The sequence below is a fragment of the Notamacropus eugenii genome, chromosome 1, assembly GCF_028372415.1.
Source record: "Notamacropus eugenii isolate mMacEug1 chromosome 1, mMacEug1.pri_v2, whole genome shotgun sequence".
Lineage (NCBI taxonomy): Eukaryota > Metazoa > Chordata > Mammalia > Diprotodontia > Macropodidae > Notamacropus > Notamacropus eugenii.
This window is the reverse complement of record NC_092872.1, coordinates 13,905,014-14,193,371: the sequence shown is the minus strand read 5'-3', so window position 1 is coordinate 14,193,371 and position 288,358 is coordinate 13,905,014. Positions and strand designations below refer to the sequence as shown.

General features: G+C 40.5%; 1 protein-coding gene across 6 annotated transcripts; it reads right to left on the bottom strand.

The window, feature by feature from the left end:
- Positions 1 to 70,887: 70,887 nt before the first annotated feature.
- FGD3 (FYVE, RhoGEF and PH domain containing 3) lies at positions 70,888 to 246,722 on the bottom strand. Of its 6 annotated transcripts, XM_072654340.1 has the most exons (20): positions 163,708 to 164,347; positions 161,948 to 162,122; positions 156,523 to 156,711; positions 152,664 to 152,847; positions 150,397 to 150,994; positions 140,834 to 140,923; positions 136,682 to 136,818; positions 122,634 to 122,790; positions 115,556 to 115,694; positions 113,162 to 113,220; positions 102,913 to 103,059; positions 100,461 to 100,553; positions 96,742 to 96,821; positions 96,257 to 96,287; positions 95,401 to 95,499; positions 92,904 to 92,966; positions 87,401 to 87,520; positions 81,054 to 81,194; positions 73,444 to 73,581; positions 70,888 to 72,486 (listed from the first exon to the last, which is right to left on the bottom strand). In XM_072654340.1, the coding sequence occupies exons 5-20, from the start codon at positions 150,943 to 150,945 to the stop codon at positions 72,253 to 72,255; spliced, it is 2,277 nt and encodes a 758-aa protein (XP_072510441.1). In that variant the 5' UTR covers positions 150,946 to 150,994; positions 152,664 to 152,847; positions 156,523 to 156,711; positions 161,948 to 162,122; positions 163,708 to 164,347; the 3' UTR covers positions 70,888 to 72,252. The 6 variants fall into 6 exon arrangements, with proteins under 6 accessions (XP_072510441.1, XP_072510423.1, XP_072510450.1 ...); XM_072654322.1 differs by lacking the exons at positions 161,948 to 162,122; positions 163,708 to 164,347 and adding an exon at positions 246,474 to 246,722; XM_072654349.1 differs by lacking the exons at positions 161,948 to 162,122; positions 163,708 to 164,347 and adding an exon at positions 194,817 to 195,047.
- Between the last annotated feature and the right edge of the window lie 41,636 nt (positions 246,723 to 288,358).

Sequence of the window (288,358 nt, the reverse complement as noted above, 5' to 3'; positions counted from 1 at the left end):
ACCTTCAAGGGGATGAGAAATACACTAGAGTTAGGGGGTAGCATCACTAGGATGTTGTAATGTTAATTATGTCCATGAGAGTCAAAGATCTTCCCCACCCATTAATGGGCCTGCCCATTAAGGGAAGCTTGATTAGGGGAGATTTATTTGGTAGGAAGGCCCACACCTTTTGAGGTTTTTGTTTTGGGGCTGTATGGGAATGGCAAGACCCCTACTCAAACTGACTACTCAGAGGCCTCTCAAAGTGTTAACAGAAAGCTCTTTTATTCGATTCTCCCGAGAAGCGGGGCGATCCCTTCACCAGGTAGTCTGGAGCAGGGAAGCTGCCTTACAAAGGCAGAATGATAGTTTATATGGACCCTGACACGAAGAATCCCCCTCCCACCACTGACCATTATTCTCATTGGCTGAGAGGAAGGTCTTACATTCTAGGCAGGAAATCTAACCAATCCCCTTTTGGAGCCCAGTTCAAATTTCCTGCTTCCCAACGATTACAAAGCCCGCGAGAATACACATCATTATATGCAAATTAGGCATTGAAAATATATGCAAATGACGCATTGACAACTCATGCAAATTGGGCATTGAGAACTTATGCAAATCAGGTGGACCTGTGTAAGGACTGCATACTGCCGCATATGCAAATTAGGTATTGAGGAGCTAGTGAGTCATATCCAATCATTGATCCTAAAGCAATACATAGGCTTATATGGAAATCACCTGACTCTGGAGGAATGGAAACATGGGCCCAAGGTCTCTTCCACTCCAGGGAGAAGACTCCATATTCCTGAGAAGTCTTCACTAAATCTGTTCCCATTCAGGGCTTGCTCATTGAAAATGTTTGTTTGGCCAGAGGAGACTCTGGGAAGCTGCTAAGGAGCCCTTTCCTTTGAAAACCCAGATATTGGTGCTTCTCTCTCTGGTAACTATGCATGTAAGTAATGGTCAGATAGTTAGATTTGTCTGTTGATCTGTAATGTATGTGAAGTTCAGGGTGCTGACTTTTTCCCCTGAACTAAGTGAATAATATATGTGCTTGACTAAAGTAAATTGTTGACGCCTCAAAAGTTGCTTTCCTTTTAGAAAAGCAGATCTAAGAACCTGTACAGAAGGCCCTCCTGTGTATGTCCAGGTCCTTGCTGATACAGATGTGGAATTTGAAGGCTTGGAATGGAACCTTCCAGGACAACCAGGCTGCTTCCCGAGAGACTGATCCTGAGTTCAACTCTCATGTCATATAGGTTGGGCCAAGGATTTCAGGCTGCTTTGGCAAGTCTGATCTGCAACCAGACACAGAAAGGAGTCTTTGAGTGCTTAGAGACATTCCTTTGGTAGATGAGTGGGATGGAGGGGAAAGAGTAGACTGGGGATACTGTTAAAAGGAAAGGATTGCCTTGAAAGGTATTTTGATGAAATTTGTGGGACTTGGCAAATGAATGGATATGGGTGGGGCAGGGGGTCCCTGAAAGGAGAGAAGTTTTGAACCTTTTTGATTCCATTAACATTCCAGCTGCAGGTCAGGATTTCATCCAAACTTTTTGGGGACCTGGTCAAATGAAATTTTTTTAAGGGCAACTTTGTACTTTTTTTGATTAATAATAAAAAATTCTAGTTGATTGGTTGACTAATAGATGTAATTTTACCTCTTATTCTGGAACCGAAGAATCAGATACAGAGTCCTCACTGTGAAACTCAGTCAAAAGGTCATTTAGTCTATCTTCCTTCTACCTTTGAAGAAGCATTAAAATCAAATCACTTTGGATAGCATTTTACTTTGTGATTTTCTTAGGATTTGTAAAGTCTTCCACTAGGCCAGAACAACCGGGGAAATAGTAGATGCGTCCTTGAAGTCAGTCCAAGAGAAATTAGAGGATATTGGAAATCCCCAGTCACAGTGCTAGAGAAGAATATACAAACATTGAGGAAGTGGGTGGCATCAGACAAACCTCAGTTTTCTCTGAAATATAGGACATACAAAAGTTTGATATGGAAAGAATTCAAATTCAGTTGAGAAAGAAGCAGGGTTGGAGGAGTCCTAATAGAGATCTGGAAACAAATATACAAATGAATTCACAAACTTCTTGTGTATTCACACCAGGGTGATTAAAGGGGAGATTAAAGGGGGTATTAAAGCAAAGCCCAAGAATCTAAAGGGGTGCCCATCAATTGGGTAATGACTGAACAAAGTGCTGCATATGAATGCAATGGAATAACATTGTGCCTTAAGAGAATATGAAAAACAGGGATTCAGAGAAACCCAGGAAGATTTGTATGAATTAATGCAGAGTGAAGTGAGCAGAACCAGGGGAACAATTCAAACAAGGACAACAATAGTGTAAAGAGAAACAACTTTGGAAGAAACTTTGAAAGACTTCTGAACTCTTGTCAATGGAATGAGGCCATGTCTGCAGAGGACCTTGGATGAAACACTACTCATTTCCTGACAGAATGACGGACTCAGGATAGAGATCCATGTTTGCACATGGCCATTATGTGGGTTTATTTTGCTTAACTATATGTATTTGTTAGAAGAGGGTTTTTTTCCTTCACTTTCTCAATTTCTACTTGAGGGGGAAACTGGACATCAGAGGGTGGGTTCATAATAATAATGCCAAAAAATGCTATTAAAACTTTTTTTTTAATGCCCATCAGAGAAAAAAAGGAAGTTCTGAAGGAAGTACAAACAAACAGGGCAGTTGGGAAAGTAAAGTATGGAATTTTTTGTATACTTTTTTTTAAAACAAAGAATAAGACATGGATACTAACACTTTCATAAACCATCACGCTTTGGTTGTATAGATGGAAATACTCTTTGGGGTGTTTAAGTTCAGAATAAAAATATACATATATATATATATTTTTAAAAGGAAGGAAATCCCCTAAGTAGGCTGTGGAGGCAGGAAGTAAGAAGACAGACAGCTCCCAGAGGCCCTGGGGTGCAGAAGAATGGTCTCCTCTCAGCCTAGGGGAATTTCTTTATAGAACCCTGGATGTGTGACCCATATTTTTCTGGTTGCAACACAACTCCACTTCCTCATATAGAAAGATGGAGGTCAATAATTGATGTCTGCCCTTGAAGCAGATCATTTGACCTATATAGACCCAGGGTAAGTGTGGCGGGGGTGGGAAATGGGACTGGTTTTTTGACGATTCTTATGTGGTCACAAAATGTAGCTACCTTGAAAAGTGGTTGTTAAGCAAAGTAGAAATAAAAAGCATGGGTGCTCTTTGCAAAAGGAGAATTGACGTCACAGTTTAAAATGGGAGAGGAACATTTCTCTCCACATTCAAGAAGCAGGGCACAATGCACTTAGAATAAGGAAAACTGGGCTCAAGTCCTAGCTCCGCCCCTTAACTAGCTGTGGGACCTTGAGGAGGTCATTTCACTTATGAAAGATGTATCTATAAGGCAGGTATAATAACACTGACCTTCTCAACTTCACAAAGTTGTAAGGAACATGTAAGCTGTTATAACTATTCCACAAAATGGCACAGGTAGAAGAGTAGATTGTGGACCAGATAAGTGAGTATCGGTCTTTTTGGCTTTAGGGCCCATTTCCACTCTTAAACATTGTTCAGGACGATGCCCTGCCCCTATCCTGAGCTTTTATTGATGTGGTATGTTGATGTTTACTGTACTAGAAGTACGGTAAAAACAACATCTTAGTATCATGAAAATAGTTCTGTCCTCATGGACCCCCTGAACGGTTTCAGGAATTCCTGGGTGTCCCCAGACCACACTTTGGGAGCCATTGAGACTAGATCATCTCCAAGGTTCTACTTCTACCATGAATCAATCATCAATCCACAAGCTTTGATTAAGTATCTACCAGATGCTGGCCACTTGTGCTAGGTGCTGGGGATAGGGATTGAACATGTGATTTCATGGGTACGAGGACCTCATGGGTGAGGCTGGCACCTCCTCTACATTTTTTAGTCTTAGAGAATTGTCACTAGCACTGAGAAATTGGAAGACTTGCTCAGGTCACATGACCAGTGTGCATCAGAGGTGTGACTTAAAGCTCTTCTTTAGATACCATCTACGTCTTGTCTTCCTATATCTGAAATTGTGTTTCATCTCTTCTACCTGGAGACCAGGCCCTGCTCAGCAAGGACCTGTTGGCACCTGTCCCATTACTTTTACCTCTCATTGAAAGATAAAAATCAAATGAATATTAGCAAGAGAATATTTCGCATAAACCCTGTCACTGCCTTGAGCAAACTTCCCTTTCCAAACTACCATTCCCCTACATCCCTTATATCCTGCAGTACTTAATATGGTTTCACTTTTAAAAGGTCTATATAAATAATTATAATAATTATATAACATATTATACATATTTACAAATTATTATACGATTATATTTAATGTTAGAAATACTATGAACAACTATGTATAATTAAAAATACGATACATCTATTGTATTTTATATTAAAGTTATCATATTAATGTGCCAACCTTCTCTGAAATAATCACAAGGAACAAAAAACGTCTTAAACCAAAGCAATAATTACATAAAGTGAGAATTCCAGGCAAGAACTCCCCATGTTTGTGTGCTGGAACGGTGGAAGGGCTGCAAAATGGGGCAGTGGAGGGGTCCTTTCGTATTCGGTGGGATCTGGGTAGTTTTAAATAAGTCCTACCCCTCCCCTGTTGCTGTTCGTCCTTTGTACTTGAGGGGGACCAATGACATCCCGCTGTTGGGGTCAAGGTACAGTGTTTTCCCCTGTGGCTGATCAGTCCAACAGGAGCTCCGAAGACTCTGCAGTAGGTTGGACACAGTCCGTTGGAGTATCTGGGATGGAGATGTCTCTGGATTGGAGCATCTCCCGGTCCCTCTCCGTGGTCCTGCGATGCTGCTTTGCCCCCAGAGCACAGTGGGCATGCCATGCTGGGCAGTCCTGAGCCAGCCGCCCCTCCTCCTAGCTAAGGCACAGCTGGTGGGTCAAGGACGATGGTGGTAATTAGGAGCTTTAAAGTCTTGACACAGATCGCCTAATGAACCCTCCGGGAGGGTTGGGGATGAGATCTTCATAATCCTCGCTCTCCCTTTAGTTTGAAATGGATGTTGGGAGTTGGGGATTCACCCCAAGACCCAAACCAAACAAAAACTCCTCCAGCTCTCCAAGCTCACCTCCACTCTCTCCACAATCAGATCTTCCCCCTACAATTACTTGCTCCAAACCTGGAAAATGCCCACTGGGCAGCAGAGCCCTGGTGCCTCAGAACCTGCTTAGTACTAATCACCTGTGGGTGCCGAAGTCTTAATCTTAGGTTAATGAATGCTGCTAAATAGAGCGGCTAGTGCTTCTGCTGAGCACAAGTAACTGGGATTTCAGCATCCCTAATGTGGCTCAGGGACTCCTACCCAAGAAAAATTCTTTCAGAGCAAAAATCTCTACTTTCCAGACAGCCATGTCATGCAGAGTTGCGTTCCTCTGAGGAAAGGGAGCAGATTTGGTCCCCACTACTTTAGGGTCTGGGAGGACCAGCAGCTCATAATATCCTTCACCTAGGCTTGGTGGTTCACAGTTAAACCTAGTGCTTCATCTCTACAGGGATTGAGATGTTTATAAAACCCCTGTGGAGATGCACAGTGAGGGCAAAGGTTATTACCCTTGCTTTGCTGGAGTTGAAAGTGGAAGCAAAATGACTCGCTCAGGCTCAGAGTTAGGAAAAACCTTGATCTCACCCCATGTCTCCTGACAGCCTTCTTTCTATCACAACTCTGCAAGACCAAAATACAAGTATTGTTGTGCCCACTTTACAGAGGAGAAGCTAAAGTTACAGCTAGTAAGTGGTAGATCCGGAACGCCCCTTATGCCTCCAAGTTCAGGACTTTTCATTCCACCACCACCCAGTCAAGCTACACGAATTTGTTCACACCTATGAAGACATTTGTTTGGGCTAAGCTTCATGATGATGATGATAGCTAGCATTTATTTAGGGATTCATGTATGCAGTCACTTCATATATATCTTATTTTATCCTTACAACCATCATGTGAGGTGAGTACTATTATAATCCGTACTTTCCAGATGAGGAAAATGCCTTCTCCAGCATTACACAGCTAAGAAGTGAGATCGAATCTGAACTACCTCCAAAACCAGGGTTCTGTCTTCTTCAGCTAGCTCATATGAGGAATGTAAAGGGAACATGGTGTAATAGATAGAGAGCTTGGCCTGGGAGTTCAGGATACCTGGGTTCAAGTTTTACCTCTGGCCTGTATACTGGCAGTGTGACCCATGGCAAGTCACTTAACCAGGTAATTCTCTAAGACTAGAAATTGAAGAGAAGGTGCTCACTACTAGTGGAGGAAGGCGGTCCACACAGGAGCTCTTTGGACCTTTTAATGGGAGGAAGGGAGGAAGGAAGGAAGGGAGGAAGGAAGGAAGGAAGGAAGGAAGGAAGGAAGGAAGGAAGGAAGGAAGGAAGGAAGGAAGGAAGGAAGGAAGAGAGGAAGGAAGGAAGGAAGGAAAAAAAGCAGAAACCAACCTGCTAAAGGGAAAAGGTGTCAGAGGTGATTTGCTTGACTTTCTGTTGGGCTGTGTAGGAAACCCCTCCCTACCACCTCCTCACCCCCAGAAGAGAAGAGAAGACAGGGTAGCTTTTTTCAGTTGTTTAAAGGGTTGCCACATGGAAAGGGTTGGACCTCTTGCATTTGACTCCAGTAGGGAAAACCAGGCCAGCTAGGTGGTACAGTGGTTCAAGGGCTGGGCCTGGAGTCAGGAAGACAAACTACTCCAGTATCTCTTCTAAGAAAACCTCAAATGGGGTCATAAAGGGTCAGACACAACTGAAAACAACTACAAGGGAGAACTAGGAAGGCTGTGGACATGGCAGAGGCAGCTTTAGGTCTGACTGAGGCCTCTCAGGGTGACTCACCCTCGAATTTGTCCGAAGGTCCATCTCCCCAAGAGGCCTTCACTGAGCAGGTGACGAATGCCCAGGATGGCTTCGTCAATATTGCACTGTGGGCGCCCTACTGTATGAAGATATGAATCTACAGCGTAGAAGTATCTGTGAGCTGGAGAATAATGGAGGGGAGGAGTTTATAGTGACCAAGCCAGGAGCTGCTGGGTCTGGAGTACTAAGGTAGTGGGACAATCTCACGTAGAGATGGAGTTGATAGAGAACTGGACCCACAATTGGGAAGACCTGAGTTCCAATTCAGCCTCAGATACTTACTAGCTGTGTGACTATGGACAAGTCACTTAAGCTCAGCTTTAATTTCTCCATCTGTAAAATGGGGATAATAATAGCACCAACCTCCCAGCATTGTTTTGAGGGTAAAATGAGATAATATTTGCAAAGCTCTTTACAAATCTTAAAGCATTTTGTAAATGCTACATCTTGTAATTAGATGGACACTGTGTAGAAGCATAACTTACAGTACGTTAGTACTTCTGAGTACAGAAGAGGGTCAGCCTTAAGGTGACTGTTTATTGAGCAAAGACAGCCTGCTTATCTGCCCTGTCCCTGGCTTCTGTGCCATTAGCATTGAGGTCAGATGGTTTCTGAATGGGCAGGAGGAGATGGCTAGGGTGGGGTCCACAGCTCTGATCCGCAATGGGCACTAGAATTTCCAGAAAATGGTGAGACTGGATTCCAGCATGGATTCACCTTGTGGAGTATGCTGTCCTTCAGAAAGCTATTATACTACATTGGATTGCTTGCTGTCTTGGGGAGAAGGAAGAGGAGGGAGTGAGAAAAATTTGGAACTCAAAATGTTGAAAATGATCTTTACATGTAATTGGAAAAAAATAAAATACTATTAAGTGGGGGGGGGGGGGGGGAAAGAAAGCCGTTATGTTGGACTGAAGGGAGAAGCAGCTCTCTGATGTGGCTCAGGGCATGGAGGCCTCCAGCTCTGGGGTTCCCTCAGTGTGTGCCCTGAGTGACCGTCCCTCTTTTCTCCAACTTGATGCACAGCCTGTGCTCTCTCCCATCATATCTGCCTGATTTCAGTGCCCAGCTGAGAGTACAGTCTGAGCATGCCTGCCTACAGTATGATATTGAATGGAGTCCGGGTTTGTGCTGGGGATGATTGCTGCCTTGGGGTAGGCTTCATCATCTATCTTAGGAGTTAGGAAGGAAATTTTAGTCTACAGCCAACAAGGCTCCTGTGCTGTTCCCATGCATCCTTGAGAATGGGTACCTCAACTCCTATCCATGCCCCTCTCACCTAGGCAGGACATCTACCTCTATCCAAATTTCCAGATTGTTAGTGTTCCTGATGCTTCTCCCTGGAACAAGGTCCCTCCCTGTCCCTCTGCTCTGTTTGGACTCTCCTTGCACTGAGTTTCACCTCGATTCACTAGATTCCTCCAGGTCTTGGCTGGTGACAGTCTAAACTCCTTCCTTGTGCAGCTGAATTCACATTTCAACCACTTGTATCCTTCGAGTTTCTGGCACCGGAAAGAAATGTCATCAATGTCAAATTACATCAATGGACCTGTGGATAATCTATCTGCATGGATAATGCCTCAGAAGGTGTGATCATAGCCCATCCCCACTTTGTCAGGCTGTGTAACATTTATATATAACTTCCCTTAAATCCCATACAGGCAGTCTATCCAGTGTATCAAAGATCTAGATCACAGGTTCTTAACCAAAGGGCTTAAGAACATTTTGATAACTGTAATAATATTTTGATAATTTCAGTGTAATAGTTTTGTCTGTAATCTTCTGCAATTTGTTTAATAATGTTTTTAAAACATTATTCTAAAAAGGGACCCAGAAGCTTCACCTGATTGCGAAAAGGGTCCACGACCCAAAAAAGATTAAGAGCCATAATCTAGATATCTTGTTACTGTGTGGATGACATTGAACACTAGCCAGCTCTTTCCTGGTTTTCCCTCATTCTTACCACCATCTGATAGACAGACCTCATTCTGGGGTCATATATGTCTCTAATGACATCCCACATATTGCTCAGTTCTCCGTTGATAACATGCCTCTGCCTACTCATGTCCACCACATGTGCATTTCCACTGATCTTTTGTTGGGATTGGAAGCTCAATTCCGTGTGGACAGTCTCGGGCGGGTAAAGGTGGGAGCTTCTAAATCTTAGAGCTCTCACGAGACCCTCCCAGGAAACGGCAGGGAATAGAGGTGAACCGAGCTATCTCGAGTAATTCCGCCTCTTCCCGTGAGAAACGTGATGGGAGAGAGATCTCCCCGCCCTCGAGATGGTCCCGGATCTGGGCACACTATTGTTATCTAACAGCACGGTATTGAGATGCAAACTGTGCGGCTGAAGGTTAAGTAGGATTGAGGAAGCCTGAAAGCTCTCTTAGCACGTAAGGAGCCAAGAGGACAGTAGGCTCCGCTTTCTTCTTTCCTCTCTCCCCTCCCCCTCTCTCCCCGCTTGTACTTCTACTTCCAATCCCTTAAGATCCTAGCCTCCTTAGGAAATCTCCCCCTCTTCCTCCTAAGTAAGACCCCCCTGCACTTGTAACTAGACCCTGAAATAAAGCTCAACCCTTGTTCGACTCTGGAACGTCCTTTCTCTCATATGTGCATCCGGCGTGGCCAGCCGAAGACCTCGGAGGTGAGGTAAGAAAGACTCGGGTAGCCCACGCAGGCCTCTAGGCCTGGCAATCTTTGTCTTTTTAAATTGAACTTGGGTGATTTTTTTTAAGTTTGAGTGAAAGGAAAAAAAAATTTTAAACAACTTGAACTATCCCAAAGGATGTGAGATGCTTTCTGAAGTAGTTTCCTCCCCCCAGGTAGTTTGGATGACGACTTCCTGGGTATCCTCTAGCTTGGATTTTAGTGAAGGTACAGTTGGACCAGGATAGGGGTTTTTAACGTTGGAAGGGGTTTCAGATTTCAGAGATTTACCGAATGTGTATGAGAAACCTAGTGCATCTTTATTTTTATTAATCTCTAACTGAAATTTAGCATTTCCCCCAATCATTTAAATACATTGTTCTGAGAAAGTGTTCATAGGCTTTATCAAGCTGCCATAGGGATCCATGATGCAAATCCTTGGATTTCCTATTTGGTGTCTCCCAATTCTGAGATTCTTGATATACAACCTCCCAAGAGTTCTAATACCTGGACTGGCTTTGGGGATGTGGGGGAGGAGGCTAACTCTATCTGCCTCAGTTGCCTGGATTATTTCTTTCCTCTTTGACTACTTTCTGACTGCACCTCCAGACCTTGCCTTTGGTCACTTAGATGGTCCCTAAAGTAATGCAGTCTGAGGTCAACAGCACCCCTGACTTTTCATTTCTCCAGTCACTAAATTAGATTCTTATAGATTCATTTGTTCCAATTAAGCAAATTGAAAAGTCTTTCTTCCCTAGAAAACTAACAGCAGATTCTGCCATCTGTCTTCACAATATTTCAAATAGTTCACATTTCAAAGTAATGCCTGGACTTAGAAATGTAAAGTTTACATCATTTTAAGAAATTAGAGAAGAATGGGAAAAGATGTCTCAAAACGTGTGGTTAGAGGGGGAATTTGTGACCAAACCTCAGATAGAGGAGATCATGAAAGAAGAAATAAACACTTTTCATTGCATTAAATTGAAATGTACGAGCAAAGGAAAATTAATGCAAACAGAGAAAAAAGAAATAGTTTAATTATTTAAACTAAAAAATACTTTTGCACTAAATATATCTGATAAAAATCTGATTATAAATAAGGAAGTGAGAGACATACACAAAGCCAAGAGTCATCCCCAGATATGTCAATCTGTAAGCATTTATTAAACACTTACTATGTGCCAGGCATTGTCAAAAATGACAAAAAAGTCAAAAAAACAGTCACTGCCTTCAAGGAGCTGATGGTCTAATGGAAGAAACAACATATAAACAACTGTATTCAAACAAGTTACATACAGGATAAGTAAGAAGTAATTGGGGCAGCTAGGTGGTGCGGTAGATAGAAGGCTGGGCCTGAAGTCAGAAAGACGCGTCTTCCTGAGTTCAAATCTGGCCTCAGACATTTACCAGCTGTGTGACCCTGGGCAAGTCACTTAACCCTGTTTGCCTCAGTCTTCTCATCTGTAAAATGAGAAGGAAATGGCAAACTACTTTAGTATAGAGTGAGACACAACTGGACAATAACAACAGAAGAAGTAATCACAGAGGGAAGGCAGTAGAATCACAAGGGATTGGAAATGGCATTCTATGGAAGATGGACTTTTAGCTGGAACTTGAAGAGAGCAGGGAAACCAAGAAGCAGAGATGAGGAGGAAGAACATTCAAGGATTCCATGCAGAGGGAACAGCCAATGAAAATGCCCAGAGCTGAGATGGAGTGTCTGATTCAAGCAACAGTAAGGAAGTCACTATCTCCATGGTAGAATGTAAGAAGACTGGAAAGGTAGGACAGAGCCAAGTGAGGAGGGACTTGAAATGCCAAACAGAAGATTTTATATTTAATATCAGAGGTGACAAGGAACCAATGGAATTTATTGAGAAAGATGGTGATGTGGTCAGACCTGTACTTTAGGAAAATAACTTTGATAGCTGAATGAATGAATTAGCCGAAGTTGAAGAGGGGCTTGTGGAGGCAGACCAACCAGCACGCTATTGTAGTAGTCCTGGCATGAGGAGATAGGGGCCTGCACAAGGGCAGTCACAGTATATGATGTCATAAATGTTTATTGTATGCCTACTATGTGCCAGGCACCATGGTAAGCTACCAGGGATATAAAAGGAGGCAGCAGACAGTCTTTACCCTTAAGGAGCTCACAGTCTAATAGGGGTGATAAAAAGCAAACAAATAGGTACAAACAATTTTCTGGATAAAAAGGAAATAATTAAGAGAGAGAAAGCACTAGAATTAAGAGGGGTTGGGAAAAGCTCCTGTGGAAGAGGAGGTTTTAGTTGAGACTGGAAGGACACCAAGAAGTCAGTAGACAGAGATGAGGAAGGAAAACATTCCAGACATGGGAGACATCCGGAGAAAATGCCTGGAGCCAAGAGATGAAGTGTGTTGTCACAGAACAATAAGGAAGAATGCTTTGGGATTGAATGGTACATGGCAAGGAGAAGGTGCAAGAAGACTGGAAATGTAGGAGGGGACTTAGATAAGAAGGGCCAAACATAATTGTATTTGATCCTGAAGGCTATCGTGAGTCAAGTGCTGGGTAGTGCACTAGGCTATAAAGAAAATGAACCAGAAATGGACCAGAACTGCCCTCTAAGAGCTTCTATTCTATAAAGGGAGGAACAACTACATGTATAATTAAAAAAATAAATACATGTAAAAGACTGAACAGTTTCCACCAGAAGAAATGCAAAGTTTCCAAAAAGAAGAAATGCAAAATGTCTCCAATAGTTTGGGAAAATGCTCCAAATTATTAAAAATGCAAACTAAAACAATCCCTAGACTTCACCTCACAACTAGGAAATTGGCAAAAGTAATGAAGGACAAAAAGTGACAGATGAAGTCCAGAAAACCCAGAAAATCACTCAGAGCCTGGGATCTAAACGTGTCCCATGGCCTGGTACTGAAGAGCTGGATGGTTACGGGCAGGAGTCATTCTTAGGGATCTTTGGCTCCCCACCTTCCCCCACCCAGGGTCTCTCATGGAAACATTGTAATTTGGCTCACGTTTAGATCTTCTCAAAACACAAAAACTTTCAGTTCCCATCAAACATTCAGGTTAACAATGCATTGAATACAAGACAAGTTTCATTTCACTCAATGGAAAATGTACAAAAGACTACGTACAAAAGGTAACATACCCAAGCCCAGGAACAATCATAACTATTGTCCTCCCTTTGCCAGTGGACCTCCATTTCCCTCATGGACTCTCTATGGTCCTCTGGACTTATTAGTACCCTTAAGTTGAGGATGTGGTTATTGTGTTTGTCCATCATTCTTGAAGAGTTCCATGACATCAGGATGATGACATGACTTGCAGCTGACTTTGACTTGAGTGAGGGAGGGCTGTGCAAGGTCACCAACCTCACTTCTCCTAAGTCATTAAAAGGGAAAGCATTCAAGGTTACTAGACAGTGCACCCTGTTCTCTCTGTAGACCCAGTCCCCAATGCCATTACTAATAGCAGAAGGCAAGGTCTGGGCTTGCTCTGCTGTTACTTAGCACTTCTGCTCCACTGTTTCTGGCTTCCATTCTGGTAGCTCTTGACCATATTTAAAAATCACTTATTGCTCCATTGCTGCCTTCAGGTCCTGTCCATCTCTGGGGATACTTGGTCCAGACTTTTCACAAGGCCACATGGTTTCCTCCTTTCCTAGAGCAAAATCTACAAAAGATCTGAAATCAGGAAGAAATGAACTTAAATATGACTTCGCACACTTACTAGCTATATGACCCTAGACAAATCACTTAACTTCTGTTTGCCTCAGTTTCTTCAACTGTAAAGTGGGGTAATAATAGTACAGTATCTACTTCCCAGAGCTGTTGTGAGGATCAAACGAGATAATATTTGTAAAAAGTTTAGCTCAATGCCCGGCACATGGTCGATGCTTAATAAAACCTTATTTCTTCCTTTACCTTACCTCAGAGAATTACTGGCTTCTTTTCCAGGGAACCAAATCTAAATACGTGGGTGGTATTTCTCCAACCCGCATCTTTCAACTTGGGTTCTCTGTCAGCCCAGCTTTGGTCTGATCTCCCTTTAAATGTCAACTCTGAGGGCACGACTCCGGTGAGTCAAGTAACCATGACTCAGCCAATCATGCCCTCTTTGGTATTTAATAGGGATGTTTACGCTTTGTAAAGACCAATACCTGCAGTGTCAGAAGACGCTTCATTAAAGGTTACAGTAGTGAAGATATTGGACAACGTCTTCCTGGAGCTCATTAATTCTCACTGCAATTAAAATTTCTAAGTCCTGGCACCAGAATGTCCCTCAGATGTATTTGCAGCTCCAATCTGCGAGCTGAAAAAGCCTCCCAGTTTTAGACAACTCAGTCCATGAAGTAGTTACATTGTCCTCTTCCTAGATCCTTTCCCCAGTACTTTGGTAGGGGCTAAGGGTAAAGTCTGTCCATGATGCCCTGTACCATAGCTCATAGAAGGGCACTCCCCAAATCAGTAGCCTTTTGGGAAAGTTCCCTTTAGTGATTCTCTAGCTGTCCTTGCATTTTTCTTAACCCTTTAACTCAGCTTGGAGGCAGAGTCCCTATAAAGAGGCTCACCCTTGCAAGAATCTAGTTTGGTTTATGATTGACAAATAGCCATGGCTATGACTCACATTTCCTTAGCTACATGCAAGCCAGAGAAAAGAAGGAAGACTTGGACAAAATGCTTAATCTTCCCTCCAAATTGTCCACATTTTTCCCTGGAGTTTAGCCATAACAGAATACCTTGGGGGCCCTAGCTGAGACAACGACTTGTTTCTCCGTCAGACAGAACACACATTGTCTCCAGACAGACTCACTCTCCACAGGTAGGAATCTTCAGATCTGACTTTCAGGCTCTTTCTCCTTTCTTTGTTTCATCTGATGTTAGATTTAAACAAAGACCTGTTCAATTTGACTCCAAGCTACCTATCAGAGAGTACCTCTCTAGTGGCAAGAAGGCAGAAACAACTCAGAAATAATTTTGACCACTACTTCAATAGCTATCTCTTTTTTTTCAGTGAGAAAATTCAATTTCTTTTATTGTTTGTTATTACATAAACACAATCTCAAATTTTACATAATTTTTATTGTTTGCGGGAAATAGATTTTTAAAGTTTTTTAATAATTTATTTATTTTTAGTTTTCAACAGTCACTTCCATAAGGTTTTGAGTTTTGAATTTTCTCTCCTACCCTGTCCCCCTCTCCCCAAGAAGGCGTGCAATCTGAGATAGGCTCTACTTATACATTCATAGGAAACATATTTTCCCATTAGTCATGATGTATAGAACAATTAGAACTAATGGGAGGAGGAACATGAGAAAAAGAAACAAAGCAACCAAAGAAGGGGAGGCCATTTTTAAATTTTTGGTGTTTTATTTTAAAAACATATTTCCAAAATTCTTTTGAAAAATCATCCTAGTCGAATTGAGAAAAAATTAAATTGTGCTTATTTTTCTGGGGGGAATTCACATGCACTTTTGCTGCACTATTATTCATTGGAGAAAACAAAATAATTGGATTTTGTATCCAATTATTACTGGATGTTGTAAAGATACTGTAGATTTTGTAAAGCTATTGTAAAGATTTAAGGCATTAAAATCAGGGATTCAGCATTCTTGGTTCCTCATTCCCATTCATGAGAAGCTATATTGTAGTATCTTTTTCTTTTAACTTCTAAAAATATCCTTTATTTCATTTTCATTTTTTGTGTATCATTTAAAAATTCTTTTTGATATGGTCAATTTGGTCTTCTTTTTTTTCTACCAAATTATCCAGTGGTTTGTCTTTTGGGGAGGGGTAATTATTTAGTATTTAATTTTTCCCCAGTTACATGCAAAAACAATTTTTAACATTTATTTTTAAAACTTTGGAGTTCCAAATTATCTCCCTTTCTACCTTTTTACCTCTTCCTCATTGAAAAGGCAAGCAATTCCATATAGGTCATACATGTGTGGTCATGCAAAACATATCCACGATAATAATGTTGTGAAAGAAAGCATAGAAAAAAACTCAAGAAAGGTAAAGAAGTAAAAAAGTTGCTTTAATCTGTGTTCAGATACCATCAGTTCTTTCTCTGGGGACGGATAGCATTTTTCATCCTAAGTCCTTCAGAGTTGTCTTAGCTGAGAGTAGCTAAGTCATTCATGACCAATCATCCTATAGTACAGCTCTTTGTACATTTCATTTTACCCAATCTATGTAAGTCTTTCTAGGTTTTTCTGAGAGCATCCTGCTCATCATTTTCTTATAGAACAGTATTCCATCATAATCACATACCATAACTTATTCAGTCATTCTCCAATTGATGTGTATCCCCTCAATTTCTAATTCTTTAGCTCCAGAAAAGAGTTGCTATAAATACTTATGTACATATTGGTCCTTTTCCTTTTTTTATCTCTTTTGGGATACAGACCTGGTAAGGGGATTGCTATGTCAAAGGGTATACATGGTTTTATAGCCCTTTGAGAATGGTTCCAAATTACTCTATAGAATGGTTTAATCAACTTACAACTCTGACAACAGTCCATTATAATGTCTCATTTTTCCCCACATCCCCTCCAACATTTGTCATTTACCTGTTCTGTCCTATTATCTAATCTGATAGGTATGAGGTAGCATCTCAGAATTGTTTTAACTTGCATTTCTCTAATCAATAGTGAGTTAGAATATTTTTTCATATGGCTTAGCCATATTACTTCATCTGAAAACTAATTATATCTTTTGATCATTTATCAGCTGGGGAATGGCTTTTATTTTTACACATTTGACACATTTCTCTATATGTTAGAGAAATGAAGCCTTTATCAGAGAAACTTGCTTCAAAATTTTTTTTCCCATTTCCTATTGCTAACTATATTTCCTTCCATTCTATTTCTCTTACCTTTCTGTTTATTCTATTCTCTCTCTCTTTTCACCCAGTCCCTCCCCAAAAGTGTCTTGCTTCTGATTACACCTTCCCCCAATCTGCTCTCCCTTCCATAACACCCTTCCCTTTTCTTATCCCCATCCTCTCTATTTTCTTGCAGGGCAAGACATATTTCTATACTCCATTGCCTGTGTACCTTATTTCCCAGCTATATGTAAAAACAGTTCTTAACATTCATTTTAAATACTTTTGAGTTCCAAATTTTTTCCCTTCCTCCCTCCCCACCCACCCTCATTAAAAAGGCAAGCAATTTGATATAGGTTATACATGTGTACTCATGCAAAACACTTTCATAGCAGTCATGTGAAAGACTAACTATATTTCCCTCTAACCTATCCCACTGCCCTTTATTTCACCCCATCCCTCTTCAAAAGTGTTTGATTCTGATTACCCTCTCCTTCAATCTCCCCTCCCTTCTATCAACCTCCTTCTCCCCTACTTTCCTGTAGGGTAAGATAGATTTCCATACCCATCTGAGTGTGTATGTTATTCCCTCCTTAAACCAATTTCAATGAGAGTAAGGTTCACTCATTCCCTCTCACCTCCCCCATATTCCCTTCCACTATAAAAGCTTTTTCTTGCCTCTTTTATGCGAGTCATTTTTTACAAGTATTTGAAGGAGTTTGGAGGAGAGCTTGGGCAAGTCCCTGCCTTTACTCTGTCATCTTGCCTCCACCCTCTGTACTATCTTTTTCTTAATTGAGTCTCAGGTGAAACTTTTTACAAAGTTCCAAATCACAGAATCTTCAGGTAACCTTTGAGATCTAGTCTAAGTCAGTGAATTCAATGAAATACAATTTATTAATTGCCTGGGAAGTGCAAGGCATCATATATATATAAAAAGAAAGAACATAGATCTTGCCTTCAAGTAATTTACTTTCTTTTGGGCAAGGGAAAAATACAAGTTCGCAAACAGCTAAAAGTACAGATCAATGAGTGGGTTTAAAGGTAGGGAAAACTTTGATGATCACGTACACATAATAAAAGTAGGAATTTATTCAGGCCAGAAGAATTCATTTGCATGGGAATGAAAAGAGAGTTTAGCTACTGGAAATTAAACAGGGAGACATAGACTCTCAAAGTGTGGGAGAGAGGGAAGAGAGACAGAGATCTACACAGAAATAAGGAGAGACACTAAGATACAAGTTTCAATGACAAGGAAATAGATTTAAGCTTGGAGGCTTAGTTAGGATTGTCTCTGCTCTTCTAAAGAACTGTTATCTGGGACAAATATTATCCTGCAGGAGAGTCTTTTCTATCTACTGCTCTAACAGAAACAGGCAAATCATTCCTTCGGAGGAAAAAAAAGTCAGAAAGGATTTTCCCCAGGGAAGTTTTTTCTCTCTAGTCTGATGGTTGGATGTGTTAAGGACTTGCATTTTCTAAAAGAGCTATAACTTTTTATTTTTTAACATTCATTTTTGAATTTCGAATTTCAAATTCTCTCTCATCCTCCCTCCAGTTCTCTCCCCTAATCATTAAGAAGGCAAAAAATATGGTGCCCATTATATATGGGAAGTCATACAAAGCATTCTTCCATATTAGTCAGATAATATAGCCTCTTTTCAAAAGGCTACGGGCTTTAAACTGAAAGAAGGCAGAAGGCATAGAGCCCATTCATTCTCTTCTGAAGAAGAGATAGCACCCTAGCTGTAGACTCCAGATAAAAGCAGAAACTGAATGTGACAAGTTTTAAATGACGCAAAAAGGAGCTTTGATCCCAGAGGTAATGGGTAGCTCCTGCTGTTTGAGAGATGATATAGTCACATACTTTAAGAAAATCAGTTTGGGATCTGTGTGGGGGGTGAACTGAAGTGAAATAAGGAGACAAAATGGGGTGTTATTGCCATAGTTCAGGTAAAACATGTTAAGAGCCTGTACTAGAGTGGTGTGGGATGAGAAAAGAGAAATCTAGAAGCAATATTAGATCCTTTGCAGTATAGTTCATTGTGAGAGGACCCTGGAGTCTGTGATTAGTGACTCCACTAAAACCCCTCACCTCCCTTTAAAAATCAGCTTGGAAAGAAGCTAGAGGAAGTGCCCGTCTGAGTATGATCGGAGGTCATTTTCTAGACAGGCCATTTCTTATAATTACTTGAAGTCATCCAGTCCCACGGCTGGGTGGCCAGATGTCCTCCTTCCTTCTTACTCCTAATCTTATGACTAAAGACTCTTTTCTCTCTTTCTGGGACTGAGAAGTCATGTGATAAAGTGGAAATGATTCTCACAGAGCGACTATGGCTTTTATATTACAGATAATCCAGGGTGTGGCAGACACTAAAAATCACTTACCACCTTCATTCAGCCTAGAACCCAAAATCTTTGGGTAAAGTAGAAAAGGAGGGTCCTTACTAAACTGTACATAGAAACCTGGGAAGATTGGATTAAGAATTTCCCATTGGACTGGTTAGGGTCCGCATCACACCCCAGAAAAGAATTAAACTTAGCCCCTTTGAACTTCTATATGGGAAGCCTTTCTTAACCTCAGACATCCTTGTAGATTCCGAACACCATCTAATCACCCGTTTGCAGCTCAGTTGGTTCTGTCTGAAATGCCCTAACTGAATATACCAATAAGTATCTTCCAAAACCTCCAAACAATGAAGAGGAGTGTCCTGCTGCAGTACAACCTGGGGATTGGGTCTACTTAAAGTCAAGCAATACCCAAAAGGGAGAACAGTTAGATGTCAACTGGAAGGGACCCGACCAAGTCATACTTACCACTCCAACAGCAGTGAGGACCTCCCCATCTGGACTTATAATTCTAGGATTAAACCAGTATCACCTCTTGCTTTTCCCTCAGAAACTCCAGAACGTACCTGTGAACCCTTGGAGGATCTCAAAGTATTGTTTAGAAAGGCCCCAGCCTCCTCTAGCAAGCAGGTGGATAAAAAGAGGTGAAATATTTTACGCGTCCTTCACATCTTCAATTAAATCCCACCCCCGCCCCTGCTCCGGAAAATTTTTTTCTCTTTTTCTCTTTCTCTCTTGTAAAACTGTTTTCCTCTTAAAATGACAATAATAATACTACTTTTTTTTCCTCCTGCTCCCTGATACTTCAAATACACTTGGCCTCCGAAAGTGAGAAGGTAACTCTTTGGTCCAACTGGGAAACTCATTAGGTGGGGGGGTGGGGGTGGGTTTGAAGATTGTTGGTCACACCCACAAGGCAACACTCACCTCCCACCACCAGCTGTTTCTGTGATCGCTCCCCTCCCCAGTAGACTTCCTCAGAGGTCTATGCCACCTCTTTTCTGTTGGCACTCCTTTATGGGCTACCCTTTCCATCTCAACACCTTGCTTCTTCACAGGAACTCTTACAAGTTCCACAGCCACTGAACAAGTTGAGACCCCTGTTAAGGGAGGGCTCGTAGCAATCTCAGCTGGTCACTTGACCTGCATCACCTGCATAGATATGAAAAGTGATAAATGCCTCCTTACATCGGCCAGTGGTACCAATTGCTCCAAGGAAGCATTTCCTACATGCACCTATGACCGCATCCCTCCCCCTACTCTTCTAGGAGGTCACCCCTTTCTAAGTTTCACCTCTAAGTTAAGCCACAATGCCACAGCTCCTTCTAGCTACAAAACCCTTATTGATTTCTTAAAGACACCCCTTTCAACTGGGAGTTTAATGTACAACCATTCTGATCCTTGGGGCATCCGAACTTGGAATCTTTTAAAGACTCACCCCATCTGTGCCCCCAAAGGTTATACCTTCATTTGTGGGGTCAGTGAACCAAGTAAAAAGAATCCTGGGGAAGAAGTGAAACGAAGTGTCACCACATGGCAAGATCTCAGAACTACCATCCTGACCACTCAGTGCTTAACCCTTTACAAGGATTTTGGGATGTGCACCCTTGGATTTTTAGCACCCCCTTTCTCCATTTTCAATGCCACACAACCCTGGGTCTCTAAATTAAAAAGAACAAAGCACAGATCCTGGGGAAACGTCACCTGGTTCCTTAAAAAGGGAACAGAGTATCTCATGCCCTGGTATGGTCATCTGCAGCATGAACTCATTCTCTCTAACCTTACAGAGCCCATTCACCAGTTAGCAAAGGAGACAGCTTATGGTCTCTGGGAAATCCAGCAATCTTTGGATTCCCTAGCAAAGGTAGCAAACACATCTTGTTGTTATGTACATCAATAATTCTGGACAAGTAGAGATCCGTACTGAACATATCTTGGAAAAGGCACAATGGATGCAAGAAATCCATAATACCTTCAGTGCCCCCAAATCATCTTCTTCATGGGAATCCTGGCTTCTTTCCTCACTTCCCCCTATTCTTATTCCTCTGCTGGCTATAATCCTTTTGTGCCTATTTGGTCCTTGCCTGCTTAACATCTTGGCCAGATTTGTGTCCTCCAAGGTCTGGGCCATCAACTTCCAGATGATAGCCCAGGCTATATACCAACCTCCAACTGAATCCAAGGTCTCCAGCCCACTGGACCTGGCACTGCCCAGGTTCTGAAATCTGATCCCTTGAACAGGACCCATCAAGGCAGGGATAGCTCTATGCCCCTTGCCAGCAAGAAACAGTTTCAGAAGCTGAGACCTTCGACCCTTACCACAAATGAATTTGGGTCCCATCTGTTTGAGGAGGGAATGATGGGGTACAGACTCTTGGAACCTCCTTGAATCTCCTCACTTAACCTGGAGTTTCATACTCAAATCTGTTTCCCTTGGCCTAGCCTGACCTTCTGTTGTCTGTTACCTCTTGATTGCCCCACCTACATCCCACCCAAACCCTGCATTGTCTGATACCTCACAATTGCTTCCAACTGTTTTCCACCCTGGATTATATCACTAGTTACCCCATCCCATCAAGATCCTCCTTAGACCCTCCTCCCAGACTATTAGATCACCTCTAGATCTTTCCCATGGACTTTCTGTATGTAAATTCCATCTCACCCTCCATGAAGGCCCTAAGGTTTAATCCAGCACAAACTCTGTCTAGCTGAGATTCTATCTGGCCAGCTTGTCAATACAAGCCTTACAAATAGTTAGACTTCTTAAGAGTTAACCCAAGGTGGTGAATCTTTAATTAGCTTTGTTTTTCTTTGGTTTAAAGAAGTCTTGAGTAGAATTCATTTGAGCAGGACCCAGCATGTTGGTATTTTGGGGTCCCCAGCACCCCTAAACCTCAACAGAAAGATCCCTAGATTAAAAGTCAAGACAAACTTAGGTTCAGAAGAAACAGCATGGAACAGTAGAAAGAGCATTGGCTTTTGAGTCCTAGGTCCTGGGTTCAAATCCTGTCTTTTTCCAATGACTATCAATTACTTTGAAGAAGTCACCTCATCTCTCGGCCTCAGTTTCCTCATCTGTAAAATGGGAGAGGTGGATTAGATGACCATTAAGGTCCCTTGCAATTCTAAATCTGTTATGAATACTGCCTCTACCACCCAACTATGTGACCATGGGCACCTGTGTGACTTGGCACCTATAATACCAACCTTGCAGAGTTGTTGCGTAATGGATGTCATGTGTCTTATCAACCTTAAAGTGGTTTAAAAATGTCAGTTATTAACTGTTCTCCAGCTGCTCTCTTAGCCTGAGTAACCTGATTCTTTTCCTTCTTTTTGTTTTCTTAGTTCAGGAGTGGGAAACCTGCGTCCTTGAGATTACATGTGGCCCTCTAGGTCCTCCAGTGCAGCTCTTTGACTGAATCCAAACTTCATAGAACAAATCCTCTTAATAAAGGGATTTGTAATATAAAACTTGAACTCAATCAAAAAACCAAATCCCAGGACCTAGAGGGCCACATGTAGGTTTGAGGCTGCAGGCTCTCCACCCCTGCTGAGCTCACAACCTGGCTACCCTTTCTTTCCTCTGTGTTTTTAGTACAGGCAACCCTTGTATAACCTAGGTTATTTGTCCTGATCGATATCTGATCAGTGGACCCAGATGGCTCTAGAGGAAAAAGTGAGGCTGTGCAGAGTCACCAGCCCTCTCTCACTTAAATCCAATTCATTTGCAAGTCATGACATCATCTTCCTGATGTCGTGGTCCTCTTTGAGAAGGAAGGACAAACCAGACACACACACAGGAAAAGCACCAGAATGTCACAGTAACAGTATGGTGCTGTGTCAAACTGATGAAAAGACAGGCAGGGCCATCAGTCACTCTTACTTACCGCCTACCTTTTTGTGGGCCAGGATACTCCTCTCCTTGGCTATGACTTTCTTTCCAACCACTCCTTTGCACTCTCCCCACTGAGAATGACTTTCTTCTCAAACCAACATTAATAAAAATGAATAGAACCTGAACTGGTGCCAGCCTAGCTAGTTTCAGCTGCTACCACTGCTGGTTCAAGTGCTTAGAAAAAACCCAATAAACATTTTCAGGGAAGTATTCCATAGCTCTGATCTCCAAGCCAGAGACTAAGCTCTTATCTCTCTGGGCTTCAAGCATGCTCCTTAGAGCCAGTTTTCAGTTGTATTCCAACGATGACACACAGATCACCAATGCAAGTGATTCTCATCTTTTATCCCAATGATAATGATTAAGAAAGGTAAACCAGCTCTTAAGAATCTAGGATAAGCCACCCCTACCTACGCTGAAACATTAGACTCAAAGATCTGGACTTGTCTGCTAAGGAGAGCAAAGGAAAGGGAAAGGAGGAAGAACTGAAAAATCATGACACCTTACATGAAACCCAAATAGATTTACATCAGTAACAAATCTTCTCTGATATACTTTGCTCATGATCCATCCAAAGAACCTCAATCTTGTATTTGGGAATAGATGATCTCATGGTGGGTACCCTCCATGGTTTCCATCTTAAAGCTCCCATGTGATTTTCCACCTCTAGGCTCTGTATGTTTCCTCTCCCCTATAGGTCTAAAGGTAGGGAGGGGGTGGGTCTGTGAATCACAGTCATCCACCCCTCCACCAATCCTAAGGTCAAACTTCACAGGAAGAGGATGAGAGATATCTGCCTGAAACCAGCAAAGGTCCACCTCTAGCATCCAGATCTTGGCCACACCTGGAGTGGGTAGAGCCTCAACAATGCTACACAGGTCTTATTTCTCCAGATTCCTAAGATTTTGAGGTCAAGAACCAGTATTTTTTTTTTTCAGAATTAGCTAACTATTTTTAAAAATTAATTAATTAAATTTAGTTTACAACATTCAGTCTCACAAGCTTTTGAGTTTAAAATTTTCTCCTTCCCTTCCCCCCTTCAGAAGACAGCATGTCATCTGATATAGGCTCTATATTAAACATATGAAACATATTTTCACATTAGTCACATGAAGAAGCAATGGAATGAACCACAAGAAAGAAACAAAACAAAGATCGAATAGTATGCTTTTATCTGCATTCAGACTTTAATTCTTTCTTTGGATATGGCTAGCATTTTCCATCGTGAGCCTTTTGGAGTTGTCTTAGAACCCTACATTGCTAAGAAAAGGTAAGTCTAGAGTTAGAAGGACCAGTCTTCTTTTCTGTATCATCCACAGCCTAGAAGGACAAAATAAGCGCTGAGAAAGCACTCAGAGAATACAAGACATTTTTTTTAAATTCCATTTTATTTTAGTTTTAGATCTACCTCTCTCCTCATCGAGAAAGCAAGGGAAACAAGACTCATTTCAAATATGTATAGCCAAGAAAAATAAATTTTGATTCAAGCCTTCTTCCAGCCAAAGTAAAACAAAGTTTATTAAAGGTTCGCCGTGTTGGGTTGATTCTTAAGGAGCCTTGCCATTTGTGATGCTTGTGTTAACAAGCGAGGCCAGATAGAATCTTAGCTACACAGAGTCAGAGCTGGATTGAATCTGAGCACCTTCATGGAGGTAAGATGGCTAGTTGGTTGTTGCCCTTCATCTTTGAAGAGGACCAAAATGACATCACCAAGATAAAGTGAAATTTCAGTGTCTCCAACTGTGGCTGATCAGACCAATAGGAGCTTGGGATGCTCTACCACAGGTTGGGCACAGATAGTCTGTATGAATATTTGGGGTGAATATCCCAAATTTGCACATCCTGCATTTACTTTGTGCTGTCTCGGTTCTGCTTTGCTCACAGAGCACAGCACCTTTTCTTACGTGGGCATGCCATGCTGAACGATCCGGTGCCAGTATCTCCTATATTGCACAGTCAAATCCAAAGTTCTTGAGAGAGCCCTTGAGAGTGTCCTTGTATCGTTTCTTCTGGCTACCATGTGATCGCCTGCCCCATGCAAGTTCTCCATAAAATAGTCTTTTTGGCAAGTATACATTTTGCTTTCGAACAACATGGCCAGTCCATCAGAGTTGCACTCTGAAGCATAGTTTGAATACCTGGCAGTTCAGCTCGAGCAAGGACTTCAGTGTCTGGTACCTTGTCCTGCCAGGTGATCCTCAGAATCTTCCGAAGACAGCTCAAATGGAAACGATTCAGTTTCCTGGCATGGCGCTGGTAGACTGTCCATGTTTCACAGGCATACAACAATGAGGTCAGCACAACGGCTCTGTAGACCTTCAATCTGGTAGTCAATCTAGCAACAGCCTCACAAGTTTACATTACCATATCTCTATCTCACTGTGCAGCTGCAGGGGATGTTTATATTATTTACCATTCTATAACTGTGAAAGCATGGTGATGTTTTGAACCATAATGTGGGAACTCATATTTATGGCTATGGATCCTGGGAAACTGAACTCTGAAAAATAATTACAAAAATTCACTTTGCACACACTAAAATCCACCTTACTTTCACTAAAATATACCTTATATACACTAAAATTCACCTTACATACATTATACCATAAAGTATTCAGTCATTCTCCAGTTGATGGGCACCCCTTAGTCTCTAATTTTTTGCCACCCTAAAAAAACTGCCATAAGGTCTTTTGTATTCTATAGGTCCTTTTCTTCGATCTCTTTGGGAAATAGACCTAACAGTGGGTCAAAGGGCATGAAGAGTTTAATTGCTTTTGGGTATAGTTAGGAGGCAGCTAAGTGACTTTTTTAGTGGATAGAATGCTGGGGCTGGAGTCAGGAAGACCTGAGTTCAAATCCGACCTCAGGCCCTGGGCAGGCCACTTAACATCTGTTTACTTAAGTAATCTACCAGAGAAAGAAACGGCAAAGCACTCTTGCATCTTTGCCCAGAAAAGCTTGGGCGGTGTTGGTGTGCCATGCTTCACCAGGTCATAGAGAGCTGGACGTGACTGGAAGACTGCGCAACATAGATAAGAATGCAAGGTACTAATGATGATAATGACATCACTCCCTTTATTCCCTTGCCATGCCTTTGGTCAGGAAAATTTCTCACCTCTTCCAAGTCACTTTCACTTGATTGTCTTGCCCTGTGGCATAAGAAGAAGAAACTGCATCTCATCACAGTTTATCACACAGCCAGAGCTGGGACTGGAATTCAGAACTCTCCTGACTTCCACATCAGTTCCCCTTTCCACTACATCCCACTGTAGCTAGAAAATGAATTTTGGTCTAGGAGACAGCTAAGATTTCTTTCCAAATCTAAAATCGTATCATCAGATTTTAGCAGTGATGCACCAGGTTATCCAATAAGAGCGATCAGAAAGGTAATCTGCCGAGACAAAGCTATACCTAGGAATTCTGCCGGGGACAGATTCTGATGGAAAAGGCGGGTTCCAACTATCCAAGAATCAACCATAAAGCATAAAGAGTAGGTCTTACATATGGGATTCACAGTCTGGGAACCTCCTTGAATCTTCCCTCTTAATCTGGCCTTTCACACTCAAGTCTGTTACCCTTAGCCTAGCGTGGCCCTCCTCGGTCGGTAACCTCTGGATTGCCCCACCTGCTTCCCACCCAATCCCTCCATTGTCTGATACCTCTCAATTGCCTCCAGCTGTTTCCCACCCTTGATCACTAGTTACCCTAGTCTCACCAAGATCTTCCTTAGATCCTTCCCCCAGACTACTAGACCACCCCCAGATCTTTCCCACAGTCTTTCTGTATATAAGTGCTATCTCATCTCCATGAAGGTGCTCAAATTCAATCCAGCTCTGGATAAAAAACTGAGATTCTATCTGGCCCCAAGTGTCACAAATGCCAAAGCTCCTTAAGAGTCAACCCAACAAGGTAAACCTTTAATAAACTGTGTTTTACTTGGGCTGGGAAAAAGGCTTGAGTTGAGTTCATTCGGCAGGACTGGCATGTCGGTATTTTGGGGTCCTGAGCACCCCAAACCTCAGGGTTACCAGACCTCAAAATTGCCAGTTTTATTTCTCAGGCAGACCATGGGATCTGAATACCTGGAGTACTGACAAATGAGAGGATGGGTTTATTAGTTTCTTATCTAAATTCCCAGACCTCTAGCTGATGAGGTTCAGACTCTAGGAGCCTCCTTGAGCTCTCCCCTTGAATCTTCCCACTTAATCTGACCTTTCTTACAAAATTCTAATCTTCCCATTTGTTCCAGCAGTCTCAGGAAGCCCAAGGGCTTTTCATTATCATTCTATTCCAGTCTCTGTTGCACCCCCAACCCTTGATCCCATCAAAACCTCATTTCCCCAGGCTGCCGACCACTCCCAGCAAGATCTGTATCCATCCACATACTGCCCCTATCAAGATCTCTGGATTGCCCCACCTGCTTCCCACCCAAACCCTCCATTGTCAGATATCTCCTGATAGCCTCCAACTGTTTCCAGCCTTTGACCCTCCTAGGATTCCCTCTTTAGACTTCTCCTCCAGACCCTTCCTAAACCCCCCCTCCCATCACCCTGGACTACCAGACCACCCCCCAGATCCCTCCTATACTCTGTTCTGTATTTAAATTCCATCTTGCCTCCACAAAGGTGCTCAGATTCAATCCAGCTCAGACTCTGTCTAGCTGGGATTCTATCTGGCTCGCTTGTGAATACAAGCGTTACAAATGCTTAGGTTCCTTAAGAGGCAACCCCATTTGGAGAATCTTTAACGAACTTTGTTTTCTTTGGCTTTAAGAAGGCTTGAGTCGAATTCAATCGAGCAAGACCCGGACTGTCGGTATTTTGAGGTCCCCCTACACCCCTGAACCTCGTCATAGTGAAGCAGCTCATTTCCCCTTCCCCAGTACTCCAGACTTTTTGACCCCACCTCATCAGATTGCTAAAATAACTCCCAGCTTGCACTATGGTATCCACCAAACATAGGTGTAGGGTGTGGGATGGGCTAGGTAGAGATTGCTGTGGTACTGATGGGATTCCGACTCTGGGAACTTCCTGAATCTCTCTGCTTAACCTGGCCTTTCATACTCAAATCTTCGGCCATTATCTGTTACCTCTGGATTGCCCCACCTGCTTCCCATCCAAACCCTCCATTGTCTGATATCTCCTGATTGCCTCCAGCTATTTCCAATTCTTGGCCAGTCATTCCCTTCTTGGACTTCTCAAGACCCTCCCTAACCCCTCTTCCCATCACCCTACACTACCAACCTTGCCTGCATGAAGGCGCTCAGATTCAATCTAGCTCAGACTCTGTCTAGCTGAGATTCTATCTGGCCCGCTTGTAAATACAAGTGTTAGAAGTGCTCAGGCTCCTTAAGAGCCAACCTAAGATGGCGAATCTTTAATAAACTTGGTTTTTCTTTGGCTTTAAGAAGGCTTGAGTCAAATTCATTTGAGCAGGACCAGGACTGTTGGTATTTCAGGGTCCCTAGCACCCCTAAACCTCATCAGCACTATTGGCCAAGAAGGTACTATTGGCCTGGATTCCCAAAGCTATCGTAAGAAACTATGGTGGCCTGGTTTTTTTATGAAAAGGAGAATCTCTTCATTTAAACTCCTATGAAGCTACTGTATTCTGGGAATTTTCTTTGTGTACCCCTTTGATGGGGTAGAGGTAGTAGTGGTAAGGCCTAGGTCTATGATAGTAGATGGTGGAAAAGTTTTGTTTTGTTTACATGGGAAAACAAAATCATAGGAAACCATGTCCTGTTCAACCTTACTGGGAACTGAGACAAATAGTACCTGTCATTGATAATGACGTAGATATCTTAGATGCTGTGAGAAATAATCATCTTACCAAGAATTCCATCTGACTGTCTGTGAGTTTAGAAAAAGAATGTTATTTCATGACATTTCTGACGGGTGACCTGGCCTTTAACCCCTAGTGAAAAAGGTCACTTCTGTAGGTACAAACAAACCTTAAGACAATTACAAAAGCCCTTTTCAAAATTTCCTTCCTGAATCCCATTGGACAGGTCAGAGTTCACAGAAAATACCTAAACTCCATCCCCCCACATGGGTCTACACCTAGTCTTCCTTTTCCCTTTTCCACATTTCAATTCCCCCCTTCCTTTTCATCTTCGTACTTAAAGGAAAGGCCAATCCACAAAATGCTTTGAGTCTCTTCCCAGGTAGTCTACACCATCCATAGCATGAGAAAGGAATTTTCTTAATTGCTAAGAGAATTGACAGAATCTGTGAGTTCAAGATACCCTAGGATATTCATGAGAAAAAGTCCCATTATCTAAGACTGCATCTGGGTTAATGGACCTCATTCTTTGTGAACCCTACTGGCTGGACAGTTTTTTGATTCACAGGAAAAAGGCCTTCTCAGAACAAAGAAAGGAGTCTGCTTTTTTTTTAGATATGCTGATTATCTGGTGGCCACATCCCCCACTACCCTCCCCCCCAAGCTGTTTTATGTCTGACATTAGCCAAATCATGTTTCATGTAATTTCTGTGGAAACAAAATTCAATCATCCCTTTCAATGCTACACCCTTCTCTAGGTTATTTGCAAATGTATAATATACAAAGCAAAGGGGACTCCCTCTGGAAAACAATCTTTGGGAAGATCTATGTAAATTGCAGTTATTAACTTGAGTTTTCTGACTTATTTCATAGTCTTCATCTTTAAAAAGTTGTAAAATTGATTTGCGTGTAAGCAGAAAATGTTTCTTAAAATGTGTTGCTATAAGTTAAGCTGCCAGAACAGATCTAGAAAGGAGAGAACATAGTTTCTAATGGAATTCTGAGCTGAAGACAAGAGGGTCCAGGTAAGCAGAAAGAAGCCCAGCCCAATGAATCAAACAATTTATTGAGCAGCTCTATGCTGGGCACTGAGAACACAAAGACACATGTCCTCCTCCCTCAGTTGTGGGGATGAGGGGGACAGAAGGGGTAGGGAAAGACCAATGGGCTACCTCAACTTTGTGGAGTCACCCCCAAAGCACCAAACTCTTCATTGACAAGCCAGACTACGTATGGCCTAAGAGAAAAGGACGAACGTGTCACTGGAAGCTGGAAAGCATCCAGTTCCAGGCATGCCTCATGGGGTATTTTCAAGGAAGAACCAATGTGACTGTCATTGACCCAGGTTCTTTCCCTGATTATACCCTTTACATACAAAATGAAACTAATACAGAGATGAGAAGATAGATGCTAAGAACTATGGGGAATTGGGACAGGCCTCTTGAAGATGTCATCTGTGAGCTGCTCCCATTTGAAAAGTGGTTTGTGAAATAAGACAGCAGTTACCCTACGTGGTCTCGCTGTTTCACATACCTGTCACGAGTAGCTAATGCATCTGACAAGTGACTGAGAAGTGCCCTATAAGCCCTGAATCACAAAATGAATATTAAAAAAACTTCCCCCTGCATGAAGAGGTTGAATTACTTACTTTTCCCAACTAGTAAGAACATTGTCATAAGGCAAGCTGCACAACAATCACATGGACGATTGGTTTCGCAGCGGTGGGTCAGGGGACGGCCAGGTGACTTCTGGAGAAGGCCTGTGTCTCTCCCCTCCCCTGCCCTCCACCCTTCACTCCATTTCAACACCTCAGGCAAAGCCCCTACCTTGGTTTGAGTTCAGGTATAGGTCCTTGCAGGCTGGTCATCAGTATCCTAGAGATCTGACCATTAGGAACTGGGAATGATGGGGTTCAGACTCTGGGAACTTCCTTGACCTCCCCTGGAATCTCCCCACTTCCTTGTATCTCCCCACAGAATCTGGCTTTTCATACTCAAATCTGTGACCATTGTCTGTTACCTCTTGATTGCCCCACCAGCTTCCCACCTAGCCGCCCCCTAGCCTTTGTTTGTTGATTGTCTCCAGCAGTTTCTAGCCTTTGATTCTCCTGGGATTCCCTTCCTGAACTTCTCACATCACTCTAGACTACCAGGCTTCCCACCCACCCCGCCCCCCATCCCTCCTGTACTCTTTTCTGTATTTAAGTTCCATCTTGCCTCCATGAAGGCGCCCAGATTCAATCCAACTTCAGACTCTGTCTAGCTGAGATTCTATCTGGCCTGCTTGTGAATACAAGTGTTACAAATGCTTAGGTTCCTTAAGAGCCAGACCAATTTGGTGAATCTTTAATAAACTTTGTTTTCTTTGGCTTTAAGAAGGCTTAAGTCGAATTCATTCGAGTACGACCCAGACTGTTGGTATTTTGGGGTCCAGAGCACCCCCTCAACCTCGTCAGGAACACATCTTATTTCTGCTTCTAAGTCAGTAGCAGAAATTTAGACTTGAGGGAATGGGATACAAAGGTCAAAGCAGGACCAGGAAAAGCTCGCTCGATACTAATCCCCTGAGCAATTATCTTAGAGTTTTTTTACATTGGACTTTAAGATTTAAGGCTATAAGGAACCTTTGAGATTGTTTAGTGTGAATTACATACTTAAAAAAAAACCTGAAGACAGAGATGACTTGCCCAAGGTAGTAAAATAGTAGAGCTAGAATATGAACCCAAGTTGGCTGCCTTTTCCCTTACACCGAAGTGTAGCTTAGGGCACAGCTGACCCCCAAATGGAGGTTAAGGAGTCTCCACTATTACCAAGGCTCTGGTGAACGAAGCTAGGCAGCCATGATGAGGCTACCATGACTTGTCAGACATAGTCCCTTCCATCAGTTGATGTTCCTCTTCTAAAATAAAGCTACTTTCATTCTAGTGAGACCTGGATACTTCCTGTGTCAGCTTCCTCAACTGACCAGTAGAGTTCCCTAAGTTTCTGGATGAGACCTTAAGCAAATAGGCTTATGAAACTCCAGAAAGCTGATCTGGGGCTTTCTTGTTGGGGTTATCTCTGCCATGAGGGTAAGACACTGGACTTGGGACGAGAAGCCAAGGATGTAAGCCATTTACGAGCTGTATGAATGTCATTTATTTGTGCCTTTATTCATTTATTGATTGATTTTTTTTATTACCTTCATTATATATATTACATTTTATATATATGTATATATAGTCTTCCCTCCCCTCCCAGAAAGCCACCCCTTATAACAGCAGCAATTTAAAGGCTCAGACAAAGTTACCAACACATGAGTCAAATCCAACATCACATGTAGCGCCCACTTTGTTGTTATTGTGCAGTTTTCCTAATTCTGCTTAGTTTGCTTTACATCTCTTCGTATGTGTTCCTGTACTTTTCTGTATTTATCACATTGACTATTTCTTCAGGTGTAATAATATTCCCTGACACTCATATGACAAAATTTGTCTAGCAAATATCAAACTCTAAGGCATCTACTTCCCCCCAGGTCTTTGCTACTGCAAAGTAGTTATATGAAAGAGTGGGCTGATAAATGTTTAACTACCAGTTCTCTGGAAAAAATGTGTAGACAAACTTGTATTCATAACATTTCCTCCATTGCTTTCTTAAAATGGAGACAATCAATAAGACCATTGATCGAGCTCTGATTTGCAGTGCTTGCCAATTTCTGAGACATTAATGCTCACACTGAAAATTTGACATTTGGATCCACTGGTTTGAACTGACTGAAGCACATTCCTGAATTATGAATTTAGGGAAATCACTGCATTGTACATTGACCTGAGTTCCAGAAAAAATTTGGAGATAGAAGACCTGGGTTGAAATTTTGGTGTTGTCTGACCTTGGGCAAGCTCTGCCTAATTTCCCTTGGTCTCAGTGCTCCCAACTATAACATAAGGATATTGGAAACAGTGGCATGTAAGGTCCCTTCTGGTGCTGAATCTTTGATCCTATGAACCTTACTGAGTTTCAATGTTCTCATCTGTCAAATAGAGATAAGAATCTTTGTCCTCTCCAACTCATAGGATTGTTGAGGGAGACAATTTTGTGATGGGGCAGAGAATACTAGGTGGGGAAGGGAGAAGCAAGAGTACTTGAGAATTGACAGCAATGTTAAAGAAAAGAAGTATCAAGAAGACAGAAAAAAGTCTTGAATCTGGAACTGGAACTTGGGTTATAGTCCTGGTTATTATTATTAGTTCTGTAACCCGGAAAAGTCAGTTAATCCTTTCGCTCAGTTTCCTCATATGAAAATCATGGAGTTGTACCAAGGGATCTCAAAAGTCTTTTCTAGCTGAGTTCATGCATCTATAAGTTTAAATGAGATAATAGATGGGAAAGGGCTTTCACCAAGGACTGCCTGGGCAGAGGCAAGATGAGAGCCAAGCTATTGTTATTTAGAAAAAGGACTTCCTTACCTGAAGTCATTATTCTGTTCCATAGTTTCCCTGAATATCTCAGATTCCCAGAATCTTTGTTCTGAAAAATTCAATAACAGTGTTCTTGGAGAAGTGCCAAAGTGTCTCCTGTTTTAGAAAGAACAGAATAATTCACTAACAGCCACCTTTGACTTTCCAGGAGTCTCCCTGACTTGGTGAATGTCGCCTCACAGCCAGTTTACATTCCTGCTTATTCAACTCCCAGAAAGATCGAAATAGAAGTCTTTTCCTTAGATTGGGAAATAAATAGAAAATGTCCATGGCAGGCAAGTGGAGAGGAGTTAAGGAATCTAAATCAATGAGCAGTGTTTAGAAGGCAGCTGTGCACTGGATGAGGAGCTCTTCATTTACATACCCGATACTGGGTACATGGAGAGGCTGGAGGGTAACCTCCAAGTGTGAAGGCTTCTGAGTTCCACCCCACCTGGCTTTTTGGGCGCTAACCCAGAGCCATATCTTTCTAGTTTCTCTCCATTTTATGGGTCATACGTCATACTTCTTTATATTGGTCCATCCATACTGACCTGCCTGTAGTTGCTCACACTGGACCCTCCATTTTCTACCTTTGCCTTGAATATTCCTCTGGGGCCTTCTCACCTACACCTCTAAAAATTCTAAGTTTTCTTCAAAACTCAGTTCATAAGACACCTTCTACATGAAGCTTTTCTTGGCACCAGTAAATCAAAATAGTGCCAACCCTCTCCTAAAATTACCTCATATTTATTTTGCGCATATTTTAAATAACCATTTATTAAGCCCCTACTATATGACAAGCACTGTAGTAAGCTCTTTACAAATATTATCTCATTTAATCCTTATAACAACCCTAAGGGAATATGGGGTATTGACAGAAGACTAGCACCTCTGGTGTAAGGGCTTGCTGAGTTTTTTCAGGGCTGCTCATCCACCTTTGGTGTCCACCTGCCACCCAACTCTCTCTGTGACTGAAAGAAACTGTAGGATGGCCAACAGCCACACCCAAGGAAAATCATCTGGGCAGATGGGCTAAACCAGATCAAGGGTGACCAATAGGCCTCAACCCATTAATGAGTTTGGGGGATGTCTCCCCCAAGTATGTGAAGACTCCCCCCTTCCACCCCTCGGAGGAAAACAATTTGTTCTAATGGCCATGAAAGGGATGAAGTAGGTACCGCGAAGAACTTAGGGCTTGGTCAGACATGTAAGATGTCAAAGTCACCCACTGCATCCCAGGTCATTGCCAATCTTTGACTTTTGTCTCGCTCCTTGGACTGATGACTCTGGAAGAGAGAGTGAGGCTGACAACTTTGTGCAACTCTGCTTCCCTTCAATCCAATTCATAGGCAAGTCAAGACATCGCCTCATAACATCATCTGTCCTCTTCAAAAATGAACAACAAACAACAACCCCGAGAGAAAGGTGCTCTTATTGTCCTTATTTTATCATTGAGGCAAAGAGAAGTTAAGTGACTTGTCCAGGGTCACACAGTTATTTAGTATATATCTTATGTATACTTTCATATATATATATATATATATATATATATGTATACATATATATATATACATATTTAAATACTAAATAGTAGTTGTTTCTCTTTTACCCAGGAATCCTGAGGATCTTCCCTCAGTTTGATTTTTTTTTTTAATTAAAGGGGCCATCCCTCGAGCAACTACTTAAAGAAGCCTATTCCTTGAATGGGTGTATCTCCCTCAAAGTGAGAATTCTATAAGACCTTAGCCTGAAAGGGTCAGGGTCTCGCATAGCATCCTGGGCCATCTCCAGTGTTCCTGATGAATATCAGGCCACTGGACCCACATGGCTCAGGAGAAGAAAGTGAGGTTGGTGACCTTGCACAGCCCTGCCTCACTCAAACCAAAGTCAACTGCAAGTCATGTCATCATCTTGATGTCATGGTTCTCTTTGAGAATGAAGGACAAACACAACAGTGTTTTGTGTGTGTGTGTGTGTGTGTGTGTGTGTGTATGTGTATGTATATGTATATGTACATACCTTTTCTTCCCTGATAGAGTGTAAGCTCTTTGGAGGCAGGAACAGTTTCACTTTTGTCTTTACATCCTTAGGATTTACCCTACTGCCCAGCACATAAGAGATGCTTAATAAACACTTGATGATTGATACCTTCAGGGCCTGAGAGCTGAACTGGTAAACTAACTGGGCTGAGTTGTTAACTGTCTAGTGAGCTTCCCTTCACAATAATATTATTTCAATACCTCCCCAAAAGACTTAAAGCTCTTTCCACTAATGTAGCTAGTCTTCAAGGCCCCAAGGTGGGACAGTATCAGACTTGGGGTCAGGAAGACCTGAATTTGAATCCTGATTTGTTGTTATGCAGTCTGACTCTTCATGACCTCATTTCGGATTTTCTTGGCAAAGATACTGGAGTGATTTGCCATTTCCTTCTCTAACTCATTTTACTGATGAGGAAACAGAGGCAAACAAAGTTATGTGAATTGCCTAGGGTTACACCGCTAGTAAGTATCTGAGGCTACAGATCCAGCACTCTCTCCACTGTGCCCCTTGGTGCCCAAAGAATCCTGACTGTGATGCATTTAATAACTGTATGATCCTGGCCAAGTTCCTTAACTTTTCAGTTTCCTTATATTCAAAAATTATTATTCCTAATAATAGAAACTATCTCATAGGTTTGTTGTGTGATCAAATGAAATAATATGCGTAGAACACTTTGCAAATCTGAAAGTACTCTACAAGTGTTAGTTATTAGCTACTATGATGAGTTTCAGTGGCTCCCCAACATCCCACGAAATAAAGGAAGGGATCTTTATTTCCAAGGCTGTGTGATCCTAGAATCTATCTTTGAGTCAGAAAGATATTCCTTGAGCAGGTTCTCTCCACCCTTAGGGTTTGTCTTGTGACTAACTTCATGTTTGAGTGTAGAAGAGTATAAGCGTGGGGAGAGCTGGCCTACAGAGAGAGAAGGGAATTTCCTGAGGACCATTGCCAACTACAATCCTCTAGAGAAAAAAATGGGCCTTCTTGAGTCCGCTTCCAAGAATGCAATCGATCTATGTGAGTCCTAAATCTTGGAGGAGGGGTGAGAGGGAGGATCAGGAAGGGAAGCCCCAGGCTATGGGTTACATGTTCTACACGTGTGCTTCTGCTTGTTTTGGGAGAATACTAGCACACAATACTGGTTCTGTTTCTAATAACCCTACCCAGGAGCAGGGGAGGGAGGAGACACGACTCTCCCAGGAATTCTTACCTTAGGAGAGCAATTCATTTTCAGACCTATCTGTCCTGGATCTGGGTGGCTTGGGATTTCTGTTTTGTTTTGTTTTCTTTTCCCATCAGCACTCTTTCCGCAGTTTCCTGGTGATGAGAGCTGAGATTCTAAAGCAAAGAGGGGGGAAAGGAGAAAGCAGCTGTGTCCCAGAGGTTCTGGGGGACCCAATGTTTATAATTCTCCAAGTCTAATGAGCTGATATACAAGTCCAGCTGAGGAAGGAGATTGAGAGATTCACCTGGGAGTTATGACCAAGGGAATTTATGAGGATAACTTTCTAGCTATATGTTGGGGCAAAACTATAAACAAGCAATCGGTAGTGTAAAGGGGGAGTGGGTTCATGCTGAGTGTTACTCTGGTAATATGTGGGGGAGTGAAACAGTGAACGATGATGTGTGCAGGGTGCATACCAGGCTGGAGCTTCAGTTGTGAATTAAGATCTTGTGGGAGAGAGATAACACACATGTAGAAGGGAGTTACCTGGACCATAGCTCCTCTCCCTGTAGAATGATACACTAAACTAGTGGCTACATTTCTTGCTCAAAGATCAAGCCTCAAACCCAATTCAATCTGGAGCTCAGAGACTGGAAAACAAGCCCCCATCCATCTAGCACAGAGTGGATTTAAATACTAAATAGTAATTGTTTCTCTTTTACCCAGGAACCCTGAAGGTCTTCTCCTCCCAGTTTGATTTTTTTTTATTAAAGGGGCCATCCCTTGAGCAACTACTTATGGAAGCCTATTCCTTGAATGGGTGTATCTCCCTCACAGTGAGAATGCTATAAGACCTTAGCCTGAAAGGGCCAGGGTCTCACATGGCATCCTGGGCCATCTCCAGTCGTCCTGATGAATATCAAGCCATTGGATCCACATGGCTCAGGAGAAAAAAGTGAGGCTGGTGACCTTGCACAGCCCTCCCTCATTCAAATCAAAGTCAACTGCAAGTCATATCATCATCTTGATGTCATGGTCCTCTTCAAGAATGAAGGACAAGCACAAGAATGATACAGCAGAGGAGCATGCAGTTATGAAAAGTTGTAAAATGGCAATGAAAGCAATAGCAACAGAGGCATTTATATAAAGCCTTAGGATTTGCAGAACACTTTACATGTATTATCTCATTTGATCTTTAAAGCAACGCTGGTAGGTGCTATTATTATCCCTATTTTACAGATGAGAAAACTGAGGCTGAGAGAAGTTAAGTAACTTCCTTCCTTCTGCTCTGGTCTTCCCAGACTTGTTTCTTCACCATGATTTTGAAAGTTTCACATTCTGCAAGGTCCTTTTGTCTTTGTAGTCTCTTTTTCTGATTGGTCAGTTCCTCCTAAAATTTCTATTTTAAGGAGTGCCTAAGCTAACTATGTTTTATTTATCTCTGAACTCCACTCTTAAGTCTGGATTTCTTTCACCATTCCCCCACATGGTTCCCTCACTTCCCTCTCCCCACTTTGCAGATTCCCTTTATGTGTTTTATTCTCCCTTTTCTGAGCAGCTCGGTGGCTCAGTGGCTAGAGTGCTGGGTCTAGAGTCAGGAAGACTCATCTTTGTGAGTTTAAATCCAGCCACAGACACCTTCTAGCTGTGTGATGCTGGGCAAGTCACTTAACCCTGTTTGCCTCAGTTTCCTCATGTGTAAAATAAGTTGGAGAAAGAAATGGAAAACTAATCCAGCATCATTGCCAAAAAATCCCCAAATGGGGTCATGAGTCAGAAAGATGGGAAATTATTTAACAACAACAAAATTCTCCCATTCTAATGTAAGCCCCTTGAGGGTAGAGACTATCTTTTTTGGCTTGTACTTATATTCCATGCATTTAGCACAGTGCCATGCACGTAGTAAATGCTTAAGAATGCATTAAACCCAGTGTTTGATGTGTTTTGACTTGCTCAGGGTCCCACAGATAGTATCTGTGGCAGGATTCAAACTCAGGGGCTCCTGTTTTATCTGTTCTACCTACTTGCCTCTAGATCAAATTTCATCTCACAGAACATATCTGATTATGGGTTTCTAGACTCTCAGGTTTGTTTGTTTTGGGGTTTTTATGGATTTATGGATAAGAGAAGAACTGAGGACCAAAGAATATATAGAGAACATTACAAAATGTAAAATGGAGAATTTTGATTATATAAAATTTAAAAGTTTTTGCACAAACAAAACCAATGCAACCAAAATGATGAGGAAAGCAGAAAACTGGGGATGGGGGGAGAGAAATTGAAATTTTTTTCAATGAGATTACTTAAGGGAGCACAGGGAGGAATGTTCCATGTGCCTTATTTTGACTTTTGGTTTGAAGTGGATATGTGAATTTCTACTGTAGAAGCAAATTGGCATTATTGTAATTATTGATATTGCTACTATTATTACCTGTTAATAATTGTGTAGAAACTGAAAGTGTAGATCTTATTTAGGGGAGACCCTTTCCCTAAGTAAAAGAAACTATAGTATTAAACATGGTTTCTTGTTCTTTTTGTTGTATGTTGAGTTAACAGTTTTTTCTGATGCATAGCCATTCATGTCCTTATTAATTTACTGGTCAAAAGTTCAAGAGTTTTTTTCCCTTTTTTGGTAACTTTAGTAAAAGATCTCCTTTTACCAGCCTTTCACTGAGATAACAGGAGCTTCTGGTGAAGTCATTCTCAGGATATTTATTAGTTTCTTTTTTTTAATTAAAAAAATTTTTTTTATGTTTTCTTTATTTTTCATTTTTAACACAGTTCATGTCACATAACACAATTCCAGCTTTTGGTCAGGTGATATTTCTTTTAAAGCATTTACAACATAGACCACAAATGGATTTTTTTTAACATTAACCTACTGAGACAACAATAATAACTATGTATGCTAATTTCACAAGCCCTTGACCTAATTGTCTCCACACTATTACTAAGAATTAAAGGACCCTAACGTGTTGTTGTTGGTCTAAAGTTCTAAGCCTAATAGCTTAATGTTAGACTCGACCTCAGATGCTCCCCTACCAACAATCTATAATTTAATAGATCTGGTATTAAGCTTACAAACCTTTTGACTATAGGAAATTGCCACCAAGAGTAGGGACATTGCAGGGAAACAGTATCTCCCCAACTTCATGTCAGTTCCAGGCAGGAGTAGATTGTCCACTTGCATTCAATCAGGCTTAAAGTCTGCCAGGTGTCAGTGCAGAAACTGAGTCAGGAGAATCCTACCTCAGCCCAGGCTGAACAGTTGCTCTCCCACCCTTCCCATGAGATCACCTTTTGCAGTTCATATCAGCATCTCACAGGTTTACTGGCATCATGGATTGGAGGCTCAGACTGCCTTTGTTGCTCTCCATACTTGGAGTTAGACACAGAAGAACAGTTACTTAATAGTCTCATAGTATCTTAAAATGGCAAGTTCCAATAACCAGGTTTCAGATATGACTATAATTTCACATTGCCTGAGGAACATCTTTTGAGGTGAGTCTTAAGTGGCTTATGTGTTTTTCTATACCTGTCCTAGTTCCTGCTTAAATAACAATCATAAAATCAAATTTTTGATTAAAACCTTAACTTTTCCATCAATGCCAAATTTTACCCGAAGTTACCTGCCTCTAGGAGACTTAGACTAAAATTCATTTCCGCAAACTAAAGATGTCTCTGATTTAGTCTCAGTAATTAATTAAGTCAATTGTTTTAATACTAATTGCTTTTACATCAGTTTGTAACATGTCTAATTTTTCTCCACATCTCTCCTCTCCCCCCTACTACCTTGCATTCTGATTACCCCTTACCTCAATGAGCCCTGCCTTCTGTCACACCCCACCCTTCCCTTATCCCCATCTTCTCTCTTTTGTTGTAGGGCAAGATAAATTTCTATACCCCATTACTTATATTTCTTATTTCCCAGTTATATGCAATAAAAATTCTCAACATTCGTTTCTAATACTTTGAATTCTACCTTCTTTCCCTTCCTCCTTCCCTACCCATTCCTACTGAGAAGGCAAGCAATTCAATACAAGCTATATACGTCATTTTGCAAAAGACTTCCATAATAATCATGTTGTATAATACTAACTGTATTGCCCTCTATCCTTCTCTATCCTCCCTTATTTTCTTATTCCCTCATTTGGCCTTGTCCCTTCCCAAAAGTGTTTATTTTTAGTTACTCCCTTCTCCCATTTGCCCTCCCTTCTATCATTCCCCTCACCCACTTGTTGCCTCCTCCTCTACTTTCCTATAGTATAAGATAGATTTTCATACCAAATTTAGTGAGCATGTTATTCCCTCCTTAAGCCATATGAGGAGAGAGTAGCTTCACTTTCCCTCTCTCCCCTTCTCCCTTTTCTCCTCCACTGAACAAGATTTTTCTTTATCTCTTTTATGAGTTATAACCTGCCCCATTCCATTTCTCCCTTTCTCCTCCCAGTATTTTCCTCCTTCACCCCCTAATTTTTATTTTATATCTTTTTTGTGGATATCATCTCTTCTAATTCAACACAACCTGTACTCTCTGTCTATATGTGTGTGTGTGAGTGTATGTTCAATCTCTCCACCTCCCCAAATACTTAAAAAAGTCTCAAGAGTTATAAATATTTTCTTTCGATGTAGGATTGTAAACAGTTCAACTTTAGAAAGTCTTTTATGATTTCTCTTTCCTGTTTACCTTTTCAAGCTTCTCTTGATTCTTGTGTTTGGAAGTCAAATTTTCTGTATAGTTCTGGTCTTTTCAACATGAATGCTTGAAAGTCCTCTATATCATTGAATGACCATTTATTCCTTTGAAGTATTATATTCAGTTTTGCTGAGTAGGTAAGTCTTGGTTTTAACCCCAGTTCCTTTGACTTCTGGAATATCCTTCGATCCCTTAATGTTGAAGCTGCCAGATCCTGTCTTATCCTGATTGTATTTACATAATACTCAAATTGTTTCTTTTTAGCTTCTTGCAGTATTTTCTCCTTGACCTTGGAACTCTGAAATTTGGCCACAATATTCCTAGGAGTTTCTCTTTTCAGATCTCTTTCAGGAATTGATCAGTGGATTCTTTCAATATTTATTTTGCCCTCTGGTTCTAGAATATCAGGACAGTTTTCCTCAATAATTTCATGAAAGATAATTTCTAGGCTCTTTTTTTGACCATAGCTTTCAGGTAGTCCCATAATTTTTAAATTGTTTCTCCTGGATCTATTTTCCAGGTCAGTTGTTTTTCCAATGAGATGTTTCACATTATCTTCTATTTTTTCAAATTTTTGGTTTTGTTTACTAACTACTTGGTTTAACTCATAGTCATTCATTTCCCTGAACTCAATTCTCTCTTTCAACAAATTATTTTGTTCAGTGAACTTTTGAACCTTCTTCTCCATTTGGCTAATTCTGCTTTTTAATGCCTCCTTCTCCTCACTGACTTTTTGGACCTCATTTTCCAATTGAGTTAGCCTATCTTTAAAGGTGTTACTTTCCTCAGCATTTTTTTTTTTTGTTTTCCTTTAGCAAGTTGCTAACTCGCTTTTCAAGCTCTTCTATTACCTGAGCCTAGTTTAAGTTCACTTTGGAGGCCCTGGAGGCAGGCGTCTTAACTTCCTGTGACAATAAGCCTTGTTCTTCCTCATCCAAAAGGATGGAAGGAGATACTTGTTCACCAAGAAAGTAACCTTCTATGGTCTTATTTTTTTCCCCTGTTTTGGGCATTTTCCCAGACAGTTACTTGACTTCTGAATCCTTTGTCAAGAGTCTAGACTCAGCTGCTCGGTTCCCCTGGGCTTTGGGTGGGGGCAAGGCTGTCACTCAGGGCTGGGGTTTAGATCAGCTGCTCCCTGCTGCCAGAGGCTTTAAGCTGAGCTGCCTGAACAATGGATCCAGGTTGCTTCCTGGCCTCTGTAGCTGCCTACAGTCTGTTGCTGGGGCCTCTGCTATTGCCTGGGGCTGTTGCTGGAGAAACCCCTGTTCCCTCTCGCCCAGCTAGGAAATCCCTCCCCCACTGCTGACCTTTGGAGCTTTCTTTGTTGCTTGTGGGTTGAGGTATCTGTGACCTTCCCTGCTAGGAACTCTGCCTGGAGGTCTGTTCAGGTCCTGTTCCTCCCAGTTCCACTTGTGAGATAGACCTTTCTTGTTGGCCTTCTGGGTTACCTTTGGCTGGAAACCTCTTTTGCTCTGTTATTCTGTGGCTTTTGCTCTCTAGAGTTTGCTGAGAGTCCTTTTTACAGGTATGTTGTGGGCTGTGGGGGAAGCCCTAGAATATATGCATCTTTCTACTTCACCGTCTTGGCTCTGCCCCCCCATTTATTAGTTTCTAAGCTGAGTAGATGGCTCATGGTGAGAAAACTGCTGTCTTCCAGTGCCCCCAACTATATAAGGAAAATATCATCTTAAGGTGAATGATAAGAACCAGCTCCCCAAAGGTTTTCCTCCAGATAACAGGTATCAACACTGAAGGCTATGCAGGACACCAAGCCCAAGTAGCCTCAAGAAATAGTTGTATATATGGACTGACTACCTATAAGTTGGGCATTGTGTACCCTCACTAGTTAGTACTTAGAAAAGACTGTTAACAAGTTCAAGCATGCACCCCTCAGCCAGTTAGTTGTTTTAATCCTTAAGAATAGCAATTAACTGGGGTCTGACTAATGAGGACTCATGTCAGAAGGGAAGCTTTTTCTCTGAAGTTCCCACTTTACTTTAGCACTATGAGTGCTAAAGTAAAGGTTGGGTCTCCCAGAGGAATTCCTATCCAAAGTTCATAGTACTTTGTGATACTTGTGAGTGTGAATTCCTAGAAACTATAGCTCACAAACCCCAACCAATGCATTTGCCTTCAATAGTCAGGCATATGACACAATTATCTCAAAGCAAAGGCATTTACTGAGATGAAATCATAAGAATATTCCTCTCATAAACTTAGGGTGTACTCTTTTACAAATATACAAACATCACTGAGGAAAGTGGGCACACACAATTATTAGCAGAGAGGGATGCAAGTTGGAATAAACAAGGCCAACGCAGCTAACACTTTTAGCACTATAGGACTCCAATGTCTTTTCCCTTCTTAAGGTGTACCTATGCTGTTCTCCTCAAGTTCAGCACCTCTACTGAGCCGATTACTCCACTGGACTTTCTAGGTTGACTGTCTGTTGGGCATGGGAATCTCATACTGGATGAGTTGCCTTGCTTTAGTTATTGCCAATATAGGTCATTTCTTCCTCAAGCTGTGCTCTGAAAGAGTCACAAGAGAAAGAATGAAAAGTGATTCCCTCTCAACAGCTGGGTTCTTCAACATCTCACAGAGAAGGTCAAAATGGGGACATGATTTACACATAAAGGATGATACTTAAGCAAATTAAGAGAGCATGGAATAGTTTATCTGTTAGATTGATGGATAAGGGAAGAATAAAGGACTAAAGAACATACAGAAAGCATTACAAAATATAAAATAGATCATTTTGATTATATAAAATTAAAAAGGTTTTGCACAAACAAAACCGATGCAACCAAAACGATTAGGAAAGCAGAAAACTGGGGGGGGGGGGGGGGGGGGGGGAATTACAACTAGTTTCTCTGATAAAAGGCCCCATTTCTCAAATATACAGAGAATTGAGTCAAATTTACAAAAATACAAGTCATTCCCCAATTGATAAATGCTCAAATGATATGAATAGGCAGTTTTCAAAGAAATCAAAGCTATCTATAGTCATATGAAAAAAAAGTGTTTTAAATTACTATTAATCAGGAAAAGGCAAATTAAAACAGCTCTTAGCTACTACCTTACACCTGTCAGAGTTGCTAACATGACAAAAATGGAAAATCTTGGCTATTGGAGGGAATATGGGAAAACTGGGACACTAATGCATTGTTGGTTGAGTTGTAAACTGATTAAACTATTTTGGAGAACAATTTGTAACTATGCCCAAAGGGCTATAAAATTGTGCATATCTGTTGATCAGAAATACCACTGCTAGATCTATATTCTAAAGACATCCAAAAAAGGGGGGAATGGATCTATTTACACAAAAACATTTATAGCAGCTCTTTTTGTGGTGGCTAAGAATTGAAAATCAAAGGGATGCCCATCCATTGGGGAATAGCTAAACAAGCTGTGGTATATGATGGTAATGGAATGTTATGGTGCTATAAGAAATGACAAGCAGGATGATTTCAGAAAAACCTGGGAAGACTTACATGAACTGATGCATTGTGAAGTGAACAGAATCTGGAGAACATTGTCCACAGTAATAACCATATTGTCTGATGAAGAATCGTGATGACTTGGTTATTCTCAGAAATACAATGAAGCATACCGTCCACCTCCAGAGAAGAACTGATAGTGATGGACTATGGACCGGCAAATGCTATTTTTCACTTTCTTGCTTTCTTTTTTTTCTTTTATTCAAGTCTTCTTGTACAAAATGACTAATATGGAAATGTGTTTACATAATTGCACATGTATAACTTATATCAATTGCTTACCATATCTGGGGGGGGGGGGAAGGAGAGAGGGAGGCAAAAATAGAATTTGGAACTCAAAACTTTAAATAAAATGTTAAAAAGTTAAAAAAAAAAAAGATCAGGGTTCTTTAACCACAGCTGTCTTTCTTATTGACTGTCAGAGATAACTGTTTAACTTTTCTTAGAACAGTTCAAGTTTTTTTGAAGTCCACCAGGAAATAGCTGATCCTTCAGCTGGTAAATGGCTAGCTGTCCTACCATTTCAGTAATGTGATTAAGACATTTCTTCATCTCACCTAAAGGAGTGTAAAAATGCAAACATTTCCTTATATTTCTTCTTTTGCAACTCCTTTATATCTCTGTGTGAGACAGAACAATCCAGTCTCAAATTGCATTGCTGCTGAAGATTCATCCTTTAACTCTGATGTGAATACTGGTACTTATACTGGTATGGAGAAAGTTGGCAGAGTAATAGAAACTCTTTAATCTAGAAGCCTTTAATCTAGAAGCACCTGATGAGACTTTGGCCTAATCTCAATCCCTATATTTAGTATATATCCACCATAGGGATGGCTAAAATTCATCTCCTTCAATAATTCATGTCCTTCAATTAATTCTGCCAGAATATATGTGAACTATACATTAGGTTTTCCTTTTATCTTTTAGTAGCATGGGGGTATATTTACCACAAAATTGTTCGTTCAGAGAGCATTTGCTATAAACATTGGGGAATGGGTGAGAGCCTGATCACTTCTTCAGCCCTGGGAATTAGCTTAATGAAACTAGGACAAGGAATAGAGTCTAGTCTACTTGATAGCTTCATAAGATCTAGTTTCCTCTATCACCAGGAATCTTATCCTCTGGATATTTTCAAAAGGAAATTTACTACTAAGCTACTATAAAGCACTACATGGAAAATAAGTGAGGTGGTCCAGTTGTAGCCCATGCCAAAGATCCAATTGGCCAGGGTGCATCATCTCAGCCTTCCAGAATCTGCTTTTCCAGACTTCAATTATGTGTATGAGAAGCTACAAATGGGCAGGTACTTTCCTCCTACAATTCCTTCCTTCTCTCTCAACTTGGTCATTCTTGACTTTCCTCCCCTTCACCTGAGGTCAAGGCTTGGGAAAGTCTCTCCTGTATATACTCATCAACTTCTACTCCTTATTGGACCCCAATGTATCTTCCCCTTTCAGATCTCTTAGTACCTCTCTGCCCTTGCTCTGTGTCTATGAGGTCTCTGTCTGCTTGTTCCTGGAATATGTTCTCTCTTGCCTTGGCCTTTCCTTCTAGTCTGCCTTTTTTTATCACTAGTGATTCCACTAGAGAGACTTTCCTGCTCCATTCAGAATGCCTCTCCCACATGGTCACATGAACCTTGAACTGTGGCTCCCAGGATGGCTTCTTCCTTTATACTGACTCACTTTATTTTTCCTAACCTGTGCCACCTTGTGGCCTGTCCTAGTTCTGACACACCCCTTTTCCTGATTCTCAGCCACAAAAGAACGGAGAAAGTTTGAAAGCTTGGGAATCCATGAAAGACGAATATTGCAATGAAAATAATAACCCGCACTTATGTAATGATCTATGGCAGTGTTTTTTCAGATACCCCTGAAGTACTCCCCAGGCTGTTGTTGTTTTTAATGAACCTTGTGTTGTTTATTAAAAGGCTTTAAAAATAACGATTTTCAAGTATTTTACTACAAGGTGTCCGTCAAAGCTTTGTTTAAACCAAAGGGTTCCACCAGTGTGGAGGAATTTGAGAATCACTGCTTAAGGTTTGCAAGAGGCTTTCCCCCCCAAGAATTCCATGAGAATGACTTTATTAAGTTCAATAATTTAGAAAGTTATTCGAAATGCTCCTTATCCCCAGTGGATATGATGAGGTTCAGACTCTGGGAATTTCCTTGAGCTCCCCAGGAATCTCCTCACTTAACCTGGTTTTTCATACTCAAATTGAGCTCTCCAGTATCTCTCCACAGAACCTGGCTTTTCATACTCAAATCTGTCACCATGGTCTGTTATCTCTTGATTGCCCTACCTGCTTCCCACCTAGGCGCCCCCTAGTCTGAAGTTTGTTGATTCTCCTCCAGACCCTTCCTAAACCCCTCCTCCCATCACCCTGGACTACCAGACCACCCCCCCACCCCCCCCACCCCGATCCCTCTGATAGAATTTTCTGTATTTAAGCCCCACCTTGCCTCCATGAAGGCGCTCAGATTCAGTCCAGCTCAGACTCTGTCTAGCTGGCCCTCTTGTGAATACAAGTGTCACCAATGCTTAGGTTCCTTAAGAGGCAACCCTATTTGGCGAATCTTTAATAAACTTTGTTTTCTATGGCTTTAAGAAGGCTTGAGTTGAATTCGTTCGAGCACGACCTGGACTGTTGGTATTTTGGGGTCCCCTATTACCCCTAAACCTCGCCAGACACCCACCTTTCATTCATCCCCCAATGCAGCAGTTGTCTATGCAAAATGCATCTGAAACCCAGGGATCTCGGAACTAGTATGGATTGCTGCTCAGAAAAGCTCACATTCTAACTGGGGATACAACAGCTATGCAAATGGCTGTGTACATACAAGACTGATGTAGGGTAAATATACAGGTAGGGTCAATGTAAATTTCAGAGGGAAGCCACCATCATTGGAGGTGGAGTGGGGATGGAGAAAAGATACTGACAGAAGGTAGGATTTGTGCTGAATCTTGAAGGAAACCAGGGAAGCCAGGAGGTGGAGAGAGAAGGGAGAGCATTCCGGGCATGGGGGAGAGTCAGTAAAAAGGGCATGGAGTGGGCAGATGGCCAGTCCTGTGTGAGAAACAGCAAGAAAATCAGTGTCACTGGACTGTAGAATATGTGGGAGTAAAGTATAAGAAGTCCAGAAAGATAGCAAGGGGCTGGGTTATGAAGCATTTTAAAAGCCAAATAGGATTAATACTTGATACGGGAGATAATAGGGAGACTGAAGTTTATTGAGTAGGGGAGTGACATGATCAGACATGGTTTAGGAAGATCATGTTATGAGGTAAATGGAGGATGGACTAGATTGGGGAAACACTTGAGGAAGGGAGACACACCCGCAGGTGATTACAATGATCCAGGTATAGGGTGATGAGGGTCTCTATCAGGGTGGTCACAGTGTCAGGGGAGGGGGACATCTATGAGAGGAGTCATAAATAGGAGATGTGAAGATAGACATGACAGGTTTCATTCTTTTTTCATGTGGATATTTGGGGTGAGAGTGAAAAAACTGAGGATGAATCTGGGTGATAGAGGATGGTGATACTTCAACAGTAATGGGGGAGTTAGGAAGAAGGAAGGGTTGGAAAGAGGGAGGAGAGAATGAGTTCAGTTTTGGACAGGTGGAGTTTCAAATAGCTAACAGATATCCATGCAAGACGAGAGGTCAGGAGAGAGCTTAAGGCTGAAGAAATAGATCTTAGAACAACCTGCACAGAGATAATCATCGAATCCATGGGAACTGATGAGATCACCAGGTAACATAATATGGAGCAAGAAGCGAAGAGGGTCCAGGATCGATCCTTGGGGGAACATCTACATTTAGTGGATATGAGCCAGATGAAGATCTAGCAAGGGCAAGCAGAGTAAAAACCAGGAGAGAGCAGTGTAGTGACAACGTAGGGAGGGGAGAGTCTCCAGAAGAGGGAGAATGACAATGTCAAGTGTTGCCAAGAGCTTAAAGATTAAGGAGACACCATTACATTTGGCGATTAAAAGATTATTTTATTATTATTATATTAAAAGATTATTAAAAGGTTATTTGGAGAGAGCAGTTTCAATTGGATGATGAGGTCAGAAGCTAGAATGGAAAGTTTAGAAAAGGTTTCAGATGATAGAATCTCAGAACTGGAAGGGACCTCAAAAGTTATCTCATCAAAGGGAGTGCTGATAGAATCTAGACAAATTGCTTTCCAGAAAAACATCCCTACTCAGCCAGCCTCCATTGAACACTTCCAATGACAGGGAACTCACTACTGCATGAGGCAATGTTTTCCATTATCAGGTAGCACTTGTTTTGTGAAAAGTCTTCTTACATCGAGGAGGCAGAGTGGACAGAGCCAACCTTAGAGTCTGGAGGACTTGGGTTCCATTTCTTCCTCTAAGATATACTGGGGTCCTTGGCAAGTCACTTAATTGGTTTGTGTCTGAGGAAATTCTCTTAGATTCTAAGTTGCAGAGCATGTGCAGGTCTTTATTGGTAAAAGGAATTTCCTCACAGAGAGCTCTGTGTATCAGTGAAATCAAAGTCCCAGCAAGGCTTCCCTCCACACCCTCAATTGAGCCCAAATCTACTCCCCTGCCTCCCAGCTTTGCCCCCTGGGGCCTCCCCAATTTCCATATGATAGACCTTCAAATATCTGAAGCCAGTGACCATGACTCTTGAGTTTCCTGTTCCCCAGGTTAAATATGCCCAGTCCCTTCAGTCAGTGAGAACTTCATGAAGTTTCAAGATCATTTGCCACCTGGTTGCTTCCCTCCAGGATGTATAGGTGGACTAGCATCTTTGGTACCAGGCTTTGGTAAGCCCTTTTCAGGGCTGCTCATCCATCTTTGGTATCTACCTGGCATTCAAAAGCTCCAAGAAGCTGTAGCAGGCACAGAGGTCACACCCCAGTAAAACCATGTCAGCAGATGAGTTAAACCAGATTGAGGGTAACCAATGGCTTCAAACCATTGGTGAGTTAGGGGGATGCTTGCTGCAAGCATGTGAAGTCTTTCCCCAGCAGAATGTGTAGATAAGAATAGTTGTTCCAATGGCCAAGCCTAGAATGCTTAGAGCTTGGTCAGACATGTAGGATGCCCATGTCATGCACTGTATCCCCGACCATCACCAGTCATCTTGGCTTTCGTCATGCCCCTGGACTTTGATGGCTCAGGAAGAGAGAATGAGGCTGAAGTTCTGCCTCACTTAAATCCAGTTCATGAGCAAGTCAAGACATCTCTCTTCACTGGTCCTCTTCAAAAACAAAAGATGAGCCACAACCTCCTTCCAGATGTTGGTACGGTCTTCCCCCTAAATTTCTATTATGTATACGTAGTCCGAAAAGTCTCTGGGACTACTTTCTCAGCTTTTACTCTGACTTAACAGGTCCAGTCTACTACCTTAGAGGCAAACTGGTGGTACAATAGGTAGAGCACTGGGTCTAGAGTTGGAAAGGCCTGAGTTCAAATCCAGTCGCATACATTTACTAGCTGTGTGACCCTGGGCAAATTCCTTAACTCTGCCTACCTTAGTTTCCCCAAATGTAAAATGGGAATAATAATAGCACCTACTTGCCTAGGTTGATGTGAGGATCAGATGAGATAATATTTGTAAAAAGTGCCTGGCACATGGTAGATATTATATAAATACTCATTTCCTTTCCCCTTTCTTTACCTCTCTCCTCATTTAGCACCTGAATCAAAGACAGGGTGAAAGAGGGGAAGCAGAGACAGTCAGAGACAGAGACAGAGCTGTTTCTTCTGTTCATGCCTTTTATATACCTACTTGGTTCGGCTCAGCAGCCAGTTAAAACCAAACTGTAAACTGACAGGAAACAGTTAAAGCAGACCTGTGTATGTTCTGCAGTGGGGAACGGCTGCCCCTCTACTTTGGATTTCTGGAAGCAGGCTCCCAAAGTCTTCTCATGAGTGGATGCTAGCAGAGTATATTTTGAATGCTCCAAGACTGGACCTCTTACTTGACCAATCCTTCCTTACAAATATATCAGTGACACATCCTGCTCTCTAAATAAAAGTCTGAGGATAATCTGAGAAAAGGCTGCTGGGCAAAATCCACTGAGAAAACATCTTTACCCACTGAAAAACCCCAGGCATCTCAAATCAAGGTGCTGACATCAGCAAACCTAGCTGAGAAGGTGCCGGTGATGTGGGTGGTAGAAAGAACACTGGGTTGGGGACAGAGAAATGTAGGTTATAGGCCTGCTCTGCCAATGCGGGACCTTGGGCAAGACCTTTCCCCTTTCTGGACTTTATTTCCCACATCTTTAAAATGAGGGGATGCTTTAATGTACCTCCCAGCTCTCTCCTTCTGGGTTCTAAATGACACAGCTGCCCCTAGGTCTAACATTCTGGATCTGAATATATAAGGGCCTTCTCAGCTCTGACCTCAATATTTTAAGTTTCCCCTAGCTTTGACATTTTATATTCTAAGTTCTAATGGCCTTTTCAGCTCTGACTTCTATATATTAGGTATCCTCTACCTCTGACATTCTATGTTCTAAGTTCTAAGGCTCTATCTAATTGTGACATTCTTTGTCCTAAGTTCTAAAGGTACTCTCAGCTCTGACCTCAATATTTTAAGTTTCCCCCAGCTCTGACATTCTATGTTCTAAGGTCTACCTTCTACCTCTGACATTCTGTGTTCTGGGGGTCCTTTCTCCTCAGGCATTGTCCATTTTCAAGCCCTTTCCAGCTCTGATATCCTATGAGTCTGTGACTGATCTCCAAGTTGTACAATGTACTTTTGTGAACTGGCATCTACGACATCATGCCCAGGCCCTAAGAAAACAAAAGATTTCCCTGGAGGCAGCGCTGGCCCAAGGGAAAGGACATTAGATTTGGGGTCAGAATGGCTGAGGAGGGAGTCTTCACTTTTATTCACTATGTCACCCTAGGGAAGTCATTTTGTCTTCTTCAGCTTCAGCTTCCCTACCTGTAAAATACGGATAATGTTGCTGGCCACTGCCTAATTCACAAGATTGATGAGGAAATCTTAGAGATTTTAAAGTGCTATAGAAACCTGCCTATTAAAAACAAGCTGTTTCCCCTTGGCATTCAGTCACAGGGTGAAGACCTCTCTAGTGTCTTCTACCCCAGCCTAGCCTTTGTCCCTCAGGAAAACTGTGCAAACCCAAAATCCTTTGGTCTAAGCAGCTAATAATGAAACCAATACAATAATAATAAAAGATGATATTTATATAAAAGGATACAGTATCACATGAAAAACAAGGCTTTAGAGAAGCAGAAATGTTCTTCTCCCATGCCTCAGCACGATGGGAGGTGACTCTGTGCTCTTGATGGTGGGAGTCAATCAATCCATAAGAAGTTATGAAGGACTCATGTACCAGGAAGTACACTAGGTGCTTCAGATATACAATGGCAAAATGAAGCAGGGCCTGCCCTCAACGACCTTACATTTAACAGGGGAAATAATGTGCATATATCTAAATATATATAAAACGTATACAAAGCAGATACAAAGTAACCAGACTCCCTCCACTCACTAGCAGCCCGGGGGCCAAGGAAGGTCTTGTGCAGACAATGGTGTTTGAGTGAAGTCTTGAAGGAAGCCACGAGGTGGAAATGGGGAAGGAGCACCTTCCAGGTGTGTGGTATAGTCAGTGCAGAGGCATATAGACGGGGCATGGGGTGTTGGGCGTGAGAAACTTGAAGGAGGCCATTAGGAGTGGAGGAATGGGTAAGAAGACAAGACGTGGGAAAGGGCCACATCTTAAAGAACTATAAACGCCAAAGAAACGATTTTACATTTGATTCTAATGGGTAATAGAAAAATAATGGAAAGGCTTCCAATCTGGGCTTTAGATAGAGGTGTATTGGTACACGCCTTACAACCGGCTCTCCAAAGTGGCAATAATTATTATTATGATGCATGCAAGACACATTTTTAAAGTTTAATCAGTATTGTTAATGTTTTCTCCATCACTTTCTTAAATCTGTACAATCAGCAGAGCAATAAATCAGATCACCAGCTTGTGCATTTCTGAAATGTACATGTTCAGACTGAAAATTTAATGATCAGCTCTAGTACACCTGCAGGTTATAGGACTGTTCTCTAATGACCAACCTAGCTAGGTTCAGAGAGGTTTATCCCTAGGTTGACTGCAAGTACAATAACTGACTTTTCAAAGAGAGTAATCTTCTAAAGACCATCAGTGGTCTCCAAATTTTTTGACCACATATTCCTAACAGTAATTTTTTCCCCTTGGTGCCTATGTTAGGGTGAGGGAGAATTTTCCAGTGGCACTTACGCAGCTACTGTTTTGGGTGCCCAAATCAGGGTTAAATGATAACTGTCCTGAGGAGCTGACTAGCTGAGACGAGAGAATTCGAAGGTTTACAGGGTCTTAGGTGAGGAGTTGGGGAATATTGGGCTCTATTAAGACATGAGGGATAAGTGTGGTTGTGTTGGAGATAAGCTCTGGTCAAGACTGGTTCTTGCAGAGTGGGTAGGATGGGATATGATCTATCTTTCCACTCATTGTTAGATGCTGCTGTGGGCTCCATTTTGTAGACTACTGTGTTAATTCATAGAGAAGTCATGACTGAAATTAGGGGAGGGTTCAGGATCCTTGAAGCACTGAATACATGCTATATATATACATGTGCATGCATACATGCATGTACAAATGCCCACACGTTTATACATATATACAAATACATGCATGCATACATACTTGGGTTATATATTTGCACATATGGATCAAATATACCTAGATACATGAGAGTCTTCCCCTCCCAGTTTGATTTTTTTTTTTTTTATTAAAGGGGACATCCCTTGAGCACCTACTTAAGGAAGCCTATTCATTGAATGGGTGTATCTCACTCAAAGTGAGAATGTGATAAGACCTTAGCCTGAAAGGGCCGGGGTCTCCCTTTGCATCCTGGGCCATCTCCAATCTTCCTGATGAATATAGGCCACTGGACCCAGATGGTTCAGGAGAAGAAAGTGAGGCTGGTGACCCTGCACAGCCCTCCCTCCCTCAAATTAAAGTCAACTGCAAGTCATGACATCATCTTGATGTCATGGTCCTCTTCGAGAATGAAGGACAAACGCAACAACCTGGATACGTATATGTGTGTGTGTGTGTGTGTGTGTATACACACATATGCTTGTATGAGTTCATGCGTATATACATATATATTTCACTTTAGAGTTTACAAATGGCTTACTATATACTATATACTATATAATTTGGTCCTTACCATAAATCAGTGAGACAAGTAGGCAGGTAGCCTGTGCCCATGTATCATCATCAGAACCAATCAGTCAGTCAATAAGCATTTCTTGAGAACATCTATATGTTCCAGGCCCTGTGCTAACCCAAGTCTCGACCCTACTGGCCTTCTATTCCTGGTTACTTTATACTATGCCACAGGGAAGCCTTCATGGTAGAGCTGGGCATGAGCTGGGCTTTATAGGATGGGTAGGGTTAAGTAGGAAGCAGAGAATAAAAGAGTTCCTTACTCCAACCAAATTCTTTCATGCCATTTCAAATCAATTCAATTCAATCCAACAAAAATTTGGTAAGCACCCACTATGTTCAAGGCACCCACTATGTTCCCTGTTCTCTTAGGAAGAGACAAAAACAAAAAGTCCCAGGCTTCAAGGAGCTTATTTCTGCTGGGAGGAATATGGTATGTAGATAGACAAGGAAATGTAAGATGTTTTATATTTTTGAGAAGGGAGAGTATGCTAAAAATTAGGGTCATTAGAAAAGGCTTGGCAGCTAGATAACTGAGTGGATAGGGTGCTGGGGTTGGTGGCAGGAAGACCTGAGTTCAAATCAGGTCTCAGACACTAACTGTGTGACCCTGGGCACGTCACTTAACCCTGTTTACCTCAGTTTCCTCATCTGTAAAATGAGTGGGAGAAGGAAATAGCAAACCACCTCAGTATCTCTGCCAAGAAAGCCCCAAATGGGGTCATGAAGAGCCAGATACAACTGAAAAACAACTAAGCAAAGAGAATGCTTCCTTTAGGAAGTGTTATGTCACTTGAATCTTATAAAAAGATAGGATTCTGAGAAGTAGTAATGAGATGAGGGAGGAATCCAGGCATGGAGGTCCATAATACGTGGAGACAGGAGATGGAATGTTGGGTTTGGGGAATATCTAGGTGTTCCCTTTGATCGGAATGTAGAGTATGTGAAGGGGAGTCATGGAAGAAGAGTGAAAAAGGAGCCAGGTTTCGGAAGGCCTTTACCACCAGGATGAGGAGTTTATGTTTTATCCTAAAAGTCAGAGTGAGTCCCTAAAGTTTTCTGACAAATGGAATGGTATGAGCATCCTTGTGCCTTAGAGAGATGCTTTTGGCAGTTGTGTGAAGGATAGATTGGAGTTGGAAGAGAATGGAGGCCTAGAGACCAATAATAGGAGTACAAATGAGAAGTGATAAGGGCCTGCACTGGAGTGAGGGGAGAGGAAGGGATGGATGTGAGAGACAACAGGGAAATGGAACCAACAAGAACTAGCAACTAGTAACATGGAGGATAAGGGAGAACTACGACGCAGGGATACCTCTAATGTTTCCCTTGGTGACTCTCAATAGGAATAAGGATGGATGGAAAATGAATGGGGCTGGGAGGAAAGATCATCAGTTTTAGTTTGAATATTCTGAACTTGTTGAATTTGTCTCAAGAGCATATGGATTGTGAAGCGTCTCCACAGGCAGCTGGGAAGGCAGCATCAGAATTCAGGAAAGTGACTGGCAGGACTGGATCCCTTAGATTCTCTCCTGGGATGAGGCTAGTTTAGGGGGAAGATAGAGCCTAGAATTGGCTCAGATGTTTAGAAAGACAGAAAGACAAAGTCAGAGATAGCAAAATATGAGCTGAGAGAGAGTTTCCCCTAGGGATACAGTTTTTCCACATCCTGGTCTTTGCACTGTTTTAGTATCCCCAAGAAGATTTGCTTTAGCTCCAGGCCCCAGAATGACTGGCTATGAGCCCTTGGTCCCCTGGCCTTTTGGTCCATTGAGGAAATAGCTACCCTTCTCTCATCTTTCTTGAGACTGACTTGCTGAGGGAGACAGAGACATAAAGGGTAGACATCTGACAGCTGCTTCAAAGACAAAATGTTGGAAACAAGATGGTAAGCCCACACCTCGGCCTTCTCATTTAAGTAGAGGAGTGCAAGGTCTAATGGAGCAAAGGGGTGCTTTCCTGAGGCAGGGTGTGCTGAGTGGATTGGGAGTCTGGAAGGAATCCAAGTAGGATCACATGCACTTTCATAATCTTTACAAGGAAGGTACCGTACATGGCTTCAGGACTCCCTGCTGTTCAGGGTTCACCATGTGTCAGACACACAGATCCTGCAGCAGGTGTCCTTGATAAGCAGATAACTTTTTGCTGACTAGTCATAGCTTGGGTACATGAGGGAGAAAGGGCAACCCAGATTTTGAACAGGAAGACAGAGTAGTGTGGCAGGAAAAAAATAACAGGAACAAAAAATTAGACCTCATTTCAATTCCTGGTTCTGTACTTACAAGTTTGTGTGATCTTGGACAAATTACCAACTTTCCCTATGCCTGTTTCTCACTTGCAAAATGAGATTTAACTATATGGTCTCTAATATCCTTCCCATCTCTGACAGACTAGAATTGTGAGGGTATCTCTGGCAACTATGGAGGAGCTCCTGATGCTTCAAGAGACTTTGGAAAATGTCTTGCCCTCCTTGCTCAACCTCACAGGTCCAGTTCAGAGGATGACCTTAGAGGTGACCTAATCTAGCTCCCTCATTTGATAGATAAGGAAAATGAGGCCCAAAATATTGGTGATTTTTCTAAGATCACACCATCAGCAAAAGACAGAGCTAGTATCTGAACTCACAACCTGACTCCCTTATTCCAGAATTCCTTTTAGGACCATCTTCTTCCTAATAATTCAATTCTAGCCCACTTGTTTGCTGAGTGCCTGCCCTGTAGCTAGCCTTATTTAGTGAGCAGCACAAGAAAAGTGAAAGACATGGTACGGTCCCTATTCTCTTGGAAACTACTGTCTGGTTGGTGGGACCAGAATCAATGCATTAAAGAAGCATTTATTAAACATGGGCAGGATAGAGTGCTAGGCAGAGAGTCAGGAAGACTTATGTTCCTGAGTTCTAATTTGGCCTCAGACACTTACTAGCTGGGCAAGTCACTTAACCCTGCTTGCCTCAGTTTTCTCATCTGTAAAATGAGCTAGAGAAGAAAATGGGAAATCACTCCAGTATCTTTGCCAAGAAAACCTCCAAAATGGGCTCACAAAGAGTTGGACATAAATAAAATGACTGAACAACATTTATTAAATACTAAGTATTTATAAATTTATATATATATATATAAATTTATAAATACAAGAATAAGACAGTTCCTGTCGTCAAAGGGCAGAGAAAATAGAGGGAAGTGTTTGCCAGGGAGGAAAGGGTTTTTTGGTTTCAGAAGTCACTGAAATGGTGAGTGGAGCCATGGAGGAGTTGTGATGCACTCTTTCCAGTAAGAATGGCAGTATTGATTTGATGTAGTTTCCCAGAAGAAATGGAAAGTGGGTGCGGTGGCAGAGGAGCATCAGAGAAGGGGGTGCCCTGACAGGGTCTGCCCTGGCAAGAAGATGACTGGAGTGGTAGCATGGCCAACTGGATATAGTTTGCCCTCACACACTCACAGCTGAACACCCACGAAACACATCCAGACAGAACAAGATTAGTTCCCAAGGTGGCTGATAGGAGATCAGAGGAAAGAGAAATCATTGTGACTGTGGTAGTCAAGATATATACACCAGGGGAGTCATGAGAATGGAGAGGGCTGGGTTTGGAAATGAAGACAGCAGGGAGGTCATCCTTCAGTGGGGAAGACTACCATGAGCCAAGCCATAATGATGTAGATAAGCATTCAGAGACTGCAGAAGACACCAATTTAGCTAAAGCAGGCAGTTTGCTGGGAGAATGAAAGGTGCAGAGGGAGGGGAATATACTTATATACTTTTTCTTCTAGGCAAAGTAGAGTCATTGATGGTATTTGAATGGGAGAATTATGTGATCAGTGGTACATAAGAAGACTAGTCTGGTTGGATGGAGAGGACTGACTGAAGGGGGAGTGCCTAAAGGCAGAGAGTAGTCAGGACATTGTCATATCATTCAGGTAAAAAGTGACAAGGATTTGAATGGGGGAGCGGGGGAATGGACTAGAAGAGACAGATGAGAGAGACTGTGGAGGACATATAGACCCAGAAACTCTATTCTAATAATGTCCTGAAAACCCATGAATGAATGAATGCATGAATGGAAAACCATTTTTAAAAAAAAAAATGTTATTTTAGTCTCAAATGCCAGAACACAAATACTGAATAGAGAAAAGAAAAAAAACATATCATCAACTTAACTATTGGAACAAATACAAAGAAAAGAAAGTATGTTGTGTACACATGAGGGGATTCAAAATATGTAACAATAAATTTCAAGAAAGCTTCTATGATAAATAATACCCATTGTGTTGAGAACTGTCCCTCTTTTCTTTGTTTCCTTGTAAGTTTTCTTCTGTTCTCCGCTGTGCTGCATTTTTTTACTCTATTCTTTTTTCCCTCCCCCATCCCAGAAGGTTACGATATGTTTCTCTATAGCTATATACATACACATATACATATAGAGAGAGACATATACTTTCCCAAACAAATTCTACTCCTGATCTTTGTTTTGTGTTTGGGTATATCTCATTTCCTATCCCTCCTGCCTCCTCTGCGTTACTTCTACCCACTACCTTGCTCTCCTGTTACTTGCCTACCGCCCTCCACGGATCCCTCCCCTATCCTCCCATTCCTATAAATCTAAACACCCTTGTGTACCCCTCTTTTATCTATATATGTATTGTTCTCTCTTAAACTCCTTCCTGAAGAAAATAGGTTACCAGAATTACCCACCCTCCTCCCTCATCTAATTCCTCTGGATCGATTCTTCCTCTTGCACCTCATTTGTATAAAATAATTACTCTTTTTCAGCTGTACCTAAATGATTTTGCTTTTTAAATTCATATCATACTCAGGTTTACCCCAATTTTTCTTATGAGCTACCCAATTATTAATAAGAATCTTAGACATATATTTTATACATATAAAAAGTAAACACTCTATCCTTATTGAACCCTTTATAATCAGTCTTTAATATGTACCTTATATTTTTCTTGGCTCTTGTATGGCAAATCTTCTATTAAATTCAGGTATGTGTGGATGTGTGGGGGTGTGTGTGTTTTAGCAAAATTTTGAAACTCTGAGAGCTGATCAAATGTTCTTTTTTTTTTTTCATTCAGGATTATGCTTCACTGTGCTGGGTATGATATTTTCTGCCAGAACCCTAGTTCTTTTGCTCTGCAATATACAGTGTTCCAGGACCTGTGGTCCTTTATTGTCTCGGCTGCTAGGTCTTGTGAGATTCTAATTGTGGTACCACCATATATAAATTGTTTTATTCTTGTTGCTTTTAATATTTTATCCTTGAGCTGGGAGTTTTGGAATTTGACAATGATATTCCTATGAGTTTCCCTCATAGGATCTCTTTTAAGTAGTGATCAATGGATTTTTTTCTATTTCTACTCCCCACCCCCCAACACCTTGTTCTAATGTTTCAGGACAATTTTCTTTACTTATTTCTTGTATTACTGTATCAAGATTCTTTTTTTGATCATATCTTTCAGCTAGTCCAATTACTTTTATGTTTTCTTGATCTATTCTCCAAATCTATTTTTCTTATGTTTCACTTTCTCTTCTATTTTTTCATTATTCATATTTTGTTTCATTATTTCTTAATCTCTTATAACTTCACTGGCTTCACTTTGTCCAATTCTAATTTTCAAAGTGTCATTTTCTTCCTTAAGATTCTACCTCTCATTTTCTAATTGGTTGACTTTCTTTTCATAATCTTCTTGTTTTTCTTGGATTACTCTGGTTTTTTTTTCTCCATCTCTGTCATTTGATTTTTAAAGTCTTTTTAAAGATCTTCTGTGAATTCTTTTTGTGCTGGTGACCATTTGACGTTACTCTTTGGGGATTTCTTTACTTCAATATTCTCAGAAGATGAACTCCGGTCTCCTCTGTGTCGCTAATAATTTTCTATAGTTGGATTCTTTGTCCTTTACCTGTGCATTTTTTGTGGTAATAGCTTTTTTTGTAGTCACCTCTAGCCCTGGGGTAAGGGAAATGGTGACTCTTGCCCCAGATCTCAGTTTTCCCCTCTAACCTGGAACTAAAGTCAAACCTCCAACCTTCAGTAAGTGCCTGGAGCCAAAGGCTTTCTGCCCCACTGCTCCTGCACTCATCAGGAAGGTGAGTGGGTGCTGGTTCCTTATCACCCACTCACAGCACAACTGGGTCTGGCATTCCTTGTCAGCAGAGGTTCCCTCAATCTTCCCCGGCTCAGACATCCAACTCCCTGCCCAACTATCCTGGGGGTAAAAGTTCCTGTGGCTGGGGCCCAGGAAGCCTCTCAGACCCTAGCCTGCCTACAAAGTTCGTCCTGGGATTTTCTTCTGATCTTCTCGAACTGTCCCAGGAAGGCCCCTATTCTTATTTATTTTTACCCACACTTTGTTCACCCTAAGGGGCTATTTTATATCATTTGGGGGAAAAATCTAGAGAGCTTAAGAGTTTTCCGAACTACTCTGCCATCTTACCAGAATGCTCTCTGAAAAAGCATTTATGAAGTACATGAAAAGATTATGGACACGAAGAGAAAACTGAGATAATTCATGCTCTCAAGGAGCTCACATTCTAATGAGGGAGACAATACATACAGGAGATTTCAGTTGTAAGGCAGTTGGAAAAGTCCCATAGTCCTTAGGGAACACCTGCAAAGCAAATAGTAAAGCACCATCTTTAACATCATTTCCACCAATAAAACCACCTGTTTCTAATGCGGAACCACTTGAAAGTGCCACAGACATTGGTGGCAAGAACTTCCTTTTCTGAGTCTTTGGTCGCTGTGACTGCTGAGAAGATAGGGGCTGTGGTCCTTGCCCACTGGTGGCAGGTGGTGGTGCATGTGGTAGTTTCAGTGACTTCCTGTTGCCTTGAGGATAGGACACCAACAGCTCAGCCAGATTTTCTGCTACATGTGACTCCCAGTCTTATTTTACATTATTTTCCTTCATGCTGCTTCATACATTGCAAACTCTTAGCTGTTTCCTGGATTTCACACTCCCATCTCCTCTGTGCATTTGTAAAAACTGACCCAGAATGTTCTCTCTCTTCATCTCTGCCTCTTGGAACCCTCTCCTTTCTTCAAAACTCTGCCCAGGTACTATTTCCTAGGGGGAGCCTTCCCTGCTTCTGGTAATAGTAAGGGCTTTCTCCTTTCTCATGTTTACCTTGCATCTATCTGTGACCATCCTCCCCCTCCCCCCAGTAGAATATAAGCCCTTTGAGGGTAGGGAGTATGTTGTTTTTTGTCTGTGTATTCTTATCACAGTTCTTGGCACAAAGTAAATAACAAACATTGCTTCAATTGAGTGGAAGTGGGTTTCCTGCACAAGTCATTCTCATTCATACTTTGTCCTCACTGGGAACACTCCAGGGACTAAACTTCATGAAGATTTGGTGGGAAGCTCATCTTTGAGACTGGAGCAAAATGAGACATTTGTAGGAAGTTTGATAGTTAACAAAAAGAAGATAACGTTGCTATCGTGGGGGAAGGATATTCAGAGCAGGAAAAGGGACCATTCAGTGGAGTGTCACTCTCCTGTCTCTGTGTTGTCCGTAAAGACTAGTCCCAAGTTTGAGGGAGCAGCAGCTGACTCCTTATGCCCTGGCTTTTTGTGCTTAGACCGCCAGGAATCTATGTCAAAGTCTTCTTTCTTCTCAACCAATTAAGTCCCAATGATGACTTCAATCTATTTTATTTTATTTTTTCTTCAATACATTTTAAAGAAAAACTATCCTCACCTTCTGAGGTAGAGCCTAAGACTAATGGTCCTACCACAACCCAGACCTCTCGGAAATGAAAGGTTGACTTTGATTTTCCCTTTGATTCAGTTCATTCCCAAGCCTGAGCAGGTTGAGGGCCCCATTACTGGACACCTTTGACTGTCATGGGAAGGTTGTAAGCTGCAGAAAGCAGATCAGTCCTAACAATCAAGACTGTGTTTTCTCGGCTCCTCTTGCCAGGAGAAAACATATTTCCTTTCAGTCTTTTCATGTGCATTTTGTCCTCTTGTGTATCCCTTCCCATTGGTACATACTCCTGCCTTACCAGTGCCTCCTACACACTCTCCATTCCTTCAAAGTCCTGCTCGGATCCACCTATTAAAGAAAACTATCGCTACTCTCTTTGAGTTGTGTGTACGCATTTATATGATAATATAATAATAACATTATTATTGTTACTTTCTATAGCTGTTACATTTTCTATTCCTCAGTTAGTCAATCAACAAGCATTTATTAAGCACTTACTATATGCCAGGTCCCTGCCACCCAGGATCTCACATTCTAATGGGGAAGAAAACATGCAAATAACTAGATACATTCAAGATACGTACAGAGTACAGTAGACGGAAAGTAATCTCAGAAGGAAGACGCTAGTATTGTGGGAGACCTGGAAAGGCCAAAGAGAGCCAGTGGAAGAGGTGAGGAGGAAGAGTATTCCAGGCATGGGGGACAGTCCTTGAGGGGACTGTAGTATCACCAGAGCCTAGTACAGGGCTTTGCACACAGTGAGTGCCTAATAATTATTTGTTGAATGAAATTCTCTCTTCCTTCTCTCATTTTTTCACTTCATCCCTTTCTCTTCCTCCTCCCTTCCTAGTGAAATTCACTTAACCTCTCTGTGCCTAGAAGTGGGTTCATGAGCTTTCAGACAGATCAACAATAATGATGATGAAGATGGTAATGATGATAGGTTTTTGAAGTGCTTCTTTAATAGCAGTTCTGTGAATAGATGTTGTGAATGTCCATTTCATAGATGAAGAAACTGAGCTGCTCATAGATTAAGTGACCTGGTTATTAAGTGACAATCAGTGAGGCTTAGAGGAAGGATTAACACCTAGGCATTAGAGCTGTGCTTTAGGAGAGTCCCTGGCAGCTTCATTACCTGGCTTCCTCCTGTCTGTCCAGTCTCCCCAACACACATGCTCTTCCATCCAGCGATCCTGGTCTCCCGCCTCTCCCACAAACAAGAGACCTCATCACTTGGCTCCAGGTGTTCTCTCTGGCTGTCCCCTGTGCCTGGAACTCTCTCTGCTCTGACCACTGATCTCCCTGATTTCCTTTAAATTTCAATAAACGTTTCACCTTCTACAGGAAACCTTCTCCAGCCCTCTTGATTCTCGTGCCTCCCCTCTATTATTTCCTGTTTATCCTGTATATAACTTGTTTGTATATATTCATTTGCTTGTTCTCTCCTCTATCAGACTGTAAGGTCTTTGAGGACATGGACTGTTTTTTGTTTGTATCTGCATCCCCAGCACTTTGTACAGTACCTGGAACATGGTAGGTGCTTAATAAATGCTTATTGATTATGGATTAGAGATTGAAGCAGGTCAAGTCAACAAACATTTATTAAGTGCTTATTTGTACTAAGTGCCAGAGGATACAAACAGAAGCAAAAAGAAAGAGTCCCTGCCCTAGAACGTATAGTCTAACATAGGAGAGTGAAACATGAAAAGGGAGAAGGGAAAGGTGGCTTCTTGGGGATTTGAAGGTATCATGGTGGAGTCCGAGAGTCAGGAGCAAAGCTAGGAGAGAATGAAGATGGCTGTCCTGGGCCCTTCCTCCAAATGTATGTTCCAGGAGATGCTCACCAGTGGGCAGAGAGATGTTCTTAGGTGAGGCCACGTGGACTTCAGGAACTTCTGGAATGAGAAGGCAACTGAGGCATGGTGGTGAAATCCAGTCAGTAGCACAGTCGTTCTAGTGGGGGCTTATCGGGTTCTGAATTAATGTGATGGTTGCGTGCTTGGAAAGGAGGCAAATACAAGAGTTCTAGAGATAGAGTCTATACAGTAAGACTTGGCAATATATCAGATATAGGAAGTGACGGAGAATATGGAATAACCTGGTTTATCTAGGGTTAGACTTCCTCTACCCAACAGAACTCCTGGATTCTAGGCCAGTAGAGTTGACCCTGTCTACCCAACCTCCCACCCCCTCACTTAGCCTCAGCCTGGGCACTCTTCAGAGATTCCCTCTCTCTACTTATGCTTCACCTGGGGTTCCTTACCCCTAAGAGGGCTCTGGTCTTCATGTACCCCTACCTAAACCCAGCTCTGGGTGTGAGCCTCTGAGCGACTCCAGAGTTTCAGGTCCCCCAAGGTCTAATTTGGGGCCTGAGTCCCCTAAAGACTTCACACAAACCTGTACATATGTTCCAGGTTACAAGTGAAGTACTGTACAGGAAATGAGAGCAGCATGGAGTAGGTTAACCACAGCCTTTTATCTAGAGGCTCAGCATCTGAGCAGGCTTTCTGAGCCATTGTTTCTGGGAAATGGTGATAAGATACAAAATGAGGAGGCAGCCTGTTGCCCCACCCAGAGACCAGAAGCAGGAGGCCTCTGTCAGGAGCAAATGCAGCTGTCTGAGAGCCTCATCCTCCCCTCCTCCCTTCCGCCCCTCACCAAGTTTCCTTGGCTGTTCAGGCACATATCCAGAAAGAAACAGGTGGAATATGGAGAGGAAGGGAAGGCCTCTGCAGAGCCTGAGTGGAAGAGCCACTATCTTTTTGCATTTACTTGTACAGAGCATAGCTAGCAATTGTAAACTGCTCCAAGATTCATAAATTGTTTGGGCAACAGAGATCATCTGGTCCAACCCTTTCATGTTTCTGTTTGAAGTAACTGAGGTCCAGAGAGATAAAGTGACTTGTCCAAGGTCACAGAACTAGTTACAGGCAAGGTAGGGGGTTTAAACTCAAGTTTCCCAAAGCATAGCATCCAGTGCTCTAGGGTTCCTTTTTGTTCAGTCATCTCAGCCGTGCCCAACTCTTCATGATCCCATTTGAGATTTTCTTGGCAGAGATACTGAAGTGGTTTGCTATTTCCTTTTCCAGCTCACTTTTACAGATGAGGAAATTGAGGCAAACAGGGTTAAGTGACTTACCCAGGGTCACACAGCTACTAAGTATCTGAGACCAGATTAGAACTCAGGAAGATGAGTCTATTCACTTAGTCACCTAGCAGCCCCTCTAGAGTCCTACTGTGTCTCTACAAGTAGTCCAAGTTGACTTGGACTTATTGAGAATCTACTATGGATATTGCATCATCCCTGCCAGGGATGTAAAAATTGAATGAAAACCAATCCCTGCTCTCAAAGAGCTAGAGGACACATTTATCCATCCTATACACTGCTGGTGCCTTCTCTGAAATTAGTTCCCATGTATCCTGTATCTGCCTTGTATGGACACAACTGTTTACATGTTGTCTCCACTAGATTGTGAGAGCAAGATCCTTTGCTTGTTCTCCTTCCTTCATATTCCCAGTGTACAGCACCTGGCACAGGGTAAACACAAGTCAGTGCTTAGGGACTTCACTAAGTATATGCATGATTACTTAAGAAAGCAGCCAGGTGGTCCAGTGGATAAAGCCTCAGGTCTACAGTCAGGAAGATCTGAGTTCAAAATCCAGCCTCAGGCACTCACCAGCTGTGAGACCCTGGGCAAGCCATTTAATGTTTGCCTCAGTTTCCTCATCTGTACAATGGGGCTGATAATAGTACCTACTTCCCAGGGTTGTTGTGAGCCTCAAATTGTAAAGCATTTAACAGTGTCTGGCATGTTGTAGCACTGTATGAATGTTAGCTATTATTATTACGAATTAAGCAAAGTCAGAGGTTTTCAGAGTGGAAAGTGAGGAAACAGCCTTCGTAACATCCTGCGTAAAGACTCCAGGGAAAGGGATGGCACAGGCATTTAGAAAAGAAAACAAGCCATATTAAAAGGCTTTAAATGCTAAGCTGTGGGGTTTGTATTATCACATATAGCAGTAGAGTAGAAAAACTCCTAGGTGAAAGGTGAAGGGAGTGAGCATTTATGTAGCGCCTACTGCAGTCTACGTAGCCAACACTTCATAAATAACATCTCATTTCATCCTCACAATAATCCTGTAAGTGCTGTTATTATCACAATTTTACAGTTGAGGAAACTAAGGCAGACAGAGGTGAAAAGATGTGTCCAGGGTCACACAGCTAGGAAGTATCTGAGGCTGGATTTGAACGCAGGTCTTCCTGACTCCAGGCTTAGCATTCTATCCCCTGTACTACCTGCTTCTAGAGTCACTTGAAATACCCCTTCTTCTGATTATGTTCACCCTCCTTTCCTTATCTCTGCCCCCCCCCACTTAGTTTTAATTCTCCAAAGCCTGATCGTGAGGAGAGGAGACAGGGATGCTAAGAACGCAAGCCCTAGTCTTGGCATTGCTACTCCCTGTAGCCTCGGGCAAGACACAACCTTACCTGGATCCCAGTGGCCTCCTTCCTAAGGCTTATATATTCATAAGATGTCAGAGTTGGAAAAAAATCAGCTTGGACTACAGAACACAGATGGCTCAAGCAGGAGCTCCTTCAAAACAGGGAATGCTGGAGCTGAAAGGCATCTAGAACACACAAGTACACCTTATAATTTGGGTTTTGATTGTTCGGTCTTGGGAAGTTCTTCAGAACATAAGGTATTAGAATCAGACGTGGTTGAGGAAGATGTCTGATCCAAGATGATCATTTCATAGAGAAACACGAGTGACTTGCCCAAAGTCACATGGCAGGAGAGCTGGGAATCGAACCCAGGACTCCTGACTCCTCAGTCCAGGGCTCCTTCCCCAGAACTGCACCTGTCTGCTGGTCTTTCATCCCTCAACTATGAGTGAACATCAGCTCATTCATTTCTTTCTTTTTGGAGCTGCTCCCATTTTAAAAGAAAGATACCACATATGGTAGATCCTACTACATATCCATGTGTTGCCTTGCAAGGACTCCCTCTAGTGGTCTTCCAAAGACTTATCAACCTCTGGGTAGATCCCTAGGTCTGTCTCCAGCCATGATTTGAGTTGATCTTCTGGCCAAGACTGACTGGCCTTTAAACTCACTGTCAACATAGTGACCCCAGCAAAATGTGATGGTCACAGGGGTTTACAGTCTTAATTTCACCACTCATGTTGTCTACAAGTTGCCCAGGGCATCCCTCCTAGAGTTGTTCCTTGCCCTCATATTTTTGTCCCCCACATTACAAGTCAATTTACTGTGCAATGTTAGACAATTCCCTCCCCCCACCTCCCTGGCCCCCTTTATTAGTCCCCTCCCCTCCCACCTGATTTTCCTCAGTATATCATGAGAGTGCTAGATTCTGTGGCATTTAGAATTTTATAGTTCAATAACCACAGAATCTTAGACCCAGGGCTAAACACAAGGCATTGGGGTTAAGTGGGAAACAGTAGCTGAAGTTGGAATTCAAATTTTGGCTCTGCCACTTGCCTTTCGGACCTTAAGCAAGTCACCCACTTTTGTGATGAACTAATTCACATTCAGTTTTAATGGCCAATAAAGGTTTTTAATGTGTCATCTCCTCCACCGACATTTGTATTTTAATGGTGTGATGCTTTAAGACACTCAAGAACTGATGGAAGACAAATGGGATATTTCAACAGCAATTCAGCAAACACTGTGTCTCCCATGTCCTAGATTCTAGGGGGTATGAAAACCTGAATAAACGGAGACTGCCTCATCCCTTGAAGCATTTACATAACACTACTGGGGAGAGAGGGAAAGGGGAGGAGGAAAAGGATAAAATTTGGTGACTAAGGACTGAAATTTCTATTCAGTTTAATTGAACAAATATTCATTAAGTACCTATTCAATGACTTAAAAAGCATAATTCCTGTCAATGACTGTTTATTCTAGCTAAACCCAAGATCTATCCTATTCAGGGTTTGAAGGCAGGACACAAAGCCACTATGCCAGCTCCTGGTATTTCCTAAGGGATCTGTGCTCAACTAATAACATGATGCAGGACTGCTTCTGCTCCAGATCTATGAACTGGAAGGGGCTTCCCTCAGCATATCAGTTTGTATTAACTAAAATGTTCACAGACTGCTCAGATCTATGACAACAGCTATGAGTTCAGAAAAATGCTATTGGTGGTGTAGAGGTGCCCTGAGTTCTTAATAGCAGCTTGCATTTATAGATCACTTTACAGCGTACGGTGTGCGCTGCTCATGTAAGATATATCTATATCTATTTATTCATATGTATGTATATACACAAGGGATGTTTAAACATGGGGAGGTATAGACAGATATCTCAGGAAATCTTGCAAATGTGAAAAAGACCATATGTATAAAAATATTTATAGTAGCTCTTTCTGTGGTGGTCAAGAATAAGAAATTGAAGGGATACCTATCAATCAGAGAAATGGCTGAACAAGTTGTGGTATGCGAATGTCATGGAATACTGTTGTGCTATAAGAAATGATGAGCAGGTGGACTTCAGAAAAACCTGGAAAAACTAATAAGAACTGATGCTGAGTGAAGGGAGCACAACCAGAATATTGTACATAGTAACAGCCACATTGTGTGATGACCAATTTTGATAGACAACTCTTCTCAGCCATACAAGGATCTAAGACAACTCCAAAAGACTCAGGATGGAAAATGCTTTGCATATTCAGAGAAAGAACTATGGAATCTGAATGCAGATTGAAGCAGGCTATTTTCTATTTTTTTTGTTTGTTTCTTCTTTCTCATGGTTTTTCCCTTTCATTCTAACTCTTCTTTATAGCATGGTTAATGTGGAAACATATTCAATATGATTGTACATGTAAAGACTATCTTGGGGAGAGGGGAGTGGAGTGAACGGGAGAAAATTTAGAACTCAAACCTTACGGAGGCGAATATTGGAAATGAAAAACAAACAAATAAATAAAAAAGGAAAAAGGGAATCTTGCTCACCTGTCTCTAAAGGAGACTGCTTCTTGCCTAGAGGTGAGGAGAAGATAGGAGGCTGGCTACTAAGTTTTCCTGAGGGAAAAAGGTACTAGACAGAATTCTATCTGTCTGTTCCACTGAATATTGCTCAACTGGGGTGTGATTTTTAGGTTCAGAAATCATTAGCTTCTCTGGTAGCTATCCCCCCCAATAGGAGAGGTACCTCTAAGCTTATACTTCATGGCTTTCCCACTGTTTCCCACCAAATGATAGTTATACAAAAAACCATCACAAATTGCAGATAGCAATCAAACCTATTTATCGAAGGAAATAATGAGCAGAAATCAGAGAAGTTATGCAGATTAGAATATACCAGGAAGAGTGAATGATCCTTTTATACGAGAGTAAGGTGGGTCAGCTCAACCAAGAGAAGCCCCAAACTCACCGAAGGGAAATTTCCAGGTCTGCCTCCCTCTTCCTCGGTACTACAGTTCTTGAGTTGGTTTCTAAGAGAGTCTGTAACCATATTCTAAAAGCAGCAGGAGCCAGCACTCACCCCTAATGTGGCTGAGAGGCAAGATTATAACCTGACTTTATGGTCATTTCCTTACCATGAAGGTGTGAGATTAAGTAGGACAAGTTTCATTTTCTTCATTTTACAGGCTCTAACTGGTATCTGACACCATATTTGAATTCAGGTCTTCCTGATTTCAGGTCTGGCTTTTTTTCCACCATGCCTGGTAACTGAGGGTAATAATCCATGTTTTATGGGTAGGGAAACAGGTGCCATCACAGAGTTATGACTCAGACCCTGCAGAAAGCTGAAACATCTTCTGTCTTTGTCCCAGGTGCCCCTCTTTCCACAACAGAGTCCTCAAGCTTCCCCTGGAAGAAAGGACACTGTCAAAGCAAAGCCCCTCCAGGAGAGTTATTACCAGGATGGTAGGAGCACTGGAGAGCAACAAACAAGGGTCAGGTGGAGGACCTGGAAAAAAGAAGATTGAAGAGACGCAATAGCTGTCTTTGTGTATCTGAAGTGCTATCAGGTGGAAAGGGGGATTAGATTTATTTTACTTGACCTCTGAGGGCAGAACTAGGTATAAAAAAGTGCAAAAGTGACAAAGAAAATTATTTTGTCTGAATGGAAAGAAAAATTTCACAATGAGAGCTGTTCATAAAGCTGCCACTGAGGGTCTTCCAGCAGTGGCAATGACCACTTGTCAGAGAGGGTTAGACTGAACTACTTCTGAAGTTCCTTCCACCTTGGGGATCCCTGTGATACCCCATCAGGATTTCCCTGCCCTTCTCCCTAGATGTGGCTTCAACATTCTGTACCTTCCTTGGGAAGCGTAGAAAAGTCTGCCTTGCCTTTTGCTTCCTTCCGTAGATGAGCTGATCATTCCTAGGGGAGAGGGAGCTAGTCAGACAGGGAATCCACACTTGGGTACTGCCTCTTATCAGAGGGCATATAGCCTTCTGGAGACGATGACTTCTTCAAAAAGAACCAAGAAACCTGTTTGTTTTTAATCCCCACTTGGCCCTTGGGAGATGGCACCAAATAATTGCAGGACTCTCTACAAAATCATTTTGGTTATGCTGAGAAATCAGAGACTCTGGCTGACTTATAGAACCCTCAGGAATGAGGCAGAAAGAAGTAAATGAGGGAAAAAGAGAGTGAGAGAAAGGAAAGGGAAGGAAGTAGTAAGGAAGGATGAGGAAAAGAGAAAGAAAAAGAGAAGAGATGAAGGAAATGAGGAGAGAGCAAAGAAGAGAGGGGGACACAGAGATGGCTAGCTTCAATCCCACAAAGTGTCCAAAGGTCTGTTACCTTCCCTCTGAGAAGTTAAAAGCAAGATGTATGGGGAAGGGCCTCCACCAGAGGACGTCTTTACTATGGACCATGCCTTGGGAGAGTTATGGACATCTGTAGAACTAATGGTTCCTCATTCTGACTTTTTATTGTCCGTCCATTTAATAAAGCTTTCCCCTCTATAGTACTGTGTACTATATACCTACATAGAAGGAAGTGAATACTGCGGATAAAGTTGAAGGTGTTTTGGGTTGGGACTACAACCCAAAAGAGTGGAAAAAAAATCCCCCAATATGTATCTGGAGCCTTCATATCATGAGTGACACAAAGGTTACACTGCAATTCAGAGAATGGGCAGGGCCCTGAATGGAGCACCAAATGGGAGGTAAGTCACATTCAATTATGGGAAACAGGCCAGTGCTGGGCACTCCCAGGATGGGAATCTCCACAGAGGGGGAACATGAACTGTGTAATTTGCTACTTCTGGGAACAGGGAGGAGAGGGACAGTGCTCTTTTCTAAGCACCCCTGAGGCACCGTGGTCCAAGAGAGCTCACTCAAGTGGGAAAGGTCCTATGAGAGGGATGGACATGGCGGGGGATGAAAACCAAATGAATTCTGTCCTCACAGCACCTCCCATTATCCTTCCTTTGCTCCTAAAGTAGTTTCTGGCTACAGAGGAGAGGCTGCCTTAATTCACTCAGGCCCTTCCTGACTGGGACAGAGAGTAAAGCACTATTTTCCTAAACCATTTTTGAAAGGCAAGATAAGAGAAGAATGAAGGGGGGGTGGTTGGTGAAGGAATGATAGTAAGCCTTAAAAAATAGGTTCTATGGTTGCTCCTTACAGCTCCCCTCCCCCTTCCTCTCATGTCTCAGTTCCAGGTACCTAACGCCCCAATCCGGAGCTGCAGAACAACAAGACAGCAGCTGTCTCCACATCTGGCTGCAGGGCATTTATTTAAATAGACAAGCACTTCCCTTTGAGGACAAGACAAATGCCAGTTAACAAGAAGGGCAAATGACAAATTCATACAAACGTTTTGTCACTCTACACACTAAATCCTGTTATTAACCTCAATATTTTAAACTTCTGCTAGAAGTTATGAAACATTATTTACAATTATAAATAAATCCTGGACTACTGAAAAATGAATCAGACAACTGAAAAAGTCACCTTCCCATGAGTACAGATCAGGAATGCCCTCAGTAAAACTACAAAGGCTTTCCCTTACCCACAGTGTTTGCGAGGGGCCTTGAGGCAGGTGGTGATGGGGAGTGGCCCACAGGGAGAGCCTGGAAGGAAGGCCGCAGCAATGATCTGAGGTCATTCCCCACAGCATTTTCCCCTTCTAAGGGTCATCTCCATACAGTAAGGACAAACAGCTTAATAGATAAGGATCTTCACAAAAACTGCTTTATCAGGACACCCAGACTGACCAAGATAGAGAAGCTGTGGCCTGGTCCAAGCCTTGGCATGGCTTAGCACTTATATATTGGTTAGTTAATGACTAACATATTCCACTCTGCACCAAACAACAGGGAGAATGCTCCTGGGGGCTCAGCCTGAGTCAGCAAGGGTTTCAGCCAATCCAGGGCAAACTCTGGATACAACAAACGACCCATTTCCTTCTTACCCTCTTTCTGAGGTCAGCATCACCAAACACCATCCTTAACTAAGACTATTTGTTTACAAAGTGACATACCACATAGCCCTGCCTGCCAAGTGCATGCCCACCTTACAGATCCACACAGGGCAACATCTGCCAGGCTCAGGAGGATGGCATGTATGGGGGATCACTACCCTACTTTATCATCCTTCCCTAAGGTGTGAGTCTCCAGTCCTGAGGCGATGGGAATCTTATGTGCCAGGTGGGAGAGGGAATAAATATCTAGAAACACCAAAAGGTTTGGAATAGCTGGTGAGGAAGATGGATACAAATGTAAAACAAAACCAGACTGGTATCAGTGGCCCAGATCTCCTCTGTTACTACCTTGTCTTCTGCCCAGCTCTGGCCTGCTGTGCTCAAGTGAGGGCACACATGTGTCACTCTCATGTGTCTTGTCACTCTCAAGAGTACATGTGTGAAAACACACACATACATCATGTGCACATGACACATATGTGCACACACACTCATGGGCATGCTTACTGGCCCTGAAGCTTGAGTCTGACTTGAGAGGGTCATTGGCTATTTTGCCCCTCTGAAGTGGTCACTTTTTATAGGGAGAAAGGATCCACTGGAGGCATTCCTCTGCAGAACCACCAAACTACCCATGTCCAAGTTCTAGTGCCAAATGCCTTTTCAGGGCCCCTGGGGATTCCCCAAACTGGCACTGGGATCATCCGTTTCTCCTCTGGCAGCTCTGGTGAGAACTTCCATCCACCTCTGCTGGAGTTCCTCATCCTCTACGCAGAGATACAGAGTCTGGTGGGACTGTGAGAGTTTCAGTGTGTACTTTGCTTCTAGCTTCTCTGCAGGTCCAGGCAGACTCACTTCATAGCCAGGAAGGGGGATGGCCCGGGGGGTCCGCCCATCCTAGATATAAAAGAGAATGAATGTATGCAAATCTCATGTGCTTGACTTCTACTTGTTCTTGTGCATCATCTTCTCCCTGCTTTGACTCCAAGTACTGCACGTGTTTGAATTGTGTTCACATCCTAACTCTGCACACACATCCCCTGACATGGCCCTCCTACTTCGGACTCTAAGCCTTCATTCCATCTGGAACACTCTACCATCAGTCCCTTTAATCCAATAACAAATTTCCCTTAAGACCCAGATAAATGTTCACCTTCTCTAAAAAACCTTTGAGGCCTAACCCTGCCCCAATCACCTTTTTTTTTTCCTTTGAACTCTCTCAGGTTAGCAGCATTCAGGACATAACATCATCCTTGTTTGCTATCTGCCTCTGAGGACATGGTGGCACATTATCTAAACTCTGGAGCCCAACAAAGTGTTCTGAACACAGCAGGTGTTTAATAAGTGTCAGATGGAATCAAATATGTGCTGAGATCATGGTAACAGCTTACATTTATGTTGCATTTTCATGTTATAAAATGTCTTACTACATACATTATTTCACCTGAGCTTGCTATCAGGCCCATGAGCTAGGTAGGGTACATAGTATTATCCCCATTCTGCAAGTGAGAAAACAGCTTCAGAGAAGGGAGGTGATTTGTGTAAGGTAATATGGCCAGCAAGTTACATTTGAACCCAAGTCTTCTGACTCTACATCAGGGGATCCTCCTACTGTGCCACGGCCAATAAAGAGCAGAGCTACGATCTGAACACAACCTGAACCTCATTATTCTGACTCCAAGTTCGGCCATCCTCCCCTGTTTCCTTTACTTCAAACATTGCTGTGTGGACAGATGGTGAGTGTACATTCAACTGGCAAGTTCCCAAACTCAAGGCATTCAGGGAAGAAATGTGAAATCTCAGCTCATGACAGCAGGAAAGGAAGCCAAATCCCTGGCCCCACCCCATCCTTACCTGGCCTCCTTGGAGGTACAGCACCAGGGGTTCTGCTTTTGGAATGGTTGCCCACAGCTTGCAGCAAACCTTCCCTTTGTCTATTAGCTGGAGGTGGCTACAGAATAGGCTGTTTTCAGGTGCAGTAATATTTTGCTTCTGGGGGGAAGAGAAGACAAATACAGGTTCTTTAAGGGCTCTCATTCCCAGATGGGCACCTGTTGTCTCTACGTGCCTCTTAGGACAGGTCTGCAGGCAGTGACACTGCCCAAATATATCAGAGGAAATGCAGTCACCTTGCTGTGCAAATTCCATGAAGCTGGGGGTGGGTCAAGAGACAGAAGCATTGAAATTTAGCAGAAGACAGACCTTCCAAGTTTATTATGTACTGGTATACTTTCAAACTGGGACAGTTAAATTCACCAGGGGTGATAAGTCCCATAGGTACAACTGATAATGAGATAGCCTGTGACTATAAACTTTTGAGGGGAAACAACCAAAATATTCTCGTGATTTTAATCCAACAAGCATGTACTAAGTCAGTGCTAAGCCTATCATATGCAAGGAAAGCCTCACATTTCCTTTAATTTAATATTTTCCCCCAATTACACATAAAAACAATTTAACATTTGTTTTAAAAAATTTTTGAGTTTGAAATTCTCTCCCTCCCTCCCTCCCTGAAAAAGCAAGCAATCTGATATAGTTTATACGTGTTCAGTTATTCAAAACATATTTCCATGTTAGTCATGCTGTGAAAGAAAACAGATTAAAAACAAGAAAAATAAAGAAAAAAGTATGCTTCAATCTGTATTCAGCCTTTTTTTCTGGAGATGAACAGCATTTTTGAACATACGTCTCAGACCTGTCTTAGATCACTGTATTGCTGAGAACAGCTAAGCCCTCCACAACTATCATCACACAACAGTGCTGCTACTGTATACAGTGTTTTCGGTTCTCCCCATTTCACATTGTATCAGTTCCTGTAAGTCTTCAGGAAGGCCTCACGTTAAAGATAGTCAGTCAATAAATATTTATTAAGGGTCTCCTAGTACCAGGCAGTGTGTTAAGTGCAGGAGTACAGAGAAGTTCACACAGGAATGAAAAACAACACATTTACGGATCTCAAGGAGTCTGTGATCTAGCGGGGGAAGAGGCATATGCAAATAACTGTAATACATAGGATAGACTAAGGTAAATGCATACAAAAGGTCAAACAGAAAGGCAAGAGAGATCTGAGAAGGGAGAATTCTCCCTGAACTGGGCAAGCACCTAGGAAAGCGTCCCAGAGGAAGAGGCAACTGACCTAAACCTTGAAGGATGAGGATTTCAACAGGAGGGGTAGGCATGTTGAAGTGGGAGTGAAATGTAATGGAAAAGCATTTATTAAGGGCAAACAATATGCAGAACACAATGTCAGGCACTAGGGATACAAAGACAAAAAATGAGATAATCCTGGTCCTTGAACTTCTGTTCTAATTGGGGGTTATAGAATATATTGGGGAACAGTAGGAAGTCTTTGTACTGGATAGTGGGGTTTCCCAGGAACGGTGATTCACAGTATCAGAAGATTTACAGCTGAAAGGACCTCAGACATCATCTAAACCAAAACTGAGAGTCTGAGAAGGGAAAGGGCTGACCACAGGTCACATAGTGGGACTGGGCACAACTGGGCTGGGACCCTACCTCCTTTTCTGGGCACACATCTCTTTAATGATAAACTTTAGTTGCTTTTTGAGTCCACTCACCCATGGGCCATGTGCCATAATCAATTCATATCTATCATCGCTCTTCCCACTGCCCTTTGGTTGACCTGTAATTTTGAATCTGAGATACCATGGCATTCCATGAATTGTAGCCACATGTCATCATCAGAAAAAAAGTGTTTAAATATGGGGTTATGTTTCCAGGAGAAGTCTGGGGTCGTTAAAAGCATTGCACAATTTCCCAAAGACAGTCAATCCTGCCTGCTCTTTTCCTTCTGTTCAATTTTAGGCCTGGCTCCTTATCCATCTGCGGAAGCTGCCTGAAATATGTGTACTTTTAGACCAGCTGGATAAGCCCTCCATCTGAATTACCTGACAACCTTCCAAGGATTTGAGGGGTGCTCTATGTCCCTCAAGTCTTCTCTCCATGTGACATCCTTGCCTCTGTCATCTTTCTGTTTGGTCTCCCCAGGATACAATGTGGTCCTCTAATGTTCCTTCTAAAATGTGGCTCAAGAACTGAACACAATGCTCCAGGATAGGATTGTAGGAACTGGGTTCAGATTCCACCTCTGGTGTTTCCTACCTAGGGTGAGGCTTTTATCTTCCCTCATACTTACAATGGAAGGTTGACCCTGGTAGCCCATCAAGTTCCCTTCAGTTCTAGGTCAACTATCCTATGGTTTTATAGTACAGATATTAGGAATTGGAGGGGGAAGGAAGACAGATTGGTAGATTTGTCATATGGAAAAGCAGTATGGACTTACTCTGGTTGGGCCAGAAGTTTGGCCAGCAGAGGCACATGATAACTATCTGAGGAAGAACAGGATAATGATCAGACCTGATCAACAGCACAATGTGCTCCACCTAAAGGTAGGGAGAGAGGGGTGACCCTGGAGATCCCTACATGGCACAGGAAGCTAGACTTAACCTCTTGGGTCTCTTCAAACTTTGGGATTCTTTTCCTACCCTCACATAGTTTTCAACTTAACAACGACAATATAAGCAAACTTCACTAAATCAGTAAAAATGCCAGTAATTCTCCTTGGATTGCCAAAAAGTCTGAATCCTTTAAAAAAGAAATACAATTTTCTCCTTTCCAGAGGCAATGTGACACATCAGACAGTGAGCTGGCCTTGACACCAGGAAGACTTGGGTTTAAGTCCTATGTTTAACATCTACTAGCCATGTGATCCTGGACAAGCCACTTTTCAAGTAGAGTTCTAGGTGCTAAAAGATCAGCAGAGGAGGAGTATCCTCACCTAAAATCACAACTCCATTCTGTAGAAGATGATTCAGACAGCTTGGCCTGATGAACAGAGAGAGCTGGTCTTGGTGCTGGGGAGGCCTGGAACACATAAGCTGTGTGACCATGGGTTGGTCACCAGAGCTTTCAGGGCTTCCAGCAATTGTAGAAGTTGCTAAGTTACAGAACAGTAACTTGTCTGTCCTAGTAGAGAAAGTTCCATATGGGAGTTCCCCATGAAGATAAATTCCTAGATCCAGATGAGGACCCCCATCAATTCCACCCTTGAACAAATTCAAACCAGAGTCACAAAGGTTTTTTAAAAACTCTTTTGGGGGAATCTGTTCTGAAACAGATAAGCAGATAAGAATGTTTCATAAAGAGCACATCCATTGTTCCTATGTTTCTGAATTGTTAGAAAACAGTGCTAATTGGAAACCTTCCCCTCTCACACACGTTGTGTTTGTACTATGAATTTAAAATGAGAGATTGTCACTTCTTTTATTAGGTCCAACTGCTCTTGGCAAATGAGTCATCCCAGCTGGGTCTATCAGGAGTTTCTTTAGGGGTAGAGGATGTTGTTTGTTGAGGTTTCTGATGATATCCTGGGTCCTGGCCTTCCAGTAAGGTAGCCTTCATTTGAAATCTTTCAAAAGGCTCTTTAAAAAAAACCAAGCATTCAGTTTACCTTCGATCCCTGAAAGAATATAGAATCTAAGCCCAAGGGAACTTGGGTTGCTTTGTCATCTCCTCAGAGAATATTTTTTTCCCATTGAGATGACTGAAATGCCATTAAATATTTATTTCAAATCTGTTCCCAAAATGAATTATGGAGGTACGGTTGAGAAGTGGGAGGAGGGGTAGTACTGAGGCATGAATACTGAAGCAGTCAGCACTTGATCAAGAGGGATCTTCAGGAAGTGTGTTCCCAGGTACCAAAAATAGTTTTCCTACTCCTGTTCTTTGCCTCTCCCCTTTCCCCCTTAGAACCGGCAACTGGGATAACACAGTAAGTTTCTTACTTGGCAAAAATTAGGTCAGGAAAGATAGAAAATGAAGGAGAAAAATGTGCTTAAGTAATAGCATTTTCTGGTTGATGTTACTTGCTGTCCATTCACCCCTTTTCCCTCCTTTTTAAATAAAAATGCAATATTTTAACTCTATTTCTAAGGAAAACTCATTCATCCTCCACTGATTTGGGATTTGGCTCCAAGACTATACTGATATACCTAAATATTCACTTATCCTTAGAGTCCAGTGAGGTATCATTCACTGTAAATTGTTAAGAAAGGTGGCCCCAGGGTGCCAGGTTTGTAACGGTGGTCTCTAGCAAAGCTCTCTCGGGTGGGTGGTCATGGTATATATACCACAGAATCATAGAATCTAAGAGTCAGAAGAGACTGTGGAGCTCCACTTTTAATTGTATAAGAAACCTGGCTATAGAACCCTTGGTCAATCAGCCTTTGCTGGCTCCACTAAAGGGGAACTCACTACTTTCCAAGGCAGCTCATTCCTCTTTGGAAAGGTTCTAAACGTTAACAAGTTTTTCCTGATATTAGACCAAAATCTGCTCATCTGTTACTTCCTACTTGTGTCTCTTACTTCTGCCCTCTGAGGCCAAATTGAACAAGGTGAATCTCTCCATACAGCAGCCCTTCAGGCACTTGAAGACAGACATCATGTTCTCCCCAATTCTTTTTATCCAAAGGAAGTGTCCCAGTTCCTTCAAATGATCTACATATGGCATCATCTAAGGCCTTGCAACAATTCTGGAGGCCCTCCTCTCTCTGCTGCCTTTCCTCTGGCATAGGGTTGTTTCTCATCTTTGTATCCCTAGCATCAAGCATGTTACCCTACCCATAACTGATTTAATTGAATGAAATGAATGACTAAAGGTCAGCTTCAAGAGAAAGCAAAGGGTGTACCAGGAAACCATTTGCAAAGCAGAGATGTATGAAAAGAGATTTGAGAAGACAAAGTTTTTTGAATCACAATGAAGTAATTCCAAAGAAATAACTTCCCCTGCAAATTGGGTAACTAATGTGACAAGGACGCGATGACTTAGGTCAGCTTCCCTGTTACAGATAATTTGAGGATTGTACTAGAAGTGCATGTGTCTTTCCAGGAAAACCTCCAGGTTCAATTCCATCTGAGGATGATGATATGTTGAAGCTAGCTCTCATTCCAGAGTGCGTTACAGATCACTCTCCTCACAATAACCCAATGAAATGGGTAGAAAGGGAAGACAACTTAAGAGAAGTGGTGACAAAGAAAAGAAATGTGTTTTTATTAACCTAGAAACAATATCTCAGAAATACTGAATATCATTTCTTATACTTGGAGCTTGATAAGCAGACCTAGACAAGAATTTTGTTTTGATAGTAGAAAACAGACTTTTGAAGAATGTAAGAAATGTTTTCAATTTATCCTTTAGCATTATAAGATAATTTACCGTGGAACTGATTTAATACACAATCAATTACTTTTGCTAGATTACTTTTTGGGGGGGGGGGGCGGTATCCTGTTTTCAAATAAAGTAAATGACCCTGGAAAACCTTCCATGAGAAATCTATTCTCTATGATGTATTATACAACAAGTCAGTTCCTAGATGTTACATCAAACCCATTAACCTGAAGCTTACAGAGTAATAACAGTATTACATTTTTCTAACATTTTAGGATCTACAAAAAATTTGCCTGACAAAAACCTTGAGGGTTGAAGTAGGGCAAATGCCACTGTCCCCATTTTAACTGCAACGAGACTGAGGCTAAGAAAGGTTATATAACATACCCAAGGTTCCAGTGAAAGGTCTGAAAGCCATGTCTTCTGACTACAAATATAGGATTTTCCACTATATTCCATCAACTCATGAAATAACTCGTATTTATATAGGCTTCTTAAAAGTTTGTGAAACACATTCTGCAATGTGGTTTTTACATATTTTTGGACTATCACCTTAAAAATTCATATGTCTCCTATTGAATAACAGCTTTTCTTCTCTGCAATCTGGGAAGCGTACCTTTGACTTTTCAATAGTTTATTTTAGGGAAATCGAAACCCATTTTGTAGTTGTTTGGGCCCTGATTATGGTCACCTGCTTATTTAGCTAGGGCTGACAGCATCAGTGAGGCTCTGTTCGGCTAGCGTAGAAAATGCTGAAGGCTCACCCAGAACCCAGCTAGAATTCCAGTGCCTAATGAAAATCTACATGTCCAGTAGCTGCTGATGCTCCTTCCATGTTCTTCTGGATGGAATTAAATCACAGGATTTGGATGTGGAACGGACCTTAGAGGTCATCTAATCCAATTTCCTCATCAAGAGGAAGGAGAGTTTGAGTCAGTCTCACAAAGGCAGTAAGTGCCTGGAGACTCAAGATTCAAAGCCAGGTTCTCTGACTCAGAATCCAGTGTTCCTTATGCTGCAGGTAATAGAAAAGACAGAAAGAAGCAAGGAAAATGAAACAGCAACTCCTAGAGCCTAGTGACTGAAGAACTGCTGCCATAATAGAACCAGCATCACATTCCACAAAGAGCTAACAGCTGAAGTTATAGGACAAAGTCTTCAGGTCGGGAATTTCCTAAAAAATTTAATTCAATAAATATCTGTTACATGCTTACTCTATGTAAAGAAAGCATGGTAGCGACTAAGGATAAAAAAATGGTCCCTGCCTTCACAGAGCTTAAACTCTACTGGAGAGATACAAGGTAGATTCAGAAAAGCAACTAGAACATAACAAAAGCCATTTCATGAGAAAGGAAGCACTAACAAGTTTGAGTGGGAGGTGGAAGCCAGGAAGTCTACAAGGTAGAAGTGAGGAGCGAATGTATTCTGGATAAGAGGGACCACTTGTGCCAAGGCATGCAGGTGGAGATGGACTGCTATGTCCAGGCATCAGCCAACAGATTATTTTGACTAGAAGAGAGAGTATGTGAAGGAGAGTGATATGACATAAGAGTAGGAAGATAGGTGAGAGCTAGATCAAGGAAGTCTTTTAATGCCAGGCTGAGGCATTTCTATCTCAGAGGCAAGAGGCAGACATTGAAGATTTCTGAGTAAGAGAGAGTCGTAGTTAGATCTGCGTTTTAGGACTAAGCATTATGGTCAGCTATGTGGAGGGTGGACTGAAGAGGGGAGAGACTGGAAGCAGGGAAACCAATCTGAAAACTACTGTGAGAAGTGATGAGGGCCTGAACTAAGTTAGAGGCTGTATGAGTTAAGAGAAGGGAATGAATGTGAGAGATGCTGTGGAAGAAGCATGGTTAAGACTTAGTAGTTGACTGGCCTAGGGGATTGGGGGAGAGGAGAGAGTCAAGAATGACTTCAAGGTTGGAACTGGAATGACTAGAAGGATGGTGGTACCCTTAATAGAAAGAGAAAGGATAGGTTTTTGGGGAATGAGTTCTGTTGGGGACATATTTAGTTTGAAATGCTTACAAGATATCCACCAGTTAGTTGATAATGTATGGAATTCAGGAGACAGATTAGGTCTGGTAATCATCTGCATAGAGATGATAATTAAACCCATACTAGCAGATGATATCCGCAAAGGAAAGCCTATAGGGAGGGAAGGGAAGAGAACCCAGGACCATGACATGCACCTGGTACCACTAAAATTCAAGTGGAAGCATAGATGTTCCCACCACCAGCTATGACAGAAATTATTCAGAGTTCATGTACTCACCTCCACTTTCTTCCTGTGCTCACCGGCAGCCTCCGAGACAGGACTGTTGGGCACTGTCGTCTGCATGAGGAAACACTCTTTGCAAACACGACTCTGACGACTATTGTCTGCTCTGAATTCTGAGCACCTCCCACAAATCACCTGCATCCAAGGGATGACATGTTATCCTTTACCCATCACTGAAAGGGAAACTGTTTCATTAGAAATGCTGAATAGAAAGAGATGAGAAGGAAGAAAATGTGAAAAATCATGGAAGGGAGAAATATTGCTCTCCCAGGGAAATAAAAGTTTTTCCTATGTGAGTCCATATTCCTCATCCAATAGGAATTGCAGTCAGTGTGTCAGAGAAATAAAGATTTCTTTGTGAAGATATACACTTACAGTTAAAGTGTGAAACCAATTTGATCTGGTGGACACTGTTCTAAAAATCTATCTCCTGCCTCCTTCCCTGCCTTAGTAGAAAGTAACCTTCTTGGTGACAATCAAAATGCTTAAAGAGGAAACAAAGAGAAGGCCTTTGTGTCTCTGTCCCCTGCACCTTTCCTAACCAGGTTATATGCATTCCCTAAACCCAACGCTTCTTTTAAAAGCTCTGGGATAACGGAGAAAGGGTGTCAATTCTTGATGTTCCTTAGCAGACAAGACAATTTTCAGTGGAGTCCCACTGACCTTCCTGAAGGGTGAAGTCACTGGTTATTCTTAGAATTGGGAGTGGGGCAGGAAGAGAAGGGGAAGAAAGTCAGGCTTCCAGGCTATGCACAAATTAGAATTGGAAGATATTATAAGCTAAGGGGCCCTGGGGAAACATCAATTTAAAGTTGGAAGGATCCTTAAAAGTCATCTAGTCTGGACGTGTGTCAATGTAACTGGAAAAATGTTCATCAGAATAAATAACAATGTAATGCAATATGGATAATGTTACTCTGTGGGTTTTCTAAGTCAGCCTAAGCCAAAGCAGGGATCTCTTTCCACATGAGAGTGATTTTATCGATCTAGTCTAACCCTCTCATTTCACAGATGAAGAAGCTAAGGTTCGAAAACGATGTGGCTTCCCAAAGTTACAGAGGTGAACGTGGCAGAGCCTTTGACTCCAATCACAATGTCCTTTGTACTGAAATACTCTGCCTTCCTACGGATAAAAGGAAAGTGCAGGTGTGGATGATGTCTGCCTGGAGCGGCAGCACCATTTCAGGTTCTAAGAGCGGAGGGTCCCCACCTTCCACACTTCCCTCAGGACTACCTTGGAGCACGTGGGGAGTGATCACAATAAAGTGCATTTACACAGTGCTTGGCTGACAAGATATTTGGGGGTGTGACTGCTTCATGGGAAGGGAACTTCTGTGCACAAAAGCTGGGCCACGGAGAACAAGCAGGACATGGCATTTCCCTGAGTCATTGCGATACAAGCTCTATGGCTGGGTCGGAGATAACGTCCTACCTGCCCAGAGAAGAAACAAAGGATAAGCCTAAAGTAGGCTTTATGTATGGGTATGCTCCATACATGAAGTAGGGTACGCTCCCCTGGCCTGTTTGGAAGACAGAGGGAATTGCACTGAGGGTTAGTGATGGGGCATACTCTACTTTCCTCACTAATTTGCTGGCCCCACCACTGATTGTGAAGTCAGACTATGTGGCTTTTGAACCTTAATCTGCTCCTTATTTGCTTTATGGCCTTGCACAAGGCCCTTCTTCTCTCTGGACCTCAGTTTCTTCATATGCCAAATGAAGGAGTTGGATTGAATGATCCAGTTCTGTGATCCTAAATAGACTATCTTGATCAAGGTATGAATCTATTCTGTTCTTGTCCTGAACAAGTTTTTACCCATCATATCCCATATAACAGGGTCTCCATCTGTTATTTCTTCCACATTTACATGGGGCCTACTCTTACAAGATCTCTACTTACCATTCCCTATCTCTGAAAGGATGGAAGGGGTTGGTGTATGCTAGCATTGGCACCAAATTCATCTGTAATTTGGAGGTTGAGACCTTGCTCAAAATGCTTCATCTCAGTACATCTTTGGACAGTGGTACTTAATTGTCTTACTAGACCACTGTATGTTTTCCTAGCACAGACACTGTAACTAAATATCTGCTTTATAGGTCAGGTCTAGATAAGCAGTCAAGGTCTTAATGACTTGTTCTCTATCTTTCAGAATCAGACTGCTTAGCTGCACTATAATTTTCACCTATACACCCAAGGTATAAGTAAAACACTCCTTTCAAGAATCTTTTCTTTTCCAAGCACTAAAAGTCCTCAGGAGGTATACAGGTATATCTTGCCTAATGTCATTAACAGGTTCTCTGAAAACATGTTAGGTAAAACAACTCTCTTGGATGAAATTAGTTAACAGAGTTGAATGGACCATTTGGGTACATCCTCAGTGAAACGAGTAGTAGGGAGGAAAGGTGGACAGTGACTTGGTAGAGTCAGGAAGAAAACAAAACTTGGGTAGGAGTATGGGGACATTAGGGAGGGGGCTGTGCAGGCAAAGGAGCTTAGGTAAGGCACAGAGTTCATTTGGTCTTAGGTGACTGACTTATTATCATTACAGTAGGGGTTCAGATATTGTGGGAGAGCTCAGTCATATTACAGCAAAGACTATTACAAAATCACACTGGTTGGGAGTAATGTTGTTCAGGATGTGCTTATCAAAGATCTGCCTTGGGACATTAAAGCATTTTGGTGTCAAAATCCTTGCTTTTGTTAAGCTCATTTGGGGGTGAGCCACCTTAGCACCTTTCACATTTAACCACGGTATATGAGTCATCATTTACGTTCCCTTCGCTGTGAAAGCCCTTGTGCTAGCAGTAAGCTTGTCATTTTTCTTTCTTTTTTTAAAAAGAAATCATTTTGATAAAATACTTAATAAGTAAATAAAAACTAAATAAGTATATAAAATTTCAAATAAACCATAAACTCAGTTATTTACATTTTGATAAAATTAAAAAACCCTAAAAAATAACAACTCATCCATTGTGTCCATTTCTGATAGTTTTTTCCTTGTGTACTCATGGTCACTGTAAATGTTATTCCAGTTCAGCTTTCTTTGTTTTGCATTACTTCATATGTCTTTCTATATTGATCTGATTTGATTCTTTATATTTGTCCTTTTAAAAAAAAAACTGCTAAAAATATTCCCTTACGATGATTCAATACAGCTTTTTTTCACTTGTATCCAATCCTGGACAAGTAAATTGCTTTCAGTTTTTCCCTATTGGCATAAAAAACAGAGATCTGGCCTCAGAAGACCTTGGTGCAAATTCTGCGTCTATACAAAAGGGCCATGTCATCACAGTTAACCTCATAGTGCTTTACGCATCTCTCCGAGACAGGGGTTCTTAACCTTTTTTATGGCATGGATTCCTTTGGCCACCTGGAAAAATTTTTGGACCCCTTCTTAGAATAATGTTTATGGCCTGCACTCATAACTAAAAGACATACTCAATTTCCATTAGAAGTTAGTGAAATGAAAGGGTTCTTGTTTTTTTTTATCCATCATGTTCACAGATCTCCTGGAATCTATCTATGGACTCCAACTTAAGAACCTTTGATCTAAGACAGTTAGTTGCAGAGAAGGTGTTTACCTGCGTTAACAAAATCACAGGTCCAGTTTTTATCCCTAGATATAAATAAAGATGCTACCTATCTATCCCTTTTGTTTTCCTGATTTTTTATTATACAAAGGAACCACAGAAGAAGAAAGAGAAAGAAAAAGATAGGTAGAAGCTGCCAGCTTGTAGCATAGAAGCAGAGTACAGTGGATAGACAGACTGTTAGACTTGGAGCTGAATCCAAATCCTGCGCCAAACATTTACCAGTTTTGGGAGTCTGAGCAAGTTATTTTGAGTCGAAGACTCCTCACCTGTATGAGGGAGATAATAATACCTCTTGTAGCTATCTTGTAGGATTGCCATAAACTTCACAAAGACAGTGTATCTAAAATGCCTTGTAAACTTTAAAGGCTTCTATATATGCTAATAATAATTATTAGAGATTTACACTTGTGGATTTCTAAAAACAACATTCTCTGAACAGAAGGTTGAACTTTTTCATCTTTGTGAAGAAGAAGGCGACCTTCTCTGGCCTTAGCCCTTTGAAGTCAGAGACTGGGACTCAAAATGTATTATGAGGCATGGTTTAGCATCTATCACACACTAAGGTTTAGAAAGAAATTTCTCTAGAAGAGAACAAGTTTTTAAAAACATTTCTGTGCAGCAGCTTCACCACAGCTATCCCTGAGCAGCTCCAAATGAACACGCAGCCAGACTCATCAACGCTAGGATTCCGCTCCTACAGCTAAGGTCATGCATTTCAGTCCCAGGACAAGGGACCATTGGTGTTTGCCTAGGAAAGATTTCTTGTTCTGTGGTGGGAGTAACGAAATGAAAGCAGGGAATGAGGTTTCATCCTGAAAAGGAGCCTGGGGGCTTTTGTAGAGAGCCTTATCTGTGCTTGGGGCTAATTTACTGATTTGATTTGTTTGCAGACTTCAAAATGGGATAACCTTTGTTGAATTCTACATTGTTAATAACTTAAACCCAAACATGTTTTCTCAACAACATCTATTCCGCGGGGACAATTTTTTGTTTTAACATTAAACAATGATGTGACAGTCTGCCCTTGGGAGAAAAAAGATGTTAATGACTTGAAACTCATAAAGATTCCAAAATGTCCACTGCAAAGTCATAAAAGCTGATCTACATCTGGAGAACAGCGTGTACATTAAGGAAAGCAGAGATCTGGGCCTGTGCCCAGGTGAGTCTTTATGAACCTGGGGCACTCAGCTGGAATGGAAGAAGTGTGTGTGCCCATCAGAGCTTTCCTTAAGATCCCTTTGCTCCAGATTCAATCTATTTTATGTCCCAGGAAAATTTCCTCTCTAGGTCCCAAAACATTAATTTCCCCTGTCTCTCTCCCTTGGGCCTCTAAGAAATAATAATAACTAACATTTCCATAGCACTTTAAGACTTGCATGCAAATATATGTAAAAATCCCATGCAGTAAGGACTCTCAGTACCTTTATGATCCTTTCAGAAGTAAAGAGGCAGATTCAGAGGTCATAAATACCAGTCACAAAGCTGGTCCACGTTGGAGATAGATTCACAACCCAACTTCCATGTTAAGCCCTTTCTGAACTATGCCTAGTTTACCTTTCAACCAAGTTGTCTTGACTGGTGATCTAGCACTAAGGCTAAGTATCTTGACTGCAAACTAAGAGAACGAGAACACACCTAGCCTACTATGCCGAGCTAGCCCCAGACCAAACTCTGCTTCATTTCATATGCCACACAGCTGTCTACCTTCCCTAGATCCAAATTTCAGCCCTTCCAAAATCTCAGCATTAGTTCTTTCTCATTCTAATGAACACTTTGTTTTTTTAAATCAAGAAAGCTGAACTGGGGTAAAAAAATGAAGGCAAATATCATTCATAGAAATAAGTCTTGAGTCTGATTTCTACTTATTAACCTTTCCTTCAATCCTGGACATTTATACCTAGAGTCCTGACAGAGAAAAGGTGAAAAGATGGAAATGAAAACCTTATAGTTATGTCTTTATCAGCCCACGCAGGCCCCTAGGAAGTTTCATGGGGCACTGAGACATTAAGTGACTTGCTAAGGGTCATGCAATTAGTATGTGCTAGAGACAAAACTGGAATCTAGGTCTTCCTAACTCTGTGACTAGCTCTTTGTTTACTATGTCAACTTGTTTTTCAATGTATACATAATATAACATAATTATAGACACATCTGTACACACAGATACATATATATACATACATATATGGTGTGTATGCGCACACACACACCACTTTATAAAGATTACAAAGTACTTTATATACAAGGGGCAGCATAGTACAGTAAATAGATAAACTTCTGGCCTTGGAGCTGAATCCAAATCCTGCTTTAAACACATAAGAGCTTGGGCAAGTTTCTCTGCGCCTCAGATTCCATCTGTACAATGGGGATAATAATACCTCCAGGTTTTCATGAACCTTAATAAGGCGGTGTATATAAAATTCAAATAGGGCCTCAGACACTTCCTAATTTTGTGACCTTGGGCAAGTCACTTAACCACTGTCTGCCTCTGCTTCCTCAACTGTTAATATTTGTGAAGCACTTTATAAATGCTATTAATATAACATTTATTATTTTTTCCACCACAGCAACTTTCAAAGATGAGGTACATACGTTGACTTTCTCTATAATGAGATACAAACACAGAGCTAGAGCTATATGGATGGCAGCTGTAGACACAGATTTAAAGACTATTACAGCTACAAGTGAAGCCATGGACAAAGCTGTAGGGAGATTACCAGATATAACTTATAGACCGAAGTACTTACAGCCCCACACTGCTTGCAGTGGTGCCGTCTTTTCGTAATTGAATTAAAGGTTTCACTGCAGCTTTTGCAAGTTTGCTTCTCCTTGTCTCTTCTGTTTTTAGAAGATTTTCTGGAGTCAAGCTGAAATAGGGACAAACAATTCAAGGAATCTGTGAGTCAAGCACTGTCCAATGCATCCTGCTACAGAATCCAATAATCCTGGCAGCATTTTTCTTCTAGTTGCTTCAGATCCCCAAGACTGACCACATATAAAAAACAGGGACCTGATACAAAGGCCCTGGAGTGAGGACGTACCCATACAGTTCTGAGCTATCACCCACTGTTTGGGTGTACACATGGACACAAATATCGGGATAGGCACACAGCCACCCTTCACTCAACCAAGTCAAGTGCAAGTCATGTCATCATTTCTCTGATGGCATGGTCTTCTTCGGCAATGAAGGACGAACACATAAAACATTAGACTCAGGTAAGCAACATCAAAAGGTGGGAGAGGAAAAATGGTGGCTTTGACCAACGGATATGAAAAAAAAGTCCTGAGGCTTAGATTCCTATGAACTCTCAGTCAAGGATAGCCTACAAACTAAGGCAAGGGTGCAGAGAAGAAGGACAATGCCACTCCCTCTTCCATTATTCCTCTCCCCCTATTTGTCACATTCTTCCCCTTTAAAATTCCCCTGATTCTTTATTATAATTGTGTATTACTTGTATACATATGTAAGGGGAAAGAAGGTGGGACTCAGATTTCTTCTAAACTCTTTTGTATGCATTTGTGTGTATATACATACACATATATGAACATACACTCACAGAAGAGGTAGCAACTACACAGCAAAGAGAAATCATAAGGTCAATTTCATTCTCTTTCATACAAACACATAAAGGAACACAAGCAGATACAGAGACATATACAGTCAGATACAGTCCCAGAGACAGACACAGAGACATACATACAGCATCTCATATACAAACAGGTACTTTCACCTCTGTTTAAAAGGCAAATGTAAACAAGAGCTCTGAAACATTGTAACAAATGAAAAATTTCCAAAGTCTTGAACATATAATTAATAACACTTTAATCATCCAATGAGTTTTCAAACTTCCTAAAACTCTGCTATCAAAACAAAAGCCCTGATGCTAGGAAATGAATCTCTCTCTCTTGCCTATCCTTCATCTCCACTTTGTGAAATCCTTCCCACCTTTCAAGGCCCAGCTCAGGGACCACCCTGAAGTCTCCTAAGCTTCCCTCAGCTAAAAGTGATTTCTCCCTTCTCTAGGAGTAAGAACCTTGTCAGTTTCCTCTGGACTTGATATTCTTATTCGATAGATGGTGCATCTACCAGAGTATAAGAGGGCAGGAGCAGTGTCTTATTCCATCTTTACTTATGTTATTTCATCACAGTAACCAACGTTAAGCATGTAGTAAGTGCTTAATAAGTATTTGCTCAATCAAAATGCAAAGACAGTTTCAAACCCCCAAAAAAGAAATTTAATTTTGAAATATAAAGTGAATTCAACAAATATTTATTAAGTACCTACTATGTGTAAGGCGTTGTGCTAGGTATTAGTCATACAAAGACAAATATGAGAGAGTTCTTTTCCTTAAAGGGCTTACATTCTATTGGGAGACACAATTATCTAATTCAATTCAACAAACATTTACTAAGCACCTACTGTACACTATGTTAGGGGATGGAGATACAAAACAAAAAAACAAACAAAAAACCTAGCCCTTGCCCTCATGGACTTTACATTACTACACCTGGCTGCTCGAAGTAGGGTACGACAGCAGTTTACTCTAGCACAGACCCAGACCTAGATCACAAACTAGCAGAGCTCAGACTGGGGTGGAGTGGAGGAGTGTGGAGGGAGCAGACAGATTTTGGCCTGGATCAGATCACTCTGAGAGCAGGGAAAGCTCATGGGTTCCAGTCTATCTCTGAGATCCTAGAATAACAAAAACCAAAATACTCTAAGAATGCAGCAACAGGCCTAGCAGAGACTTTCCTTACAGAAACGTAGCAGAATATCAAGTCTGAAGTCAAGATGCAGGCTGGAAGAATGGACAAACCAAAATAAAGAACCTTACCATGATGAGCTGCTATGGTGGCAAGGATGCTCAAAGACGAACACAAAAGAAAATAACTCTGAAACACCTATAAATAATGCCTCATAGCCTGGGCACAAGTTCAAACAGAATGTCTAAAAGAGATAGTGCCAAGAGTTTAAAAAGAATTTCAAAATGTTTTGAATAAATGGAATGAGAGTGTTCAAGGAAAAAAAATGAATATCAGAGTGGATCAAACAGGAGCCAATGACTCCATGAAGCAACAAAAAATACTGAAACAAAAATCAAAAGACTGAAAAAAATATGAGAAAGCACAAGGTATCTCATAACAAAAACAACTGACCTAGAAAACAGATTGAGGGGAAAAATTTAAGCATCATTAGACCAGCTGAAGATCACGGCCAAAAAAAGAACCCAGACATCATATTAAAAAACTATTCCAGGCATTGTGTTAAGTGTTTGTTACAAACATTATCTCATTTTATCCTTACAACAACCCTGAGAGGTAGTTTCTATTATTATTTTACAGAGGAGGAAACTGAAGCAAATAAAGATTGAGTTGTTCAGGTCATACAGCGAGTGAATGTCTGAGGCTGGATTTGAAATCAGGTCTACCTAACTCTGGACCCTGTGCTCTATTCACTGCACCACCCAGCTACTTCATGTTATTCAGTCATTTTCAGTCACCTGATTCTTCATGACCCCATTTGGGGTTTTCTTGGCAAAGGTACTGGAGAGGTTTGCCATTTCCTTCTCCAGCTCATTTTACAGAGGAGGAAACTGAAGCAAACAGGGTAAAGTGATTTGCCCAGAGTCATACAGCTAGTATGTGTCTGAGGTCAGATTTGAACTCAGGAAGAGGAGTCTTTTAGACTCCAGATTTGGCACTCTATCTATTGAGCTACCTAGCTGCCCTTACTTCACATATATGTATTCCTAGCTTTCTTGATTAATAATGAATATACAGAAGCTTCCTTCAGTATATTTTATATTAACATTTTCTAAGGAGAAAATTAAAAACCCAGTAGGGAATATTTTTAAAAATCAGTCAACAAATATATATGCATATATACATGTACATATACATATCTTACATATACCTAACTACAAACATAAACATGTGTAATCACACATACACATATAGCTATAGATATAACTTGTGGACTACTAATGTTTTGTTTCCTTGCTGGGTATTTAACTTTCTCCTTGGAAAATATTAATAGAGGAAGTCTCTATTTACACTCATTTTCAATTTAATGAACTAGGAAATTCAAATTAGGACCACTACCACCACCAAGTGGTGCAGTTATACCACTTCAGGCAGAAATGGTACACTCTTGTTTCTCAGTATTTCTGTTCTGAATATCGGGCATGCCTCTAGAATAAAATACGTGTGAAAGGAAAAGAATGCATAGGAATGGAAGGAGGCAGGCTCACAGTACCAACTCACCCTGCTCTGCCACCATTACCCACCATCTCCATGTCTGGCAAACACTTCAGCACAAAGGATAATGTGTAAGTTTCCTCTCTTTCTTCTTTACCTTCTCCCCCACCTTCAATTTGGGCTAAGAGCTAAGCTTTTGGGGGACTCTAAACTATGGGTATAGACTTTCTTCCATTCACACACCTTTTAAAAATGCAATAATCCTCTTTTGAAAGAGAGAACACTCGTGGCTTGAGAACTTGTACAGGTTTTTTCAAGGTGTGGCTCATTCAACTTTCTTCTAAGTGGACACTGCTCCACAAAAGACTGTTCTTTGAATTTCATCTTTCAACCACCTCCAAAACCAAGCCCAGTCCACATTTCTCTATCTTACTCACAAGCATATTATGAAAAACTATCAAATTCTTTGACAAAATCCAAATATAAGGCCAGATATATCTGGCATTTCCTTTGCAATACCTGCAAGGAATTCAGTTACAGTAACCATGCCAAAAACCAAAAACTCAAAAACAAAATAGATCAACCCACTAGACCAATACAATTTATTCCTAAACCATCCCTTTAATAATACATACTAAAATTCTGCCAAGAATTAAAAGTCAAGATTAAATAAAACACATACCTTTCCTTCCTTTTTGGACATTAAAGGATTCTATTTGTCCATTTCCAGCAATAAATCAGAGATTATAAAGTCAGAAGGGACCTTGTACGTCATCAAGTGCAACTCTCTCATTTTATAAAGTAAGCAACTACAGAAAAGGCCCAGGGACTTTAAGTGTTTTGCTCAAGGTCACAGAAGAATAAGCAGCAGAGGCAGAATTCCAGCCTGGGTTTCCTTACTCTAAGTCCAATGCTTCTCTCCTCCATCAGCAGTCCCATGATAGTGGTCACTGGACTCGAGTGAGGGAGAAGCCACTGCTTTCTAGGGTCATGAGCTCCTAGTTCTGCCCTCTGGGATAATCAGATCCCACAGGACAGCGCCACTTGAGTACTTGAAAAGCTGAGACACTATCTGTCCTCTCCATTAAGCTGCTGGAGAATAAGAAGCAACTTCAAAAAACATCAGCAAGAGAAATAAAGAGCCTGGAGACAGCATGGACGGGGACGAAGAAGCCGTTCACAGTGTTCACTTTGTGAGTCATTCTCTTCTGGCCCACTTGTGAAGAGGTGGCACCATCTACCACTGCTGTTTATTTTTCTGCTCTGGGGCACACAGAGCTAATCCTGCAACTGCTGTTTAAGGGATGGGCTTGAAAGGCTGGTGCAGATGAGAGGATGGGCATAAAGCAATAAAAAGGGATACAGTCATTAAGCAACCCTTGGCCAGAGAAATAGAAGGAGCACTGTGATACAGCTGTGAGACCAAAACAAAGTTTGGTCAACAAAAGTCCTCTGGGAAGTGACCAGCTAAGACAGCATGGGTCATCTTCCCTTGGCCTCAGAGGTACCTCAGACCCTTCTTGGGTACAATCTTCTGCTCCTTTCCTCCATGGATCTTCTGAGTTGAAGACAAGCAGATGTCTTTGACGTTGATGGAAGGGATTGTTCTCTAGTGTCTTTGGATGAAATTCCCTCTGCTTTCCCAGGGTAACGAGCCCTTGCCCTGATAGCAGAGAACTCAGCATAGGGCAGGGGAGGAAGCTTCTGAGCAGAATACCATGAATTCTGTTTCAGAGACATAGAAATGAACAGGACTCCAGAGATCGTCTATTCCAATTCCCATCTACACAATGAATCCGCTGTTCTACTAGAAAATCTGCAACTTGACTACTTCTTCAGCCTCTAAGTCACAGCATACACATGGAGGCAAGCCACACACAACCACTGTTACTAACCATTCTCTTCTACATCACCTTCTGGCAAATAAATTAGACCTTTGATTCAAACCTTGCTTTCTGAATTTTTGTGTGTGTGAAAACCATCCTGACATTTGTGTTTAGTGTGAATACTAGTTTGCCTTATGGAATCCATTAATTTTTTTGGACACTTACTCCTCCAAATCCACCACAGCCATCCGCCCCTGCCATGGACTCCACAGAGCTCGTGCTGGCCATCTGAAAAGTGGAAGATGAAAGACAAGTATGGAGATGATCTGGTCACTAACATCAAAGTTGTTTATCCATTCGTTCATCAAACATTTATTAAGATATTTCTGTTCTGTGTGTAAAGCACACATGTATTAGGAGAGAGAAATTTCAGATGATACTTGATATTTCATGTCAAGAACATTTGTAGGGGGCTGAGATACTGAAATAACATAATGAACAATATTCCATGATAACTGGATAAGAGAGGTCTGACATGAAACACTCCCTGGAGTCTAAGGGCCAACCAGTATGGAATCAAGAGGTCTTGTAGAGGAGACAGAATCTGAGTTTGACTTTAAAGAATAGTTACGAAATCATCAAGTAAAGAGGGAGAAGTAGCACATTTCCAGGCCTAGAGATCATCATGAGCGAAGCCAAAAGGGTGGAAAGCACAGACAGACTTAGGGGACAGATGGCAGACCAATTCAATTACAGTGTGTGACATGGAACATGCTAGAAGATGAAACCAAAAATGCATGATGGTGCCAGAGTGTAAAAGGCCTTGAATGCTATGCAAAGAGGGCAATATGAAACTATTGACAATTTTTGAATAGAAGAATGACATAAATAGATCTTCCTGAGAATGAAGGAAGATCCTGAAGAACAGAAGTCTCATGGGGGCCATCATCTCCGCCTTCATATATCTGAAAGCTGCCATGAAAAAGAGAGATCTTTTTTTTATGTTTGACCCCAGACAGAAGAACCAGGTACAATGAGAGTAGAAACATGATTTCTCCTCAATGAAAGGAACGGCACATGCCTGTTTCCCTATTATGCTTCCCCTTTGACCTAATGTCTGTCCAGATCCTCCATAGAATTGAAGCCTCTTCCTCCACCAACACATACACACTTTGAAGGAGCCAGGCTAAAGGAGGAGCTGAAGAGGTGTGATGAGAAACAGCACAGGACAACTGACATTGGTCCTGGTGACTCAGTGCTAAAATCCTGCCTCTGATACTTTCTACCTGTTGTATAGTAATCCTTCTGGCCCTCAGTTTCCTCATCTGCAAAATGAGGGGATTGGACTAGATGGCTTCTTATGTCCCTTCTATATCAAGATCTAAATCTACAATCCCAGGAATTCAGGCTCTAGAAAATCCATTAAACTTTAAGAAAAATGAAAACAGTCAGGTCTCATTTATTCACAGGAAGCAAACCAACAACTTTTAAGTCTTGGTCATTAAAAATCCAATTCTGGAAATGCAATTTCTATAAGCTCTACAGGGAGCATTGGATTTATCATTATACTTCCCCAGTCATATCCTGAGGTTTCATTAATATTCACCTTCTGGCGGTGGGAGATAATTTATTTACTATCACTGGTACCAGTAGGAGTTATTAATGTTAAACTCCTGAACAGATCTTCCTTCCTCAGTTAGCCTGCCAACAAAAGGAAAAGGGGCTCTAGTGGCTTCACTGGCCTCCACCCATTTTGCAAAAGGCCACAAATGATCATCATTTATCAAGAACTTCATTCCTTCCTCTAGAGTGATTAGTCAATGGCCTAGGAAGTGTGGAGGCTGCAAACATAAAAGTGAATCCTTGAGCTGTTTTACAGAGGAATGATAAATAAGGGAGCCCTGTTTAGGCCTAACTGAATGGAGGGCTGTGTTCAGTTCTAGCTGACCCAGTTAATGAGACAGATGAGCTAGAAGGAATCTAGAGTAAGATGAAAAGCAAGGAGAAAGTACTTCAAACCATGTAGTAGGATGATTAGACGAGAGGAGTGGGGATATTCAGCAGGCAGCAGAAATACAAGAATTGTCTTCAAGTGTTCAGAAGTCACATGAGAAGCAGTGTGGCATGGTGGCAGGAGCACCGGACTTGGAATCGGGAGCTGGGTTCACTACAGGTATTCAAGCAAGGGAGCAAAGGGATATGGCAGAAGATTTTCATCCACTGGTTCCAAGTTTCCCTCCAACTCTAGGATTCTGTGAGTATAGCAGATCATAAAAAGAGAAGCCCACATTCTATGGCACTTCATATTAACAATATTTCTCATAGCTGCTCTGTGGGGCAGGTAGCACAAATATTCCCATTTTATGGAGAAGGAAATTCAACCTCAGAAAGGCTAACAGACTTGCCCAGGATTCTGTGATTGACCACCCTTCAAAATTACGAGGGGGGCAGCTAGGTGGTGCAATGGGTAGAACATTGGCCCTGTAGTTAGGAAGACCTGAGTTCAAATCTGGCCTCAGACACTTGCTACCTGTGGAACCCTGGGCAAGTCACTTAATCCTGATTTCATTACCCTCGTTCCCCCCAAAAAGACTGCAATTAAGAGGAGCACAGTGTAAAACAAGAAATCAACGTTTAGCTTCAAGTATGTGACCTTAGGATGGAATGCCCCAGCCATGCTAGCAAACATCACTGGGACTAACTGTGGGAAACAGGGACTTACAGGTGAGTCTGGGACATCTTCCTCCTGGGTGAAAGAGGTGTTGAAAGCTCTGAATGTCTCACTTTTCTGCTTGTGCTTTTCAATCGTGGCAAGAATGACCTGAAACCAAAAGACAAAACTAGGATGCATCAAACTTTCAGCACTATGTGAACGGGACTTGCTACGACCCTACAAAATGAGAAGGACATCTATTGTCATCTCAGGACAAAGAGGACTGTTTGCTCCAGTGTTAATCATGATGTGTCCCCATGCTAGGAAATGCATACTGCTCCAGCCCAAAGTGAGAGTGTGATGCTCCTCTCTCAGTCTCTGTCTGGATCTGAGCTCTGTTGCAGGGGAGAATCCCAGCCACAGCCAATGGCTTGTGGGCTCCCTTCTCACCCCTCTGACAGATCAGAGGATCTGAGGATCTAAACCCCAATTTCATATGGGAAAAGATCACATAGTTAGGAAGTGGTAGTCAGGGCTTAAAAGTGGATCTCCTGATTCCCAGTCTGTCTTCCTTTTATGACTTTATGCTGCTTCTAAAAGGAGCAGCATAATAGTTAGAGAAAAGGACTCGCTTAAGGTCAAAGAGGTCAGTGTTCCTCTTGTATAGGTAATTAGATTTAAAAGCACTAATAAACAAATTTCTGGAAGTTTTCCCAGATAAAATGATGGAGCAAACTGGTCGAGGGAAATCATTTCTCTCTCCCTACTCAGTTCCCAGGCTTGGGAGTTGCTGCAAGGCCTGGGCTGCTGGAGCAATTCCACATGTGCTGCTCTGGCCCAAATCTCAAATGCCGGAAATAAGACTGATAAGAGACAGGATAATTTTGATATTATTAAAGTTAAATGAAGATTGTATAATATTAACCTCAATCCATTCTTTCTTTTCCTCTTCTGTCCTGTAAAAAAGAAAAAAAAGTATTTTGTTATTTCCTCTTTTGATCTAAATTACAGATATAATTATACTGTTTTAGAGTCTTAATATTGTTTTTTCTCATCAGGTAATTCATTTACCTCTCTTACTACCTGCCCTGTAAACAACTTGCTCACTACTGACATCTGAAAATAATTGCTAAAATAAACAAATCATGGCTAGACCTTAGCATTACTTTGTACCATAAGTTCTTTACTTCATGAATGCAAGTCTATGTTTGACTGTAAAATGCTCTGACTTCATCCTCATCGAAGTTTCCAACCTCAGTTACATTCGCTGTTTTTTACTGAGCTCAGTTGTTTTAAATTTAATAACTACAAGTTAAAAAAGAACTCACCACAAGCCCATAATAAAGTTCTATATGATTTCAAAGAGGATTTGCGCAGCATAAAATACTGTAGAGCAAACTCAGGCCATACCTTGTTTGCAGGTCCAGTGACCTCTTTTTTCCTGTTATTGTAAATGTATGTGTTGCATTTGGCTTGGCAATTTCCTGTACCTTAAAAAAAAACCAAAACCCTGTCATTTTTAACATGTCTTTTAACCACAGCCTTAATCTGCTAAAACTTAGAAAATTGTTGCTCAGAAGATAAGCCACATGAAAAATATTAGAACAAGAAATCAGAAATAAAGAGTAATTATTTTCTTTAATAATGAATATACTATTCCCATATATGCATGTGTGTATGTGTGTGTATAAAATTATTCACTCCAATATTCACATAATCTCAAATTGACTTGTGACATCATCAGTACAAATATTCTCTCCAGTGACAGAGATTGTAACCCAAGGCCTGTTCATGCCACATGCCTCTTACTTATGTCCTTCCATATGAACATTACAGGGAATCCATCCAAGGTGTTGGGTGGCTTCCTTAAGTTCTCTTGAAATTGTACAAATACCAATGGGGCATGTGAACTGTCATGAATGATCCTGTACTTTCTCTATATGAACAGTCATCTTCCTTTCTGTTCACACATTTCCTTTTTAAAAAACTGACTGATGTCCTAGGCTCTCTCTTACACCATATCATTTCTAATGCTGCTTTTCTCCCCTTTTCCCTGCCACTGCTTTCACTTATTTGTCCCTTATACTGCTCCTCCAATGTGTCTGTAATAGGAAATGGTCTGCTTTTCTATATTGTGCCCCTTTCCATGGGGTAGATACATGAGAAAAATGAAAACAGAAAATGTGTACTAATTATTGACACATGCGTGAATACATACCAGCGGATGCCATGATAACCTGATGAAAAATGAGGCCTACCCTATTCCTCTACTCTTTATGCTCAAACATCCTCAAGATGAATGCTTTGCATTGTATTTACCATCATGTTAAATACTGTCATAATAAGAGAGGAAAATTTGTTTCTAATTTCCCAACAGTGTAGGTATTGTTAGTTTCCAGAACTGAGTGGCTAAGGTTTCATGGAATCTCCTTTTCTTCAATTCTTTAAAACTGTGATGTCAAATGAGATTCTTAACTTGACTTTGGCATGATCCTGCCTCAAGTAGAAGGGACCAAATGACCTCTGTCTATAATGCTCTGTAATTCTATGATTAATAACATCATCGATGATGGTGACCAATAGTGATCAAAGAAGAACAGATGATTGGTAAAAGAGGAAGTAAAGTAGAAAACAGACACTTGAAAGATGTTCACCCTCACTCTTAAAGAAACACAAATTGAAACAACCACATAGTACCGCTACCTCATATTCTGCTAAACCGGAAATTCATATTAGTGTGATCTTTTTAGAGAGTAATATGACCAGCAAGTCATAAGACTGGTTGTATCCCAGGACAGAATAATTCCTTCTATTGGAATAGGCCACCTTCATCCACTTCAGGGAAACAATAAAAAAGAAAACTAGATGTATTTGTGAAAAAGGGTTTTATAGTAGTCTTGACCATAGCTGTAAGAAAGGAAGCACCTTCAGATGCCCAGCAACTGGGGCAGAGCTCATTAATGCCATGATGACCATGTTAACCTGGTAAGAGTAACAAGGATGAAGAGACTACAGAAAAATGGAAAAGTCTGTACTAAAACATAGACTGACCACAACTCTGTGAAAATGGAAATATATTTGAATGTTCAGTCATGAGGATCAGAAGAGATTAGAACGTTAGGGATCAATAACTTGTCATTGATGTCTATATGACTGTTTATTTTTTGTTGTAATATTGACTAAGGACACAATACAAGAAGGGAAAACTATCACCTAAGTAGAGAGACAAAACTATTTTCGTAATTAAGACCACTTTAGCTCTGCGATCCTCTGATCTCTTTTCCGGTACCACTTCTTTCTCGAAGCCTTTTTGTCTTTTCTTTTTTTCTCCTGCTTCTCCTTGGTCTCAAAGGAGAGATTTCCTTATTTCTCTCCAAGACTAACTCGTTCTAACTTTGTCTTCTATCGAGTCCCCTCTCGCCTCCTAATGTCTTGCTCTGCCATGTCCAACTTCAATATTTCCCTCTCTACTCATTCTTTCCTTGCTGCCTATAATCATCCTTTGGGTTTCTTCATCATAAAAACAAAAATGAAAACAAAGCCTTCCCATAACCCAGACACCAGCTTCAGGCTCTCACACTGGCTTTTTCCACTCCTTCACTGTTCAGCTTCCAGGAGGAAGCTGTGTCTGTACCCTCGCCATTCACTCATTTCTCAGCCCTTTGTATTCCGCTTTCAGTCCCCACCATGCTACTCAAAATACTGTCTAAATGATCACAAATTACCTGACTGCCAGAGGCAGTGTCTTTTTTCAGTCTTCATCCTTCTTAACTTCTTTGCAGTAACTGACCCTACGGACCTTCTTATATAAATTCTTTCCTCTCTTGGCTTCTGTGACATTTAGGCCAAGGTCTTTGCCAGCACTCACTTAGGGTGAGGCAATGCCCATTCATTGAAAAGGCCTGTTTAAGAAGAAGCCAGGGCCTGGCCCCTTTAATGAGGTCAAGAAAAGGAAAGACAGCCTGATGAAATCATAAGCCTTGTAAAGGGTGGGGACAGTACCTTAAGCTACCTTAAGTATCTCACACAGTATATTCCTTGTCAAATATCAGGGACTTCTTGGACTGAATTAGCAATTAATTGACTTTACCTGATTCAGAAACATTATAAAGTAATCATTTTTAAATGTGTATTTTTAACAAGAGTTTTAGCTTTGTGTTTGGATTCTGAAGCAGACTGAATAAAGACATAGATTTATCTGTATTAGTCTATAGTGCATCTGGTGCTTCTGCATTCATTTTTCATCAGGTTATAATAGCATCACCTGGTATGTATTCATGCATGTGGCAATACTTATTACATATTTTCTATTTTTATTTTTCTCATGTATCTTTAAAATAGATTTTTAAAACTTTATATCTCTTGGTTTTTTGCATCACCTGGATTCCTCCTTACTTCATACGTATATGTGCATGTATATATATGTGTGTGTGTATATGGGCATATGTACATGCATGTATACTTATGTGTATGTGTATATACACACGGTATATATATATATATATATATATGGAGAGAGAGAGAGACATGGTAGAGGGGGAGGAAGAGAAAAAAAATCACCAAAACTGATCAATACATCCCCCAAAATCATTTACTATATGCAATTTTCCACATGTTCAGACTACTCAACTACCACAAAGATGGAGGGGGCAACATCTTTTCGTATCTCATCTTTGGTCCCTACATACGTTGTCTATTCACTAATGATGCGTGTGTTATTGTTATATATTATTATTAGTGGTGCAATTTTGCTGTTTTAAACATTTGCTTTTTACTAAGGGTGTGCATCTTCTATCCCTGTGAATGTTTATGATATGTTAGTCTTTTAGTCACTGAAGCAGCCTGCCAACAGATGCAATACTTTGCATTTTACTATGCTTGCTGTATAGAATATTAATGTTAATATGATGCAAGTGGTACAGTTTGCACTTCTTTTGAAAATGAAGCTGCACCTTGGACATCTGGCTGCTGTGCTGGGCTGTGTAGACAACAGACCGAGTCAAGTTTCAGAAGTTACAGAAAGTGACTATTTCAGATTCCCCTTCTGGTTAATTCTGGTGCCCACCATAAAGCAGGCATTGCTTCCTCAAACAACGAGGGACACATAAACAAAACAAAGGGCCACAAACCTGCAAGCCAGCTATGTCCATCTTCTCACGAACGCTGAACTTCTGACCTATGAGTCTCAGTTTGGGCACACAATATAACAGCATACTGTTAAACTGAAAAAGAGAGGATGCATGTGATGATTAGGAAATGCAAATTATACAAGAGCATAAGAACCAGAAGGGAATTAGGGATTACTGAATCTGATCTCATTGTACGGATGCACAAATTGAGGCTCAGCGAAATGAAGGGACTGCCCTTTAAGTGTCCTGATTCCCAGTTTACTATGCTGCTAGACTAAGAAAGAAAGAGCACTGGATTTGGAGTCAGCAACGACTCGCATTCAAACCCCACGTCTGACCCTTATTATGTGATTACAGGTAAATTATTAATTTTTTTGAACCTTATTTTATTCTTGTCTGTAAAATGGTGCCAGTTCCTGTAATACCTCCCTCACACAGTCGTGCGCATCAAATGACTTAAAGGATACCAAGTGCTGAGTGTGTCTTAAAGCACTCTATCAGTGTCAGCTATTTATTCCCTACAGGACAAAGCACTTCCTAAATCAGGGAAGTTCAAGGAGAAGTATTCAAGAAGAAGGGTTCTGTACACAGAACGCATCTGCACTGAGAACAGTAATAGAGCATGTGCAGAGGACTGGAGAGGGCAGGAAGAGCAAGTGTTTGGGAAGTAAGCAGAACAAAAGGAAGGAACAAAAGGAAAGGACAGCTTCAAAGTATGGATACTAACGTCCTCTCAAAATGAAATTGATAGCATGTGGTAACTGTTTTCAGATGAAAAAAATCAGCACAGATATACCATTAAAAGAAGAAGCAATAATAATGAGAACAGAGATGGGACCTGTGATGTCACAGGTACAGGGTGAGGAGACTCTACCAGTGTGGGATGGCATCTTCTTTGCTGCTTATAGGTTAAAGAACTGCCTAGAGCATTGAGAGGTTAGGTGATTTGCCCAATCATTCACAGCCAGTAGGTGTTAGATCTTGAGACCAGGTCTTCCTAGCTCCCAAAGGGCTCTCTATCCACTACACCACACTGCCTAGAACACTTTTACAAAGCATGTCCTCAGACTAACTAAATGAGGGTGGGAAACAGAAGCTCAGAGAGGGGGAATGATTTTCACAAGGTCAGTCACAGGGCTAGCAAATAATAATTAGTCCTTGAATTTAGCTCATCCAGCTCCAAGCCCAGAGCTCTTGCTACCAGGCTGCTTCCTACGCCAATAAACCTAAGCCCTAGCTTTGTGAACTACTGTTATTATTCTAAAGGAAATGGTGGCCAGAGAATCAGAATTTAGAATACTTAAACAAATATGTTTTGATGGTTGAGGGGAGAGGGGAAGAGGTTATAGAAAAGGAAAGGGGAACCATTTAAAATGTTAACAAATAAATTCAAGGAGCTAGAATCTAGATAGATACCAAGAAAAGAAGAAGGATGGGATCAAAGCTTCTCCTTCAATTCCTTTGTGAAGTCCAGAAACAAGGACCTTGTCTCACGTGGCAGAGACGTGAAATGAGACTGAAGTCTGAGCAGAAGCCTTCCTGCCCTCCTGGGAGAGGCAGCCTCTGCTGAGCTATCAGCAGGTCCAAGGCCCACAAAACTTGAAGCATCACTTGGCAGGGGGGAGAAGATCAGTCCTGTAATTTCCGTGATGTTGAGAAGCTCCTGGGGAGGAACTCCCTCTACAATTGCAACTTATAGTCTTAGAGCTGCCTGAGACAATGAAAGGTTCAGTGGCTTATCCGAGGTCACAGAACTAGGATGTGTCAGAGACAGAGGCTGAACCCAGGTCTCCTTGACTCAGGTCAGTTCTCTATAGATTTCTTCATCATGTTCCTAGAGGCATAAGTAGCACAAGACAAAGAGGACTTTGTTCAAGGGCAGGAACATGGAGACTAATGCAATAATCTGCTCTCTCCACTTTCAGTTTTTCTTTCACATGGCTAACAGATACACTGTGCTTGTGTGTACATCTAGTTAAGTTTCTCTTTTGCTAAAACATTTCCAGTGATACCTTATAATCTTCTGAACAAAATTCAAACTACTTCACTTATTAATCAAGACCCTATAAAATATGATACTATACTAATTTTGTACACTGATATGTTCCATCACACATTCTAAGAGCCTAACTAGGCTACTTTCTCTCCTTTGAACACATCCTGGGGTGGCATGTTTACTCCCTGGAAGGGAGATGGGAACTCCTGCCCCCTACACCCCCATATTTTGCTTCATAGTTCTCCAGTCCTACTTACTACAACCCAACGCCCCTGTGGTGATGAGGGCTGGATTTCCTGGGAGCTTGGCTGCCTGCAAGCAGAATAGGACCACCCCATTGGCTGGACTGTCCTCTGTGCTGCCACCATCTCCCACACAGGGACAAGTGTGATTAGTCAGGGCTATATGTGGAACAGTGACTGAGGAAAGTGGATGGAAGGTCATGTTCAAACTCACCAGAAACAAGTACCTATCTTGAGCAGAGCCATTCTTCGCTGACAGCTTCTGAATGTGGCCTTCTTTAATAAGTTCATTTGCAGGATTAACGATATCTTCTTCTCCTCCTAAACGCTCATACACCTCCAAGAGCTTGTGCATCTTTTCCTGAAAGAGAAGCAAAACTGAGCTAGAGGCAAGACGGAAACAAAGAGCTTGTTTCTCCTTGTCTGTTGTGGGCCAAGCACATTTGGAAAATGATGTATCTGAGAACAACAGACCAGGAAGCAACACAATCCCTGAAGGACAGACATGAAAGGGACCTTACAGACTACGGAGGTCAATACCTTTGTTTGACACAAGGGGAAACCGGGGACCATTTTATGACCTTAGGGATATTCTGGACCATTCCTTTTCTCTCACCTCCCACATGCAATCAGTTACAAAGTCTTGTCATTCTACAAAATCTCTCATATCAGTCCCTTCCTCTCTATTCCCACTGCCATCACCCTAGTCCAGGCTGTCATTACCAGCATCTTGACTCACTGCAATAGCTTCCTAGACTGTTCTCCTTCCTCCACTTCTTCCAATCCACCTTTCACAAGCTGCCAGGCTCATTTTTTCTATGCCCAGATCTTGTTATGTTGTTCTCTTTAAAAAAAAGTATTCACTGATGCCCTATAATCTTTCAAGTAAAGTTTAAACCCCTTTGCCTGACATTCAAAACCCTCTACAATATAGTATCATACTATATTTCTAGCCTGTTTCCTATCATGCCCCATCACTCAAACCACGCTCCAAAGTGGACTATAATTTTTCAATTCTAAACACATGCTGCACTCTCCCAGCTCATGCTGTTATCTATGCCTGGTATATCCTCCTTGCTTGCCTTCCCTTATTTAATTCCTACCTATCCTAAAAGGCCCAATTCAAATGCCACTTTTTCCTGGAAATCCTCCCTGATCTTACTGGGAGGGGCATCCTTCCCTTTTGGAGAGCACTTTGCGGCTCTCAAAAAAATTTAACTTGTAACCTTGTACATTAAAGTTATCTACATTGTGTCTCGGCTTTTATAAGACTATAATCTCAACGAATAACCTAGCTCTGTATACAGTAAGCAATTAATAAATATTCATTCAATAAATGAATGCATGCAAAAATACTTCTTGACATGGAAGTAATTCAACCAGCACATTTTTTTCCCTTCAAATAATTTCTGAAAAAAAATCAGTAAACCCAATTCTTCCCTTCTAGCCTCAGAATATACAGCAGCACATTTTACGTAGTAAAATAACAGGGCAAAGGAAAATCTTCTTCTGCATCCCAGGTCATTTCTAGCAGAATAATCACAGACTACAGGGAATTCGTGACTATTTGGTTAGAGGACACCAAGAAGCATTTCTTTGACCAATCAGCCCCCAGTTCATTTAACAGAGTAGTCTCCCACCAGATCAGTAATCAGCGGCATACGTAATCAAGGCTGTGCTTTGTGTTCGTCTCTTTCAACTGTGCTATGAGTGGAAGCAATTTATAGAGACATATTTCCTGACCAGCAAAGCCTTCCCCTATGGGAAGCTACATAGTGTGTAGCAATCAAGAGCACCAGGATCGGAGTGAAAGAACCTGTGTTCAGTTGTGGCTCTGATATTGGTGCAACCGTGGTCACTTAATTTCCCTGGGTCTCAGTTTACTCAATAGTAAAAGAAATCAGATTAAGTTATTTTAAAAGCTATCCTCTACTTCTAAATCTCATGATCCAGAGGGCTCCATATTAGTAGGTTGTTGTCCTTCATTCTCGAGGAGGACCAAAATGATGAAGTGAAGTTTCAATGTGTCTGACTGTGGCTGATCAGACCAATATGAGCTTGGAATGCTCTACCACAGGTGCGGCACAGAGAGTCCATTTAAACATTTGAGGTGGTTACTCCAAATTTGCACATCCTATGTTTCCTTTGAGCTGTCTCAATTCTGCTTTGCTCACAGAGCATAGCACCCTTTCTGATGTAGGCACGTCATGCTGAGCAGTCTTGTGCCAGTGTCTCCCATGTCCCAGAATCAAATCCAAAGTTCTTGAGAAAGACTTTGAGAATGTCCTTATATGATTCTTCTGACCACCATGTGATCGCCTGCCCCATGCGAGTTCTCCATAGAACAGTCTTTCTGGCAAGCTTACATTTTGCATTCAAATAACATGACTAGCCTATCAGAGTTGCACTCTCTGAAGCATAGTCTGAATGCTTGGCAGTTTAGTTTGAGCAAGGACCTCAGTGTCTGGCACCTTATCTTGCCAGGTGATCTTCAGAATCTTCCTAAGACAGTTTAAATGGAGATGATTCAGTTTCTTGGCATGGCGCTGGTAGACTGTCCATGTTTCACAGGCATACAACAATAAGGTCAGCACAACGGCTCTGTAGACCTTCAATTTTGTAGTCACTCTAATACATCTTCTTTCTTAAACTTTTCTTCCGAGTCTCCCATACACCGAGCTAGCTCTGGCAATGTGTGTGTCAACCTCATTGTCAATGTGTACATCTCTGGAAAGTACACTACCAAGCTAAGTGAACTTATCCACAGCATTCAAAACTTCTCCATTTGTTGTAACTGATGGTTCCATGTATGGATGGTGTGGTGGTGGCTGATGGAGCACCTGTGTTTTCTTGGTGTTATTAGGCCAAAATTAGCACAGGCAGCAGAGAACTGATCTGTTGCATCTCAGCTTCAGAGGATTCATTGAGTGCACAATCATCTGCAAACAGAAAATCATGCACCAGCACTCCTTTCACTTTGGTCTTGGCTTGTAGCCTTTTCAAATTGAAGAACTTACCATCAGTATGGTAGGTGACCTTGATGCCATGTTCATCCTTATTGAAAGGATTTAACAACATGGCTGAAAACATCATGCTAAAAAGCATGGGAGCAAGCACACAGCCCTGTTTCACTCCACTGATGACTGGGAAGGCATGAGAGTATCGCCCACTATCTAGAACCCAGGCAAACATGCCATCATGGAATTGATGTACAATGCTGATGAACTTCTCTGGGCAACCAAATTTTGACATAATTTTCCATAAGCCCTCATGACTAACAGTGTCAAAGGCCTTGGTCGGATCTACAAATGTTGTACCTCTGTTCTGCTCCTGGCATTTCTCCTGGAGTTGTTGGGCAGCAAACACCATATCAACTTTTCCTTTTCCTTTTCTAAAGCCACACAGGCTCTCAAGTATATGACCATTTTCCAAGTGAAGGATCAGTTTATCGAGGAGGACTCTTGCAAGAGTTCTGCCAGCAATGACTAAGAGAGAGACTCCCCGCCTGCCCCCCGCCATGATTGTCGCAGGACAATCTATTTCCTTTGTCTTTATGGAGATGGACAACGGAAGCATTCTTAAACTCCTGGGGGATAAATTCCTCTTGCCATATAACCTGGAATATTTCAGTCAGCTTCTGTATGAGCAATGGTCCCCCACTTTGTAAATCTCAGCTGGAATAGAATCAGCACCAGGTACTTTGCCACATGAAAGGAGCCTAACGGCCCTCAAAACCTCTTCTTCCGTTGGAAGTTCAGCTATGGAGGGACTGACTTCAACCTGAGGTAAATAAATGGTCAATGGCCTCAGCACTGCTTGATGATGGTCTGTTGAGAATACTATGGAAGTGTTCAGCTCATCTCTCTAAGATCATGTCCTTGTCACTCATCAACGTGGCTCCATCAGCACTGAGTAGTTGTGATGCACCATAGGTTTTTGGTCCATAAACAGCTTTCAGGGAATCATAAAAGCACTTTGGATTGTTACTATCAGCATAAAACTGGATTTCACCTGCCTTCTTACTGAGCCAGGAATCCTGCATCTCTCTAAGCTCTGCTTGTACTTTACTTTTGATGGAATTAAATGCTGCCTTCTTGGAGATGGATGAACCATCCTGCTTGAAAATCCTGTGGAGTTCTCATTTTTCATTTAGCAGCTTCTGGATTTCATTTTCATCAAACCAGTCTTGGTGTTTGTGAGTGTTCTGACCCAGATGAGCTAAGGTAGCGCTGGTCCACCAAATCTCTGAAAGCTGCCCACTCCTTTTCCGCTCCACCGTTGCCAACTGTGTGCTGGATCAGCTTTCCCTCCAAGTTAGCAACAAACTGTTCACACTCAGAGAAGAGCTCTAATTTGTTGACATTAATTCTTCTGGCAGTGATTTTGCCCTGGGGGCAGCGTTTTTGATGAATGCAAATATTTAGCTTCGAAAAGGATAAGTTTATGATCAGTCCAACACTCTGCACCACACATTGCCTTTGTCACTCTCACATCTTGTCTGTCTCTTCTCCTTACAATCACAGTCTATTAGATGCCAATGTTTGCTGCTGGGTGCAGCCATAAAGTTTTATTCCATTTAGGTAAATGGAAAACCATGTTGGTGATAAGAAGGTCATGCGATGCACAAGTCTTCAGCAGTAAATGACCATTGCAGTTGCTGTTTCCAACTCCATTCCTCCCTAGGACTCCCTGCCAAGTGTGGCAGTCTGAGCCTACTCTAGCATTAAAGCTACCCATAATTACAACCTTGTCCTCTTTTGGCACACTAATGATAAGGGTCTCTAGGTCTTCATAAGAAGGCTCCATATACAGCCTTCTCTATTACTTATATGTCAGCAATCAAATTTCTGAGTCTTTAACATCCAGGTCCTTCCTTGCTGATCAGAAGTTGGGATGTACAGATTTAGTTTAATTCAACTGTAAGTTATCACATATATAAGAGACGAACACTACTGAGTTTACAAGAATCTTTTCAATGGGTTAAACATGGCCTCAGGCTTATCCATCAAGAGGAAGTGTTTGTTTTCAGGAAGTCACTGATCATCATTTAGTGACAGCTTCTCCAGGCTGGGAATGCTGGCTAAAAAGTCATGTTTTGTAGATAGCAAACATATTCAGCTAGAAACCTACCTCAATGACATGTACCAAATGTGACAGCAAGAAACAGAAGATAATCCCAGGTCTCAAAGGGTCTCCAACTACCAGCTAATGTGACCCTAAATGACATGAGGTGAAAGGAAGTGTCACAAATGGGCAACTTCAGCCCATATTCAGATAGATGATGTAGAACCATCCCACTAGTTGAATTATTTCTAGTCACTGTGTTTGTCTTTTTTGAAGAGAACCATGACATGAGGGAAATGATGACACGACTTGCAGTTGACTTTGATTTGAGGGAGGGAGGACTGTGCAAGGTCACCAGGCTCACTTTTTCCTCCAGAGCCATTTGGGTCCAGTGGCCAGATATTCATCAGGACAACTGGAGATGACGCAGCACACAATGGGAGACCCTGGCCCTTTTAGGCTAATGTCTTTTTAGGTTCTCATTTTGGGGGTAACGCACATTCAGTGAATAGACCTCTTTAAGAAATGAGTCAAGGGATGGCCCCTTTAATCAAAAAAAAAAAAGCAAGCTGGGAGGGGTCGCTGTTCCAAGGAGAAATAGTTACCATTGACATTCACTCTAAAGCAGGAGGGCCCAAAATCCAGCCATTAAGTAGAGTTTGGGCAGGGACCTATTAGAGAAGGCTCAGATTCAAAGCCTTTAATTGTTAATCTGTACCATCCCTGTACTTACAGATGGCCTGGGTTTTGGGTGGAACCCATTTATGTCTCGTGAGGACCACAGGCTCCTTGGAGAGCCACTCCAGTAATTTTATTTTCAAATCCAATCCCCCTGAATTCCACATTTTAAGTTAAAATCTTACCACATATTCCGGTTTCAGTCAGATTCATGCATCCTTTCTCCCTTAAAACAGAGATAAGCTCTCATAAACCCAAATAAGTTGGAAAAGACCACAAAGATCATCCTGTACCTAAACTAGAATCCCTCTGCAACTTCCCCAGTGAGTGATCACTTTTGCTTGAGGTTTCTCATGAGGGGAAATCTATAGCCTGCCAAAGTGGCCCATTCCATTTTTAGACAGCTACAATGATTAAAAAGTTACTTACTGCATCAAGTCTAAATATGCCCTCTAACTTGCATTCATTGCTCCTAATTCTCCCCTCTGGAGCCAAAGAGAATAAATTTAATCCCTCTCTAATATAACAGCACTTTAAATATTTTATGACAATTATCATGTTCCTCCTAGGTCTTCTCTTTTACAGGTCAGATGAGATTAGAGCAGATAACGTATGCAAAGTGTTTTACAAACCTTAAAGGACTATATAAATGTCAGCTATTATCTTTTTCTTTCTGTTTTACAAGATTTAAAAAATTAATCTGTCGTATTCACCATCCCCCTCCCCATTAAGCAATCTAAAAAAAAAAATCCTTCAGTACATATCTACTTAATCCAGCAAAACAAATTCTCATATTAGCTATGTCCAAAAATGTGCATCTCTTTCTGTATTTTAAGTTCAACATGTCTTTCAGGAGGTGAGTATATGTTTCATCATTTTTTTGAACTCATGGTTTGTTACTGCATTAATTAGAACTCTAAAATATTTCCAAAAAAATTTTCTCTATAATGTCATCACTGTAGAAATTGTTTCCTAGTTCTGCTTACTTTGCTCTGCATCAATTCATAAAGCTCTTCCAAGTTTCCTCTGAAATTGTCCATTTTATCATTTCTTATGATATAATAATATACCATAAGTTGTTTAGCCATTCTCCAACAGGAGGGCAACCCCTTAGTTTCAAATTTTTGACTACAGTGAAAAGATGTCCTTGTTTCTCTATATTAAGCTTAACTGTATCTCTTTGCAACTTCCACCCCCTGTTCTTCGTTCTGCGCTTTGGGGCCCAAATAATTCCAATCACTCTTCCATAAGACAGTTCTTCAGATACTTCAAGGCAATCATTATGGCCATCCTTCTAACCTCTCTCTCCATGCCTTCTCTCTAAGTTAAATACCCTTAATTCCTACCAAGGGAAAATAAATTTACAAAAAGACAAATGTTTTCTTATTATATGTACAGTAGGTAAAGATATTTGACTTGGGATTCATCAGTGCCCACAACATGTTAAGTGGGCATTCACTTAACACAGACTTATTGAAGTGACTTGAAAGATCCCTAGATTTCAAATCAGAAGATCTAGATCTTTGACAGTGCCCAGTGAACTTGGCAAATCATTTGGCTTCCATGTGCCTCAGGATACTTTTCTGTAAGATAATTATACCAAATAAAGTGGGAACTCCTTGAGAGTAGAGATTATCTCATGTTTTGTGTTGGTAGTCTTAGTACCATGTGTCTTCAGTGGGTGGCACACAGTTGGTACCTAGTAGACACTTGCTAAGTCACTGAGCATTTGTACGCAGGCATTCTCAGTTACTTATATTCTGCTGAGTATTACGTTTATCTGAATGCATGCCTTATTTCCCATACTGGTTTATAAATTACTTGCGAGGAGTGATGGGGTTTTATTCAGTGGATGGAGCACTGGGTCTGGAATCTAGAAGTCCTGAGTTCATATGCAGTCTTAGACACTTAACAGCAAGTTACTTAATCACCATTTGCCTCTGTTTCCTCATCTATACAATGGGAGTAATGACAGCTCCTGTCTTCCAGGGTTGCTGTGAAGATCAAATGAGATAATACTTGGAAAGTGCCTAACACAGTGCCAGGCACACAGTTGGTGCTAAATTCATTCATTCATTCAATAAACCTTTATTAAGTGCCTATTACATGCCAGGCACCATGCAATGAACCTAGTATATATGTTTCCTGAATAAATTATCTAATTTGCTTGAAAATAAAGAAAAATGGTGTTCTGATGCTCTACTTTCAAAAAGAAAAAAAAAAGGTGATTTGGGCAACAATAGACCAACATATTCACATTTGTCTTGGCTGGAATTTTAATGAGCTATAACATTCCAATTCACTCTCTGCTCCTCTGTACCCTGGCTCGAAATCTCCTGGAGCCAGCTCTTTATCAAGTTAGCTTAAATTGTGTTTGTCACCTGTAAAACGAAACTTGCAGATATTCTATATTTTACCTTTGAATAATAAATGTGCCCGATGTCTAACAATAAAGTATAAGTGATAACAAGTCAGAGTACTAGTCTTCCTGTCTTTTGCCCAGGTCACATGCCATCTGGAGCACTTCCTCCTCCTTTCTACTTCCTTTCCAGGTCCTCCTTAATCTTACGGCTTCCCTCAGAGATTTTCCAATTTGTCATTTAACAAGAAGCGCTTCTGGGACCACATTGTGCTCAAAACCTGTCTTGATCCCTTCAGCTAACTTTACAATTATGTTGCACAGATATTTTCCATATACTTGTAGTTTCCCCCATTAGGAAATAAGCTTCCTGGAAGGAGAGATTGTTTCATTCTTTGTACTTGTATCTACAGTGCCTAGCATGTGGTACAGGCTTAATAAATACTTACCGATAGATCTTTTTTTAACCATTATTTTAATCAATGTGCACACACTTTATTTCTAGCTCTTTTTTTACCCCCAAGAATGCTGATATGAATATTTTGTCTTTGAATTCCTTGAGGCGATATTCAAGTATATAATATAAAGCGTCATGGAGTGGAGAGTTGGTCTCAAAGCCAGGAAGCCCTGGGTTCAAGTCCTGTCTCTGACACATACTGGCTATGTATCACTTAACCTCTCAGTGCTTTGGGCAGCTTTCTAGGTCTGTCAGCTGAAGAGAAGGTGCCACCATGCACTGGCAGGAGGAGTTTCTTCGTTCACAGCTTTGGTCCCTCTATGCGTAGGGTGGGTCCAGTGGGTCAGCACAGACCCGCAGCTTTCTCAAAGCTCCAAACAGATGCGCAGAATGGCTGGCCCCATTTTCAATTCCATTCACATGCTATTTTACCCTTCCAATACCAACCATTCCTAGGTTTTGCTATCTTGGCCAATTTGCATGATGTGAGTTTTTCTTAGTCCTCGAGAGTGTGTCCATGGCTCTTCCTTTCTCTACACACCTGCCTTCGGTAATCTCATCTATTCCCATGGCTTCATTCCCTTCTATGCATTCTTCCTATAAGGACTTTACATTCATTTTTATAAACAAGACTCCTAAGTTGATGCCTTTAACCTTGACTTCTCCCTTGGGTTCCACTCTTGGATAGTAATAATAACAACAGGATTCACATGGTGTTTTAATGTTTGCAAAGCAATTTACATAAGTTATTTAATTTGATCCTCACAACAACCCTGTGAAACGGGTATTATTATTATCTCCATTTTAAAGATGAAGAAACAGGCAGAGAGAGATTGATTTAGTTGTTCAGAATCACATAGCTGATACATATTCTATTTCCAACTGTCTGCTAGACATCTCTACTTAGGAGCTGTACCAGCACTTCTAACTCAATGTCAGAAACTGAACTCACTTTCCTCCTAAATCTTCCCAACTTCCCTGTTCTTGCTGATGGGACTGCCAGTATTACAGACAACAGGGCATGGAACTCTGACTCTTCTCTGTCATCCTACATATTTAACTAGTTGCCATATCCCCTTGATTCTATCTCCCCTGTATCTCTAACACCTTCCTTTTCACTCCTATTGTAACTACTGTGATTCAGGTACCAATTATTCTTGCCTGTACTCTGCAGTTACATCCTACCTGGCCCCTCTGCCTCTAGGATTTCCCCATCCCAATCTGTGAATCCTCCAAGATTAATCTTGACCATGTCACATTCCTACCCAAAGCATTTTCATTTTCAGTCATGCCCAACTCTTCATGACCCTACTGGGATTTTCTTGGCAAAGATACTGAAGTGGTTTACCTTTTCCTTTTCCAGCTCATTTTACAGATGAGGAAACTGACATAGACCTAGTGTCTGAGGTCAGATATGAACTCAGGAAGATGAGTCTTCCTGACTCTGGGCCAAACACTCTCTATTCATTGTACCACATCACTGAGCTCCCTATTGCTTAATAAAATATAAAATTGTCTTTATATGAAATTCAAGTCAATGCAAAAAATATTCATAATAGCCTAATCTCATGTAACACACTTCAAGACAAGGGGAGGGATACAAAGACAAAAAAGGAAACAGCTCTTGCCCACAAAGAGATCCCATTATACTGATGGTACCCACCAATCACATAAAGAGGTAAATACAAAGTATGTACACAATAATCAAGAGCATAGAGGGCTTGACAATTGGGCCTGGGGCTGAAGGGAGAGCAGAACAGGCCTGAGTTGTATCTTGAAAGAACTCAGAAATACTGAAAAGAGGAGGTGAGAAGAGAGCACATTATAAGAAAGTCCTGAATAATAGAAAAAGAACTTCCCAGAGAATGTTCCTGGGAGGGCTGGCTCTGACCACCGTGCACTTACCATCTTTCGAATAGCTGCATTGGAGTGATTTGCTGCTGTGGAGATAAGTTCCAAGGATTCTGTAATTAAAGGGACATCATGAAAATAGCATCAGACATTTATTAAGCACCTAGTTTGTGCAGAGGACTGCACTGACCACTTAGAATTAAGGCCCAGTTCCTGCTCTCAGAGAGCTTGAAGTCTGCTTATGTTGCCAATAGTTTTCTATGGCCATAGCAATTTCTCTGCTCTGCTTAACTTTCTCTGGTTAACAGGAAATTCATTTGAATAATAACACAGTGTGCGGTTTGTCTTTTTTTTTTTTTTAAAGCACCTGACAAACATTCACAGTTCCTTCATCTGATCCTCATGGACTTAACCACTTCACCATCCTGGCTACACTCCTACAGATGCTCTCTTTCTTGTCACTGTCATTCCTAAACTGGTATCCAGACCAAAACACCTTAACCCAAATGTCATCTGACAGAGGAAGGCAGAATCAGGACTCCCTGTTCATGGAAGCTGTGCCTCTGAATGCAGTCCAGTACTGCATTCTTTTTGATTCCATATCACACTGTGGACTCACATCGAGCTTTCAGTCTGCCAAAACTCTCACTTTTTTCCCCCCAAACTGCAGACTAGCCATCCCTACCTTCTATCTTGCACTTGCAAAGTCAATTTTTTAAACCCAATTATAAGACTTTACATTTACTGTTATTAAATTCTACACTGATAGATTCAGCCTCCTGTCCTAGACCTTTTGGGATCCTGTTTTTATACACCAATGTACTAGCAATCCCTTGAAGTTTTGTGTCCCCTTTAAATAGGATAAGCAAACTTTCCATTGGCTTCTTCCATATCACCAATAACAATGCTAGACAGCACAGGACCGAGCCCAGACCCCTGGTGACACTGCCCTGGAGACTGCCTTCCACGATGACAGTGAGCATAATGGGCACTTTTTGAGTCTACTTTATTCAATCACTCCAAATCCATCTGATAGGGCTCTCATTTATCATGCATTTCTTTAACTTTTCTACAACAGCATAAAAGACTATTAAATGCTTTGTTAAGATGCAGGTAAACCACAGCTAAACATTCCCCTGAATAAGACTTTAGTAATTCTGTCAAAAAAGAAAATATTTCCTGCGGATCCACTGCGCGATGCACAAATGAGAGACTCTTGTTTAATTTACAAAGCTCTATCTCAGTACAGGGAGTGGCAAGCTATTTAGGATTAACAACTACTTCTCCACAGCTTCCACTAAGGGGTACCCCCCAATGGAATTCTCTCATAACAAAGTATAGTTAAGTTTTTAAAAACTGACATACTGTTTCTGGCAGTCTATTCCTCATTCTGCACCTGCAGTCCACCAGCTCTTTACCAAGAGGAGGGAGGTGTATTTCATTACTATTCTTCTGGGGTCAAGCATGGGCATTGCATTGATCTGAGTTCTTGTTAGTCTATTAATATACGACCTTCCTCATATGGACATTCCAACATGGCCTTTACCCTGAGTTCTTTGTCAATGACACTTCTCTCAATCATCTCTCCTCTTCTCTGTCCCTTCCAACCTCAACTAGATCATCTCTAGCACCGCCCCCTTCACTACTTCTGTAATCTGGTTCAGGCCAATTACATTAATGATGATGTCAGCAGTTATTTATAAAGTGCTTTAACATTTGCAAAGTGCTTTAGCTACATTATCTCCTTTGAGCTACTCAATAACCCAATGAGATCGGTACTTTTATCCTCATTTTACAGGAGAGGAAAAGAAGATTCAGAGAGGTAAAATTAATTTTCCTGAGCTCCCACAGCTCGTAAGTGGTTCAGGTGACTTGGGCCACAGGTCTTCCTGACTCCCAAGTCTAGTGCTCTATCCACTCTACCATACATACATATACGCACACACATACATACATACATACATATGATATAGTGGATAGAGCACTAGACTTGGGAATCAGGCCAGGACAACGGAAGGGAGAGGGAAGCCTAGAGGAAGTACAAGATATACAGGGGAAGGATTTATTAGTAGAAGAAAGCAGAATCACCCCACCAAAGTTATGAAGGACTTTCCCAGGAGGAAACCACGTCTAAAGTCATATGGGACCTTTCTTGGGGAAGACCGACTCTGAACATTGGTATATTTACCCTGGGAGCTGAAAAGGGCGCTAGAGAAAAGTATGCTCTGGTCTCTTGTCTTTGTAATTCTAGCTCCCCAAAACGCTGTGTTTGTCTGACAAGATTCTTAAGATGTGTCTGAAAGACTTCTGGAATCCCTCTCATGCTTAATTTATTTCAGCAAAGCTCCTTTTCCCTAGTCGCTTTGTAAAGCATTCCCTTCCTCCTTTCCTTTACCCCCAAAAAGATGTTGCTTGTCCCTGTCACTCAGCACCTGGAATGTATCTTACTTTCTGCATCTTTTCTGTCTGGAGACTCCCCAGGAAGCTTCTTCAAATAATCCTTGAGCAACATCTCATAGCGAGGGATTCTCTGTACTGGCTCCAGCATGTGATGCTGTAACGTCAGGTTCCCACAAATCTCCTGCTTCTGTTGGCACAAAAATCCAGAAATATACAAAGTTAGACCCAACTAGGAAAAGTAATCAACCAGCAGAAATTAATGCAAACACACCAATACCTCCGGAAATCTGGATTGTCCTTGGCTCTCAAACCACTAGTACAATGGCATTCTTTCAGGGGAAGAAAGTAGATTAAATGAAGATCACCATGTTCCTTCCAATTCCTATCAGTGCTATGTTAGATAATTTCTACCTTTCCTGAGCAATTAAGACTGGATCCTTTCCTTCCTGTGCCCAGAAAAGTGCAGATATTTTCAATTGTTCCTACACCATGTTAGCTCCTAAATTCTGGTCATGATTAAAAATTTATTTGACTTCCAGCTGGGTGAATTCACCACTACATTAAAAATAACTTCATGTATTAGACTTCCTCTCTCTGACCCTTGACCTATTAACCAATTAGGGTTTACAGACAAGATAGCTTTACTAAAAACCTGGAATAATCACATTTGCTTTGATCTATTTTATCTTCTTTCCATCATTTTGGGAAATGGAACAAAATTAGCCAATCACTAACTTTGCAGGAACTTAGCCTCCTACATTTACATGCTGAGCCAGCACATTACAAATCTGGGTTCATAAATAAAGGCTGCTAAAATACTGATCCTAAAGGATGAGCTAAAAATCTCAAATGCTAAAGTAGGGGCAATAGTGCTCTGTTGGTGGGCTGCTGCACTGCTGGCTCAATGTCCTGAGCAGCCTAGGATTTCCTGTCCCTACCATGCCCCTATCACAGACAGGAGAGCAGAGACATGCTAGCTTGAACTATTTTCCAAAGTCAGTGTGTAACAGAAACACTATTTTACCTGGAAAATCACCAGCTACTATGTTGTGTAGTGAACCATAGTTCTGCTGTGCTGCCTTTGAGTAATCTATCATCTTTAAGTGTTTTGTAAACCAAGGCTTTCTCAGACTGTGGAAGTATTTTAGCTGGAAAGAGGAACAAAAATTCCAGAAACAGAAAAGATTCATGAAGATTCCTATGTATGGGAAAAGTCATTTAGAATAAAGGGAGTAAAATGCCAAGCACTCCCCATTTCATGGGATGCTTACAAAGTGGCTCCAACATTTCTGGGGTTAGGGGCTGATCCAAAGGACCACAAAGCTTTTGCCCTAGTTCTGTATTTATTTCCTCTCTCTGATCCCTGCCATATTAACCAGTTTGAGTTTACAGAAGAGATATATTGTACTAGTGAAAAAACCTGGAACAATCACACTTAGTCTGATCTGCTTTATATTCTTTCCATCATATTGGGAAACGAAGAAAATTAGTAAATTGCTAACTTCGTGGCAACTTTGTCTTATAGTTTGGGTTTTAAAGATACAATTGTAGCTATAGATATAGGCCTCTTAAAAAAAGATTTCTTGTGGGTTTAACAAAACCAGCAACTTTAAAATAAAACTAAGTCTTCCTTGCTGTGCTATGGACAAAAACATTAACCAATAATGGACATGGAGAAGCCATAAGATGAATTCTCATTTAAAATCTGGTCTGTCCAAATTGTGTTTTAAATCATTCAGAAGGGAAAGGTACTGGATCTTTCAGGAATTAAATCAAGTCTTTCCTGGAAGTGGGCAGAGAGCAGAAAGAAGCAGTTATGAATAGCCACAGGACAGAACAAATCAGGAGAAGCCAAGAACTGGAGTAGTAAGGCCAGGCTGGTAGGACATGACAGGTGATGAAGCTGAAAAGCAGGTTGAAAGAAGGGAAGGCTAATGAGAAAGACAGAGGGGACCTGCTGATATAGTGAATCCTTATGACAAAGCTAAAGTCAGAGTCCAGGGTTTCAGGCCAGATGAGATGTGTTGGTAAAGTGCTGAGTTTGAGAAATCGAGGCAGAGTTGATGGCTAGACACCTACACCAGGCATAAGGGCCTGGGCAGGGGCAGAATCAAAGTACACAGGTAAGGACTAGTTGCCAAGGTTCAAAGTGGACCTAAAGGAACAAACAGAGAATGAAAGGAGTTCAGACAGGGAGACAGAGAACGATGTCTCCAGTTCTGTTCTAGGTGAGAGGATCCTGACAATAATGCAACCAGGGCATGAATATCGACCAGGTTCAAGCCTCAAGTTCAAGCCCACAGTTTTAAGCATTTTCTGTGGTGCTGGCAGTTAACGACTGGTATTTTGTTCCCTCTAACAAGGCAGGGCCCTACAGGAGATTACGGCAGGTGACGGCAATCACCAAAGCGCTGGGTCTCTGAGGAATCCCTGTTCATCTAACTCCAACTAGTCTCTGCTTTCCTTAAGGGCCCATTGTTACCAAAGAGAGAAGTCTGGCACGATGGTTGAGATATGAACATGTGGAGCAACTCTTAGGATCCAATTTCTACATGGGTGTGTGGAAGGGAAGAGGTTGCCCTGGTACTCCTATTTATCTAAGCAAAGAGATGCAGAAGGCTAATCTTGGGAGGCCCAATTTGAATGACATGATGGGGATGAGGCCTGGTGTGAGGGCTTCCCACAGGAAGGGGCAGCCCAATCAGCACTGCTGCCTGCCACCTGTACTAATCCACATAAGCTTACTTTTCTTTTGTCACCTGTGGATCTGGATGGCACACTTGGCTTGCAGTTTGTATCCCCAACTAGAGAACAAGGGTACAGATGACAGACAGGACACAGGATGGCAAAAAAAAAAGGACTGGAAATAAGAATTCAGGGGAAAAGCCCTTTTAAGTTAACTCAGTAAAAATTTCTTCAGTGCCCACTATGGAATCCAAAGGTTGGAATGTGCATGTTAGTGCTGAAGGTGAGTCCTAGGAAAGCCAGAAAGGAGAAAACTGATCATTCCATTGACCTGCCAGAAAATAGCAAGTATAGCTATCAAGTGTTAGGGTGATTCACTCCCATTTGTTGGTCCATATTTGGCTAGTCATTCAGATAGAAAAGGAGGTCCAAGGCTCATCTAGAAATCAGTCAATCAACAAGCACTTACCATGTGGCAGGCACTGTGCTAAGTGTTAGGGATACAAAGAAAAGTAAAGAAGAAAAAATAGTCTCAAGGAGCTCTTCTCAAGGAGCTCAGTCTAAGGAGGGAGAAAAACAGGAAAATAACTAGGTATGTATAAGATGTTACAGAGTAGTTGGAAGATAATCTCAGAGAGGAAGGCACTACGACCTGTGGGGATCAGTATAGGTCTTCTACAGAAGGTGGGATGTGAGCTGACTTTAAAGGATTCCAGGGAACCTAAAAGGTAAAAGTGAGGCAAAGCCTTCTAGGCATGGGGAACAACCTGTGTAAAGCCATGAAGAGTCACGTGTGAGAAACAGCCAGTAAGCCAGTGTAGTTAGGTCACAGGGTGCACGGAAGGCAGTGAAGTGTAAAAAGACTAGAAACACAGGAAGGAGACAGGTTGTGAAGAACTTTAACAGGTGACAGACAAAAGGGTTTGGATTAGGGGATCTCTAGGAGATCTGCTTGCGCTTTCTCACTTTCTACAATCATCTTTGAAGGTTTCCTATGGAAACCTCTGTAATTAAAAATATGCCAGCCTGAGGTTTTGTTTTGGGATAAAATGGGCCACCTTGGTGAAAATGTGCATCACCCAACTGCATCCACTTTGTGGTAGGAGGGCCAAGCTGGTTAGCTTAATTATCAAAATAAAGCAATCACCCATACCTTTTATTCATTTAAAAATATGCCCTGGAAGAATAAATGAAACTCATCTGGCCTCAAACTTGAGTCTTGAAAGGGAGTAAATGTATTTTAATGGCACTCATAAATAGGTCTTGAAGTTTATAGTTCATTGAGTCAACGCATCAATTACAGCGAACGCTTAGTGGGACACAAGATTTGGAAATGAAGACAAAAGCTGAACTATAAGCTATAGAAACAAAAGATTTAGAGCTGGGGAAAAACTTAGTCATTTCATCTAACCTCTTCCTTTTATAGTTGAGGAAAGTGAGACCCAGACAGTTTGATTTGTTCAAGGTTATGTAGCTAGTACGCAGTAGAGTTGGGTTTCAAACCCAGCTCCTCTGACACCCAATTCTGTGATCTCTCTACGGCCCCATGGACCACATTTCCTTGAAGAGTCAGGATGAGCTATGGTGCTTCCTTGAAGTTGGACACTCAGGTTAAGGTGTTTCCATGGGCAATGATTCTACATCCTGTCTTGGCTACCGATAGTACAGGTATAGGTCTGGAAATTAGTTAGTACAGGCAAAAAGGATGTTCAGGGTATAGCAAGTTGTGAAGGCTGAGTCAGACTAGGGTCATAGACCCAAAAGGTCCAGGAGAGTGCCCACGATGTAGGCTGATCAGAAGCAGATACACCAGGATCCAAAAAAATCACAGGCACACTGTTAGTAAACTCTGAAATTGTAACCATTGTCTATGGCTGTTCATTCAAAGCTCTGAACCTTTACTGAAATGTATATAAGTTGAGTTGCTGTAAAATAAGTATATGTTATAGAAAAACAGGATTTAAAGTTAAATAGTACCTTAGAGATCATCTAGGTCAATGCCTTCATTTTACAGACGTCAAAATTGAGGCTCAATGAGTGAAAATAGATTTAATATAACATTATATCCCATGGTTATTATGACCATGACAATTCAAATCCCATGTCTTCTAACTCTAAGTCTAGTTCTCTTTCAATTACATCATATGATCTCTGAGTGTGGGATTTTCTGACATTAAAAGTATGTATCTTGACAAATATTTTAAAATGTTCCTGTATATGGCACCCCTTGCACGTACTATGTCTTAAACATCTGTCTGCTTTGCCTTACTTATTCCCTGATTCTGACACAACTAGGGGTTGAGATGTTGGGTTCAAAATGGTCGAGTGGAAAAAGAAGTCCAGTCAAGTAGATAGGAAACAATGCTGTAGAATACAGAATATGTGGGCAGGCTCATCTGACAACACAGTCAGGATATGACTACTGATTCCAAGACTATGGCAATCCAGTCTCAGCCTCTTTGGCGCAGCTTGCATGATACAGGAAGACAAAGACTGGTGACTGCATTAGAGCTGATGGCTGGCAACTGCAGCAGAGATAGAGCACCAGGACCCCTGGGAAGAAATACGACTCAGTCTTTGGACTATCAATGATGTGACACTGCCATCCAAAGCAACTTCCAGAGAAGGTCCTGACAGAAAAGACCATAAATATGACCAAGCCTTAGTCTTTCTGCTGGTCTGTGTTGAAACCAAATCTCATGGAATAAAAAAATACCTGATGGAATAGAAATGTTTTTCTCACTTGCAAAGAACATTCAGGGATGGCAGAATGAGTAAGGAGGATTCAAAAGACAAGTTAACAGCTCGCTCTCCCAAATCTAATCTAAAGGTGGTGAAAGGGTGGGATTAAGCCATCAATTAGGGCTTTTGGATAAAAAGCTGCTTTGAAGCTCATCTCAACAGAGTGAAAGCTGAAGTGAAAGGTGGAATGAAGCTAACCTAATGAAAGATTCAGGGAGTCTGTTCTCATGAGGACTCAAAGAATGCCAGTTAGATTAAATTGTCATTAATAATAGCTGAAATTTAAGTCAGAGGGAACAGATTTTTTAAAAATTCCCCCCACCCCCCACTCTTCCCTCCCTACTAACAAAGCATGTAGATTGTAGGCTATAATCTGAGACTCAGTTATCCACACCCAAGGGAAAGCTCACTCAATCCTAAAACAAAGAGTTCACTTACTGGCAGTTACCTCAACTGTAGTACCCAAAAGGAAATAAATCACCTCTGGAGGGCTAATTTTGAAAATCCAAACCTATAAAATGATCTCAAAGGTCAAAGTAACACAAACTCAACCTATCACACATCTGGGAATTTTTTCTATGCCCACTGGAGTTCCTAAATGGGCCCAAGAGACTTTTAGGGAACAAGATTATTATGTCTAAAAGAGGGAAGGACAGGAGAGGAGAAACAAGAAAGCCAGCCACAAAGTCAGAACAGTGCTGTTGTAATCATTAATGATATAAGTTACTCTCAGAGACAACAGCAAGGCCGTGAGGGCAACCTTTAACAGTCTTTTTTTGGGGAGGAAGGCAATCAGGGTTAAGTGACTCGCCCAAGGTCACACAGCTAGTAAATGTCAAGGGTCTGAGGCTGGGTTTGAACTCAGGTCCTTCTGACTCTAGGGCCAGTACTCTATCGTCTATGGCACCTAGTTGCCCCAAGAGTTATCTTAAGAGGAAAAAAAAATTCATGAGAACAGTATTCAGCTTATGGAGATAAGTTTTGTCACTTTTCACAGAAATTTGATAAATGATTTTACCACACTCGTGGGTCTGTTTATAACAGAAGAGAGGAACTGGTCTGAGGACTACTCTTTCATAATGCCCTCCTTGTTTCTGTATCAGTTCTGGGAATTCTGAGTCTCAAAAGCACTGTGCTTATTACAGCAGCAGTTTCTCACATGATGTAAAGACACAGGACCAAAGATAAAAAACCATAAAGCCGAAGTGACACAGGGAAGTAGACGGAGAGAGGGAGAGAAGAGAGAGAGAGAGGAAGAAACAGGGGAAGGGAGAGGAGGAAGAGGAGGAATGAAGTAAATAAGGACACTGACAGGATGTCAAAGGCATCCTTGCAAGTAAGGAAAAATCCTCTAAACTCACAAAGGGCTTTCCCCCCAATATCAAGCACACAGAAAGCGTGACAGCAATGGCTGGCAAGTCTGGAACCTCGATCTCCATCCCAAGACAGAGGCACTGAAAAAAGCTATGGTAGTCACAGGACAAGTGGGACAAAATGGACAAGAGAGATTCAGGAGTCCAGGCTCTATCTTGGCTCCAAGCATGGCACTGGGGATGAAATTTCAATGTTTTCTACTCTCTAAAACTGAGTACATAAATATTACTCTAGGAATTTGTTACTTTTTTAAAGCTACCTACCCCTTTTCCCAACTACATTTTTTAACTCTTGAAACAGTTATAAAGAAAGACCCTTAACGTACCTGGATGCTCTGAACAACATCTTTAAAGGGAGATGATCTTTGGGTCCAGGTGTTGACCAAGTCCATAGCTCTGTCAAAATTCTTCACATATTCACCATACATCTTCAGGAAGGGAGCGAGCTTCTGAAGGATATCCCCAATCCTGGGATTTGTGCTCCTTGGAAAGGTTGAGAAGAGTAAGAAAGAAATTCTTGTTATCAGTGACATCACACACATATACCCATACTGACTGGAAGGCTCCAGGGCCCCATTTAAAGAGGGTTGGGCAGTCTTCTCTCCATTATCCGTAAGTTATACTGTCTTTGGACTTCTTTGGACCTTCCCACCATGTCCCTGCCTGCTCACCCCAACTCCCCTTTCAGCTCCTTTTTGTGTACTGTCTTTCCTGTATATGAGGTCCTTGTGAGCAGAAACTTTGTTTTTCTTCGTATTTTTTCCCCAATGCTTAGCATGGTATCAGGCACATGGTAAGCACTTAAGTGTTTACTGACTTATTGACAAATACCCACAGAGCAATGAAACTCCATCAAGACAAGGCCAAAGCAGAACCAGAAAGCACAGCATACCTCTGAGCATCATGCTAGAAGCTATGGAGTATCCAAAGACTTGGTCCCTACCCTCCAGAAATGTATAGCGTTGGGGAGGTAAGATACAAACTCCTAAACAATAGCAGGCCAAAAGAAAACAGTGTGTGAATAAATGCTAAATTATGTAGGCAGCTCAGTGTAGTGCATAGAGCGCTAGACTTGGAGTGAGGAAGGCCTGGGTTTGAATCTCACCGCGGACATTAGCTGGGCCTCAGGTTTCCTCATTTGTAAAATAAAGGAGTTGATGATCTCTAAGGTCTCCATCACTAATTTCATCACGGTCATTTCCTTATGAATTCCCACCAATTGTTTAGAAGTTTACTTGTAAAAAGCCAAAAATAAAAACAAAAAATCCCAAACTAAAACCCAACACACTACCCATATCATACAATATGTAACATTCTTCACTTACAGTCTCCCACCTCTGTACTGAAGGGAGAAATACCTTACCCTAAGTCCCAGGATGTCATGACTGGTCACTTCATTGATCAGTTCTATTGAAGACTGATTAGATATTGATATATTATACAACCACACTCATACACATACATGTGCTTACATACATCTATACATATGTGTTAGTTCCTACTATTTACAAGACACTTGTATGAAAAGTAGCGTGGCACAGGGGATAGAGATCATCAAGAAGACCTGTGCTGACACACACTGGCTATGGGATTCTAGTCAAGCCACTTAAACTCTCAGATCTCAGGTAATTCTCTAAAGACTGCACGCACTGTTAGAGGCTGCCCCCCTCCCCCCGCCCTCCCCAACAGCAATGAAATCACAAGCCTTTAAAAAAAAAAAGCAACAATAATGCCCCATGCTAGGGGGTGGGAATGCAAGGCCAAATGAAGCAGGCCTTAGCCTCAAACAACATACAACATGGAAGCAAACAAACTCAGGGCACTCTGAGGACGGAGAGAACATGAACATCTACAGAGATCACAGAGGCTTCACAGGGGAGGTGATACCCAAAGTCAATCAGTCAACATTTATTAGGGACCTTCACAGTGTCAGACACCATACAAAATGCTAGGGCTACAAAGAGAGACAAAAACCAGTCCCTGATCTCAAGTGGAAAGAGGGTGAGCCTTGAAGGAAGATTTAGACAGGGGGCACTGAAAAGCAAATCCATTCCAGATACGAGGGATGGCTTAAATGACTGCAGAGAGGCAGGAGACGGAATGTTAAATTTTGGATAAAAACTAGCAATAGCAGCCATCCAACTGAAACACTGAGTATGGGAAGGAGAGTTATATAGGCTGCGAAAGGAGGCTGGAGACAGACTGGGAAGGGATGTCAATTTTAGGTTGAGAAGTTTGTTCTTGAGGCAATAAGGAGTTACTGAAGATTTTTGAACAGAGTACAGTATTCAAAACCATGTTTAAGAAAATTAGTGGGAAAGCAGAAAAGCAGGAAGCTGGAGACCAACTAGGAGGCGATAACAACAGCTCAGGCGAAAGGTGATAAAGGCTAGAACTAAGGCAAAGAGAAAATTGGAGGGGACATGATAATCATCTTTAAGTGTTTGGAGATCTATCATGTAAAAGAGGGATTAGACTTCTTTTGTTTTTTAGGTAGCAGAATTAGTAACAATGGGTAAAAATTTCAGGATGGTAGATTTCAGTTCAATATGAAGAAACATTTTAAAATAATTAAAAATACACAAAAGTAGGAAGGGAAATAATGAGTTATAGTTACATATAGAGTTGATGAAAGTCTTTAGGCAGAGATATCGTGAAGGGAGAAATCCTTCATAATTCAGGTATGGGTCAGACTGGGGCAGCTACGTGGTGCAGTGGATAGAGCACCAGTGCAGGAGTCAGGAGGACCTGAGTTCAAATCTCACCTCAGACCCTTGACATTCACTAGCTGGGTGACCTTGGGCAAATCACTTAAACCCAGTTGCCTCATCCTGGGTCACCTCCAGTCATCCTGATGAATATCTGGTCACTGGATTCAGATGGCTGTGGAGGAGAAGGGAGGCTGGTGACCTGCACAGCCCTCCCTCACTCAAAACAAAGTCAAGTGCAAGTCATGTCATCATTTTCTCTGATGGTGTGGTCTTCTTCAGCAACAAAGGACGAACATACACATGGATTAGACTAGTGCTCATAATGCTGAGGCATTCTTCGATGTTCATGTTGTTCTGTGATGAGTTCAGCATGGGAAGATTAGAGGAAATTGTAGTATTTGAAAGTTCTCACTAAAAGCTGAGCTTTTATCCAGGCTGCAAAATTTTATCCAGAGTGGCAGAATTGCAAAAAAGCAGAGATCTGGGGTAATACATAAAACATAGAGAAGAGAATTTTTTTTGCTCAAGAGTTGGCTGTGTTTTTAGGCTTTTTGTTAACTTACGTTAATTATACTGTGCTCTTGTAACAACACAAAGAATTACCCAGAGCCCTCTCCTCCAGATTAGAACCACTGAGGACTGGCTAGGAATGAAGGAAGGAGACTCATCTTATTAAATAAACGTTTGTTGAATTGAGATGTCTGTTCAATATTACTTGAAACTTGTCCAGATGTTTCCTTAAAACTTCTGAGGGCCTGGACTACACAGCTTGATGTTTTTTGCTCCTCTTTTTCTACTGCTTGACCTTAATGAAGGGAATCTTTGCAGTCTACCTGCTGTTTGGCTTCTGACCCTACACATGTCCCCTAAATGACCATGTCTTATGTGATCTGAGGTTTACTATACACCAGGGTTGTTTAGCTGCCTCTTGAAATGACAATAACTTTGGAACTTCTGCACAAGGAGACTCTACATACAGACTCTAATTTTGTACTTGTGTTCTTATTCTATACCTACTTGCATCTGGAATGACTGACCCTGTGCACTAAGCTTTTTTTCATTTTGCATCTCCAATCCTGGGCCTGCCAGTCAAAGATGTATACTGAGAGTTACGGTCTTGAATTTGTCAATCCACAAGGAGTTAAGGAGTTAATAACACAAGGGATTAAGAAAATGCAAAGTCCTTGTTTGTGATGGGCTGCTGTGGGATGAAGTGAAGTCTCTGTCACTGGACATATCCAGGATGTTGTAGAGCAGCAGAGTAAAACTCAGATAGGAACCGGGGCTACTAAACCGTATATAAGGATCCCTGCGAGATGAACATTGACGTATCTATGTTTCATTACACTTTTATTCATTCTGTTAAATATGTACCCATTAGATTTATATTTGATTTGGCCTTGGGAATGCTGCCAGTTCACGCAGCTGTGGTTGCATGTTTGATGTTGCAGTGAGAGAAGGTATTCCTGTTTCAGCCCCTTCTATTTTGGAGGATTTTATTTCTCTAAGTATTGTGTGCAAATTAAGAACGGGGCTACACAGCCAATGAAGTCCTGAGGCCTGGCAAGTTCTGGAGGCTATTAAGTCTGAAATAATCACAAACAATTTTGTAGAGGTCTACAGGCAAGAGATGAATTGGTCACAGAATATTCTTCCCTGGAGTCTGTGGTCCTAGAATGCAGAAAAGGGAGCAGGTGCCTTGGCAGTTTTTTAGGGACCTGTTCCTAACTTTGCAGATGAAGTAGCTCACAACATATAACCACCCACTGTCATGCAAGTCTGCTTTCAGTCATCTGGTAATAGTGCATTATCCTTCCCAAGGATTACACCTGGCCCTTCCTCATTCTTCTTGTTTCAGAGACCCTTCATCGTGTTTTACAGTTTGTTTTTAAAAGTCTCTGCTCATTCTAGGCTTTAGGTCTCCTTTCTATATGTCCATATCTGTACCCATCCTTGGTTATAGTCCCCACATTTAATTTTTTTTACATGTCCTTTTAAAACTAGAGGTCATCAGGGAACTTCTGTAGCTACACTAGGTTCTTTACATGCTTTTTCTTTTCTTTTGCATGGTCAGAAGTAAAATACAAATCTGTCCCAGCCTTAGTTCCTGAGGCTTCATGAGCATTTGAATCTCAACTTTTTCTACCGGTTAATAGTCTTCTACATGGGATTTTTCATAATTCTTAATGCAATCTGAATGGGCCAACGGAACCAAACAATCCCCAAGGTTTGTAAAACGCTGTATTTGATTTGTATGAGAATGTCATGAGGTCGTGTGCTACCTCTTAATTTTCTTTTACAGTTTCAGCCTTTACAGTCATAATTACACCATGTCTATAACTCTTCAGCCAATTCCACATGCCAGTAGAGTAGCACAGCATGATCACTGTAGTCCAGAGTAGTGGGTTCACTCTTTCCAGTTCTCTGCTTCCGCTCATTTGGCTTTGTATGCACAAATCATAGTCTTTTCTATTAAAAGAAATACATTTACTAAAAGGTAACCTAAGCAATTTTTAAATAACTACTTTTTTCACTTTATCAACTAACTTGCTGTGTGACTGAGTAAACAAATGGCTTCTCTTTAAACTTTAGGTTCTTCATTTTTAAAATGAAGGCCTGGACTACATGATCTAAGGTTTTTTCCATCACTCTAAGATACTCTTTTCACAGAATATCAGAGTTGCGAAGGACCTTGAAAGCCATCTACTCCTACGTGTACGTGAATAAGAATCTCCTCTGTAACACACCTGACAAGTGATCATGCTGTTATGATGAAGCTCTCACTGCCTTTTCGAGCACCTTATTCCATTTTTAGCTAACTTGGATAGGAAGCTTCTCCCTTTAAATCAAGGTTAAATTTGCCTCTTTGCAATTCTACCCACTGAGCCTAGCTGTGTCCTGTGGGGCTTAAGTAGAACAAGTCTGTCCCCTTTTCCACTTGAGAGCCCTTTAAGTATTTGGAGATAACTATGATGTGACTCTTAAATCTTCTCTTCTCCAATTTAAGCATCTCCAATTCTTCCAACTGATCTTCATAAGCCATGGGCTTCAAGGGAGATCCTTACATCAACTTAATTAATCAGTATTTTAAAGCAAATAAAACTCAAAAGACAAGATTAGGCAGGTAGGTGGCACAGAGGAGAGAGTATCGGCCTTCAAGTCAGGAACGTGAGTTCAGATCTTGCCTCATGACTTTAGCCACATGACCCTAGCCAAGTCACTTAAGCTCTCCCAGCCTTGGAGTCTTCATCTGTAAAATGGGGATAAGGATACCTACTTCACATGGTTGTGAGGATGAGAGGAGATAATATACGCAAAGTATTTGTAAGTCTTAATGACTATTAATGACGACTTTCACATTAATGTATCACTGTTAGAGTTTCAAATTCATCCAGTCATTGTTTGGTTAAATTAAATTGGATTTTCTTTACTAAAAAAAAAAAACAAGCAAACCTATTTCTCTCCCCCTCCCCTTTTCATTGAAAAAGAAAAAGAAAATTCTTGTAACAAGCATGTATAGTGAGGAAAACTACTTCCTACTTTCGCTAGATCTTTTTAAAAAATGCTTAGTATATACCCTGGGTATGAAACCTCTGCTGGGAGGTGGAAGGTATGTTTCTTCATGGATTCCCTGGAATCACAGCTGGTAATTGTATTGATCTGAATCCATAAGTATTTCAAAGTTGTTTACTTTTGTAATGTTTTTCTCATTATGTAAATTGGTCTCTTGATTCTGGATACTTTATTCTACATCAATTCATATGTCTTCCCAGTTTTTTCTGAAGCTTTTCTCTCCATCATTCCTTGCCATACAGTAGTGTTCCACTATATTCGTGCTACTGTTCAATCATTCCCTAACTTACAGGCACCCCTTTAGCTTTCAGTACTTTATATCATAAAAAGAGGTGTTATATTTTTCTACATATAGGTGTTTCGCCCCTTTCTTTGATCTCTTTGGCAACACAGGCCTAGCAGAGGTATAGCAAGGTCAAAGGATGGGTCCTATTTGGTGACTTTTAGGGTAGAGTTCCAAAATGCCTTTCAGAATGGCTGGAGTGTGAAATGGAATATGATTGGGACATGAGAAATGATGATAATGATGCCTGCTACCTACTTCTTTACAGAGGCAATGGACTCAAGATGCTGAATGACAATATATACATACATACATACATATACATATATATGTATATGTATATATATTTTTTCTGGACATGGTCAATGTGAGAATTTGTTTTACTTGACTATGAATCTTTGTTGTTTTTTCTTTCCAGTGGAGAGTATGCGAGAGGGAGAAGAAAATTAATAATTTTTTTTAAAATTATGCTTTTCTTAAAATATCACAGTAATTTCTCAACCCTCTCCCTCCCAAATATGCAGTCAAGCAAAGCTGACCAACAAAGAAGCCATGTTTGACCAGGTAGGCTACATGACAGTAGACCTGTGGTTTCCCACCTTTCTCCTGAGAGGAGGGATTTATGTGAAATCCTCTACTCTCTAGATGGTTTATTATCAATAATTAGAGTTCATAGTTTTTATTTTGTTTTCATTCATATTATTGTAATTGTCATGTATCCTGTTCTCTTGGTTCTGCTTTGTTTACTCTCTATCACTTCAAACAAGCCTTCCCATGGTACTTTTTATTCTTCATATTTGTCATTTCTTATAGCGCCATGTATTCCATTACATTTGCATATCACAATTCATTCAACCATTCCTCATTGGGTAGTATCCTACTTCATTCTCATTTTTTTTTGCCACCAAAAACAGTACTGCTACAAATATGTTGTCATAATTAGGAAATTTCTGCCATTTATTTCCTTGGGGTATGTACCTAGCAGTAGAACTGCTAGGTCAAAGGATGGGTGCAGTTTAGTGATTTTTCTTGCACAGTTCCAAATTGCTTTCCAGAACAACCGGACCTATTCAAATTTCCACCAGCGGTACGTTCATAGGGCTGTCTTCTCAAAGTCTCTTTTTCATCTCTGACAACTTGATAGGTGTTAGGTGAAACTAGGAACTACAATCAATTCTACTCATTCAACGGTACTTACGTTCTATAAAGCTGCTGTAAATACTGAATTAGAAAATACTGAACCTTCACCTCTGGGGAGATGCAGGTCTAGATTCTTGTGAGTCTTTTGCTACAACATTGACTTAAGCACTTTACAGAGCAACCTTACATTTAGATCGGATAATTTCTTTTCTGTTTCTGGATGTACTGTATTGTTGATTTGTTAAGATGGAACTCATGGTCAACAGTACTATAATACAACTGAATAAAGTTTATCTAACACATATTTTCTCCATAAGGCAAATCACAGCCTTCTTGAATTTAGGAATGCTAGACAACATTTTAACACTACACTTGAGGATAGTTTTAAATAGTAAAATCACCAAGAAAAGCACAAAATTTTTTTTTAAAGTGGGACTGAATAAATCACAAAAAGAACATTTTTATGGGCTAAAACAAAATAGAGCATCACTTGTTAAGCCTCAGCTGGGAGTACTGACTTTAGGGTTACAAATAAATTTTAGTGAGTTGGAGAATTAGCAAATAGGGAATCCACAAATAACGAGGATCAACTGTATTTTAATTTGCATTTCTCTAATTAGACAATTGAAGAATTTTTCCCTGTTGTTCATCATTTATATTTCTGTCCAGATTTTTACAGAACTTTTAACTATTTCAATATTTAGCTTTTACAAATTTTCTGAATTATGCATAGATTCTGATAAGCATGATAACTTTTTAACTCACCCTGAAATCTTACCATGATGTCAAAACTACTCCTGGCTACGTGTTCCTTTAGTCTTATCTTCTACTTCTACTTAAAGAATAATTTTTCTTACTTTTAATTCTTAGCATGCCACAGCACATATTATATATTTAAAGTTTGTTGAAAGAATTAGTTAATTAATTACCTAGCACTTCTCCAGCTTCCTTGTTTTTTTTCTCTGGTGAAAGGCTATGTCTCTTTCGACTTCTGCCTCGAGGCTAGAAGTCATGAAAACCCTATTGTCTTACTCACCAATTCATAGAAGAAGGAAATTACTTCAGCCCCACAAATCTGCCCAGTAGCTTGGTATATCTTTTATACACAATGCTTGTTTGGCTGTTTAACAGCCTTTTTCTTCATCAGCTCCTCTAGAAAAATTAGCTTCTTTAGAAACTGTCCCAGTTTCAGAGTTTAAAGTTACATTACTCTTACAAAAAAATAGAAAATCAGAGGACGAATAACTTGTTTTAATTTTAATGCTATACTTCCAGAATCATGGAGAATATTAATTTTTAGTTTACTTTATTCTTTAAATAATATGAACTCTGAACATTAGCCAAATCATTCAAATAAAAAGTTTCACTTCTAAATTTCCTATCCAATTCAACTTCTTCATCTACAGCACCTACCTACAACTAAGCCACTAATCTTTTAATTTATAATTAGAATAAATATACATGGCTTTACCAAAAGTAGAAATAATATAGGCAAGTTAGGGCTACATAAAGAGGGACACTTTTAAATGTGCAGATTTTCTATTTAACATGGTTCAGAACTAAGAAACAAGAGAGGCCAAAGGCTTACAGAGTGTATAGAAACTTTATACCTATATACCATGAATGCTTTCTTTGAGAAGAAAGTCAGGAAGGCCCTCACATGTTAAGTGCTAAATTATAACATGAAATTGGTTACAAGTGAATCGAAAGGAAATGACCAATTACTGGAGACATTTCTTAATCAGCTGTCTGTGTATCAGACCAGTGAATTATTAGAGCAAAGATCAAAATGCCAAATTAGATGAATAAAAATTATAAGGCATGATGCATGACTTGAGCAATTCCAATCTGATCTATTTTTAAAAATATTTATAATAAAAGATGAGAAGTGAATAAAAGGATATAGACTACCACTGCATCTCTAAGCTCAATTAAGAGATAAGGGCCTTTGCTCAGGCCGTATACTCTACTTTCCTGCAGTTTCTGAGGTCGTTGACCACTCCACTTTCCTCCTCCCGGACTGTCTCTTCTCCCTCGGCTTTTGTGACACTATTTTCTCCTAGCTCTCCTCCTACATCTTCCGACCTTCTTACTCTCCTAAGAAGAGCTGGGTTATAATATCTCCTGTTCCTGTACTGTGCTTACCAGAGCTGTTAGCTTCTTTTCTTTTTCCTCTCTACATGAACTTTTTTAAAGATCTGTTTACCTCCTCTGGTTTCAAGGATAATCCTCCAAATCTAAAAAGGATTCCCAAGATAGACAGATGACCTCCAAATCTAGAGTCCATTCCTACTCTCTATCTTGTACTCCAATCATACAGTCATATATCATACACTGCCTGATGGATATCACCTTTTGGATGTCCTACCTCACACCACAAACTCAACATGTCTATGAATGACCTCATTATCTTCCCACTTAAACTTGTCTCTTCCCTTTTTCTGTTGGGGACATAATCATTCTCAGTTTGTAACACTAGAGTCATCTTTGACTCTTCTCGTTCACCACCCCCTCCTAAAAATTGTGAAGTCTTGTCAAAAAGCCAAGACCCGAGGAAGGTGATCTCAAATGCATTTAAGGATGACACTGGAAAGAGAACAATAGATAGATCAAAAAGGGAAAAGATCTATGAGGCATTCCAGAACAAGTTCTTTTCTTCATCAATGGCACATTTGCTTCATGGTGAAGTGGAAAACAAGGCTGGCAAGAACAGTGAGGTTAGACCAAGTACACATAAAAAGGTCCATGCTGGAGTTAACACTGTTTTGAGGGTCCCAAAGAATCATTTCTTAAGTTAATCTAAAAAAGAAGGGAATATTAAATACTTAGAAAAAGTCATAGGCTTTATTATTGTAAATTTTTTGAAGGTAACTCAAAGGTCTATTTTCTCATCACTACAAAAGTCTCCATAAGGATAGCTTACAGATATATCAAGGGTCTCCTGGATGAAAACTGAAAAAGGGAATAGGCAAGCTTTCGAAATGCTACTGTACCGCAGATTAGAGCTGTACAATCACACACTGACTGAAAACTACATGAAATACCAGATCCCACTGTGCTTACTGTTTGCTGAATATTTTTTTGAAAGTCCTTTGATCTGGTAGAACAAAACACCACCCTAAAGGCTACCCTCAAAGTATTTTCATGCATATGTCAAAATAATATAATATGGCATGAAAGATATAACAGATAACTTTACTTAAGTGACTATTATCAATAAGTGGGGTATAAAAGAAGGAAAGATATACTTTTGCTAAAAGTATTTGCCAACATCATGGAAGAAGGCCAGTATGGAATTCAAAATGAGCAGTGATTCCCTAAATATGGTGAGATTCTATTATCATATCTGCAGATAGTATTGTGTTCACTACATTAAGCCCTGGAGCAAACATGAGCCTCCTAAATGAGGTTTCTAAGCATTCAAGAGTCCGGCCTAACTAATCTACACAGGAAAACATGTATGAAACACACATATTATTCAGACTATGATTTACAGTTTGATAGGTGACTCATAGAGTTGATCCATCAGAACATGTATCCATTTGTATAAATGGAAAAGGAGGTGGTCTGGTCAAGGAGCAAGAGGGAGTGATAAAACAATAGAGAACCTGTATGTTACACTGCAATCCATGCAAACTCAAGAAATCAAAAGGAAGGCCCTCAGCATATTGAATGAAGTCCTTAAGGAAAATTTATGGGAAGATCATAGACAATACTTACACAGGATGAGTAGGGTCAGAAGAAAGATTGCAATTTGCACTGCTGACTGGAGCATTCATGTTGATCATCAATTCATTGAAATATCAAAGTATATGGGTTTTTTAATGGCAAAAAAACCTACTCTTCACACTTAGGTTTTTGTTTCGTGGTAAACCAGGTAGTAAATGAAAGCTCTAAGCTTCTAGTAGACAGTAACATACAGAGGATGCAATTGTTAGCCGAAAAATGAGATTGCCTTGCCAAAGACATGCCAATGTCTGCCAGGGCTCTGAATCTTATTAAATGGAGCCTTAATGGAATTTGAGAATGATCCTATCCCACCCCCAAAACGTAAAACGCAGCTGCTACATCGGAAAACATTAACAAAGTGGTGATTATGATGATTCCTATCAAAAAGGTGGAAAAGACAGTATAACAATGTGACATACATGGAATGCCGTAACATATGGTTTAAGAGCGATAACTATGCTACAGCAAATGTGATGGACAGCATGACACTATGACATATGGTATAACACTGGCATAAAGTATAACTGACATATGGTATAAATGTGACATGTTGTAAAAGTGTAGCGCTTGGTGTAAGTGTGATGCAAAATGTATCCATGCGATGACATAACACTGACATAACAGTATAATGATGTTGTAATAACAGTGTGGTACATGACACAACAGTCTCATATGCTGGAGTGGCAGAGTCCACAGGAACAAGAAATATGAAGCTATGCTCTATACTCCAGTGGTCATCAGAGATTCTGAGACTTTTAAGGTTTCCTAATTTTTTTAAACTTTTCCAGTTTTGCACGTTTTAATTCATTTGTTTCCCAGTGGCTACTGGTAATAAAACCCTTTAAATATATTAAAGTTTGTGAGACTTGTTAGGAGAAGCTTAGAGACTATATTTTGTTACAAAGGGAAGAGAAATTCTGTGCAGAAGCAACAGGTAAGTAGGTAACTAAGAAGGGAGTAGATGCTCCAGGTCCAAAGGAGGTGGTGTGGGTAAGTGGGGAATGAAGTGGGGAGACAGAGAACCTGTCTGGGCCCAAGAATCATCTCTAGAGAGTCAGATGGACAGACAATTCCTAGCCTTCAGTGCCATGGAAGAGTAACTCTCTATGGAGTTAATGGCTGACAAATGAAAATCTCTCTTAAGGGCACAGAATTTGCTGATTAGCCAAGTGGAGGGTCAAGCCTGTTGTGCTCACCAGCCATTATTATTTTTTGGGGGAGGGGGCAATCAGAATTAAGTGACTTGTCTAAGGCGACACAGCTACTAAGTATCTGAGGCCAGACCTGAACTAAGACCTTCCTGATCCCAGGGCCAGTGCTCTGCCAACTGCACCACCCAGCTGCCCCTTCACCATTTATGTTTTCTTGTTTGGGAGCATCTTACAAATAAGGCTTAAAGAGCTGAATGAGCTCCTTCAAAGATTTGTAAATGCAAACTACCCTTCCCTTACTTAGGCAGTTCGCATGCTTCTCGATAAACACCTTACATCCAATAATATGTTGTCCTGCTACCTCAACTGGCTCCAGGAACAAGGACTACTACAAGTCAACTGTTCAAAAGGCATGTTAAAGATCAAGTGCCAGCCATGGGAGGGGAAAAAAGGCAGGAGGGGGCAGGGAGAGACAGGGAGGTGGGGGATGGGAGAGAGAAAGAGAGACTGAAGAGTCACTCTAAAAGCAAAACTGACTGTCATGCCCCAGAAAGCATTTAACCCAGATCACTGGCAAATCTAATTTTGAGGAGTGATGAAATTCAGGAACTCTTATTAATCACACTTTGCAGCAATTCCCTCCAGCCATTGTTAACTGGAGCAATCACCTGATTGTCCGAGGGTGGGGAAGCTCCTCTGATTTTTGAATGCAGGCTTTCGTTCATTTAGCCCAGCAGGTAGACAGGCAGCATGACACAGAGCTAAAGGATTTATATAGAGGGTGCTTCTGCTGCATTTTAGTAACACAAAACTATCAAAATGATCCTATTTAGGAAGAGGTCATTAGGAAGGTCACCATCCAACAGAAAAGCACAGTATCAGGCTTTATAAATAGAAGCTGGACTGAGCTGTTCTCTGACCTCCACCATTCAGCTCTGTGAAACCATATAAGCCTGGAATAGATTTCCTCTATATCTTTGTCCGTCAAAATCCTCCTCTTTCTGAGGTTCAGCCCAGATGGCTCATCCTTCAGGAAGCACTCCCATGATTTTCCTAGCTTAAAGTATCTCTACTTCTTCCAGTTTTCCTGGGCACTTATTGGATTACAAAGCTCAGCTAAAGGGTCACTTTCTATGGGAGGTTCTTTCCTGATCCTTCCAAAGGCTAGCATCTCCCCCTCCCCCAAATTAGTCTGCATTCATTTTGCATATACTTGTATGTATACATCTTTCCCCAAGAGAATGTAAGCTCCTTGAGGGCAAGGAACATACTCTTTTGTCTTTGCAGTCTTAGCATTTAGTGTGGTGTTCAGCACATCACAGACGCTTTACAATGCTCCTTGATCTCTGTTGTTACTATTATACTTTACATGCTACATCCTCAACCCAGTAAGCTCCCTGAGGGCAGGGACTATATCTTTTTTCTACCTCTGTACTTCCTGCATTGAGTATAGTGCTCTGTTATCGTGGGCACTTAGTTAAAATGAATCGACTATATCTGTATCTATTCATATACACACACATATGTATAAAGATAATCTCAGTAAGGTATAAATATACTAACATGTTACTGAATTACTTATAATAAGGTCCTGAGAGTTTTATAGCTACTCTTAAAAAGTATTCAGAGAACACTAAATAAATTCTCAAGACCACCCCCACGCATCCTTATAATACATGCACAGAGGGAAAAGAACTGCTGAGGAAGAAGTTATAAAACCTCTGCCCAAAACAGATAACAGATGTCGTCCTATCGTTTCTTCAGCATCATTTGGGATCAGTACTCACCATTCTTGGGTAATTCGAGTCTGCAACTCTGGTAAGAGGAACTGCCCATGGAAACAGTAGATAGAAGAAATGTTGGAGAAGATACCAGTTGTTACTTCTGATGGAATACCAGCTTCTGCCAACTTGGTGCAAAAAACCTGCAGTTGGACAATCAAGAAATCACCGAATGAAATATGTTTGGATCATTCACTTCTACCTAACGCAAATTATTTGCTTTGGGAAGGAACCTTTAGGATTCATATATTTGCTTTGAGGGCAAATATGTTCCATGATTAAAAAGGGATACAATTTGTATTAAGTTATATACATTCTTTTATCATTTAAGCCGGTTCAAAGGAGTACACTGCTTAAAGAGAAGTTGCACTCAGGTGCAGATGCTGTAGCATAAAGGAAAGTGCAATGGATTTAGAATAAATTGACCTGGGTTTGAATCCCAGGATTCAAGTTCCTTCATTTTCAAAATGAAAAGGTTCAGTTAGATGATCTCCAAAAGGCTCCTTCTAGCTCTAAAAGCCCATGATTCTAAATACATGTTTCTAGGACCCAAGGGCTATGTGAAAAATAGAAGTATTCTCCATTAGAAACAAAAGTCTAAGAACAGAAGAAACCTCTAAGAAAGAAAAGGATGACATTTGATCTGCCTTCAAATTGCCTGGTATGTTTTGTAAAAAAGAGTCTTGGGGCTTTCCTTCTCTAGTTAGTTAAGACTCAGTATAAATAACACATTTGGTTGTACACATACATATACGTATATTTGTTGAGGTTCTCTTTTATTTATTGAGCTAATTATAACACTGTGTATTTCACAAAGCCCTTCCACACCATACTCTCACCGGATCCTTATAAAAGCCCCAAGAAAGGAGCAGAGTTGGGGTGATTACTATTCTCAATTTACACAAAAAGAAAACTCAAGTTCAAAGAAAGGAGTAAGGGGCCCAAAGTCATGCACCCACAGGCCTTCCTGGCTCCCAAGTGCAGGGCTCTTCCCGTGCTAGCACACTGCCTGCACAAACAAAGGAAGACCATACTATTTGCCTTTCCAACCATATTCTGGAAAATGGTTCAAGATCATATAGGATAGAAGATTAGGTGCTGAGCGGAAAGATTGCAAGAGAAATTAATCTTTAGTAAGCAGGAACTTTTGGCCTGTTCTGAAATTGAAATAAGAGATTTTATTTTTTACATTTTAAAATTCCTGATATATAATTACTGGCCACTTCATAATCATTTCTAAATACACTCATTCTCTTTCGCCCTCTCCCCTCTCCAGGGAGCCACCCCTTATGTAATATAATAATGAGAGGATGGGTTATTCTACAAGGGCTCCATTCCTCAAGAGCACACTTGGACATGCCTGGTGGGCTAAATAAAGGCCAGATCAGAGAACACTGAGTCCAAGCCCTTCAATTTACAGCTGAGGAAACAGAGGCCCAAAGAAGCTAAGTGACTGCCCACAGACAGCACAACCAGGAAGCATCTGAAGTGGACTCTGAACCCAGGGCTGGTTTTGCTTTTTGTTTTTCACTCCAACGATCTGTCCAGTATGCAACAGCAACTTCAGAATCCTATTTCCAGCATATGTGACTGGGGGCTGGAGTCAGGGAGCCCCCAACTAGGAGGGATATGACAATTTCTCAGTCTCCTTTACTTCTGGATGATGAGGCAAGAACAGCTGTGAGGGCTCAGTGGGGAGAAGAGTGGTTGACATAGCTTGTCCCTGGCCACTCTGGGGGCATACAGCACTTCTGTCACATTTGAGGTCATTCTTTCTTAATCTTGGGTGAACAAACACTCCAAGAAGGACATACCCAGGGGACCATTTGACTTTGAAAAATAACATCAGAGTCTTCAGCAACTCCCCCAGAGGTGGCATGGTGGGTGCTAGTGATGGTGGCTGACTATAAGGATGTACCAGTAAAGAGATGTATACTCACATGAGGAAGGCAACAGTCTTAGAGAGTATAAGACCCCTCATGGAAGAGATGTGTCAGTTGTGTACTCCATATCTATTCTCAGGGTCCAGCAGAGAGCTACACTTAAGGGGAATTTCATGAGGACTCCAGGAAGGAAGAAGAGAATTCCCAGGGCCAGGATTTGTGAGTTTGCCTTTTGGTAATACATGTTCTCTATGGTAGGGAGCACAGCAGATAAAGAGCTGGGCCTAGAGTCAGGAAGACTTGAGTTCAAATCTGGCCTCAGCCACTTTACTGTCAGACTGTTAGCAAGTCACTTAAGCTCCATCTGCCTCAGTTTCCTCAGCTGTGAAATGGGAGTAATAATAGCACCTACCTTCCAGGGTTGTTATGAAGATAAAATGAGATGTGTAAAACACTTAGCACAGTACCTAGCACACAGTAGGTGCTATATGCTCTCCAGGGGTCTTGTGTGTGAAGGAAGGTGTATCCCACCCATATGGTTGAGGAGCAGAGGGAATATCTTATGCCACCTACTCTCATCAGACCCCCTTGGTAAATGTTCTTACTAAAAAGCTTAAATTAAGTCTGGCTGATTATCAATGGGAAGCACACCAATGGGGTCCCATAAGCAATGGTGCTAGAAACCAACTTGTCTAATTCTAGAACTCTGAACAGTAGTCATCAACTGAGCCCTTTAGGGAACTCAACCTGTAAATTCAATTCTAAGTTGGAGGAGCAGCCCAAAGAGGGTGCTGCAATAATTATAATAGATTAACTGAGGTGCGGATCTGAAATACCTGCTTTACACTCTCTCCCAGTTAAACATTTACTGTCCCCAAGAAATCAACTGAAGGGATTTTAACAAACCAATGTCCCAAGTCTCTAAGGACTTGAGGAGGTTTGTGCAATTGAGGAAGTAAGTCACCCAGAGTGGATGCTACATTATTTCCCTCTTTTGACTTTTTTGACTTCAGTATTATGCCTCATCTTTACCCTTTAAGTCTTCTCACTCTGGATCATTTCTTTGCCAAGCTGGGCAACTTCTCTCATTGGTGAGTTCCTCCTGGAGTCTCCATTTTGATGACAGCAACCTTCATTCCCCTCCCAATTATGCTTTTGATTTTTTAGACATCAATGCCATGCTTCTATGCCTGGTCCTTTTACCTCCCCACAAACACCCTCCATTTTCCAGCCCCCTTTTGTGTGTGGTCTTCCCCCTTGAAATTAAGCTCCTTGAGGGATGAGATTGCCTTTCTCAAGAGTTTAGCATAGTGCTTGACACACCATAGACTTCTTGCCTTGCATTGCCTTGCCTACTACTCTCTGGTGGATGGACAAACTCACAGTCATCTAGGTGTTCCCCTCCTCAATAGCAATGTGTTCATAGACACATAATGACCAGGTAAGAGAGAAGGCATCTTCCCTGTCCTCCTTCAGCCACAGAAGTTCTTGCTTCACTGACCACCGAGAAGGAAAAAAGGAAAAGTATCAAGGCAGTAGTTTTCTCTGTCAATTCAGTTCTAGCTCAGCACCCCTGAGGCACTGGTTCTGCCAAATCAATAGCCACTTTAGAGAGTGTTCATCACATGGTACCAGTCCCTCAGTCACACCGTGCTGGAACAAGCTTCCAAAGTTCAAATGCTGGACTGTCAAGAAAAACATGTGCATGCTCAATACCAATGGTGTCAAACTCAAATAGAAATGGGGGGAGGGGTGTGTGCATATTGACTTAGGAAACCAGAAATTATTGTGCTGTATTTTTATGTGTTTTGTGAAACATTTCAATTACATATTAATCTGGTTGAACTGCTAGGAAGTTTTGCTGGTGGTTCCAGATCTGATACTTTTGCTCCATAAAATTAATCAAGAAAGGCAAATTCAAGCATATCCTAAGGACTAGGCCTACACTGCTCAATCCCCCCATTACACAAAGATTCAAAAGGCGTGTGGGGGGGGGGCGGGCAATTCAACAATGTTTGAACCTTAGATAAGGAAACTGGGCCTTGGAGAGAAATATCTTGGCCAAAGTTACATAGTCAGTAAAGAAGCAGAGCCCCTGCGATATAGCAGATAGCAGAGCCCCATGTCCTCTGGCTGCAACATGAAGACAGTCTACCTACAACAGTTTAAAAACAACAGAACATGTGCCCACTTTTTTAAAAAAGCTCAGCTTCAGGAAAAGTGCTAAATTTGAAGAAAGAATAAAGAAACTAATTTTAACCCAAGTTTAATCTACCTGGTCCAGTAGGTGCAGTCTTCTGACATAGGCTTCTTCAGTGTGCAGGAGCTCATTAGCAATGTTGAATAACTTCTGTGGCTCAGTACACTGCGGAGAAGAGACAAATAATCCTAGTGAGAAGAAGGTAACCCTCTCACAATGATCAAGTGCCAACTGAGGAAACACACAAACACTTGTAAACCTCTAAGTGCTGTATAATTCATTATTGATCACATTAATCACATTCCACAACTCTTAACACTGCCAGACAAAATGCTTCTCTCATCAGATGGTTCTGAAAGGTAGACACTCCAAATTTATACACGGCAACGACCACAGTGTGCGAGGATTTTTTCTGGTAGACTTAAAACTACACTGCAACGCAAGGACTTAAAAAATTCCCTATGGTCTCTTAAGGCAAAATGTCTTCCACATCCAGAGAAAGAGCTACAGAATTAGATCGCAGAATGTAGCAGATCATTTTCTTTTTTATTACGTTTTGGTTTGTTTTATGATTTCTCCCATTCATTTTAATTCTTGTATGCAACATGACTAAGGTGAAAATGTATTTAATAGGAATGTATGTGTAGAACCTACATAAAATTGTACGCCATTTCTGGGAGGGAGGGGGAAAATATTAAGTTATATGGAAGTGATTGTAGAACACTGAAAACAAATAAAATAATTAAAAAAAAAAGTAGACACTCCAGTGAGTCCAGTGATCGTATCCAAGATAGGATTGAAAAGGCATTTTCCACACCACTATTATTATTCAAATTGGAATAGCATTATTTTTAGTATCTACAGCACAAGGTTGTTATAAAGATCGACTTTAAAATGCAGCATAAGATCCATTTATCATCACCACACTTTTATTTTAAAGAATAATTATTATTATCGATGATATTTACATAGCACTTTAATGCTTACAAAAGTTTAGTGTGGCACCTATTCAGTCACTCCGATTCCATGATACAGGTATTGCACGTTTATCTATCCAGGTATTCCTACTAGATATTATTATCTCCATTTTACAGATAAGGAAACTGAGGCTTAGAGAGGCTAAGCAGCTTGCCCAACTTCAGAGAGCTAATACATATCAGAAAAGGAAACAGAACTTGTATCTTTCCTGTCTTGCAGTCCAGTGATTTTTTTTTACCTTCACCATGATATCCTTTAAATAATCACATTGTCAACTTAAGAAAAGCATTTCCCACTTGTTGCCCACTGACGTGTAACATCAAGCAGCAAAGAGCCAGGTCAAGTATAATACACACATAACAAAAATGATTTGTTTCTCAAAAATAAAATATGGAATAAAATGATAAGTAAAAAGAGAGCAGACACTTCGTTGTGCAACCAGAGCTGTCCCTGGAGTAGGACAAGCAGGGGTTTGCTGGCCTTACACTGTTTAGGCCCAGCCCCTTCTTCCAGCCTGCTACCAGAGAAAGGTACCTGAAACTGCTTTCTCACTGCTCCTCTTCTGGACCCCAATGAGGCAACCACTCTGTACTGAGCAGACCAAGCACATGCTCCCATTTCAGAATTTTAGAGATTTTGCTCACACCCTTCCTCCTCAATGCTTATCTAAACCCTAACTGTCCTTGAAGTCTGTTCCACCTATTTCAGGAAGCTTTTCCTGAGTCTCCCAGCCCACAACGATCTTTGTCTTTGTTCTTATAGCAATTATTTCTATTCCATATTTGAAATACCATATCCTACTCCGCATAGTTATCTTTTCGTATTTATGCCCTGTCTCCCAAACCCTACTGTGAGGTCTGGATTGGCAGAAACTACCTCGTGTGTTTGTAAACCTAGCCCCAAGCACAGGGCGCTGTCTTCAGGAGCTGCTCGAAAGTTCTTTGCTGAATGAACTTCCCAGTCGTGGTCAGTGTCTTTTCCATTGCATTTGCTCTGTGTGATCATGGTGCCCTTCCTCCACTTCACATGACTGTTATCTTTCTCATTCCTAAATTGGATATTGCTCATTTGGCTTCATTCAAGGCTGAAAAGGCCATTCCACACATGCTGTTCTGTGTGCACATACAGCAGGAACAGCTTCAATTTAGTCTGAAAGCTGTGACTACTCTTTGTTCTACATGGTGCACAGAGCCCTGGGTGCAGACGCTTACTTTTCCAACAAATACCTGAAGAACTGAGTTTGCCCCTTGGGAAATCTCTCCAAGTGCTGTCTCTATACCCTTCCCCTTTCTCTTATCTTGCCCCTAATCTCTGCAGTGGAACCTGTTCTCAAGAGTAAAGGCGAGGGAGGGGTGGGAGGAGGGAGAAGAATGAAGAACTCATCTTTGGATGCAGGATGCATGTTCTAAGCACAGGAGGTTGTAAATAAAGGGTTCCCACACCACTCTGGACATCCATGGATGTGGGATTGTGGCTAGAAAGTAGCTTGGGTACTGGTTGTGCCTTCATTGGTTTATTTTTATACTAATTAGGGTAAAATACATCATTTTCACTGGTCACCACCCAAAGTGACTTCTTGGCAGAGTTGCTCGAGTACTATCACAAATCCAGTGTAGTCACTTTGCTTCGCGATGACCAGCCTCCTCTTCCATCTCTTCATCTAACGTAAATATCATTACCTCCATTTTATGGATGAGGAGATGGATGAGCTAGGTCCTCTGACTCCATATCCAGTGCTGAGAGACCTGAGCATGTTAAGGCTGAGTGGAAGTAGCAAGTTGAGAAGGAGAAACTGGAGATAAAACCTTTGATTTGAAAGGGACCCCAGAGATCAACTAATTCACAGGAATTCCTTTTGCAATTCCCTTTCAAGAAGAAACATTCAAAATATTTTTACTTAGTGCTGAAATATCTATAGCAATTACTTAGATCAATATTTCCCACATTAATTTGGCCACTGTTGGGTATTAAAATATATCGACAGAATCCTTAAATCCTTCCTTGGGGAGATTGGGCTACGCCAACACATGAAGGGGAGATGGGAAAATTTTGGAGCAAAATGAAAATTAGCTACTTAAAAACTCTATTAGTGCTAGTTTGATGTCAGGAAGAAATGAGACACTCAAGTCATTAAATAGTTCATGAAAGGACATTTACTTGCTACTTCTACTCAGCCTTAACATGCTCAGGTCTCTCAGCACTGGGGGTTATTGTGAGCATGAAACGAGATGAGGTATCCAAAATGTTTGTAAGCCTTAAAACAAAGTAACTGCAAGTTGTTATCGTTTTTGCTAGTAATAATCTCACTGCTTCTTTAACACATCAATAAATCTGTAATCTCTTCACTGTGAATATTGGCTCCATGGGTACAGTTCACAACTTCTCTATGTTTCCCTGTCCTTCCATAAACTGTCCTTGGGAAATCCACTCAACATGTTAGGAGCTTCCTCCAGGTCTCTTGGCATGATGTGCATACCAATGTAGCACAAAGGCTTCTCCATCTGCTGGCCCACCCTCAACACATACCTCCTTCGTAGTCACACATCCCTTCAATAATCTTTTATGTCCCTTCTTCCAATGCTCCTACGACCCTGTCATTTCTTCGTGCTCTGATCCCTGGATATATCTAACAGCTCCTTCTCCTCACTGCTAAACCCTAGAAGTAGGATAAACTTCTTCACCACCTGCCTACTTTTCAGCCCTCCATAATCTAGCTTCCAACTCAATCACTTTACTGAAATTGCTTTCTTAAAGGTAAATAGCGACCTCTTAAGTGTCAAGTGCAACGTTATTGGGTTTTTTCCGTCCTCCATATTTTTGTCTCTGTTGGCAAAGATGGGTAAGAGCCAATCTACAGAACACTTTAAGCCATAGGTTATTCTGATACCCTCTTCAACCCTCCCTATAGGGCTATTTCTCTAGGCCATTTTTTAAAATCTATATCCTCAGGACTTAACACAGGGCCCTTCACATAGTACTTGCTCATTATACATTTGCCAAATTGAACTGAAATGCAGATACAAAAAAGTGGCCAGAACTATAAGAACAGTGCCAAGAGTGCTAAAACACAGAGAGAGCTGCAGCTTATAAAAATTGCTAATAACGATAGCTTTCTTAACAATGGTTAACACTGTTCAAGCAAAAAGAGTAAGGATAATATTATTCAGTATAATAACCAAGCTGCCATTGAGAGGGAAGAATTAATATATTCCTATTTTTAATCTGTTCCCTTTAACCAGTATTTCAAAATCAACAGGGTAGAATATAAATCATAAAAAGAGAACAAAAACTCAGATAGGCAAAGAAAGCAGTACAGACCTAGACAATTTACAGTGACCCAGATCTCCAAGATCAGACAAATGAAATTCCACAGGGGTGAAGCTTACAAATGATATCCTGGAATTTATTGCTAGTAATCTCTGAGAAATCATGGAAAACAGGAGGGTTCGAGAATACTGTAGACTAGTAAAAGTTATTCTTAAAAAAAAAAAAAAAAAAGATTGTGGATCCTAGAAAACAAGGACGAGACAAGGCAGTTTGCTGTCCATAACTAGCAATATTCTAGAAAAGATTGTTCAGCAAATGTTTATGATCATTTACACAAGAACAAAGTGGTGACTAAGAGTCAATGTAAGTTCACTACAAACAAGTCAGGCCAAACTGGATCACCAGACAACAAAACGTAGAAATGCTTGAGGCATACTAGAGTCATCTGACATCTCAAGGTAACCTCCATTTTTATCAATGAGCCAGATACAAAAGAAATAAGACTATATGTCTGTCAAATTTCAGAAGACAAAAATCTGAAAGAATAAGACAGAACAATGAATCAAGACTCAAAGCAACTTTAATAGACTAGGGTTCTGTTAACTAAAAGGTGAAATTTAATGGGAATAAATATAAAATACTGCAGCCATAGGAGGTTAAAATAAATCCACTGCACAAGTACAGGATGAAATGACCTATCTGACTTTGTAACAATTCACAAGAAAAAGACCTTTTAATTGATCATAAGCTCAATATGAGTCAATGGTGTGAAAGCAGCTTCTTAAAAAATGCTAAGATAATCTAGGGTTACAAAAATAGAAATATGGTATTCAGAAAACAGAAAGTAATAACTCCACTGTCCTCTACACTAATCAAGCCGCAATTGCGAGAACTGTTTTCACTTCTGGGGAACATGTTAGAAAAGATACTGCCAATTTGATTGTCTGCAGTGAAGTATGATCAAGACAATTAAGCTTCTGAATGCCATGCTGTAAAGGGATATTCATTGTGGAGAAGAGAAGATGAAAGGAGATATGATTTTTTTTTAAATATCTGAAGGTTTTTCTTGTAGATAAGAGAATATTTAAGACTTGTATAACAAGTTCCAGAGGGCAAAACTAGACGAGGAATAGAAATTGCAAAAATGGAAATTTTGGTTCTACAGCTTTCTTAGGGTAGCCTGATTTGTGAGGTGAAAAGCTCCCCATAATTAGACGTGTTCAAGAAAAAGAGAAAACATCTCAGTTTCCTCCATTTTAAAATGAGGAGATTGGGCTAGATGATGCCTAAGGTTCATTTCAACTCATTCATGCAGACTGAGAGATGGAATGGGAGGCTGGAAAAGAGGACCTCTACAATCCATCCCAAATCTAAGATTCTTGATTTTAAGACTGAATAGGAAAATTTAAAAGCATATTTTAAAGAGGCCTTGACAGAGCTAGAAAGGGCATTTCTTTTCCTAAGATGAAAATGTTGTGCACATATCTAAAATCTAAAATACATAATTATTTGTAACTTTTTAAAGAATGAAATGAGATCTTCAGAATACTCCATCCTGAAACAGTTGTCACTCAGACTGTCCAATTTGGTGATCTCCTTAAAATGCTCCCACTGGTGTTCCAGTGCTGATGTTGTTCAGTCATTTCCAGTTGTATCTGACTCTTTGCGACTACTTGTTTTTTTTTAAAACAAAAATACTACAGCAAGTTTGCCATTTCCTGCTCCAGCTCATTTTACAGATAAGGAGACTGAGGCAAACAGGGTTAAATGACTGGGCCAGGGTCACATAGCCAGTTAAGTATCTGAGGCTGGATTTGAACTCAGGTCTTTCTGACTCCAGTGCTCCACCTAGCAATATTCAGTGCTATTTTAATCATATAGGAAATTCTTTTTAAGGAATGTTCATAATCCAATGTTTAGATCTTGTGAATCCATTAGCAATCAGTCCTCACCCTCCACAGTCCAATGTTCTGGCCAAATTCCAACCTGGGTAATTACTTCCTGCTAAGTAAAGGTACCCCAGTAGTTTTCAATTAAGTAAAATATTATTTGCTTCCTTTCCTCAGGTGCTCTGTAGGAGCAGAGAAGTTGCTTTTCTCTAGATAGCTAGTGGAAAAAGCCACATCTGTAGCTGGCTCCTACATCCAAAGATTTCCATGTGGAAAAGTTGCAAAACACTGACGGCCATGCAAGGTAATTTTCACTCTTGCAGCCCCTCCACTACACTCAGAACACTGCCCACCCTCAGCACCAACTGCTGAAAGCACTTCTTCCTGCATTAAAAGGTCAATAAGGCTTAGTCTGTAGACTTTCACAGTCAGCCCACATAGCTTTCAAAAACACCAGCTGTAATTCAGTATTGTCCTTTTTATTTTGATGGTATGAGAAATGTTGAGCAGCTTTAAGTTGTGCCCCTTCTAGGGAAGGACAATCTTTGGGGGGAGGGAGGGTTTTTAGATTTATCCAACATACTCAGCCCATTCCAAATGAATTCTGTATGTTTCTAGAGAAGATGCCCATCATTCCTTCATATTGATGGGATACTTTCACATATCACTGCATATTCCATTGTGTCCTTTGATTCTCTTAATAACCCTGTGAGACAGGGCAGGGCAGGGCAGGGCTCATTATCCTCAGTGGAATAATGGGCCACATTTTGACAGAGCTTTAAGGTTTACAAAGTGCCTTCTTTCCCAAAGCCCTATGGAGTAGGTGGGAGAGATAAGCTGGGTTACCCAGCTAGCTAGGTCCCCACTCAGGCAGCTTAGTCTGCTGAAAAAGCCAGCCTAAAAAGGCCAAGGTCTCCCACTGCATCCTGGGCCATCTCCAGTCATCTGAAAATCTGGTCACTGGACTCAAATGGCTTAGGAGGAGAAAAGTGAGGCTGGTGACCTGCACAGCCCTCCCTCACTCAAAACAAAGCCAAGTGCAAGTCATGTCATCATTTCTCTAATGTCACTGTCTTCTTCGAAAACGAAGGACGAACACAGATGGATTAGGTGATATAACCATTGCCATTTTACAGATGAGAAAATTGAGGCTCAGATAGTTTAGCTGACTTGCTCATAGTCATACTGTTACTGTCACAGCTAGGGATAGAACCCAGATTTTTTTTTTTTAATTTTTATTTTTTAATGTTTAACAATCACTGCCATACAATTGCGATTTTATCCCCCCTCACCTACCCCCCACTACCCCCCTCCCTCCCCACGACTGCATACAATTCTGTATAGATTCTACATATACTTTCCTATTGAGTATATTTTCACTATAGTCATGCTATGTAGTCAGACTAAGATAAATGAAAGAAATCGTATAACAAATCAGAACATGTTACACAAACACATACACATACACAAACATGATCTGCTACATTATGTGAGTGACTTCCATATTTCTCTCTCTGAGTGTGGAAGAACCCAGATTTTTTAAACTTAAAATCCAGTGAGTGCTCTTTCCCAAAACAATGTTAACAATAATAACTAGCACTTACATAGCATTTTAAGGTTTGAAAAGCAATGTCTAGGTATGTATAAAATAAATTTCAATTGATCCTAACAACCTTAGGTGCTATTATTATAATCATTTTGCATACAATGAAATTAAGGCTAAGAGAGGCTAAGTGAGGTGCTCAGGGTCACAAAGGAACCACTTTGGAAGTAGCTGAAGGACGATACGGATTTAGGTTTTCTTGACTCCAAATCTAACACTCTATCCATCAAAACACCTGTATTCATGTCTCCTGCCTGGAATGTACAATGCAATTTTGGAATATAGCTTGAATATAGCCAGCTGTCATGCTCTCAACCTTGACCTTTTTAGCCCCTTCCTACAGTTTGAGTACAGGGAGAGGGTGGGAGGAGGGAGGGAGTGGGAGAAAAAGAAGAGGGAGGGAAAGAGATGGAGATAGACATGTAGTGGGGAGAGAAAAGGAGAGGAGTAGAGAGGGAGATAGGAAAAGAGAGAGAGAGAGAGAAAGAGAGAGAGAGAGAGAACCATGATGCCTAGCTCCATTAGACACAGAATTACCATCAGCACCAGGCCTCAAGGTGGACATGAATGCTCCTCCTTCATCACAGGGTGGGAGTGGGGAAATAGGGTGGGGAAGGAACTAAAATTACTTGACCAAGATCACACAGTCAATGAAAGTTCTGATAACAACCCAGATCTCCTGAATCCTGGTCTATTGCTAATTACATTTGTACTTTGATCTATGTTTTAGTTATGAATGTGGTACAGTGGAAAGAGCTTTGGATTTGAAGTCAAATTAATGAGTTTTTATTCCACCTTTGTCATTTAATACCTGTGTGACCTTCAGTGAATCTTTAACCTCTGCATCTCAGTTTCCTCATCTGCAAAATAAGGAGGGGGTGACTAAATGGCTTCTACTTTCCCGCCTAGCTCTGAATTTATGATGCTGTGATGATGGTGAACAATAACCTCCACCTAAGAAAACACTATAATGAATAAGCAAATTTTTCAAGTGCTGGGCACATTTTAAATACTAAATAAATGTTTTTTGACCTGGATTAAATTCAAGGTGTAGGACAGAGATATTCAAAGTACTTTAACTAGTAGACCTATTTAATTCACTAAACAGCTATCAAGAAAAAAGCCTTGTCCTGGGTGCTGAAAAGGACAAAAGACCAGGAACTCCCTCTTTATCTGTGCCAAAAATACTTTTCTAGAATAAACAGGAGTAAATGTATTGGGTTTTAATGAGATCCCCAAATTAAGAATATTATTTTTTAAAAAAACCCAAATAACTGGCACCCAAAATGTAGGTGTTTCTAATTTGCAGGGTGAGGGAGAATATACCAGTGATTTCACTGGCATAGGGAGCCTTCAAAAGAGGAAATTCCCTCTTCCCAATGCACTTTGGCACCTGCTCTGTAATTTATAGTCTTAGAGAGCTGCCTGGGTTTATTAAAAGGTTTAGTGACTTTCCCAGGGTCACACAGACAATATGTGTGGGGTGGGACTGACACCTAGGTCAAAGTTAGCTCTCTAAAGACTATGCTGAACTTCCTTTAGCCTGTTGGGTGGTCTCCCAAAGGGCTCATTTAGGATGAGGAGGGAGTCCATAGAATTGTATACACCAACAGGCATGCTTCAAATGGCTGATTCCTTGTTTTTTGGAGAGGAGACTTCTATGCTATCAATCTACACTGTTGGTCCTTCTACTCTTGGGGAAGAAAGAGTAATGATTTGATAACATTAAAAAATAATTAAAATTATTTGATAACTGGATATGAGAAATGGTACAGGAGAGTTCAGCTATAGGGAAAAAGACAACCGATTCTTTTGCCAGGCAAAATCCCCTTGATAATACTCAGGAGGGCTTAGGGTAGCTAATGAAACTACAAATGGGTGTGGGAAGGTGGGCACCTTACCTTGGCTGTTACCTCTAGGTCTTCTCCCTTTGGCACATCTGCAGTTTCTGGCTCCTCACTGCTGCCCTCATCAACATCACTGTCAGCCTCTTGGGCTACCTCTTTCTGGGTGTCACCAGGTGAGCTCACATTCTGTTCTCCTTCAGGCTCTATCTCGGTTAGGAGGCCTGGGGCGGGGTATTTCTTGTGCTCTCCTCCTTCCTCAGCTGGAAAGGCCTCTCCTGCCACACTACAGGAGGGGCTATCAATGCCACTGTCTCGGTTAGGTATTTTCCCATTGCTGCTCTGCTCAACAGCTGGGACTTTTGCACCATCCCTCCCCATGGCCTCTTTGTTGAGTTTAACAGAAGAACAGTCCTCAAAGCTTTGGCTGTCCCCTATATGGAGTTCTTTTATTTTGCCCAAGTCTGTACTGGATGGCTCTGCAATGCCCAGCACAGTTGGCTGGCTTCCATCTCTCTTGTTTTTCTCATCTGAGTCTCCAGAGCCAAAGCCCAGTTCACAATCTACAGTGCTTGGGGATGGCGATGAGCTCAATCCTGATTCCATCCTAAAGGGTAAATGGGACTGGCTCCTCTGGAGAACAGGAATGGGATGCCTACAATGAAAAGAGAAAGGAAAAGGTGAGTGTGTGAGGAGCCAAGATGTTCACCATGCAATGCATGCAATGATCATGTATATCCAATGCATGGCACAGCACTTGACCCAAAATATCACAAGCTTAATGAATGCCTCCTCAGCGTAGACATGCTTACATAAAACACAGCCGTACAAGTCACGGAGCAAATGCCTAATATATTGGACCTGCTCACAGAATAAAACAATATCTGCTCAAGAGCAAAAAGAGAACACGACATGTCTTTCAAGGACATAGCTGCCTTGTAGAAAAATTCACATGTGCCAAGAAGAAGGAACTGTCCAAACATGCAGATCTTTAATGATTAAAACCAACAACAGTGACCAGACCTCAGGCTAGGTGAGGACACAGATCTTAACCCTTCTTCTGGTCCTGTCCAAAAGAGAACAAAGGGACATGATCCTGAGGCCACTCTTTGTTCTGAATCAGAATCAGAATCAAAATCACAGAATGTTGGAACTCAGAAAGACATCAGAGATTATCTTATTCAATTTCCTCATTTTACATGGGATATAACTGAAGTCAAAAAGAGTCAAGAGAGTTGTCCAATGTCATACATACTCAATTCCCATTCAAAGTCTAGGGTTCTTTCTACTACACTAAACAGAATTTTCAACCTGCAGAGATCTTAGACACTGTATAGTTTCCTCATTCTGCAGAAACGGAAGCAACCTCAAAGAGAGGAAGTCACTTGCCCAAGGTCACACAATAGGTTAGTGACATATATAGAACACAAGTCTACTGGCTCCTGGTCTAGCACATTTTCCCTTCTACCATACTACCTACACACGCTACGTGTGAGAATATTCTAACACACATTTTCTTCTGTCTACAGAGGCCATTTTATGTATAAATCCTATAATATAAATATCATATATGTATACATATATACATATATATGCATACACATATGTCCTATAAAGTGAGATATGTTTACTAATCCACCTGCTGCCTACGAAACCAGAAATGTACCTGATAAAAAAACAATCTTTGTGGAAGACTCCAGACTTACTACAATCCTTTACATTAAAGAGCAGCAATTTTTACTTTTACATCCCTCCTCATTTGGGAATTTCACAGTGCTTGGACATGTACCACTGGATGTTTACATGCTTCGTGAAGGAGTCAAGAGGAAGACTTAGATTCTGAGTTCACAGGAACTCCATTGCATGGATAGTGTATTTAAACGAACTAGAAAAAATGTCAAATTGTTTTATTTACAGAAAATACAATTCAAAGATTCAGAGACCATCAGAGCTAGAAAGGACTCTTCCATAGGGTAAGTAACACATGGAGTCCTGCGGTTCTTAACCTAGTGTCCATACACATAAAAGGGATTCACAGTTAAATTTTAAAGAGTCTATGATATTGAATGGAAATATATATCTTTACTTTCACTAACTTCTAGTTGATATTTAGTATTTCCTTCAATTATTTAAAAATCTTACTCTAAGAGAAGGGATCAGTTTAAGTAGCTTGCCAGAGGAGCTCATGATATGGAACCCTTGATCTAAACTAATTCATTTATTTTACTGAGGAAAAAGCTTAAATCTAGAGAGGTCAAGTCACTTATCCAAGCTCTTCCATCTGTTTTACAACCTGGAATTGGAAAGCAATAAGACAGAATTACCAGATGCTTTCAAACTTCTCAATCAGGCTGCTGATGTCTGTGGAGATCTGTGCTTCTCCCTCTGCAGACAGCAGGGTCCTGGAGGGCCTTGGGTCAGCCGGCAGAGGTCTACGAGGAGCCGGAGGTATTCGCTGCAAATCTCTTTCCTGCCCAAGTGGTTTGAAATGGACAGGCTTAGGAGGTACTAAAAAGAAAATTTTAATAGTCAAAATTTGCTTTTTTCCTATAGTAATATATATCAACAAAGACGACTAGTCCAACTTCTGGGGGAAAAAATGAGCATTATAAGTTCCTATCACATGGTTACATCCTGTGTAGATCACTAAGGGCCTCTCTACTAATACCTAGTTTGGATATTCTCAACATAGCCATATTTTAATATCCAAAATGATGACCATATTTTCCTATGTCCTTCTTTTAGACCCCTTCTGTCACATAAAAGAGAGTCCTAACAGACAGGCAAATAATATTCATATTACCCAACAGGATATTCTCCTATCCAAAGTCTTGATTGTGTAAGGGCACATACAGAAATGCTTCCCAGTACAGCATTAGTTCCTGCCTCAAGCTTCCTTCTCAAAGACTACAACCAAAATGAAGAAAATTTCATTATGTGTTAGTCTTTTGCAAATGGGCTCAAACACTAGCTGGCAGACAGCTGCATATATAGTAGCATGCCTAGTAAACAACCACCCACGTAAGCCAAGGTAAGAGCTAGTTTCCCCTTCCCCTTGTTTCTTGTAGGAGAGTCTTTGTCACACACTTCCTTCCTCATTTTCTGAGCAAATAAATATGATTCTGACCTAAGCAATGTGTCTAGTAGGCTGAGGGAAGTTTAATGAGAAGACTAAGTTTAAAGCTGTTCAAAAGGCACTCTGCTGGTAAACACACACCGAGGAAAAGTTTAGTCATGAAATCATAGGACTGAAAGTTAGAAGAAGCCTTGGAGGCTCTCTACTGCATGCCCTTCATGTTAGAGGGGGGAAGTGGCAGAGTCAGATACATGCTAAGGTGCTTTGATTCAAATTCAGCATTCTTTCTACTCCACTATCTCAACATTCCTTCATTCTTACTTTTTTCATGTCACTGGAATGATTTTTAAATGGTCTTTTAAGTGTTCTTCATAGTTAATTTATAAGTACTTAATAAATGTTTGTTAAAGAAATGGTCTCTTTTTATGAAAAGAGAAGATAAGACTAATAAAAATTCAAGAAGGATTTTCTTTAAAGGTCAAATTCTGAGCACAGGAATCTAGCTGACTTTAATAAATGTTCATTAAACATACTATATGCACAGAGTTCTCTGCTAGATATTGCTGGAGATAAGCAAACCCTGCTCTCAATGAGCTTACACTATCTTAGGGAGATAAAAAATGTATACAAATAGCTAGAGTACACATAAGAATGAGGAAAATGTACAGAAGATCTGGAACAGGAATGGGCAAAGGAGAAGGGTAAAAGCCCTTCTAGGTGTGTGTGAGGGGGACTACATACAGGGTACAGACGTTAACACTTAAAGTTTGGCAGAGAAAATCCGTATTCTATCAAATTTCTCTCTTAATTCAAATGTTTAATTGAAATTTCTACATTTAGATATGACAATAAAGTTTTCAATATGGAAAAATTACTCTGATAAGAGTATTATGACAACTGCTCCTGAAGCATAAATGGGATATATATTTATAATATATATGTGAATATATATTATATATATATATATATATATATAAATATATCCCATCTGAGATTCGTTAGTCAGTTTGGAGAAATGCCCCTAATTGGACCATCACTATCTCCTCTGCACAGGCGAGTAGTGCAGTGGGTAGAGCGCCAGCCCAGGAGTCAGGAAGATTCATCTTCCTGAGTTCAAATTTGGCTTCAGACACTCACTAGCTGTGTGACCCTAGGAAAGTCACTTAACCCTGTTTGCCTCAGTCTCCTTATCTGGCAAATGAGCTGGAGAAGGAAACCACTTCTGTATCTCTGCCAAGAAAACCTCAAATAGGTAACAGGGAGTCGGACCCAACTGAAAAATGACTTAGTAACAAAGTCCCTTTACACCATTTAACGGTAGCAAAGTTAGTTTAGGCTTCATGATTTTCTGAAATAAAGAATGGCTGAGCTATATTCTCATTTTTCTACCTCAAAAAGATGTGTTTGTGCGTGTGTGTGTGTGTGTATGTGTGTGCGTGTGTGTGTGCATGCATTGGGGAGGTGTGGGTAAGGAGAGTATTCCAGTAAAATTTTAAAACCTGAAGGTACAAAGGCCTATAAATTTATACTACTTGCCTCCAGGGGCTGTTGTGAAAAAGGATTTTAAAACTATAAAGTGAAATAGAAACATGAGTTGGCATAATTAACATCAGCGCTAGAAAATAAGGCTCCTGGCCATAAACATGGCTTCCCACTACAAGACAAATCATTTTTCCTAAGTTGCCCTGACAAGTGATTTGCAGAGCAGGCGCCAATCTGCACTGAGAGAAGGAATGTCCTCATCAGGAGTTCTATTTGACAGTGAAATCACAGATCCGGCTAAAAGCATTTTACTACATGATCTTGTTTGACCCATGAGATACACAGTGTAAGGAGCAGTATCTTCATTTCACAGATGAGGGAGCTGAGTGAAGTGACTTGAGATCATAAAGCTAGTAACTGTTGATGCCAGCACTAGGAGTCAGGGTGTCTAATTCCTAGTCTGGTGTTTCTCCCACTATAACAGGCTGTCTTTTTATGTAAAATCAGAGTTAAGTGGTTAAAGGGACCTCGGTGTTCATCTAGTACAATCTCTCCTACGGTGCAGGAGTCTCTTCGATGGTATCCCTCACTGGTGGTCATGCCACCTCTATTTGATTTCTCTGTCTGAAGGGAGGCAGAGAGGTACAACAGGCTAGCAGAAAGATCACAGCACTTGTGCTTAGAGTCAGGAAAGACCTGGGTTCAAATTCTAGTTCCAGCACTTTCTGGCATGCGTGGCCCTGGGCAAGCCAATTCACCTCTCTGAGCCTCAGGTTTCCTCACCCTATGAAATGGGAATAATACTTACCGTACTACCTCAAAAGGTTGTTGGAAAGAGGAAATGAGACAATATGAAGTACAGTGTGTTGCAAAACTTAAAACAACATGAAATCAACTATCATTACAGGGAGCTCACTGCTTTAGAAAGCAATTCATTCTATTGTTGGACAAGCTCTGATTGTTTGTTCCTTCCAGATCTAAGTTTCCATAATTTAATGGCTTTTAGGAAAAACAGGGCAAAAAAAATAAGCCACTTCAGTGAGGATGTTCTCTACTCCTTGGTCAGTACTAACTCTCACCCAAAGCTGAGAAAAGAGAACTACTCTTATTTCTAGTTAAAAATATGAAATATCCTGCCCTAAACGTTTCGCACAATGGACCACTGAATAAGAAATCTTATCTTTGGAAGTGCTGAAGTTTTAAAGTCTATGCCAGAAGCAGCAAAATGGTTATCAGGCTAAATTCCTTGAGCCTGATAAATAAGATCATTTATCTATTCCCATCCCACAGTCTCTCTTCCTAAACATTTTAATTACACTAACACATACTGACATGACAGAGCTGGAGAGAAATCTCAAAAATTATCTACTGCAACCTCCTCATTTTACAGATAAAAGAAACTGAGGCCCAGAGAGGGGCAAAATGGTCTGAGGTCAAACTGCAACTTAGCCTCCTCATAAGCAAGGACTCAACATAAAACAAATATAAGAGACTTGAAAACAGTTTGGTCAATTATGACAAAGTTGGTTCAACTGAGAGACTCTACAATTAGACGACTAGCTCTCCAAAAGGCAAATTAGTCTGAAAGAAAAATTGGATGGAAAAACAGACACCCAAACACTTGCCTCGGGGTTTTTTCGGAGGGTGTGTTTTGGCAGCTGGACACTTGATCTGAGGTCTTTTCCCCTGTTGCTGGGCACATTGTAAAGGGCTGAGGCTTTGCAACTGGTCGTCTGCCTCTGGTGCTGCTGGTGAGTCAGAATGGTTTTCACCTGGAACAGGAGCAGGATTAGGAGAAGGGCCCGAAGAACGATCTGAAGCAGGAAGAAGAAAGAAACAGAATGAATACACATTTTCTTTCCCTTACCAACTAGCCTCCATTCCTCTCTCAGACACCAACTTCATTTAAATATGTGCAAATAAAATCAGAATGATTGCTGTCATTATTTTAAAACTTCTATGTGGAACAGCTGTTGTTCAAAGGATCACAGACAGTTTAAAAGAATTTAGAGATCATCTAGTTTAATTCCTTCATTTTACAGAGCAGGAAACTGGGCTGAAAGAGAAAGAGGGTCTAGGCCACAGTCACACAGGTGGTAAGGAGGATAATAGTTTTAGAATTAGAAGGCACCTCAGGCCATCCAGTCCCTCCCTAATTTAGAGAGGAAGAAACCTGAGCCCCACCTGAGATCTGAACCCCAGACCTCTGGATCACATCCTAAATCAAACCAGTGCAGAGGGCAATGTATGGACAACATAGTTAACAGAAATCTCACTGGATTTCTTGCGTGAAGGACTTGGGTGAAAATCCTGTTATGCTACTTATTACCTACATGACCTTGAGCAAGCCATCCAACTCTAAGCCTCACTTTGTTCATCTGTAAATCAGTTCCTGGACCCAGATGACCTCTGAGGTTCTTCCAACATGAAGACTTGTGATCACTTTCATTTAAAAAAGCTAGAAACTTCTTCCAACATCTTCATCACAACATTACAGCATAAATACTTTCAGCTTACAGAACCAATCCATAGGTTGGGTCAAATTTAAAGACTTCCACTTCTGAAAACACAGGATCAAAAACTAGTGCATACAGAGGATCGATCAGGCTGCCTTAGAAACCAGGCTGGACAGGCTGCCAGATACTGAAACAAGCTGTTTGGAAACAGGCTATTATTTTGATTTAAAAGGTTTAAAAAACATGTTGGGGGAAAAAAATAACTCAGAGGCCTTTATTTAGACCCAGCCAGAGGCTACAGAGGTTTCCTAGTCTACATAAGGATTAGTCATTTCCATCACAGGGAGTAAAAACCATTATTTTGCACTTCTTGCTTAATAAAATGAAATCAGTGGCATCTCTGCATGTGCCTGATATAAAGATTTAAAACAAGAAATTCTATTAAGCAAATGAGCCTGTCACCTTATTGTAGCAAATTATCACTCTAAGCAGTAGCCTGTTATCTTGTACAACACTATCTTTATGCAGATTTTACAAATTTAACAAAAGTTCCAGGGGCACTTCTGCAATTATATTACATTCTTCCTAGTATAAGAAATGCTTCTTTTACACAGACCTAAACCTAGTTTCAATAAGCTTCTGCAGTACACTATTATTCTATGAAAAGCTGATGCGTTTTGACATACTGCCACCCCCCCCAAGAAACACAGATTTAGGAAAGTTTATTTTATGCTGATTAAGTCACTTTCGAATGCTTATTCTTCACACTAGATCACCACCATCAACATGACTCCTAAAAACCCTCCCTCCTTTATGAAGCCTTCCCAGCCTGATCAAAGTAGAGTTAACAGCTTCCAACTCCAAACTATCCTCTTTGGGATTTAGTATTACATGGCACAGATGATAAAGCTAAAGCCCTCAGAGGACAAAGGACATGACCGAGGACCCACAGAGACTAGGTGATCTGGGACTAGAACGCTTACCTCATCCCAGGTCAAAGCTCTTTACACTCTACCATATGGGCTTCTATTGTGGAGAAAGAAAGCAGCAGTATGACAGGGCATGACTGCACACTGGAAATAACAAGACAGGCAGGCTCCCTTTTGAATGTAAATTCCTTGCAAAATGAAATGGTTTCATTTATGGCATTTGTTTCTCCAGCACCTGGCACAGTACCTGGCACATAGCAGGTGCTTAATAACTACTGCTCGACTGCTTGACAACAGAATTGCGCTGCTCGTCTGTGTCCCAGGGAGCAATTTGTCACAATTTCGTTGTCTCAGACTGTCTGGCCTAGGCAGCAGTCTTGAGAGAAGGCTAACCACCTGCCAATTTAACATACTTAAACTACTTCACAAACAAAGAATTTAGAACAATTCAGTTAAATACATATGAAGTACCTACTATGTGTAAGGAAGGCACTGTGCTCATGCTCAGGATAAAAGACAAAAATGAAATCATCCCTGCCCCAGAAAGCCTACTGGGGGGAAAATAACATGTACATGGATAAATATATACAAATCAGTTTCAGTAAGAGAATTAATAATTAGTTGACTGTGGAAAGGCCATCAATAGGAAGAAAGAACTATGCTTTAAATGCACTCTTGAAATTCTGAGTAGAAGGGACGGAGTTCATTTCAGACAACGACATTAAGAGGCAGAGCACACAATGGCAACAATGGCAGAGCGGTCAGTTGGATTGGTGCAAAGTGTGTGTGAAGGGGTGTAATATAAAGTAACAATAGAGAGCCGAGTAGGCCATGAAAAAGGCTTTAAACATGAGGCTGAATACTTAGTATTTTATTCTAGAGACAACAGAGAACTGCTACAGATGTCTGAATAGGGAACTGACAAGGTAAAATGTGTATTTTGAGAATACTGATGTGGCAATAGTGTAGAGGATGGGATGAAAAGAGGAAGACTATTAGGAAGGCGTAACAATAGCACAGGTGAGAGGTGATAAGAACCTCAACTGGAGGAGAGGTTGTATGAATGAAGAGAAGGGGCCAGATGGGAGGTATGTGGCGACAGAATCTACCAAACCTGGCAACTTCCAATCGTGGCATCATATTTTCAATTCTTTATGAGGGATGCAAGGGAAATATGACTCTAAGGTGGTGAATGAGAAGAATGATGGTGCTATTTTCAGCTAAAACAGAGAAATGTGAAAGAAGGGTAGGCTTCAGGAGGAAGAAGAAAGATGAGTTTCATTTTGGAGGTCTTATTTTTTGAGATGCATTTGAGATGCCTACAGGACACCCAGGAGATATCCAGCAGGCAGCTGGTAGTGCAAGATGAGTTCAGGAAAGAGACAATATGTAAATCTGGGAGCCAGCTGTATAGAGGTATTTGAATCCATGAAAACAGATAAGATTATCAAGGGAGACTGGTTGTTTGTCCTTCTATGTATGTCCTGTTATGACTTCAGGGAGGTGAGGCCATGACATACCTCACTTTCTCCTATGGACCCATCTGGGTTCAGTGGCAGCCATACAGACAGAAGGCCCTATCTGCCATCCCCTTCTAATACATCATTCGTACCACTGCCCAAATAAAATTACAAATAGAGACTCAGATCTCCTCTCCTTTCACACATTTTCAATGGTCTCCTATTGCCTGGTATTTGAGGTCTTCCACATTCTGATGCTCCTCATTATTTCTGTGTATCTTATGTGCTAGTCAAAATGGGTTAATCTATGTCCTATCCCACTCCTAGGCTTCCATAGTTTTCCATCTTTGTGCATGTTCCTCTACATCTAGAACACCTTCCCTTATCTCTATCTGTTGATAACTGCTCATCCTTTGGGATCCACATCAAGTTCTACCTTTTCCTGTTTATCTTAGTAAGAAACAATTTTTCTTTTCTCAGATCTCCGATCTTATCTCATACTTTGCAGAAACCTCACTTAAGTATTTATAATATTATAGTTTATATTCAAGTTTTGTATGCATGTCATATAACTAGCTTGACAAAGTACTTTAAGGTTTGCAAAACACTTTATAGAAATTATTTCAGATGATCTTCATCTTATGAGATAGGTGCTATATATATTCTTATCCCCATTCTACAGGTGAGGAAGCTGACCCACAAGGAGGTTAAGGGACTTGTGAAGGGTCAGATACCTATTGTGTCTGCAGCAAGCTTTGAAGTAGGGTCTTCCTGTCTCCAAGTTTTTTCCTCTTTCTACCAGTTTGCTGCTCTCTATCTGCTAGGATGGAAGCAAACTGAAGGTAGAGATCATGTACATTCATCTTTGCATTCTCCCCCAGAGTGAAGCACAGAGCTCTTCACAATAGGTGGTTAATATTTAGTGAATTTAATTGACTGAATGAACATTGGATTGAGAATCAGGAAGCTTAAAATGTATTTCCAGCTCTCTAATAACTCACTTTACGATCTTGGATAAATCACTTAATCTCTCTAGGTCTCAATTTTCTAATTTGTAAAATAAGGAGATTGATTTAAATGGTCTAAGTCCTGGACTTAGGTCTACTAAGACTTCTTTGTGCTGAACAGAGAGTGAGTTGTGGCTGTCTAGATGGGAGAGAGTGAGTCAGTCCTCAAATGCCCTGAATGAATGTGGGGGAAGGCAAAAACCAAAAATCCCTCCCCAAGGAGCTCATTTCAGTTTAATGAGGACAGTGAAATTTAAGGTAACTTCAGTTTTCTCATCTGCAAAATGAAAGGGCTAGACTAAGCAATCTCCAAGGTCGATGAGTGCTTCTAGCTCTTGCTAGAATCTTGAATGTTTTTTAAGAAAGGAAGCATAAACAAATTCCACCCTGTGTAGACTCAAAGCTACAAGTGTGGCATATATGTATGTATTCTGGTATTTATTTGTATTTATTACCTTTTTAGATAATTCAAAAGTAATAATACTGCTACAATTTGTAAAAATATAACATGGGCTTTTGTAAATTTTATGTTTCAAGTAGAATCTAACAAAGAATCTATTAATGTTATATAAAGCAGAACTTCACCACAGGGAACTCAGAACCAGGGACAAACCACTTCCTATGCCTGCATCTCCCACAAGTCTGACCAGCCTGCCCACCAGCCGCCAGCCCCCTGCCTGACACTGCCAGCCTCTGTTTGCCTCAAAGACAGTGAACAACAAAATCCTGTAGTGGCTCAAGCTGTGGATTCCAAATGTACTTTATCTTTTCTGGATAGTTTCTCTCATCATGTCAGAAAATAACATCTCAATGTAGGGGGGGAATAACCTGTTCTAGTCTAGGCTCCACCATTAACTCACTTTGTGGCCTTAGGCAAGGCCCTTCCCCTCTCTGGTTCTCAGTTTCTTCTTCTGTACAATGAGCGGGTTGAATTAAATGTCCTCTAAGGTCATTCATTACTCCTCTGGCATTCTTTACTTATAAGGAGTCATTTATACCTGCTGATTTTGAAAAATCACTTAGCCTTGCCAGTCTTAAAAAAATTATTATTTGGAAAAATTCTTAATTCATTCACTAATCAAAAGCCAAGTAATGACACAGTTCTCTGTTTTTAAATCTCCTAGGGTAAAGAGGGGTGGGAGATGGAGAGGTTGAGGGTCTCTGAGAACTGCCCAGGCTTATGCAGTTTTAAACTTACCAAGGGTGAGTCAAGGTCTTTTCAAGCTGAGAGGCCTTTATTGCCCAGAGGTCGGGCAAAAACCACTCTGTGCCTTTATCATCCCGGCATTGCTGACACTCAGACTGGAGGGCCCTTTTTGATGGTTTATCCAGTTTCCAGGAAATGTCCCTTCATTTCCCATACTCTGCGTGGCCTGAAAGTCCAATGTTTTCTTTGAAGAAAGAGTTCATTACCTTTTTTAGGTCTCATCCCAGCTTTGGGAATTCTTTTGCTTAACCTTATTTTGTATTACTCCTGGCCTGAACAAAGTGGGGTTAGAAAAAGGGCAAAGTGATACAGTGGTCAGAACTGAAAACGCTCACTGGTTATGGCATGAAAAGTGGTGGAAAGAAATGGGAAGAGGTTGTGGAGACGAGTGATTTGTCACTTGGTATATGGAGTTGCCTCCCAGCTTCCTCATACTTTTTCCCTTTCTGCCCCTTGATGAGGGGCAACCTAAGTCTCATTTCCCAAACACATCCATGTGTTCTTCCCTATCCCAGGCTAAAGATCAAGAGATTAAATGGTCAAGGCAGCTTAATCTTAACTTTTAGATTGCCTCACTTTCTAATACACAAATGTTTTACATGACGTCACACAACTGATATACTGCCTATCTTCTCAATGGCTAGGAGGGGCGGGACTAGGGGGAGGAAGAGAAATTGGAACTCAAAAGTTTTTCAAATGAATGTTAAAATAAAGTGCAATTTTTTTTTAAATTAAAAAAAAATTGCCTTACTTTTATCCTATACATTAGTCTTTAGAGAACAGGGATAAGAATCAGGAAACATAATTCCTACCAAGGGCAAATATTCTGGGCTTCAGTTTCTTCATTAGCAAAATTGGGGTAAGTTTGGTGCTGTCCACCTCACAGGGCTGCTAGAAGAAGTAGCTTCTTGGAATAGCTAGCTTCATTAAAGCACCACTTGCTAGATAAAAGGTCTTTATCAATTTCCCCTGTTGTTAGTACCTCCCCTCTCCCCAAAATTACTTTGTATATGCTTTGTACTAACTTATCTATGGACATGTTGTTTCTTCCCAGTAGACTATAAACTCCTTGAGGGTAGGGCTTTTTTACTTTTTATCTTTTTAAATTCAGCACCTACTACTATGCCTAGCACATACTAGTAGATGCTTAAAATGCTTGCTGAATTAAACTGAAACTAAACAGAGACACTAAATAATTTGCTAGGAATCACATAGCCAATGCCAATCCTGGATTAGAATCCAGTTTTCCATATCACAGTACAGCACTTTTTACACCACCTTGTCTGTCAGCACACTCTTCAGTCCCTTCAGTCAAATACTAATCTCTGAACGTACCCTCTATTATGAGATTCTCAAAAGAGTAGATTATTTCCCTCAAACTTCTTCCTATATGGCTAGATCATACGCAGTGAAGAGACAAAACACATTAAACAACCTCAAGGCAGTAGGTATTTAAGTTAATATGCATTTAATTTATTTAAAAGAGGATTCCTTAGTTTCAGGAAATCCCCTTTTTATAGTTGGTGACATTTGGTTGATACATAATTACACCGAACGCATTAAACACTCACTTATATTCACAACCACCACCATTCTGCTGTAAAACACTTCAGGACTTCCTGCCATGGAAGCCACTACAATGTCACCTCAAGTCTCTAACTCCCCAGTCATTAGAAAAAATACTTTTAAAGAAAACCCATGCTACTACTTTACGTGTCATTTAAGACCAAAAAAAGAAGAATATCACTTACAAGTTTTCTATATGGCTTCACATCTTCCCTTCAGATTTGAACTTCATGCAACAGCAGAATATAACTTCCTCTTTCTAATTTTCACTACACAGGTCACAAAATGACAGCGCATTTGCATTTCTGAGTGATTACGTGAGCCTGCGAGTGATTACGTGAGCCTGCGACAGGCTTCATTTGCTAGATCTGAAAACACTGTTAGGGGAGGGTGGAGACCAGAGGTCATGGCAAAGTTACCGTACATATTCCTGGCCACACCGGTGCTTTGGAGATCTCTATTAACTGAAAGCAACACTTATTTTTTAACTAAAATGTTCCTCTAGTGGCTTAAAGTTTAACAGGCAGTCAGCTTCATGGAAACCTTTGTCTAGGATTGGGTCACTTTTAACCACCCCTCGTGCCTTTGTCAGGGAAGCTTTTCCTCCTGAGATCTAGCTACCAGGCCACAGCAATGAACTCAGGTAAGCGCTTCACAGAAGGGAAGTTTCCAGAAGGCCTTCCGATCACTTGGAGCACTTTGTGCCCAAGAAAAGAAAATCTGCTTGGCTCTCAGTCTTTCGGCAAGAAGAGGAGATTCAGACACATTGATGATAATCAGCAGCCAACTTCATACAGGCTGTCTTAATGAACACTTCTTCAAAATAAAAGATAGTAAGAAATGAATGATACGGAGTAAAGAAAATACACTTTTGAAAAGTTGAAGTTTTAGTTGAACATGGCAAGGCATAAAAGTGGCTGATTAGATAGAGGGCTAGACTTTGAGTCAAGAAGACCTGAGTTCCAATCCTGCCCAGACATTTATGAGCTGTGTAACCAGGAGAAGTCGTAAACCTTTTGGAGCCTCAGTTTCCTCATCTCTAAGATAAGAATGCTTGATTCAACCTTTAAATTCTCTTCCAGTTCTAAATCTGTGACCCTTTGATCTTGTAATTTAACAATTCCTTCCAGAAATGGCAACTAAATACTGTTTCTGGAGCTTCCCATTAGATGAAGATAATTTCTCTTGGTTATGTCCAAAATGCCCATTTCTATGATGTTTAATGGTTTAGAAAGCATGTCACAGCAATAATCCCAGAACATTGGTGGCACAAAGATTTAATGCACCCATTTTACAGATGAGGAGACAGAGGATCAGAGAGATAAAGTGATTTGCTGAGGAAAATATCAGAAGTAGAGTTTCAGGATGGATATTCTGATCCAAATCCTCATTGAAACAGTAGAGGGAAAAGTACAAGGTGGACGGATATCAAGCACCAAAAACCTCAAACAGAAAAACTGCTCAGAAAAGGACCAACGAAATGCTAATGCAGAAGAAAACCAGAAGTTAACTAGTGAACCACAAACTGAAAAAGAGTTAACGACAATGGGGGAAGGAAGGGGAGAGAGAAGTTCATCATAGTCTTCTTTGGTCCAGCCTAATACTATACCATTAGTACATACCGCCACACACTCCAAAGTCTACATTTTGTACTGACTTATCCGTGAACATACTGTTTCTCCCTTGTAGAACATAAGCCCCTAGAGAGCAGGGCTTTTTTAGTTTTTATTTTTGTAAGCCCAATGCCTGATATTGTATCTAGCACCTGAGAGATGTTCAATAAATGCTGGGTGTATCAAACTGAATTGAAACACAGAGCAGCTAAAGTGCTCTTCTGTCTCCCCCAGCCTGTCCATGGCCAAACTTGGGTCACAGTTAAGGCAGGGTGCTCTGGACCACTATCTGCCACCACACTCTTCCATGCATCAGATTGATGTCAGATCAGATTAAGTAAAAAGGTGATGAGCAAGGAAATGGCTGGAAGTGATCCTTCCTCTATGCGCTACACTGGCCTATAATTAGAATACTGTACACAGTCTGGATCACTGCACTCCGATAGAAATATGAAGACTCTAACTAATGTCCAACAAGGACAACAAGATAAACATTTGAAAAGTAAGCACTATGAAGAAAAGTGAAAGAACTTGGAATCATTTGCGAAGAGAAAAGAAAGGGGTAATTTCTTCAAACATAATTGAGTGTTTCAAAAGATCCTTTATTTTATCCATGTTTGTGTTCTCTCTACCAGGTAACTCCCAACCCAACTACATCTTGGGAAATAGCCTGCCTAAGCCACCATGGCTCCAACATTTCATCCCTTCATACATAACCTGCTGGTGATGAGCTTCTCGGGACTTGGCTGGCTCATCCTCAGATGACAGATCCAATCTTTGCAAGTTCTTTCCAGTTTATCAAGAAAAGGGCTTAGAAATCAGCTAGCCCAACTTTTTCATTGTACAGAGAAGGAAACTGAGGCACAGACAAGGGAAGAAGCCTGGTGAAGGGCACAGAGAGTTGATGGTGGAAATGGGACTAAAACCTGGGTCTTAAGTGCCAGTCTTGAGATCTCTCCACTTTTTCTCTCACTGTATCTCCTTCCCCAGATACATTTCAGTTTAATTCAAGTGCCAACTGTGTATCCATAATGCAAATTGAAAAGTAAGTACACAAAAGAGATGAAAACAGACAGCTAGGAGAGATTTTAGGGAAATTCCTTCCAGCTCTTGGAGGTCTTCCTAGAGGTGAAGCCTGAGGCAGAGAAGTCTCTATTTTTCAGCAATGTTATGTGTTACATTCCAACATCATGGCTCAAACATTAAAATTCTTACATACAAAGAATTGATTTTAATAGGTAAATCTCAACCAAAAATGGTGCTTGGGAGACATACTATTACTAGTGAAAAAACTTCAAATTTGTCTCTGCAAAGAATGAAATTGTTGGACCCTGAAATTGTTAAAATGATAGTATCCAGTCCCCAAGGTGTTTAAATTGCTTTAGATAAATATGAAGATGGAAACAACCTGAGCAATCCTGAGCAATTCATGACCCACTGAAAAAATGGATAGATGGATGGATGGATGGATGAATGAATGAACAGAATTTATTAAGAACTTACTATGTACCAAGCACTATGCCAGGAATACAGATACAAAAACAAGACAGTCCCAGTGCTCACGCAGTTTACATTATAGTAAGGGAAGACGTTATAGTAAGGGAAGTCATTAGAATGTGAGTTAAGCCAATGGACCTGCCCTCTCCAGGAGCAATAGTAGTATTGATTTGATTACTACTCCCAGGGCAAGAAGGGAAGGGGGAAGGGAAGAGTAGGATGTATTTTGCAAGCAGAAACAGAGAAGATGGCAAAGAGATGGCCTAGAGAGTTGGATAGGATGTGAAGCATGGGCTTGGGTCTTGGGAAGCTAGATATAGTGGTTCATACAAATCTGTGCTAGTTGAATCTGAATCTGATCCCACTCAGAGTGACTGAATCATGACTCTGAACAGAATAGTGGCTCTATAACGGAATGGATTACATCACCCAGGGCATGGTTTCAGGACAGCCAGTGGTCTGGAAGGAGCATGTTCGTCCTTCATTGCTGAAGAAGACCATGGCATCAGAGAAATAATGACATGACTTGCACTTGACTTTGTTTTGAGGGAGGGAGGGCTGTGTAGGTCACCAGCCCCACTTCTCCTTCAGAGCCATCTGAATCCAGTGACCAGATATTCATCAGGATGACTGGAGATGACCCAGGATAAGGCAACTGGGGTTAAGTGACTTGCCCAAGGTCACAGAGCTAGTGAGTGTCAAGTGTCTGAGGTGATATGTGAACTCAGGTCCTCCTGACTCCTGCACTGGTGCTCTATCCACTGCATCACCTAGCTGCTCTGGAAGGAGCAATGGAAGGATAAATGGGGGGCACACACACTTAGCTTGTATGTGACCACAGCTTCCTAGAACGTACCAGTCTGTGCTACACTGGGTCATACCCATAACCTATTTAGCCCAGGATTTTTTCTGACAGGGGGAACAACAGGGATTCTGTGGAGGCTTTAGTGGTCTTCCAAGATGTTAATCTCAAAAGGTTTAAGATTGCCTTCCATAAATATCTCCTCTTCTACTTTGACTTTCATTGCATTGTGCTGGCTCTCTTCCTTACCTCTTTGATTGATCCCATCTTTCACTGGCTCCTTCTCTTCATATCCCCTTACTATTTTAAGTCCATGTCCTTTTGCTCTTCTCTCTCTTCCTTGGCAATCTCATGAGTTCCTATCATTTCAGCTTATGTACCTCTATACAAATAACTCCCAAATTTATATCTCTAGCCTTAACATCTCACCCAAGTCTAACCCAGCATTGGGGAACCTCTGGCCTTGAGGCCACATGTGGCCTTCTAGGTCTTCAAGTTGGCCCTTCGACTGAATCAAAATTTCACAGAACAAATCCCCTTTAATAAAAGGATTTGTTCTGTAAAACTTGGGACTCGGTCAAAAGGCAATACTCAAGAACCTAGAAGAATACATGTGGCCTCAAGGCCACAGGTTCCCCTAATCCTCTAATCCCACAACTCCAACTGCCTACCTTGATCATTACCTCAAACTCAACATAAAATAAAACACTCCTCCCTATAAAAAACACTCCTGCCCAAATTTCTTTATTTCCACAGTAACCACTCTAGTTCTGGATCTCATCACCTTATACCTGGTCTCCATGTCTTCTGTCTCCTCTAACCCCACTGATAATCCATCCTGTACAATATTGCTTTCTTAAGGTTATTCATTTATTCAAAAACTTTCTATAGCTCTCTATTGGATCAAGTTTATAATCATCAGTCCAGCATTCTAGGTAAGCCATAATCTGACCCCACTACTTTGTAGTTAAACCCTCCATTTCCATATCATATCAAACTCCCTGCCTCTGTTCATGCTATTTCCCTGACCTAGAATGCCATTTCCCTACTTTTCTCTATTGTCTAGGGCATGTTCTACCCTCCTTTCCAGGTCAAACTCAAGTCATACCTCCTCCATGAAATCTTCCCTGACTAATACTCCAGCCCACCCTCTTCCTTCCTTTTAGTGCCCTTTTATGAACTGTCTTACTTGTAGTTTGTCTGTTCCACACAACTTAACACCAGAAGATGATGACACAAAGAAGTTAAATTTGATGTCAGAGGGAAAATACTAACCCAGTCTCCTAACTTCAGATCCCAAATCCTTCCAGCTGCATCACTCTACTCCTCTAACATTGTTGCTGCTGTTCAGTCGCTTGTCTTGGCTGACTCTTCATTTGGGGTTTTCTTGGCAAAGATAGTGAAGTGGTTGGCTATGTCCTTCTCCAGCTCATTTTATAGATGAGGAAACTGAAGCAAACAGGGTTAAGTGACTTGCTAATAAATGTCTGAGGTCATATTTGAACTCAAGAAGATAATTCTTTCTGACTTCAGGCCTGGAGCTCTATCCGCTGCACCACCTAGCTGCACCATTATTTGAACAGAGACTCACTATAGATTAGTTCCTGAAGATGTCAGCCTGATGTGCTCCTGGGCTGAAAAGGCACAACTAATAGCTGGGCATCTCTAGGAAAGAGACAAGCAACCAAACAGAAGACACTTTCTCTTTGTACAAAGCTCTGGCACAGTTGCCCTTGGAGCCCTCTGAACAGCTCTGGTCTCTAAGCCACCAGACAGATGTAATGAAGCTGAAAACAAAATAATTAAGGAAACTGGGGCATGGGGGTGGGAGTTGCATGAGAATGGACTAGAGAGATGAGATCTCTATAGTATGGAAAGAGGAGAGCTGAGAGGGGACAAGACTGAAGTTTATAAAATCATGCAGGAGACAAGAGTCCCTTCATCATACCACTGGCCCTCCTAAAATGTGGTGCCCAGAGCTAGATAGAGTTCTCCAGATACAGTCTGGTCCAGCACAGAGTTACTTTAAGTAGGAGGTAAAGTTATCATCTAAGAATTAAGACTGGGAGTTGAGAATTTCAGAGGCTTTAGAAGAAGAGCCGCTGTAGGGAGTTTTTTAAAGAAGTAATAAGAAGCTGATCCAAGGTTTGGGCAGTCCATGGTAAAGGCCCAGAGAAGTTTTGCACATGACTTCATAGTAGGCTAAGACTGACATGATACTATGGCATTTGGAAGCAAGATTGTGTAAGCTGTGAGTATGCCAAATTGTCACTTAGAACTGAAGCAGGCTTTAGAGTCCAACTAGTCCAATGCTTTCATTTGCAGTAAGGAAGGAGGGAGAGAGTTACAGTGACTTGCCCAAAGGCATATAGTTAATAAAAAGCAGGGCATGGATTCAGATTGACTCCAAATCCATCCCTATTTCCACTATTGAATGGCACAGGGCTAAGGATTGCTGTAGCTGGCAAGGCAGAAGTATCAAATAGTTATAAGGAAAGCATGAACACAGCTGAGCATGGAGACCAAGCTATACTGCCAGGTGGTACAGTGGATCAAACACAAGAGTCCAGAAGACCTGAGCTGGAATTCTACTTCAGACACTTAGAAGCTATGTGATCCTGGGCAGGTCATTTGACCTCTGTCTGCCTCCGTTTTATAATTTTCTATAAAACAGGGACAATAGCACCTACCTTCTAGGATTGTGATAAGGATAAAATGAGTTAAGATATGTAAAGTACTTTGCAAACCTTAAAGCACTATATAAAGGCTAGCTATTATTATTAAGAGAAGCTGCTAGACTGGATAAAGTGGAAGGGGTGATTGAGCAAATGAAGTTCCCAGTGTGAGTAATGCATAGTAGCTTCAATATATTTCAGACAGAGGTGACATATACGGCTGAAACAGTGCCTCTTAATGATGTCCAGACCTTAGTCAGACATGTGCATGAATAATATAGAATGGAAATGAAGTTTAACGAAACCAAGAAAAATGTGGAACTATAAAGAGTTTGACAGGTCATCAACACACAATCTTAGCATCAGGGCATTGGCAGAGAAAATGCCTGAAGCTGAGAGATGTCTTATTCTTGGAACAGATCCAGTGTCACTGAATCAAAGAGAACATGGTGGAAAATAAGATGTAAGAAGCCTGGAAAGGTTGGAGGAGGCTAGGCTGTGAAGGTCTTCTTCATAAACCTTCTCACTCCTCCTCCCTCTGCTCCCTCATGGTGAGCTCTCTGAGAACAAGGACTGTGTCATTTTTCATCTTTGAAATCCCAGCACCAGGGACAGGGCCATGCAAATAGCAGGCATTTAATAAATGCTTCATTAAAAAAATGTATTATGTGCCTATTTATGTACAAAGCACTGGGTGTTGGAAACAAAAAGACAAAAATGAAACAGCACCTTCCCTCAAGGAGCCTATATTCTATTGGAAGGTGGCAATGGCGGTGGGGGAGGGGGAGTGTTATCATGTCCAGAGTTAGGTAAATATAAAATAAATTGAAGAGAAAGCACTAACACCCAAGGAGTATCAGGAAAGGTTTGAGAAAGACGTGACACTTCAGCCAGGCCTTTAGGGAAACTAGAGATTCTACTCTAGTTCAAACCCTTATCACTTCTCACCTGTTCTGTTGCAATAGACTCCTAATAGCTTCCAGTCCTACTTCAATCCCTCCAATATATTCTCCAAACAGGCACCAAGCTAATTTTTCTGAGACAAAGGTTTGACCATGTTACTTCCCTTACCATGGTAATAAGAGAAGTTCAACTCACTTTGCAGCGCTCATGATGAGCAAAGCACAAAGACTACCATGATGATAGTTGGGGTTTATCTGTCAATAGCTGTTGCAAAGGATGATCAGGTAGAGAAAGGCTACAATACAAGGAATGTAATAAGATCAACCAAATCACATCAGCACATACCTTAAGATTCTGTGGCTTTAATGCAAAGGTGGAAAGCATAGTGGAAGATGGTGAAACATTTTGTTGGAAAATGTAGTTCTGCAAGCAGGATGCTTTCAGAAAAACCTGGAAATATTTACATGAACTGATGTAAAGTGAAGGGAAAAAACCAGGAGAACATTGTACACAGTGACAGCAATACTATATGATGATCAGCTGTGAATGACACCTATTCTTAGCAATGCAATGATCGAAAATAACTCTGAAGGACTTATGATGAAAAATGCTATCCACCTCCAGAGAAAGATCTGGTGTAGTCTGAATGCAGATAGAAGCACACTTTTTTAAACTTACTTTATTGGAAGCCAGAAGCGGGGGTGTGGGGGTTTGATCCGTGTTTTCTTTTACAACATGACTAACATGGAAATATGTTTTGCACATGTATATCCTATATAAAACTGCTTGCTTTCTCGAATTTGGAACTCAAAATTAAAAAAAAAATTAATGTTATACACTGTTTTTACATGTAATTGGAAAAATATCTGAAAAGAGGAAAATGTGGTTTAGAATTGAGAAACAAAAGAAAACAAAGGCTGACTGAGACACAAATATGGTAAGGACAGATCAGCATCATAGACACACAAATTAAATTGGCCATATCTCAATAAATAGACTAGAAATCACCAGTTATCAATGAGCTATTTATAAATCCGCTGTGTACAATTAATTGAATAAAGATCCCCAATTGGAAAAAGGAATAATCACGCAATTATAATAGCTCCAACTTGTCACTGAAAATATGCAAATGCCTAAAAGTAGAGAGATAAGGAAAAGACAACATGGATTGTCACCATTTTCTGTAGAAATTTTTTAAATGGTATCGATGCCTTTCGTTTTTACGTGAAAGTTTCCAAATACATCCTTCCCCCTTTAACAGAATTTTTTTTTTGAGAAAGCACTTCAGCAGAACCAACACAGTGACCACATCTGATAGAATATCCAATATTTCACACCCCTAGATATTTGACAGCTACAAAATAATCATCATAACAAAGAGATCAAGAGAATCCAGAATCTACCTCAACCAGCAAACATCTGATTTTGCGAAACAGTCAAGAGAGACACGAGTTTAGAACGTAAATTCATTTGCAAAACCTTACAGAAGTGGGTAGTGGAAGATTATAAGCAGTACTCTCTCATAAAATATCAACAAGCAGTAGAGGGGAAAAATGAATTTGCAGAAAGTTGGTGTGAGACCTAATTTAAGCCAAATCATCCCCAAAATGAGTTAAGATAAAACTGGTAGAAGAAACAAACAAAAAAGACAAACGGGGAATGAATTTCTTAGTACTTCTCTAACAGTTTATTTTTTCATTAACGATAGTACACATTATAGTCCCCAATGAAACAGAAGTTAACATGAAAAACAAATACATAGCTATGGTAGAGAACGAAGTTTGAAAGGAAGGAAAGATGCCAAGAATATAAGATCCCACTGTCTGCTATTAATTATTTCTTTTTCAAAAGCATTTCATTTGGTAGAGCAAAATGCAACCATAAAGGTTCTTTTCCAACAAGACGCCTCCCATGCAGGTGTTAAGATCATACAAGATTATAGGCACAGAAATAGAGATAACGTTATTTGCTAATACTCTATCAATATCAAGCACAAAAAATTTTTTTCCTTTTTAACATTTTTATTTTAAGTTTTGAGTTCTAAATTCTATCTACCCCTCCCTCCCCACACCCCTTCCTGATACAATAAGCAATCCGATATAGGTTATATATGTGCAATTATATAAAACATTTCCATATTAGTTATTTTGTACAAGAAGACTCAAGTAAAAGAAGAAATGAAAGAAAGTGAAAAATAGCATGCTTCTGTCAGTATTCAATCAATATCAGTTCTTTCTCTGGAGGCTGATCATCAGTTCTTTTGGATAGTCTTGGATCACTGGATAAGCACAGCATTTTTTAAAGGGGGATATACACTTGTTGTCAAAGGTATTTGTCAATGTCAGGGAAGACATTCAAAACAAAAGTCCAACGGGAAGACGAATTTTCATTAGGTTATGAGGTCTTCCAGGTGCTCCTCTTTGTGGATGGCATTTTGCTAACTACATCAAGCTTGGGGGATGTTACAGAGCTTCCTAAAGGAAAACATAGTCCATCAAAAGAATCCAACCTGGAATTCATACAGGAAAGGGCAAGTTAATGAAGAATTCCTGTATCAGTACTATGATATGCAATAGGATAGACAGCCCATTGAGCTGGTTTATTGATACTTACATCTTGCATAAATACACAGATAGACAAAGAGCCCAGAACTGAAAAAAGTCTGGATTTTACATTACTTTCCATAATCCTAAATCATCTTTTTAAAAAAAAAACCATATGCTTTCTGTGGCTGTGAATTACGAACACTTTCATCTTTGAAGCACCAAAACTGCAAGTTATCAAAAGGGCTATGGATGGTGAGGCATATGATGAGTATGTAGATTACAGTATATGAGCAACCAATAATGGACTGTGAGCAAAAAGTGAGATATGCTGGAAATGTATTATCCGAAAAGGAGATGCATTGGTCACATAATAATACTAGTGAGTGATAACAGGTGGACAACTGGAGCGATGCACTAATATCCACACAATGTTCAGAGGACCTCTAACATGAACTTCTGGAAGATTCGCAGAAGGATACATATACAAAAGTCGTACAGGATTAGAAAACAAGGATGGATTCCAAGGTTAACAGTAAAGAGAAGGAATAACCACACCAATTAGATTCTCAATCCACTGACCAAAACATTAGCGTGGTCACTCAGCGAGATGCGCATGATGCACTTGCTCAAGAACAAATGTGATCCATAACTACCAGTTAACCAACGAACTCTGTGAGGTGATTTCTAAGGTCTCTTTCAGCTCTAAATTCTAAAAATTAAGAGTTGCTTACACTCTCTGAGAGCATTCAGTTTCTTATTAGTAGGACTGACATTTCACAAACAGAAGATGTGGAAGGGATCTCATAGGTCAACGAGACCAATCTCCTCACTTTTACAAATGAGGAAACTGAGGTAGGGTGATCAAAGTCACAAAAATAAAGGTGGCAGAGTTGAGATTCAACCCTGGTCCTTCCCACTAAATCAAATCCTCCTTTCACTGTGCTACATCCTTGGTGTCAATTAGGTGCCTTGCTCATGGTCAAACAGGACACAAGAATTCAAAGAGAGTCTTCTGGATTCAAGTCTATCAGTCTTTCCGAGATTTAGACCAAAGCACTATTAATTGTCTGCTGAATTTGCATCAACTCTGAACTCTTGTTCACCGTCACATCTGGCTTCTTGAGCAGCTCCCACTAGCATCATCTATCAGCTATATTTAACATAAGTGACAAAGATCCACTAATGATAGGTGCTCTGGAACACAGCCAGACTGCCTGTGCAGAAGCTGAGCTTCTGCAACACGGTCCTGCTAGCTCAATTGGCGGCTTGGAAAATAAGAAGCCAATGAGATAATGAATGGAAAATGCTTTAATCATAAAGCACAATACAAATTCACGTGGCCATAATTGTGATTATTATTGCTCCAGCAGGATTCCCGAACAGCTGCATGTCTGGTGGGGGCAGGGCATGTGTGTGCATGTGTGCTGGGGGAAGGGGACATGAAGAAGAAGAGTGAAAAGAAAAGAAACACTGAAGAACAACACAGGTCTGCCCATCCCCTGCTCATGGAGGGTATTCCCTCTTGGAATCCACTGCCTCTTTCCTGCTCCCCAGGCTTAGCCTTCAGGGATAACAAGAAGTGACGACTGCCACACGACTGATGGAAAAGGGATCCCAGCAGCACAGATTCTGATTGAAGACAGGTCAGGCCTTCTTCATATTTTAAAGCTTCTTGGTAGTTTGGTGGAATGGAAGGACACTGGCTTTGAGGTCAGAAGCCCTGGATTCAAATCTTAGCTCTGTTACTTTCTATATATGCAATTATCTCTCAGGTCCTTACATTCGACAAAACAAGAGGGTTGTACGAAGGCCCCTTCCAGTTCTAAATCCTATAATTCTTTTCTCAACTGGGAAAAAATAACTTCAGCTACACTAAAGCATCTAATTAATCAAACAAAATAGCAAATTCCTGGGAGGTCCTGAGCCAGAAGGACTGTTCAGGATCTGAACTGAGCTGTGGCTCCCAAATCATTTGGGTAAATTAACTTTGCAGAATGAAGCTAGAAAAACACTGTAGTATGGTGGATTGAGGGCTCCACCAAATCTTAGGGAGACATGGGTACCAAGCTTAATATGTATTTTCTGTGTGACCATGAGCAAGTCACTCAACTTCTCTGTGCTTCTGTTTCCTCATATGTAAAACAAAGATACTAGGTATAGGTAAGTGCCTCCCACTTCAATTTAAATCTGCTATTATTTGTGAAGTGCTGTGCAAATCTTAAAGTACGATATAATTATCTCATTTTTGTTCTTTCAGAATGAGCACCAAATGTAGTCTACTTCATCTTCAAAAATATAAAGTTTTATCTCTAACGCTTTATGTTCATTTAATGTGTCCACTCCCCTCAGAGGGGATAATAATCCACGCACATCCTGCCACCTCATCTGACTCATTCACATACTCCCCCAAAGTGTCCATGGGAAATTCACCCAACATACTAGAAGCCTTTCTCTAGGTTTTTTAAACACAGCATGACTCTCAGTACAGTAAGTATTTGACTGGCCATCTGTTATCACTCACTCTTGGCTACAAGACCGGTTGATCACCTTCTGTAATCATACATCTTCTGGATATCTTCTACATCACTTCTTGGGCACAAATCATACCTAGCAGCATGCCACTGACTATTTACATTCAGGGCAGCTAGGTGGCACAATGGACAGAATGCTAGGCCTGGAGTCAGGAAGACTCATCTTCTAAGTTCAAATCTGGTCTCAGAAAATTGTCAACTGTGTGACCTTAGGCAAATCATTTAACCCTGTTTGCCTCAAACCACTCCAATATCTTCATCAAGAATACCCCAAGTGGGAACACAAAGAGTCAGACACAATTGAACAGCAAGAACAAAAAACTTACATTCACCTTATTTCTCTCCACTGTTGATTCTATGGCTCACAATCATATAATATCACCAAAAAAAAAATGGTGTCAAGAATGCTTTCGTTTCAAGGAACACCTTGGATTACTGAAAGTATTATGTATTTTCTCAAATACAATCCAGTTCACTCTCTTATTCTCATTCAATTATTAGCCTTTGATTTAACACACAGGAATTGTCTGTTGGCCAAACCATCCAACTTCAATATTGATCCCAGGCCATTCTTGTTTTGTTAGAGGTTGTATGACAACACAACTGCTAGTATCACAACTAACAACTAACATTAAAATGAACTGAACTGAAGTAACCTGATAAATTCTATTCTAGCTTTAAATGGGAATAGGATTGTGTTCTAACACTCCCCTTAAAGTTTTTATCTGTACAAATGAATAACAGTAACTCACATCTCTATAGTAGCTTACAGTATATAAAGTATAGACAATTTAAGAACTATTTTCCCCATTTTACAGGTGGGAAAATGGAGGCCCAAAGACAAAAAATTACTTCAAAGCTTAAATAGAATGTTCAAGGTAGGAAGGACCTGAAAGGTCTTGCAGTCTGGGGAAGACATTGAGGCTCAGAGGAGTGATTTCTTTAGGGTCATCAAGTTCCAGATCTCTCAACTCCAAGTCCAGCACTCTTTCCACTATATTACACTTGATATAATTACAAGAATTCAACTCAATTCATCAACCACATCCCAAAAATGTGTTACATACTAAGGATACAAAGACACTATCCTCAAGAAGTTTACATTCTACTAGGGAAAATTAGGTATATGTCTTCTTAACTATAGCAAACAGGAAGATGGACACCTCTCTTAGATGGGGACATGGTATTACCATCTCTAACTAGATGCCGTGTTAAGAAGACATGGATATATTTCTTAGATATTCCTAGAAGAAGCAGCCCAGCACTAATCACACTGAGGCTGAAATCACCACTTGGTAGTGAAGTAATAACTTGCTTAGGGTAATGGAAGTTTGGTCATAATGTCAGCTTTACAACTAAGCCACCCTGGGAAGCCTACAGAGATGCAGATCAGTCAGTTTGTGCTGAGATTCTTTCATGGAAGGAACAAATAACCTGTAACATGTGCCTCTACAATGTTGGGGTTTTTTAAGTTTTTAAGAAACTTGTCCCCCAAAAAAACAAAAAAAAAATCCTATCTCTTCCAGGTTGCATGTCAAAGAGGTTCTGAGTCACAATCAACGACAAGTAAAAGAGCTTGAAAAGATTCAAAGATTCTTCCTGAAAAGAACATTGGCTTTCTATGTAGACCAACTGACTACTGCTTTTTTCTGAGTGACAAAGGGCTGGCCTTCTCTGGGGATGAGAATACAAGCAAAGCTTTAAAAAAAACAAACCAAAACAGAATTTCAGCTTTGCCTCAGTCTCATTTAGTACCTAAACTTTATGGCATCATTTGAAACAACAATCTAGATTGAGGGCTCTGTTAGCACTTATCAGAGGGTCTGATCATGAATTGAATGAGACACAGCACTTTTCAAAGCTCCTTTGAGATAGCTGATACTTGAGGGAGACAGTCTAATGAACACGTTAACCATCCATTCATCTGGATTCTCCAAGTTCTGGCCCTGCATTAGATTACACTGTAAGCAAGGACTCAGATCACCCAGCCTCAGCCCCTCACAGTTCCCAGTTAATGATATGTCCATGCCTCTGTGCATGATCAAGACAAGATCCATCTTGTTAAACAATGTTTCAACATCTTAGGTAAAACTGTAGGTGAATATATTGTCTACTCTGCCATTCAATATGCTTTTCACAAGCAATAAATTCTAATAAACCATTATTTTGCAGCTAAATTCCTATACATGTGTTCTAGTGTCAAAAAAAACAAACAAACCCAAATTGAAAACCCAAGGCTCAGTGTATTTCCTTCTCTGAATCAGCAGGAAATGTAAATACGAACTCAGCATCCAGATGTTGTGATGTACTCAGTTCAGATGCTTGAAAGCATTTATGTCCCTAATGGATTCTGTTTCATTTTATTCTTAAATGTTACCTACTCCGGGAAGCCTTGCCTGGCTTACCCACCGCTCAAAATCTTCAATTCCCTTCACCCAACTACCCAAATTAGGTGAAAGAGATATTTCCTTCCTCAGAATTCTCATACAAATTTGTCTGAATCTTTCCTTTGCACTCTTCTCTCTCCACCTTGCACCACAGTTTTCTGTGTAGTCCCTTATTTGATCTGTGTTAAACTCCGAGCAAGGACCCAAAATCATTTTCATCTTTGTATCCCAATACATACTATGGTAAAATGCACATAATACGTGCTTAATAAATAGCTATTGGATGAATGAATAAACCCTCTAATTATTTTCCATGCTACCAATATCTCCTTTCTCCAGTCCTCCAAAGAAAGAAGACTTTACATCTTTTGACAATGGATAGATACCAAGAGAACCCAGGGGATGTTCATCAGCTATTCCTTGCCTATGTCACTTAACTGACCCACCTTCTTTTCCAGTCAAACATTTTTCTGATGACATTCTTTGTACCATTTCATTTGTTTAGTTACTGGCTGTATAACATAACTTTCTCACAATCACAATGCACCTTTCAATTGTCCCTTGGGTGATCTTCAATCTTAACTCTTCGGAGACTATGGGTATTCCATAACTCACAACCATATGGTGATGACCTAAAAATACTGTTGTAAAAACAATTAGCTTTTATCTCAGCAGAAGCATGGGAATCAATAAAAGCACTGTACAGTTTCCCAAAGGCAATCTGGCCCTTTCTCCTTGTCCTATTCAATACTAGGCACAGCTCACTGTCTATTTGTAGTGTCTGTCCAAAATATATGTACTAGATGACCAGCTCTAAGTGTTGTCCATCCAACTATATACCCCAGTATGAAAACAGGCATTCTTCACTCACTTGGTTTTTCCTATGTGAATAGTGGTCCAAACTCTTTTAGGTGCTTATGTCTCATTTAGAGGGCTCTGCAGTGCCACAGGGTTTGATGCCACAAGCAAAATTTCATCCACAAACAGAAGCATTTAAAAGGCCTGACCATCTATAGAAATCTCTGTCCCACTAGTTTTCTGGACAGGACATCCTCCATGACAACAGGAAACACCTTGGATGAGTGAACATGCATCTCCCTGGTTTATGCTCCTCTGATATTTATAATTAGAGTGTTGTCAAACAAGTTTTCTCTGCTGTTCTGTCTTACAAAAGAATCTTGTAGGACCGACATATACCTGGGAGCGCTGTTGATGGATAAGTACCTTTAAGGCAACGTTGTGTTCCATCAATAAGCATTTATTAAGTGCCAGTGTGTACCAGAACTCAAAGTAGGTACTAAAGTAAAAGGTTCTTTATAGTCAATAGATAACAAGCACAGTAGGAGTTTTATATTGTCTACAACTCTGTCAATCAATTAATCATATGACTATAAATATGTGATCTTCTGTGATATATATAATTCATAAAATCCTCCCTGTTGAAGAATTTAAACAAGAGATAAAGAGCATTACAGGAAGTAAAAAGGATAATTTTTATTACATTAAATTTAAAAGATATCATGTATATACACATATGTATAAACACAACACACACACATATATATGTATACACAAAACCAATGCAGCCAAAATTAGAAGGAAAGCAGAAAACTAGGAAACAATTTTTATAGCAAGTGTCTCTGATAAAGGCTTCTTTTCTTAAATATATAAAGAATTGAGATAAATCTGTAAGAATCTAAGCCATTCCCCCAATTGATAAATGGTCCAAAGATATGAACAAGCAGTTTTCAGAAGAAGACAGAAAAGCTATCTATAGCCATTATGAAAAAATGCTTTAAATCACTATTGATAAGAAAGATGAAAATTAAAACAACTCTGAGGTACCACCTCACATTTATCAGATTAGCTAATACAACAGAAAAGGAAAATGATAAATGTTGGAGAGGGCGTGGAAAAACTAAGACACTAATGCAGAGTTGGTGGAGCTGTGAACTGATCTAAGCATTCTGGAGAGCAATATGGAACTATGCCCAAAGGCCAATCAAACTGTGCATACCCTTTGATCTAGCACTACTTCTACTAGGTCTATATACCAAAGACATCCAAAAAAAGGGAAAGGGATCTATTTATACAAAAATATTTAAAGCAGATTTTTTGTGGTGGTAAAGAATTGAAAATGAAGAGGATGCCTATCAATTGGGGAATGGCTGAACAAGCTGTGGTGTATGATTTCGATGGAATACTATTGTGCTGTAAGAAATGATGATCAGGCTGACTGCAGACAGATCTGGAACGACTCACATGAACTGATGCAAGGGAAGTGAGCAGAACCAGGAGAGCACTGCACACAGTAACCGCAGTGTTAAATGATGATCAACCGTGAATGACTTAGCTATTCTCAGCAATGTTATGATCTAAGACAATTCCAATGGACATAGGATGAAAAATGTTATCCATCTCTAGAGAAAGAATGGAGGAACTCGGAATGCAGATCAAAGTATACTTTTTTGCTTTATTTTACTTGGATTTTTTTGTTTTCTTTCACAACATGGCTAACATGGAAATACGCTTTGCACAGCTGCACATGTATAATCTATACCAAACTGCTTGCTTTCCAAAGAGGGAGGAGGTGAGAGAGGGAAAGAGAAAATTTAGAAGTCAAATTTTTTTTAAATGAATGTTAAAAATTGTTTTACATGTAATTAGAAAAAAATATAAATTTTTTTAAAGTTTCCCTGTACCTTTCTCACACTTTATCAGCACTGCAATCTCATATCAATACCTCAACACATGGATTCGTCTTATAAAATTTTGTAGAAGTGGGAAAATAATAATATATAGATTAGTGGTTATTAATATTCTCTTAGCTACTATTTCTTTTTGGAAAGAGGAGTTGTAATAAGTTCTGAGATTGCTCCCAATTCTTTTTTACCCTTCTCTCTTTCATATGTCCCATGAATTAATTCTACAATGCCCTCAAATCTGTATTACCAATGGTACAAAATTCAACTGTATATACTTGGTCCAGGTCTCAGATTATTATAAATTTTTAAAGTGTATATGACAACATATTTAATTTGAAAGGTGGTAAAAGTTCTAAGGCAGAATCAGAAATTATCCTTTGATGGGTCCCACGTGTACAAAAATATTTATAACAGCTCTCTTTGTGGTGGCCAAGAACTGGAAATCGAGGGGATGCCCATCAACTGGGGAATGGCTGAACAAGTTGTGGTATATGAATGTAAAAGAATACTACTGTGCTATAAGAAATGATAAACAGGAAGATTTCAGAGAGGCCTGGAACAACTTATGTGAACTGATACTGAATGAAAGGAGCAGAACCAGGAGGTCATTGTACACAGTAACATCCCCAGTGTGGGAGGAATTTTTCTGGTAGATTTAGCCCTTCACAGCAATGCAAGGACCTAGAACATTCCCAAAGGACTCAATCCACATCCAGAGAAAGAACTATGGAACTGGAAAGCAGAATGAAGCAGAATATTTTCTCTTGTGTGTGCTTTTTTTGTTTGGGTTTTTCTCATGGATTCTCCCATTCATTTTAATTCTTCCAAGCAACATGACTAACATGAAAACGTATTTAATAAGAATGTATGTGTAAAACCTATATAAGATTGCATGCTGTCTCAAGGGAGGGGGAGAAAAATCTAAGATTTATGGAAGGGATTGTATAAAACTGAAAACAAATAAGTTTTAAAAAAATAAAAATTAATTAAAAAAAAGAAATTATCCTATGAATCACAGGCCACATTAGAACTTTAATAATTTAGGTCAAAGTCTATTGCAAAATTTACAAAGTATTATTTCATATTCAGAAACAGTGACATTCTAGAAATAAGTGATGAAGTTGAAAGCAGAATAAAATTAGAATCTTTCCCATTAATATTACAAAACTGATTTTATATCTGGAATCATCATACCAATTTATCACCATATCAATTTAACTGTTGCCTAAAAATTCTAAATTCTCTGACCTTACATAAAATTACTTTTGAAGTAATCTGTGTAGATTTAGGGAGTCTAAAAGTGACTAAGATAATTGTGTCAGACTATAACGTAAAACACCTGAGTTCCTTCTTACAGAGGATGGGTGTATTAGGGGCAAGAAGAAGGTTGAACTAAATGGCATCTAAGATCCCTTCTAGCTCTAACATGTTTTGGATTTATATCTTTTTGGAATTCTTCTAAAAACATGTTGCTGAAAACTATCCCTTACCCTTTGAAACTTTTGGCATGGTTCCCCATGCATCTGGTGACTTTGCTGTCCTAACAACTACTTAAATGCAACAACCTAAATAATTTCCTTTCAGAAAAATTTTTAAGAAAATGTTTTCTCTGGGAGGTAAGTTTTGACAAGTGGTTTGACTAAATACACATTTCATATATAGAAGATAAACTTGCTAGTGTCGATGTAGACTTGGAAAAAAACAATTAAAACTGGCAGGAAAAAAATAATGAACCAGAGAAAAACTTGGCTTGGACTCCTGAGACAGAGGGGCACCGAGGAAGCTTTCTTCCAAAAAGGTCAGAGTAAGCACAGCATGAATGTGGAGATCTATTATGATAATATCTGAGCTTGCAGAGAAGCAACTATCTGTCATCTTCAACAAGAAGCATTTGCCAAGTGTCTATATATCCCACCATCTGATATTTGGCTTTATTTCCCCACAGGAAAAATCAACTTGCAAATGGAGACTGTGACAAAGAAATAAATAAGCACAGCACTCACTAAGTGCCTGATGAATTCAATGCAATTTTTCACCTTTTAGCAAAGAGCTTTACAGATGCTTCTTATACTTTCTACAAGCTGCTCTTGACCTGAAAACATCAGCTACAAATAATTTTTCGAACACTATTCCCTCCCTCCTGAGTCTCTCGTCCACAATGGAACCCAAACTGTGACATATCCCAAGACAGATCATCTCAAGCAGTGGTGCTGCTCTTGTTATATACATTCATCTGAAAAATCTCTCTCAAATAAAAGCAAATCCTCCATTTGCCATTATCTTAAAGATGATGAGAAGCAAGAGTTCTGTGCGCAGGAAAGGTTAATTCATCTCAATACAGCTTCTACCGGTACATTCAGATACTTTCATTACACAGATGTGCAGAAAGAACTCTAATAAGCTAAAAGGAGACACATGCCCTGAATACAAAAGGTCATATCATAAAAACAGATTAGAAGAGAATGGAAAGAGGTACCTTTCACAAGGATGGTTTGGGGAAAGAAGGGTTTTTTTAACCAAATAAAGGCTAGGGAGCAGCATAAAAAACAGACAACTGTGATACATGAAAGTCTTTCCAGGAATAAAATCAATAAAGACAGAATAAGAGAAAATTTTAAGCAGGAAAAATATTTTAATCAAATATAATAGCAAAAGTCTGGTATCCAAAATGCATAGAGAATTGACAACTATATAGGGAATCCCAAAACTCTTGGTGCAGTTTTAAGCTTCAGTAACTTAAAAGTAGAAAGTGACTAGTTTTAAAATTGCACTAAGACTTATGGAAGATTCTGTATACTATTAAGAGCCTTTCCCTAAGAGATGATGATGATGACTTGACAATAACGATGAGAAGGATGAGGATGAGACAGAGCATTTATATAGCGCTTTAAGGTTTGTAAAGCAATTTACAATTTGTCATTTGCACCTCAGAACAACCCTGAGGGGTAGGTGCTCTTACTGTCTCCATTTTTCAGATGAGGAAATTGAGGCGGAGAGAGGCTAAGTGACCTGCTGAGGGTCACAAAATTAGTAAGTGAGGAGAGCAGTGACCACACCTCTTCTCACTTCACAATACCATGGAAGCACTGAACACTTGCAGACCCCCAGAACTAATGCTGAAAACAGCAGCACAACAAACTTGACGCTTGGGACAGTGCTAATACACTCCCAGATGAGCAGAGTCCAAATTTAACATAAAGTTGAAAGTCAAGAAATAGTCTGAAAATGAGCAAACAAAAAAGAACTTGACCTTAAAAAGCGACTATGGTGACAAGGAAAACTAAGATACAGACTCAGAAGAAAACAATCCAAAAATAGCTACAGGCAAAGGTTCAAAGACAAATACCCAGTGGATCCAAGTCCAACAAGAATTCCTAGACCAGTTAAAGAAAGACACAAGAGTTAGCAGCTTCAATGTTAAAGGAATACGATATTCCAAAAGGCAAAGGGGCTCAGATTACCACCAAGAATAACCTACCCAGAAAGACTGAGTATAATCTCACAGGGAAAAAATGACATTTAACGAAGAAGAGGATTTTTAGGCATTCCTAATGAAAAGACCAAAGCTGAATAGAAAATATGACATTCAAACAGAAGACTCAAGAGAAACATGAAAGGTAAACATGAAAGAAAAATCATAATGGACATATAAAGCTAAAACTGTTCACACTCCTATATGGGAAGATGATAAATGCAGCTCCTAAGAACTTTATCATTATTAGGGCAGTTAGAAGGAGCCTACAAAGACAGACAGCATGAATGTGAGTTGATTATGTTGGGGTGATCTAAAAAAAATGGAGTGAGAAAGACAGACGCATTGGGAGAATGAGAAAAACAAGGAAGAGCTTTCATAGTAGAAGAGGAAATGGGAGGAGAAAAGAAATACACATAGATACATGCGCACGTGCACACACACACACAGTTGGGAATAGAAATCTGAGGATGGAAATAGTGCAAAGGGATAAGAGATATAGTGTGTGTGTGGCGGGGGGGGAAGTGTGATCAAAGGAAGGGCAGATTGGGGGAGGTAGTGGCTAGAAGTGAAACTGAACTTTTGAGGAGGGACAGGATAAAAGAAAAAATAAATAGAATAGGATGGAGGGAAATACATTGTTAGTAACCATAATTGTGAATCTGGAAAACTCACCCATAAAATAGAAGTAGATAATGTTTACAAGACACACACGTGAAACAGAAACAGAAACACACACAAGGAGTTAAAATAAAGGGCTAAAGCAGAATCTATTTTACTCAGCTGAAATAAAAAAAGGCAGGGATAGCAATCACGATCTCAGACAAAGCAAAGGCAAAAACAGATCTAATTAAAACAGAAAATCAGGGAAACGATATTTGGCTAAAAAGGTACCAAAGACAATGGAACAATCTCAAAAACTGTCATAGCAAGGTTTCTCTGACAAAGGCTTCATTTCTCAAATACATAGGGAACTGAATCAAACCTATAATAACAGCCATTCCCCAACTGATAAATGGTCAAAGGATACAAGTAAGCAGTTTTCAGAAGTCATCAAAGCTATCTGCTGTCTTATGAAAAAAGCTGAAATTACTATTGATCAGAAAAACACAAATTCAAATAGCTCTGAGGTGCCACCTCACACCTCAGAAATGACAAATGCTGGAGGGACAATAGGTGCACTAATACTATTGGGGAGGGGTTAACTGGTTCAAACATTCTGGAGAACAATCTGGAACTATGCCCATCTATAAAGCTGTGCATACCCTTTGATCCAGCACTAGTAGGTCTAACCAAAAGGACCAAAGGAAAAGGATATATATGACAAAAATATGAAAGCAGCTCATTTGTGGTGGCAGAGAACTGAAAACTGAGAAGATATTCATCAATCAAGGACGTGTTGTCGTTGAGTCATTTGTGTCCATTTGACATTTTCCTGGCAAAGACGCTGGGGTGGTTTGGCATTTCCTTCTCCAGCTCCTTTTACGCATGAAGAAACTAAGGCAAACAGTACTGAGTGACTTGCCCAAGGTCACAAGGCAAGTGTCTGAGGACACACTGGAGCTCAGGAAGATGAGTCTTCCTGACTCCAGGGCTGGCACTCTATCCACGGCGCCCCCTAGCGGCCTGTATCCAGGAAAGAGAAACAGTAATTCTGAGGGATTCCTATAAGAAACCAAGTCTCACCTAGCTAGTGTTTACGTCACTGTAAAGACAACATTTCTAATGTAAAAGAATAAATCACTGGGAAAAAAATCTTCCTCAAGATCACAGCAGCTGAGAGACAGGGAGAAAGCAGATCAGAACTCCAGGTAAGAGCCAAACAACTTGGAAACAAAGCCCACACCTTCTACGTAAGAAAGCCACTTCTGCCAAATCAAAGTCTCTTTTACATTTATCTTTTCCTTTTTATAGACTTCAGTTTTTTTGCTGTTAACGCTATTGTTATTAGGACATGGAAGATGTGTTCAAATCCCAAGCTCTGCAATTTGCTACCATGTGACCTTGGACAAGTCACAACCTCTCTGGACCCCAGTTTCTTCACCTGTAAAACAAGAGGGTTAGAGATCTGAGGCCTCAAAGGCATGCCCTTTAAAGAACTCTTCTCTTACCCCTATCCAGCTTGCCCCCAAGCCCTTCAGAGAGCAGCAGTAAGAAAACATCCCAGCAGCGAAAAAGGCCAGGGAACCTACTGTTTGGAACTTGTCCTGTGCTTCTGTCATCACCGCAATAACAGGGTTAGGGGTTATATTAATAAGCGCAATTTATGGGTGTAGAAGCAGCTGAGAGTTGTAGTTCATACATTTACAGTTAGATCCCGTTCATTTCCAGGGCCAAGAGCACTTGTAATTGAAAGGACAGAAATAAACCCACATCTGGTAGATGAGTTCAAGTGTAAGAGACAATATATTTTCAGATGTTACAAATTTAGCACGAAACCTGATGATGCTCATTCAGCTTCTCCTACTTCTACTCTCTTCTACTTTGACCCTTTCAAATGTCCACGTGTGGAGCTATGAAGTTATTTGCCCAGAGAGCTATTTGCTTCCTTTACTGTCAGTTACCTCTTTAAAGGATTTTTCTTTTCTTTTCTTTTTTTTTTGAGGGAGATGGCAAGGCAATCGGGGTTAAGTGACTTCCCCAGGGTTACACAGCTAGTAAGTGTCAAGTGTCTGAGACCAGATTTGAACTCAGATCCTCCTAACTCCAGAGCCGGTGCTCTACCCACTGTACCACCTAGCTACTCCAAGATTTCATCTTTTAAAATGTGTTGATAATGACTCCAAAACATAAAAGTAAATGCTTAGACTTCAACAAACATTTCTCAAAATACCTACTGTAGACAGAACAGTGTATTGGGAGAGATACATAACTCACATAAGACAAAGCCCTTGCTTATGCGGTAAGAAGGACAGTGTGGGGCTTATGATCTAATAAGATCGCTTCTTGAATTATTATGACACTGGCCAAGATCTTTCTTCAGGATTCTATCTGAAAGAGACGAACGTGGTCATTAAGGACAGATGTAAGATAAGACCTTTGCAGAGACAGAAGACTGTGGAAGACTAAGAGATGTGGAACACTGAATATAATGTCAGACTTTTGGGTTGTGGTGGTTAGTTTTGCTGGACTGTTGTTTTCTCTAATATATTCCCTGTTATGGGGAACAGTTCTCCGGAAGAAGTAAGGCTGTATCCTGGGAAACGATCTCTCTGGTCAACCCAGTTCAGTCAGTGAATCATCTGTACAATGTAAGTGACATCTTACTTATTTCAAGGCAGGTGACTAGACCTTCCATCTGTTCTCCTTCCGTTCTATGCACACTTTGGATTTCAAAACCCACCACTTCTCAGAGTGCCTGATTTATGGTAGATTCCCCCATAAAGGGGTAAGAGCAAAGCTGACTTAAAAGAGTCCTGGGAGTCAGAATACTTGGGTCTTAGACCAGTTCTGCTACTAATTCACTATGAGACAAGTGACTTCCCCTGTGTCCTCATCGGAAAAGCGGGAGGGGATGCTAGAGACCCAGGGTCTGTATTGAACCTCAGACCTTTCAGTCGTCCCCTCGGTGCCATATAAATGCCCTGCCAGTAGCTTTACTACTCTGGCACCAAAGCAACACCCATCCCTTTATTGGTCTCCATTCATTGGATGAAACTAAAATTCAAGGAATCCACAAAGGCCATTAACAATAACTCATGCAATGATCAATTATTCATTTGATTCAGCCATAAGCCACTACATTAACAATAACTCATCCAATGATCAATTATTCATTCGATTCAACCATAAGCCAATAAGAATCCCCCACAAAAGCCCTGATGCTGAGGTCAGCGAGAGTTACTAAGAACTGCCATTCATTACCAACAGAAATCCTTTTAGAAATAGCCTTTCTCAGAGATTATATGTATGAATATATTCTTTAGGCTCCTTGGAAAACAAACAACCTAAAATAATTACTGTAAATAGTAATATGACAATGTTGTAACAGCAGGAACGCTTTTGCTAATCAACAAGGAATACTGGAAAAGGCGAGCTAAAAGGTAAATAATCCATCCCAAAGTGCTCAGTCTTATCTCACAAGTGGTTGTTCACTTGTTTTTCAGTTGTGTCCAACTCATCATGACCCCACTGGGGTTTTTCTGGGCAAAGATTCTAGATTAGTTTGTCATTTCCTTCTCCAGCTTATTTTACAGATGAAAAAACTGAGGTAAACTGGGTTAAGTAAATTGCCCAGGGTCTTGACAACTAATGTCTGAGGTTGGATTTGAACTCAGGTCTTCCTGACTCTAGTTCCAGCATTCTATCCACTGCACTGCTTAGCTGCCCCATCTCATAGGACCAAGTACAGTTCTTTAGAAAGATATACCTTTAGATTAGAAAAGAATCATGCATTAAGCTCTGAGAGTTTCATAAAATAAAATTTTAAAACTGAGGGTGAATTAGTTTTTGTCTTTAGCCCCAAACAGCGCTTAATAAATGTTTCTTGGAATTCAACTGGTAGAAATGTCTGTTAAGAGTGTCTATTTCATTAAAGCTGTCATATGAAAAAATGCTCCTAATCACTACTGATTAGAGAAATGGAAATTAAACAACTCTGAGGTATTACATCACACCAATCAGATTGGCTAATATGACAGAAAAGGAAAATGATAAATGTTGAAGAAGAGGTAGGAAAACTGGAACACTAATGCATTGTTGGTGGAGTTGTGAACTGATCCAATCATTCTGGAAAACAATCTGGAAAATATTCTGGAGACCACTACTAGGTCTGTATCCCAAAGAGATCATAAAAAAGGGGGAAAAACCCGTATGTATAAAAATATTTATAGCACTTCGTTCTGTGGTGGCAAAGAACTGGAAATTGAAGGGACATCCATCAGCTGGGGAATGACTGAACAAGTTGTGGTATATGAATGGAATACTATTGTGCTATAAGAAATGATGAGCAGAATGATTTCAGAAAAACCCAGAAAGAACCGACGCTGAGTGAAGTGAGCAGAACCTGGAGAACATTGTACACAGTAACAGCAACATTACACAATGGCCAACTATTACACACTTAGCTCTTCTCAGCAATGCAAAGATCCAAGACAATTCCAAAAGACTCATGATGGAAAATGCTAACCACATCCAGAAAAGGAACTATGGAGATTGAATGCAGACTGAAGCATATTATTTTCACTTTTCTTTTGAATTTGTTTTTTCTTTCTTGTGGTTTTTCCCTTTTGTTCTGATTCTTCTTTCACAATATGACTAATATGGACTGTATATGTACAACCTATATTGGGACTGATGGCAGTCTTGGGAAGAGGGGGAAGGGAGTAAGAAAAATTTGAAATCCAAAATCTTATAAAACTGAATGTTGAAAACTATCTTTACATGTAATTGGGGGGGAATACTATTAAGCAGAAAAGAAATAAAGAACTCACTCGGAAAAAAAAAATGTCTATTTCAGTATCACAAAATCTCAAAAGTAAAAAGAAACTCCTCAGTCATCCAGCCCTCCCCAGATTTGAACAAGAATGCCCTTGACAGTATCCCTCCCAAGGGGTCATTCACCCTCTGCAGGGCCAGGGAATTCACTATCAAAGCAGCCCACTGCACTTTTAGACAGCTCTAAATAGTAGGGATCATGTTCCTTATATAAAGCTAAATTTCATCTGCATGGCTTCTGATTCTCTGATGTAAGGCCAAACAGGATAAGTTTAATCCATTCAATTTGGGTAGATAAACAAAACAGGGTTGTAATACTGACATTGTTTAGCACGGATGAATTTTGATTGCTACTTTTTCTAATATTCCAATATTCAATTTGCCCAATGGAGAGTATTCTCACTAAATAACCACCCATCTATGCCCATTTCCTATCCCCAGCCTAACAACAAAAATAATAATAAGCGTATCACTACACATTTACTCAACTGATTGATCTCATAAGAATGTTCCAAAAGAATGGTGTAAAATGTATAAATAAATGGATAAAATATAACATTTGAAAGAATCAAGTGTTATTACCATGACCTCCAAGAAGAATATATTACAACTGGTCAAACCAATCAGCCCAAGATGATATGTAGCACCAAGCCCTGAAACCTGCCCCACCCAAACTTGACTATACCTTCAGAGACATGTGGACTGGTGTCCAGAAGTCCCAGATGACAAGCTCTTTAAGAAAGCATCCGCCCTGTAACTGCTCAAGTGGCATCCTCTCAATTTTAACATGACCTTTTCAACACTATGCGAAAGATCTATGGCTTTTCAGTGACAACTTTCCCAACACCACAAGGGCAGAAAAAATGTGAGCTGTGTTTATACATGTCTATATACACATGTGTATATACATACATGCATGTATACATACGTGTGTGTATAGACACACACATATCTCCCCGCCCAGGAAAAGTCTCGAAAGTATATGATTCAGATTGGTTGTCAGTCCACATTTGTGGAAGGCGGTTCCACACCAAGAGTTGTCCAGCCCCCCGCAGTGCCTTCTCTGTAGTTTACACCCTGGGTTGCCAGAAAGACTAGGAGGTGAAGACTCGCCCAGGGTCACACAGCAACACGTGTCAGAGGCGGACCTTGACCCCAAGTCTGTCTCTGTCTCATTTTGTCTCTCTCCCCCCTCCCCCTCCCACTTGTCTCTGTCTCACTGTCTCTCTGAGAGTCTTTCCTTCCCTCTCTCCCCCTCCCACTGTGTCTCTGTCTCACTGTCTGTCTCTCTGAGTGTCTTTCCTTCCCTCTCTCCCCCTCCCACTGTCTCTGTCTCCTGAGTGTCTTTCCTTCCCTCTCTCCCCCTCCCACTGTGTCTCTGTCTCTCTGTCTCTCCTTCCCTCTCTCCCCCTCCCACTGTGTCTCTGTCTCACTGTCTGTCTCCTGAGTGTCTCTCCTTCCCTCTCTCCCCCTCCCACTGTGTCTCTGTCTCACTGTCTGTCTCCTGAGTGTCTTTCCTTCCCTCTCTCCCCCTCCCACTGTGTCTGTCTCACTGTCTCTGTCTCTCTGAGTGTCTCTCCTTCCCTCTCGCCCTCCCGCAGCGCCTCTCTGTGCCCCCGTCTGATCTCTCTGCACCTTCTCCGTCTCTGCGTCTCTCTGTCTCTCAGCACGTGGGTCCCTGCGTCTACACCTGTCACTCTCGCTATTTCTCCATATATATTCGGCTCCAAAATTTAACATGTTATTAAAGCTTAAATCTTACACTAAGACTTCTGGACACCACGCGTGTGAGTGTACGTGTGAGTGTACACGCGTGCGAGTGTGTGGGCGAGCAGACACAGAAACATCCCCCCAAGTATCTAATCAATATTTTTAGGATTAAGAAATAAATTCCCTCCTTACTTTGAATAACGGGCCCTGCTTCTGAGCCACTGACCCGCAGCGCCCTCCTCCGCCGGCGGCCTTCAGGCCATTGCTCACGCAGCAACTTCCTGCTCTGTGATAGGTCAGCCCGCTCAGCGCTCCACCAATCAGGAGGCAGCGCCCTGCAAAGGCGGCCGGGATTGGATCCGAGCTTAGCCCACCCCCGGAGGGAGGCGGGGCTCTTTCCTGCCCCTCCCCCACATAGTGATAATTTATTCACGAATACCTGGGCGACGGCCTGCTGGCGGGGGGTGGGGTTCTGGTTCTGTTTTCCAGGGAAGCAGCGGGGGTAGGGTTGGATTTTGGAGGTCACCTGAGGCAGCCCCTCAGGGTTACAGAAGGGGAAACTGAGGCAGCCCCCCTTTGCCATGGGGACTAACTTTTCTCTGATAGCTGCGTGTCCCATGGTTGCGCTACGTCCTGCCAAGCCTGGCTGACTCTCCGGACCCCTTCTGGGGCTTTCTTAGGAAAGTGCTGCAGTGGCGTGGCATGGCCCTCTCCGGCTCATTCTACAGATGAGGAAACTGAGGCAAACGGGGTGAGGGACTCGGCCAGGGTCACACGCAGCTAGTTAGGAGCCCCAGACTGGATCTGAACTCAGGACAAGGAGTCTGCTCATTCTAAGTCCGGTGCTCTCTCCACCGCAGCACCGACCTACCCCATAGCCTGTGGGTGTACGTATACACACGTGTGTATGTTTGTATACACCCGTGTGTATGTGCATGCACCCACCGCACACATACATGTGCCTATGTGTGTGCGCACATGCGTGCATCTTCCTCCCGAGTCCCTAATACACGTGGTTAGGATCCACTTCTTACTAACTCATGCTTGCAGAGCCACGTAAACCCTTATAGCCAAAGGTTATGAGCCTCAAAAGATGTGATACAAAAGTGATACAAGTGTTGCTATTCTCAATCCGCACGTGTGAAATTTGACATCCACACAGATGGAGTGACTTATCCACAGTCTCCAAGCTGGCATCATGCTTGAATTTAATTCCTGATTCCAAATCTATTCCAAATTCCCCCTCCCACCCCCGCCTCCCATTGCCTCTCAAACATCAAGCTCAACCAGGGGAGTCTTTGTTATGAAAATGAGGGTAAATCCTGCCAGAGTAGTGCCAGGGAACGCTAGGTCTCCCAATAATTACTTCACCCACGACATCAGCTTGGGTTTTTGTTTGTTTTTTAAGTGAACTGGGAATGTAGAACAGGGTCAATGAAACTAACTCTAGAGCTAGGGAATCTAGGTTCATATCCTGTCTTTTACATTCAATGGATAAACATTTATTAAACACCTACTATGTGCCAAGCACGGTATTAAGTGCTGTGTGACCTTGGGCAAGACAAGATCTCCCTAAACCTCAGTTTCTTTTCAGAAAAGTAGAAGGAAGGAGGGGGAGGCTAGACAGCCCCTAAGGTCCTTTTCAGCATTAAATCTATACTCCAAAGTTCAGTAACACTCCTGGAAGTCAGTAAGCCATTGTGTGACCTTGGACAAGTCCCTTCCCCTTGCTGGGTCTCAATTTTCTCCTTTGTAAAAAGAGAGAGAGAGAGAGAGAGAGAGAGAGAGAGAGAGAGAGAGAGAGAGAGAGAGAGAGAGAGAGAGAGAGAGAGAGAGAGAGAGAGAGAGGGAGAGGTGATTGGACTGAATTAGATGACCTCTAAGGTCCTTCCCAAATCCAACAGTCTGTAGCCATGTTGTATGGCCTCAAAAAAAAAAAAACAATGTTCTTTAGTCTACAATTGATTCAAAGAGCTGGATTTTCTTAATGAGTCCCTCACACTTAATGAGCTACAACAAAGTACTCATGACTCCCTGATTTTATTTTTTCTCTTATTAGAGGAAAATATTTAGAGTCAGTAGTAACCTAACACATGAAAAAAAGCTCTAAGACATCTGAGACAGGGTCCCTGTTGTCATGGCAACCTCACAGGCAGTGGCATTTGAGAACGGATTTTTAAAAGCACACAATCTAATTTTTCCTTACCGCCCACTTGAAAAGAAATGTTAAAAAAAGAAAAAGCTAAAAATAAAGTACCACAGGGCAGGACAAAAGGCAAAACAAATGCGTACATTTTCAAGTCATCTATGGCTCCATATCAGCTCATTATAACCATTTCACCAATGGAATATTGTATCCAAAATATCAACAGAAAATCAAATGCTGAATGCCCTCGGATAAGGGAGAAGGTTCAGCACCCGCCTCCCAGATCCTTCCAATTATACCCTCTCTAAAAGGCAAGCTTTCCGCTTTCTTGAAATGCACACACACACACACACACACACACACACTTTTCCCTTTCCTAAAATGCACATAGTCTCACACACACACACACACACACACACACACACACACACACACACACACAGAGTCCCACAAACCCCCTTCAAGAAAGCACCACCTTGAACTGGCTTGGATTTAGCAGTAAAGACTCACCCACGTGTGGGGAACAAAGTCTCATTCAAAAAAAAGCCAAAGAGAGTGGCCAAGTTTCTAAGCAGCGAGTGACTTGCCAGCTTCCCTGGTGAGTTTGACAAAAAAGAAGCAACACAAAAACCCCCCAAGCTCTCATTCAAAGCCCCCACCCAGCCAGACTCAGAGTTAACCCTACAACATCACACATCCACGGCATGCACAGACCCAAGCCTCCCTTAAGGACCAAGCGGATGCACCTTCTGGCTTTGCCATAGGATCCCCAAGCCCTGGCTGATGCCACTAGGTCGCCTGAGGCAACGTTTCTAACCATACACCTGGAGAGAGGACAGCGAATCCAAGAAGAAGGCGTGAGCCTGCTTACCGGGGAGCCGGAGGCTTCCGAGCCCAACCAGCCATCTGCCCACTGATCCCCTTGCAGCCAGTCATGGCTGGGCCTCCTCCCCTAGGTTCACTCCACAAAATGATAATTCGGATACCACTCCCACCAGCCCTCACTCAGTCAACCAATTAATCAATTAATGAAGCAGGGCTGGTGGTTTCCCCCCTTCAGCCATGTGTGGGGGGAACAGGTCATTTGAAGGTTGCTTTGCTCTTCCTGGCTGAGGGCCTCTTAAATAGTAACTGTCCATCCAAATGTGGCTCCTCTCTTTCTTTCCTCTATTTTGGGGGGGGGGGCGGGATTCATTCACAGCTGTAGGAAAACACAGAGCCCCTGACAAAGCCAGCTTGCATGATGAAAGAGGGAAAGTAGTTTTCTGCCAGCAGAATGCCTTAGAATGGTTACCATGGAAATAAATGTGGGGAGGGGGAAGGAGGGAGGGGAAGGGGGCTGGTCTGATGGCAAAGGCTGCAGCGAAAAGGAGAAAGAGTTTTAGAGGGAAAACGAGATTTCAGAACCAGGGCAGGCTTAGGGGAGTGGTGGGGGCAGGCAGATTGTGGAGGGGAATGGAGGAGACAGGGCTGTATTACCATTACAGAGAAGTCAGGACCTTGCCTCCTCTGGTCTTCCACTCATTTGTTATCTATTAATCCTCCCAGTCTTGAAAGCTTTGAAAAGTTCCCAAGGCATAGTGCCATGGTTCTTAAGATCCTGGACCTCATGGGAAGGAAGCCTTTTGGAAGTCACTGACCTGAGCTGGAAAGTCCCACCTACTAAAACTGTTTATTTTTCGTATTTATTTTTGAATGCCTTTGTTCTGATGCTCTTGTTGTGGCTTTGTTTTGTTGCTGCTACGTGCAGTTCCTCCCATTGAACGTAAGCAGGGCTGCATTTTGTCTTTGCATCACCAGCTGCCTAGCACAGAGCCCTGTTCATAAAAAGAGACGTCTGTGGACGGTGGATTATGACTTTGCATTTCAGGTTGGGAGATCAACCCAGTATTGTGAATTGGGATGGGTACTCACCCCTCATCTCTACTTTGTAGAATCCCTAGCTTCCTTCTGCATTCAACTCAGGCCTTTCCCAATCATGCCCTTCTCCGTCAACATTTTTTTTGCCTTTACTTCATATATATTTTATGTCTGTACTTATCTGATCATACTTATTTTCTCCCAATAGAATATAACCTCCTTGAGGGCAGGGGAGATTTCATTTTTGTCTTTGTCCAGCATTTAGCACAGTAGAAATGTTTATTATATTGAAATGAATTAAAACTGAGACCCAGAGAGGTTAAATAAGTTACCAAGTCACACAGCTTATTGATGGATGAGCCTGGATTAGCACCTACTTTTTTTTTTTGCAAAGCATTTTCCAAATATCTCATTTGTTCTTACCACAACCTTGGGAAATAGGTGCACCCATTATCCCTACTTTAGATGAGAAAACCTAGGCAGAGACAGCTTACGTGACTTGCTCAGGGTCACCTAGTGTCTCACCTAGGCTCAATTTGAACTTAACTCTCCCTGATTTCACAGCCACAATGGACAGAGTGCTGGACCTGCAGTCAGGAAGACTTGCTTCAGACTCTTAATGACAGGACTACTTCTGAATCCTGCTCCAACACTCTCACACAACACCATCTGCCAGCAAGCCAGTACACTCCGTCAAATACTACTTTCGGAACCTACTTGACTATCATAGATTCTGCAGAATACAAGTTCTCTTCATCAAATTTCTTCTTACATTATCATCACTGGCTACGTAAAAATTCTAACACTTAATAAATGCCTACTGATCAATGAGTGGTATCATCATAGCAGCAATATTAAACATGTACAACATGCATTTCTTTATTTCAATAACAAGATCAAGGAGGAAACAACAGACAGTCAAATCCCAGTGAAAATAATTACAAAATCCATAAAATAGCTGGGAATCTGTCTACCAAGTCACACTAGGCTCTCTATAGATATAACTACAAAATACTTTCAGAAAAATAAAGAATGACAAATAACTGGAAGGATAGTCAGGGCTCGTGGTTGGGCCACAAAACAGAGTAAAACAATGATAGTGACTCAATTAAATTATAGATCTACTGCTATACCAAACTACCAAGGGGGAATTTTATAGAGCTAGATAAAACAATCACAAAATTCAGTTGAAAGAATGAGAGGCCTATCATCTCAAGGGAAATAATGAAAAAAAAAAAGAAAATAAAAGAGAGGGGAAGAGAGAGGGGTGGAATAGCACTTCCAGATTTCAAATTATACTATAGTGTAAAAATCATCAAACTATTGGGTCCTAGTCAGAAAACAACAGAAAAGTAGATTAGTGCAGCAAATAAGATAAGGATGAATTGGAACAACAGTGCTTAAAAAACCTAAGATAATGCTACAGGGCACTAGCCAATAAGCCTGGCTCCTATACGTGTGTCGTCTGCTGATGCATTTCCAGGAGAGCTGTCATGAGGTGCAGCAGAAATACCTTGGAGAGACTTTGGAGAGATGTTCTATCACTGCTCCCAGTCTGCTAACCATATGGTGAGTGGAAGCCCTTGACTGGCTTCATCACTGGAGCCAGAACTTGGCAGAGTTGGAGAGGTTAGGAAGGGGGATGAAAAGGGGCATTGAAAAGTCTTAGGCCCTAGTCGACCTCAGCCTCAGCCTTTTTCCCTTGGTTGGACTTCTTCACTAAGTGTGCCTTCTTTCTGACTGATGTAGTCCAGGAGATACACTATTGCATGAGATGAAGTCTCTGGCCTTTTCCTTCTGAGTAAGACTGTGACCCAATAAATAAGGGCCTAAGTTTGTTGTCTGTCTTGGAGTTTATTCTTTTCTTTTAGGTGAAAGAAACTGGAAGCAGGGGTTTGTGGGTTTCAAAAGATCAGGAGAGGAATGAGGGAATTTGGGAGTCAAATCCATTAGGGTTTTGAAGCACAGCCCAGCAAAGAGTGATATTAAGATATAGGTTAGTCATATAATGGTGGGATCAAGGTTATACAGAACATGCTAAGTTTGAGTCCACTCTGTCCAGAAATTGAGGTGATAAAGGGGAGAGTATGCCCATAGGTATTTGCAGAGGGGGGGAGATGGGGTGGAAGGGGATCTGTACTTCTTTCTATAGCCTCAAAGTTAATATTCCCTTGTAAAAGCTAACTGATGTCAATTGATTGAATGGAATTAGAGTGCTAATCATTGGCTGCTAACGGTGGGGGGAACTTACCACCTGAAATAGGGGCTTTGACCAACAAGAATGGAGGAGAGATGCCCCAACTCCTCAGGGGTACTCCTAGAATCCTCAGGGGTCCCTACTCAGAAAGAGTCAGGCCAGATAGCATATGTCCAACAATTAATTACTGGAGGAAAAATCTATACATGAGCAGCAAAGGCTCAGGGAAACTGACATGATCAGTTCCCCAATTTGTATACCATTCATTCAACATGCTTTTATTAAATGTTTTCTATGGGCCAGAGGCTGTACTAGGTATGGGGACACAAAGGAAAATTGAACTAGCCCCTGCCCCTAAGGAGTTTATATTCTATTGGGCCTGGGGTGAAGAGGGAGAACATGAACATACATAATTAAATTTTAAAAATAATTTGTGTATACACATATGCATACATATTTCACATATGTGTATCTTAAATGTATCACTGTGTGTATACATATACATGTATGTGTACACACATTATTGTTATACTATGTTGGACTATACTGAGTATGGCCTGTCAGCAACATGTAAGTTCATGGTCACATGTGACACCACACACATGTATACACACATGTATTCGAGAATCACTCCTCCAAATTCAACAATGATAGTACATGTTGCTGGCAGTCCACATTCACAGCATAGCTCAACATATCATAATAGATAATAATACATGTATATGTATACACATGTTTATTGAATGGAACTGCATACACTGATTAAGTGACTGATTTAGTAATTTTAATTAAGAATAAATTCAATAAATAGATTGATTAAATTTAAGTGATTAATTGCATGATTTATTAAGTGCTTGCTATATGCAGGATACAAATAAAAAGAAAGTCAATTCCCTGCCCTCAAGAAGCTTACAATCTGATGGGGGGGGTGACAATACACAAAAGAAGCTGAAAGGGAGGATCCCATCATGGGGGCACAATGTTCAGGGGCATGGCATTGATGGAGTTGAAGCTAAGCAGGGCCACTGACAGAAAATGAAGTTGCCTGGAAAGTGCCAAGTCGTCTATAAAAGAAGGCTTTCAGAGGAGTTCACTGCTCTGCCCTCCAGCCCCCCAATCACAGGGTAAAGAGAACCAAGGGAGCTAAGATAGTATGGAGTATCAAAGATGGATCAATTCGCATGATGATGAGATTTCAAGGGATCAGCTTATACTGAAAGAGGTATGATGTTCCACAGAGTGAAAATTCAGCAGAGTCACTGATGGAAAATGAAGAGATACCTGGACATTTCCGAGCTAATCAAGGACAGAAGTGGAAACGGCACTAGTTCTAAAGGCAAGGATAGCCTAGATTCTAAACTTGGCTCTGACACCACCTATGTGATCAAAACGCATAACCTTTCTCTGCCTCAGTTTCCTCATGTATAAGGAGAAGGGACTGAACTATATGTTTGCCAAAGTTGTATATCCTATCAACCTATGAATTACCAGAAAAAATGGGTCAGTCACGAAGAAAGAATGGGGTACAACAGATAGCTGGCTCAAGTACTTTATGGGCACCTCCATGAGAGAAGAACCAGAAGAGAGTTTTCTTGTATATTGAATGAAGATTTGTAGAGGATTTATGGGGAAATGAGTCTGAGTTTGAGAAAATGTGATTAAATTGCAATCTCTACTGGTAGAAGGAATGTCCATACTGATGGGCTCATGGATAGTTTCAAATACCTAAATAAGCCTCTCCCTCTGCCCCACCTCCAACTCCACTCAGATTGGTACAGATCATTCATTCATAGTCACATGGCATATCTGGATTTAAAACATCAAAAAAAGCCACCAAAATATTGTGAAGTCCGCAAAGGACAGCTGTTATGGGAATGTTTTCCATCTGACAACCCTAACTGATAACAATCTGGAATCACTTCTCAAAACTTGACAATAATAATAGTACATGTTGCTGACAATCTGTACTCACACCACAGCCCAGCACAGCCTAACAAACAATGAATAATAGTAACTTCTGTTTAGAAGGCCCATTACGAACAAGCTGTCATTAATAAAATGTTTGTTTAACTCGATGGAATCCGCCCTCTCATTTTAACCTCTGGACAGCCCTATGAGACAGGCAGATGAGCTTCCCTGTTTTATGGATGAGAAACCCAAGGAGCAGAGGTTGTGACTTGCCCACAGTCAGACAATCAGTAGCTGGCAGAGCGGGTTTACTTTGTTCAAATGCTCTTTCTTCACCACATTAAGACCTCTCAGCTTTACTACTATTCCACACATGTTGCAACCTTGGACCACAGAATATGCCAAGATTAAAAAGGACCTTTGTGATCACCGAAACTGAGCCCAAGTCCAGAGTGGCGAAGGGATTTAGCCAAGACCATAGGAAAAGTCAGTGACAAAGCCAAGATGAGAACCATATTTCCTTACTTGTAAACCACGGCTCTTTTTCTTAACACCATACAGTCATCTTATGATAATGTACTGTCCTTTGTGTTTTAAGATGACATTGAGAATCCCCCATTAGAAAAAGAGCATTTTGAGGCACTGGCCCCCAAAATGACAATGAATTTTCTCTGACATATGCACACTTTCTGACCACCATCCCCTAGGCTAGAATTTTGGATATGGTTTATAGAATTTAGAGCTGGAAGGAACTTTAGAGATCTTCTACTAGTCTAACTTTGTTGTTTTGCAGATGAGGAAACTGAGGCCCGGAGAGGTTAAGTGATTTACCTGAAGTCACACTGGTAGTAAGTAGCAGAGTCAGAATTTATACTCAGATTAATTGACTCCACATGTAGACCCTACACAGTATGGAAATAAAACAGGCTATTGATCTCCATGGGGTCAGATCTTCGACCTTGATTTCATGGACAGAGTGCACTAAATGATCAAGCATACATATGCTTCTCTTTTTATCAAAGAAAAGAAACTTGAAGCTCAGACCAGGACCCTAGAGAGGGGCAGGGACAGTTATCTCCTGGGGCTTAGTTTCTAGTTCTGACTTTAGGAAACACAAAAGTACAAGTAAATCATCCTTCCCTACTGTTGTTGATTAGTGTGTGTACCTAACAATTTGTCTAGGGGATAGATAGATGTACTTGATATAGATATAGATATATTGGAGTAGAGACCTAATGGTGCTTAGACCAAAGCTGATTCCCAAATTTGATAGAAGTTAGAGAGGGACCGAGCCTTGAAGTGGAGGAAAACCAAGAGAAAGGTGAAAGTGAAACTGAGGACAGGCACCATTTTTTCCCAAAGGGGCCTAACGGTGAATGTGAGGCAGGGCCATGTGAAGGAGGCAAAGAGAGGTCCCAGGAGAATAGGGGCAAGTCTGGTTAATCCAAGAAACTGTAGGGTCAAGATATTTGGAAAAAGAAGATCTGTGTTTGATTTCCAGCTCTGCTACTTATGTATCCTTGGAAAAGTAACTTTACCTTTGTGTCTCAGTTTCTTTTTCTGTACAATAAGGCTGTTAGGCTAAATCTAAAGTCCCATCAAAACTTGATCCTGGGTCCTGTATATTATTATCAATTTCTTTGATCAGGAATCATAGGATAAGAATTCAATGTTCCAGAGCATAACAGTTGAGTGCTCTATAAATTTGTTCTTTCTTAATCTTTTCTCCTTAAGTGCAAGTAAAGTCCTCTTGAAAACCCTACCTCATGCTTAGAGCCATGCTTAGGCCAGAAGCCATGGGGGAATCAGAATCCCTAGGAGCCTTGGAACATGACAGTAGCATCAAGAGAGGAATATGGTGCAACAGCTTTAGGAATCCAGCCAGTCAAGGTTAAGTATGTCTGAGTTGAAAAGAAAGACATCCCCAGGAGCGATGGAAGGCAGATTTCTTTCCTGCCTGGAGACTATATCCTATCCCCTTAACTCCCCTAGGTTCCTTAAACACTTTGTCCTCACAAGCCTCCCATGTCTGAGGGTGCTTGCATCTCTGATTACAACAGTGTTTCAGCAACAGAGGGAGAGGGTTCAAGGAAGCTGGGTTTAAGTGACATCAGTAAGTATGGAAATTAGCAATTGCAAAAAAAATGGCACTAATTCTTCCAGTTCTCTGGGTGGCTCTATCTCTGAGCATACACTTTCTGCACAACTCAGTTTAGCGCTTGAGTGTATGTTTTACAGGATTTAGGAGGAGTCCTTGGAAGTCATCTAGACCTCAGAGAGGGTCAGTTGCTTGTTCAAAGTCACAAAGAAAGAAGGCAGAGATTCGAACTTGTATCCTCTGACGCATGTTGTCATTAGTGTCTCATGTTTACCATGGCACCTAGGATGTAAAGAGCACTTAATAAATGCTAGCTGAGTGACTGATTGATTTTTAATTTTAAAACTCCTTCATAAGCTTGTATCTTGTCACATCAGTAGAACTGTATGCTGTGTAATGGAAGGAAACTGGTTTGTTTTATTTGTTCATTCATTCATTCATTCTACCTTCAACAAACATTTGTTAAGTATCTACTACGTGCAAAGACCTCTTCTGGATTCTGGAAATTTTTTTAAGATGATAGTCCTTGACTTCATAAAGCTCATAGTTTAGTCTGACATTTCTTCAGAAAAACAGATAACAGCCAGCATTTGTACAGTCATGCCTTGTTTTACTGAGCTTTACTTGACTGCACTTTGCAGATATCGTGGGGTTTTCTGCAAACTGAAGGTTTGTGCCAACCCGCATGGAGCAAATCTATGGGAGCCATTTTTCCAATAGTATGTGCTCACATAGTGTTTCTGTCACATTCTGGTAATTCTTGCAATATTTCAAACTTTTTCATTATTATTATATCTGTTATGGGTAGTCAGCGATCTTTGATGTTACTATGGCAATTGTCTTGGGGCACCACAAACTGCATTGGTATAAGACGGCAAACAACTGAAAAATATTGTATGTGTTCCGACTGCTCCTCCAACCAACCGTTCTATCTCTCTCACTCTCCTTGAGACTGCCTATTCTCTGAAACACAACAATATTGAAATTCAGCCAATTAATAACCTTACAGTGGCCTCTAAGTGTTCAAGTGAAAGGAAGACTCAATCCAAGTGGCAAACTTCATTGTTGTCTTATTTTAAGACATTGCCACAGCCACCCCTGCCTTCAGCAGCCACCATCCTGATCAATCAGCATCCACTGGCATTGAGGCAAGATTGTTCACCAACACCAAACAAACCCTCAGGTGAGGGTTAGCAATTTTTAGCAATAAAGTATTTCTTAATTAACGTATGCACACTGTTTTTTGAGACATAATATTATTGCACAAATAATAAACTACAATATAGTAAAAACATAAATTTTATATACACTGAGAAACCAAAAAATTCATGAGACTTACTTTTTTGTGATATTCACTTCATTGCAATGGGCTGGAACCAAACCTGCAATATCTCCAACTGCTGCACATGCTACATACGACTAAACACGGTAAGAATTCAGCAAAAGTATCACTGGATGGGGTACAGTCAGTGGTGAGAAGGTTCAGTTAAGATTATCTCAAGAATCTTTAGAATCTTATCACAAAGAGCTTTCCATGGCGCTGTCTTTGCTTGGGAGGCCAAAGAAGCAATATGAGATCTTTGGAGGTAGAAATTCCGTTTTCCCACAAATAATGTTTTAAAACTTCACATTATAAATTCACATATGTCAGAGAAGAGAGGTGAGTCCTTTTAATCCTCTAGGCATGTAAGAGTTACAAAGAACCCTAGAGATCATCTGACTCAGAGACTGGCGAATTCATTGAAAAGAAGGAACTTCCAAGGACACATAGTGAATTAGAGTCAGAAGCAAGTCTAGAACTCAGATCTCTGACTCTTCATCTGGGTCTTTTTCTATGCGTGCCATAAAAGCCCAAGAATATAATCTGAAAAGACGGGAGTTAATTTTTAACTCATATATTTCTGCCCCATCTACAATGGAACCAAATATTTTGCTGTAAGTCTGGGTTCACATCCTGAAAGGTTTCTTTATATCTGTGAAGACTGGGTGTTCTCCTTTGAACCAGGATATGACACTTTGTCCATTGTGTATAAAACTGAAACCTTTGTGGTTTTAGTTTTGATGGGCTCAAAACAAAGACCTGCAAACCTTAAGTGCTTTTCACCTTCATTTTCAAACATGTACCATCCTAGACTCATCTATAACTTGAGGAGACAGATATATTTTTCCAAAATTCTCCTGAAGGGTCCGAAATTGTTTTTCAGTCTCCTATTTCATATTGGTTGAAGCTAGTTTATGTATTCCCTGTGCTGGGGAGCTGTAACCTTGATGGTTTTTGCATACATATTTGATCTTGGAATTGGTCTCTGAAAATTCACTTAAAAAAAAAAAAAGCCCAATCATAGTCTGAGAAAATGTCTTTATTCCACATGGCCTTTCTAAAGATCCTATGCTAAATTAAGACAGACATATATAAGGAATACAAAAGAACCAGAAAAGGGCTTCTAAGAAATAATGCAAAGCAAAAAAAAAAGCAGATCAGAGTACAGAACCCACTAATGAGGACTGCCTAAAAGGAAAAGGAAGCAGGAATGAATGGAGAAAAACTGAAAGGGAGTGACTGGGAAAAGGTGATGATGCTTTATTTGTTGAAATTAAAGAATTGAAATGTACATAGTTGCTAAGCAAGTACAGTTGGTTGTATCCATCATCTGATATTAAAATTTTAATAGCATATTTAATTTTTAAAATCTATGCTTGTTTGCAAAGCTATAAACCAAGTAAGTTCCAGAAACACAAGATCTCAGAGTTGGCAGCAATGTCAGAGGCCTCTGGTCCAATCCATACACCAAACCTCACCAGCAGTCATCCAGCCTTTGCTTGGAGATTTCTATGAAGCAGTACCTCCCAAGGTCAATCATTTGATGACTGTAATAATTAGGAAGTTCTTCCTTTCATCAAGCTTAAATCTTCTTCTCTACAATTTCTACCCACTTCCCCTAATTCTGCCTTCAAACAGAACAAATCCAGTTGTTTATTCAGCTAGGTAGCATAAGGGATAGAATGCTGAACCTGGAGAAAGGAAGATCTGAGTTCCAAACTGGCGACGAGTATCTAAGGTTCTAGTGAGTCTGAGCAAGTCACTTAACTTCTGCTTGCCTCAATTTCCTCAACTACAAAATGGGGATGATAATAATAATACCTACTTCCTAAAGTTGTTGTAAGAATCAAATGAAATATTTGTAAAGTGCCTTGCCCAGTGTCTGACACATAATAGGCACTTAATAAATGCTTGTTTCCTCTTTCCTTTCCTTACCCACCGACCAGTCCTTTCCAATACCTGAAGACGGATGTCATGTTCCCCTCAAGTCTTCTCTTCTCTGAGGCATATCCCCAATTCTTTCAGTCAATCCTTATATGACATTGTCCCTAATATCCTCCCTCACTTGAGGGACTTCTGGATGCTCTCCCATTTTTCAAAGTCTTCCTGAAAATGTAGAGCCCAGAACTAAACACAATTCTCCAGAAATGATCTAAGACAGAGAAGAATTAGACAATCATCTCCCCTCTTCTGGACATTTTGCTTCTATGAATGCAGCCTGAGATTGTATGCATGCAGCCTGAGATTGTATGAATGCAGCCTGAGATTGTACGCATGCAGCCTGAGATTGTACGAATGCAGCCTGAGATTGTACGCAAGCAGCCTGAGATTGAGTACTCTGGCTGTCATGCTGCATGGTACATATGTACATATTGAATATGTAGTCTACTAAAACATCCAGTTCTTTTCCACAGGAATGACTGTCCAGCCACCCCCACCCCCATCCCATTTTGAATTTGTAAAGTGTAGGACTTCACCTTTATCTCTCTTAAATTTCATCTTCTTGGAGTTGGCTAATTGTTTTGGTCAGTCCTTGAGAATTATCTGGGGCACTGAAAGAGTAAATAATTTTTCTAGTCACTGTCTGTTATAGGTGGGACTTAAATCCAGGTCTCCCTGACCCTGAGGGAATGGCTGTCTTATGTACCACTAAAATCTAGGTAAGCTAAATCCCCTTTTCCACCCATCTATAAGCCTAGGGGAAAAGAAGGAAATGAAATTTCTCTCAAAGGATTTGTTTAGCATGAAGCCAGACTACCTCTCAGCCAAATCAAGATCACTGCTTCTCTTTCTAGGTGTTTAAAACCCAATGCTTTAATAACACATTTTAGAATTTTGCCAGAAATATACATATGAAAATTTAGGCATTTGTCAGCCAGTCTATGGCATCTCTCTTTTTCTTACTATTCTGTTCTCAAAAAATCAGCGCTCCCTAGGGCAATTCAATTCAACAAACTTTAAAAAGCTCAAAGTATATGTTAGTAAGAATTTGTTGTCTTGGGGGGGGGGGCGGGCTGAAGATACTAGGTGGGATAAGACAGTCCTTCTTCCTGGCCCCTCATTCATTCTCTTCTAGATTCTCACTCAGTTCTGCCAGCACTTTCTGAGGTCTTGAGTTGGTCAGCTTTGCTGCCACTACTGCATCCAACCTTTCTGGACTGAATTGAAGCTCCTCTCTATTTAATGAAAGTAGAGAAAACACCTTTTCTCTTAAGTTTGCCTGAGATAAGGTTGGAATTTTTCAAGAGGTACTTTACTAGAAAATTAAGAGAAAACAAACAAAAAATACAAAGAGCACAGTAATGGCCAAGTTGAAGAGTGAAGATTACAGGCCTTTCATTACTTAACATCTGGGCAAAGATCCAGGTGCTTGGTGACACAGTTAACAGAGCATCTAGGTCCTGATTCCTTTTCACCTCAACTATATCTACCATGATGCTAAACCAATACACTTAAACTCCTAACCTGAAGTTAATTTAAATTGATATTACTTGTAATTGTAGAGGGATCCTCAGGCTCAGAAGTAGCTTCTAAGGATTCACTCCCAATATGGAGCCCCAGGTCATCCCCACTGGCCTTGGACCCCACTGCACTCTGGTGTGCAGTTGTTATCTTCCCTGTGTCTTCTCCCTGACCTTCCCTAAAGAAGGCATTTTCCTATCAAGTCCCCAAGATTTTTCCTTGGGCTTTAGGTGGTTCTATATCAATAATACCCATCATTTCCTTCACCTCTTCTGAAAATCTCTGCAGCTTCAGGACCATGGACAATCTACCTTCTTTTCCAACCTCATTTTGTCCTGACCTGGTCAGTTTGTCAGAAACATAGTCATTAGTGCACTCTTAGGATGGATAGTAGATGGAGAGCTGGGAAGAACTTTAGAGATCTTCTGTTCCCCACCCCACCCTCTCATTTTACAATTTAGGAATTGTGTTCACAGAGGTAGTTGGTGTCACACAGATAGTTGGTGGCAGAGCTGAATTTGAACCCAGCCCTTCAAATTCCAAATCAAGTACTCTTTCCAATATACACGTTGCCTCCTACTGTTATTAAGGTTGGTTCTCTTTTTAGTGAAGCTTCTTCACCTCTGTTTCTAAGTTTCCGTCTGGGTCAAGTCTCACTAGGATCATTTGGAGAGCACCATTGTTCCCCTGAAACTAGTCTGCATCATCTCAGTTCCTTAAGACAGCTCCCAACCCAACTTCCTTTCTCTTCCTGTGGCAAAGCACAAGTTTCCTTTTGGACCACCCACGAAGCTCCTGTTTCCTGACTACAGAACATCCTCCACTTATTTAGAAAGGAGAAATGACTAACAGATTCTAGGAGAGAGTCCCTCCCCTACCCCTAAACTAATAATAATAGCACTTTCCTCACAACAACTCCAGTTTGGTGTAACTTTTATTCTCTCTAATTTGCAGTGTAACTAAAGCACAGAAAAGTTAAGTGACTTACCCAGGGTCACACAACTAAATCTCAGGGTGGAGAGTCAAATGGACTCTTCTTAATTACTCATCCCTTTGGTGCCCCCTAGAACTTCTCAAATGGTTTACCAGAGTTTAATCATCATAATTTACAACATCAAAATACCTCAAACCATAATTTTAAATTGCAGTAAAAATTACAACCATAATTTCTTCCAAGAAAAGAGAAAAGACATTCTCTCATGTTTACACTTATTTTAAAATGATATAAATATAAATTTTAAGCACATTAAAACTACTAACAATTTTAGCATGTCTCATTCAGAAAGGTGGTACTTAGGTACCACACTGACATTCTAAAACATTCTACCTTTTCCACTAGGCCCTCCCCAATTGCCCCCACTCTGTAACCTTTCAGACTCTACACAACCAGTGAGGGAGGATGGTGAAAGGAGAGGGTAGTCTCTCCCACTCACAGCCACACCCAAAGAACGGTTGCTAGAGTGCACTGAGGCCCTGGGGCCCTCCCCAGCCAGCTGACTCATAAGAACCGAGATCACGTCTAACCTATACTAGCTCTTGACTTTTCTCCTTTGTTCCCTGGCTCTTCCATCCTAACTCCCCTAGCTTAGGGATCTTTCCACATTCTCCCCACACCCTGACCACAGGACTTTGACCTTGATTGCTCCCCTGCCAAAACTTGGCAGCAAGCTCCTTCTCTGCCAGCACTGAATTTCCTCAGTCTCCTCCAGTCCTGCTTCCTAGAGTTCCTCCAGTCATGAATCCTTGTTTTTTTCTCACCTGGTCTAGCTCATGGATGAGATCTAAAGGGAAGGAAATCTGGCTGTCCTCCAGAACCACGACTGGGACCTTGACTTGGAATGTCCTGACCAAGAAATGATGTACCAAATGAAAGGGCAAGCAGTTTGAGTTTGGGATACTGCTGTTTGTTCCTCATTTTCAAAGACATCCCAGGTGATGTCTTGACTTGAGCATGAATTAGATTTAAGTGAGACAGAAGTGCACAAAGTGGTAAGTCTCACTCCTTCTTCCAGACTCATCAAAGTCCAGTGGCAAGACACATGTCAGGAAAACTGGCAATAACCCTGGACACAGTGAATGACCTTGGTATCTTACATGTCTGACCATGCTCGAAGCACTGCACAGAATCTGCTTTAGCCACATTCATGGCTACTGGAACAAATTGTTCTAATCCACCCATTTCACTGGAAGGAGTCTTCACATGCTTGGGGTAGACACCCACTAACTCACCAAGTCTGAGGTCTGTTGGTTACCAGCAACCTGGTCAAGCCCATCTCCCAGATGGATTACTGGGTGTGGCCACTGAGCATGCTCTAGCTTCTTGTAGTCACAGGTGAGAGTTGAAGTGCCAGCTACAAAGGTGAATGAGCAGCCCTGAAAGAGCTCACACCAGAGGTGCTAGTCCTTGACCATTCCAAAGTGGAGTAGAAACAGAGATTTTATCAACCTGTGACATAATTCTGACAGACAAACCCTTTGAAAGATAAGGTCCAAGACTGAAACAATAGGTCACACCCAAGACAGGTAAGCAGATCTAGGATTAATCAATTGTCTAAAGCAGAAACAGACAAAAGTGAGCTTTGCTTCCCTTAGGTTAAGATTGCAGAGATTTAAACCAGCCCCCCCTTCTCCACCCCCCCCCCCCCACTTTAGCCTCTTAATCCACCTAAAGCTAGGCTTCTTGGCCTTTTTTGTGAAATTGGGCCCCTTTGGAAGTCTGGTAAAGCCCATGGATGCCTCAGAATGTTTTAAATGGACAAAATAAAATATATAGCATTACAAAGGAAATTGATTACATTAAGATTTATTATGTAAAGTACAACCATCAAAATGTATATTTTAAAAAACAAGCTCTCAGACCTCATGTGAAGAACCCCTGCCCCTAACACATTGCGCTCTGGTTGGTTTTTAAGGGCTCTAACTCAGACTCTGCAATCTTTGAATGGACCCTGTCCTCACCCTGTCACCGCCAGATTACCATTGCCCCAGCTGACACGTGAGAACAAACATATAACCTCAACTCATCTGCTTCACTTTCTCATCAATTTAGCTAACTAAGCCATGTACCACGGTCCTCGGATTTGGCATTCAAGGGGCATTTAGAGACCTTCTAATCCAACCAGCTCATTTTACAGATGAGGAAGTTGGGGTCTGGAAAGGTTCAGTGATTTGTCCACAGTCACACAATAAATGACAGACACAGAATTCCCACAGGGCTTTAGGGTTTACAAAGTTATTTCTTTACAACAACCCTAGGGCGAAGGTAATGAAAGTATTATCATTATTTCTATTTTCCAAGTGAGAGAAAAGGTGAAATGATCTGCCCACAGTCACACATCTAGAAAGCGTCAGAACCTCTGCTGGCTTTTTCCAACACTTTTCCTGCTAAAACCTCTGGCTCCCATAATCACTCTGAACAGATTCAAGAAACTGACTCTACCAACTAAGAGGAATAGACTGCTCAAAGGGAGGCTCCATAGGAATTTTTTTTAAATTAGAAATCATAAAATCACAGATATAAGTCTGGAAGCCTTAAAAGTACTTTATATTAAACTGAAATCTGTCTTCCTTCACTTTCTCCCTAATAGCCCTACTTCTATCCTTTGTAAACAATGAATAAATGAGAAACATTGAGGCACAGTAGAAAAAAAGCCGCTGACTTTGGAGTCAAAAGAGTTAGGTTAAATCCTGGCTCCAACACTTCCTAATTATGGATCACTGAAGAAGTTATTTCACTTCTCATGGGCTTGATTTCTTCATTTACAAAATGGGGTGGAATGACTAGATAATCTCTAAAGTTTGTTCCAGTTTGAAATCCTATGACTAAGTCTATGTCTTTTTTTCCATATGACAGCCCTTAAAATGTTTAAAGCAAGAGTTATATATCCTGTGAGACTTTCCTTCTCCTAGAGAAGATAAAAGGGATAGAAGGATGCCTCTGTACTCTTCAGATTATCAGGAAGAATGAAGCACTTCCTTTATTTTTAAAGATGTCCTTCTCTGGTATATGAATATAATGGAATATTACTGTGTTATAAGAAATTGTGAGCAGGGTGATTTCACAAAAACCTGAAAAGACTTACATGAACTGATGCAAAGTGAAATGAGAAGAACCAGGAAAACATTGTACACAGTAACGGCAACATTGTACAATGATCTACAATGAGTGACTTAGCTCTTTTCAACAAGATGATAATCCAAGACAGTTCCAAAGGACTTATGATGAAAAATGCTCACCACATTCAGAGAAAAAACTGATGGGGTCTGAATGCAGACCAAAGCATATTATTTTCACGCTATTTTTTTTCCAGGCTTTTTTTTTCCTTTTGGCCTATTTCTTCTTTCACAACATAACTAATAGGGAAATATGTTTTTTATATCATTGCATGTATGTAACCTATATCAAATTGCTTACTCTCTTAGGGAGAGGGCAGATAAAGGAGAAATGGAGGAAATTTGAAACTCAAAATTTTTAAAAATGAATGTTAAAAATTGTCTTTACATGTCATTGGAAAAAAATAAAATACTATTAAAAAAAGATGTCCTTCTCTCTGATAATCTGAAGAGTACAGAGGTATTCCTCTATCTCTTTCACTTAGAAAGAATATTACTACATTTTAAAAATGTTTGAAGATCTCTTCCCAGTGGTCTTTGTGGGGGGCAGAGGCTGCCTTTAGACAGGCTAAAGATGACTTCAGCAATTCAATTCATCCAGTGGCTCTAGAACTTGGGTACAATCTCCAAACTAAGTAGAAGTTACATTACCAAGAAATACTCAAGAGAACTCAGTCATCACCTCAGTCATCACCTAAGCTGCCAGTGAATAACAGTTATGTTTTCAAATAATTACTACACTTTACTAGTGATGATGATCAGGAAGACTCTCTTCCTTTAATCATAACGTCTCTTCAGCAAGTATTAAGAGTCTGGTCTTTCTGCTGAGAAACTCAGCTGTAACTACTGGGAAGAACCCAGTGACATCAGGACTCTGTGTGAAAAAGTAAGCACTGAAAAAGGATGAGCCATATTTGTGAAATGAACCTGGACAGAAAGACTGTGAGACTAAGTTTTGTTCAGCTGCAAAGCCAGGTGTCCTCCTAGGGGAACACGCAAAGAACATTTGATTGGAGCAAAGGGATGTGAATAATTTAATACAGGATAAATATATTTACCCTCCCCCCCCAAACTGAAAGGCTAGTATACGGAAGAGGAAACACTTAATCATAGGATTTACAGCTAAAAAGAACCTTAGAAGCAGATAATAACCCTCCAACTCAATATTTCTGATATCTACTTTGCTGATATCAGCCTAAACTATACAATTTCTTACATGCCTATAGAAAAAGAAGAAAAATCGTACAAAAAGGCAGAGAGTATTCCTAATCTGTGTCAGAAGACTAGACGGTGGGATAAAGAATATGATGCAAAGGAAAAGAAGAACCATTGAACATTTTAAGTTCAGTAACATGTAAGAGGCTCTTAAGGTGGAGTCTGTAAACTTGTTGGGTTTTTTAAAAATATTTTTATAACTGTATTTCAATATAATTGGTTTCTTTTGTAATCATATGTATTTTATCTTATGCATTTACAAACATTCCAAGGGGGGCTCCAGAGCCTTTACCTGACTTCCAAAGACATCTATAGGACAAAAGATTAAGTACCCTACCTCCAAAGGTAGAGCTGGACCACTTCAGGAGGAAATAGCTTCTGATGCTCTACAAAATTACAATATGAGACCAGAGATGCCGTCAGGCGAGAAATCTTCCAGCCATGGTCAAAGGAAGAAAAGACGGGCAATGGCAGCTAGCAACTCTTTAAAGAACAGTACTGACATGGCTATCTGTCTGCCACCTATAAACAAGAGGGAGTTCAACTGTCTTACTGGGGCATGTACCTAAGAATATGATCAATACCTCCCCTTTAAATTTTTCACACTTGACAAGCACTGTCCACTCCTGATGATTCACTGTAGGGAAGAGGCATGACATGAGAGATACAGCCAGATGGATCCTGGGAAGGATTTCGAGATATTATGAAGTCCTGGACAAAAACAAAAAACTGAAGCGCTTAGAGGCACTGGTCATCACTTGAAAGTGGAAGCATCAGAAACAGAACAGCAGACATGGGAAATGAACTTCTAGCTAAAAAAAAGGTATCTAGGAATAAGGTACAGGTTTATGGACCACAGCTTAAAACAAACGACTAATGGGTTCCTGATTAGAATGGGTGATTCTAATGGATGTGCTTGAAACTGAAACAGAAAGGATGAGAGAAAAGAGCCCACATATATCTTTGAAGTCTGCCATCATAGACACATAAACATAAAAAACAGGGCAGCGGGAGAGCAAAAGTAACAGGAAAAATTTACATTTCTAATGTTTTAAAGTTTATCCAGAGCTTTATCATTGCCGTTCGGGTGTTTTCAGTTGTGTCCAACCCTTTGGCAAGAATACTGGAGTGGTTTGCAGTTTCCTTCTCCGGCTGATTTTACAGAGGAAGAAACTGAGGCAAACAGCTTTTGTAATGAAGAGTCAGATATGACTGAAAATGACTAAACAATAAACGTTGCTTTAAGCAATCTTATTTATGAAAACAAACAAAAGACAAATTGGAGATGATACACAATTTTTATAAAGAGATTTATACTATGTAGACTTTGGGCTACAGAGTACCATGGAAAGACCAATTAATAGACTAAGAATAGGGAGGGCAGTTTTTTTTAAATCCCCAATCTACCATCATTGTGTGCATGAACTTGGACAAATCTTTTTCCCTTCTCAAGATTCCAACTTCCCTATCTGTAAGATGAAAAAAACAAACTCAGTGATTTCTGAGGTGTTTTCTACCTCTGAAATTCTACAATTCTCCAAAACAGTAAATTCCCCTACTACATTTAAAATATGACCCAGTCACAAAAATTCAATGTATGCACAGGATTTTCAGAAACTCACTTATTTCACAAAATAAGGCCTCCCTCTAAGTGGCAAGTTTGCTTTCTTTTTTGAGAAATGGATTATCTGCTCTTTGGGCATGGCTCATTTTTGCTAGCATTGATCAAAAGCTCCCCCTGTCTTCATTGTAATGTTCATTTCAGACACAGAACAAAGCAGAATATAATTGTCCCGAGAGCTAGGTAATAGGATACTGAGTCTTTCAAAGTTTCCATGCCTTCGACAGAAACCAGCAGTCACTACCATGTGACAGCTGTTTGACAGCCTGCAGAAGGAGAAAGGCAAATGGGCAGAGAGCCTGACTATGGAGGTCTGGCAGACCCTCCCCAGCCAGTCATGGGATCTCTCTTCCCTCCCCCCAGCCCCATACCAATATGAGAAGCAGGTGGTATTTCAGATGTCAGCCAGCCCGGGAAAGAGGTGTACATGTTGGCTAAAGCCAGACAACACACACACACACACACACACACACACACACACACGCTAGACTGGGACAACTAAGAGCACATGGAACAAATAGCAGACAAGAAGTTCCTGAAAAAGCCCTCAGAGTAGGATGGAAGAGTGGGAGCGTCTTTTGTTTCTTTGTCAGGTTAAATAAAGCCTGTCCTCTACTTGATGTATTGTTATCCGGAGTGCTTGCATAGATGATGAAGGCCCTTTTTTGTTTTCTTGTGGGGGCCCATACCCATGCCAAATTCTGATATTCCTAGAGAAACTATTGGGTGAGACATGAGCTTGGGGAAAGCCCTAAGACTGAACAGAGGCATGTAAACTCAAAGGCTTGGATCTGGACCATGGGTTACTTTTGGTGGGGGGGTCCCTAAAATTCAGTGCAGAGATTTAAATTTATCCTTATTAAATTATATCATGCTAGACTTGGCCCACTATTCCACTCCATCATGATAATCCTTTAGGATCTCAATTGTCTTGTCAGCAATTTTGATAAGTGTGCTTATCAAAGTCATAATTGAAGTCATAATTTTTTTTAACTAGGTAAGGGCTACAGATGGAGCTCCACAGCATCACGTTACAGATTTCTTTCTAGGCTGACACACATCAGTGGTCTCCCATCTTTTTTGATCACTCATCTCTATCAGTAAATACTTTTTGAGCACTGCCTTCAATACTTTCTTGTAAATTCTATACATGCACCACTGTAATAGTATGTATACTATTAAACACATACAAAAAAAAGAAATTTTAAAACAATGACCCAAAGATGAAATAAAGAGCATTTAAAAAATAAACCTCAGTGTTACGTATTAGCCATAAAAAAAACTTTCTGCAGTGACCGAAGGGGCTGTGGCTGATGTGGCTGGGCCTGCCTCCTGCCTGACTGTCCAGTAGAGTCAGTCCTGGGCTGAAGCAGGGGAAGAAGGAGCAGGATGTGGCTCCAAGCATGCTGGACAGCTGTGTTGCTCTCACTGTGAAGATTTTCTTCATGCCTCCCAGTGCATCGTTCTGTTCACCCCACTTTGAAAACCACTGACAAAGATAACAGCTTGCATTTATATAGCATGTTACAATTTACAAAGTGGCTTCTTCCTAGCAGCCTCAGAAGTCAGGTAGCATATGTATTAATAGACATTTCAGAGATGAGCTATACAGTTGATGCTCAAAGAAGACCTGCTGAAGGTCACATAATTAGAAAGTGGAAGAGCCAGGATTTGAACTCAGGATCTCTGATTCCAAAGTCAAGGACTACTTCCACCATACCATGCTGCCTCCATTAATCTCACTGTTGTTGTGCAGGTATTTTCAGTTGTGTCCTACTCTTTGTGACCCCATTTGGGGTTTTCCTGGCAAAGATATGGTAGTGATTTGCCATTTCCTTCTCCAGCTCATTTTACAGATGAAGAAACTGAGGCAAAAAGAGCTAAGTGACTTACCCAAGGTCACACAGCTAGTGTCTGAGGCCAGGTCTTCCTAACTCTAGACCTGACACTCTATCCACTGCACCACTTACCTGCCCCTCTCTATTAATCTACTCTCAAATTCATCTCTAATCCTATCCTGTCATCAGGGTTACATCTCTTCATCTCATCCACAAGGATATGCTGAAGAATTATGTCATATGTTTTGAGAAAATCCCCAGGTTGTGTCAATTCATTTTGCTGATTTATAATCCATAGAAAGTCATGTGCTTCCCCAGCCTCTTTCCTCTCTCCTACCATCATCTTTCTTGACCTCAACATCCCTGGTGATGACTGTGGCCTTGTAGGCAGGGTGATCAAGGAACAAGGTGGGCAAAGATTCTAAGAGCAGGCATAAGCCTAGGCAGCTATGTGGCAAGGTTGTTAGCGTGGGACTTAGAATCAGGATGAACTGAGTTCAAATTCAGTAGACACTTATCAGGTGGATAACCCTATGTAAATTATCTAACCTCTTCATGACTCAGTTTTCTAATCTCTAAAATGGGGATGATAATAACACCTACTTCCAAGGGTTGCTGTGAGAACAAAATGAGACAATAAACTTTGCCAACCTTAAAGCAACATAGAAGTGCCAGCTCTTGTTATTATTAAACCAGAAGAACAGTTTGCCCACAATTAAGGGAAGAATAAAGGAAAAGCTTTCTAAGAGGGCTTTACCTCATGAAAGCTCATATTCAACAACAGTTGTTTTGCTTCTGGTGGTGACTCTTGTGGAAGAAAGACCTCATTTGTGGGTTCGGATCACCTAGTGCTCATTTGGCTAAGTGCCTTTAATTTAGGCACTGGTATTCAATTTTTGACCTCCCAAATTCTGGGGACGAAACTCCACATATATAACTGTGCCACATCAGCATGATCTGTCCAAAAAGCGCTAGGCTGGAAGTCAACAGTTCTGGGTTCAAAAGCTGATCCCACACTTACTTGCAATGTGACCTTAAGTAAGTCATGACCACTCTGAACTTCAGTTTTCTCATTTGTAAAACAGTGATAATAATACTTGTACTAGTTTCCATGGCAATTGTAAAGATAATGCTTTATAAGCACTACAGAAAAATGACAGTAATTTCTGAGAAAATTCAATGTGAAGGTCCTTTGGTTTATAGAAAATCCAAACTATAACTTGGGTGTGGTGCATTATGCATAATGAGAAGCTGGTCTGTGTCAACTTAATGAGTCTATAAATGTCAGATATAAAAAGAAAAACGAGAGAGAGAGAGAGAGAGAGAGAGAGAGAGAGAGAGAGAGAGAGAGAGAGAGAGAGAAAGAGACAGAGACAGAGAGACAGAGAGACAGAGAAACACCTCAGGATTTATAATGCAGTACAGGTTCAGTTGTCCTTCCTTTCCCCATTCCTCAAGTCCCTGTAAGTTACATGAAAAACCTCTCTTTCTATACTCCATCTGCCTGTTGGCTTCCATTATAATTTTGTAAATGTTTCCCTACAGAAAAATTCTAGCCCTAGCATAATGAAAATTATACTTGAAAAAACTTAATGTTTCCATCAAAGAGACAGTGAGGTGGCACAGTGGATAGAGCATAGGGCCTGTAGTCTTGGAAGACCTGAGTTCAAATTTGGCCTCAGATACTTTCCAGGTGTATGATCTTAGACAACTCACGTAACCTCTGTTTTGATCAGTTTCCTTATCTGTAAGATGGGAATAATGATAGCACCTACCTTGCAGAGTGGCTGTGAGGATTAAAAGAGATGATATTTGTAAAGGGTTTGGCACAGCGCCTGGCACATAATAAGTTTGTTGTGGCTGTTATTTTTTAAAATCATCATCATCTTCTCTTCTGGCTCTGGAAATGTACAGTCCCTGGACACTGGATTCTTCCAGGAAACCTTTCCAAGAAAAACTTGACAAATGTCCAGTCAATTCCCTTGACTTCCACACTCACTGTTGTACATGTAAAGAAACACTAGCAAAAAGAACAGGGATGATCTGTCCATTCACTCAACTTTCCCCTGAAGGCTTGTCGTTGACTGCTGGGGATATGATGTCAGAAGGTTCTCACTTACAGAGCTTAGACAACAGCACTTGGGACAAGGACGGGGAAGCAGGAAGTAGACAAGTGAACTTTAATCAGTCAGATGAACGGCTTCCTGAAGTGGCCTGCTCAAGGTTTCCCCATCCCCCTCATTAGTAGGGCCCCATAGCTCTTCCCTCCCAGCTGGAAGTAACTCTCCTGGGTCCCTCTCTACCCCTAGGCAGCATCCTCAGTCCCTCCTCAGGATCCTCAGGGCTGCCTAGCAAGCCTTAGGGAGTGGCAGAAGGAAGGGAGCTAAGCTGAGCAAAGCAGAGGGAGGGGGAGGAGAAAGAAGGCAGGAATGAGGGGAAAAAAGAAACAGCATCTGACCAAGGGAGTGTCCTGCAACCATAAGGAATGAAGTTGATTTTCTTCTGCAACTGGTAAACTGGCTCTGAAGGCAATTCCCAGAAAGGAGACAGGCCTGAGTCAGTTTTAAGCAATGGAAATAATCTTTAATTCATTCAACAAACATGTCAGGTAGATACTGTATGCTGGGAACTAGGTTGGTGGTCACTGAGGAAGATATAAAGTTTCAGGGGAGCAGCTAAGTGACACAGTGGATAGAATACTGGCCCTGAAATCAGGAAGACCTGAGTTCAAATCTGGCCTCAGACACTTACTAGCTATGTGACCCTGGAGAAGTCACTTAACCCTGACTGTCTCTCACAAAAAAAAAGGTCAGATAAAGACACGTTGAAAGGCAGCGTGGCATAATTAAGGAGATTCAGGAAGACTTAGATTCAATCCCACTTCTGGCATTTACTGGCTACGTGACTGTGTTCATCACTTAATCTCTCTGATCCTCAGGTTCTGCATTTGTAAAACAGAGACTATAATACCCATAGTACCTACCTCACAGGGGGACTGTGAGGCTCAAATGCCATACTGTATATAAAACGCTTTGCAAACTGTAGAGCAAATACAAATGTTAGTTGTTACCATCATTCCTGCCTTCACAGAGCTTATAATGCAATCAGTGGACAAGAAAGCAACAGAAACAGCTAAACTACATGTCGTAAGATAAAGACATCGAAGGTGCAAAATAAAGAGCTACGTGAGGTTTTAGGGGGAAAAGGATGACTGGGGGAAATAAAGGAAGGCTTCATGGAGGAGGAAGAAACCTGAACTGGGCCTTAAAAGATGGCAAGTGGGAGGAGGGGAGAGACATTAGAAGCAATGGAGCAGACCATGGGGAAACTGCAGGCAAAGATGAACCCAGTTTGCCCAGAGGATGCCCCTCGAGATAGAATGTCAGTATTTCTCCAAGGGGACTATTTTGAAAGATAATATTCATTCAATGTCTAAGTTTTTAAAAATCATTCATTAATTTACAATTGCACGTTAATATCCAAATCCTGAAAATTCTTAACATGGGCTCACAAAAGGAAAAAGTCAAGATCTAGTGAGCATCACAATCCACTATTCTAGGGCAAACCTTGGGTCTTGCGACAGAGATAGAAGCCTTTTGACTTTGTGGACTCACAATCAGATGCTGCATTGTGTGCCAGCCAGTTTGGCTGTAATTCAAACCAAAGCTTTGAGGCTCTTTTGACGTTGAGAAGCAACAGCACATTACAGAATCAAAGGATGAAAAAGTCAATGCAGGCATTCGCTGATACATTTCAAAGGCAAGGGTGCCTTGCCCAACATCAGGGTACAGGGGGAAGCGGCTGGCTCCGTGGAGGGTAGCTTTTAAAAAAGCAGAAAAACTTTCTATTTTGAAGGTGGCAGAAGGACGAGCGACTTGATCTGTGATCTCTCTCTGTGTCAGCTACAGGAAACTCAATGAGAAGAAGGCAGTAACAGTATGTTTGAGATCAGGGTCTCAAAAAGTCATCCGATGGCCCCATTTCTCCAGAATCTTCGCAGATGTGCCTTTGAACAGCTCTCCAAAGAAACTCTCTTAATTCCACGACCCTGATGCTGTACCCTCAGCTGTTTTTTTACAATAAAAATAAGGCAAGAATTATTAATAACTTCATGCGCTACATATACTATGAAACTACATCAAATAAAATATAAATTTCATGGGATAATTTCACCTCATTTAATGATGTACACTTTGGAGAGCTCTATGTTATAATAGAGCTGCATTTTCCATGGGGTAAGGTTCTAAAGACAGCAAGTAAGATATAAATTATATAGCATCCAAATTACCCTCTCTTGAAGCCTTTAAGTCATCCATAAAGTACAGTATAGTATGATAGCCTTCCAGCCCTCACACAGCATTTTCCTACCTCTCAATCCATCCCAGGGGCTGGGAGAGGGGTAAAGTGACCAGGGATGAAGTGCCAGTGGAGAGAGGTAGCAGATAAAGGAGGAGCCCCTCTACATATTTGGACCCAGCTGTGCTTCCTAGCCCAGCATGACTAAATCATCCCTTACAGCTCATTCTTATTCCCTAAAATCTAATATAGGCTCTTCTTGTCACTTCTCTTTCCTCAATAGCCCCAACATAATGGGAAGGCAAGCATACTGTGGAGTCTTTCCTCTGAAGGGAGGCCTGGGGATAGCACTGACTTAGCGTACCATCCCAAGACTTGTGACTAAGATAGAAGCCTTTCGACTTTGTGGATTCACGATCAAATGTTACATTGTTTGTCAGTGAGCTTCACAGGGATAACCTCGGCTTCAAGTGGGCATTACAGGCACCTGGAAGGGATACAGAGGGTACCAATTTCCACACTGCTGTTGGACAGGTTTTTGTACATTATATTTCTCTTTGTTTTGGCCAAGAGCTTTCGAATTTGCCTATGTTTAAAATGCAAATATGATGTGATTCTACTGTATTGCATATCATTTATAGTTAATTAAATATGGTAAACATTTTGATAAACTGTTGAATAGGGAAGAAAGGGTACATGGGGAGGGTCTTGGCTAGGAATTTAGTCCCAATGATGCCCCTTTTCCTTGGGAAAAGCAGAAGAGTTTACATCACAAGGAACATGACTGCTTATAGGACTGCCTGCGTTGATGCGGTGATACCTTCAGGGACCATTGGGAGTACAGGGACGTTAATCTAAGTGACCTCAAGCTGTTCTAGTTTTCCATACTTATTTTTAATTCGATTCCTTGATTGCATCAATTTATTGACTATCACTTCTTATTAAGTTCAATATATCACTAGAAAGCTACTTTCTAATTGATGATTCTGATCTGACTGGAAGAGAAAACATATCCACGCTTGTTAATAATCTATGAAAAGTATGAGTAAATAGGCTCTGACTGAAGGCCTTAGTAGTGAGTAAAATGTATGGACTTTGTAATTCTGACTTTGGCTGTTCAGAAGTAGTACTTAATGACTTACTCTTAGATATGTTTTATGTAGGTGAGTTTGTCAGATAAGTGATCATCAGATAGTGGGACTTATGTCCTTTACTGTTGTTAAGTTGTTTCTGTCTTGTTTGACTCTTCATGAATCCATTTGAGGTTTTCTTGGCAAAGATACTGGAGTAATTTGCCATTTCCTTCTCCAGCTCATTTTATAGATGAGGAAACTGAGGGAAACAGGGTTAAGTGACTTGCCCAGGGTCACATAGCTATAAGTGTCTGAGTCCAGATTTGAATTCAGGTCTTCCTGACTCCAGAGACTTGGAGCTCTATCCACTGTACCATCTCACTGTCCTGTTGTTTGAAAAGAGATCTTAATAAGAAAAATAGTAATTCAACAGTTTAGATTACATTAAGACTATCAGTATCCCTTTAACATTCACATAATCATTTTTAAAAATCCATCCGTAAACATCTGATGCAAAGTTAATGTGGTGAGATCTAGCGGCGAGTTGGAGGTAGATCTAGGGAGACGCAATCTCAGAGCTGTGAATCTATTTACATGTGAAGGAAAGAAAAGTTTTAGTACTGACCATAACTAACATTAAGACTTCTCAGCCAGTGCTAACCATACTGCCAAGAAAGTCTCTGCCTCGCCAAGGCTTTCTTTTAAGTCTACAATTATTTCTGAAAAAATCCACAGAAACAAAAACTGAATCAAATCAAGTAATGATAAGTTATGACAAATAACAGTAACAAATATAAAGCAGCTGTGTGGTATTTGGCAAATCCCCGTGTGGAACTCAATTTCCCCATACATGAAATTAATCAGCTGAGGGTGATGATTTTTAAGATCTTCCCAAGCTTTCATGATCTATGACATACAAAGAACAAAAATCCAGCAGCATGTACTGGAGACATAAAGAATAAATGTCTCTCTGGGCATCAGTTTATCTGTAAAATAAGCATGTTACCTCCTTCCTTTCAGTAGAAAGGTCAGAGGGGGTAACATTGCTTCCATCACCAGACACCACCACTGGCTTTGCTTAATGCCTTTCCTTGGTTACAAAGGAGGGCTCAGGGCAGAGAGAGTGAGAGGGGCATAACCAGAATTGGCCATAAGTTGATTATAAGAGAGAATCATTAATAGAACTTTTAAAAAATATAATAAAATAAAGTGAGGAAAGGCAAATTTGGTCTAGATGCTCTCTAAGGTCTCTTCCAGCTCTGAATTTCTGTGACCATGATTCTAGGCTACAAGGGTATTGAAAGAAACTCAGAACAGTCACTTGAGGAACAATGTGCCATTCAGTTTTGGAGATTCATTTTCATGAATCTTCACCATGCACAAAGCAACATTATTTAGATAAATCACTTGCCCTAGATTGGCTAAACCAGGGTTTAGGTAGAGGCAAGATAAGATCCAACCTTATCTCACAATGCATTCTTGTATGCCTTTCACTCCAGTCAGGATGAACTCACTCTCTCTGGAATATACTCACCCTGTTGCCCTATCATGAAATGTGTTTCCCTCAACCCACCTCTCCTCTTTACAACCAATCCATTCCACAAAGTTCTGATTAAAACTACAAGGTGTGTTGGAAAGGATCGTAAAATTAATTGAATACAACCCTCTACGAAAGAAAAAAAAATACCAGTACTGTGGATCTGGGGCACATTTCTTACAAAGAAAAATTTATTAAATAAATGTAATTCTAAGCATCTCTGCTTAGAGAAAAAATATACAAAAGGGATATAGTTTCCCTGTGCCCTCAATTTTTTAAAAAAATTAATCTTCTTTGAGATTCTACCTTCTCTCCCTTTCCTTTCCTCCATTTAGAATGCAAGAAAGATAAAAACCCTAGTTACTAGAAAAACAAATTCTTGCATTGGCTACGTCAATTACACACATACACACATATACACATACATATATATAACATGCATACAAATGTAAAATGTATGTGTATATAAAATGTGTGTGTCACACACATACACACACCCCTCCATCTGCACTCCGAATTCATCAGTTCCCTATTGGGAGGTGGGTAGTATATTTTATCATGAGTCCTCTAGAATCATGGATGGTCACTGCATTGATCAAAATTCCTAAATCTTTCAAAGCTGTATGTTTTCACCTGCTGTTATTGTACAAACTGATCCTCTGGATCTGCTCTCTTTACTCTACATCAGTTCATACATGTCTTCCCAGGTTTCTCCGAAACCATCTCCACCATTTTTCACAGCACAACAGTATTCCATCACAATCATATGCCATAACTTGTTCAGTCATTCTCTAGTTGATGGGCAATCCCCTCATTTTCCAAATCTTTACCACTACAAGAGAGCTGCTATAAATACTTTGCTACATATGAATCCTTTTTTAATTTGAAAGAAAATTAATAATAGTTTAAAAAACTAAAGGCACAAGGAAACTACACCTTTTTGTTTTTTCTTTGATCTCTTTGGAGTATATACCTAGTCGTGGTATCACTGGGTCAAAGTTTAATAGCTTTGAGGAAACAGTCCAAACTGTTTTCCAGAATGGCTGGACCAGTTTACAGTTCTACCAAAAAAGTTAAATGTCCCTGTTTTCCCACTGCTGTCACTTTCCTTTTTTGTCAACTTTGCCAACCTGATGCCTATGAGATAGTCCTTCAGAGATGCCTTCATTTGCATTTCTCTAGTCATTAGTCATTTAGAGCATTTTTTTTCACATAGCTATTTATGGCTTGGATTCTTCCTTTGAAAAATGCCTGTTCATATCCCTTGACCACTTCCCATGCCTTTGTAAAATTCTCTGCCTGAGTCATTTTCAGGTTAATTTACAGGTTTTAAGGAGACAAATTCCATAATCAAACTCAGAAAGACAAAGTCTAAACAATGAATGGTTTTGGTCCATCAAAAGAACAATGGTTATTTAACTTTGGGCATACCAGAGAGAATCATTTTTATAAAACCATTCAATAGATCTTCATCAGTTCCCTATAAAGATTCTTCTTTCAGTCTGGTCAAAGGTTAACTCAAGAGATCATTCTATTAATTTAAGTCATCAAAGACCTCTTCCTTCTCTTAGTCTGTTCAGAGAGTCCTTCGTGGGCTGAACAGGACTATCTCCCTTTAGAAACTAGCTAACCCTTCAATAAGAGAGACACAAAAAGAGATTTTTAGTGCAGGACATTTTTGGAGGAATGGATAGTTAATGAAAGCCTGAAAAGATTTCTCCTTCTGATTAAACCAAGGACTTCAATACTAAGCCAATATTATTTTTGCAATATGTAGACTAAAAACGGAGTAAGAGTCCTTAGTATGTTCCCATAGCCCTCATCTTATTGATGAAGAAATTGAGAGCCAGAGACATTAAGGGAGTAGCAGAGCTCAAAATGACACTGGGAGTAAATGGCAAAGCCAGAATTCCAACTGAGTTCCTCTAATACCAATGCCAGTGCTCTTTCCAATAAGTATATCAAGTAATTCAATGCAATTCAATAAACATTTAGCACTTGCTGAGGTGATATCGTAGGCAGCTGGGTGGTTCAGTGAATAATGTATTGGACCTGGAATCAGGAAGACCTCAATTCAAATTCTGTCTCAGATACTTACTAACTGTGTGACCTTGGGCAAGTCACTTAACTTCTTTCAGGCTCAATTTCCTCATCTATAAAATGGGGATAATAAAAGGACCTACTTCACAGGGTTGTGGCTAGAATCAAATGAGATAATATTTGTAAAACACTTTACAAACCTTAAAGAGCTATAGAAATACTAGCAATGATTACCCTCTTGCATCACTGAGTAAATGAAACTGTCCACATTTAATGCTTGAACAGTCTCAAAGTGGCATGACTTCAGTCAACTTTTATCAAATTGGAGGCATCCCAAAGCAAATGTGCAGAAAATTTTCCACTTACTCTCTTACTGTGAACATCATTAAAGCCTAGTTTTATCAACTCTGTACATATATCCAAGACCACATATTCTTGAGCCAGGAAATTTGTGATTGGTAATATCTTATTTTCTTAATAGAGCTTTTCAGTTTACAAAGTGTAGTGCTGAGCTACATCTGACTATCCCCACTGACAGGATGGAGACATTGGGTTTCAAAGAAAGGTCACATAGCTAGTAAGGAAAGCCAGGACTCAAAACAGATTTCTCATTCCAAGTCCATGATTCTTGCCAATATGTCACACCTATCAAATAAGGCTTATTAAGACCTTTGTACCCGCAAACCAAGAGAAACTTGCTTGTTTAAATATGATTTTGGTATGGGAATCATGTCATGCCATATTGTCAAGCTGCTGTCTGGACACTTGGTGTATGATCATGTCTCAAGTATTTCAGGCATCACAACCCTCAATTTTGAGCAGTTAAAAAAAAACCTAAGGGCAATAAATGCTCCTGTGGAACATCTGATGTGTTTTAAGTCGAAGCACACCACACCACTTAAAGCCTGAAGGACTAGTGAGAGCCAGGAAAGTACAAGCCATGGTCAAGGAGAAGAAAATAGAATAGTCTGGCTGAAAGAGAGAGTTAGTAACAGGAGAGTAATGGCAGATGAAGTCGTAGAGGGAGGTAGGAGACAGATTGCAAAGGAACCTGAATGGCAGATCCACTTGGATTTGAGGCAGTGGGATGTCACTGAACAAGCAGTCACTTGAGGTCAGAAGATCTGGTTTCAAATTCTACTGATGAGACTTACTTGATCCTAGATAAATCATTTCCCTTTCAACAGACATCAGTTTCTTCATTTATAAAATGAGAATACTGGATCGGTTGATCTATAATGTCTCTTCGGCATGTAATGGTCTATAATTCTAAGTTAATAGAGAACACACCCAGCAGGATTTTTGCACGGTCATCTTTTAAATGCCCACACTAAAAGTATAGATCTGGTCCCATTTTCTAAACATGATTTGAATGACCATTATTCAATAGGAACAGGAAAAAATTAGGGAAATGAGATAATCCTGCTGGTATGACAGAGAAGTTCCCATCCTATTGGTATAAAACCCCACACCTCAGAAAATCTGTACCCCTCCTGACTGCCTTTGCTGCCTAGAATGAAACTTCTTGCTGACGATGCAAAAAGCCAAGCTGAAAAGAAAAATAAACCACTTCTTAGATAACTAACAACGGAGAATTTCCCGGACAAAGGGTTGGCTCCTGACAAGCAACAGAGAAAAAGAGATGCCACAGAGGATGGAAGTGGTTTTGCTTCTAATAGCCTTCTCAGCTGTTACTTAGAGATGCTACAAAGCTCTGTCCTGAATCTCTGCAGGACAATAGGCCAATAAGAAACATGCCTGGCAGAATCGCCAAAACGTGTTCCACTAGAAACAGGATCATTCAAGCAGAAGAAATTGTCTTCACTTCTCTAGCAAGGCACCACGCCACCACTGCTCTAAAAACTGCCATTCTCACGGCTTCCTTCCCTGCTCCCACAGACTGGAGCCCAATGACCAGTGACTGAAACTATCCACTTCCTCATTGTTTGACCTCCAACCCTCCACCACCAACTCATCTTCCCATGAGAAACCTCTAAAAATCTATGCACCAGAAGTAAATACCTTGTAGCCCCAGAGGAAGGCACTCCTTCTAGGACTGTCCACATGTCCACGTTAGAGCAGTAAAACGGAATCTCCTTTCAGCATTTGGCTGGATTGCTAAAGTCTCAGTTGTAGTGAAAAAGAGAAACCCAAGTTTTCTACTGTCTTTTTCCCTGCCTTTTCCAAGTGGAATGCTGGGGTGTGGGCAAACAGAATGCATATGTCTTTCGTGTTTCCTGATTTCTGGCCAAAGTCCATTATGTCACTGAAACAGCAAAGCCTATATCAAGTCATGCTTTAAAAAAAATGGAAAAGAAATCAGGAAGAACACACAACCAAGCTAATACTGTACCATTCCATTGTTTTCTTGTTGTAATAATATCACAGAAATCATTTTGTTGATTAAAACAGAACTAATAATTGTTCTTTCCCTTATACACTTTATGATGGCATTCCTTGAAAGCCCCAAGAAAATTCCACAATTTTTAGATAAACAGCACGGCAGAACAGATGAAGTGCTGGATTTGGGTGTCCAGAAGACCTGAGTTCAAATCTCACCTATAATACTTGCAATGGACAAATTGCTTAGTCTCTCTGAGACTCAAATTTCCTTACCTGTCAAAATGGAGATATTAATACCTGTCCTATCCGACAGGGTTATTATGAGACTTAAATGAGAACATGTATCTAAAGTACTTTACAAACCTTGCTACATCAATTTCAGTTATATTAGTTCCAGATAACTTGAACATGAAGAACTAGTAGTAACTTGAATCTGAATGACAGAAATTAATTAGTTATCACCTTAATAATTTGCACAATATCACAGCTTTCTGACTGAAGGGAAAGCTTTAATAGCCTAAAACTAAACTAAGACTTTTGAGACACCCTCTACAGTAGAAAAATATTATTAACCCAAAGACACAGAACCTTAAGGTTTACAAATTCTTTTACAACAAGGTAGTCCCAAAGTATAATTATCCCCACTTTCCAGACAAGGAAACTAAGGCTTGGAGTGATGAAGAAGTTTGCCAATGTGTGAGTCAGAATTCAAACTCAAATCTGATGATCTCTCCCACTCTGAGGCTGCCTCTCCCAACTAAGGTGTAAAAGTCAGGTCAACATTGGTTCAATGTAACAAAAACAAAAACTCACATTTATGTGACACTTATACATTTACATTTACCTTTTCCATTTACAAAGATATTTCCTCAAAATAACCCTGTGACGGTTCAAAGATTACGCCCATTTCATAAAAACTTGGGCTCTGAAAGGATGTGATTTGCCCAGCATTACACATGTACTAGGAATCTGAGGTAGAATTCAAACTTTGGCCAAACCAGGGGAGAACCCAGAGATTAAAATATAAATGGATCTGTTTTGCTTCTAAAGCCTTCCATAATCTTTGCCCTTTCTACCTTTTCATTCTTTGTACACTTGACTTCCCTCCAGCACACTGTATAATATAGTGACATTGGTCTCCTTACTATTCCTGGGACTGGAATTGGAAAGACTCATTGTCATGAGTTCAGATCTGGTCTCAGACACTAGCTGGGTGACCCTGGGCAAGTCACTTAACCTTGTTTGCCTCAGTTTTTCATCTGTAAAATGAGCCGGAAAAGGAAATGCCAAACCACTCTAGTATTTTTGCCAAGAAATTCCCAAATGGGATCATGGAGAGTCAGGCACAACTTTAAAAAAAATTGACTCAACAACAACAATGCATTATTATTAAACCATCATCATTAATTTAAAAAAAACACTCCATTGTCTGACCCCAAGAATTTTTACTGCATTTCATGTATTTTTTTTCACATGTCTAGAAACCTGTCCCTTATCATCTCTGTCTCATAGCTTCCCTGGTATCCTTCAAGTCTCAACTAAAGACCCAACTGTATTGATAATGCATTTTTTGTTTTAGTATAATCAAGTGCCTCTGATTGAATGATATGATTAAAGAATATCTGCCCCACCCATTAATGGGCCTGGGAAGATTTAGAGGAAGACCCACACCTTTTGTTAATGAGGCTCTGGTTCTCAAGGCTCTGAAATGCATAATAAAGACTCTGAGGGAGAGGTCTTACTTTGGGGCTTAATCATTGGAAGTATTTGTTTGACCAGACAAGACTCTGGGCAGGTACTAAGGAAGTACCCTGGCTTTGAAAACCCTGATGTTGGTCCTTCTCTCTCTGGTAACTATGTATGTATGAGTGACATCTGTCTGTTGATCTGTGATATATGTATTGCTTATGTCAGGCAGCTGGAAGCACTGTCTGTTGATTTCTCTGTATTTTCGCTGAAGTTCAGGGTGCTGACTTTTCCCCCTGAACTAAGTGAAATGATACATGTGCTTGATTAAAATGATTGCCGATCCTTGCTTTTACACCAACTTGTACAAGAAACATATCTCAATTTTCCATAATCTCAGTGCCTTTACTCTGAGACCACCCCCAATTTATCCTGCAAATATCTCCTTTTTGCAGTTGTTTATAATTTGTCTCCCTCATGGACTGTAAGCTCCTTTAATGCCAGGACTCTTTTTTGCCTTTATGTATATCCCTCGTGATTAACACAATGTCTGACACATAGTAGGTATTTAACAAATGCCATTTGACTGGCTGGCAGGCTGAAAGACCTTAAAAAGAACTGGGGATGTCCAGGCCACAGAAATAAAACCTAATGGGAACATGATAGCAGTCTTTCAAGAATTTGAAAAGTTACCACGTTGGAGAAGAATGGGATTTGTTCTAGGATTCCAGAAGGTAGAAGTAGGAATGTTTGATAGAAATAAGAAGTGGCAGAGAGAAAGATTTAGGTTTTTAGAGACACTGTTTAGAGGCATCTAAAAGTGGACTGCCTTAGGAGGTAGTGAGTTCCCTGTTATTAGAGGTCTTCAAATAAAGGCTGCATGACCACTGGGGGGAGGAAAGGGAGGGAGGGGGGAGTTGTAGAAAGGGCAGAACTGGAAGCTCCTATCAGCTCTGAGATTCTGTTCATTCTGACTCCAAATCCAGCATCCTATTCACTGCGCTGTAATCTGCCAGAAGAAAAATATAGTTCTACTACATTATGGGTCAAAGAGGCTTTCATGGGCTGGCTTGGGGAACCTCACCACCATGAATAATACTTTCCTACAGGAAAATACCTTCTGAGTTCCAAACAACAAACTTACAAACAAACTTTTGATACACAGTCTCTAAGTCATAGGCTGACTGCATTGTAATACTTTAAAGCAATTTATAGAATATAAACTTGGCATGATACAATGGAAAGAGCGAGCACTGGATTCCAAAAACTTAAGTTGAAATTCTGTCTCCGGCATTAACTTTCTGTGTCAAAGGATAATGGATTTAGAGCTGGAAGATGAATGCAGGTCATCTGGTCCCATCTCTCATTTTACAGATGAAGAAACAGAAGCCCAGAAATGTTAGATGACTTCCCAAAAATCATACAGGTAAGAAATGGCACAGACTGAATCTGAACCTCTGACTCCAGATCTAGCATTCCTTGAGCAAATCACTTTCTTTCTCTGGGTGTCAGTTTCCTCATATGTAAAATAAGAGGGGAGAAGAGGAAAAGGGAGAGGGGAGAAGAGGAGAGAAGAAAGCAGAGACAAAGAGGGGGAGAGGAAAGGAGAAAAGAGGAGAGGAGAAGGGAAAAAAGGAAAGAAGAAAAGAAAGAAGACAGAGAGGAGAGAGGATGGGAGGGGAAAGGGGGGGAAAGAGACGAGAGGGGAGAAGAGGGAAGAAGAGGGGAGGGGAAGGGAGAAGTTCTTCAAAGAAGAGAGAAATTCTGGTTGAAATGGAGGAGGAAGTACACACCCTCAGTTACTACCCTACATTATGTTTTGGGAACTGCCACTTCTGCTACAGTTAAAACTTTCAACCCTTGAAAATGCCCACTTTCCGGTCATCTCCACAAGAGCCATATTCCACATCTCATTTTCAAAAATCTTCATGATTTACAGCTCACATATCAATATACACCTTTAAACCAGCTTGAAATTCCCTGCAGGAAATGTTGTGTATGCTCCTAGATCTTCATGTTTCCTGATAGTGTGTCTGGAAAAGGCTTAAATAAGGAAAAGCTACAAAACTTTCAAGAAAATCCCCAAATGTCACGTTAGTTTTAACCTAGCCCCTTCTCCAGTCTGACCAAGCATGCAGCAGAGGAGGGAGAGAGCAGGGCAAAGCCAAGAAGAACTGTATTCAAGTCTTACCTCTGATCCACACTGGCTGTGTGACCCTTTTGCAAGTCACTTAACCTCTCAGTGATCTAGGTAACTGTTAAGTCTTTAAAGTGCAGAATGCACCAACTTATACTGGCAGAAAGAATTTTCTTATCCAAAAGTACCCTATACAAGTGAAATCACAGGTCCAATCTGTATCTCTATCTTACCAAGGCAAACAGATTGTAGTGTCCTTTTTTCCCTGTTTCCCACCCACCACCCATCTACCCACCACACACACATACACACACACACTTTCAGAAAATTGGCATTGGGGGGAATCATAGGATTTAGAGATTATAGGACTGAGATCTGAGAGGGACTCTGGAGATCATCTACTCCAATCCCCTCATGGGAAACCTTGAGAGTCAAAGGGAGGAAGATACTTGCCTGGGTTACACAACTACTAAGTAATGAGCTAGAAACCAAACCCAGATCTTCTGACTCCAACATCCCACACGGCCTCTCACCAGATCATTTATTTTGCTGATGAAGAAACCAAAGTCCAGGAAAGTCTGTTCAGTGGAATGAGCAGTGTTCATACAAGGAGAGATGGTAAGAGAAAGGAAGAGAGTATGAAGGAAACATGAGGAATACATATCCAAAATGAAAAGTCATCCTGGGGAGGAAAACCTTGGCCTTCTGTAACCTCCAAGGTCCAGAACTGATGGGCCGAATTCAAAACTAAATTTCACTTGGGAAATTACACAGAATGATCCAATGATCCCAGACTGTTCCCTACCCAAAAAAGTCCAGATTTTCAGCACCAATATTCTTCCAGTGAAAGATAGCTTAGTTGTAGTGGATAGAGGGCCCAACCAGGAATCAGAAAGACCCAGCTCCTGACACATATCACCTCTGTGACCATGGGCAAGTTGCTTAACCTCTAAAAGTCCCAGACAACTTACTAAAATTTAAATTGAAGAGAAGTTGCTGATCTTCATTAGTGGACCAAGTTTCCACACTAAGGAGTTCCCCACACCAATGAAATCACAAATCTGGACCCAAAAACAAACAAACAAAAAACTTATTACCAGTGATGCTATAGGTCTACAATTCCTGGAATACCACACCTTTTGGAGAAGCGAAACTGCTGGTGTTCCAAAGAACAATGGAAAAACCCATTGTATATGTTGATGACCAGTAGCCCATAGCTAACAATAACTGGACACACACAAAAATGGCATGAAATACACTGACAAGGAATTCAATGAACAGCAGCTGTGTAGTAAGAGCAACAGATCACAAAGGAAGGGAAACATGGATGGGTTATAATCTGCACTGATGAGAGAAGTACACATATCAATTAGATCACAGATCCCCTGAATAACTGAAATGGGATTTCATCAGCCTAATTGTTCCAATAATTACTTTTATTTGTTCAATAACAAAAGTTTATCTCTTTTCCACAGCTGAGATAAACATTACTTTTCTCCTTTTTTAAAACCATTCAACTCGTTGGTCCATTTGGCATTTCTTGAAGCATGTACTATAAGCTATGGGTCTAGACTCATTTTTAACACACTGCTTATCAATTTTCACAACCATTTTTACCAAATGATTCTTTCAAAGTTTATCAGACTCTAACTCTTTGTGTATATTTCGTTCTATTCCTGGAATCTGGGTTCTGTTACAGTCATCTATTTGCTTATTTTTCCCCAGTACTAGATAGTCTTGCTAATTTTCATTTTATAATGTTTTGAAATCCAGCAATGCAAGGTCCATTTCATCAGCTTTTCAACAGTTCCATTTGTTATCCTTACCCATTTATTTTTCCACATAAATGTTATCAACCTAGTGGGAGAGGCAGTCATTTAGTGGGAGGAGAAAGCCTTGTTTCCAATCCCCACTCCACCCCAAACATTTGCTAGCTCTGTAGCTACCGGTAAGTAACTTTATTTCTCTGAGACCCACATTTTTCATCTATAAACTGTTGAAAATAATGACAGCTTTACTTCCTTGAAAGGGTTCCTATGAGAATCAATCCAGTGAGATGATATTATATACAGTGATTTGCAAACCTTAAAATATTTTATAAATGTCAGTTATTATTAATCAGTTCTACAAAGCAACCCACTGATACTTTGATTAGGATTGCATTGAATCTATAAATTGGGAAGTAGTAGCATTTTTATTATACTGTCTAAGCCTAACTATAGGGCAGCTAGTAGACAGAGTGCCAGGCCTGAAGTCAGGAAGACTGATCTTCCTGAATTCAAATCTGACTTCAGATAGTTATTAGCTAGGTGGCCCTGGACAAGTCACTTAACTCCGTTTGCTTCACTTTACTCATCTGTAAAATGAGATGGAGAAGGAAATGGCAAAGCACTCCAGTATCACTTAACTCTGTTTGCTTCACTTTACTCATCTGTAAAATGAGATGGAGAAGGAAATGGCCAACCACTCCAGTATCTTTGCCAAGAAAACCCTAAATGGGCTCATGAAGAGTCAGACATGACTGAAACTACTGAACAACAACCAACTATACATATGCAGGGGATATGACTCCAATTTGTTCTGCTTTTCCTTTATTTCTGTCAAAGGTATTAAGAGTTTGTCTTTATAAAGTTCTTATGTGTCTGTTGGTAAATCTGAACCAATATACTTGATGGTTTTATACCTACCACTTTGGTCCTCACCAGGGCAAAGCTGCTAGAATAAAGAAGTGTGTCAATTCTCACCTCCGCCCACTATTTCAAACCATTTCCAAATTCTAGGTACCCAGACCATGCCTCATCCTTCCAGCAATATACCACAACACAAGAGCCCAGCTAGCGTGGCATTTCACTGCTAGTAAGTGTCAAGTGTCTAAGGCTGAATTTGAACTCAGGTCCTCCTGACTCCAGGGCTGGTGCTCTATCCAATGTACCACCTAGCTGCACCCCTGTCTTTGGGGGGGGGGTTGTTTTCTTCATGCTGAACTTCCCCAGTTTCTTCAGCTGCCCCTTTATGACATGGTCTCTAGTCTTCTGGACACATTCTAGCCTGTAGATGTCTTAAAATGGAGTGCCAAGAACTGAACATCATTCTCCAGATATAGTCTAAACAGGGCAGAGGACAATGGGATTATGGCTCTCTGACCCTGGACACTCCACCTCTCATAATGCAGCCTAAAATCACATTAGCTTTAATGGCTACTATATCATCCTATTGACTCATATTAACCTGATGATCCAAACAACAGATCATTTCCATTGTGCTAAAAATTTGAACTTTGAACTTATTTTTTTAACTCAAGTACAAGAGTATACACATATTCCTATTAAATTTAATTATATTAAACTTGTTCAATATTTTTCTAGCCAGCAAAAGTATTCTGGATTGTGATGATGTATTCCAGCATGTTGACCATCTCTCTCAGCTTGGTATCATCTGCAACTTTGAGAAGCATGCTATCTACATCTTTATCTAGGTTGCTGCCTCCTCCCAAAACATATTCTGCACATGATTTGTTTATACATGTTGTCTCCCCTGTAGAATATATAAGCTCCTGAGGACAGAGACCATTTTTACTTTTGTATCTCCAGTGCCTAGTATACAGTAGGTACTAGATACATCTTTCAGTTTATTGATAAAAATGTAAAACCATATTGAGTTTAGAAACCCTGTTTTAACAGATTTTATTTTTTAATAATATTTTCCCCCAATTACATGTAAAGACAATTTTTAATTCTTTTTCTTAACTTTGGGTTCCAAATTTTTTTCTCCCTCCCTCAACTCCTCTTCCTTAGGATGGTAAGCAATACTTATATGTGTGCAATCATGTAAAACATATTTCCATATTAGTCACGTTTAATAGATATTTAACAGATAGCAAAGAAAAGGTTACTTATGTGGGAGTCATTTATGAATGAGCTAACTTGCTAAAGAAAGATTAAAATCAATACTAAACTAGTACAAAAAAATCAGGTTGAGATACATTATGCCATTGAGCCATAGCCTGACCTATTTTTAAAAGTCACTGAGACTGAAAAGATGATAAAGGGATATGACACAAGAACAGACACTGCTACAGATTATCACCATTTCTTAAAGAAGTTTAAATGATTTAAAACAATCCTCATAATGAAGAAACTCACAAAATCAAGGAAATGCCTCTGCCTTGGTCTCCTTCCCAGATAGGAAGGCATAGCAGCCAACCGAGACACCTGTTTAGAATATAAATTCATTTGCAAAACCTTTATAGAAGAGAATGGTGGGAGATTATGAGCAGTTTTGCTTCATAAAATAAGGAAGGAAAAACAAGTTTACAGAAATCTTAACAAGATCTCCAAATCAAGTCATCCTGAAAGTATTTAAAGATGAAAGAAAAAAGATTTGCAAAAAAAATTCTTATAACAAAATCTCTTCATCGTCATTGACGGTTAGCATGTTTGGAGCCTATCCCGGAAGTGCTAAGTGAAGAATTGGAAAAGGCAGAGAAGAAAACAAAGCTGGGAAAATTTCCTGGACTAGATTCAATATACAAAGAGAAGATGCATAGAAAAACATTATTTTGCGGGTATAGAGCAGTCAATTTTCAAAGTATATGAAGGAGAAGAATATACTAAAGATTGGAAAAGACCTCAAATATTACTATTATTCTTAAAAAAGGCAACTGAGAAAATATTGTTAACTACTGATCTCACATACTTACTTTTACAATTCTACAAAAATTGTATGATAATTTTATGTGTGTACACATGCATATGTATGTAGATAGACAGACAGACAGATAGATACATAGATAGATAGATAGATAGATCAAGCGATCGATCGATCGATCAATCTAGGGCACCCTTAATGGTTTGAAGAAGGTATAAGCAAGTAATATAAAACCAAAAAACATCAATAGCACTTCTTTAAAATTTTAACAAAGAAGAAAGGAGCAGCAACAACAAAAAATCATTCTTTTTAAGGCCCACTTCTGCACTGTGGGCAGGGCTGTGAATTGTTCTAACCATCCTAGAAAGTAATTTGGAATTATGCTAAAAAGTTACTAAAATGTCTACTTCCTTTGACCCAATATCACTGCTAGGTGTATACTCCAAGGAGATCAAAGATGGAAGAAAGGCCCTCCTATATTGTACTCTAAAATATTTATAGCAATACTTTTTGTGATAGCAAATAACTAGAACCAAAGTAGGTATTCGTAGATTAAAAAATACCTAAACAGTGGTGAATGAAATATTATTGCATCATTTTTTAAAATGATGAAAATGAAGAATTTAGAGAAGCACCACAAGACATATGAACTGAGACAGAGTAAAGGAAGGGAACCAGGAAAATGGTATACATAGTGACTACAACAGTATAGATGGAAAGAAGAAAAACGAACAGAAAAACCCATATAATTATAATAGCCAAGCCTAACCCCAAAGAAAAGCTTAAAAAATGAATTTTTGGCAGAGATAAAGGGCTATGGGTATAGAACATTACAAATACAATAAGATCTCGTTGTATCAGTTTTGCTGAATCACTTTTTTCTTTCTTTTTTATTCTGCATTACAAGGGATGGTTCACTGGGCAGGGTAAGAAAAAGAATATATTTGGTAATAAATGTGATATAAAAACAAAATTTATCAATAAAATTTAAAATAAAAACTAAATCTCATTCTAAAAATATTTTTAAGGATTTATGGATCTTTGAAAAGGCTAACCAGATTGATGAACGTTTAGCTCAACTGATTAAAAAGATGAGGGCACAAAATGAAATCACTAAAACCAAAAAATCAGACAAAATCACAACAAAACCAGAAGAAATAAAAAGAATGATCAAAACTACTAAGAACAGTTACATATCAACAAAACCAAGAACAAAAGACAAATGGAGGATTACTGTCAACAATAAAAAATACACAAGCAAACAGCACACATGAGAGAAATTCTAAATAATTTTAAGATTACTTAATCTTAAAATCTTAATCCAATCTCAAAAAAGCAAATAAACAGAACTACCAAAAAAAATCTTCCTGGTTTTGATGGATTTATAGGAGAATTCTGTCAAAAATCTTGTTTTTTATTTATTTTATTTTATAGTTAACACCTATAATACATAAAGTATTTATTTATTATTTATATATTATGTATATAATAAATAATATATTTATCATTATTTTTATTTTTAAAAAGACCTCCTTTTAGGAAACAAATATAGTCCTAATACCTAAACCAAGGAAGGATAAAATAGAGAGGGACACTGAGGGAGAGAGACACAGAGAGAAAGAGGGAGAGGGAGAGCAAGAGAGAGAGAGAAATGTAGGCTGATATTAATGAATATTGATCAATTCAAAAATTTTAAACAAAATTCTGACAAAATTTCTTTCAAAAACTAAGCTGAATTTAGTATGTACTAGGGATGCACGGATGGTTCAAAACAAAGAAAACAACAGATTTAAAAACAAAGACATTCAAAACTACATGATCATTTCAATCTATGGGGATGGGAGGGGAGGAAATCTTTAACAAAGCACATTTCTCATCTAAGTTTAAAAAAAAAACTTGTCTACAAAGAATAGTCAGAGAGATTTTTTTTTAATGGTAAAAGATATCCATCTAAAACCAAAAGCAAACATCACATGCATACACACTGGAAATTTCCACAGTTAATATAGGAATAAAGCAAAGATGGCCCTTTGCTCTACATATTATTTTATTTCTAAAAATAGTAGCAACAGTAATAAGACAAGAGAAAGCAATTAAAAGCACAAAAATAGGCAAAGAGGAAACAAAACTCTCCCTATTTGCTGATGATATGACAATTCACTTAGAAAATCTTTAAGAATCAGCAAAGGATTTATGGGAAGGGTTATCACAAGTTGGAGAGTCATGTTGCCTGGACTGTTGGAGGGGACAAGCTCACTACATCAATAAGATCATAGATCCATCAACATATTATTACTGTGCGAATACTGGAACACTTGGGAGTGTTTCTAGTGCCAGTTCTGCCATTAACTTGCTATGTGTCCTTGGGCAAATCATTCCTCCTCTGTCTCAGACTACATATATCTATACAAATATCTATAAAATGGGGGAATTAGATTAGATGATCTTTAAAGTTCTTTCCCACCCTAAATTCTGATAAGCATTAAGATGTCTAGTTTTTATATATTTATTTATATAAATTATAAATAATATTTGTATATTTATTTATATGGATTACAAATAATATTTATATATTTATAGATACCCAACAAATAGGAATACAATATCCCTAGGTTTCAGGCTAATAATTTCCCAAACTTTCAGATGCTTGGATACTCTCTTTATTAGTTTCATTGTGGGACAACCTCTACCATTCTCCCTAAAAGTGCTTTATGGCAGAGTCTTAAGTAGATTTAAAATAATTTCAGTCTGAGAATTTTTAAAAGTACTACAGAATATAATTGGATGCAATCTGGGACACTGCAGAAATCGAATCTCTGTTCTAGGTAACAGTATTTTACACTAAGTTCACAAAGAAGTCTAGGGGAGATGATTCCATGGAGAAGATGTTTGAGCTTTTGTTTAATAATGAAAAAACTTTAAGTTATTGCTGATATTTCCAAATAAGGCTCTATTCTAAGATCAGGGTTTGGAGATACATTGTAAAACATGTTACAGCATATTGAAGACAAGATTGCCACAGTCTTGCCTAAATGTATCTTGTTCTGTTTATACTGATAAGAGTTTGCAAAGAGATTTAAGGTTCATGTCAGGAAGCAAGATGCTCCCTTCCATGAAGGCAGCCCCAAAAGAGAAAGGAGAAAAATCACCTGGGAAGTGGTGACAATGAAGCAGTATGTTAGTACAAGCACCCACCTGGAACTTCTAATGGAGCCTAATTCTGCCCTTCCTTCAAAGCAATACAGAAGAGCCTAATTACTCTTCCGAGCAACAGACTTTGAAATCTGTGAAAGCTTTAACTTTTTTGCTTAGAGACACAAAGAGTGTCAGACAAGTCAGGTATGTGTTTCCCTGTAGGCTTACACAGAGAAAGAGACAGAGACAGACAGACAGACAGACAGACACACACACACACACACACACACACACACACACACACACGGGGGGGGGGGGGAGAGACAATATCTCCCAATGTTTGGGGAGTATCTTTCAAAAGTTCAAAGAATAAGTAAATATAAAACACTGCCTTGAGCGCCTCACTTTTGGGTGGGGGAAGGGGAGTCAGATTTGTGAGTTCATTGGTACAGAGGCAAATAGCTACTGTGCTTTAACCTGTGGTCTTAAAAACTTGCCTAGGATATGAAAGGCTTCATGGCTTGCCCTGGGTCACACAGACAGAAAGAACTAAGACTAAAACCAGGTCTTCTGACTCCAGCTCAGGCCACTTCTCTATCCTCTTGATATCCACCATGATGCCTTTAACTAAAATTGTTTCTATTTAAGTAAGACTGAAAATACTGTATTTAGAAGGATCCTTTCCCAATGACTTCCTATAATACTATTGACATTTTCATTTTCTTTTTGGGGGGGAAGAGAGGGAGAAGGAGATCAGGGTTAAGTGACCTGTTCAGGGTCACATCAGATTCGTTTTCTGAGAAATAGTGTGTCATTGCGTACTGAACACTGCCCTGGGAATCAGGAGACTAAGGTTTTGTTCCTACATCTGCCACTAACCTCTTCTATCCGCGTGAATCTGGACAAGTCACTTTTCCTTTGGGCAAACTGAAGTTTTTGACTCATAAAATGAAGCAGTTGGACTAGACAGTCTCAAAGGCCCTATAACCACTAAAATTGTAGGATGCTAAATATAACACTTTTACTTTAAAAAGAACTCCAATCTCTATCATTAAGTGTTTTCTTAGCACAGAGTATTTAGATATGCCTACACACTAACAAAGGTTCATTCTGATACAGGCATGGAGCAACTGGATCTCTATTTAAATTGAAATTCTCTGACCCCTTCAGACAAGGACTCTAGAATATTTGGATTGCTCTCTTCAGAAATATGAAGTTTAAATATTTGCTTTTGAATAATGATCCAATTCAAACTATACACTTCTGCAACAAAGTCCTAGCTTTCTTTGGGAATATGATCCTCAAAGAATAGTTATTCAGACCTGAGTAGGTTCTACCTCCCCACAGTGGCCCAGCAGAAACCCAAGGGGGGAGGTCAGGCTTTATTTTCAGAGTGATCAATTTCAAACACAACCAGCAAATATGAAACAGTTTCTTCTTTAAGAAGAAACATTCTTTAAGAAACATTTTACCAGAGATAAGAGATTGCCTGGCACTGATGTCCATGCCACATACTCCTGTCGGATGACAAAGATAACACAGAAACATCAGCCTAGAGCATTTACCTGGTAGCCTTCTTTGTGTGATCACACACACACACACATACACACACACACAGAGTCTCAAAAGTCTTAAAGCAGTTTTAAGCTTTAATATCTTAATTAATAGTTTAATTTGATAGTTCTGTAAGCTTATTAAAGCTGCACCAAGACCTTTAGGACTCTATATAGATAAAAATATATACAATATATATATATTTCATTTTGGAGAGTGAAGGGGGAGCAGGGGCCCATAGTCACAGAGCTGGTAGGGAGCTCATAGGTCATCTAATAAAATCTCATTTTATAGATGAGGAGACTAAGGTAAAAGAGATTATGACATGTCCAAGATGACAAAAGTGGTAAGTGTCAAAGACGAGAGTTGAATCCAGATCCTCTGACTCGAGAGCCAATGCTCTTTCCCTGTATTCATTCAAAAGGCAGCATGGACTAGTGGATGGAATGGCAGGTCTAGAATCAGGAAAAGGTGAATTCAAGTTCTCTGACACATACTGGATACAACACCTTGGCCAAATCACCAAACCTCCCAAGCAACTGTCTAAGACTGTAAGTGGCAGATGGGGCCTATGTACCTTAGTACCTCATCAGACAGTTCCTATGAGCAGGACCCTCTACTGCCTCCTGCTGGGAGAGAGAGATAAAAAGAATCAAGAAACATCCCCTAGCCTGGAGTCGCTTATAGGTGAGTTGGTCACCATCATCATCATCATTGCTTGTTGCAGTTATTTTGGAAAGGTGGGGCAACAATTACACAAAGAAGCACAATGCAACGCAGAATCCACTAAGTGAGTCTTAAACAGAAAAAAAAATTCCAGGGGGAATTCAGAAGATGGAGAGGAAAACCAATTGGGAAAGAATATGGTATAATAGAAAGAGATTTGGAGTCAGAGGACAGAGGTTTGAATCCCAAGTCAGCTACTTACCGCCTTAGACAAATCACTCTGGGCCTCAATTCTCATCAATGAAATGAAGAGTTTCAACTAAATGATCACAAAGGTTCTTTCTAGCTCAAATCCTATGATCCTATCAGAATCAGGGAAGACTTCATGAAGGCCATGCCCCTTGAGCAGGGACTAAGGTATAGAAAGGTAGGATGGAAACATGAACAAAAACCTTAGGGCAAGCCTGCCCTATCCTTAAAAAACCTTCACTTGGCCCTGCTGTCCCATCCAATTATCATCACATATCTCCTCTCACTGCCAGAGCTCCTCTAATGCCTGCACTTTCTGGGATACTTCTGTTTTATTCTATCTCTGCTCAATTACAAGTTGCCCTTTTCCACACACACACACACACACACACACACACACACACACACACACGCAGGTTCTCTCCTGGAATCTCTTCTTTTTTCCCCTCTCCCTTTCATTCATCCAAGTTCAATTATCTCCCATATACAAGATAAGTCCCAAATCTCTACAACCATCACTAATACTCTTCCTCTGCTCCCTCCTTACAGGAATTTAGTAGTCACCTTAATTTTCTTTAAATAAACTAGACTATATGGTCAGAGACAACATCTTACTCCTCACTCTCTCTGTTCATCCTGGAGATGGCAATGATCACATTCACAGTTCCTAAGATCACCCAGATCAAAGATGATAGGACTGCTCCCCAAGTGGGGCTCAGGCTGAGACAACAACGCACCACTCAACAATGCTATGGAGCACTTAGAACGTGGTCAGGCATCAAAGATGACAAGGTTATCTACCACATTCTGGGCCATTCCTAGTTGTCTTGACTTCTCTCCTGCCACTAGACTTTGATGACTCAGGAAAGAGAGGGTGAGAGGTTGATGACTTTGTGCAACTCTGCCTCACTTAAATCCAATTCACACACAAGTCAAGATATCCCCAGTGATGTCACTGACCCTCTTCCAAAGCAACAGAGGAACAACTCCTTTCTGCTAGGAGTTCGTGTCTTCCATATAAAGAGGGAGAAGAAAGATATACAAGGTTGCCCTCTACTCATCTAGAAAACAGATATAATTGTTTTCATTTGTCAAAAAGAAAGACTTCTGGAATAAGTAAAACTATTTTAGGAATACAGGGCTGGGCCATCTCCAGTCATCCTGATCTATATCTGGCCACTGGATCCAGATGGCTCTGGAGGAGAAAGTGAGGCCTGTGACTTTGCACAGCCTTCCCTCACTTAAATCCAATTCATTTGCAAGTCATGGCATCATCTTCCTGATGTCATGGTCTTCTTCAAGAATGAAGGACAAACCACACAACAAGGAACACAGGGTTACTTCCCCCAGTGGATCATGGTTGGACTAGCGTCTGGACAGCCTATGCGCCCTCTGACCCTATTACCCTCTACTCAATAAACTCCAGTGAGTTTCTATTACCTCAGGGATCAACTATAAAATCCCAGTTTGCTTTTAAAACCCTTCACAACCTGGCCCCTTCCTACCTTTCATATCTTAATCCCCTTCATGTAGGCCAGAGATACTTTGTCCTTACACACCTCATCTTCCAACACCAGGACTTTTGAGAGAGTACCCCATGAAGTCCTTCCTGGATGTCCCCAATTGCCAATACTCTCCCTTCTCACCTCTGGCACCCAGTTGCCCTCAAAACTCAGCTTAAATCCCACCTTCTGCAAAAGGCCTCCCTTCTCCACCCCTTCCTACTTCTGCTTTCCCTCTGAGATGACCTCCAGTTTACTATCTGATTAGATGTTACCTTCCCAATTAGAATGTGAGTTCCTGAATGGATGTTTTTTTGTATGCATAGTGCTTAGTAAATACTTGTTGTCTAAAAGCCAGCCCCAACCACTTCTCCCACATATATCAATTATCAGTAGTGACTCATTTCTATAGTGCTTTAAGATTCATAAAGGACTTTCCTCACAATAACTCTGTGAAGAAAGTGGTACTGTTACTACTGTCCTCATTTTACAGAAGTTAAATCAGATGCTTGCAATCATTCACTTGACAAGGAGCAGAGCCAAGATCTGAACTCAGGTCCCCTGGATCCGAGACTATAATTCTTTCCACTCCATCCCAATGCCCTGTCATCTCATTTGACTGTCACAGCAACCCTGTGAAGCAGGCAGATAAGTAATACTATTCTAAGTCATAATAAGTACCAGTAAGCTAGGAATTTGGCTTTTACATCCCAACACTACTACAGTCACATCCTGACACTATTTTTAGGTGGTCCTTAGGGACCTGACCTGGGGAAGAGTGTGATAAAGTCAAATAGGGAAGGATTACCATGCAGCAGCTAGGACCCAGTGAGATTAGATAAAATACATTTGTAGCACAACCACCTAATACAATTGTGGGGCTTTCTCTAGCAATGAAATGGGAGCAAAAAAGGCAGGTGATGGGGAACCCCAAACTCTAGTATGACTAGATATAGTAAAAGAGCACAAGAGACTAAAGCCAGAGGCATAGAGTTCTAATATATATCACATAGTTAAACTGGTCATGACAGGGAAGGGAAATGTGAGGCTGAACTGGATGATGATGAAAAAGAGGTTTAGGAGATAAAGTGAAAGATGGGAAGATAGTAAATTGCTATTAGAGAAAGGAATTTCCAAATTGTGGATCATGAAGGTGGCACAGTTAACAGCTGATGGTGATAGCAAGAATATGGCTGCCTCTGTGGTTGCTGAAGGTGGTCTGAAGGGTCCAAGTCAAGGGAGCTAAGGAAACTAGTAGATCAGGGTGTTTGAGGCATGACAACGTGAGTATTAGCATCCTTGAGTCTGAAGGCTGAGGTTAGAGTGGATGGAATGACTGTGAGCTAGCTAGAGAATTCCTTGAGAAAAAAGAAAGATCATATGGGTCAACAAATCACTGCCATGAGGATCTGGACCGGGGAACATGGAGAGACAGAGAAAACCTCAAAGAGAGAGAGAGTGTGTCATGATGGTAGGAAAGGGGCAGCCTGAAAGGAACAGTGGGGAACAGAGTCTCAAAATGTCAGGGGAAATGAGAGAAGATGAGAAGAATCATCAGGAACAAACTGTTTTCTGGAGAGAGCAAAGTTTCTATTATACTAGAAAATAGAGATTAAAAAGTAAAGTCATCCAAAATGAAGAAAAGTTTGTTAACTTTTTTTTAACAGAGAAGGATTTTTAGAGGGCAAAATGGAAAAGAATAAGGAAGGAGGATATTAATTTAATGATGGAGCCATAGGACTGAGATGCATCCAGATGAGAGTCTGGTATGGGATAGGAAATGGAAAGGATTTTCACCTCAGCAGATACTGCCACTAAATCATGAGGACAGGTAAAGCAGGAGATGAAAGTCTGTCCATCAGCAAATAACACTGGGAAAGAAGCAAGTGATTAAGGACTTCTATCCTCTTCCATCCTAGGACATTGACCATGGATTCATTTCAAGGTGGCAGTGTCAGCTTCCCTGGCTTGTCACTCAAAACACAGGAGAGATGGGAAGAGAATCGGGGAGATGATAGGTAGTTTTGTCCAGGCATCTGGGTTAATAAATAACCAATGTTCTGCTATCCCAGTGAAGCTAAACTCATATTCAATACCAATCGTATAGCTCAGTGATTATGGAACTCAGAAAAGGATGTCTGATAGCTCCATATTGACTTAGAAAACCACAAATTAACATTATCTACATTATATTGTATTTTTATTTATTTTTGTTAAACATTTCTCAATTACAATCTAGTTCCTTGCTTCATTAAGGAGTTTTGCAGCCTGAGTTTGATGGCTCTGCTATACTTTCAGCTCAAATGGTGGGGCTATATAAAATAATGTATTATAAGACACGTTGCAAACCTCAAAACACTATATCAATCAGTTAACCAACAAGTATTTCCTAAATCTTATATGTCAAGCACTGTGCCAAATTCTGGGAATACAACCCACTAGATTGTAAACTCCTTGAGGGCAGACTGCTTTTTGCCTCTTTTTGCACCCTTGGCACTTAGTAAAGTACTTGGCACATAACAGCAGCTTAACAAATGTTTATTGAAGGATTGATTGATACAAGGGCCCACAAATCCTTCTTCTAAACAGTCACAGTTCTGCTTTAAAAAAATCTATTACTTGCATAACCTTATTTGTATATATGTTTTATACTCCCCCTCCCACCCCCCAATATATAAGGTACTTGAGAGAAGGGAATTTTACTTTTTTCTTTATATCCTCTCTGTCTAGCTTGAAGCCTAGTTAAGTAGCACATGCTTAATAGCTGCTTGGTTTGAACCAAACTAATAAAGATAGAAGAAAGTTTCAGTTCCTCCCAGGCCTGAGAGTTGACTTGTAATATTCAATAGAATATACAGTTGAATTGGAAGCTGCCCTTGGAGGGGAGAAAGTGGATCCAGTTCCACATACAGTGTGGCACAGTTAAAGCCGCTAAATTTCCTAAGCATTTAGATCTGGAAGGAAAATTAGAGATCTTCCAGTCCCTTCTCTTCACTGTGCAGATGGGGAAACTGAGGCCTAGAGATGGGAATGACCAAGGGTAGAAAGGAAATAAGAGAGTTACAGGATTTAAAGTCAGGTCTCCAAAGTCCAAATTCAACATTTCCGACACCTTGCAGCCTCTGGATACTTGCCTGTTTTCTGCAATGACATCTTCCATTAGAATAGGAAAGAGGTTGAATGGAGCTCTCTGGCTCCCCTTGGGGGGACAGTATAATTGAAGAAGGCTCCGAGGAATAAGAATTTGCCAGACTGTTCCACACTCACACCTACAGCTCTACTGCCAGGGCTCCGGACGGGAGAAGCACCCCTGAAAAAGCACTTTAGGCTCCAATCACAGAGCTCACCCCTGACAGGTGGGGGAGGGGCGAAGATAGAGACTGGGGCTAGGACAGAGGATGGATAAAGTCAGTGTTTCCTTAATCGGGGAAAGTTTGCTCTTTTCCGCTCGACGCGAAAAGTTGCTTTTTACAAGTTTTCCCATTCAGTCTCCTGCAAAAACCAGCCTCCGAGACTGTTTCAAAATGGTTTTCGGGGGGCTCAGCTCGGGGGCCTGTGCGGGTTCCCATTTACTCCGGCTACAAAGAGTAACCCTAAAAATCTCAAGGCTGCCTCTGCATGGACGCTTCCACTCCCGACGAGTCTCCTTTCCAAGGTGGGGGACCCGGGCTGGGTGGGGGGGCTCCGACGGGATAGGGAGGAACGACTCGTACCCACAGCCCCCTTTCCCTGGATCGAGCCCGAGACCCGGGCGCAGTGTGGATGACCTCCGGGGGCCTTTTATCCAACCGGGGGGATAGGGTCGCGCTCTCAAGCAAAGGCACGCGGTCCGACCCGGCCCAGGACCTCAGTTTCCATGTTTGTACAATGAAGAGGGTGTCCTAGACGATCCCGAGGGGTCCGCGGAGGCACATCCCCCCCTCCGTCCCCCTTCCCTCTCCCCTTCCCTCTGCCCCCCTGCTCCAGGGGCGGGTCCACAAGTCCGCTTCCTTCCCTCCCTGCCCCCCCTCCCCGCCCCCTCCCAACTCACCCTCCGCCTCCATGGCGCCCCCCGCTCTTCTATTCATGCCAGGAGCAGGGAAAGAGAAGGGGAAGGGGGGATCCGAGTCCGGGCTGGGGTCCCGGAGCCCTGGCGCCCAAGGGACCACCGCAGGAGAAGCAGCCGGAGCAGCGCGGGGCCGGACCGCATCTCGCCAGCAGCGCGGCCGGCGGCCTCGCGGACTCCCGGGCTCCCTCCGCCGCCGCCGCCGCAGCCGCCGCCAGCCCCCGAACTCGGCCCCGCCAGGCTGGGGGCGGAGGGAGGGCTCCCGAGGGGGCTCCGTCCCCGCCCTCCCGCGCGGCTCCGCCCCCGCCCCGCCCCCACGCAGCCTCGGGGCCTCGGCTGGCCGGGCAGGGCTGCGGCGCCGAAGGTCATCGAGGCGAGAGAGGCAGCGGAGCTCCGGGCCCCGAGCGGCTCCCTGGGGCCAGGTCCCTCCAGTCCCTCGGCCTGGGCGCCGCGCACCCGCAGCCAAAGGCTGGCTTCGTTCCTTCCCTGTTCCCATCGCCATCCTAGTCATTCTTAGGACTTGACGGTTTGCCTATAAAACATCCCCTAGGGACAAGTAGTGCAAGTCTCTTTATCCTCTTTTTACGGAGGAGGCAGCCTCAGGGAGCTCAAGCGACTCGTCCGAGGTGTCTTGTAAGGGATGGAGCTAAGGTTGCGGCGTAGGACTCCCGGCTCTGGTGCCCCCGCCACCCGATGCATCTGCCTCTCACAGGACTATATATAGCTTTCCCAACTAGGGCTGTGAGGTCCAGATCCGAAGGAAGGACGGAAGGAAGAAAGGGAGGGAGGGAGGGAGGGAAGAAGGGAGGGAGGAAGGGAGGGAGGGAGGAAGGGAGGGAGGGAGGGAGGGAGGGAGGGAGGAAGGAAGGAAGGAAGGAAGGAAGGAAGGAAGGAAGGAAGGAAGGAAGGGAGGGAGGGAGGAAGGGAGGGAGGGAGGGAGGGAGGGAGAAAGAAAGGGAGGAAGGAAGGAAGGAAGGAAGGAAGGAAGGAAGGAAGGAAGGGAGGGAGGGAGGAAGGAAGGGAGGGAGGGAGGGAGGGAGGAAGGAAGGGAGGGAGGGAGGAAGGGAGGGAGGGAGGGAGGAAGGGAGGGAGGGAGGAAGGGAGGGAGGGAGGGAGGAAGGGAGGGAGGGAGGGAGGGAGGGAGGGAGGGAGGGAGGAAGGGAGGAAGGAAGGGAGGGAGGGAGGGAGGGAGGAAGGGAGGGAGGGAGGAAGGAAGGGAGGAAGGAAGGAAGGGAGGGAGGGAGGAAGGAAGGAAGGAAGGAAGGAAGGAAGGAAGGAAGGAAGGAAGGGAGGGAGGGAGGGAGGGAGGGAGGGGTCATTTTAACTTTAGCCTCTTTTCTACTTGCTCCTGGACATAAGTTCAAGGTTTGAACTTCAGTCCTCGCTATTTTCCCAGCTCAAGTCTCTCGTGAAACAAAAGCAGAAGTATAAGTGGGTAAGCTATCAAACTGGACAATTACTTCATGAATAATCTTTTGACATGCAAATGAACACAAACCAATTAAAACCAGAGGCTGGTCCTACTGAACATTGAGTAAATTATACTTGTCCTTGGCAAAAGAGCTCCTCTCCAATAGTGAACTGGCTCATACACTGTAAAATCTGGCAGGTGTATATAGACTCATAGGCTAAACAGTCCCAAAAGGACCTTGGAAAATGGAGTACAGAAGATCAGAGAGGGAAAGGCCTTAGAACACAGAACGTCAGAACAAGTGGAGGTGATATGGTACTTTTGAAAAAGTACAGAACTTGCAACCACATGACTGCTATTCAAATCCTGATTCTTCTACTTACTGCTTATGGACCATCACTCAACTAAACTTTTCTGGACATCAGTTTTCTCATCTGCAAAGTAAGGGGGTTGGACTAGATGAACTCTAAAGTCCTTTCTAGCTTTAGCTCTATGATATTATCATCCTGTAACAGGGAAGGAACTCAGAACATAGATGGATTAGAGCTGGAAAAAAACTTGAACATCATCTAGTTCAATTCTCATTTTACAGATAAGGAAACTGAGGCCTAAATGTGCTTTCATCCTCCCTAGCTGATAGATAGTACTAGGCTACACAGCGTCATTGACCAGAGTTCACCACAGCTATTTAGCCTCCAAGCCACAGACGATGCTACAGGAGCTAATAATAATAACATTGGAAACTCTGAGGTTTGCAATAACACAGCTTTTTTTAAAGCTAATGCTCTAGTGTTTTAAAATATTAGCCCCCTTGCTTTAATATGGCAGCTAGGAGTAGATGGCTTAAGTTGTGGCTCAACATGAATGTTTGTGGGTATAAATGAGGAACAGACAAAGCTAGAGAAATCTTTTGACCCTGCTAAGTCCTGCACCCTGATCTGGAAAGTCCGTCCAAGCAGAACAGGAGCAGGTCACCAGCAGAGCTCCAACCTGCAGGGTAGTAGGTATCTGAAAGCTCCACAATAAGTACAGTCAGAGACTGGAATTCGAGAGCAATCCCCAGAAAATAGTCTGGTATCTAAGAATGAAATCTGGCTATCTAATCTGCTGCACCACAGTTTAAAATATAGACATACATTTCTAAACTATATAAGGAAGTAATTCAATATATAAGAATAAAAGACATTCCTCAATAAATGATTAAAGAATCATTAGGTATTTTTAGGTAGTTTTTAGAGGAAGAAATAACCATATGAAAAAATGCTCCAAATCACTAATAATTAGAGAAATGCAAATGAAAGGAACTCTGAGGTGCCACCTCATACCCATCAAATTGGAAAAGTTGACAAAAAAGGAAAATGACAAATGATGGAGGAGATATAGGAAAAATAGGTACATTGGGAGAGCTGTGAATTAATCCACTCATTCTGGAAAAGAATATGGAATTATGTTTGCAAAGTTACTAAACAGTGTCTACCCCTTGACTCAGGAATATGACTGCTGCTGGGTCTATTCACCAAACAGATCTAAAAAAGAGAAGGATCCATTTGTACAAAAATATTTATAGCAGTTCTTTTATAGCAAAGAACTGGAAACTGAGGGGGTGCCCATAAACTGGAAAATGATTGAGCAAATTATGGTACATGAATTTAGAAATATTATTGTGCCAAAAGAAATAACAAAGGACATGGCTTCAAAGAAACCTGGGATGACTTGGATAAACTGATACATAATGAAATGAGCAGAACCTGAAAAATAATTTAGACCTTAACACTGTAAAGACAACCAACTTTGAAAGACTTAAGAATTCTAATAATCAATGCAATGACCAGTCATGTCTGACCAAAGCAATAGATTCAAGATGCAGGAAGAGACATATATTTTTGTACATGACCATAGCAAGAGTTTATTTAACTTGTCTGTTCATATTTGTTACAAGGGTTTTCTTTTTCCTATTTTCATTGGGAAGAGGAGAAAGGGAAGAAGAAGAGAAAATAGATTTTTGTTCATTGAAAAAAAATGTTCTTAAATACATAAAATAGTACTTCCAATGCCAAGATGGTAGAGTGAGAAAGGAACCCTCTGAAACTCTCCCAAATTCCCCTCCAAACAACTCAAAAACTACACAGAATTGCTCGAAGACCGGGGAAACTGAGTACCAGCAGGGCAGGAAAGGTCTGCCTCAGTCAGGGTAAGAGGGAGAAACATCTAAGAGCAGCAGCAGCAGCCAGCCTCGTAGTAGGGAGTCCGCAACAAGACTCTAAACCTGGGGCAATCCACCAGCAAGGCCTTGCCCTCCTGCAAACCAACAGCCTCCTGGCAAGTGAGCAATCTGTGCAGTGAAGCAAAATCCACTCCCAGCACAAGCCATCAGTAGGTCCTTGACCCCATGGCTGACCAGTAGGGAAACCCCACCCCCAGGCTGGCCAACATCAAGATCCTGCCCCTGGGGCCTACCTGGAGAGAGGTCCTGTTTCCATAGCAACCCAGCAGCAGGGCCCCACCCTGGGGGAAGACCAGCAACCAGATCCCTCCTGCGGGGTCAACTACCAGAAAAACTCTGTCACCAAGTAAACCAAAAGAAAGGCCCCACCCCTGGGGCAGGCACCAGTAGGTAAACTCTGAAGTCTAGTGAAAGCCAGTAGTAAGACCCTGAGCTCAGTACAAAAAGCTTGGTACAATGCAGAACCAGAGCCCAACTCTCACATAAAAACACCAAGCCACAAAAAAGGCTGAAGAAATGAGTAAAAAAAGCCAAGAAATGAACTTGACTATAGCAAGTTATTACAGTGACAGGGAAGCTCAAGGCATAAACTTAGAAGAGGACAATAGTGTCAAAATGGTTACAAGTAATGCCCCAAAGAAAAATGTAATTTGGTTTCAGGCCCAAAAAGAATTCCTGGAAGAGTTTTAAAAGGATTTTAAAAATCAAATTAGAAAAGTAGAAGAAAAATTGGGAAAAGAAATGAGAATAATGTAAGAGAATCATGAAAAAAAGTCAATAGCATGGGAAAAGGTATACAAAAATTTACCAAGGAAAATAACTCCCTAAAAAATAGAATTATCTAAATGGAAAAGGAAGTACAAAAGCTGACCGAAGAAAATAATTCCTTAAAAGTTAGAATTGAGCAAATGGAAACAAATGACTCTATGAGACATAAGACACAATAAAACCAATTAAGAAACATAAAATAAATAGAAGAAAATGTGTAATTTCTCTTTGGAAAAAAAAAACTGACCTAGAAAACAGATCTAGGAGAAATAATATAAGAATTATTGGGCTAGCTGAAAGCCATAATTAAAAAAAAAAAAGCCTGGGCAACATAATTCAAGAAATTATCAGAGAAAAGTGCCCTGGTTTATTAGAGCCAGAGGATAAACTAGAAATTGAAAGAAACTATCTATTACTGCCTGAAAGAAATCCCAGAATGAAACTGGAACATCATAGTCAAATTCCAGAGTTCACAGATTGAAGATAAAGTATGGCAAGCAACCAAAAAGAAACAATTCGAGTATCATGGAGCTGTAGTTCTATTACACAGAATTTGGCAGCTTCCAAATTAAAGAACTGCAGGGCTTGGAATGTGATACACTAGAAGGCAAAGAAATGATGGTTACAATCACGAATCACTTACCCAGCAAAATTGAATATAATCTTTCATAGCAGAAAATCGATATTTAACAAAATAGAGGACTTTTGAGCATTAGCAATTAAAAGAATAGAGCTGAATAAAAAGTTTGACCTCCAAATACAAGATTCAAGGGGAACATAAAAAGTTAAGAAAAAGAAACAAGAGAAAATATAAGAAATCAATGAGATCTAACTGTTCATGTTTCTATATGGCAAGATAATATTTGTAACTCTTAAGAACTTTATTACTGCAAGAGCAATTAGAAGGAGAATATATAGACAGAGGGTATGAATATAAGATGATTTTGATGGGATGATACAAAAAAATAAAGGCATGACAAAGAAAATTGCACTGGATGGAGAGAGAAGATTGAATGGGGGTAAACTATCCTACATAAAAGAGGTATGAAAGAGATTTTATAATGAAGAGAGATGGCAGGGTGGTGGCTGACGGGGAAAGTTTAAACCTTTCTCTCATCAAAATTGACTCAAAGAGGGAATAACATGCACACTCAATTGGATAAAGAAATCCATCTTAACCTATAAGGAAGTAAAAAGGGACCAGGATAATAGAAGGTAGAAAGGCTACTGATAAAAGGGAGGTTAGATTGGGGAAGGCAGTAATCAGAAGTAAAAGACTTGTGAGGAGGGAAAGAGTAGGGGGTAAAAGGAGGAGGAAAAAAAAGGGGGAAATACCATAGAGGGAAATACAGTTATTTATCATAACTATAAATGTGAATAGAATGACCTCACCTATAAAATGGAAGCAGATAGCAGAATGGATTAAAAAACCAGAATCCTACAGTATGTTGTTTACAAGAAACACATCCAAAGCAGAGAATTACACACAGGGTGAGGGTGAGGGGCTGGAGCAGAATTTATTTATTTATTTATTTTTAATCTTTTTTTTTCAATGAAACTTTTTATTTTATTTTATTAAAGTGAATTTTTAAAATAAATTGAATTATTTTGTTTGTTTTCAGTGTTCAACAATCACTTCCATATATCTCAGATTTTTTTCCACTCCCTCCACCTCATTTCCCCCTCCTTTCCCACTCCCTCCTTGAAACGGCATACAATCTTACATAGGTTCTACACATACATTCCTATTAAATGCATGTTGCATAGAAGAGTTAAAATGAATGAGAGAAACCATAAAACGAAACAACATAAAACAAAACATAATACAAAAGAAAATGGTCTGTTTCTATCTGCAATCCAATTCCATAGTTCTTTCTCTGGATGTGGAAGGTGTTTTGATTCAAGAATCCAATGGAAATTTTTTAAGTCCATGCATTTCAATGAAGTACTAAGTCTACCAGGAAAATTCCTTGTACACTATGAATGAAGTACTAAGTCTACCAGAAAAATTCCTCACACACTGTGGTTATTGCTGTGAACAAAGTTCTCCTGGTTCTGGAGCCAAATTTATTATGGTTCAGCCAAAACAAAGAAAGCAGGGGTACCAATCATGATCTCAGACAAAGCAAAAAGCAAAAACAGATTTAATTAAAAGAGATAAAGGAAACTATATTTTGCTGAAAGATAATATAAACAATGAAGTCATATCAATACTAAACATATAGGCACCAAATGATAAAGCATCTAAATTTTTTAAGCAGAAGGTGAATGAGTTACAGGAGGAAATAGATAAAAAACTATATTCGTGGGGGCACCTCAATTTTTCTCTCTCAGAACTAGACAAATTTAACCAAAAAATAAACAAGAAAGAAGTTAAGAAGGTGAATAAAATTCTGGAAAAGGTACACATGATACACTTCTGGAAAAAACTGAATGGGAATAGAAAGGAATATACTTTGTTCTCAGCAGTATTTACACAAAAACTGGCCATGTATTAGGACATAAATACCTCACAACCAAATGGAGAAAAGCAAAAATGTTAAAAATTATACTCAATAATGAACAATGGAGAGATTAAAATGTAATTGGAAATAAAATAATATAATCCTAAAAAATAAGAGAGTCAAAGAGCAAATCATGGAAACAATTAATAATTTCTTTAAAGAAAATGACTAAAAGGAGAAAACATACCAAATTTTAGGGGACATAGCCAAAGTGGTACTTAGGGAGAATTTTATATCTCTAATTGCTTATATCAATAAAATATAGAAAAAGCAGCTTAATGAACTGGGCACGCAACTAAAAAAAATACTATAAAAAGGACAAATTAAACATCCCCTATTAAATACCAAATTAGAAATTCTGAAAATCAGAGGAGAGATTAATAAAATTGAAAGTAAAAAATATATTGAACTAACATAAAATTAGAAGCTGGTCTTATAATAAAAACACCAATAAAATAGATAAAACATTGGTTAATTCGATTTTTAAAAAGGAGAGCAGAAAACCAAATTATTAGTATAAAAAATGAAAGAAGTGAATTCAGCACCAATGAAAAGGAAATTAAGACTATTGTTAGGAGATATTTTGCCCAACTATATGGCAATAAATTTGACAATCTAAATGAAATGGATGAATTCCTACAAAAATATGAATTACCCAGACTAACAGAAGAAGAAATAAAATATTTAAATAACCCAATCTCAGAAAAAGAAATAGAAAATCCCCAGGACCCCAGGACCAGACGGATTCACAAACAAATTCTACCAAACATTTAAAAACAATTAATCCTAATCCTAATACAAACTATTTAGAAAAATAGGCAAAGAAGGAGTCCTATCAAATTCCTTTTATCATCCAAACATGGTACTTACTGATACCGAAACCATCAAGAGTCAAAACAGAGAGAGAAAACTATAGACCAATCTCCCTAATGGATATTGATACAAAAAATTCATTCAAATACTAGCAAATAGATTACAGCAATATATCACAAGGATCATACACTAGGTGGGATTTATACCAGGAATGCAGAGCTGACTCAATATTAGGAAAACTATTGGTATAATTGACTATATCAATAACAAAAAGCAACAGAAATCATATGATTATCTCAGAAAAAGTCTTTGACAAAATATAGCATCCACTCCCAGTAAAAAATACTAAAGAGCATAGGAATAAATGGAGCTTACCTTAAAATGATAAATAATATTTATCTAAAACCATGAGCAAGTATTATTGGTAATGGGGATAATCTAGAAGCCTACCCAATACAATCAGGGGAGAAGCAAGGATACCCATTATCACTTCTATTACTTAATATTGTACTAGAAATGTTAGCTATAGCAATAAGAGAAGAAAAGGGAATTAGAAGAATAAGAATAGACAGTGAGGAAACAAAACTATTATTCTTTGCAGATGATATGTTATACTTAGAAAATCCTAGAGAATGAACTAAAATACTACCTGAAATTATTAACAATTTTAGCCAAGTTACAGGATACAAAATAAACCCACATAATTCTCAGCATTTCTATCTATTACAAAGGCCAGCAGCAAAAGATAGAAATTTCATTTAAAATAACTGTAGACAATTTGTCTACAATTGTAGACAATATAAAATCCTTGGGAGTCTAACTGCCAAGACAAACCAAGGAACTATATAAACACAACTATAAAACACTTTCCACACAAATAAACAAAAGGTCTAAACAATTGGGAAAATATTAATTGTTCATGAGTAAGCCAAGATAATATAATAAAAATGACAATTCTACCTAAATTAATTTATTCAGTGCCATACCAAACTATCAAAAATATTTTATAGAACTAGAAAAATTAATAACCAAATTCATCTGGAAGAACAAAAGCTCAAGGATATCAAGAGATTCAATGAGAAAAAATGTGAAAGAAGGTGGTCTAGTCATACACGATCTTTGTATTATAACTGTATTATAAACCAGTAATCACAAAAACAATCTGGTAGTGGCTAAGAAATAGAATGGTGGATCAATGGAATACATTAGATACAAATTACATTATGGCAAATGACCATAGTAATCTAGTAAATGATAAACCCAAAGATCCAACTTTTAGGAACAAAAACTCATTTGACAAAAACTGTTGGGAAAACTGAAAGACAGTATGGTAGAAACTAGGTATAGACCAACAGCTCACATCACATACCAAGATAACGCCAAAATGGGTATATGATTTACATATAAGGGTATGGAAAAAATATGACTATATATAGCTTTAATTTCTTTCTCTGAAAACTGCCTATTCATATTCTTTGATCATTTATCAATTGGGGAATGATTTGTATTCTTGTACATTTGACTCAGTTCTCCATATATTTCAGAAATGAGGCTTTCATCACAGATACTAGTTGCAAAAATTCTTTCCCAGTTTTCTGCTTCCCTCCGAATCTTGGTTGCATTGGGTTTGTTTATGCAAAAGCTTTTCAATTTAATGTAATCAAAATTATACATTTTGCACTTCATAATGTTCTCTCTTGTTTGGTCAAAAATTTCTCCAGTCTCCACAAATCTGACAAATACACTATTCCTTGCTCCCCTAATTTGTTTATAGTGTCAATCTTTATGGCTAGATCATGAATCCATTTGGAATTTATTCATGTGTGGTGTCAGGCATTGGTCTATGCTCAGTTTCTGCCACACTTATCCAGTTTTCCCAGCAATTTTTGTCAAATAGTGAGTTCTTGTATCAGAAGTTGGGGTCCTTGGGTTTATTGAACAGTAGATTGCTATATTCTTTGACTACTGTGTTTTGAGTACCTAACCTATTCCACTGGTCTACCCCTCTATTTCTTAGCCAGTACCAAGTGGTTTTGATGATTGCTGCTTTATAACACAATTTGAGATCTGGTAGAGCTATGGCCTCCCATTTTTTGAACATGGAACCTTTCTTGTTGGGGGTAAGGTTCATTCCATGGCTGTTAGTCAAATAGTTTTTACCCTGAGCATCTTCATAATGCACTAGAATTCAAGAAAAACACCCATATCATTCTGTGCACCAGCATAGTGCATCTTGGGTCATCTCCAGCCATCCTGATGAATATCAGGTCACTGGATTCAGATGACTCTGGAGGAGAAGTGAGGCTGGTGACCTGCACAGCCCTCCCCCACTCAAAACAAAGTCAAGTGCTAGTCATGTCATCATTTCTCTGATGGCATGGTCTTCTTCGGCAACAAAGAATGAATACCAGAAAAAAAAAACCAACCCCAAAAAACAAGAGTATGGACACATAAGGGTGATATCATAAGCAAATTAAGAGAGCATGAAATAGTTTATTTGTCAGATTTACGGAGAATAAAAGAATTTAGGACCAAAGAAGATATACAGAGCATTATAAAATGTAAAATAAATGATTTTGATTATATAAAATTTAAAAGTTTTTTCACAAACAAAACAAATGCAACCAACAATATAAAGAAAGCAAAAACCTGGGAAAAATCTTTGTAACAAGGATCTCTGGTGAAGGCCATATTTCTCAAATATATAGTGAACTGAGTCAAATTTATAAAAAAGAAGTCATCCCCCAATTGATAAATGGTCAAAGAATATGAACAGAGTTTTCAAACAAAGAAATCAAAGCTATCTATAGTCATATAAAAATGCTCTAATCGCCATTGATTAGAAAAATGCAAATTAAAACAACTCTGAGGTACCACCTCACACTTATCAGATTGGCTAATATGACAAAAAAAGGAAAATATTGGATGTTGGAAGGGATGTGAGAAAACTGGGACACTAATGTACTGTTGGTAGTTATGAATTGATCCTGCTTCTGGAGAGTGATTTGGAACTATGCCCAAAGGGCAATCAAATTGTGTATACCCTTTGATCCAGCAACACCACTACTAGGTCTACATCCTAAACAAATAAAACAAGGGTGGGGAAGGATCTATTTGTACAAAAATATTTATAGCAATTATTTTTTTGTGGTGGTTAAAAATTGGAAATTAAAGAGATGCCCATCAATTTGGGGAATAAATAAATGAGCTGTGGTATACGATTGTAATGGAATACTACTGTGCTGTAAAAAATGACAAGCACGATGATTTCAGAAAAACCTGAAAAGACTTACATGAACTGATGATGCACAGTGAAGTGAACAGAACCAGGAGAATGTTGCACACACTAACAGCAATGTTGTTCCATGAAGAACTGTGAATGACTTAGCCATTCTCAGTACTACAATGATCTAAGACGATCCCAAAGGACTACAGATGAAGCCTACTATCTGCCTCCAGAGAAAAAACTGATACTGTTTCGATACAAACTGAAGCATGTTATTTTTTGCTTTCTTTTTTTTCTTTTATTCAAGTCTTCTTGTGCAAAATGACTAATATGGAAATGTTTTACATATGCACACGAATAGCCTATATCATCTCAGGGATGGAGGGGAAAGGCAGAAGGAAGGGAGGGAATGCAATTTGGAACTTAAAACTTTAAATAAAAATGTTTTTTTTAAAGTACATAAAATATAAGAATGATGGATTATTTCCCAGAAATAACGTATACCTAACAGAGGCAGATAAAAATATATTTGCCTGCAATCTTGCAAATCTGATCAAGAGGACTTTCAACTGAAAACAAAGAAGAGAAAATAACCCACATCTGTCTGCCAAGCCAGACACCAAAGAAATAAAGGGGGAAAAAGAGAATCAGTGATTGTCAGGAGATAACATCCAAAAAGTGGTAAAGCGGTAAGATCCATGACCTCAGGTGTTTTGTGTACAAATATACAGAATATGAATTGTAAACAATTTAAGTTGAGGACCTTAATGCAAAAAGAAGTTTGTCTTTAAATATATCACTAAGCCCTGGTAAGATAGTACTCTGGGGGATATGACTATGGGAGGGCAACACCTTATTCTGACAAAACAGGATAAAGAGAAGTGAGAGAGAAGATAGAACTATTTTAACTCTTACTTTGCTTCTCTTCTCTCTACCAAGAAAAATCATTCTTAGACTGGGGAGGATAGAATACAAATAGGGAATAGGGAATAGAAAGTCAAGATAAGTACAGAGAAAGTCGATACCTTCAATGAATTCAAAAGACCAGGTCTAGACAAGCTACATCCAGGATTCTGTAACAGTTAGCATATGTGATCAATGAGCAGCAGTTGGTCAACTTTTTAAAAAAATTGTACAGTACAGATGGGTTATAGGACTAGGGAAGGACAAATACTCCCATGGTTTTTCAAGAAAAAAAAAAAGCAATGAAACTATAGTCCTCAAATAAGACAGTGGTGATCTTGCCTTTATATAGTTATCAATAATAATAACGTTATCACTTTTGAAGGACTGATGATGAAACATCCTTTCTTCCCATCAGAAGATATGGACTACAGGTGTAGAATGTCTTACACCCTTCAGATATAGTTGCTATGTTGGTTTTCCTCAATGGCTTTTCTCTGTTACAAGGGAAGGTTCTACTCCAAGGGTTGTGTCAGGAAATTACAATGGCATAAAAAGAAGAGATCATTTTTTTAAAAAAGTCATGCCAGACTAACTTCATTTCCTTTTTTTCACAGGGTTACTAGAATGGCAGAAAAGGGAAATACCATAGACACAGTACACTGTATTTCAACAAATTATGTGACAAAGTCTCTGATTTTATCCTTATGAACAAGCTGAAGAAATGTGGGCTATAGATTAATGAATTTAGAAATGGCTAAATGACCCAATAATATATGATATATAATGATGTATTTACCTTGTTTCAGAGGCGCCTTCCTGAACTGAAGGACCCAGGGACAATTTGGGGGCCTCTCACTTCTCTGACTAGCTAACCCCACTCAAATGACATGAGAATTCCAGTACCTAACATTCACCCAAAGGTAGCCATCAGTTTCCCTCATGAACATACAGACTCAAAATGGAAACATTTTATTTACAACTTAATGGAAACAAGACTCATACCTGAGCCCAATGAATCAAAAGCATTTATTAACTGGTTATTATGTGCCGGGTAGTGTTCTCAGCATTGAGGATGTAAAGAAAAAGTAAAAACAATCCCTGGCCTCACGGAGCTTACATCTAATGGGGGAGACAACAGGTACATAAATATACAAAACACATTTAAGTTGTATTCGTGAGCACCTGGAGGGAACACGGAAAGGCCTCCTGAAGAATGTGGCAATTGGATGGAGTCTTAAAAGAAACCAGGTATTCCAGGAGGCAAAGGTGAGGAAGGAGAGCATTCCAGGCATGGAGTACAGTCAGTTCAAAGACAGAGATGAGAAGAAGAGAGCACTATATGGTGCAGTAAATGGGCCAATATAGGTTGACCAGAGAGTGCATGAAAGGGGATGGTGTATAAGATTGGAAATACAAGGAGGGGCCAGATTGTAAAGAGCTTTAAGGGCCAAGCCAGATTTTTATTTGATGCTAAAGGTATCAGGGAACCACTGAAGCTTCCTGGAAATAATGATAACTCAGGTGAGCTTTCCCCTCCAAACCCTGTACAGTTTCTATGTGTGTAGTACCTTGGGTAAGGAAAGGTTCCAGTCTTAGGTAATTGGGATTTGCTCCTCTTCATCTATGCTCCCCTTCTCTCTGAGACATATTGCTAGTTTCCAACTACATTCACTGTCCTTTTCTCAATAGTTATTGGTCACTGCTGCCCATCAGTGGTTTTGTATAATATTTTTTGTATAACATTCTCTTCAAGCCTTCTTCTACAGCTCTCCTCCACTCCTGGAAGGTGTCCTTTCAGCCCTGTTGATCTTCTCCAGAGTCTCTTCTTTGTGTTACTTCAGCTTCCTATTACTCATTCCGTTTTGCTGCTCTCCTTTAGCCGATGATGTTGCCATTCTATTGCTTTCTGTTACTTATCTTCTTCATCAGCTCACTATTCTCCACATCTTTGCCTTCCTACTAAGGGTTTTATTTTCGGTAGAAAGTGGCTTCCTTTCCTTTGCAAAGCTTAAAAAAATAGAATTTACCAGATGCATGGAAGCTGCAGGAAATCTCTTGATTACCAAGCCAGGATGGTTATCTCCCAGCTAGTTGGATTTAACACAAATATCCACAAAATTTTCCACAACCCAGCTCACTTTTCAAAGATGGCGTTAGTCCTCTTTCCCAGGAAACCATCTTTCTATTTTTTTGTTTTGCTTTTCATCTTTCTAATTTTAAATTGTGGGAGTATCTATAGAGCTAAAGAAAGAAATCTACCAAAATTACCCCCTCCATATACCTCTATTAATCCTGAGGCTTCCTTTGTACATGATACCCACAGCCTCAAGACTTACTGAGGTAGGGTAGAATATGGGAATTTCATTATAATCCAAGCAAATTCCTTTTCCCAACCCCAAATAAGGTTATGATATTTTATGTCAGTCATCTCCTCTTTTTCCCAGTGGTCAGGTTGAGTGTCTTCTGTTCTTATCAACGTGATTCTGGTTGAATCTTAGACCTTCATGGAACACCAGCTTCTATCTCTCTGTCCTCTGAATTCCCTCAGAGCAGTTAGATCAAGTCAAATTTCACAAGAGTTTTCTCATGTAACATGTCCAAAATGGAGAGATAGAGAGGGAAAAGGGTGGAATTGTCTACTCCCAGCTATATTTCCATGGCTTAAAAAATTTGCAGTCCCTGCTAATTGTATGAGATACACGTACACAACATTTACATAGATTAAATATAGTCAAATATCATACGACATATATGGGCTGCACAGTCAAGTTAGATAATATCAATCCCATTTACCTTGATAATCATGCATAACTTGGACTCAGCTTGGAGTATTTATGGATAATCATAATTATCCCCTTATGACTTGAGCAGTCTCACAACAGACTAGAGAAGTCTAAAGTCAAGCTCAAGTCTAGATATCTAGTGACTACTGACACATAAAATAGGCATCATAACTTGAAGAACAAAGAATTTATTTTAGGAATTAAAAATCAGTTGAAAAGGAATAAGAAAACACAATTCAATATTCATTCTTGAATGTGTACAAATTCATCACCAATTCCTTCCAGAACAGCCTTAAAAAAATAGTATCACTAAGGTGCTTGCCTCCAAACTGATAAGCCGTCTCTCTCTCTCTGGTGGAACAACTCTTCTGAACTAACTTCCTCTGAAGAGATATAAGTTGCTAAAGATCCTGGGAACTGCACTTTTTTTTTTCCAAGACAAGAAAGCAAGACTCATGTCTGCACCAGGACTGGAGGGCGGAGCTTCAGGTGCATCAGGAATTTGGGGGCATGGGGGTGGGTAAAAGGTCTCTTAAAGACGGAATCAGGGAGAGTAGACAAGACAGCTGCAGCAGCAGATGGACAATTCTTCCCCAGATAATTAGAAGCTTCTTAGCACCTTTTTCCTTTCCCTGATTTGAAGCTCAGTTTGTTAAAATAATCTAGCATACAGTGCTGAAATTCTGGCTTCTCATAGAAATCTTTTAAAAAAGGCAACCTACCCAACTCTCCATTTCTCTGATAAAGATAAGATAATTTTAGCGGAGTACGGAGTTTGTGACTTTCTGTAGAAAGTAGAAAGTGTGAAGAAATCTGTGGATATTTGTTTGTGCTAAATTCAACTAGTTGGGAGATAACCATCCTGACTTGGTAATCAAGAGATTGCCTGGGGGCTCCAAGAATCTTACTAATTTTATTTGCAACGTGCATTTTAAAGGTTGCTCTTTTCTTTCCTTCCTTCTTTTCTTCCTTCCTTCCTTCCTTCCTTCCTTCCTTCCTTCCTTCCTTCCTTCCTTCCTTCCTTCCTTCCTTCCTTCCTTTCTTTCTTTCTTTCTTTCTTTCTTTCTTTCTTTCTTTCTTTCTTTCTTTCTTTCTTTCTTTCTTTCTTTCTTTCTTTCTTTCTTTCTTTCTCTTTACAAAGACTAGAAGCCACTTTCTACCAAAACTAAAACCCTCAGGAGCTAATCTCATTATCTCTAAGCGGACTGGTTGCTTTATGCCAAGGGTTTTTTCATTTTTGCTTCATCCACTATTAAGAAAGTGATAGGGAGTGAGAAAAGACCTCAAGAGAAGATCGTTCCCAGAGCCAGGCACAAGGACCTTTGCTGGGCAACAGTTGCTCTTTCTCAAGATGAAAGATGTCCCCCAGTAATGACATCTTTGAACTTCTAAATTGCTCCAGATGCCTTCACAGCTTTGCAGGGAAAACCTAGCTGACTATTACCAGAAAGACCCATAGTAGGAAAATTGTCTTTGGTGTGGTTAGACTGAGGAGGTAGGGAGCATTCATTCATGTAGCATCTCCCTTCAACTTGTTCTCACCAGTCAGAAAGCAGACTCTGTGACTGCTGGCCCTGCATCCGTCTTGGGTGGTACCTGGAATGTTTCCTTCCTTTATTTCCATATGTCTACTCATACCAGTCAAGGACCACATTTCCTTGACACAATTGCCTTCCATGGTGGGCTCAAAATCTTGTGGGAAATGAAGTTCCAGGAGCATCTCCAAATGAGCAATGGTTCTCTTAGCTCAAGCATCACAGCAAATGTAATCAGAAGAGAACTGCAGTATATCCCTTCAGATATGCCCCTGTTACACATCTGAGTCACATTTATTAGACTCTGAATGCAATCTTTCCTTGAATAGAGTTTGCTGCTTTGAGCTGGTAGACATCTCCATACTACATATGTGATATCCTAGTTGATTACCCCCGGAGTACCATCAGCTCAGACAAGTATAGTTCTGCACCTGTGAACAATTAAGGAGAAGTGGCGTTGTCTATTGCCGCTAAGAGAACTTATAGCCTCTGTCTCCTTTAGGTCTCCCAAGATAAAAGTAGCCAGCTAAAGAGGGACTGTCTCCAAGTTTAAGGCCTCTGTCCTTCCTAGGCAGAAGTTCCTTGATAGGTGGGGCATTCTTTCATCAGCTTGAAGAGCATGCTAACACTCAGTTTTCCCCTCATCTAGGTTTTGGCCTGAATGCAGTTCTCAAACCTCATTTGTAGATACATATACACATAGAGAGAATCTGAATATTTATGCTCTCATTCCTCTTTCTAATTTCCTTGCAGCTCCTTGAATATGAAAAAATCTCTTAAATCAAAACTCTCTTAAGGCTGAGAGTTTGAGAAGCAATTGAAAAATGTTGGGTTGCTATGACTCTCCGTGCTGCCTGCCAGGGGAATCCTGAAAAACTAGAAAGAAACCTATAAATGCAACTCAGCAGCTCGAAATCTAACCACAAAGACTCAAGTGTAGCTAGGAAATTACAAAGGTAAAAATCTGTCAAACTAGTTAGAAACCTAAAAATTATTAGAAGGATAGAAGTCTATCTAGAAAGTTATATACATGGCTATAACACACACAATCTAGTCAGGAAGAAATAAATATATATTTGAAATTCACAGAAATCTACACAGAAGTTTAAAAACAGAGCTAGAAACACAGAAATGTAGTTAGGAAAGTTCAAATACAGACAGCTGTAAAACCAGTAATTGTACCAGAAAGCTTCATATACAATTAGAAAGCTAAAACGTTAAGTAGAGCTCCAAAAATCCAGTTAGAAAACTAAAAAGTTAATAACAAAACTGTGGACATAATTGAGAACAGATAAACGTACCTGAAAAACCGGAAATCCAGAAAGAAACCCTACAGAAAAAACCAGAGAAACATTTGCAAACTAGTTTTTCAGAATTCTAGCTTTACTTTTAGTTAACCAGCAAGTAACCAATAAAACTGAGCTATTATTGTTGATATTTAAAGGTTCTTAGCTAGATTAACAGGCTTCTCATTCTGTGTATAGCCTTCTGCCTAGATTTCACACAATTTCAGCCTTAGAAAGGTCCACAATGACCATCTAGGTCAATATGTAGCTTAGAGAGAATCCCCTCTACAATATGCCCAGGGAAAAAGTCATCTAACTTTGGTGAGAAGACTTCTAAAGCTGTCCATTCCACCTCTGAGTAGCTCTTATTGTTAGGAAACTTTTCCTTACATATAATTGAAATTTACCTCTTTCTAATTTCCATTCTTTGCTCTTAGTCCTGCCTTTTGGACCAAGCAGAAAATGACTAACTCCCCTTTTATAGAATAGTCCTTCAGATACAAGAAGAAAGGCATTTTTTTCTTCTCCAAATCTTCTTATTTAATATCCCTAATTCTTGTTACTTATCTTCATAGACCATAATCTTGAGGACCTAATTATGTTTTTATCTCCCTAGCTGAATCCATAGCATTCCAGATTCATTTCTAGCTTTCTGATTGTGTTTGTGAATATCTAAGTATGGTTCTATCATTTTATCTTCCCCAAACACATATAAAAACAATTTTAACATTCATTTTTAATCATTTTTGAGTTCCAAATTCCCTTTCTCTCTCCCCTCCCCCCTTCTTGAGAAGGCAAACACTTTGATATAGATTATGCATGTGCAGTCATTCAAAACATATTTCCACATTAGCCGTATTGCAAAAGAGAACACAGGTTAAAAAAAACACAGAAAAATAAAGTTAAAAACAGTGTGCTTCAATCTTCAGTCAAACTCCATTAATTCTTTCCCTGGAGGTGAATAACATTTCTTAGGAGAAGTCCTTCAACATTATCTTGTATCCTTGTATTACTGAGAATGGCTAAGTCATTCATAGTTGAACACTGTACAATATTGCTGGTACTGTGTACATAATAGACTCTTAATAAATGCCTCTTGACTTGACTTGGTCTGCCTAGGGCCATGAAGTTAGTAAGGGACAGAGGCAGGATTTGATACTACGTCCTTCACATCCTGAAACAATGCTATTTCCACTGAACCATGCTGCCTACACCCAGCTATTTACCCAGTTCTGAATTCCCTTCTTAGTACCATTTACTTCGCACCATTTGATTCACCAAAAACCACAAGAGAGGCTAAAATCCAGCTAAACTATTACATACAACGTTTTATATCATGAGTCAACAAATCACAGCCAGGGGAAACAGCTGCATAGGAATTAAACCTTACAACATAGGTTACACCAAGACTGCAGTTACAGCAGGGGAAGCAAATACTATTACAACTATATTGTGTAAAAAATCTTTATAGCAGCTCTTTTTGTGGTGGCAAAGAATTGGAAATTGAAGGACCGCCCATCAATTGGGGAATGACTGAACAAGTTTAGTATATGATTGTGATGGAATGCTATTGTGCCATAAGAAATGAGGAGCAGGATGGTTTTAGAAACATCTGGGAAGATTTATATTTTTTTATGCGAAGTGAAATGAGCAGAACCAGGAAAACATCATATATAGTAACAGTAACATTGCGCAGTGATCAAGTGTGATGGACTTGGCTCTTCTCAGCAATACAATGAATGATCCAAGACAATTCCAAAAGACTCTTGAGGGAAAACACTATCCACATCCAGAGAAAGAACAATGGAGTCTGAACGCAGATCGAAACTTACTATTTTCACCTTTTGGGGTTTTTTGTGGTTTTTGCCTTTTGTTCTATTTCTTCTTTCACAACATGACTAATGTGGAAATGTTTACATGATTGCACATGTGTAATCTATATCAGATTGGTTGTTGTTTTGGGGAGGGGAAATAGGGGAGAGGGAGGAAGAAAGGGAGGGAAGAAGAAAAAATTTGAAACTCAAAATCTTATTAAAAATGAATATTGAAAACTATCTTTACATGACATTGGAAAAAATAAAATACTATTTATCAGAAAAGAAAAAAAAAGAAACAAGGAGCAGGATGGTTTCAGAAAAAATCATCTGAGAAGACTTAGATGAATTCATGCAAAGTGAAATGAGCAGGACGAAGAGAACCTTGTACACAGTAACAACAATATTGTGAGGGTGATCAACTGTGAAAGACTTAACTGCTCTGATCAAGACATTGACCCAAAACAATTTCAAAGGATCCGCCATAAAAATGCAATCCAGCTTCAGAGAAAGAACTGATGAACTCTGAATGCAGCGAAGCGTGCTTTAAAAAAACAAACTTTATTTTCTTGGGGTTTTTTTTTTGCCTGTGTTTTCTTTTGCCCCATGGTCAATATAGAAATATGTTTTTCATGACTTCACATGTGTAATTGATATCAAATTGCTTGCCTTCTCAAAGAGGAGGTTGAGGCAGAAGGGAAGGAGAGAACTTGGAACTCAAAATTTTTTTAAGATTGTTAATTTTACATGTAATTGGGAAATGTTAACAAAATAAATAAGCATATATTTTAAAAACTGTATGGTATAAAAATACAAAGTAAGAAACAGTAATCAAGAATCTGGAAGTACCCAATAATTTGTTGAAAAGTGCTAAGCTAACAAGATGCCCTGGATTTGACAAAAGTTCTTTGTCCCTAGTCAAAGTCAACCAAATCACCTTGATGAGGGAACTAGCAGCCCCAGCTACTGAAACTCATCTGAGGAGGGGGAAAGGGCCGCCTGCAAACTAGCCAATTCATTTGAGCTAAGCCTCCACTCACTAAAGTCTAATCAGGAGTTGTTTTCTGTTCTTTTAACAATCTGACAATGGAAAAGGTGTTTATCAAACATGTCCCAAACATGAGCTGACTGCTGTACAAATTCATCAATTTGAACTCAAGGGATCTCTCAATCAACTCTCTTTTCATGAAAAATTATGAGGTTACAGTTTCCTAAATAATGACACCAGAGCTACCATATTGAATACTGAATACTTTGGACACTCATCTTTTGAGCTGAATCAGCTGTTGCCCAAACTCTCCACCTTTTATCCTGTTCTATATCTTTGGTTTCTAGTCTTTGTGCTCAAAAAGATGGAGGGAACATGCAAATCCCATGGGCTTTGGTCCAAAAACATCCAGTAATAGTTCCTGGGGAAGAAAATTGTGCCCATGTAAGAAGAGCTCACTCCTCAGCTCTCCAGAAACCGTTTCCAGTCTATTGAGCTCTGTCTGCCCTCTGAACCAGGGATAAAAATGAAAAGGAATGCTGCCGCTACTCTACCATCCCCAAAGTTTAACCCTAAAAAAAAAAGTCTCATGACCTGGCTAGTGCTTCTATTTTTGCCATCTTTAGTACTGTATAGGATCACAAATTTAGAGATGAGAAGGACCTTGGGAGTCATCTAGTCCAATGCCCTCCTTCATTTTACACATGAGGTAACTGAGACCCAAAGAAGTGAAGTGATTTGCCCAGGGTCATATAAGTAGTAAGTGGAAGAGTCAGAATTTGAAACCAAATCCTTTCACTCCAAATCCAGTTTTCCTTCTACTGCTCCCCACTGTCTTCCATAGTTGCCTAGAAGGGAGTAGGACATGACAAGGGATTCAAGCCAGAGTTTTCTTCAGCATTGGAACAAAATCTGTAACAATGGAAGAGAAGAATTTTGTCAAAAAGTTAATCTCCTTAAGAAATGATGAGGAGTATGGTTTCAGGAAACCCTGGGGAGACCTATATGAACTGATGCGTAGTGAAGTGAGCACAACCAGAAGTTCATGTATGTAGTAACAGCAATATTTTTGTAATGATGATCACCTGTGCAAGACTTAGCTACTTTCAGCAATAAAATGATCCAAGATAGTTTCAAAAGCTATCCACCCCCAGAGAGAAATATGATGAACTCTGTGCAAATTGAAGCTTAATTTTGTACTTAATTTTCTTGATTTTTTGTGACATGGCTAATATGGAAATATGTTTGCATGATTTCACCCATATAATTAACATCTTATTGCTTGCTACTCAGTGAATGGGGGAGAAGCTAGAGGGAGAGAAAATGTGGAATCTAATTTTTTTAAAAAGAATGCTAAAGTTTGACAGAAACTAGGTATAGACTAACATTTCACATCATATTCCAAGATAAGGTCAAAATGGGTACATGATTTACACAAAAGGGTGATACCATAAGCAAATTAAGAGAGCAAAGAATAGTTTATCTGTCAGATTTATGAAAAAGGGAAGAATTTAGATATAAATTTAGATTTAGATATAAAGATATAAAGAGCATTACAAAATGCAAAATAGGTCATTTTGATTATATAAAATTTAAAAGTTTTTGCACAAACAAAACCAATGTAACCAAAATTATAAAGAAAGCAGAACACTGGGGGGAAATTCTTTGCAACAAGTATCTTTGATAAAGGCCATATTTCTCAAATATATAGAGAACCGAGTCAAGTTTATAAAAATACAAGTCATTCCCCAATTAATAAATGGTCAAAGGATGTGAACAGACAGTTTGCAGACAAAGAAATCAAAGCTATCTATAGTCATATGAAAAAATGCTCTAAATCACTATTGATTAGAGAAATGCAAATTAAAACAACTCTGAGATACCACACCACATCTATGACTAATAGGACAACAAAAGGAAAATGTTGGATGTTGGAGGGGATGTGGGAAAACTGGGAGACTAATGCACTGTTGGTAGAGTTGTAAACTGATCCAAATATTCTGGAGAGCAGTTTGGAAGTATGCCCAAAGAGCTATAAAACTGAGCATACCTTTTGATCCAGCAATACCACTGCTAGGTCTATATTCCAAAGAGATCCACAAAAAGAAAAATGACCTTTTTGTGCAAAAATATTTATAGCAGTTCTTTTTGTGGTGGCTAAGAATTGGAAATTTTAATTAATTAAATTTAATTTTAATGATTTCAGAAAAAACTGGATTTACATGAACTGATATATAGTGAAATGAACAGAGCCAGGAGAATGTTGTACACAGTAACAACAGCATTCTTTGATGAAACACTGTGAATGGAGGGGGGAGGGAAGGTGGAAGGAGGGGAAGGGAGAGGAAAAAAATCCAAGATGTATGAAAGTGATTGTAGAACACTGAAAACAAGTAAAATAATTTAATTAATAAAAAAATTTAAAAAAAAGAAAAACTGTGAATGACTTAGCTATTCTGAGCAATACAATGACCCAAGGCAATCCCAAAGGACTCATGATGAGGAGACTATCCGTCTCCAGAGAAAGAACTGATATTGTCTGAAGACAGAGTGAAGCAGGCTATTTTCACTTTCTTTCATTTTTTTCTTTGAGTTTTCTTGTACAAAATTACTAATATGGAAATGCTTTACATAATTACTCATGTATAACCTATATCTAATTGCTTAGGGTGTGTGTTCATCCTTCGCTCCTTTTAGGGAGCGAAGGAGGGAGGGATAGAATTTGGAACTCAAAACTGGAAATGAAAATGTTTTTAAAAATTTTTTAAGAATGTTAAAAATAAATAATAATATAATTAAAATTTAAAAACAAAATAAGTTAATCTCCTGATGAAATTTCAGACCACATTAATGAAACAAGGCAGACCCTCCTAGGCACATCCTCTACCACCACTACCACTCCCGATGCTATTATTAACAACAGCAATAATTCACATTTCTAAGATGCTTTTGTCGCAGAAACCCTCTAGTGATGCAAATGCTATTATGCCCATTTTATAGAGGAGGAAACTGAGACTCAGAGAGATTAACTTGCTCATGGTCGCATAATTAGTTTCAAGGCTCTCCCAACTTAAAGTCTAATGCACTTTCTATTAAGCCACACTGCCTCTCCCTTGGGAGAAGAGGATTCCTTGATGAACCTGGAAACAGCCTGTCATTTTCATAGGCCTGGAAGACACATCAAGTCCTGTTGCAGAGACTCATTGACCTGAGTCATAAATATTACAGGCTTCCACCCAGGTTGAATGAGGAAGGACCAGTCCTGTGCTATATCCAAGAGAGGAAACATGATTCTTGATTGCCAAAGAGAATGAGGGGTTTAATGACTGATAAGCTGAGTTGCTTGAGTTGGAGAGATTGTAGGACTGTAGGATACTGTAGGAGAAATTACTCAGCCTCATCTGTCCCTCCCCCTAGCTATCCAGTAGGCCCTTGGCTCTTTGTTAGATCATATTTCTCCGTGCCACCCTCAAGCTATGTCTATATATTTAGATAATAGGTGAGGGTGGGGCAGCGCAACATCTTATATAGGGTTGAGGTTGTGAGTAGCACAAAGGATATTAGTTGGAATTAGAAACAACTTTGAGGATGTGGTTTTCCAGGTGGTGGTCCTTCTCGCCATGATAATTTTGATGTTTTGTGAACTAGTGTGGCAACAACAGCACATATTTGTGTAGAACAATAAGATTTGCCTTGTTTCCATACAAATCTTTGGGGTAGGTAGTGTAAGTATTAATACCCCCATTTTACTGATGGAGAAATTGAGTTTCAGAGGAGTTAAATGACTTGCCTATGATCACAAAGCTAATAAGTAACTGACTGAAGCAGTATGTGAACTTGGGTCTCCTGGCTCTTGGTGCAGACCTCTATTCACTCCTCCATGCTGCCTCTCACCGTGATGTTAAGGTACATGACAGTGAGCTAAGAAAAGGGCTTTCCAATTATGGCTAATCAGATGCATTCCATGTCAAAAAGGTACTTTCCTTTCTTGTAGCTCTGCATGGAGTGAATATCCCCTTCCAGCAGATGGCACCATTCCCCAAAGGGAGTTTTAATGACCAGTCAGGAGCTCAGGTTTCCAAATGTCACTGCTTTTATTAATTTGGTGTGACCTGTTAGGAATGAAAGGTGCAGAGGAGGTTTCATCTCATCCAATAATTGCCACCTGATATTGGAGTGGACAAAAACAGCAGTCTTGATGAAGACTATGTGAGGTCAGTGTACTCAGTTGGAATGGACACTTTCTGAAGTAGAACTGATGGTCCTGGAGAACCTGCTTCTATCTGTTTGTGAATTACACATAAGTCTGGGGTTAGAGAGATCACCTCTTTATCTGGTGCCTTCCTGTTTTAATTAATAATTCTTGCTACCTGATGTTATGCTCAGATGTTTCTATCTGCTAAGGGAGTATGCAAGTCTTGTGAGCACCCTCTATATTTTGGTGCTCTGGAAATAAGTCCTATTAACCCTTTCCTAGTTAAAGCTCTGCTTTTTTAATCTTTGCAGACAACTAATGTTCCCGGAGACATTTCGAACTCATATTATAAACATAGTCATAGGCTTCCAAGTCCAGGAAATTCTGAGCACACACATGCTGAAATGTTAAAAAAGCATGATGGCATTGTATTAATAACATCTCTACTTGTAACTAGATTCTGATGTTGGGCAAAACACTCAGTTTCCTCCTCTGAAAAACAAGGTCTGAGATCTATTTTAGCTCTGAAGGTACAGATATGTTCAGGCACGGTTCAGATTATCTGAGATCTAGGGTGATATGGTAGAAAGGGCATTCAGCTCTGAGTAATGAGATCCATAGCCTAATTCCAGAGCTGTTTGATACAGGCAAGTAAGTTCAACTCACCTAACAAATAAGGGTGCTCTAATTAATGTCTCTTAGCGATCTGATAGTCTATGATAGTTTGAGTACATTCAAAATAACCGTAACATTTTCAAAAAACAGACTTTGACTATGTGAACTATGTGTATACCAAGTTATAGGCCCCTTGGAGATCCAATTTCGTAAATCAATGAGCAAGCCCCCTGAGGCTATTTAAAAAGTTTGGGTAAGGTTTTCCATGTATTAACCATGACCCAGAATTATTTCAAGGACTTATAAAAAGTCAGTAATGAATACAAGAATCTCGTCCAATACCTTTTAAATCTCATTAAGTATTAAGTTATTATGACATTATTTGTGATAGTAAAGAATTAGAAACAAAGTAGGTATCTATCCATTGGTAAATGACAAAAACAAAAATTGTGGTATATGCATGTAATAGAATATTACTGTCATAATAAATGGAGGAAATAAAAAAATTCTGGGAAGATTCATTAAATGATGCAAAGTGCAATAAGTTAAGCCAAAAAAATAATATGAAGGGAAAAAAACCAAAAAACCTAAATGCGAAATACTAAATTATAATGATTAAGTCTGCTCTCATAGCAGAGTTAAGAAAATGCGACCTCCTTTCACTGAAGAGGTTGAAAACTACACGTGTGGAATATTACATATGCATGCAGATGCAATTGATCTATTGATTAGTTTTCCTGAACATTTTTTCCTCTTTCTTTTTTAATCTTTATTATTGAGTCTATCTCTCTGAAGAGAGTAGGAGGGAAGGAAGGGACATTCAGAACTGGATATAACTCAAAACAAAAGGCATCCATAAAAATAAGATATAGTTTTTTAAAAGTACAACCATTAATGCCCTCCTCCAATGGCTCATCATGTTATGGAAATAATCCTGGGTCTCTTAAGGCTATCCCAGCAGAGCCTAATCTCTAGCAAATCTCACAGCAATTATTTGAATCTAGGCCTGGAGTGACCATCATCAAAGGACCATATTAGCCAAGTGCAGGGAGACTCATCAATAAAGGTTTAGCTACCTAGGGATTAATTTTTTTTCATCCACAGCAATTCATGAAACTATCTACCAACATGCGAAAGGGCTGCCAATATGTGTCAGTAAAGGAAGTGTTATTCCTGATGAAATCATAGGTATTTAAAGTATTAGAAGTTTAATAATTCAATTTTTCATTTTACTTTAGTAGTTCATATAACACTTCTTTATGAATAAAGGGGGCACAGTGGTGGGTGAGGTTGAAAAATGGGTAAAAGATGAACCTTTTTCTAGAGGAAATAATCCACCTAAGGGAATGTGTATCCAAATGGTACTTACCCAATTGGGCAGTCAGCAGGGTAGCGTAGTGGAAAGGTATTGGAGTGTCTGCCCTCAAAGACTCTCTCTCACTTACCCCATATGTACATAAGCTGTTGGATGCTGTCTCAGCCTTGGCCTCCGTTTGCATTCTGGTCACTTAGCCCAGAGCTTTCCACATAGTAAGGGCCTTATTAATGCTTGCTGATTGACCAGAACACTGAAAATCAGAGCTCTTTGTAAGTAGGTGAGTTTATGAGTGTTGGCCTTCTGGGCCCAGGAATCTTTATTGTTGTCCAAGTGGGTTCTGATGCCTCCTTCTGAATGGGCAGTATTATCTCATTGAATGAACTTCAGATCTAAGGGACAGAGATCTTCTGGCAATAAGGGGACCAGAAATGAATTGTGTTCAGAGGATGGTGGGACTGGCCAGGAGAAGCCTGAGGCTCCCAAGGATTACTGGGAATTTGAAGGCATGTATTACTTCAAATTGAAAGTGGTAACTGGAGGCTGTGGAAAGGATGGGTAGCATCTTGTGTGTACAAGGTTCATAAGTGAAAATGCATCTATAAATCTCCTGTGTTTCATCAGGGGTGGCCTCGATATTGATAGGGTTGCTTTGGGGCATTGGTAGTCAGTTTCCTAAGCTGTAAAATGAAGGGCATACATAGAATAGATTTATAGCTCTTAAGCGGTGGCCCAAGGACCTTTTGGGGTCCCCAAGACCTTTTTAGAAGGTCCACAAAGTCAAAACTATTTCACAGTAATAATAATATATTTTCATTTCTAATACAATAAATATTGATAGATATAACACATAAGCAAAAACTCTTCAAGGGGGTTCCTCAATAATTTTTCAGAGTGTAAGGGGTCTTGAAACCAAAAAATTTGAAAACTACTGTCTTCCATCTCTAAGGCCTATAATTCCATAGCATAGACTTCCTCTTTATCTCTTCCTTTCAGAATTCTTATATTCCTTTAATGCTCACCCGATCTAGCCTTCTCTTATCCTCTCTCCTTAAAAGGTTCTCTCTCTCTCTTTCTCTCTGTCTGTCTGTCTCTCTCAAATATTCCTAGACTTCTTTGTACGCTGTATTACACGTATGTGTATATATATGTATCCTATTCCACTCACATCCACCTCTAGCAGAGAGCAAACTTCTCAAGGTAAGGAACTATTCCATTTTTTGTCTTTGTATTCCCAGCACCTAGCATGTGTCTTGCATATACCAAGGACTTAATGACGTTGAATTGAATTGAATCAAACGGAACAGAATGGTCGGTAGACTTATTACGTACAAAGAGTGAGAACAAAAGAACTTTAGCACTGAATTAGTATTCATAAAATATTGAAGAAACAAAAGGATGACTTCCAAGCTCATCTACTTCCTAGCTATGTGACCCTGAACAAGTCACTTAATCTCCGTCTGCCTCAGTTTCCTCAACTGTAAAACAGGGTTAATAAATATACCTACTTCCTGAGATTGTTGTGAGGCTCTTTGTGGTGACCAAAAACTGGAAAACAAAGGGATGCCCATCCATTGGGGAATGGCTGAACAAGTTGAGGTATATGAATGTAAAGGAATACTATTGTGCTATAAGAAATGATGAACAGGAGGACTTCAGAGAGGCCTGGAAAGACTTATATGATCTGATGCTGAGAGAAAGGAGCAGAACCAGGAGAACTTTGTACATAGCAACAACCACAGTGTGGGAGGATTTTTTCTGGTAGACTTAGAACTTCATTGCAATGCAAGGATTTAAAAAATTCCCAATGGTCTCTTAAGGCAAAATGCCTTCCACATTCAGAGAAAGAGCTACAGAATTCGATCGCAGAATGTAGTAGATCATTTTCTTTTGTATTATGTTTTGGTCTGTTACATGCTTTCTCCCATTTATTTTAATTCTTCTATGCAACATGACTATGGTGAAAATGTATGTAATAGGAATGTATGTGTAGAACTTATATAAAATTGTATGCCATCTCGGGAAGGGAGGGGGGAAGAAGGGGGGAAGAAGGAGGAGGGAGGGAAAAAAAATTTAAGTTTTATGGTAGTGATTGTAGAACACTGAAAATTAAAAAAAATAAGAACAAAAAAGAAAAAAAAGATTGTTGTGAGGATCAAATGAGATAATATTTGTAAGGTACTTAGCACGGTGCCATGCACATAGTAGGTACTCAGTAAATGCTTGTTCCCCTTTTGTACATGGAGAATTGATAGAAGTACACCTATAACCATCATAGACTCATGGATGGGTTGTGATATGCACTGATGCAGGGAGTACCCACACAGAGGGCATTCAATATTCATATTGAATTAATGTAAAGAGCTCTGTATTTAGAATCCGAGGTCCTGGGTTCAAATCCTTGGCTACACTCCTCTTTACCACCTGTTTAACCTTTAGCAAGTCAGTTTCCCCCTCAAGAGCTATTTCCTCATGTACAAAATGAAAGAGTTGTACTAGGCTTATTTTTTTTTACAATGACTAAACTAATCCTAAAATCCTATGCACCGTTGGTCTTTAGGCATAAAAAGAAGTTGCCTAACTTCATTATCTTCTCTGAAAAATACCACTTTCTCCAATGATCTGTGATTTCACTGACATAAGTACTCCCTCTACCAATGGAGATCCACAGTTCCTCCATACCATGGTAGACAGCTTAATGAATTGCTGGGGCATGACAAATTGATCCACGGTGCCAACACTGTAATGAAGAGTTTGTGTAAAATAATGCTTCCTTTTATTTTTCTTAGGACTCTGATTCTATTGGGAAAGAAAATTGTCTTTTATTACTGTAGGTATAAAGTAACTTTTTTTTCTATTAAGACTATACTAAAGTTTTAGTCCAGTGAAATATGTTCACATCATGCTTTGTCATGAGGTTAAGTGACCTCTGGATTCTCAAAGGCTATGCTAGAAGAGCATGTGGGTACCAGGTTGGAAAGATAAGGAGGCTACAGATATACAAAAATGTTCATAGCCACACATTTTGTTGTAGCAAAGAACTAGTATCAATGTATATGCCAACTGATTGAGGAATGGCTGAATAAATTGTAGCATAGGAATTTGTAAGAGGGAGACAGGAGCTTTACTCATCTGTTGTGGAGCCAGAACAGATGTTCCATGGAATCACCCCTGTAAAAAAATGGAATGGAATAGTATTGCCCCATGAAAAATAATCTGTAAGGGGTGTGCGTGTGGTTGCTGGTTTGAGTGTTTTTGCCCATGTAGGGTTATATGTGCCCACATGGGTCTTTCTAGATGTGGCTCTTAGGAAGGCAAGAACATAAACTTCTAGCATCTCCTCCTCCTACCTTCTTAAACGAAGACTTTAAGGAGGGGAAGCAGAAAGTTGGGACCAGAGGTTGGCCACTCTGATCTCCTCAGAGACAGGGGGCACTGGATTAGGATTATATTTATCTGTTCCCTCAAATATTACTAGTGTGGGGGAACTAAGTTTTAGGTTCAAGCTGCACTGCTGATGGATATCACTTAAAGAGAAAGGAAGGCACCAAGCTATATATCCAAGACAACTTCCTTCCTGCGAAATACCAGTTCCACAATGAACATGCATAGCAAATAGCAAATAAACCCATTTATACAAAGAAAAAACAGAAATCAAGGAACATACATACATACATATATATATACATACACACATATACACACATATACTTATATTTCCCTGATTATTTCTATTTTTCTCATATATAATATATACACCCTACATACATGTGTATATATATATATATATATATATATATACATGTGCATGTATGGGTACATTCACACACACACAGACACTGCAGAGTGAAGGAGCTTTTCCATTGGTAATGAGATGACTTAGCTCAACCAAAAGAGATAGTCTCAGATCTCACCCAAGATTAATTCCCTAAAGTCTCTAGTGTAGCAAGGTGGGGAAAGGGACATAAGAGAGATTTGGCAGCTCCTCTTCATGTTGCCTTCTTCCTTGAATCCTTCTCTCTGGGGCAGCTGGGTGGTGCAATGGATAGAGTCCCAATGCAGGAGTCAGGAGAACCTGAGTTCAAATCTCACCTCAGACACTTGACACTCACTAGCTGTGTGACCTTGGGCAAGTCACTTAACCCCCATTGCCTCATCCTGGGTCATCTCCAGTCATCCTGATGAATATCTGGTCACTGGATCCAGATGGCTCTGGAGGAGAAGTGAGGCTGGTGACCTGCACAGCCCTCCCTCACTCAAAACAAAATCAAGTGCAAGTCATATCATTATTTCTCTGATGGCATGGTCTTCTTCAGCAACGAAGGACGAACACACACTTCTTTGGGACCTGAAGAGAGGTTGGAATGGTGCATCTTCTTTTGCAAAGTTGGTAGCCAGAAGAGCTCACCCTCCCACTCCCCATGAAGGTACAGAGCATTCATCTCCACTAATAAGGAGAGAGTCTCATATAATTGTCCTTTTGAGCCAAAGGTTACAGATAAATATGAAGAAATATGGAAAAACTTGCATGAACAACTTCAGAGAAACATAAGCAACAATTTACATGATAGCCACAGTAATGTAAAGAAAAATGACTTTAAAAAACTTCAGAACGCTAATCATGACTTGAGGCTAACGACAAAGCATTTTTCCTAGCTCTCAGCAGAGACAGGTTAACAGCCCAGAGGTTCTGAATGAGACATTCATTTTCAGACATGGATAAAAGGCTGATCTTTTCCACTTGATTATTACTTATGTGTTAAAAGGGAAGGCTCTAATTTTTTGGGAGGGGGAGGGAAGAAGTAAGCAAGAAATGACAACAATGCCCAAAAAAGGATAAAAGAACATCAATAAAACATTAAAAGATATACAAAAAAATGAAAGGAAGTGCAGATGAGGTTACAGAAGCAAACTTAAGTCTGGAGAAAGGACAGCAATTAGTAAATACAGAGGTCAGCACTAGAGTTGTGGAATATTGTTTAATACCATCAGACATAGCTGTTGCGTTGGCTGCCTTTGCTTAAACATCTTGTAATAAGGAAGGATTCAACAGTGAGAGGAAAATGATTGTAGATAAAAGGCAATAATAAAACTGTTTCTTAAAAAGAGAAATATCTCATGGCTTCCAATTTTAACAATTATTCTTATTTACTGGGCACTTAACCCAGCTGTTTCTACCCATAGCCAGAATGCTCTGGACAGAGTTGTCAGCACCCTCTGAATTTCAGCACCCAGAGGCAAAGCTCTGATCTCTCAGTCCAAGTGACAACTCCCAGATTTGAAAAAGACAGCCTGAAATCCTGGGTTTTTTAAAATTAACTAGAAAAGGGCCTCCCACAAACCAGGTGGTCCTACATACAGAAAAAGATTGGAGATGGGAAACTGAAAATACAGACAGCCTTAGCCAGAAGAATCTACTTCAGCTAGAAAACCTAGACGAGAATTTAATCTAGCCTAGACAGGACTAGGCCAGCTGAGTCAGGGGACCATATCTGAACAAAGGAATTCAATCCGACAAGGGGGAGAAGGGAGGAAAATGTGCGAAATAATAGAATATTAGGTCTTAGTTCCTTAAGTCCTAGTGTGGAAGACCAAGATTAACTTCTATAAGTTGTCGTTTTTCCCTCTGTTTGTTATTTTAACAGCTTATGTTTCTCTTTAGGGGAAAAAATCCTTCAAAAAAACCTAAAGAAAACTTGTATACTATGTGCAGAGAGCAGAAGAGGAAAGAAGGTGGGGGATGGGGAACAGCTGGTTCATCGCATGGCCTCCTTCTTTCAAGCTTTCAGACTTCAGAGGATCTCTCTACCGCCAGCATTTCCAGACTTGGTGAACAAGTCTCTATCTGCCCATCCAGAACCACCGTGTTTGCAAAGTGAAGACTGAAGAATCTGTTCAGTTCAGTTCACCAAGAACTTATTGCATGTCTACAATGAGCATGCCACTGTGCTAAGCACTAGGGATCCAAAGATTAAAAAAAATATATTTCTTCCCTCTAAGTTTATACTCTATGGAGGGTGGGGGAGGAGGGGTATGATGTATACGTAGATAAATATTAAAGAAGGCAGGGAATGAGGACTCTAGAGCTAAACAAAGTGTTAATGGGGAATCTGAGAAGGAGGAAATGCTAACAGTGGCAGCTGTTCTAAATGCTATTCTGTCTTTGCTCAGTCTTAGAGACAAAGCACTAAATATCTTTGCAGACAAATATTTTATCACACCTTACTTACAAATGGGGAGATTGGTCTCACAAAATCATAGAATTTCAGAGTTGGAAGAAACCTTAGCAGCCCTTGAGTCCACTCCATACCTGAAAAAAAAAATCTCCTTTTAATAATAGCTAGCATTTATACAATTAAAGTGCTGTACAACTAGTGTATCATTTTGTCCTCACTGTAAGTCTGTGAAGAAGGTGCAATTATCGTGCCCATTTTCTTGCTGTTAAATCGTTTTTCAGTCGTGTCCGACTTTTCATGACCATATTTGGAGTTTTCTTGGCAAAGATGCTAGAGTGGTTTGCTGTTTCCTTCTCTAGCTCATTTTACAGATGAGGAAAAGGAGGCAAACAGGGTTAAGAGACTTTCCCAGCTAACAAAATCTTTGCAGCCCAATTTGAACTCATGAAGATGACCTGACTCCAGACTCAGTACTCAGTAACCCTCTTGGCTGCCACAATAACAACATGAACCTGTGAAGTAGGTGCTATAACTATCCCCATTTTACATATGAGGAAACTGAGGCAGAAAGCAGTTAAGTGACTTGTCCAGGGTCACACAGTAAGTATTTGAGGCTGGATTTAGATGTAGGTCCTCCAGGTCCAGCTATCTAACCACTGTCCCACCTGGCTGTCTCTATAACATACCCAGCAAGTACTCATCTAACCTCTGCTGGAATACTTCTAATGAGGGGAAAACCCACCACCTCCTAAGGTATTCTGGTTCATTTTCAATAGCTCTGTTAAGAAATTTTTCCCAATGTCCAATATGCTACCTTACAACTTCTACCCATTGCTTCAAGTTCTGCCCCAAAAGAGCAAACCTAATTCTCCTTCCTCCTTAACAGCTCTTTAACATCAGCTCTCATGTCCCCATTGAGTCTTCTCCAGACTAAACACCCCAAGTTCCTGCAACCGTTCTTTATATGGCATAAACTCAAGGCCCCTCTGTTTGTCTTCCTCTGGATATCTCTCATCTTATTAGTGTCCTTACCTTGTTAGAAATGAAGATGCTCTTACACACATGATCTGACGATGGGCCAAGTATAGCAGGACTAAGTGCCTGATTCCTGGAAGCCATGCCTCTCTCATTTCAGCACAAGATTCCGTTAGCTTTGGGGCTGCTCTGATCTAGCACCAACTCACACTGAGCTTTCATTCCCCTAAATACCTTAAATCCTTTCTATCTGAGTGCCTTAGAGACGATTCCCTAAATTTAAATGTTAACCAGGTAGGTAATATCGGTTAACACAGGAGAATTGCCTTTTTATCTCTTTGAATTATTCTTTTCTCCCTGTTGCTGGAAAAAGAGGACTCTATCTAATGATCCTGCTGATAATGGTTACCCTTTTCCCTCATCTATGGTTTCAGAGAACTGGTTTATAGTAGAGCTAAGGTAAAGGGGAGATAGAATAAAGGGATGGTATCTGTATGTTGTGGGATTCGCTTTTCAATTCTTCTCTTTCTTTCTTTGCCCTTGGGATTCCTGGAGAGAAAAACAGGAGTGGTTGTGAGAATCGGGAGATGACTTGGGACCACATAGAAGATCTAGAGACCATAACTAGCACCAGACAAAAGCTACAGCACCAAAGAGAGCTTCTGAACCTATAGCAGACATAGTGGCTTAGAGGCACTGGTAAAAAGTTTCAGTTGCCACACTGCTAACAATTATGAATCCTGCTTGGCTATTGAGGTGGGGAAGCCAATTTCCCTTTTTAATCCATGAGTCAGAATGAGGAGTGGAAGGAAGTGCTTCATCATCTTACCCACTTTCCCTCCTTTGGACCATGGTCCTAAGAAAATGAGCAAACACTCCTCCCCTCAATTCCTTTTCCATGAGCTATGGATGTGTGTGTGGTTGGGAGTTCCCTTAGCCACACTCAAAGATCTGGGAGGGAAAAGGGAGAAATGCTGAGAAATGATTGGAGGCAAATGTCTCCATAAAGGAATATTTGGTTTAGTTTCCTTTTCATTGTATTCTATATACAATAGACCATGTGATCAAAGGGACAGCTAGATGGCTTAGTGAATTGAGTGCTGGGCCTGGAGTCAGGAAGACCTAAATTCAAATCCAGCCTCAGGCACTTACTAGCTGTGTGACCTTGGGCAATTCACTTACTTAACCTCTATTTTCTTTAATCCACCGGAGAAGGAAATGGCAAACTGCTCCAGTATCTTTGCGAAGAAAATCCAATGGACAATTTGGTCCATGGGGTCACAAAGAATCAGACCTGGCTGAACAACAACATGTGATCATGGCATGCTAAGTTTCGGAATCTAATGGGCAACGAAGTCAGATAATGGAAACCACAATGGACGGGGGGCTCTGAGTTAGACAGACAGCAAATTTAATATTTTATAGCAAATTTTTAATATTCCCAGCAATTTGCCATAGAACCATAGGCCCCTAGATCCAGATCTGGAAAAAACTTCAGAGATCGTGTAGTTCTACCTACCCACTTTAAAGACTGAAGTCCAGCAAAGTCCAGGAAAATTGAGGTCCAGCAAAGTTAAGTGACTTGCCAAGGGTCAGAGAAGCAGGAACAACAGATACAAGATCTGAACCTATGTCTTCTGACTGTATTAGATCCTTTCCTTATAATACATTGCTTCCAATATTGGATTTCATCTCCTAGGTTAATTTCAGAGCTCATCAGAGAGTATATTAAAGCACTTAGCCATGGCGCTGAATGGGCTTGGCAACAGAGGAGCAACTTAGCTTACAGGCTAAGAGCCCTCTGGTGACCAGTAGGAATAATACAGCATTTTAGGAAACTACTATCTCAAGTAACTAAGGCTGGGCTGATGGTTCAAAGTGAGTGCCATCTGGTGGACAATTTAGATAGAGCACTCCCTCACTGGATAACTACAAGTATGCAGTCTTTCTATAGGTTTAAGGAAGGCAATACTTAAGCCACAGAACCCAAAAATCCCATGTGAGGAGGGCTAAGTTATGTTGACATCATGGCTGCTATCTGGAAATGTTCCTGTCAGTTTAGCATGGGCCAAAGAGATTTCTTAAGATTACCTGAAGGTTGGTTCAATTTGAAGCCCAGATGCCTAAAACACATAAACTGAGGTCCAGAGAAAAGACCTGAGTTATGTGCCTTGGGTCACACACATACTCAGTGGTGGAGGTAGGACTTGAACCCAGGTCCTTTGAGTTGTTCAAGTCTTGTTTTCATACAATAGAACCATGATGTTCTGCGGTTGCTTTGGAATCTCTGTTGAAGGATACAGTCTGGCATCTGATACTTTTCCTTTGTTTAGTGAAAGGCTCTTCATTTACTATTTGGACTATCTGTTTTAAAGTGTGGAAGTGGAGGAAAGAGGATTCCAGTTCAAAGGTAATGCCAGTCTAGGCCTCATGGCCACAAGCCTCATGAGTCTTCTTGAGGAACAGAGACTAGATGACAATTTATTACAACAAATAAAGGAAAATGCCAAGCTTCCACTAAACTTACGACAGAATCCAATCCGAGTCTACAAGGATTTATTAAGCAGGCAGATTGCTTTGAGTTCATGAGTTCTGAGCTTCAGAAGGGCTAAAGCTGAACATACTATGTCTCCCACCCAAAGAGTGAGTGAGCCCCTGGGAGTAGAGGTTGTGAGGGCCACCAGGCTGTTTCTGGAGCAGCACACTGACCCAGTCGAGAAAAATGGAGTAGGTCAAAGTTTCCATAAGAATTGAGATCGGTCAATGAGTCACTGTACTTCAAACCTAGCAAGATAAAGAGAACTCATCCTGAGGGGGAGAAAATCCCCCAATAAATCTGGTCAGTGAATTGGCTTCAAGAAAACTAACCAGAACAGAATGATAGGGGTTAAAGGTGAAGGAGAACCTTGGGGCTTCTTTAGTCTCTGAGTAGTTAGCTCTCTAGGCAATTGTTTCAGTTAACTCTTCTGAGCCCTTCTGTGCTTTCTCATCCTTACCGGCAAATTTATATCAAAAATGATTAGTAAGTCATCTAGCAGATAACACCAGGAGCCTTCAAATAACACACATATACCAGTTGTGTATCTCTTTAAAAAGCAAATTAAAAACTGATAGAATCTCTGCTCCCCCCTCCTCCAAGTGTTGACACATATAACAATAACACATCTATATAGCACTTTCCTCACACCCTCCTGTTAGGTGGGTATTTTTACTCAGTTCGGATCTGTGATTTCACAGGTGAGAGGAACTCCTGGTGTGGAAACTTCCACCTCTGTTCCAGTAACAATTCACCTCTATCTAATGGCCAGAAGAGTTCTGGGGGAGGAAAGGAGGGGGTGGGGGTTGTAAAAGAGAGGCTAAATGATTTGCCCAATGTCATAGAATTACAATGACTCTGAGACAGGATTCACAGGAGAGTGACCCAAAGAACTCCAAGTCTAGAACTTGTTCGAGAACATTGGCCCAAACTGTCCCCATATTGGGAGTTCTTTTTCTTCAAAGCCTTTGAGTGGCTGCTGAATTACTGGGGATGTCACAGCTGAATTGGGGGAGGGGTGGAGGAAGAGGAGCTCTTATTATATTCCATCACTTTGCTAAGTACCTAAAATTTTAAGCCAGGCCAGAGAATGGCAGTTCAATGCTCTGAGGAGTAGAAGGGAACTGAGGATGGGTTGAAAAGCTCTCTTCAGGTTGGAAAGCTCCTCAATGCGTACGGACAGGACCACAGAATCACAGAAAAACAACATTTTAGAGTTGAAAGAAACCTTAGAAACGAAGTGGTCCAAACTGCTTGAAAATGAATCAGCACTTGAAGGAAAGCAACAAATGGTCATCCGGCCCTCACCTGGAGGTCTATTTAGCTAACTAGACAGCTATTTCTTATATGTAACTAATTATTCATGTTGTCTTTCCCCAGAAGAATATGAGCTCCTTGATGTCAGGTACAATTTTGGCTTTCTTTGCATCCGTAGCTTAACACCATGCCTGTAACATAAGATCTTAAGAAACACTTTTTGATGTATTAACTCATGAGATCTCCCAACGAGATCTCCACTACGGCAGCCCTTTCAGGTTTCAGGATCCCTCGAATTTGAAACTTTTTCCTTGACATCAAGTCTAAATTTATCCCTTTGAAATTTCCATTCCTTGATCCCTCTGGGGCCAAGGACCAGTCAAATCCCTCTTTCACCCTAACATTCCTTCAGATATTTGAAGAAGGCTAATCGAGGCCCAGCCTCCCAGACTAGGCTAAACGTCCTCGGTTCCTTGGCTGGCATGTTCACAATGCCCTTTCACCATTTCCATTGCCCTCCTCCGGACGCTTTCCCGTTTACCCAATCTCATCAACTTCCTCTAATCGTCAGTGTAACACTAGGAAGGGATACACTGTTTCCAACTTCATTCATCCCCAGTAGTCCGGGAGAAGGTTAAGGCCATCCTCCCTGCCCAGCTGGCAGGGACTTGGGCTTTCAGGGTCTGTGAGGAGCTTTCTCAGAGCCAAGGGCACGGTGGGATGAAGGGGCAGAGAGAAGGAGTGGGGCGGGGGAACTAGAGAAGGAAGATGGGCGGACTGAGCATAAAGGTGTGAAACCCGCAGGCCGGGAGTTTCTTCCTCGTGCGTGCGGGGGAGGCCGAGTCTTTGTTAGGAGAACCTCTGCCGGGACCGCCACCGATCGCCCGTCACGATGACGCCTCCCGCGCCCTTCCCAGAACCGCTTTTGGCCCCCAGCAAGCACAGAGTGGGAGGGGGAGGGCATTAGAGTGTCAGGCCCGGGAAGGGGAAGGAGGAGGCGGGGCTGGGGTGGGGGAACTGCTGCTGGACCCCAGAGTTTCACTCCCCCCCTAAGGAAGTGGTTGCCAGGAAATGGGGCGGCTGTGGGCGGAGATGGAGGCGGTGGATGTGGCCAAGCAGGGCGGGCAGCTGAGCATCTCAGACGTGCCCAGATGGAGGCTGGCCTTATCCTGAGTTCAAAAGAACCTCGGGAGGACAGCCCTTGAGCTCAATTTTTACCGGACGCTTTTCCCATTGATCCCGATTCGTGTTTCCCTCCCCCACAACCTTTTTTCCTGCTCTTTCCCCTCCTCAAATTAAACACACACAGACCTGTATATAGCATACACACACACACACACACACACACACACACACACACACAGCCTATATCCCATCCTTTACATAGTAATCATTGCTAGCATCTATACAGCTCTTTAAGGTTTGCAAGGTGATTTACAAATATCTCATTTGATCCTCACAACAACCTGGGCAGTACATGCTATTTTCTCCATTTTACAGGTGAGGAAACTAAGGCAGACAGGTTAAATGTCTTGCCCAGGGTCACTCGGCTAGTTTAGCATCTGAGGCCAGAACTGAACTCAGTTCTCCCTGACTCCAGGTCCAGTATTCGGTATCCTCTGTGCTGCTAACCTATCAGAAGTTCCTTCAGGACAGAGAGTTTTTAGTCTTTGTACCCTTTAATACAGTGCCTTGACAATAATGGGCATTTATAAATCCTTTGTAGAATTGAATTAGAAGGAATACTATATTAGAACTCAAGATCCTGGGTTCTAGTTTACCAGTCCTTCAAGGCCCAGATCAAAATCCTGGTAGATGTTGTCTATAGACCTCCAGAACACCTCCCCTTTCTTCTTCAATGAATTCAGTATCTGCCTCAAAATACTCCTCTCCTCCCCAACCCCTGCCCTCATAGTGGGGACTTCAGTGTACATACGGATACTCCCTCAATACCTTAATAAGTTTTTCAACTTATTTCCCATGGCCTACTCTTTCACCTCACCTCACTCATATACAAAAATGGTCATAACCTTAATCTTGCCATCATCTACAAATGTACCACCTCCATGATTGAGAACTCTGAAATTCCTTTATCTGATCACAATCTATTAGTTTTCCATCTCTCTCTGCCTTCTCATATCACTACCCTCCTTTCTCCATCTTGATCCCTTGGTGAACCACTTCAACACAATCCTGTCCTCTTCTTTTGAGTTCCTTGCGCCATTATCATATCAATGATTGTGCCTTGCCAAGCCTCAGCCTTGAATCATTCCCACCATCTGCTGTCTTGGCTCCTACACACATGCTGCTGAATGAAGCTGGAGGAAATCACAAAAAACGATACTGACTGGGTCCACTACAAATTTATGTCATAGAACCTTAACTGGGCCCTAAGGGCTGCTAAACAATGCTTTTACAGCTCCCTAATTTACTATCCTACTCATCACAGGGAACTTCCAAACCTTTTCATCCCTCTTTAAAATCTCCCATGGTTCCACCTTCTTGTATGCTCTCAACTGAGAAACTTGCCTCAGACAAAACTGAGGCCATTAGCCAAGAGCTCCCTCTTCTCCCCACCTCTTTATCTAGCTTCACCCAGATGCTTTCTCCCACTATCTCCTTTACCCCATCTCATGTGATGAGATAGTACTTCTCACCAAGAGCAAACCTTCTACACATACAAGTGAAACCATTCCATCGTGTTTTCCTTCAGCAAATTGTCCCCTCTTTCATTCCCATTTTTTTCACAGACAGTTATCCTTTCCACATGACAATTTTCTGCATTGAGGTTTCAATATATTGAGAGTCAGCATAAGAAATTAAATAGGAATTTTTGGGGAGTTTTGCAGAAGCCATAGATGACACATTTAGGCCAGCACATGACACAGAAAAAGATGAGAAACTCAGAAATGCATACCACATATGTATAATACTGTATAATACTATGACATAACACAAATTTTACAATAAGGTACTGTAAGCACCCCATAAAAGAAAAAAAAATTCAGATTTATTTTCTGCTATGAAGAGAAGGCCAAAAAATTTTAGAAGGATTTCCTAGATCTCCACAGAACCATGACCCTAGCCCTTGAAATGTGGAAGGGATAACTGTATCATCAATTGCTTCCCTACCACCTACTACATGCCCATGTGTCTTCTAAACTCCGCTGGACTTTTCTTCAGCCTCAGCCTTCTTGACCTCTCTGAAACCTTTGACCCTGTCCATCACCTTTTTTTTTTTTTAATACTCTCTTCTCTCTAGGTCTTTGGGATACTACTCTTTCTTCTGTTCCTACCTACTTATCTGTCTGCTTCTCAGCTTCCTTTGCTGGATCTTCATCCGGGCTATGCCCACTAACTCTGTTTTTTGCCTTTTATTGTATTTTCATTGCTTGGCACTTGGTAGAGACTTAATAAATGCTTCTTGACTTGGCTACTAAACAGTGGGTACACAAAAACAAGCAAGAAATAATGCTTCCCTCCAGGAGCTTACATTGTAAGGAGAGTAGCCAGCTCATAAGGGGGAGTTTAAAGGGGGAGGAGTACCTTGGGGTGGAATGCTTGTTTCTCATGGGATAGAGAGGAAGGCAGAAGAAAAAACTGAATTGTTGAAACTGGTGGTCTGGAAGCGAGGTAGAAGCTTGGTTCAAGGCAAAAAGTGAAAGGTCACTTGTCACAGCCCAAGGTGGAGTCAAGATGGAGTCCAAGCAGGATGCAGGCCAGAATGTCAATGACCTCAATTGGAGCTGCTAGTGAGGAAGTAATGACTAAACAGTCTAGAAAGACAGGCTGGAGCCAGATTGTGCCAGGCTTCAAAGGCCAAACCAAGGAGCATGTATTTTTATTGTACAACCTACGGGGCCACACCGCAGTTTTGGAGCAGAGGTGTAACAGGGGCAGACCATGGCTGCAGGAACATTGATTGGGCAGCTTAATTATCATCAACAAACATTCACTTATTGCCTCCTCTATATATAAGCATGGTTGAATGCAGAAAATAATTAATCTGGCAAGAAAATATCTAACTTTTCATTCACTAAGCAAGATCGTATTCATTTCCTTCAGTTATCCTTTTCTGATATTCCATTTTTAAGTGCCCCTCCCCCTCATTCTATATTGTATATATCCTACACCTATTTAATCAATCAATCAATAAACATTTATTAATGTCTACTAAGGGCAGCTAGGTGTGAAAATGGAGAGCTCTGGGCTTGTAATCAGGAAGACTCATCATCATGAGTTCAAATCTGGCCTCAGATACTTCGTAGCTGTGTGACCCTGAGCAAGTCATTTAACCCTATTTGCCTCAGTCTCCTCATTTGTAAAATGGGCTGGAGAAAGAAATGGCAAACCACTCCATTATCTTTGCCAAGAAAACCCCCAAAAAACTCACAAAAAGTCCCACATGACTGAAATAACTACACTAGCACCCACTATGTGACAGGCACTATGATACGGTGTGCTGGGGAAACAGCACAAAAAGAAGAAAAAGACAGTGCCTGAACTCAAAGAACTCACAATTTAATAGGGAAGACAACATGCA

What these genes read in the sequence shown, in the direction of transcription:
- FGD3 (XM_072654310.1), bottom strand. Translation starts at nt 192,418, where the DNA reads ATGGGACACGCAGCTATCAGAGAAAAGTTAGTCCCCATGGCAAAGGGG. An exon ending in ACCTAGAGGTAACAGCCAAG is followed by an intron (nt 140,924 to 150,396) that starts GTAAGGTGCCCA and finishes TCTTCTCCGCAG; the next exon opens with TGTACTGAGCCACAGAAGTT. An exon ending in GCTGTGGTGGATTTGGAGGA is followed by an intron (nt 87,521 to 92,903) that starts GTAAGTGTCCAA and finishes TCCCTATTTCAG; the next exon opens with CTTGACTCCAGAAAATCTTC.